General features: G+C 36.6%; 9 protein-coding genes and 1 pseudogene across 13 annotated transcripts in view; 7 read left to right on the top strand and 3 right to left on the bottom strand.

Moving 5' to 3' along the window:
* LOC117322728 overlaps positions 1-792 on the top strand; it is a 903-nt gene extending 111 nt beyond the window's left edge. The window contains exon 1 of the mRNA XM_033877667.1: positions 1-792. This exon is cut by the window's left edge and continues 111 nt beyond it. Coding sequence (XP_033733558.1) covers positions 1-792 — 792 coding nt within the window.
* Positions 793-7,365: 6,573 nt separating this feature from the next.
* Positions 7,366-31,482, bottom strand: LOC117323960 (serologically defined colon cancer antigen 8 homolog). Of its 2 annotated transcripts, XR_004531872.1 has the most exons (17): positions 31,360-31,482; positions 29,011-29,225; positions 28,438-28,575; positions 27,659-27,781; positions 23,377-23,454; positions 23,153-23,217; positions 22,823-22,984; positions 20,443-20,581; positions 20,164-20,316; positions 19,827-19,961; positions 17,924-18,040; positions 16,525-16,653; positions 15,592-15,724; positions 14,982-15,099; positions 11,034-11,208; positions 8,012-8,495; positions 7,366-7,965 (listed from the first exon to the last, which is right to left on the bottom strand). XR_004531872.1 is itself a non-coding variant. In XM_033879522.1 (16 exons), the coding sequence occupies exons 1-16, from the start codon at positions 31,415-31,417 to the stop codon at positions 8,259-8,261; spliced, it is 2,175 nt and encodes a 724-aa protein (XP_033735413.1). In that variant the 5' UTR covers positions 31,418-31,482; the 3' UTR covers positions 7,366-8,258. The 2 variants fall into 2 exon arrangements, 1 of the variants encoding a protein (XP_033735413.1); XM_033879522.1 differs by having other exon boundaries at positions 7,366-8,495.
* A 14,752-nt stretch (positions 31,483-46,234) lies between these two features.
* On the bottom strand, positions 46,235-49,503 carry LOC117323962 (radial spoke head protein 9 homolog). Its single transcript, XM_033879524.1, has 5 exons — positions 49,165-49,503; positions 48,109-48,274; positions 47,784-47,913; positions 47,378-47,524; positions 46,235-46,860 (listed from the first exon to the last, which is right to left on the bottom strand). Exons 1-5 carry the CDS (start codon positions 49,389-49,391, stop codon positions 46,700-46,702), a joined length of 831 nt encoding a protein of 276 aa, XP_033735415.1. The 5' UTR covers positions 49,392-49,503; the 3' UTR covers positions 46,235-46,699.
* Positions 49,504-49,576: 73 nt separating this feature from the next.
* Positions 49,577-52,749, top strand: LOC117323961 (uridine diphosphate glucose pyrophosphatase NUDT22-like). The gene is made up of 3 exons (XM_033879523.1): positions 49,577-50,095; positions 51,619-51,824; positions 52,389-52,749. The coding sequence occupies exons 1-3, from the start codon at positions 49,613-49,615 to the stop codon at positions 52,615-52,617; spliced, it is 918 nt and encodes a 305-aa protein (XP_033735414.1). The 5' UTR covers positions 49,577-49,612; the 3' UTR covers positions 52,618-52,749.
* Positions 52,750-62,103: 9,354 nt separating this feature from the next.
* Positions 62,104-88,592, bottom strand: LOC117323963 (malate dehydrogenase, cytoplasmic-like). Its single transcript, XM_033879525.1, has 8 exons — positions 88,522-88,592; positions 87,216-87,311; positions 84,871-84,970; positions 81,400-81,575; positions 79,203-79,325; positions 76,500-76,676; positions 69,682-69,795; positions 62,104-64,588 (listed from the first exon to the last, which is right to left on the bottom strand). Exons 1-8 carry the CDS (start codon positions 88,522-88,524, stop codon positions 64,373-64,375), a joined length of 1,005 nt encoding a protein of 334 aa, XP_033735416.1. The 5' UTR covers positions 88,525-88,592; the 3' UTR covers positions 62,104-64,372.
* Positions 88,593-101,313: 12,721 nt separating this feature from the next.
* On the top strand, positions 101,314-134,343 carry LOC117323964 (bromodomain adjacent to zinc finger domain protein 1A-like). Of its 2 annotated transcripts, XM_033879527.1 has the most exons (25): positions 101,314-101,532; positions 101,659-101,771; positions 101,932-102,207; positions 103,586-103,678; positions 103,997-104,107; positions 105,948-106,035; positions 106,221-106,422; positions 108,003-108,172; positions 108,553-108,648; positions 109,333-109,471; positions 113,777-113,926; positions 114,522-114,611; positions 115,039-115,263; positions 119,474-119,639; positions 119,865-119,966; positions 120,398-121,490; positions 121,985-122,088; positions 122,349-122,476; positions 125,571-125,642; positions 126,360-126,613; positions 126,882-127,021; positions 128,569-128,828; positions 129,839-130,033; positions 130,216-130,358; positions 131,889-134,343. In XM_033879527.1, exons 2-25 carry the CDS (start codon positions 101,659-101,661, stop codon positions 132,156-132,158), a joined length of 4,680 nt encoding a protein of 1,559 aa, XP_033735418.1. In that variant the 5' UTR covers positions 101,314-101,532; the 3' UTR covers positions 132,159-134,343. The 2 variants fall into 2 exon arrangements, with proteins under 2 accessions (XP_033735418.1, XP_033735417.1); XM_033879526.1 differs by having other exon boundaries at positions 101,317-101,771.
* Positions 134,344-140,703: 6,360 nt separating this feature from the next.
* Positions 140,704-198,772, top strand: LOC117323965 (UTP--glucose-1-phosphate uridylyltransferase-like). Of its 3 annotated transcripts, none has more exons than XM_033879530.1 (14): positions 140,704-140,869; positions 175,035-175,169; positions 185,779-185,886; positions 186,446-186,628; positions 188,672-188,805; positions 190,130-190,198; positions 191,673-191,895; positions 192,263-192,331; positions 192,505-192,536; positions 193,781-193,877; positions 194,299-194,377; positions 196,154-196,317; positions 196,428-196,532; positions 196,823-198,772. In XM_033879530.1, exons 1-14 carry the CDS (start codon positions 140,861-140,863, stop codon positions 196,928-196,930), a joined length of 1,515 nt encoding a protein of 504 aa, XP_033735421.1. In that variant the 5' UTR covers positions 140,704-140,860; the 3' UTR covers positions 196,931-198,772. The 3 variants fall into 3 exon arrangements, with proteins under 3 accessions (XP_033735421.1, XP_033735420.1, XP_033735422.1); XM_033879529.1 differs by lacking the exon at positions 140,704-140,869 and adding an exon at positions 155,709-156,235; XM_033879531.1 differs by lacking the exons at positions 140,704-140,869; positions 175,035-175,169 and adding an exon at positions 181,715-181,797.
* A 12,290-nt stretch (positions 198,773-211,062) lies between these two features.
* LOC117323967 lies at positions 211,063-221,344 on the top strand (annotated as a pseudogene).
* Positions 221,345-236,310: 14,966 nt separating this feature from the next.
* On the top strand, positions 236,311-250,276 carry LOC117323966 (leukotriene-B4 omega-hydroxylase 3-like). Its single transcript, XM_033879532.1, has 11 exons — positions 236,311-236,530; positions 237,392-237,536; positions 239,796-239,977; positions 240,126-240,250; positions 240,416-240,478; positions 240,594-240,717; positions 243,692-243,821; positions 244,180-244,309; positions 245,329-245,607; positions 245,745-245,810; positions 249,371-250,276. Exons 1-11 carry the CDS (start codon positions 236,336-236,338, stop codon positions 249,471-249,473), a joined length of 1,542 nt encoding a protein of 513 aa, XP_033735423.1. The 5' UTR covers positions 236,311-236,335; the 3' UTR covers positions 249,474-250,276.
* A 6,557-nt stretch (positions 250,277-256,833) lies between these two features.
* Positions 256,834-278,923, top strand: LOC117322730 (cytochrome P450 4F1-like). The gene is made up of 9 exons (XM_033877668.1): positions 256,834-257,073; positions 263,504-263,648; positions 265,598-265,779; positions 268,725-268,849; positions 269,723-269,785; positions 273,405-273,528; positions 275,783-275,912; positions 278,066-278,195; positions 278,833-278,923. The coding sequence occupies exons 1-9, from the start codon at positions 256,882-256,884 to the stop codon at positions 278,921-278,923; spliced, it is 1,182 nt and encodes a 393-aa protein (XP_033733559.1). The 5' UTR covers positions 256,834-256,881.
* The last annotated feature ends 9,435 nt before the right edge of the window (positions 278,924-288,358 follow it).

Below are 288,358 nucleotides of genomic sequence, written 5' to 3' on the forward strand. Positions count from 1 at the left end.
TACAACTACATGTCACCTCTACAGTACAACTACATGTCACCTCTACAGTACAACTACATGTCACCTCTACAGTACAACTACATGTCACCTCTACAGTACAACTACGTGTCACCTCTACAGTACAACTACATGTCACCTCTACAGTACAACTACATGTCACCTCTACAGTACAACTACATGTCACCTCTACAGTACAACTACATGTCACCTCTACATTACAACTACATGTTACCTCTACAGTACAACTACATGTCACCTCTACAGTACAACTATGTGTCACCTCTACAGTACAACTACATGTCACCTCTACAGTACAACTACATGTCACCTCTACAGTACAACTACATGTCACCTCTACAGTACAACTACATGTCACATCTACAGTACAACTACATGTTACCTCTACAGTACAACTACATGTCACCTCTACAGTACAACTACATGTCACATCTACAGTACAACTACATGTCACCTCTACAGTACAACTACATGTCACCTCTACATTACAACTACATGTCACCTCTACAGTACAACTACATGTCACCTCTACAGTACAACTACAGTTTACATCTACAGTACAACTACATGTCACTTCTACAGTACAACTACATGTCACCTCTACAGTACAACTACATGTCACCTCTACAGTACAACTACGGGTCACCTCTACAGTACAACTACAGTTTACATCTACAGTACAATTACAGTTTACATCTACAGTACAACTACATGTCACCTCTACAGTACAACTTCAGGTCACCTCTACAGTACAACTACATGCTACCTCTTTAGTAAGACTAATGGGTTCTTAATGTAGTTATCCCAAATCACATTGTTCACAGTTATTACCTGCAGTTGTCACTGATAAATATCATTTTCTATCGGTTATAGGGAATCATGTTACATTTATAAGTCTGGGGTGATAGCATGACAAGTAAGTACAATATTTTTGAAAGTGTTAAAATCAATGAATCATTATTAATGCAACAATTTCCTTCAATACATCTAGCGGACTCAACCAATGCACAAGTCAGTCAAAAAAATCCAATTAGTGATGATTTAGGATGAAAAATATCCAATTAGTGATGATATTGGATGAAAAATATCCAATTAGTGATGATTTAGGATGAAAAATATCCGATTAGTGATGATATAGGATGAAAAATATCAAATTAGTGATGATATAGGACGAAAAATATCCAATTAGTGATGATTTAGGATGAAAAATATCCGATTAGTGATGATATAGGACGAAAAATATCCAATTAGTGATGATTTAGGATGAAAAATATCCAATTAGTGCTGATATAGGACGAAAAAAATCCAATTAGTGATGATATAGGATGAAAAATATCCAATTAGTGATGATATTGGATGAAAAATATCCAATTAGTGATGATATAGGACGAAAAATATCCAATTAGTGATGATATAGGATGAAAAATATCCAATTAGTGATGATATAGGACGTAAAATATCCAATTAGTGATGATTTAGGATGAAAAATATCCAATCACTGATGATATAGGATGAAAAATATCCAATGATTGATGATATAGGATGAAAAATATCCAATTAGTGATGATTTAGGATGAAAAATATCAAATTAGTGATGATATAGGATGAAAAATATCCAATTAGTGATGATTTAGGATGAAAAATATCCAATTAGTGATGATATAGGATGAAAAATATCCAATTAGTGATGATATAGGATGAAAAATATCCAATTAGTGATGATATAGGATGAAAAATATCCAATTAGTGATGATTTAGGATGAAAAATATCCAATTAGTGATGATTTAGGATGAAAAATATCCAATTAGTGATGATATAGGACGAAAAATATCCAATTAGTGATGATATAGGACGAAAAATATCCAATTAGTGATGATATTGGATGAAAAATATCCAATTAGTGATGATATAGGACGAAAAATATCCAATTAGTGATGATTTAGGATGAAAAATATCCAATTAGTGATGATTTAGGATGAAAAATATCCAATTAGTGATGATATAGGACGAAAAATATCCAATTAGTGATGATATAGGACGTAAAATATCCAATTAGTGATGATATAGGATGAAAAATATCCAATCACTGATGATATAGGATGAAAAATATCCAATGATTGATGATATAGGATGAAAAATATCCAATTAGTGATGATTTAGGATGAAAAATATCCGATTAGTGATGATATAGGATGAAAAATATCCAATTAGTGATGATATAGGATGAAAAATATCCAATTAGTGATGATATAGGATGAAAAATATCCAATTAGTGATGATATAGGATGAAAAATATCCAATTAGGGATGATATAGGATGTAAAATATCCAATTAGTGATGATATAGGACGTAAAATATCCAATTAGTGATGATATAGGACGAAAAATATCCAATCACTGATGATATAGGATGAAAAATATTCCAGCTTCTCATCAGTAACATACCTGAAGATTGACAGATGACAGACCCATGTCTCGTCTGGGGACAACATAGTTAAAATGTAAATAATCAAAAGACAATGTTTTTAAATTAATGTCACTGTTCTGTATATATACTTTTCTACTGTTGTCAATTTAAACATTAGGTTAAGATTTTATTTCAACCTGGTATGTTTCTCAAAATGTTTATAAAATATTATAAATTTACATAAAGATGATAGATAGCCAAGATTGGGAACTTTAAATCTATTAAGGGATCCCTGTATTGCTTTTTTTCCTTTATCATTACATTTTATCTCGTCTTTCCACCGATACATTATGCACTTGAAATCAGAAATCTACCCTCATTGACCATTTAAACTATTTTCAAAAGATCACAAGTATGGTATTCATAAAGCCAATTAAAAGTAATTTTAAACATCTTAACAGAAAGAGAGTTGACTATACCTATTAACATCAAACAAAGATCCTGCCAGCCATGTTCTCAAAGCTTATACTGTAGTGATTAGGGGGACATAAACCTATTGACTACAGTCCTTGACCACTCAATCTTCATATCTATATCATATCAAAACAAAATTGTCGCTATTATATACAAACTTAAAATTCCTTACCTATCAAATAGATTAATAATATCATAAAATCTATCTTCGCCTTGTAAAGTTTAAATACCATTCGTCCGTGTATGACTGTCTTTAAGTATAATTTTTTGGATGTCACCTTGACTCTCAATCTGTTGACACTCAATAGTCTGTGACAGGTGGGGCAGGCATGTCCACACACCCTTTCCTTCAAATTTCTTACAGAAAAAAAAGGTCAAAGGACCGCGGAAATACCCGAAACAATATGAATCATTTAAATAGTTGCTATATAATGATCAGTCAATGGCCGTCACAGAGGTAGATCTTATCCCACATAGGCCAAGTCTGTTATCAATTTAAATATATATTTCAATATGATAACTTTTTCACAGGGTAGTGAATGACATGCCCTTTATAACAAAGTCTGCAAAAGGTAGCCTCGCCCATTACAGCCAAGTCTGTGGGGAAGTGGGCATGCAGCTCTCAGTCAATCTGGTTAAATATCCAATTAAATCTTTACCACCATTTGCTCAGTCAAGGACACAGGTGTGTCATACATTAAGCTCAATATAAATAGGTAAATGATGTCTTCCTACCTGCTATTTAGGGTGCAGTTATTCTGAAGGGAATTAATGAAGCATACTAAATGTCAGCATATTTAGGAGTAATAATACTGCATTTCAATCAACCTTTTTATATAACTGTCAAAACGTTTATATATACCTTATAAACATGACCTGTAATTACATATCACATACCCCAGTATACCTTTCATGCCTGTTATGTAATTACATCTCATATACCCCAGTATACCTTACATGCCTGTTATGTAATTACATCTCACATACCCCAGTATACCTTAACATGCCTGTCATGTAATAACATCTCACATACCCCAGTATACCTTACATGCCTGTCATGTAATTACATCTCACATACCCCAGTATACCTTATATACATGACTTGTAATTACATCTCACATACCCCAGTATACCTTACATGCCTGTCATGTAATTACATCTCACATACTCCAGTATACCTTACATACATGACCTGTTATTACATCTCACATACCCCAGTATACCTTACATGCCTGCCATGTAATTACATCTCACATACCCCAGTATACCTTACATGTCTGTCATGTAATTACATCTCAAATACCCCAGTATACCTTACATGTCTGCCATGTAATTAAATCTCACATACTCCAGTATACCTTATATACATGACCTGTAATTACATCTCACATACCACAGTATACCTTACATGCCTGTCATGTAATTACATCTCATACCTGAGTACACCTTTCATGCCTGTTATGTAATTACATCTCACATACCCCAGTATACCTTACATACATGACCTGTAATTACATCTCACATACCACAGTATACCTTACATGCCTGTCATGTAATTACATCTCATACCTGAGTACACCTTACATGCCTGTCATGTAATTACATCTCATACCTGAGTACACCTTTCATGCCTGTCATATAATTAGATCTCACATATCCCAGTATACCTTAACATGGTCATGCCTGTCATGTAATTACATCTCACATACCCCAGTATACCTTACATGTCTGTTATGTAATTACATCTCACATATCCCAGTATACCTTACATGTCTGTCATGTAATTACATCTCACATACCCCAGTATACCTTACATGTCTGTCATATAATTACATCTCACATATCCCAGTATACCTTACATGTCTGTCATGTAATTACATCTCACATACCCCAGTATACCTTACATGTCTGTCATGTAATTACATCTCACATACCCCAGTATACCTTACATGTCTGTCATGTAATTACATCTCACATACCCCAGTATACCTTACATGTCTGTCATGTAATTACATCTCACATACCCCAGTATGCCTTACATGTCTGCCATGTAATTACATCTCACATACTCCAGTATACCTTATATACATGACCTGTAATTACATCTCACATACCCCAGTATACCTTACATGCCTGTCATGTAATTACATCTCGCATACTCCAGTATACCTTACATACATGACCTGTAATTACATCTCACATACCCCAGTATACCTTACATGTAATTACATCTCACATACCCCAGTATACCTTACATGTCTGTCATGTAATTACATCTCACATACTCCAGTATACCTTATATACATGACCTGTAATTACATCTCACATACCCCAGTATACCTTACATGTCTGTCATGTAATTACATCTCACATATCCCAGTATACCTTACATGCCTGTCATGTAATTACATCTCACATACCCCAGTATACCTTACATGTCTGTCATGTAATTACATCTCACATACCCCAGTATACCTTACATACATGACCTGTAATTACATCTCACATACCCCAGTATACCTTACATGCCTGTCATGTAATTACATCTCACATACCCCAGTATACCTTACATGCCTGTCATATAATTACATCTCACATATCCCAGTATACCTTACATGTCTGTCATGTAATTACATCTCAAATACCCCAGTATACCTTACATGCCTGCCATGTAATTACATCTCGCATACCCTGGTTTACTTTACATACATACATAATTACATCTTGTAAATACCTAATATAAATAAGATGTAATTACATCTCATATACCCCCTATATCTTACATACATATGTAATTACATCTTCAAAATACCTTATTTACATATCATGTAATTACATCTCACATACCCCAGTTTACTTTACATACATATGTAATTATATCTTGTATATAACTTATATACATGTCACGTAATTACATCTCATGTATATACTTTATATATGAACATTTATAAACAGTCTCCTCTGCAAAAAATTAAATTCCACCGCTGATAAAAGTTTACCAAGGATAGCGTGCCATGTTGGTGAATTCTGTGGTCAGTGTCCGAGACACTTCATCTCCTTGTATATTTAATAGTCAGACCCAATAGGGAAATACGCTCGTCTATGTCATCTGTTACACTAGGAGTTATGGCCCTTTATAGATTTGGTTGTACAGTTCAATGTCCTCAGAAATTCATTGTTTAGAAAATGTGTTCAAGACAAAGTTAAACACAATAAACAAACAAGAGGCCAAGAGGGCCTGTATCGATCACCTCGTTGGATTAGACCTCTTGGCCTCTTATTGATCACCTGGTTGGATTTGACCTAACGTCAAAATAATGTTCACAATCAATTTGTTAATACTATGTACACCATTATTTATTGATGTTGAAACAATGCTATGTATGGTTATGGGGTGGGGATCTCAACGGTTTCAAAAATATAACCAAGAAACTAAGTCCCTAGGGGTGGGGAAAAAACCCCAGGGCCTATTTTTACAACAGAATCACATTTATCTCTTGATGCCCAGCAATGCTGTATAAAGTTATAGGGATCTCAATAGTTTCAAAAATACATGTAGCGATTAAAAGGACCTACCTATAATTCCTAACTGGTCCCAGAGGGGTCAGTGTCACCATTTATGCAAAAGTTGTTCCCCTTCCCAAAAGATTTGGTTTGGTTTATTTTGTTTAACATCCTATTAACAGCCAGGGTCATTTACGGACATGCCTGGTTCTGGAGTGGAGGAAAGCTGGAGTACCCAGAGAAAAACCACCGGCCCACAGTCAGTACCAGGCAACTGCCTCATGTGGGTTTCGAACTCGCAGCCCTGAGGTGGAGGGCTAGTGATAAAGTGTCAGGACACCTTAACCACTCGACCACTGTGGCCCCTTTCCCCAAAGAATGTTTCTGACTCACATTTACATAATAAAGATATGTGTGACATGTATGCATTTTTTCCATTGTAATGGAAATCCATACTAAGCCTACAAACTTATTCATAAGTGGATGTGTAATGATTTTTTTCATTTATCAGCTATTATAATGGCTGTGCATTTTTTTTCCCCTGAACAAAAACCCTGTCTTCATCTGAGTGATTATCTACATTTTAACACCTAACCAAAGAATGACTTAAAACACCTATCAGACAATAAAGGGAGACAACTCAAACAACACCTACATTGGAATAGAAGAATGCATACCCAAAAAGATTGAGCATGCAAAGTCAGATAAATATAACCAACGTTAAATTGAAGAGGGTAGTACTACTACAATCAGACATGTATATATATATAAATATAAACAAATGAAGAATAAATTATCTTTCCCATATTAAAATCAGAATATTTCATTACCAAGGTACCTTCTAAAGAGCACAACAACATCAGTAACCACTAAAATGCTGTCGTTGTATTGTTACCAGTGCTGCCATCTGTATCACTACAGATGCTGCATAAAGTGATGGTATAAATAACAAAAGACAACAATGAGTTCATTAAATAGTTTTATTGATATAAAATTTCTGTCTGCCTTTATGAATTAAGTGTGGACTTTTCAAAAGCTAACACAGAATTACTATAAAAGATACATCTTTAAATATATTCTGTAATACAGAGACCAGCATTAACTGGTATTGAGAGTTGGGCTTACACCACACTACCTTCATCATGTTGTGGAGTCTGACCACAATATTACTGTCAAGTTAAAATTTAATAATAAATAACCCTAACTAGACCCAACATTAGCGACATCTCTTCTGTCTGATGTAGATTAAACTAATATCACATTGGTACCCATGTAACGGAGCACATGATTAAATTAAAGTTAAATAACTGTCTCGGCTAGGGATCAAACCCTAGGACCTCTGGCTTATTAGTCTAAAGCTCAACCGATCTCTAGCTGAGAGGTGTATCGCGGCTAATATTATACCAGGGTTACATTAACAAATCATTTCTTTGATTGGCTATATTTCAGCATACGAGACCAGAACCTATTTCGTCCTGTGATATCTATATTTGTCCACACCAATCAGTTTCCAGGCCCTGTAGAAGCTGAGCTTGCATCAGCCTACTCAATCAGTTCCCTACCTCTATGGAAGCTGAGCTTACATTGTCCACTCCATCAGTTCCCTACCTCTATGGAAGCTGAGCTTACATTTGTCCACTCCAGTCTCCATCAGTTCCCTGCCCCTGTGGAAGCTGAGCTAACTTTTGCCTATCTGTATGATAACTATATTTGTCCACTCATTCTTGTTCCCCTGTGAGGGGGAACTGGGCACTACATTGTACAATATCACATGTTTCAGTTCTGTCTGAGGAGACACAACCTACTTCACAATATCTGCTCACAGTAAAAACCTAACTAGAATCATGGCCACATATCACGTCTCAATATTCTCACTGAATGTCACCTTGTCTTTTGGTGTAAAGTTATTTTCACGTTCCTCAGAAGTAACATTCGTCAGAATCTCATCAACAAGTCCTTTATTGGAAGAAAAGTATTTTTGTAGCTCCTCCTCTGTCGATTGGGCAATCTGTCTGCGGAGGAACTCTACTTCCCGTGCCAGCAGTTGACGGTCTCGATTCAGCTTGCTCTGACAAGCTATAAGGTCTAGAACCTGGAATCAGAGAAAGATATTATAGACAGACCAGACAAATAAAACCTGGAATTAGAGACAGATAGACAGACCAAACAAATAAAACCTGGAATCAGAGACAGATAGACAGACCAGACAAATAAAACCTGGAATTAGAGACAGATAGACAAACCATTCAAATAAAACCTGGAATTAGAGACAGATAGACAGACCAGACAAATAAAACCTGGAAATAGAGACAGATAGACAGACCAGACAAATAAAACCAGGAATCAGAGACAGATAGACAGATCAGACAAATAAAACCTGGAATTAGAGACAGATAGACAGATCAGACAAATAAAACCAGGAATCAGAGAGAGATAGACAGACCAGACAAATAAAACCTGGAATTAGAGACAGATAGACAGACCAAACAAATAAAACATGGAATCAGAGACAGATAGACAGACCAAACAAATAAAACATGGAATCAGAGACAGATAGACAGATCAGACAAATAAAACCTGGAATTAGAGACAGATAGACAGATCAGACAAATAAAACCAGGAATCAGAGAGAGATAGACAGACCAGACAAATAAAACCTGGAATTAGAGACAGATAGACAGACCAAACAAATAAAACATGGAATCAGAGACAGATAGACAGACCAAACAAATAAAACATGGAATCATAGACAGATAGACAGACCAGACAAATAAAACCAGGAATCATAGACAGATAGACAGACCAAACAAATAAAACATGGAATCATAGACAGATAGACAAACCAGACAAATAAAACATGGAATTAGAGACAGATAGACAGACCAGACAAATAAAACCAGGAATTAGAGACAGATAGACGGACCAAACAAATAAAACCTGGAATTAGAGACAGATAGACAGATCAGACAAATAAAACATGGAATTAGAGACAGATAGACAGACCAGACAAATAAAACCTGGAATTAGAGACAGATAGACAGACCAGACAAATAAAACATGGAATCAGACAGATAGACAGACCAAACAAATAAAACCTGGAAATAGAGACAGATAGACAGACCAGACAAATAAAACCAGGAATCAGAGACAGATAAACAACCAGACAAATAAAACCTGGAATAAGAGACAGATAGACAGACCAGACAAATAAAACCAGGAATTAGAGACAGATAGACGGACCAAACAAATAAAACCTGGAATTAGAGACAGATAGACAGACCAGACAAATAAAACATGGAATTAGAGACAGATAGACAGACCAGACAAATAAAACCTGGAATTAGAGACAGATAGACAGACCAGACAAATAAAACATGGAATCAGACAGATAGACAGACCAAACAAATAAAACCTGGAAATAGAGACAGATAGACAGACCAGACAAATAAAACCAGGAATTAGAGACAGATAGACGGACCAAACAAATAAAACCTGGAATTAGAGACAGATAGACAGACCAGACAAATAAAACATGGAATTAGAGACAGATAGACAGACCAGACAAATAAAACCTGGAATTAGAGACAGATAGACAGACCAGACAAATAAAACATGGAATCAGACAGATAGACAGACCAAACAAATAAAACCTGGAAATAGAGACAGATAGACAGACCAGACAAATAAAACCAGGAATCAGAGACAGATAAACAACCAGACAAATAAAACCTGGAATAAGAGACAGATAGACAGACCAGACAAATAAAACCTGGAATTAGAGACAGATAGACAGATCAGACAAATAAAATCTGGAATTAGAGACAGATAGACAGACCAAACAAATAAAACCTGGAATTAGAGACAGATAGACAGATCAGACAAATAAAACCTGGAATTAGAGACAGATAGACAGATCAGACAAATAAAACCTGGAATTAGAGACAGATAGACAGATCAGACAAATAAAACCTGGAATTAGAGACAGATAGACAGACCAAACAAATAAAACCTGGAATTAGAGACAGATAGACAGATCAGACAAATAAAACCTGGAATTAGAGACAGATAGACAGATCAGACAAATAAAACCTGGAAGTAGAGACAGATAGACAGATCAGACAAATAAAACCTGGAATTAGAGACAGATAGACAGACCAAACAAATAAAACCTGGAATTAGAGACAGATAGACAGATCAGACAAATAAAACCTGGAATTAGAGACAGATAGATCTAGACAGATCAGACAAATAAAACCAGGAAGTAGAGACAGATAGACAGATCAGACAAATAAAACCTGGAATTAGAGACAGATAGACAGACCAAACAAATAAAACCTGGAATTAGAGACAGATAGACAGATCAGACAAATAAAACCAGGAAATAGAGACAGCTTAACAAATTACATGTCAAATGTAAGGCCCATGGTTAGACACGATACATACTAACAATTGATCAAGTGACTTCTGGTCAATTGTACCAGATTATTGATTTAAAAGCTTATAAAACATCACTGGATTTGCTTTTGAGATGACTCTTAAAAAGTAAATATGTACAGGACCAAGGAATGGTTCTCACTGTCGTTTGAAAGGGAGATTACTCGCCAGAAGAATGCTGGAAATCAAGATTTACCTGCTGTGATTGAGTCTGATTGTGATCATCCATCATTTTCAGTCTCTCCTTCATTTTTTCGTGTACACGTGAATGTTGATCACCTGTGTCCTCCAGATCCTTGAGGCGGGTTACAGCTCGATCCAGGCGCATTCGTAGCTCTTCATTTTGCTTTTTTAAGTTACCATTTTGGGTCCTTCACAAAAAAACAAACCAGCACAAAACAATTAAATCTCAACAAAATAGCAAACATTATTTCTTAACAAAACAAAGCTGAAACATTGGGCTGAAACAAATCTCTCAACAAAACAGGTGCCAAATATCTCTCAACAAAACAGGGGCAAAAAATCTCTCAACAAAACAGGGGCGAAATGTACATGTATCTTTATGTTGAAGAACTGTATCTTGGATATGTATACTGAGTCCCAGTATACAGTCGAGTGTGTATCAATACAGGTATATACATGTACGTGTATCACACAGACTGAGAGATAGCAGTATAAACTCTGTAAAAGGTGAATCAAGCAGTACATTAACCTAAAGTGTGATAATATCAAATGACTGGGTACTGGCTGTTTATATTAATTTTTACCAATAGAATCCATTTCAAAGTCCAGTATCTGATATAAAAGCATGCTTAATGACTTAGATATAAGCAGATTACATTGCATGTATATACACAGTAATGTATAACAGTACAGTTAAAATACTTCCCACTATAGAATGACCTTACATAATTAAACTCTCACTGAAACTGATTTATGTGGAAATTCTCATTTTGAATTGTCTAGTAATTTGAGGACTGACTAAAGAGGTAACAACTGGTAGTGAGAGGATACCACCTACCTGTTTGTCTTGGTTAGTGTCTTTGAGGACTGACTAAAGAGGTAATAACAGATAGTGAAAGGACACCACCTACCTGTTTGTCTTGGTTAGTGTCTTTGAGGACTGACTAAAGAGGTAACAACTGGTAGCGAGAGGACACCGCCTACCTGTTTGTCTTGGTTAGTGTCTTTGAGGACTGACTAAAGAGGTAACAACTGGTAGCGAGAGGACACCGCCTACCTGTTTGTCTTGGTTAGTGTCTTTGAGGACTGACTAAAGAGGTAACAACTGGTAGCGAGAGGACACCGCCTACCTGTTTGTCTTGGTTAGTGTCTTTGAGGACTGACTAAAGAGGTAACAACTGGTAGCGAGAGGACACCGCCTACCTGTTTGTCTTGGTTAGTGTCTTTGAGGACTGACTAAAGAGGTAACAACTGGTAGCGAGAGGATACCACCTACCTGTTTGTCTTGGTTAGTGTCTTTGAGGACTGACTAAAGAGGTAACAACTGGTAGCGAGAGGACACCGCCTACCTGTTTGACTTGGTTAGTGTCTTTGAGGACTGACTAAAGAGGTAACAACTGGTAGTGAGAGGACACCACCTACCTGTTTGTCTTGGTTAGTGTCTTTGAGGACTGACTAAAGAGGTAACAACTGGTAGTGAGAGGACACCACCTACCTGTTTGTCTTGATTAGTGTCTTTGAGGACTGACTAAAGAGGTAACAACTGGTAGTGAGAGGACACCACCTACCTATTTGTCTTGGTTAGTGTCTTTGAGGACTGACTAAAGAGGTAACAACTGGTAGTGAGAGGATACCACCTACCTGTTTGTCTTGATTAGTGTCTTTGAGGACTGACAAGCCTCTAGAGAGGTAATAATCGGTAGTGAGAGGACACCACCTACCTGTTTGTCTTGGTTAGTGTCTTTGAGGACTGACTAACAAGGTAACAACTGGTAGTGAGAGGACACCACCTACCTGATTGTCTTGGTTAGTGTCTTTGAGGACTGACTAAAGAGGTAACAACTGGTAGTGAGAGGACACCACCTACCTGTTTGTCTTGGTTAGTGTCTTTGAGGACTGACTAAAGAGGTAACTGGTAGTGAGAGGACACCATCTACCTGTTTGTCTTGGTTAGTGTCTTTGAGGACTGACTAACAAGGTAACAACTGGTAGTGAGAGGACACCACCTACCTGATTGTCTTGGTTAGTGTCTTTGAGGACTGACTAAAGAGGTAACAACTGGTAGTGAGAGGACACCACCTACCTGTTTGTCTTGGTTAGTGTCTTTGAGGACTGACTAACAAGGTAACAACTGGTAGTGAGAGGACACCACCTACCTGATTGTCTTGGTTAGTGTCTTTGAGGACTGACTAAAGAGGTAACAACTGGTAGTGAGAGGACACCACCTACCTGTTTGTCTTGGTTAGTGTCTTTGAGGACTGACTAAAGAGGTAACTGGTAGTGAGAGGACACCATCTACCTGTTTGTCTTGGTTAGTGTCTTTGAGGACTGACAAGCCTCTAAAGAGGTAATAATTGGTAGTGAGAGGACACCACCTACCTGTTTGTCTTGTTTAGTGTCTTTGAGGACTGACAAGCCTCTAAAGAGGTAATAATTGGTAGTGAGAGGACACCACCTACCTGTTTGTCTTGGTTAGTGTCTTTGAGGACTGACTAAAGAGGTAATAACAGATAGTGAAAGGACACCACCTACCTGTTTGTCTTGGTTAGTGTCTTTGAGGACTGACTAAAGAGGTAACAACTGGTAGTGAGAGGACACCACCTACCTATTTGTCTTGGTTAGTGTCTTTGAGGACTGACTAAAGAGGTAACAACTGGTAGTGAGAGGACACCACCTACCTGTTTGTCTTGGTTAGTGTCTTTGAGGACTGACTAAAGAGGTAACAACTGGTAGTGAGAGGATACCACCTACCTGTTTGTCTTGATTAGTGTCTTTGAGGACTGACAAGCCTCTAGAGAGGTAATAATCGGTAGTGAGAGGACACCACCTACCTGTTTGTCTTGGTTAGTGTCTTTGAGGACTGACTAACGAGGTAACAACTGGTAGTGAGAGGACACCACCTACCTGATTGTCTTGGTTAGTGTCTTTGAGGACTGACTAAAGAGGTAACAACTGGTAGTGAGAGGACACCACCTACCTGTTTGTCTTGGTTAGTGTCTTTGAGGACTGACTAAAGAGGTAACTGGTAGTGAGAGGACACCATCTACCTGTTTGTCTTGGTTAGTGTCTTTGAGGACTGACAAGCCTCTAAAGAGGTAATAATTGGTAGTGAGAGGACACCACCTACCTGTTTGTCTTGTTTAGTGTCTTTGAGGACTGACAAGCCTCTAAAGAGGTAATAATTGGTAGTGAGAGGACACCACCTACCTGTTTGTCTTGGTTAGTGTCTTTGAGGACTGACTAAAGAGGTAATAATAGATAGTGAAAGGACACCACCTACCTGTTTGTCTTGGTTAGTGTCTTTGAGGACTGACAAGCCTCTAAAGAGGTAATAATTGGTAGTGAGAGGACACCACCTACCTGTTTGTCTTGGTTAGTGTCTTTGAGGACTGACTAAAGAGGTAACAACTGGTGGCGAGAGGACACCACCTACCTGTTTGTCTTGGTTAGTGTCTTTGAGGACTGACTAAAGAGGTAACAACTGGTAGTGAGGACACCACCTACCTGTTTGTCTTGGTTAGTGTCTTTGAGGACTGACAAGCCTCTAAAGAGGTAATAATTGGTAGTGAGAGGACACCACCTACCTGTTTGTCTTGGTTAGTGTCTTTGAGGACTGACTAAAGAGGTAACAACTGGTGGCGAGAGGACACCACCTACCTGTTTGTCTTGGTTAGTGTCTTTGAGGACTGACTAAAGAGGTAACAACTGGTAGTGAGGACACCACCTACCTGTTTGTCTTGGTTAGTGTCTTTGAGGACTGGCAAGCCTCTAAAGAGGTAATAATCGGTAGTGAGAGGACACCACCTACCTGTTTGTCTTGGTTAGTGTCTTTGAGGACTGACAAGCCTCTAAAGAGATAATAATCGGTAGTGAGAGGACACCACCTACCTGTTTGTCTTGGTTAGTGTCTTTGAGGACTGACTATAGAGGTAACAACTGGTAGTGAGAGGACACCACCTACCTGTTTCTCCTGGTTAGCGTCTCTATCTGGGCAGCTTGTCTTTTACACTCATCACGTAACTTCCCAATCAGTTTGTTTTGGCGTTTAATCATGACATCCATATCATGAGAAGTTCGAGCTACAAAAAGATAACAGAACTTCGTGAAAATGTTATCAATAAACGGACAGAAATTTATATACACAAACTGAATTCTATATTATACATACATAGCAGGGTAATTTTGTGCATATAAAATAATTGAATTTTTCAAAGATTGCACATTAATGAATTGGTGCATCTTCAATATATTTAATTCAAATTAAGATAATGAATCATTGATTTACAAAATCATAATTTAGTAGAATATTTACAAGGAAAGACTTAAATAGAGCTATTACACACTAGAAAATGTCTGTAAGACATAAATGCCCCCGCTGTCACTTGACGTCCCGAAACAGTTTGGTGAGGATCGCATCAGCAGTTCCTGAGATAAGCTAGTTGCATTTTATCAGGACGGAATGGGGCGCATAAAAATATGTGTATTACAAACTCTTACAGAACTTCAAATACGAATCACAAACTAGACACATTTCAGAAATGATAGAACATAGGTAGTAAGTTATAGTGTACCATGTTTATCCTCTATCTCGTCTATGTAGGTGTTGAGTTCCTCCTCACGGTGCTGGGAACGATGAGATATGGCCTTGAGATCCTCATTACGACCTCGTTCAATGCTGTCTCGTGCCAACTTGGCAAGGTGTAGCTGTAACATATAGATATACATGTAATGTACTTTATGCTGTCCAAATGTACTTGTCATGACCTCACTGAATACAAAGGCACTACTAGTTACTCATGACCTCACTGAATACAAAGGTACTACTAGTTACTCATGACCTCACTGAATACAAAAGTACTACTATTACTCATGACCTCACTGAATACAAAAGTACTACTAGTTACTCATGATCTCACTGAATACAAAAGTACTACTAGTTACTCATGACCTCACTGAATACAAAAGTACTACTAGTTACTCATGACCTCACTGAATACAAAGGTACTAAAAGTTACTCATGACCTCACTGAATACAAAGGTACTACTAGTTACTCATGACCTCACTGAATACAAAGGTACTAAAAGTTACTCATGACCTCACTGAATACAATGGTACTACTAGTTACTCATGACCTTACTGAATACAAAGGTACTAAAAGTTACTCATGACCTCACTGAATACAAAGGTACTACTAGTTACTCATGACCTTACTGAATACAAAGGTACTAAAAGTTACTCATGACCTCACTGAATACAAAGGTACTACTAGTTACTCATGACCTCACTGAATACAAAGAGTCTGTGTTGTGTTTGTACTCACCTCTCTCTCTCTAGAGCATGTGTTGTGTTGGTACTCATCTCTCTCTCTAGAGCATGTGTTGTGTTGGTACTCACCTCTCTCTCTAGAGCATGTGTTGTGTTGGTATTCACCTCTCTCTCTAGAGCATGTGTTGTGTTGGTACTTACCTTTCTCTAGAGCTTAAGCTGCTGTGGTAGTACTTACCTCTCTCTCTAAAGCCTGGGATGTTGTTGTGTGATGAATACACTCCTCTTTGCTGTTCACTAGATCTCGTTCAGCCTTTTGCAGACGTCTCCGTGACTCATCTAACTCCATTTGTAGCTGCGTCCTTTCCTAAATTTATTTATTTGAATATTCATTCTTTGTTCACATTAAAAAGTAAGAAAAGTAAAACAATAAGCTTACAAGAGGCCAATGGGCCTTAATGGTCACCTGAGTTTTGATATATTTTAGTTAATATGTCGACCCTTTTTGGCCCCACCCATCAGCCCCAGGGGGTCAGTCAGGGCCAACATATGCTTGCCACATCATAATTACAACACAAGTAATAGTATTTCCTGTCTGGCAATTTCACTTGTGTCATGTAAGTTAACATATACAGTGTATAAGAGAACTTCAATTTTTTCAGAACAACATTTTTGTAAAACTTTGCTGCTACCGTTCTGCCTTTTGGTACCGGAATTTGCATTACTGGTCCCTTATTGTCAAAGAAAATCACATACAAAACTTTTTTTACCGTGCGTTGGCATTTGGCAATACTGGGACGTTTTGCAATTTTTGTTGCCCAAATTCTGTTTGAACATTTTCGCTTTTGGTCGAAATAGTAAATCCATATCTCATCACCAGTAACGAAATTGTCGAAAGTCTTTTTGGCATATTTGGGATAAATTTTGAGGTTTTTTTTGCATTTGAAACCCGGGTCTTCTTTTGTTCTGCTGTTAGCAAATGGGTTATCCACCTTGCATTTATTTTCCTAAGATGAAGATGTTTCTTTAAAATACCATAAACTCGCGCTAAAGACAAATTTGGCCACTGTGCTAAATCCCTCACAGTGTGTCGGGCATCTTTTTTCAGTATATTCCTGATTTTTTCTATGTTGCTTTTCATCACTGTTGATGCAGGACGACCTGGTCGAGCAGCATCTTTGAGTTGTTGCTGACAGCTTTAACAACCCACCTACAAATAGATCTGTGAGACCTTTGACCCTCCCCATAACTACCCCACACCTCATGGTGAATATCTATAGGCTTTATGCCGAGCAACGATCAACCTTTTATATAGGCCCTAATTTCAAGTACATCTGAAGCTCTTCTACCAGTCATTTTGTATATAGTGTAATGAATACATTATAAATCAATGTGCACTGTATCAATGTCAGTGAACGAATGAACTTGAGTTTTATCTGTGTTATGCTTCAATGATTATTCTATCGGCTCAGGGTGGTTTTGGGTACAATGCGCACGATTTTCACGAAAGAATGCACAAATGACATTACTTTTGTAACACCCCTCGTATACAGATAGCAAACAGGTAATTGTTGGGTTTTTTTCATAGCTTGTAGGAATATACCTCTCAAATTTTATATGACTGAGGCTCTACTGACCTGATCCTTGGCACGTCGTAGAACGTCCATATCTTTCCTTAGACGGGCTGCCTCCTGCTGGGCTTGACTCTTCTGTAGACTGGCATTGGTGGACTCGGCATGGAATGTGTCAGTGGACTGAAAGTTAGAGTTTATTGTAACCTTGGTTCTGTTGTATGTCGGTAATATATATCATGTTCAGTGGTAGAAATGTCTCTACCCAGGTAATATATATCAAGTTCAATGGTAGAAATATCTCTACCCAGATGATATATATCATGTTCAGTGGTAGAAATATCTCTACCCAGGTGATATAGAATGTTTCATGGTAGAAATATCTCTACCCAGGTGATATAGAATGTTTCATGGTAGAAATATCTCTACCCAGGTGATATATATCATGTTCAGTGGTAGAAATATCTCTACCCAGGTGATATATATCATGTTCAGTGGTAGAAATGTCTCTACCCAGGTAATATAGAATGTTTCATGGTAGAAATATCTCTACCCAGGTGATATATATCATGTTCAGTGGTAGAAATGTCTCTACCCAGGTAATGTATATCAAGTTCAATGGTAGAAATATCTCTACCCAGATGATATATATCATGTTCAGTGGTAGAAATATCTCTACCCAGGTGATATAGAATGTTTCATGGTAGAAATATCTCTACCCAGGTGATATAGAATGTTTCATGGTAGAAATATCTCTACCCAGGTGATATATATCATGTTCAGTGGTAGAAATATCTCTACCCAGGTAATATAGAATGTTTCATGGTAGAAATATCTCTACCCAGGTGATATATATCATGTTCAGTGGTAGAAATATCTCTACCCAGGTAATATAGAATGTTTCATGGTAGAAATATCTCTACCCAGGTGATATATATCATGTTCAGTGGTAGAAATATCTCTACCCAGGTAATATAGAATGTTTCATGGCAGAAATATCTCTACCCAGGTAATATATATCATGTTCAGTGGTAGAAATATCTCTACCCAGGTGATATAGAATGTTTGATGGTAGATATATCTCTACCCAGGTGATATAGAGTATGTCCAGTAGTAGAATTATCTCCTCCCAACTAAAACAGATTATGTTTAATAGTAGAAATATCTCTACCAGTTAATATAGATAATGCTTGATGGTAGAAATATGTCTACACAGTTAATATAGATTACGGAAGTACTATCTCTACCCATGTAGTGCAGATTAAGGTAGATATATCTCTGACCAGGTAATACAGATTACGGTAGATATATCTCTGCCCAGGTAATACAGATTATGGTAGATATATCTCTGCCCAGGTAATACAGATTACGGTAGATATATCTCTGCCCAGGTAATACAGATTACGGTATATATATCTCTGCCCAGGTAATACAGATTACGGTAGATATATCTCTGCCCAGGTAATACAGATTACGGTAGATATATCTCTGCCCAGGTAATACAGATTAAGGTAGATATATCTCTGCCCAGGTAATACAGATTACGGTAGATATATCTCTGCCCAGGTAATACAGATTACGGTAGATATATCTCTACCCAGGTAATACAGATTACGGTAGATATACCTCTATCCAGGTAATAAAGATTACGGTAGATATACCTCTATCCAGGTAATAAAGATTATGGTAGATATATCTCTGCCCAGGTAATACAGATTAGGGTAGATATATTTCTGCCCAGGTAATGTAGATTATGTTCAATAGTAGAAATACCTCTACCCAGGTAATACGGATTATGGTAGATATATTTCTTCCCAGGTAATACAGATTAAGGTAGATATACCTCTAACCAGGTAATACAGATTATGGTAGATATATAGATTATGTTTGACGGTAGAAGTATATCTACAGCTATAGTTTACAGGTCACTTATAAATCTATGCAGTTAAATTTATAACACTATACTTACCATAGCCGCCTCCTTATCATATCGACGTAACTGCACCTTTAGTTCATCCAGTTCATTGATGAGTGCCACTTTGTCCCTTGTCACTTTATCCATTTGTGTAGACATGGCAGCTGTTTGCAGATTGAGCTCTTTTATCTGAAATGAAGTCCATGAAATAAAACTGCAGTTAACCGTTAGTGTGCAGCTGTATCTATCCGATTTGTGACATAAACTTGAATGTATTTCATTCTCGTGTATGATTTTATCACCAAATTTCCAAATTGATGACAATGAGTATATATTGTATCATAATCTTGATTTTGTTTGACAATACAATAAAACATGATCAGACACTGACCTTGCTGTTAAGCTCCTCTTCAATGGCGTTATTTTCACGCCGTACTGCTTCACGATCCTCATTCATCTTAACTTGTGTGTCGTTGATATGTGCATTAAACCTTTGTCTCATGTTGTTAAGTTCCTCACTCAATTGTTCCTTATGTACCATCGCCTGTGTGGGGCAAGAAAGTCTCAGTGTAGTTAAGTCATCAGTATTCCTTCATCAAACACTCAATAGTGAAAAAGTATTGGTTATAACATCTGTTTACAATGAGAACTCAATGTCTGGCCTAATTACCTGTGTTTGCTCAAACTGAGCCTGTTCCACAAGTTCAATGCCTTTTTTCATCTGTTGATAGGCTTCCTCCTCACGACCAACCATCTCTGAGACACGTCCCTTCAGAACGGTTACATGCTCCATGAGTTCATCCCGCTCCCTGTAACATCATCACAAGTATCATATTATATAACAGAGGAACTCATATCAATGCCGGTGTGTGGCTAACTTTATCTATTACCTGTGTATGTGACTAACTTTGTTGATGATCTGTGTGTAACTTGACTTTATTTATGATCTGTGTGTGTGACCGACTTAGTTTATGATCTGTGTGTCTGACTAACTTTGTAAAATAATATGTATAATATAATATGTCTGTCTATGGTCTGTATGTGACTTACTTTGCAAGTCTGTCTATGGTCTATATGTGACCTACTTTGTGAGTCTGTCTATGGTCTGTATGTGACTTACTTTGTGAGTCTGTCTATGGTCTGTATGTGACCTACTTTGTGAGTCTGTCTATGGTCTTTATGTGACCTACTTTGTGAGTCTATGGTCTGTTTGTGACTTACTTTGTGAGCCTGTCTATGGTCTGTATGTGACCTACTTTGTGAGCCTGTCTATGTGTGACCTACTTTGTGAGTCTGTCTATGTTCTGTATGTGACTTACTTTGTGAGTCTATGGTCTGTATGTGACTTACTTTGTGAGTCTGTCTATGGTCTGTATGTGACTTACTTTGTGAGTCTGTCTATGGTCTGTATGTGACTTACTTTGTGAGTCTGTCTATGGTCTGTATGTGACTTACTTTGTGAGTCTATCTATGGTCTGTATGTGACCAACTTTGTGAGTCTGTCGATGGTCTGTATGTGACCTACTTTGTGAGTCTGTCTATGGTCTGTATGTGACTTACTTTGTGAGTCTGTCTATGGTCTGTATGTGACTTACTTTGTGAGTCTGTCTATGGTCTGTATGTGACCTACTTTGTGAGTGTGTCTATGGTCTATATGTGACTTACTTTGAGAGTCTGTCTATGGTCTGTATGTGACTTACTTTGTGAGTGTGTCTATGGTTTGTATGTGTCTTACTTTGTGAGTCTGTCTATGGTCTGTATGTGACTTACTTTGTGAGTCTGTCTATGGTCTGTATGTGACTTACTTTGTGAGTCTGTCTATGGTCTGTATGTGACCTACTTTGTGAGTATGTCTATGGTCTGTATGTGACTTACTTTGAGAGTCTGTCTATGGTCTGTTTGTGACTTACTTTGTGAGCCTGTCTATGGTCTGTATGTGACCTACTTTGTGAGCCTGTCTATGTGTGACCTACTTTGTGAGTCTGTCTATGTTCTGTATGTGACTTACTTTGTGAGTCTATGGTCTGTATGTGACTTACTTTGTGAGTCTGTCTATGGTCTGTATGTGACTTACTTTGTGAGTCTGTCTATGGTCTGTATGTGACTTACTTTGTGAGTCTGTCTATGGTCTGTATGTGACTTACTTTGTGAGTCTATCTATGGTCTGTATGTGACCAACTTTGTGAGTCTGTCGATGGTCTGTATGTGACCTACTTTGTGAGTCTGTCTATGGTCTGTATGTGACTTACTTTGTGAGTCTGTCTATGGTCTGTATGTGACTTACTTTGTGAGTCTGTCTATGGTCTGTATGTGACCTACTTTGTGAGTGTGTCTATGGTCTATATGTGACTTACTTTGAGAGTCTGTCTATGGTCTGTATGTGACTTACTTTGTGAGTGTGTCTATGGTTTGTATGTGTCTTACTTTGTGAGTCTGTCTATGGTCTGTATGTGACTTACTTTGTGAGTCTGTCTATGGTCTGTATGTGACTTACTTTGTGAGTCTGTCTATGGTCTGTATGTGACCTACTTTGTGAGTATGTCTATGGTCTGTATGTGACTTACTTTGAGAGTCTGTCTATGGTCTGTATGTAACCTACTTTGTGAGTCTGTCTATGGTCTGTATGTGACCTACTTTGTGAGTCTGTCTATGGTCTGTATGTAACCTACTTTGTGAGTCTGTCTATGGTCTGTATGTGACTTACTTTGTGAGTCTGTCTATGGTCTGTGTGTGACCTACTTTGTGAGCCTGTCTATGGTCTGTATGTGACCTACTTTGTGAGTCTGTCTATGGTCTGTATGTGACTTACTTTGTGAGTCTGTCTATGGTCTGTATGTGACCTACTTTGTGAGTCTGTCTATGGTCTGTATGTAACCTACTTTGTGAGTCTGTCTATGGTTTGTATGTGACTTACTTTGTGAGTCTGTCTATGGTCTGTATGTAACCTACTTTGTGAGTCTGTCTATGGTCTGTATGTGACTTACTTTGTGAGCCTGTCGATGGTCTGTATGTGACCTACTTTGTGAGTCTATAGTCTGTATGTGACTTACTTTGTGAGCCTGTCGATGGTCTGTTTGTGGAAGCCCTTCTGAGCATCAGACAGGTAGGCAGTATCTATAAACATGCCATCTTCTCGAGTTGGGATCACATCCCTCATGCGTAGTTGTGACCTCAGATCTTCTGTTATCTGCTCATATCTTTGGATCTCCTCTCTGGCAAATAACAACATAATTCATAATCAAACATTTTAAGTCTAAAATAAAGACAAGTGAGACAAAGCAATACCAAGAATAGTTTAAAAACATTAGAAAAGGATCTGAAGAAAAGAAGATTTCAACAAACTATTGAATAATGGAGGCCTTTTAGGTGTTTATACAGACCTGGAGTGTGTTAACTGTGACTCAAGTCTCTCTGTCCGAGCAGCATGGATGGAACTTAAGCGCTCCTGAAATGATAGATAATTACACTATATCAGCAACAAAACCATCAGTGTTACATTGGATCAGTTACAAGGCATTTATCTGTTAAAGGGAGATACTTTCTGGTTCATAATGGACAAACTACTCCATCAGTGTTACATTAAACTACTGCAATATTTACTTACCATTTCTATCTGTATGTTACGAATATCTCGGCTTTGGAATGCCTGTCTTTCATCGTCCAGAAGGAAGGAGTCATCCACCTGTCAACATGTTTATAGCATGTAAAACATACATTGGAATCTATCATCACTTCATACAGCTTAACCAATCACATCATTATATATATACATATACAATTAAACATAAATTCACCTTTAAAACAAAATACCGCATATTTGCCATGAGAAGGTCTAGAGGACTAAAGATCACAAGGGTGTATAATGGAGAGTTAACGAGGTGTTGTCTACATCAGACAGCAGGTCACAACTTATTACTGCGGATCACAAAGACAAGGATTAGATAGGATTAACCTGATATTATACCTGATCAGAGAGTCACTCGTTACAGGTGTGGATCTGCCTACAGGTATAACACTAACAGAGGATTATCCTCGGATAAAAACCTTAGTGTCATAAAATTGTATCTATGTTTAGTACAGAATAATTACATACCAGTCTTAATACCCGGCCATTCATTCATTTGAAATATTTCAAGTCTTCAAAAGAAAACTGTGGTCAGATCCACCAGGTTCTATGTCTTCTGTATGTGATAAGGCAATTTTTTTTTTTTTTTTTTGTTAATTTGTTTGTTATAAATCTACAAACGACAATAACTTTTTACAAAAATAGTTGCATAGTTCTAAAATGCCTCGCAGGAAAATACAATGTATATATCATGATTATAAAGCCTACAAAGTTTCAATTTGAAATCAAATGAAAATTGCATTGTGGGACATCTCTAGATCTGGACAAACAAAACTTTTATGCCGGATGGATGGACACTGCCATACCAAACTACTTCCATCACATTTTGAGAGGCATATAATGGTATATACCTGTAATCAGACATGGCTAGAAAAATTTTCAAAACAAAAGTTTTGTCATTTTTCATAGGTCAGGTATGGCATGAAACTTCAGGTATGAATCTTGGAATTGCTCTTTGTTATTTTATTTCATGTATTATTATCTCTAACAAAGTATAACTGTTACCTATTTTATATACAGCTAAAACATGATCAACAGTTTACCTGTTTATAACTCTTGTTTAGCAAAACATTGAAACATAATGTACAGGTCAACATAACAACATTTGTCATATCAGGGGCTACTCATTCTAATCAATAAACCTACTTTTAATACAGCTAACGTAAATAAACAAGACTCCCAAAATTAAGAGAGAAACACCCAGAGAAGCCACTTGACTTTAAGTATTTCATGGTGAAGATAGAAAATGGAATACTCAAACTTAGAGAAGAGGTTTGACTCTACTGAACTGCAGAGAAGCAGCTGGACTCCAGTATTCCTATAGAGATGAGTTATAGACACTACCACATTTTGTGATGAATATTTCCAAGATTTATAAAGTATTGGGGGTAAAATTTCCCAGGAATTAAATGCCAACATTGAAAGAAATATGTCAAAATTGTACATAAATTACTATGAGTGAGCACCCCCAATGTTTCCTATATAATGTATTGAATTAAGAAAATAAAACCTTGACCAAGATACATATAGAGATTATAATTACACAAGGAGTGGTCATTGTATATGGTATTTCTTTCACCCAATTTTGGTAATTTTCAAAAGTTACAAAAAACACAAGCTTAAGCAAGTGTTTTTTGGCAACTTTAGAAAAATAACTAACGAGAGTGAAAAAAATATCATATACAACAACCATGAGTTTGTGTGACCTGTTAATTACCACAGTAGAAAAGCTGTTTTGAGAATAAATTGACCTTTTTTGTGTCAACATGTTTTCTTTTCAAAAGATAAGTTGGGGATGTAAAGACCTCAATGAAAATGACACTAATTAATATGCAAAACTGACAATTTCGGAAATGTGTAAAAATATTACAATTTATTACAAATCATAACAAGAGCTCTGCAAGCAGAAGCATGATATGCCTGTCAATATTCTAAACAATGCTCATATTTGGCAATAAAAGGGGGCATAACTCTGGTAAAAATAATCACAAAATTCTGTAACATGAACATATTCGAGCTCCTGTGGTATAGAATATTTGCAACAAGTTTCATATAAACCTGTTGATAAATAAGGTAAAAGAGTGCTTACAAAGAATTGTTAATGAATGAGCTTTATGCAATGCAGTTATGCCAATAGTTGAAACAGGAGCCAAAAAATAGAAAACTTCTTGCATTTTCTACAAATTTGGCAATAAAAGGGGGCATAACTCTGCTACTTCTTGTGTGTAATCATTTCAGAGACCTCGTGAAGCAGTCCAATCAAACACACTGAACAACATGATACAAAAAAAATGCCCCAGTAAAGGAAACTGTGCCAACCAATCCAAAGTGCATTCAGATTTTATTCCACGTGGGGTATAATCTGTTTATCATTCAATAATTTTAATGATTATTTCATGCCTTGGGAGTTGAATAATATGTATACCCACCTATTGTGGTAGAAACATATTTTAACCTTTTTTCTACCGTATTTTACCGCAAATAAACCCCCTCCCCTAGAGAAAAACAAGGCATCGCAAACAATACAAATTCCCTCGCGTGCTAACACATGAACATCAGTAATCATTTGCACTGAACTGCAATAGACATGGATGGGCTTATTATCAGGCATGGGCTCATTGCCAGATAAATATGGTATATATTGTTATGCATTCAACAGCATCTGGTTACGCATCACACCAGCAACTTCATTTCCTGATAGTTATTATAATTATGTGTGTATCTAAATGCATATATAAGCATTTTCCCATATATGAAGTTTGCTCAGAACCCGTTTAAAAATGAAGTCGCAAAAGCGGTGACGCGTTCGAGGTACATGTATTGCCATGCTGGACCATATAATGAAGTTTGGTCAGGATCCATTCAAAAATGAAGTCGCAACAACGCTGACAAAGATTTTCTATAATAGTAACGGTGACCTTGACCTTAACCTTGGCACCCTGATACACGAACTTGTTTGAGGTATTGCCATGCTTGACCCATATATGAAGTTTGGTCAGGATCCGTTCAAAAATGAAGTCGCAAGAGCGCTGACAAAAAGTGAACATACGTACGTACGTACTTACGTAGGAACGGAACGCTATATCCCCTCCCCGACTTTCGTCGCGAGGGGATAAAAAAGACCAAAAGTGGGAAGAGGGCTTATTTGCGGGCAACCTCCCTAAAAAATGTTCATCGTGATGTCCGCCATTTTGGATAATAGCAATGACTATAACAAATGAGTTGATGACACTTAAATTCGTTCATTTTTTGTTGTGTTGCAAACAAATAATCAGTAATGCACAAAGGATTTAACTTATCAATAATGATAACATATCGCATTATAATTTGGAAAACAATGAATACACAATTATAAATGTCCCGACACGTGTTCTACGGAAAAGTTTGATATGTATAGGCTATACCACAACACGCCTAACACTCACTTTACTGTCCGTACCGCTAATAAATAAAGCACTAACTTTAAGACACATTTGGCAATGTCCAATCAAATCAAAATAATCACATAACAGTTGGAAACCAGTTAACAGAGTCACGTTAGATACTCAGTTGATAATATTGTAAGAGTTCATTTTCACTTTCTCTGTCGGATGTTTACAGTCAAGTAGAGATCGTTTGTGTGCTAGACATCAAAGGCAGTATATACGAAGCCATATACCGGCTACAAGCATTTAATCAACTATATAATCAATCAGCTACAAAACACTAACCTAGTCACCTCAGCCTAACTGGTTTTAATCAATTGTTTATTTAGCATTATTTAGCAGAGTATTGTCACCCTTGCAGTCAGTGAAGTGTCAGAATTCCGTTACGGTCTGTGAGCAGGTCATAAATTTAAACTGACCAATGCCCCACATAAATGCCTTTCACCAGACAGCAAGCGTTACATGTCATAGGCCTATGTGAAGCAGTTAAAACACTGCTAAAACCTTGAAAGAACACTCAACACAACAAAAAGTTTTTTTTTTTTTTTAAAGATCGTTTTTAGGGAGGGGGGGGGGGTTGGCTTAATTGCGGTCATCCCCTCAGTTCCTAGATTATTTGCCAAAGTGGTGGGGGGGGGGGGGGGGGGGCTTATTTGTGGTAAAATACGGTAAGTGATAGCCTACATGTTTGTAACATATTACATGTCTACTAATTTGAAAGACTGAGAGTATTTCTTTGAAGTCATCTGATGTGTAGGAAGCAGCAATATTTCAATTATATACTACAGAGGACAGTAATATGTTATGTATATAAATAAGAGAACAACTGGTCTTACCTTGGAAAAATCACCTTCAACACCAAACACTTCTTGCATCACACTTTTCTTTAGCTCATCATGAAGTCTTCTGTTTTCATCTAAAAGTTCACCAACTTTTGCTCTTAGTGCAAACAGTTCTTCCTACAATATATCACATAAAACTGAAGGCATCATTCTTTATAATCAACATAATGCAGGTCAAATTGACATGAATTACAGCACCTTTGTAATCTTCCAAGGACAGATATCAGCAGGTGTGTTACTAGTTTCCTGTTTGTTTTAATTTACAAAGGATTTCACAGTATTGTATGTCAATACAAAGGATTTCAGAGTATTGTATGTCAATACAAAGGATTTCACAGTATTGTATGTCAATACAAAGGATTTCACAGTATTGTATGTCAATACAAAGGATTTCAGAGTATTGTATGTCAATGTTTACAGTGTGAGGATGACACATGATTTCAGAGTATGACGTCAAAGGCTCAGTGTGAGGGTTACAAAGGACATCAGTGTCATGTCAAAGGCTCAGTTTGAGGGTTACAAAAGGACATCAGTGTCATGTCACAGACTCAGTGTGAGGGTTACAAAGGACATCAGTGTCATGTCAAAGGCTCAGTGTGATGTCATGTCAATTGTATAGTGAGGCCTAGGGCTACAAAGCATTTCAGGGTACTATGTAAATTAATGTGAGGGTACAAAGGATTTCAGGGTGTCATGTCTGATTGTTAGTAGTTCAGTGTGAGAGTTACAAAAAATATTGGGATTCTGGATGCTAAAGTCCAAAGAAAACTGACCTTGATGTATCTGTTTTCATTTTCTAGCTGGTGAATGTAGCTGGTCTGGGTTTGTAAGATGGCTGCTGCTTCCTCAACAGATGGCATTGGACCATGGGTTGTTTTTTGTGATTCTGGTCCAGTCGTTTTCTGCATGTACTGCAAAGATAGGGCATATTATCTATACAGCTTGTATCTACATAAACGGTACTAGCGAAGTGTACCCCACAATTTATGGAACTGTACTACACTATATGTACAGTACGTATACATGTAATGTCATAATGATTCATATTTTCCATGAACAGTCTTAGTGAGTTGCAATCTTTATAAGAAACTGAATATTTTAATTTTTGGGATAATATTTAATGATGATTCTTTGATTTTTAATTTAAGGAGTCTGGTATATTTTTTTTTTTTTTTTATGGAAGTCCATATTGAATAATTTCAAAATTTTGATGATTCATATTGTGAAGTGTTTGTGAGACCCACAGGGAAAATACCAGGTTTATATATCTTATGCAAGTTACAGTACAAGACTCAAATACATTTTCATCTGTATAACAAACATCACTTTTATTACAATAAACATACTTGTTTCTCTTGCTGAGAGTTGAGGATATTGCCAAGTTGATTTGATGCATCCTTGTATTTCTGCGGGCGACCAGACTCCTCATACCACCTCAGTGTACGTGGGTGTACGGAAGATTTAAGTTGGTTCTTCGCGTAAGTGGTGACGGAGTTGTTAGGACTAGTTCCGGTTCCCATGAGAACATCCTCCAACTCATTCAAACTGACATTGGCCCGATCTAAAATTAGTATACATACAAGAGAGTTTAATTTGATATCTATTATCATGTTTATCTATGTAAAAAGATGGACAATTGTCACAATCTATATACATTTATATATATATATAAGTGTGTGTGTCACACCAACACTTGTATTCACTCTATATGTCCTGAAGAGGAAGGGAAAGCATGAACCCATCATGAGGAAATATTTAATGGAACAAAAACTGGGAAATGACAGACGTTGACAGAAAACTACATGCTGGTTTTTCAGACATTTTCCTAACTGACATATATATCCTCATCTGGAGAATAAAATGGTCATGGTGGAGCTGAAGGTACCCTGGGAGGATTGGTGCAAGGAGACATTCCAAAGGAAGAAAAGCAAATCATGAGACATTTGCAGAAGTAACAGCATTAGAATGGAAGGTGTATGTGGGTGATTGTGGAGATAGCATCTATCCTGAATTATCACAATTATACTGCTGCCTTTATTCATGGATATGTAAACTGTGTCCTAACTAATATTCCTATTCCTTGAAACTAATAATGAAAGGTTTCGTAATTTTTTAAAAGGTTTGTGCTGTTTTCAATATAGGGAATGGGGAACAGTCAAATTTTCTTGTTAGCCTTCTTCTTATAACAATGGCTAAGAAGTCTGATTTAGCACCTAAATAATATAAGTCTTCCACACACTAAAATTTGATCCCAGTAATATAAGCAATGCATATAAACTATTGTGGAGTTATGTATATATTTTGATTCTAATTTTTTTTTATTGTTTGCAATTTAGAAGAGCCTTTAATTTTGATTGCCACTTAAAATATGGCAGAGCATATATATCTTAGCTCATTGTTAGGTTGGTTTGACTTTGGGTTCTGCTTGTCTATATCAATGTACAGTATATTCTACATAATAGTCATTACCAGTGTACTTAATATGTTAACTTAGTTATCATTCATATCTATCATATACACTAGTACTAGTACTGTAGTTATATTTAGCCCACACACGATATGATATATAACAGGAAAGGAAAAATACAATGACCAGACCAAGACTTGAGCCTGGGACCTCCGGACTCTAGACAGATGATCTAACCATTTGAGCTATCTGACCACAACATTCAGTCCAGTCCAGTTCCGCTACATATATATGCATGTATATATGAAATAAACCATACCTTGATGAGCCCAGCAAAAGATGAAAGCTTCTAGTAAGTTGGTTTTCGAAATAATTTGATTTCAAAAAGCCAACAATCATTTATTTGTTCAGATGCAGTACCAATAATGTTCCATACAATCACTATTACTTACTAGACCCTTAACAGTATATACATGTATAATTATATATATATTGCCCGAATTTGCGGGTAAGCTAATTATAAAAAAAAGTATTGTTTTTTGTTTACATATAATTAGGCTAGCCCGAGTCAAGTATGAAATTTTGACTAGCGCAAAGCGAGGGTCTATATGGACGAAATAAAACACCTAGATGGGACTAAATGTGTGTTTTGGGGTAAATAAATGTCTCATTTATCCATATATGTAAGGTAGGTGTTATGTCACACCCGATTTTATTGTATTTGAACCAAATTCTTAGCGACACCAAACGGTGTCGGATAATTCCACGTTTTCATATAGTAGTGCGCTCTGGCCCTGCACCAGACATGGTGTCAGGGCCAGAGGAAACTCAGGCTAATATTAGGCCTTCTTATTGGATAGGGTATACATTGCCATATTTTTCCTCGCTGCATGCCTGTATGTTTGAATTGTGCAATAGTATACTGCCTCCAAATAAGAACAAGTATCGCCCAAACCTATCCTAGTATTGTGTGGTTGTGTATTGAATGGCCAGATTGACATTTGACAGTTGCAAGTTCCGACTTGAAATTAATAAGCCTTTCCTTATTCATATCTGAAGGCTGGGTACTTGATTTAAATGTGCAATCTAAAACATTTAAGATAAGAAAATGAAAGGAAAGAACTCGTAAATACTTTGAAACGAACATCTAACAGTGATGTAAACCTAATTTTCTGGAATGTAGCCGAACCGACACATGGAGGGAAAACAGGATTTTGAAGAGTTGGTCAATTTTCAGTTAATAACTGATGGATAAACGATATTTTACCACCGTATTCATCATTAATACCTCGGACAGATTTCTGGTAATTATCTGCAGGGTCATCTTCCTCTTCATAAGCATACATGATTAATTAATTTGCTGTATCTGTGCATGAAACGAATTTCCAAAAAACAGGAAGTTTACATTCTCCATCACAAGTCACGCATGCGCAGATTGAGCTTGTAGAGTTCCGGGATTGTGTTAAAGATACTTGCTCCTTAATATTTGAAGTGGGTTAAACTTGTAATTGGTGTACATATCATGTATTCAGACATATTGCTTATCAATTTTCTATGTAATATATGATCGTGTTAGACTCGACTCGTTCATAGTTATATACATTTTAGTGGCCACAAGTCTTTAAAGATCCAAGGACGTTTGGTTAGGCACTGGCCATGGGTGTTGATCCCATCCCACGGTCCATATATAATTTGTTATATCAGTCGTAGAGGTCTTTAATTAATGCCAGCGGCATCTCGATCTGACCCTATATCTAAGACGTTTACTTGATACCTGAGGTCCTCGTCAAAATTCTTACTTTATAAACATTTGGTTGATTATTTTACTTTGCAGTTTTATTTGACAAAGTAAATACATTGTACCGGTAAAATATAGATCCTGTTTTACGAAATTACGGCTGTCTGCTCATAATTTAGCTATCGAGACAGGTAGATACATGTACGTTAACCTACCAAGAGAATAAAGACGTTGTACTACTAGTAAATGTCAACAAGATGTTGAAGATGAGTATCATTTTATTCTAGTATGCAACCGTTTTCATGATTTGTTTTAAGAACAATTAAAATACATAAAACCATTTTATTGGCGCAAACCGTCAATATTTAACTTAACCAATTACTAGTGTCAATAATATTGGCAAAATTCGCAAGTAAGCAGGATATTTATATAATGCCAATCACTGCCACTTGGAATCCTATACGCTATGTAGCCTGATGATTTGGAAATAAATTAAATTGAATTGATCCATTTTGATTCTGGTTGCTAACATTTCCGGTTGTATTTTGGAATAGCAGCTAGACAGGGTTAAACTTTTCAGTGTTGTTTTTCCAATGCTCATTTAATCTGAACCTATATATTGAATGTATCTGCACGCAACGCGCTTTTTACCTCCCCTAGATATATATATTATAATTATATCTATCTATATTTTAAGAAAAGAGATATCTTCGCATATGTGTTTATAGTTGATTTAATTCATACTTGCTCGGAATGTAAATGGTCTTTTAACACAAACAACAGTAAGGCTAAGCTGTAGTACAGTAGGCTAAAGATAGATTTAGTACTATCTTTTCGTAGCTCATTTGCAAATATAATTTTATAATAATTTCAATATCATAAATCAGTGCATTGACGCAGAAAATAATTTGAGCCGCTCGTCAATTTGACGCTTCAAATTTTGACTAACACTAGTGCTGCGTGTAAGTTCTTTTGTGTTGTCCTGTATGTTGAGGGCTTGCTATAATGAATTATTTGAACTTAACATTAAAAAGCCTAATAGCAAAGCAAATTGGGTTCATCATTTGAAAAATGACTTATGTTCACTTGGTTTTGGCGATGTATGGTATGCACAGAACGTACCAAATAAACAACGTTTACATGATATTTTTATCCAAGAAATGAGAGCTAGTTTAGAAAGTTCTTCTAAGTGCATCATATATCGCGATCGCCGTCCATCTGTTTTCAAAATGACTGACTTGTTCTGTAGTACCAATGTAATATCTAATTCAGGCAACGGCTAAAAGGAAGTCACTGTTACTTAGTTGATAAGTATTTATATATTTAATTAATAGTTAATTAATTAGTCATTGCACAACAGTTTTTTCTTTATCAGAACCTTCTAGAGAAAATATGTCTAGGAATATAATTTAAAGTATGTGATTGTCTTTTTATGTCTTAAAAATTCGTGTAGTTTAAAATTGCAATTGTAATATTGTAATTATATGATATACACTTTTTTGTGATGGCAAAAAATATTATTGAAATGTATAATACTTTGTGTTACATTGGCTGTGGTCTCCGACGTCTTGCACAAATATAAAATGTTGTCATATGTATGTATATTGTGATCCTATATGCTATTTGCATACGGAATAAAATAATTGAAATTGAGAGAGATAATTACCTTTTGTGTTTACTTAAAAATTAGACCCCTGTGTAAACAAATCCTGTTTCTCCCAAAAAGTTTTTACCTAGATTTTCAGTTTTGGGAGAAACAGGATTAAACCATTCAGTCTCACCAAAGCGTAGGTTAGCTATGGTCAGTGACACTAATTGACCCCAAGGGGTTAATTACAAGAGTCAGCCAACCGTGAAACACTCCGATTGTCGCCAAATTGGGTCACAGGTGAATTCTCCAATTAACAACTTTACCTGAAGTGAAATTATGTTATTTACAACCTAGATTATTTGCTAAGAAACAGTATATTTCAATTGACTTAAGAATATTGGGACTGAACTGCAGCCATTCTCTCACAAAAATCGGCAAAATCTCTCTTCTTTTTTTTTCAAACGAAACTTATCAACATATTGTGACTGTAATAACTGTATGTTTAAAATGTTCTGAGCATAAAAGAAACACAGATATATCAGAGACCTATATAGTATATAGGTCTCTGGATATATTAAATAAATTCTTGTAAAAACTTTGCCGTCTATCTTCACCGGAATCGTTTTACTATTGATCCGAAATTGACTTTATATATTTAAATTGGAATGTAACAACTTTTTAATCATATCTGCACCGTGTAAATTTTGAATTTTTATAGCTATCTAACATTTGATGGTCTTATTTAGATTATTATATTAATTGCACAAGTAAATAATTATGTTTTAATGCAAAAGAAGTGTAACTAGATCTAGCTCAGTAGAGTTTTCTAATCCGATACAAAACGATAAATTATACTGTATCTTTAAACTTTCAGTCAAAGATGATTTACGTCAAGTTAAAGTTATTATAATGACAGTCTAAGGAAATTCTGAGTATATCTCGCAGGTGAAAAATTGAGGTCTATGGGTTAACACCCCCACCCCCATCCTCTCCCCCTCCCCTCCTCTCCTCACCCCTTCTGATACAGGTGTGACACACTTTGATTACCTGGACAGTTCGGGTAAAGCCTCAGGAAATCTTTCAATACACTGGCCGGTTAGAGATACACAGATATGTCAACTCATAAATCTTCCTAGGTGTGAGAAATTAATCTTCATATATGGTAGAAATTACTTCCATAACTGTGAATGTATAAGTGACTTAAAGAGTAGGATGGAGTAATTTGTATAGAAAGTCGTATTGCCCAGTAAATCTATATAACACACGCTATAATAGCAACAAAAATTAAATAAATATTTCATACAGAAATTGAATCTAAGTAGTCAATCATATATAGTTCATAATCTTACTTATCAAGGTAAAGTAATAATACAAACTGGTAATTGCGTTGCCTTTGTATAATTTATATAAAATACCACATAAAACTGCAAATCACCATTCTACTGTGCCATGCACTCACTATTTCTTGCATATTATATAATATGTATAACCATGGATGATATATTAAATCATTATCTTTTAATCTTATTTTGTATTATACAAGTTCATGTGGAATTTGCATAAAGAGGATGTTGGAACTTTCAAACGTGTAAAAAAGTTATGGTGTAACATATGTATATCAAAATAAGATATTCTTAAAATTTAAATGATTTCAACACAGCAACCTTTGTGTTGAGTATTGAATAATATACAGTTTATTTAAGTGTTTTTGATATTTCAATTTATGTCATAATTATGCTATTTCAACAACATATAGAACTATTGAATTAATATTCAACTCAGACGGAAATCGGGCTGTGAATCACGATTGATTAAAAAATAAACCCCTAAAATTTTACATATGATACAGTTGTGCAATGAAGAACATATATTTGAGTCCATTCTCTGAAATTAATACCAATTAAGACCCAATTTTTAGCCCACCATCTGATTTTTAGCCCAACATCTCATATGTAGGTTGCCCTTGGTCCCTAGTTACAATTAATGTATGCATATTTCATTTTGGGACCAGCCAGAAAACAACATGGCCGACAGGCAGCCATCTTGGATTTTGACAATTGAAGTTTGTTATCGCTATTTCTCAGAAAGTACTGAAGGGATCTTTCTGAAGCTTCATATGTAGGTTGTTCTTGGTCCCTAGTTATGCATATTTCATGTTGGGGCCAATCGGAAAGCAACATGACCGACAAACAGCCATCTTAGATTTTGACAACTGAAGTTTGTTATCGCTATTTCTCAGAGAGTACAGAAGGGATCCTCCTGAAATTTCATATGTAGGTTCATCTTAGTCCCTCGAATTGCATTTTGGGACCAATCTGAAAACAGCATGGCCGACAGACAGCCATTATCGCTAAATCTCAAATTTCATATATAGGTTCTCTTTGTACTGACCGTAGGCCGGTGTTTTTTTCTCCAGGTACTCCGGCGTTCCTCCACCTCCAAAACCTGGCACGTCCTTAAATCACCCTTGCTGTTAATAGGACGTTAAACAAACTAAACCAAACCAATTTGTTTGAAAAGTACTGGAAGGATGCTTCTCAATTTACACAGATTAGTAAGAGGAAGAGAAAATAAAGAGAAGATCAATCTGACATGGAATATATAAAGATCATTCAATGATGGACGCCAAGATCCCTCGGGGATCTCTTGTTTCTCTCCGTTTTGGTAATTCTATGTCCGTTTCGGCAAATACCTCAAATCCACCAAACACCGTTGCCAGCTCCCGGTACTCTTCCTCATAACTCCGTCCCCCATTTTTTTTTCGCAATTTCATGGCATTGACATAGAAAACAGATATATAAATATTATGGAGGCATCGACCAAGCCATATACATGTATATGTGATCTTGGGTTGCCATTAATACATGTGTGCAAGTAGAATTGTAGGTTGTTTGGGAGTATGTGTAGTCCGAGAGATTTCCATCAAACTTAGTAACAGGTTGACATGCCTTAACAGTTCGGCCATGTTCGATTGCCACTTGTGCTATCGGTGGATTTGTGGCCCGTTTATTGATAAGATATACCATCTACCCTTTCCATGCAATGGCTGAATCAGAATATGTTGGGTTTCCTTAAACTTAGTAGAGTCCGACCAAATTCTTCATTCTTTAAGATTTAATTAATCTGATAGCGTTGAGAGTCGGAATAGTCTTTTCACTAATTCTTCTCAATACAATGACCAGGGTAAAACGCTTCAAAATGTTGCAGTGTCCGTCTGACATTCATTTTTACCTTGACACTGCTTCACAAAATCGAAAGGCCCTGAATTAGTTACATTTGACTTGTGCATTCATGTAATAGAAGTCAACAACATGTGTTGGAATAAGTTAACATCAACCATATTCAATAAAACAACTGTGTTAACACTTTCAAACGGTTTTTGGCTAACTAAAATGAATACAATGGACATGTGAGTTTGGTCAGGTCCAAACGTGTTATCTGTCAAATTACGGTAATGAACCAATTGAAGAACTGAATATCGACTTGCTTGAAAATAAGGGCAATCCTGTTTGTGATACAATTCCAACAGAAAAAAACGTAAAATATTGTCAACTGATAAAATTGCACAAGAGTTTTAGCGTACAGTACTTTGATTACTCTTTGTGATAAGTTGTTCTTCTGTGTCAATCTAGATTGTTTTAGCCAGTTTCTTTCTGCAACCTCTGGTTTGGGGTTCGCTTAATGTGAATAGAGTTGTTTTTGTTTTTTGTTGTTTTTGTCGCACATGTCATTTTATGTATGTGTATATAGTTCCAAGGGTAGCAACTCACTGGCAGAGAAAACCAGACAAGGATTTTCAAAATTGCTTTTTTTTTTAAATTTATGTTACAAGGCGTGAATCCCGACGTTGTTGTACGAGGACTGATTGATAAGTTGTGTGCTTCATCTTGAAGGATTTTAATTTTGCCGGATATATTGTGTTATTTTTCAACATAATCCCCTTCAGTATCTATACACTTTTGTCAGCGGTGTTTCAATGCCACTTTTATAGAACTCCTTTTCTTGGATGTTCAGAAAGTCATCCACAGCATGTTAGGGTTAGGGTAGGGTTAGGGTGCAGGTAGGGTTAGGGTGCGGGTAGGGTTAGGGTGCCTGAAATAGCTGTTTTCAGTTTTGGAAATAGAGGAAAGACTGATGGAGCGAGATCAGGTGAATAAGGTGGATGCTCAAAGAGTTTAAAGCCACAATCGTGAATGGCAGCCATGGCAATGGCACACTCTTTCACTCTGTCCCTAACCCTAACCGATTTTGTCCATTTTGCAAAAGCCGTTTGTCTTGTTTACTTTAGAGTGCTACCTCGTCGATATAAACTAGCCAAATGAGGCAAGACCTTGGGTATTCGGCCCTATATAGTCAGAGAATAGCATGACTTAAAAAAAAACATCCTTGAGTACCTCCTTCAATACGAGACTCACAACAAGTCAATGAACCCTCGTATATCAACGTTAAGAGAAGTATTTAATCTTTCCAACGATTATTCACACTGAAATTAGCCAAGTATTGAGCGAGTTTTAGACGTGTATATATACATAGTTACGCATATTTTTAACTTACACCGCCATGTTGTCTTTCTCTTCCAATTATGTGGTGATAGGTTCAATAAGACAGATACTTGTACTCTGTTAGATAATCTGGAATGGTCTTGTGTTCTAGCTTTACAATATTATTCTTATAAGATAAAGTGCATCTAATTCAACATTTTGATTATATTAACAGACATTCTACTTTTTTTTGAAATGGTCTGACAACATAATTGCCAGAAAAAGCCAAATGGTGGTGTAGGTCAAAAATATGCGTGATTTGTTGATTTCAACCCGACATCCGCACCACAGACGGGTCATAACAATATCTCACTAAGGTAGGTTAAGAACTCCGCAGTTCTGGTTCGTATATTCAACGGCATCACAAGCGTGAAATCGGTGTATTTACCATTGATATTTAGCTACCCAGTGTACCTACTGTTTCCAGTTTTTTTTTATGTCATATCTCGCCCATTATTTGCCCAATTTGTGTGTGCGTAACATTATTGGAAACTTTACGTTGGTATGTACAAACAATAAAATGAGAATCACGATCCGCAATATAGTAGTATGATTAAATCAAATGAGACAATATGAAGCTTTGTGGCACTTTTTTTAAGACCACACCTTCACTCAAACCTTTAATGATTAATAATGAATTTCTTCGGCCACCTTCATATAGGTAAGCCAGTTTTTTCGTCAATACCTTGTGTTATTTTACAAGAAAAGCATTGTATTTGAGTGAACGGAGCTTGCTGTGGAGGGGAAAACACATGTGACTATCTTTAGGAAGAAGTGGAAAAATTATATTATATTGATATATATAAATTAAGCAAAATAAACCAGGCCTCCTGCGGCAATGACGGCACTTAATTTACCTAGCCATACTTGGAAGGACATGTAGGAGGTTCATGTTTTCATTGCCCTACCTGGAATGAAACGAAGCGTCGCTCGAGAGGAAGATACTTGATTACCAACCTACAAACCCGCTACCCTCGAGGTATGAACGAACGTTAAAGGCTTGGTTCTCCACATGACCCCACGTAGGTATCTGTCAAGTAAATTCATTTATTATTCAATTTGTTGAAATTTTCTTTGTTCCCGAACTGTTGTTTTTTTTGACATCCGGGCCATCAGCATTCCTCATAGTTCTTACATTACATTGCTGCTCTTCGAGACTGTTTGGTCGCCTCTCGTCGTCGACAATATCTCGATAGTCCCCAACCGTCTGTATCCCGTGGTGACATTTCGGCATTCGTAGTTTTCGGGGCTAAAAGACGAGAATTAAGATATTTAATTTTCGTTTTTCGAGGTGAAAAGTCGAAATAATAAAAATGTCACAAAAACCAGCCACAGTAAGTAATAACGACAGCACAGACAAGCTACAGTTTGTAAGTGTCGACAGATACAATTGTAGAAGCCATTCTCCTGTTTTCTCTATTGGCGAGTTGCTACCATTGATACTATACCACACGTACATGTATATATTTGGACCGTGGGTTGGGAATTCGTGCCAGGTTCCCATGATTCTGTGCCATTGTGGAGGGAATATTGAATAAGTCCATGTAATAATTAGGGTCCTGTTTACAAGCGTCGACGTGGGTTTCGAAATAATGACATCTCTCTTCAGGCGGATACACTAACATTACCCTTAATGGTAGTTTCCATTAGTTTATATACCGGTATATACATTGTATCTGTTTAGATGATATGCATGTTGGAAACATCATGCTCTCAATTCATGACGATCTATCAGATTACGAATCATAATGTTGTTGTTGTCTTCTTATGTTACTGTGTTGGTGTGTCCTCTATATGTTCCCGTTTTGGTGTGTCCTCTTTATGTTCCCGTTTTGGTGTGTCCTCTTTATGTCCTTATTTTGGTGTGTCCTCTTTATGTTCTTATTTTGGTGTGTCCTCTTTATGTTCCTGTTTTGGTGTGTCCTCTTTATGTTCCTGTTTTGGTGTGTCTTCTATATGTTCCCGTTTTGGTGTGCCCTCTATATGTTCCCGTTTTGGTGTGCCCTCTATATGTTCCCGTTTTGGTGTGTCCTCTTTATGTCCTTATTTTGGTGTGTCCTCTTTATGTTCTTATTTTGGTGTGTCCTCTTTATGTTCCTGTTTTGGTGTGTCCTCTATATGTCCCCGTTTTGGTGTGTCCTCTTTATATTCCTGTTTTGGTGTGTCCTCTATATGTCCCCGTTTTGGTGTGTCCTCTATATGTTCTTATTTTGGTATGTCCTCTTTATGTTCTTATTTTGGTGTGTCCTCTTTATGTTCCCGTTTTGGTGTGTCCCCTTTATGTTCCCGTTTTGGTGTGTCCTCTTTATGTTCTTATTTTGGTGTGTCCTCTTTATGTTCCTGTTTTGGTGTGTCCTCTATATGTCCCCGTTTTGGTGTGTCCTCTTTATGTTCTTATTTTGGTGTGTCCTCTTTATGTTCCCGTTTTGGTGTGTCCCCTTTATGTTCCCGTTTTGGTGTGTCCTCTTTATGTTCTTATTTTGGTGTGTCCTCTTAATGTTCTTATTTTGGTGTGTCCTCTTTATGTTCTTATTTTGGTGTGTCCTCTTTATGTTCTTATTTTGGTGTGTCCTCTTTATGTTCCTGTTTTGGTGTGTCCTCTTTATGTTCCTGTTTTGATGTGTCCTCTTTATGTTCCCGTTTTGGTGTGTCCTCTTTATGTTCCCGTTTTGGTGTGTCCTCTTTATGTTCCTGTTTTGGTGTGTCCTCTTTATGTTCCCGTTTTGGTGTGTCCTCTTTATGTTCCTGTTTTGGTGTGTCTTCTATATGTTCCCGTTTTGGTGTGCCCTCTATATGTTCCCGTTATGGTGTGTCCTCTTTATGTCCTTATTTTGGTGTGTCCTCTTTATGTTCCCGTTTTGGTGTGTCCTCTTTATGTTCCTGTTTTGGTGTGTCCTCTTTATGTTCTTATTTTGGTGTGTCCTCTTTATGTTCCTGTTTTGGTGTGTCCTCTTTATGTTCCTGTTTTGGTGTGTCCTCTTTATGTTCCCGTTTTGGTGTGTCCTCTTTATGTTCCCGTTTTGGTGTGTCCTCTTTATGTTCCCGTTTTGGTGTGTCCTCTTTATGTTCCCGTTTTGGTGTGTCCTCTTTATGTCCTTATTTTGGTGTGTCCTCTATATGTTCTTATTTTGGTGTGTCCTCTTTATGTTCCTGTTTTGGTGTGTCCTCTATATGTTCCCGTTTTGGTGTGTCCTCTATATGTTCCCGTTTTGGTGTGTCCTCTTTATGTTCTTATTTTGGTGTGTCCTCTTTATGTTCCTGTTTTGGTGTGTCCTCTATATGTTCTTATTTTGGTGTGTCCTCTTTATGTTCCCGTTTTGGTGTGTCCTCTTTATGTTCCCGTTTTGGTGTGTCCTCTATATGTTCCCGTTTTGGTGTGTCCTCTATATGTTCCCGTTTTGGTGTGTCCTCTTTATGTTCCTGTTTTGGTGTGTCCTCTTTATGTTCTGATTTTGGTGTGTCCTCTATATGTTCCTGTTTTGGTGTGTCCTCTATATGTTCCCGTTTCGGTGTCTAATCTTTATGTTCCCCATTTGTTGTCTCGTCTATGTTTGGTGTCTTCTTTTTATGATGTGTGTATTACAGATTGACTGTCTGTATGATAGTGTATTAATTTGAACACCTGTATGGCAGTGTATTACACACAGTATTGGATGATATTGTATTACAATTTGACTGTCTGTATGAGTGTATTACAGTTTGGCTACCTATCTGTATGACAGTGCATTGCAGTTTGACTGTCTGTATGACAGTGTATTACAGTTTGACTGTCTGTATGACAGTGTATTACAGTTTGACTATCTGTATGACAGTGTATTACAGTTTGACTATCTGTATGACAGTGTATTACAGTTTGACAACCTGTATGACAGTGTATTATAGATTGACTGTCTGTATGACAGTGTATTACAGTTTGACTGTCTGTATGACAGTGTATTACATTTTGACTATCGGTATGGCAGTGTATTAGTTTGACTATCTGTATGACAGTGTATCAAAGTTTGACTATCTGTATGACAGTGTATTACAGTTTGACTACCTGTATGACAGTTTATTAGTTTGACTAGCTGTATGACAGTGTTTTACAGATTGAATAATTGTATGACTGTGTATTACAGTTTGACTACCTGTATGACAGTGTATTACAGTTGGACTACCTGTATATGACAGTGTATTACAGTTTGACTACCTGTATGACAGTGCATTACAGTTTGACTATCTGTATGACAGTGTATTACAGTTTGACTTCCTGTATGACAGTGTATTACAGTTGGACTACCTGCATATGACAGTGTATTACAGTTTGACTACCTGTATGACAGTGCATTACAGTTTGACTATCTGTATGACAGTGTATTAGTTTGACTACCTGTATGACAGTGTATTACAGTTTGACTATTTGTATGACAGTGTATTACAGTTTGACTATCTGTATGACAGTGTATTACAGTTGGACTACCTGTATATGACAGTGTATTACAGTTTGACTACCTGTATGACAGTGTATTACAGTTTGACTGTCTGTATGACAGTGTATTACAGTTGGACTATCTGTATGACAGTGTATTACAGTTTGACTATCTGTATGACAGTGTATTACAGTTTGACTATCTGTATGACAGTGTATTACAGTTTGACTACCTGTATGTGACAGTGTATTACAGTTTGACTACCTGTATGACAGTGTATTACAGTTTGACTATCTGTATGACAGTTTATTAGTTTGACAATCTGTGTATGACAGTGTATTACAGTTTGACTACCTGTATGACAGTGTATTACAGTTTGACTATATGTATGACAGTGTATTACAGTTGGACTGTCTGTATGACAGTGTATTACAGTATGACTATCTGTATGACAGTGTATCACAGTTTGACTACCTGTATGACAGTTTATTACAATTTGACTATCTGTATGACAGTGTATTATAGATTGACTGTCTGTATGACAGTGTATTACAGTTTGACTGTCTGTATGACAGTGTATTACATTTTGACTATCTGTATGACAGTGTATTAGTTTGACTATCTGTATGACAGTGTATCACAGTTTGACTATCTGTATGACAGTGTATTACAGGTTGACTACCTGTATGACAGTTTATTAGTTTGACTACATGCATGACAGTGTTTTACAGATTGAATAATTGTATGACTGTGTATTACAGTTTGACTATCTGTATGACAGTGTATTACAGTTGGACTACCTGTATATGACAGTGTATTACAGTTTGACTACCTGTATGACAGTGTATTACAGTTTGACTATATGTATGACAGTGTATTACAGTTTGACTACCGGTATGACAGTGTATTACAGTTTGAATATATGTATGACATTGTATTACAGTTTGACAACCTGTATGACAGTGTATTACAGTTTGACTGTCTGTATGACAGTGTATTACAGTTTGACTACCTGTATGACAGTGTATTACAGTTTGACTATATGTATGACAGTGTATTACAGTTTGACTGTCTGTATGACAGTGTATTACAGTTGGACTGTCTGTATAACAGTGTATTACAGGTTGACTACCTGTGTATGACAGTGTATTACAGTTTGACTGTCTGTATGACAGTGTATTAAAGTATGACTATCTGTATGACAGTGTATCACAGTTTGACTACCTGTATGACAGTTTATTACAGTTTGACTATCTGTATGACAGTGTATTACAGTTTGACTACCTGTATGACAGTGTATTACAGTTTGACTACCAGTATGACAGTTTATTAGTTTGACTACCTGTATGACAGTGTATTACAGATTGACTATTTGTATGATAGTGTATTACAGTTTGACTATCTGTATGACAGTGTATCACAGTTTCACTATATGTATGACAGTGTATCACAGTTTCACTATCTGTATGACAGTGTATTATAGTTTGACTACCTGTATGACAGTTTATTAGTTTGACTACCTGTATGACAGTGTATTACAGATTGAATATCTGTATGACAGTGTATTACATTTTGACTGTATGACATTGTCTTACAGGTTGACTATCGGTATGACAGTGTATCACAGTTTCACTATATGTATGACAGTGTATTACAGTTTGACTGTCTGTATGACAGTGTATCACAGTTTGACTATCGGTATGACAGTGTATTACATTTTGACTGTCTGTATGACAGTGTATTACAGTTTTAATGTCTGTATGACAGTGTATTACAGTTGGACCGTCTGTATGACAGTGTATTACAGTTTGACTACCTGTATGACAGTGTATTACAGTTTGACTATATGTATGACAGTGTATTACAGTTTGACTGTCTGTATGACAGTGTATCACAGTTTGACTATCTGTATGACAGTGTATTACGGTTTGACTACCTGTATGACAGTGTATAACAGTTGGACTTTCTGTATGACAGTGTATTACAGTTGGACTGTCTGTATGACAGTGTATTACAGTTTGACTATTTGTATGACAGTGTATTACAGTTTGACTATCTGTATGACAGTGTATTACAGTTTGACTATCTGTATGACAGTGTATTACAGTTTGACTGTCTGTATGACAGTGTATTACAGTTTGACTGTCTGTATGACAGTGTATTACAGTTTGACTACCTGTATATGACAGTGTATTACAGTTTGACTACCTGTATAAGTGTATTACAGTTTGACTATATGTATGACATTGTATTACAGTTTGACTGTCTGTATGACAGTGTATTACAGTTTAACTGTCTGTATGACAGTGTATTACAGTTTGACTGTCTGTATGACAGTGTATTACAGTTTTACTGTCTGTATGACAGTGTATTACAGTTTGATTATCCGTATGAGAGTGTACTACAGTTTGACTACCTGAATGACAGTGTATTAGGGTTTGACTACCTGTATGACAGTGTATTACAGTTTGACTACCTGTATGACAGTGTATTACAGGTTGACTATTTGTATAACAAACCTGACTGTATCACTAAAGAAACATTCACAGATATGTAACAATCCTGACTGTATCACTATAGTAACATTCACAGGTATGTAATAATCCTGACTGTATTGATATAGTAACATTCACAGATATGTAACAATCCTGACTGTATCACTATAGTAACATTTACAGGTATGTAATAATCCTGACTGTATTACTATAGTAACATTCACAGATATGTAACAATCCTGACTGTATTGATATAGTAACATTCACAGGTATGTAACAATCCTGACTGTATCACTATAGTAACATTCACAGGTATGTAACAATCCTGACTGTATCACTATAGTAACATTCACAGGTATGTAACAATCCTGACTGTATTGATATAGTAACATTCACAGGTATGTAACAATCCTGACTGAATCCTGACTGTATCACTATAGTAACATTCACAGGTATGTAACAATCCTGACTGTATCACTATAGTAACATTCACAGGTATGTAATAATCCTGACTGTATCACTATAGTAACATTCACAGGTATGTAATAATCCTGACTGTATTGATATAGTAACATTCACAGGTATGTAACAATCCTGACTGTATTGATATAGTAACATTCACAGGTATGTAACAATCCTGACTGTATCACTATAGTAACATTCACAGGTATGTAACAATCCTGACTGTATTGATATAGTAACATTCACAGGTATGTAACAATCCTGACTGAATGCTGACTGTATCACTATAGTAACATTCACAGGTATGTAACAATCCTGACTGTATCACTAAAGTAACATTCACAGGTATGTAACAATCCTGACTGTATTGATATAGTAACATTCACAGATATGTAACAATCATGATTGTATCACTATAGTAACATTCACAGGTATGTAACAATCCTGACTGTATTGATATAGTAACATTCACAGGTATGTAACAATCCTGACTGTATTGATATAGTAACATTCACAGGTATGTAACAATCCTGACTGTATTGATATAGTAACATTCACAGGTATGTAACAATCCTGACTGTATTGATATAGTAACATTCACAGATATGTAACAATCCTGACTGTATCACTAAAGTAACATTCACAGGTATGTAATAATCCTGACTGTATTGATATAGTAACATTCACAGGTATGTAGCAATCCTGACTGTATCACTATAGTAACATTCACAGGTATGTAATAATCCTGACTGTATTACTATAGTAACATTCACAGATATGTAACAATCCTGACTGTATTGATATAGTAACATGCACAGGTATGTAAAAAACCTGAAAGAGCAAATATCACCAATAGCTCCTTGATGCTGACAATGTGTATGGAAGAAATTTGTATGTACATAAACAAAAAGATATGTTAAAAAGAAATTTTGTTAAATATATGGTTTATTTACAAATTGACATACTTTTTATTCATATTTATGTAATACATGTATATAATGACAGACAAAAGTAAATTATGAACAAAAAACATTTCAATATTCACATTTTTTTCAGTAATTTTATGATAATGACACTGAATGCACGTCATTACGATGTTAAAATTGTTTCTATGACTGAGAATTTTCTTTCAAATAATTTTTACCATCATAAAATCCTTTAGTTGAGATACAATGTTGTAGCACTGATTTCCTTACACATGTAATTCACGGTATACCTGTTCATTTGGATTGTTCAAACTGTCACAGGTCTCTGTATGAAGTTCCATTTCAAACTTCTACCATAAGCAATCATTGACATTTTCAATGTAAACAGATTTTGTGGTATTTGTAGGATTTCAGGTCTGATTTCAGATATTTTTTTTCTTGAGTCTTCTTATTTGTTAGATTTGAGTTACAACATAAATGGCAGGTCAAGGTTTTTCTCTCCTGTTCCCACATAGATAGAGCCATACTTTCTGCAGCCGGGGATATGGTAGAATACGTAGCCTTGCCATAACAGACTTCGTAGTGTCACCAACCCACTGCCTCGCTCAAACTGTAAACTCCAGGCTCCTGTCAGAGACAAGACAATACAAAGTATAAACACATTTTATATCACAAGACTAACAGATTTAGAATGTCCTGATCATAGATAACAATCAGAGTGTCAAACACTCTCAGGGCTTTCAGTGACTCCTTAAAATGACCTTTGACTCATGAGTGTAAAAGGATATGTCTATTTGACATATTTAGAAAAAATTCTTTCATATTATCAAATAGCACAAAACCAAATATTTCAGACAAAATTTAACTTGACAAAAATAACCATGAAAACATGATATCAAACAGTACACACAGAAATAACCATGACAACACAATGTCAAACAGTACACACAGAAATAACCATGACAACACAATGTCAAACAGGACACACAGAAATAATCATGACAACACAATGTCAAACAGTACACACAGAAATAACCATGACAACACAATGTCAAACAGTACACAAAAATAAAAATAGCAACATATGTCAAACAGTATTTGAAAATAGAACCATGACAATACAGCAAGACTCAAATAATGTTACCTTTAGGAATGTCTTCTTCCAAGTTGTCCATGAAGTCAATAGATTTGTCCATATTAGCTTTCTGTAAGAGGGACTTTTCTGGGAGAAGTTTAGGTTCCCGGAAGTGCATGTATGAACAAAGCTTGGCAGCTTCAGACACAATCAGTCCTGTGTAGCAAAAATCAAATAAATTTATCAAAATACATGACCAAATAACAGGCAACTAACTTGATTTTTAACCTCATTTAAGAAAATTGAAGCTATCAATTAACATAGAATGGATCTGGTTTTGGGTTTGGGTGACAGGAATTTACGTAAATGTAAATTTTCCAAATGTACTGATGCATTTCTTTGTGGTGGAACTATCAAGAAATACTATCAAAGCAATATCTAAATAGATTAAACAAATGTCCACATTCATCAATACCTTCAAAACTACGATTTGATATCACTTCGCCTGTTGGTGTTTGTACAAAAGCTCCTCTTGGAACAATTTTGACATCTTCATCAATATCTGCAATGACTGAAGAAAGTCTGTCTTCTTCTTTGATAGAGATCTGTAATAAAGTAAATGGATCCCTGATGAATATTCAGTTAACGCTTTATTCAAATTGTAAACTAAGTTTATCAATTAAGATATTCCAAGAACCAATTATAATTACAATTTTGTTCCCATAAAGTTATATCAAACACATTATTATTCATCTTCACTCCACAATTATTGGATTCATCCATATTGTGTATTTACTTACAGTTTCTTCTTCCTCCTGAGCATCTTCACCTTCGCCAACTTTCTTTGTTTCTGTGTGTTCAAACTCATAGGAAGGGTCTCCAGTGAAACGTCCCTTAGCTAGCTTGCTCTGGTCACGCATTGCTTTTGTAGCAGGCGGCAACAAACCCCAGTTGACACAGTCTTTGCTTGAATAATTAAAATGTTTATGAGTAATGTTAGCAATTTTGGAAAATTATGTCTATGCTAACGTTACCCTAAAGTAAAATGAAATGTTCCATTTTGTTCAGAAACCTCAAAGACACTTGCAACAGTTCTAGTCCAAGCAACCTGTTTTTGTCTTGCTTCCACTTTACATTGATTATTATCTAACTTTGATATTTTTATTCTTCCACAAACTGGTCCCACTTACAAGAGTATTCCTTATTTTTCATTGGAGAGTGTTCATTGTTTAAGATTATACATTGATTCAACCAAAAATACTACGCTGTGTAAAAAAAAAGATTTTTTAAGATTTTTTTTTATTCATTCTTAATTCATTTTCAAGTATATTTATCAAAAATATTTGAAACTTTTTTAAGTTATCGATAAGGAATAATAGTGAATCCGGTACTTAGTTAATAGTTTACCAGTCACTCCGTCAGTGAAAGAATTAATTTTGTTTGTCCATTTATCAACCATTTATTCAAAACAAACATAAAATTTGAAGAAAAAAAGGATATAACCATTGGTGGGAATGGTTCAATCTTTTCTTCATTGGTAAAATTTGTACTCAAAACGTTTATGTAATATCATCTTTGTCCTAATGAATGTCAAATAATACCAAAATAAAATACAAATGTATTGTGTATCTAGTAAAACGCTGTCAAAACATTAACTTAATTAGGAAAAGGGGAAAAGCTGACATATTTTTGGCACGTGAGTGTGTACATACAGAAGGCCAAGACATGGTATAGAATGTACACATGGCGTTGATTGGGCTTAATATTGCTTTGAATCCCAAACTACATAAGGCCATGTATGTAAACCCTGCATATGAAACACAATAAAATTATATGTAAATTCGAGAAACATGTACCTGTAGAAGGTCTTCTTATCAATCATTTCATCCCTGGATACACCCTGAGCGATGAAATAGTCATCCTTCACACCCAAAATTTTACCCCACAAATAAACCTTGTGGAATTTGTTTTGACTTTGCAGAATGACTAAAGAGGTTTGTAAAGCTGCTTTCTGCTCCGGGCTGAGAATAACTCCACTGCTTCCAACATAATCAATGTCCAGATGAAGTCCTGCTGATTCCATTTTGCCAAAAATAAGTGCAAACTGTGTACACTCGTCTCGAAATCAACTAGGCATCAACAGCAGTTTGAGTGTTGCTATGCACTACGCGCATGTCACAACCCGTTTCCGGTCAACGTTGAAATGTCATTGTCATACGAGCGCTTTATCGGTTGTGTTTTTTTCGCTGCTTGGGGAAGCTTAATATCGACACAGGATTGTTTACTTCCGTGTTGGTGAGCAGCATGGATCCAGACGTTTGTGTTATGTTTGCTGTTCCGGGCCCGTCCCTGATACGACTTTCCGATACAATTGCATGCGTGTCTCAAGAATTTAACAGAAAACAGCTTGATGCATTTGATGCACAGATAGAATCTATTTGGGAGAACAGAAGACGTGAAAATCCCAAATTATTTAACGGGACGAAATTCCGTTTACACTCTGTTTCAGAAGATTCTGATGATGGTCCAGACTGTAGAATAACCTTTAACTTAGGTATTACATGTTATAGAGATTTTATCAGTACTAACTGGGCACCAAATGCAAAGGAAATAGCACAACTTGGTGAACAATATTATAGCAACTCTCAAGCATTCATGTCGGATGCTATGGGAGTTGGTGCCTTAGTACAAACCACAGACAAGCATGTAATATTCTTGAAGAGAAGTATCCACTGTGGGGAAGCGAAAGGGCTATGGGACATTCCAGGAGGACATGCAGAACCACAGGTAAAATGTTTTTAATTGAAATATATTTGCTTCAATATCCTATCCTTCTGCAGACAAACCTTTAAACCACTTTAAACCTGTGAATTGACTGTCCTATATCAGAAACATATATAACAGAGATAAGTAGCTCTCTATTTGCCCCTATAGTCCACATGTTTGCCCCTGACCTTCACACAATCCTTAGCGGTCGCTCGGTTCAGTCTTCATATTTTATTGTGTTGCACCAAAATCTGAGCGACACCAAACGATGTCGGAACATTCCACATTTTCATATAGTAGTGCGCTCTGGCCCCACATGGTGTCAGGGCCAGAGAAAACTCGGGCTACACCCTAAGGTGAGTGTTGTCAAAGAAACATCACAAAAATGGTAATGATATACAAAAGTCTATTCACCTACTTGCCAACCTAAAGAAACAAAAACCCACTTCGAACCAGGGCTACATGTACCTATGCAAGAAACAACTTTCAACAAAAGTGCACAATTTTCTGTAGAACTAGGGAATACACATTAACATTGGAATTTCAGATATACAAAAAACTGCTTCAGTGCTTTATAAGTTGCATTAATATGGAATGAGTTTTTCGAACAACTGGTTGAGTGACTTTATTTCTAAAAGGAGAATATACAATGTAGGTGGAAGTTGAAGGTGAAGAATCAAAATCAGTGCATGTAACATTCAGATTGATCTTGCTTTCTGTGTCATATCAATGACCTAGTAACTGTTAAAATCAATTGTTTGTCTATTATCTGACAACTGTTTCATGTTCAGGTGTACATGTATAAGGAGCAGGATCCACCATGTAAGGTGCAGAACGATCTGAAGAACTTATAGAAAGGGGTCACAACCATGGGTATGAGGTTTGATATGAATAAGTGTCATGATCATCAATAGCAGTTCTACCACCTCGACCATCGAATCCTTTAATAGGGAACTGTATACCATGGGGTCACCCTTACAGAGATCCTCAGAAAGGCTTGTAACTAACTTTGAGGATAATAAGAAATCTTGAGCATTATCATGCATGCATACATACAGTTCTGTATCTCAATGGCAACATTTACCATCTTGAAATAGTCCCAACAGCAAGTCACAGGATGTATGGGACCAAGGCTGCATCGAAAAAAATGAAACTGAGCCAATTACTTAAATGTAGACTGTGTACATGTGAAAACATATCCTTAATGTAAGACCAACACTGGACAATAGAACCAGCCTTTCATTCAAATGTTATATTCACCCATAGTAAGGATATCTATAGAATACTGTAAGATATCCATCCAAGGACATTAATTCTATCGTCTGAAATGACATAAGCTTTGCTTCTATCTTATAGTAGTTAGATCTTATGTCGCATATTTAGCATGCACTAAGTATTCATTGAAGATAGTTATTAGAGTTCACATGCTGCATGTCTTCGGTTAGAATTTTCATTAAGGGAAGCTGTAACGTTTCTTTTTGCCTCAAGCTTGACAAAAATCAGAGCATAATACAGAAAAAATTGTCACATGTTGCTATTTGCAGGAGTTGGTTGGGAAACTTCCAGTTGAGAACATTGACGTGACAAAAATGGACCCTGTAAAAGTGATAGAAGAGATGTTTGATTCTATAAAAAGGGAGGTAATAGACGAAGTAAACATTCCAAGTGCTTGCTTGTCTGAACCAGAACTCTGTGGTATTGCCAGAAATACAACTGCAGCTGGTAGACCTAGTGTGGAATTTGTCATCAGGTAAGATATAAAACATTTGATGGTAGACCTAGTGTGGAATTTGTCATCAGGTAAAGTATACAACCTCAGATGGTAGACCTAGTGTGGAATTTGTCATCAGGTAAGATATAAAACATTTGATGGTAGACCTAGTGTGGAATTTGTCATCAGGTAAGATATAAAACATTTGATGGTAGACCTAGTGTGGAATCTGTCATCAGGTTTAGTATACAACCTCAGATGGCAGACCTTGTGTGGAATCTGTCATCAGGTAAGGTAAACAACATATCAGGTCACTGACCTAGTTTGGAATGTGTCATTGGGTATGGATTTCTCCAGGTACAATGTAGTACATTATCATATTATTTTATTTTGGGACATATAATTGTAACCAAGACTGGGATACCAAAATCTAAAAAGATTTCATTTTAAACACATCTATAAGAAACATGATTTATTGAAAAGACAAGAAAACTATAGCGATGTTTTCTCATGTTTCTGTTGTAATTACAAAATCTAGAACAGATGTTATAAACAAAAGACTCAGAATTTATTTATGCTGACCGATGATTTTATACATCACAGATGTTCTCTGGACTCTGATGAGGTCAAGGCCAAATATCACCAAGGTAGCCAATCAGAAGCAGATGAATCCACCAGTATATGCCTACTGCCCTTGGAAACAGTGATAGAGATGAAATCAGAGGATGAATTTTGGCAGAATATGGCTCCTTCTGCCAAAGGTTGTATTGTGCTATACCGTCTGTACTATCAAAAACTCATGGATGTAGAACATTCTCATCAAAATATCTGATTGTCACAGATCTGATGTGCATTTTGATATTTTGAGGTGTGGAATACTTTGGATCTTGGTCAAAATAATGTGTAGACTATTTGTAATATTGATGGTACAGAGAGATGTGTGTTAATAAAGGAAGTCTGTGTATCAATGTATTGTCCATCTGTTAACAACCTCTTTTATCACTATCTTAACATCAGCGTGGTCTTTCAATAGCAGCAAGAGACAATAGACTAATAATCTAATAAGTGGAAACTCACCTGTACAGCTGATGTCACCGTCAGATACCCAAACTCACCTGTACAGCAGATGTCATTGTCAGATACCCAAACTCACCTGTACAGCAGATGTCACAGTCAGATACCCAAACTCACCTGTACAGCAGATGTGATTGTCAGATACCCAAACTCACCTGTACAGCTGATGTCACCGTCACATACCCAAACTCACCTGTACAGCAGATGTCATTGTCAGATACCCAAACTCACCTGTACAGCAGATGTCATTGTCAGATACCCAAACTCACCTGTACAGCAGATGTCATTGTCGGATACCCAAACTCACCTGTGCAGCAGATGTCACCGTCACATACCCAAACTCACCTGTACAGCAGATGTGATTGTCACATACCCAAACTCACCTGTACAGCTGATGTCACCGTCAGATACCCAAACTCACCTGTACAGCAGATGTCATTGTCGGATACCCAAACTCACCTGTACAGCAGATGTCACAGTCAGATACCCAAACGCACCTGTACAGCAGATGTCACCGTCAGATACCCAAACTCACCTGTACAGCAGATGTCACAGTCAGATACCCAAACTCACCTGTACAGCAGATGTGATTGTCGGATACCCAAACTCACCTGTACAGCTGATGTCACCGTCAGATACCCAAACTCACCTGTACAGCAGATGTCACAGTCAGATACCCAAACTCACCTGTACAGCAGATGTCACAGTCAGATACCCAAACTCACCTGTACAGCAGATGTCACAGTCAGATACCCAAACGCACCTGTACAGCAGATGTCACCGTCAGATACCCAAACTCACCTGTACAGCAGATGTCACAGTCAGATACCCAAACTCACCTGTACTGCAGATGTCAGCCGGATTGCTACTGTTGATTGCACTATGCTACACTAAACTTATTATATCAGTAGCATGGGTCAATCAACTGTTGGTATCCGATGATGAGCAGATGTTGGTGTGTTTTATCACTTACCCTTTTGTCTTGAGGAAAACTCAATGAAATCAAGGTGGACGCCAATCTGATTAAAATGGTCTGTCAATAAAGGCTTACTATACTCATGTAGCACACACTAATGACCTTGACACACATTGTTGACTGGAACATGTCAGTAGCACACACTAATGACCTTGACACACATTGTTGACTGGAACATACCAAATATATTTTTGATGTGTTCCAGACAACCACTGAACTTGCTTATAACTATACCTATGTAACTCTGGTAAATACCAGCTACAATATACCGCTCGGCTAGAGAGTATTTCTCTTCAGCTCGACAGTTGAGTGCAAGACTTGTAAGCCAGAGATCCCAGTTGTATCCCTACTGGAGACATTAAAACAAATATATAAAATATATGTCTTTTCTGTTGCACACGCACCCATTTAGGAACCAAGGAATATTAATACTTAGTGTTGCTTGTGAAAACATCACTATAGCCCTGGAACTCAAGAATGGGTTCCTCCCTGGAGTACTAGTGAGAGTATGTACATGTAACCCGGGTCAATACTAGCCACAATAAACCACTTGGCTAGAGAACTTCTCTTTAGCTCGATCACTTGAGCCTCAGACTAGGAAGCCTAGTGTAGGCATTAAAAATTAATTTGTCATCTCATTTTTGCACTATAATTATATATATATGTTGGCATAGGTTACCGATACAAATACTTTATTCGTACATTCCACTCATTATGAATATATTTTGTATATTCCCAAAAGTCAAAACAGTGTATATATGTAAGCATTTTCATCAATTTATCATTAAGGTGTGAAAGGAGTATAAAGAAAGCCATGGACAGATTTTTTTTTTATCAGACTTGATAGACACAACCTAGTGTATTGAGAATAAAACAATTTACTAGCATAAAAGTCTGAACCTCTTGAAAGTTAATGGGCAATTCATTCAACAAGTGTTGTGGTGTAACATACTTATAGTGAACATGCAAAATCTCCCTCCTCCAGGATTGTGTGAGATCCATGCGAGATCTCCCTTCACTGGGAATGTTGGAGGTCTCCCTCCAGGAATGTGCGAGATCCATGCGAGATCTCACTTCACTAGGAATGTTGAAGATCTTCCTAATGGAGGAATGTATGAGCCTCCTTCAACAAGAATACATGAGCCTCCTTCAACAGGAATCTGTGTCTTCAACAAGAATACATGAGTCTCCTTCAACAAGAAATTGAGTCTCCAACTGGAATGTGCAAGATCTCCCTCCAGGAATGTGTAGGATCCCACTCCATAAGATGTGAAAGATTTCCTACCAACAGGAATCTGTGAGATCTTACTATATTGGTATTCACAATATCCCAGATAAATGGGGGAGGATCAAAAGGGTAATACTAGCTAATTTGTCTTTAATGATCTTTTTCCATACTGCAATGTAAACTCAATACAAATTGTAGCAGTAGATAGTTCCTTTTCCAGGAAAAAATATACAAATAAGTGGGCATTCTGGGAATTTAAGGAATTGAAATGCATGGTATCAGGTTAATTTTACCAAATTAAAGTACAAAGTCTTTATTTTCTATGCTTCAAAAATGCAATTTGTCTACCAGAAAGAGCAACTTGAAAGGTGTCTCGACACTTTATCACTAGTCCTCCACCTCTGGGTTGATAGTTCGAAACCTACGTCAGGCAGTTGACAGGTACTGACTGTAGGACGGTGGTTTTTCTCCGGGTTCTCCGGCTTTCCTCCATCTCCAAAACCTGGCACGTCCTTAAATGACCCTGGCTGTTAATAGGACTTTAAACAAAACAAACCAAAAGCAACTTGAAATATGTGCTACCACAACTACTTAATTGAAAAATTGCTAAAGGAATAAACAAGTGAGCTTATATTGAAGACCGGTGTCTGTAGATTTGTCATCAGTCCATTTTCCGCGATTCTCTGTAAACAACTTCTCAACAACCAGGTGGCCCAACGACCTGATATTGGGCCTGTCCCATGCTTGGGTGAAGGGCTACCAAGTTTGATCAAATGACTTTGACCTATTTTCAATGTCACCGAGTTAAATTATGCTAAAATCATAATACCTGCAGTTAAATTCTTCTCAACAACCAAGAGGTTAAGGGACCCAACATTAGGATGTAGCATGCTATGGTGAAGGGCTACCAAATTAAGATGAATGACCTTGACCTACATTAAGGTCACAGGGGGAGGAATCTTACATAATGAAATCTGTAAATGACTTCTTTAATAAACAATGAAGAAACACAGAGACCTGGTATTGGGACCTACTTTCAATGTCACAGCTTAGCAGCAACATAAATTACATAGTAGCAGGTGAGTGATACAGGCTCATTGTACCTCTTCTTGTTGAAATAAAATAAGCTAATTTGACCAATATTGAAAAAGAATTTCTAGTCTTAGTAAGTTTTTGATATAGGGGTCTCAACCCAAAGGGGATATTCTTAAAGCTGAGCGTGCAAGTTAAAAGCTTTCGGTTTGAGATTAAAAAAAATATTTACAGGAGTCTTTTATACCCATGGAGGCTCATTCTCATTACCAAGCAAAGCAGGACTTAAATGTCTGAAATTCCTCAGATACAATTACAATGTACCAGAAAGTATTGTTATGATGAGGATAGCACCTCAGGGCATTTTGAAAACTGGATTTGTGTGTTTTTTGTTTGTTTTTTGTTTTGTTTTTTTTAATCAAAGACAATTTTTAGCCCACCATCATCAGATGGTGGGCTATTCAAATCGCCCTGCGTCCGTGGTCCGTCCGTCCGTCCGTAAACAATTCTTGTTATCGCTAATCCTCAGAAAGTGCTGAAGTGATCTTTCTCAAATTTCATATGTAGGTTCCCCTTGGTGCCTAATTATGCATATTGCATTTTGAGACCAATCGGAAAACAACATGGCCGACAGGCAGCCATCTTGGATTTTGACAAGTGAAGTTTGTTATCGCTATTACTGAGAAAGTACTGAAGGGATCTTTCTCAAATTTCATATGTAGGTTCCTGTTGGTGCCTAGTTATGTATATTGCATTTTGAGGCCAATCGGAAAACAACATGGCCGACAGGCAGCCATCTTGGATTTTGACAATTAAAGTTTGTTATCGCTATTTCTGAGAAAGTACTGAAGGGATCTTTTTCAAATTTCATATGTAGGTTCCCCTTGGTGCCTAGTTATGCATATTGCATTTTGAGACCAATCGGAAAACAACATGGCCGACAGGCAGCCATCTTGGATTTTGACAATTGAAGTTTGTTATTGCTATTTCTGAGAAAGTACTGAAGGGATCTTTCTCAAATTTCATATGTAGGTTTCTGTTGGTGTCTAGTTATGCATATTGCATTTTGAGACCAATCGGAAAACAGCATGGCTGACAGGCAGCCATCTTGGATTTTGACAATTTAAGATTGTTATCGCTATTTCTGAGAAAGTACTGAAGGGATCTTTCTCAAATTTCATATGTAGGTTCTCCTTGGTGCCTAGTTATGTATATTGCATTTTGAGACCAATTGGAAAACAACATCGCCGACAGGCAGCCATCTTGGATTTTGATTTCTCAATTTACACAGATTAGTAAAAGGAAGGGAAAAATAGAGAAAAGATCAATCTGACATGGAACCTATAAAGATTGTTCAATGGTGGGCGCCAAGATCCCTCTGGGATCTCTTGTTTAATTTCCACAATCAGCTTTAAGTTATCAAACTCACAATGGGTAGGGAAAGACAGCTAAAGATCACTATGATATCATAATTATGAGTAGTCAACATGATGCTGTGTAGTATCCATTTGTTTAGGAAATCCTATATCTCAACTGCGGCTTTTGGTGAAAGAATCAGATCTATTTTTTATTCGGACTCGACAAGTCTCGTGCTGACCAGCCAGTCTCAGGTGTAAGGTTTTTCCTGTCCATGGTACAGACCCATGTAAACTTCTATTAATCTCTCACTTGACAAGCTTGCTGACCTGCAAAACTCTTAGACTTTGGCTGATATATCTCTGTCCATGACATGTAAAATAATATCAATCTCACACTCGACAAGTCTTGTTCCCTGCTAAACTTTGATACACAGGTTGAGATATCCCTGTCCACAGTAAAGACTAATGTAAAAAGACGTTTGGAGTAATGTATTTTCCTTATAGGTTACTTGATTATACATTCTTAACAGTTTTATTTTTGTGGAGGAATGTATTTTCCCTCTAGGCTTTATCTTTGTAGAGGAATGTATTTTCCCTGTTTTATCTTTGTAGAGGAATGTATTTTCCCCGTGTTATATCTTTGTAGAGGAATGTATTTTCCCTGTTTTATATTTGTAGAGGAATGTATTTTCCCTCTAGGTTTTATTTTTGTGGAGGAATGTCTTTTCCCTAAAGGTTTTATCTTTGTAGAGGAATGTATTTTCCCTGTGTTTTATCTTTGTAGAGAAGTGTATTTTCCCCGTTTTATATCTTTGTAGAGGAATGTATTTTCCCTGTTTTATCTTTGTAGAGGAATGTATTTTCCCTCTAGGTTTTATTTTTGTGGAGGAATGTCTTTTCCCTAAAGGTTTTATCTTTGTAGAGGAATGTATTTTCCCTGTTTTATCTTTGTAGAGGAATGTATTTTCCCTCTAGGTTTTATTTTTGTGGATGAATGTCTTTTCCCTAAAGGTTTTATCTTTGTAGAGGAATGTATTTTCCCTGTTTTATCTTTGTAGAGGAATGTATTTTCCCCGTGTTATATCTTTGTAGAGGAATGTATTTTTTACTGTTTTATCTTTGTAGAGGAATGTATTTTCCCCGTGTTATATCTTTGTAGAGGAATGTATTTTCCCTCTAGGTTTTATCTTTTTAGAGGAATGTATTTTCCCTCTAGGTTTTATCTTTTTAGAGGCATTATTTTCCCTAGATTAGTTCCCTTTGGCACTATTAGTGTTGCTGTCACTGTGAAAATATCACTGCTCATCACCTGTAACTAGTACTGGCATATCAGCTGTTCGATAAGTTTCCTTATTCCATAGGCTGAGTCATTGTTTCAGATGTCACCACTTGGCTACAAATGTATAGATATGGCCATTACACGAGTGGTCCTCCTTTTTATACAATATGGAAGTCATCCCTCTGTTACACAACCAGTAATCCATCCATCCCAATTATTTAAGTTTACCATCAGCTATATTCATATTGCCAGTTCCAAATTTCCCAAAAGGCACTGCATGGATGTTTGTTAAATTTCACCCGTTGGTTTCGAGTTGTGCATGTTCAATTTGGAGAATGATAGGAGGCAAAATAGCCAGCAGGTGGACAGTTGAAGTCTGTTATCCCCTGTTTCTCAGAAAGCACTACATTGATCTATCTTTATTATCATACATATATGATTTTCATATTTCCTCAGGTGTGTATGCTCAATCTTCTCAATTTTCTGATAGAATAAATAAAATGGGCAACAAACAGCCAAAATCTTAGGTTTTTACAGTTATTGAATGCCTTTCTCAAGTTCCCTTCGGCCTTACATGCATAGACTAATTAGAGAAAGCAAATGGCCAATTCTCTTCCATCTTGTATTCCGAAGGTTGCAGTTTGTTATGGCTATTTCTCAGAAAGCACTGCATTGGTCTTAGTAACATTTTATAAATATTTGTAGGTGCTTGATTTAAACATATTTTATTGCCTTAAAATGACAAAAAGTATTAGGATTGTAGGTTCTTGTTGGTCCTTGAGTGTGCATATGTTTCAACTATAAGACTATAATTGTCTCGGTAAAATGGCTGACAGGAGGGGCCGCAGTGGCCGAGTGGTTAAGATGTCCTGACACTTTATCACGAGCCCTCCACTTCTAGATTGCGAGTTCAAAACCTACCTGGGGCAGTTGCCACGTTCTGACTGTGGGCCGGTGGTTTTTCTCCAGGTACTCTGGCTTTCCTCCACCACACAAACCTGGCACGTCCTTAAATGACCCTGGCTGTTAATAGGACATTAAACAAACAAACAGACAGGAGGGTATTTTGGATTTGTTATTACTATTTCTTTGGCAGTACTTCAGGGATCCCTCCCAAATTGCATCAGTAGGATTCACTTCATCCTTTGTTAGGTTTGTTAGTTTTTGTGATTGATCCCCATCAGATCTTGTTTTAATGATTTGGACTACACTACGGTAAACTTCCCCTTTTATTATACAGTCACCAGCATACTTGCCAACTTTCCCGATTTAGTCGGGAATTTCCCGATTCCAGACTCCCTGCCCCGTCTCCCGATCGTATAGATAAAACATAGTGTATTCTCCCGATTTTGGAGAATATGTCTTGATAACCCCGTATGGAGCCCCTATTCATCTTGTTAGATTCACTTAGGCCTATGACAGGTAACGCTTGCTGGCTAGTGAAAGACATATGTGTAGGGCATTGGTCAGTTAACTGACCTGCTCACAGACCGTAACGAAATTCTGACACTTCACTGACTGCAAGGGTGACAATACCCCGATAAATAAACAATTAATTTAAACCAATTAAGCTGAGGACGCGTGGTGATGGTTTTGTAGCAGGTCAGTCATGGTTGATTAAACGCTTGTAAATGGCTTCGTATACTGCCTTTGATGTCAAGCGCATAAACGACCTCTACTTGACAGTATATCTCGGACAGAAAAAGTGAAAACAACACTGGCAATGTTATCAACGGAGTATCAAATTTGACAGATTACTTATTGAAATGTTAACTACATTTAAACATTGGTTGATCTTTAGATAATTAGCACAAGGAAATAAATTCACAATAACGACCATATAGACCGAAGGCCTGGTTGCCGGTAGGTAACGTCGTTTCAATCACCGTATCATCAGCATACTTAGTGTCAATTAGCAGAGACTTATTTTGGCAGAAACTTTCCCAATTCACATTTTGAAAGACAAAAACATGTCCACAAATACTCACTTTCTTAAACTAAATACTGTCATGTTAAAAACTTAGAATTTAAGTATCAGTTGTAAGCCTATAGTGAGTACAACTGCTAGTACAATGTACAGCCCTTTTTTTTTTTTTTTTTTTGTATTATTGTCTTTGTTGTAATCCAAAGGAAACTTTTGAAATTTCATTCAGATATTATATTGTACTCTAGATATTTATCGTGACATTTTAGGTATTTTCTTTTGAAGTTTACTGCCGGAGAGAAAGCTTGATAGAAAGTGATATTGTGATAATTTGAATTTAATTGACTGACATCTATCTTACAACATAATTTTCATAACATATCTAAGTAAATACTTTTATTTAGAGTGAACAGTGAGTTAAATAATTTCCAGAAATAATTAAAAATGATGTAATTTTGCAGCTATTTTTTTGTAACTTGTTGCTTATATAATTATCTTTCCAAACTTGAATAAAAAAAAATCATTGGCCAAGCTTGAAATAAGTTTTTTTCCCCTTTTTTTCAGTGAGGGAAGGAAGCTTAAGTGATCATGCAAGGAATTTATTTTCCAATAGCAAATTATCTCCCCTTAGTTTTTGTTTGCTAAATGTGTCGCGCGTGAAATGTGTTTTCCGGTCAAAAATGTCGCTCACGCACTTTCTCCCCCATGAGAATTTTAAAAAGTTGGCAAGTATGCACCAGTGTTTTACCTGTCACCAAACCAAGGTTAAAGAAATACTTATTAATGTAGAGGAGTTCATTAGTACACAATATTAGGAAGTTGGGCTTGGAAAGACATAATGTACACATACAAAAATGGCATACCCTAAAATCTCGAAAATAGGCCAGATTGAAAATATGTCAGCCTTGAAAACTTAACCTTGTATAGAACAGGTAACAACCATTCAACAATTTGATAATCTCATTTCCAGCCTTTATTAAATCAGAAAGGTACAAATAGCTTGCTGTCATGCAAAGCATATTAAATTCAAGATGTTAGGGTATAGGGTGAGTAATTGATATACCATAAGAGCTGTTCCAGAACATACCGGTAGTCATTATAGCAAACAACTGTAGCCCATACCAACAGCAAATGAACATTTTTGGCATAATAGACTTACATAAAATACAATATACATGTACTTAATCTACAGACAACATAAAACATGTTTTAGTGTTGAAGATACAGAAATATTTGTATTTAATATTGTGGATCACATTCTGCATTTGCCAAAAACCAACAAATCCCTATTTACTTTTTCTCTCCATATATTTCTGGAATAGCCCTTACACCCCTTTTGCCATAAATTTAATAGATTTGAGCATTTGAAAGGAGATTAGGCTGCTTTAATCCTACTACTCCTTACAAATCTAAAAAGTTAGCTACTACAAAGAAAGCAAGCCATGCACACATTAGATATATTTTTAATTTGAGGTTTTCTGTTATCATACATGATTGGCAGGTAACAAGAGATAATCTCTAGAGGATTGAATTGTTAAGGGAAATGAAATCACAGGTTAATGTTCATGGAATCAAATTACATTTGATCATGATCCTTCTTATTCATGTTCTAGATTTGAAATTCCTCTTATCAATTCTCTGGATCAACTTGTCATTAAGTATGCTGTACATATATAGGAACAACAAGAAATAATTTGCACTTTATCCTCTCTTGTTCTTCCATTGTATAAATATTCTTCATTATAATTATCATAACTAGATACAGTAATGCTACTTTTACTCATCAGGCATATCAAATACTGCACTTAAAAATAGACAAAATTAATAAATAACAACAATTCAGCCTTAGCTTTACAATGTATAATTTTGCAATATCACATCTGGCAAAAATCTTGGTCATAAATCTCCAAACTGTAAAACAGTCTGGTCAAAAGGGAACTTTCTGGTGTCAACAGGTTAGACAAAGCCCTCAACTAGAGGTCAAACCAGAGGGTGGAGAAGGGAAATTTGTGTTTTGGGCTAGGTAAGGAAAATCGCTGTGTTTCAGGATCAGAGCAGGGAAATCAATTGTGTTTCAGGGTCAGGGAAGGGAAATGCATTGTGTTTCAGGGTGAGGGAAGGGAAATCCATTGTTTTTCAGGGTTATGGAAGGGAAATCCATTGTTTTTCAGGGTCAGAGTAAGGAAATCTATTGTGCTTCAGGAACGGGAAATATCTTGTACATTATGGTTAGACTAATACAGTCCTCAATTATTCCTTACCCCCAGCACCAACCTTATTCAAATATCATACCACAAAACCTCACGGAAGATCAAAGCTCTATACTACATACTTTCATATAGAGTCGTCATGTACCCAAGGGTTTTGCTTGGTTAAGGTTACAAAGGTATACATACTAGCTACATGCTTACCACATCAAAACCATAAAGCAAACACAACATTCTACATACAAAAGATATATATAATCTATATAACAAGGAAACATCTGGAACAGATTGAGATGTGCAACCATATGACACTTTGTGAACAATTGTTCTAAGAATTATGATACAGCAGATGCTGACTGTGATATGAACAACATCAGTTTGAATCAAACTGTTTCATAGTAGTGGTAAGGGTTAGATATTGTCAGTTTTAATGTTATGACTCTTAATTATCAGTGAAAGGAGCCTGTAGTACTCGTAACAGGAGATGATAATATGATTACATACATACACGTACTTGTTTATTTTGTGTGATAACACAAACATTAAAATAGGGTAGTTGATAGACAGGTTTTAATAAGGTACTATGTGGACTTAGTTTAAAATGCATGTATGTTACACTATACATTAGATATGCTGTGAAATAATATAATTTCCATCTTTTCAAATTTATGTTGAGAGCCCTAGTGCTAACTAAAACTACCCTTAATCTTAAACTGTTTTACAACCTTATCAAGAAGTAAGAAGCAAATTCTGTTAAATGACAGACATAAATAATAAAACATGAGGATTACAGAAAAACAGGGACACTACACAAGAATTTTTTCAGAACACAACCGTTTCACCATCTAGAAGAAGTTAACTGGGTCAACTCCAAACTGCCAACTTTTGGTTAATTATTGCTCTATAGCCAGATAAATCGTAAATTACTTCCCTATAGACAAAAAACTACATCCTATAGCAAGAATAATTGTTCATGTACTCTCGATAGCCAAATTAATGGTAGATTTATGTTCCTATATCTCATAGTCATGATGAATACTTAAACTCTCAACTGTCAGACTAACAGCATATTTACGAAGCCAGTTATAACCAGACTTAAGTTAGATTGTTCTCCTTTACAGGCAGATTTGTCCCTTATTGACAGAAAATTTGATCCTACATCGGTAAATCCAGGTCTTGGTAAAGCTTCAAAATTGTGATATAATAATTAAAATAAAGAATTAATATTATAATCCAACAGATTTATTTGTTGCTTCAAGAACTTCTACAAGTGTCTCCTTCACCCAATATGTTTCAAACACAAAAAATCAGCTTTGCTGTATTGATATAAATATCTTTTTATGTGATATATTTAAAAGCATTATCACTGTCATCAATGACTGTTTTTAATTTCCGTTTATGCGTGAGAATATGTTTCAAATAGAGAATGTGTGGTTGCTTCACATGCCCAACACAACTAAATCTGTATGCGTAATCTCTAAGAAGAGTCTACAACTTTGAAACTGTTGGTCATTCAGACAACAAGAATTGAAAGGCATCCTTTTTCTCATTGGACAACTCTTCAGCAGTCACATCCATCATCTTTCGCTGCCAGTCATTGATGTTGAGACCTTCGACGATTTTATATACTCCTTTTCCTTCAATTTTCACAGGGAAACTATACATGAGGCCTTCTTCAATTCCATAGCTTTTACCATCACTCATGACTCCCATAGAAACAATTCTCTGAAACACAGAATAAATACATTTTTTAAAGAGACATGAACAGCGGTAAGACTTTACTTTTTATTTTACAAAGGTAGCTTATTCTATGAAAAGAATTACTATTCAAAACAAAGAGACCCATGTGCCTCAATGTTCACCTGAGTTTTGAAATATTTCAGTCAATTTGTCACTTTTCTGACCCTGCCCATTGACCCCTTGGAGTCATTCAGGAGTGCCAGCGAACTTAGGGTATACGGTGCACAAGTTGGCGTGCTTTGTCTATCCATCCGTCAATTTTTTAACTTGTTCTAGATAACTATAAGCAACTGAGAACTGATATTAGTCAGGAGGTATACGGGGAAGAGATCATTAAAGTTTCCTCATACAAATGACCTTAACTTATTTTCAAGGTTTTTGTTTGTTTGTTTTTGTTTAACGTCCTATTAACAGCCAGGGTCATTTAAGGATGTGCCAGGGTTTGGAGGTGGAGGAAAGACGGAGTACCTGGAGAAAAACCACCTGCCTACGGTCAGTACCTGGCAACTGCCCCACGTAGGTTTCGAACACGCAACCCAGAGGTTGAGAGCTAGTGATAAAGTGGCGGAACACCTTAACCACTGGGCCACTGCGGCCCCAATTTCCAAGGTAACAAGGGGTCAAATCTGTTGAAAACTTAACAAATCTTATAAAATTCCAGAAGGTCCAGAACGGTTAATATTTTGCATGCAGGTGCCTAGGGCAGAGTTGTATACATTTTCCCCATATAAACGACCTTGACCAATTTTCAAAGTCACAGGTGTCAAGTATGTTGAAAACTTCAGACGAGTCCCCAAAGAATTGTTTAACCTTAGAAACCACTAACTGATACATTGCTTTGTGCCATCAAAGTTGGTTCTGCCTTGACTATACAATGACCCAAATTAATTCATGATACACTTGCTAAATTAACATACTAAATTTATTCATTACATAACTAAATTACTACACTTAGAACATAGATTGTCAAAAAAGATGAAAAATTATTTATTTTAAAGAAAAAGGACAGTTGGAATCATTAACTGAATACCACAAGAGGCCCATGGACCTTAACTGTCACCTTAGTTTTGAAATATTTCCGTTAATTTTATCCTTTTTGCTTCTGCTCCTGGGGGTCAGTCAGGGCTAATATGTGCATATCATCGGAATGCAGAGATTTTCCCACAAATTTTCAACTGGGTCCAGGGTCCATTGAATTGAGAATTTCTACGCGACAAAATGTTACATTGGGAAAAACAGAAAAATGAATATTGCCTTTATATTATTTTTGATTACATTTTGTTACAGTATCTGTAGCTGTTTTTTATTTTTCAAAATTGTCTTTATATAGGTCTTTGTATATAAAATATGCTTAATCATTCAAAATTGACTTCAAAATTGGGAATTTTTCAGTGGCAATTTGGGAATTATCACAAAATTTTTTTTAGAGGAATGGGTCCTGGTTATAAGGCTTCTGAGAAGATGTCAAAAATATTAATTGTTTACCGACGGATGATACACAAAAGGTGACAAGAAAAGGTAACTTGAGACTTTGTGTCAGGTGACCAAAAATACTAAAATGGTAAGTATACCGCCGGTACCAGTGCTGCATGAGTAATACATGGGACTATATATCACAGATTTATGTTTGTATCTCTCTAATTTTCAAAGGAGGGGTACACTTTATCCCTGACAGGATAAATGGGACACGCTGTAAATGTATCGTACATGATACAAATCATTTCGTGAGGGAAGTGTATCGTTGCAGCAGTAACTGGTAATATCTATTTTGACTGTAGTGTCCTTGGTCCTTATGCATTTGTTCACATCCTCTCAAAGGGAAAGATCTTAACCCTAACACTGAAATTTGCACTGATGAAAGAGAAATGTTGACTTCCTAACTAACTTCCAGATCCAGGGCTCAGATAGAATTTTTAGAACCACGAGGCACTATGCCTAGTTACAATAGTCAAGCACCCGGCACTATTTGAAATCCACTTGGCACCATATAGCAAACTTATGATTTCATCTTTTTCTAAGTTAAGACTTTATATTGTATGTCATTGTGTGAGTGCATACATCTAATCATATCTTAATAATAGATTTAGTTATAGAATAAAGAAAACATGACAGAATTATCTTTTATTAGTTATTAATTAAGTATCTGCAAGATTGGGGTACTCTGTACAATATTTACAGTTCATGATACTCCAACAATGTTAGAGGTTTTACATGGCGCAGTCGGCAAAATCATTTCAGATAGAAAAAGGGCCGACCAGCAGCTTCTTATGTTATAGAAGTACAGTTCATGATATCTTGGTTGTATTTCGTCATCCATTCCTTATGGAATTTCCTTTTTTTGCGGGGACTTTTTCACCCTCACTTGAGTCACAAGGAAATTAAACACGAATATACCGCAGCTTCAAACGAGATCCCAGAGGGATCTTGGCGCCCACCATTGAATGATCTTTATAGGTTCCATGTCAGATTGATCTTCTGTCTATTTTTCCCTTCCTCTTACTAATCTGTGTCAACTGAGAGACATCCCTCCAGTACTTTTCAAACAAGGGGAACCTATATATGAAATTTGAGATTTAGCGATAATGACTGTCTGTACATTGGCCATGTTGTTTTCAGATTGATCCCAAAATGCAATACGAGGGACCAAGGGGGACCTACATATGAAATTTGAGAAAGATCCCTTCAGTACCTTCTGTAAAATAGCGATAACAAACATCAAATGTCAAAATCTAAGATGGCTGCCTGTCGGCCATGTTATTTTCAAAATGGTTCCAAAATCCAATATGCAGAACTAGGGACCAAGGGGAACCTACATATGAAATTTGGGTAAGATCCCATTAGTACTTTCTGGGAAATAGCAATAACATACTTCAATGGTCAAAATCCAAGATGGCTGCCTGTCAGCCATGTTGTTTTCCGATTGGTCTCAAAGTACAATATGCATAACAAGGCACCAAGGGGAACCTACATATGAAATTTGAGAAAGATCTCTTCAGTACTTTCTGAGAAATAGCGATAACAAACTTCAATTGTCAAAATCCAAGATGGCTGCCTGTCGGCCATGTTATTTTTCGATTGGTCCCAAAATACATTATGCATAACAAGGCACCAAGGGGAACCTACATATGAAATTTGAGAAAGATCCCTTCAGGACTTTCTGAGAAATAGCGATAACAAACTTCAATTGTCAAAATCCAAGATGGCTGCCTGTCAGCCATGTCGTTTTCCGATTGGTCTCAAAATGCAATATGCATAACAAGGCACCAAGGGGAACCTACATATGAAATTTGAGAAAGATCTCTTCAGTACTTTCTGAGAAATAGCGATAACAAACTTCAACTGTCAAAATCCAAGATGGCTGCCTGTCGGCCATGTTGTTTTCCGATTGGTCCCAAAATACAATATGCATAACAAGGCACCAAGGGGAACCTACATATGAAATTTGAGAAAGATCCCTTCAGTACTTTCTGAGAAATAGCGATAACAAACTTCAATTGTCAAAATCAAAGATGGCTGCCTGTCGGCCATGTTTTTTTTTCTCGACTGGTCTAAAAACGCAATATACATAACTAGGCATCAACGGGTACCTGCATATGAAATTTCAGAAAGATCCCTTCAGTATGGACAGAAAGACGGACCACGGATGCAAGGCGATTTGAATAGCTCACTATCTGATGATAGTGGGCTAATAAACAGTTAAGGAAAATTTGATTGACCGTACACGTGCTGATTTGTAAAAGGTCGTGGTCAGTGTTTATCGGCTGCATGATTATGCATTGCCACGATGTTTTGTACAGAATAAAAACATCCCTCATATTATTGTTACTATTGCATCAGTGTATTCAGAATTTAGGCATAGATGAATAAATCAATGACATGCAAGTGTAATTTATTGTTTATTTTCCTTATATTTTTCGGCGGTCATGTGTATCAAAACAGTAAACAGAACACAGCAGGTCATGATGTTATGGTTTGACTAAAACGTGTACATTTTATTCTAAGTTATGTATACCCATGTGTTGGCAAAACAAAATTGCAAGTGATTGTGTGTTGCAATGTATATTACTACGACGCACATTAAATGCTGTAAATATTAGAATATACCATTTAAAAAGAGCCATTTGCATGATCATTTTCTATGTTCCATGTGTACATGTAAACCATGACAGGAAATAATGACGTCGCAAAAAACAGCATCATTTTTCTGTTTTTATGAAAATGGGTGTGTGTATTTGAAAGCCCATTCAAATACAACTGTTCAACGAAATTATGTATATTACTTGAAGCATCATGGATTTATATAATACAATCTTATGAAAATTTGCAATAGGGCCATTTTTGTGATTTGACAACAAAGATGCCATCTTATCTATAATCTGGGCAGACTCAACATGACAACCTACAATGTACAAGCTAACTTTGATAGATCCAAACAACATTAGACCTAATTGCATCAAAATCCATTTGGTTGTTCATGAACAAATGCTTACCTGGTTGCAACTTTGTCTTTTCTGCAGATACTATGCTGATAACCCCTTTATTCAAATATCGGAGTATGTTAGGTTTATTCATGTCAATAAATTTTCTAGTCCTTCAGTCCAGTATACAATTGACCTAATATATCAGGCCTCTTTGTTATTGGGAAATCATTGTTTGAAGATTTTAGCCTATTTGACCTATGTGATCTTGAATGAATGTCAAGGTCATTCATTTGATCAAACATGGTAGCTCTGCACCCCGGCATGCTACATGACTAATGTCAAGTCCCCGGGCCTCTTGGTTATTGAGAGGAAGTTTTTTTAATGATTTTAGCCTATTTGACCTAAGTGACCTTAAATGAAGGTTAAGGTAATTCATTTGAACAGAATTGGTAGCCCTTCATCCCAGCATGACACATGACCGATATCAGGTCTCTCGACCTCTTCGATTTTGAGAAGAAGTTGTTTAAAGGAAAAACTTGACATCGGACGGTTGGACGCTGGATGCCGCACCACAGCATTATTTCACTTGCCCTTTGGGCAGATGAGCTAAAAACGGATCAACCAAGGGAAATCAGTTGAGTTGACAACACTGCTTACCGGACCTGTTCCATTCCACCAGTCCTTAACATGATCACCAATGGCTTTGGCAGCGGACATGGCACTTGACAGTTTCCTGGCAGCGATGACAGCAGCCCCTCGCGTCTGAACAGTCTGTTGAAAAATGGAGAGTTTGTTGTAGATAGAAGCATACAAGATTTTAACACTGTAGAGTTCTGACTAAAATCATCACATTAGTTTCTGAACACAGAATATTCAAAGAAATATCTTACCAATACAGGGTTGTCACCCTCTTGAGATGCCAAAGTGGGAGATCTCCCACTAAGGGATTGTTCAAAGTGGAAGATTTAGTGCAGCGACATTTTAACAACATAATATTGTTTTTGTGCAGTGATTTTTATCATACAGTACCCTATATTGTTTTATTAGTCTAACAGGATAAAGAATTAAATATACATCTCGATGCCATATGGTAAGTGATATTAAGAAACAAGAGGCCCATGGGCCTTGACGGTCAACAGAGTTTCGCAATATTTCAGTTAACTTAATTGACCCCACTCTTCCGTTCAAGGGGTCAGTCAGGGCCAACATGTATGTGCATACCATTAAACTGTCATCCCATGCTGATAATGTTAACAGAGTTAGAATGAATTCCAATAGAAATCCAACAAATAATAGTCAACAAGAGATCCCAGAGGGATCTTTGCGCCCACCATTGAATGATCTTTATAGGTTCCATGTTAGATTGATCTTTTCTCTACTTTTCTTTCTCTAAGTCTTAATAATCTGTGTAAATTCAGAAACAGCCCTCTAGTACTTTTCAAACAAGTGTAACCTATATATAAAATTTAAGATTTAGCGATAATGGCTGTCTGTCGGCCATGTTGTTTTCGGATTGGTCCCAAAATGCAACACCAGGGACCAAGGGGAACCTACATATGAAATTTGAGAAAGATCCCTTCAGTACCTTCTGTAAAATAGCGATAACAAACTTCAATTGTCAAAATACAAGATGGCTGCCTGTCGGCCAGGTTGTTTTCTGACTGGTCTCAAAATCCAATATGCATAACTAAGCACAGAGGGCAACCTACAAATGAAATTTCAGAAAGATCCTTCCAGCAATTTCTGATAAATAGCGATAACAAACTTCAATTGTCAAAATCCTAGATGGCTGCCTGTCGGCCATGTTGTTTTCCTATTGGTCCCAAGATGCAATATGCAGAACTACAGACCAAGGGGAACTTACAAAAAAGTTTGAGAAAGATCCCTTCAGTACTTTCTGAAAAATAGCGATAACAAACTTCAATTGTCAAAATCCAAGATGGCTACCTGTCGGCCATGTTGTTTTCCGATTGGTCTCAAAATGCAATATGCATAACTATTCACCGAGTGGAACCTACATATGAAATTGAAGAAAGATCCCTTCAATACTTTCTGAGAAATAGCGATAACAAACTTCAATTGTCAAAATCCAAGATGGCTGCCTGTCGGCCATGTTGTTTTCCGATTAGTCTCAAAATGCAATATGCATAACTAGGCACCGAGGGAAAGATCCCTTCATTACTTTCTAAGAAATAGCGATAATAAACTTCAATTGTCAAAATACAAGATGGCTGCCTGTCGGCCAGGTTGTTTTCTGACTGGTCTCAAAATCCAATATGCATAACTAAGCACAGAGGGCAACCTACAAATGAAATTTCAGAAAGATCCTTTCAGCAATTTCTGAGAAATAGCGATAACAAGAATTGTTTACGGACGGAGGGACGGACGGACAACGGACCAAGGACGCAGGGTGATTTGAAAAAATGTGATTTCCCTATATAAACTATATCACAAATAGATAAGGGATGGAGCATCAACACAAAGGATTCCGTAAACTTGAAGGTTTTAATGTGTTTACATGTTTCGGATGGCTAGGCCAACCGTCATCAGGACTCCTCCGCCTCCTGTGTTGGCTTTACCACACTACCTTTTCACTATATAAACTATAGTAAAGTTAACCCCCCTCCCCAGGGGCAAACATGAGACCCCAGGGTCATGAAATTCACAATTTTGGTAAAGCACCTAAAGACCCTTCCATCTATGAAGAGTATTTGATTCTACCACATCTGAGAGTAGAAAAGAAGATTTTTGAAATTTCAGTCAATTTCACCCTTTTTGGCCCACCCATCAGCCCCTGGGGTCAACCAGCACCAACATGTACATACCATCAAAGTGTCATCCTATGCTGATAATTTGAACCAAGTCAGAATGAATTCCAATAGAAATCCAACAAATAATAGTCAAAAATGTGATTTCTCTATATAAACTATAGTAAAGTTTACCCCCTCCCATGGGGCAAATGCGAGACCCCAGGGTCATGAAATTCACAATTTTGGTAAATCACCTTAAGACCCTTCCATCTATGAAGAGTATTTGATTCTACTTTTTCTGAGAGTAGAAAAGAGGATTTTTGAAATTTCAGTCAATTTGACCCTTTTTGGCCCCGCCCATCAGCTCCTGGGGGTCAACCAGGGCCAAAATGTACATTCCATCAAACTGTCATCCCATGCTGATAATTTGAACCAAGTTAGAATGAATTCCAATAGAAATCCAACAAATAATAGTCAAAAATGTGATTTCTCTATATAAACTATAGTAAAGTTTACCCCCTCCCATGGGGCAAACGTGAGACCCCAGGGTGACCCCAGGGTCATGAAATTCACAATTTTGGTAAATCACCTTCAGACTCTTCCATCTATGAAGAGTATTTGATTCTACCTTATATGAGAGTAGAAAAGAGATTTTTGAAATTTCAGTCAATTTGACCCTTTTTGGCCCCACCCATCTGCCCCTGGGGGTCAACCAGGGCCAAATGTACATTCCATCAAACTGTCATCTCATGCTGATAATTTGAACCAAGTTAGAACGAATTCCAATAGAAATCCAACAAAAAATAGTCAAAAATGTGATTTCCCTATATAAACTATAGTAAAGTTTACCCCCTCCCCAGGGGCAAACGTGAGACCCCAGGGTCATGAAATTCACAATTTTGATAAAGCATCTTAAGACCCTTTCATCTATGAAGATTGTTTGATCCACCTTATCTAAGAGCAGAGAAGAAGATTTTTGAAGTTTTAGTCAATTTGACCCTTTTTTGGCCCCGCCCCTCAGGCCCCTGGAGTAGCACACTACAGTAGGACAGCCTGGCCATGAGCAATTTTTTTGTTAAGCAAATAACTCCTGTATTATGATATGCATAAAAAATGAAAAAATAAATGTACACTATAATTGGTATATTCAGTATGAAGAAGTACATACAGGCTTCACATTTGTTAAAGCAAAAATTAATAAATTGGTTCCGGATTTTAAATTTCCGGATTTTCCGCAAGTGTGTTTACACAGGAAATTTAGTTTTGCCTACAGCGAAAAAATGGATGCCCACAGTAAAGGTGAGATAGCGGAAAAACTTAATTTACAACATATGTCAAAACAAGATTAATTCTGTCTCTGGGATAGAGATATTTAATTTTAAATAGGTTTCAGAAAAAAAATTGTGTAGAGAATTGTGTTATTTTGGGTCAAATATCATAATATTTTACAATTTTTGAGCATTTTTTAAGCTGTTACCATGGTATTCACAGCTCTAAAAATCACAGAAAATATCAGTTAACTTATCCTTATTCAAATATCATAGTAAGCTAGGTTTATTCATATTAATAAATTTTCTAGTCCTTCATTCCAGCATTCTATTGGCCTAAAATCAGGTCTCGGAGGTTCTTGGCTATCGCAAAATTATTGTTTACAGATTTAAGCCGATTTCTCCCCTGTGACCTTAAATGTAGGTCAAGGTCATTTATTTGAACAAACTTGGTAGCCCTTCACCCCAGCATGCTAAAAGCCTAATATCAAGTCCCTTGGCCTCTTGCTTATTAGAAGAAGTCATTTGAAGATTATAGCCTATTTGACCAATGTGACCTTTAGTGAAGGTCAAGGTCATTTATTTGAACAAACTTGGTAGCCCTTCACCCAAGCATGCTACAGACCCAATACCAAGTCCCTGGGCCTCTTGGGTATTGAGAAGAAGTTGTTTGAAGATTATAGCCTATTTGACCCATGTGACCTTGAATGAAGGTCAAAGTCATTTATTTGAACAAACTTTGTAGCCCTTCACCCTAGAATGCTACAGACCCAATACCAAGTCCCTGGGCCTCTTGGTTATTGAGAAGAAGTCGTTTGAAGATTATAGCCTATTTGATCCATGTGACCTTCAGTGAATGTCAAGGTCATTAATTTGAAAAAAACTTGGTAGCCCTTCACCCCAGCATGCTACAGGCCCAATATCAAGTCCCTGGGCCTCTTGGTTATTGAGAAGAAGTTGTTTAAATGAAAAAGTTGACGCCGGACGGCCGGACGGCCGACGGACGCTGCACCATGGCATTCGGGCAGGTGAGCTAAAATTATGGGGAAATTTCAGCTCAGTTTTTTTTAGTATTTCTTTTGACTTCCATTTATCAAAACAATTATATCTTTTAAATATTAAGTCACAAAAGTGTTCTTAGCACACCTGGCCTGAAGGGCTGGTGAGCTTATGTCATGGGACTGCGTCCTCTGTCTTGCTAATATTTTCTAACAAGAAGTCCATGGGTCTGAACAGTCACGAAAGTTCTGAAGTATTTCAGCCAATTTAACCAAGTTAGAATTTATTTCAAGAGAAATTCAACAAATGACGACCAAAAATGTGGCCCTTTTTGTCTCCATCCATCAGACCCCTGGGGGTCAGGGGCCCTATGATACACAATTTTGGTTTGACTTTGGCCATGGAATGATTCTGCAAAATTCATTGAAATTGGTTTAGGGGTTTCGGAGAAGTCATTTGTTTACAGATGGACAACAGACAGCAGCAACGCCCAACGGAGATGCATGAGGACAGTTAGAAGAATTTCTAATTATTTGGCCCCTGAAACATTGAAAATAGGCCAAGGTCATTTTTATAAGGCTTTAACAGTCACCAGATTTGTGAAATATCTAAATTAATTTAAATGGCCCTTTTTGGCCCCAACCATCAGCCCAGAAGGTCAGTCAGGGCCAACAAGTGCACACCATCAAGCTGTCGTTTCATGTTCATAATGTTAACAAAGTTAGAATGAATTCCAATAGAAATCAATTGATAGTCAAAAACACGATTTCCCTATATAAACTATAGTAAAAATTACCCCCTCCCAATGGGCAAATGTGTGGCCCCAGGGTCATGAAATTTACAATTTCGGTAGAGCACCTTAACTTAAGACCCTTCCATCTATGAAGAGCATTTGATTCTAACTTGTTTAAGTCTTGAGAAGAAGTTTTTTGAAATTTCAGTGAACTTGGCCCCTTTTTGGCCCCACCCATAAGCCCCTGGGGGTCAGTCAGTGCCAATATACATGTGGTTTACAACAGGCATCCCATACTGATAATTCTTACCAAGTTATTATTCTGATGGCAATTGGAACAAATAATGGTCAAAAATGTGACTTCCTTATATAAGCTATAAAACTTGACCCCCTAGCTCCCCAGGGTAAAATGTGAGATCCCAGGGTTATGAAAGTCATATTTGTGGTAAAGGACATTAACACCTTTATATCAGAGAAGAAGATTTTTGAAATTTTAGTCAATTTGACCCGTTTTGGCCCCGCCCCCTCAGGCCCCTGGGGGGTTTGGACCATATAATTCACAATTTTGGTAGACCTTTGCCCATGGAAGCTTCCTCTCAAATTTCATTGAATTTGTTAGCGGTTCAGTTGTTCAAATGCTTCAAAGATAAAACCTAGAAACAAAGTCCTGACTCCCTATGGGTGTGAAAAGACCCCAGGGATGGTTTTAACAACATTGTGTTGAAAAAGAAATATAAATATCATACATTGCTTAGTTCCAGAGAAGTTGGTTCATATCATTATTGCCAAACAGACCTCTTTTGGCCCCATCTCTCAGGTCCAACCATTTGTAGTACAATTTAAAACCCTACCCATAGGGGTTCTACCAGTTAGATATGAGTGATATCCATTGCTTAATTTCAGAGGAGTCCTTCATATTAATTTAGCCAAATTAACCAATTTTTGCCGCGCCCCTCAGCTCCCTGGGGAGGGGGTGGGGATCAGTGTCTTCATTTGTACAATTTTGAAACCCTACTTTAAAAGGATGCTACCAGTCAAATATGAGCAATATCCAATGCTTAGTTCCAGAGAAGACTGTTTACATCATTATTGCCAAACGGACCTCTTTTGGCCCCATCCCTCAAGGCCCACCTTAGGTACAATCTTTATTCCCTACCCTATCGGGGTGCTACCAGTCAAATAAGACTGATATCCATTGTTTAGTTTCAGAGAAGATGTTTATATCAATTCATCCAAATTGACAAATTTTGGCCCCGCCCCTCAGGCCCCCAGGTGGTCAGCTGCACCATTTGTACAATTTTGAATCCCAACCCAATAGTGATGCTACCAGGCAAATAGGAGCAATATCCATTACTTTGTTTCAAAGAAGTCGTTAATATCAATAGAGCCAAATTGACCCCTTTTGCCCCCCTCCACCTCTGAGGCCCCAGGTGGTCAGCCCCACCATTTGTAAAATTTTGAGTCCCCACCCCATATAGATGCTTTGACCAAATTTGGTCAAATTCTGATTTGCGGTTATGAAGAAGAAATCAATTGTTGACGGATGTACGACGGACGACAGACAGACGACGGATGCCACAGTATGGCATAAGCTAACCTTGGTCCTTTGAACCAGGAGAGCTAATAATTTTACCAGGATCCCCAATCAGGAATGCTTGTCAAAGTGACAGCTTTATCCCCTTTTAACAAAAAATCATGTAGAGCATCGAAGCATCAATTACTCACTTTGACAAACTCATTGTGGATCCAGTCATCATCCTGAATTTTTGAAGAAGCTTCAACCCAGTCCTCACCATCCAAGACCTTGGCATAACTCAGATCAGGGAACTGGGTTGATGAGTGGTTTCCCCAGATGACGATGTCTTTTACAGCATCACATGCAATTCCCAACTTAGCAGCAACCTGAAATTCACAAATATGATACATATATACTTTGAAATATTTAATCATATTTCCAATTATATGCAAATTTATTTTTCATTTCATTATCAGTGACATTGTCTTTCTGACAGAAAACAACCCCATTTCTGTACTGTACAAGAAATCCATTGGGATCTTTGTGCTCGCCAATGTGTGATCTTTCTTAGTTCTATGTGGATTCCTAATTGCCTCTTCTTTTGTTATATTTTATTGGCAAAAAATCCTTTTAACTTTAATTTCTTGGAAATAACAAGAGTATCACAAGGCAGATGATAAACATCCATTGAGTACTATATAGTTTATATATATATATAGTAAAACTCACTTGTGTCAAACACACTTGAGTTGAATGTTTCGTTCGGTCCCCATTTTTTCCCCTCTTTATCTTAGTAAATTAAACACTGGTGATTCGATCACTGTTGAATCGAATACTGTCTTGTGTGGTCCCTCCCTTCTAAAATACACCAAAATTTCCATTTTTGTTTCGAACATCAAAAGCGTCATGCTTTCCCAGGTAAAATTTGCCAAAGTCTGCCTGATTAACCGACTGTAACCGATCAGCCGTAACAGTCTTACATCATCCCATTGTTTTACAGGTGCAGAGGTGAAGTAAAATGTTAAGGTGTACATAACTTGGAATGCAATGTACACATTTTAGTCTACAAACCATAACATCATGACCTACTGTGTTGTGTTTACTGTATTGATACACATGGCCGCCGAAAAATATAAGAAAAAAATAAACGATAAATTACATATCTTCCATCCGAAAAATGCATCGTAAAAACACTTGTCTGTCATTGATTTATTTATCTATGCCTAAATTCTGAAGACACTGATGCAATAGTAACAATAATATGCGGGATGTTTTTATTTTGTACTAAACATTGAGGCAATACATGATCATGCAGCCAATAAGCACTGACAGCAGCCTTAACCTTTTACATTGTATACAATATCAGCACGAGTATGGTCGATCAAATTTTTCTAAACTGTGTATTGTTTCATGTTGTTTAATTGCAGAACAATGTAATCAGTTTTTTAAGAGAATTAATATAGTACAATATATATGTTTATATTCTTATAATGTATGTATCGCTTTCATAGAATATTATGCTGTAATGTGTACGACTCTGTGTGTAAAATGCGTGTCTGTATGGCAAAGATTATTTTATCCATGTATTTTGTTTTAATCTGTAACCGCGCACAATATTATTTATTAGATAACGAATAATTGTTTTCATGAACAATTCATTTCTTTGTGATCATTTATTGCTTATGTTTGGCATAAAGCTGATGATACTCAGGTATTTTGTCTCTGTATATGAACGGACACAGATAAGTCGAACCATCGGATAAGTCAAATATTTTGCTCGGTCCCGGTGACTTCAACTTATTCTAGTTTTACTGTATATATATATATATAATTTTATAATTTACCTGTGTCTTGATAAAGGGGCAGATTGCCTCGAAAATTTGACAATTTACTTGTCTGTACTGTCGTTATTATTACTTGACATATATATATATATACAGTCAAACCTGTGTATAAAGGACACCTGGGGAACAATCGAAAAGTCACAAGTGTCCTTTAAAGAGAGGTGTCCTTTATATAGAGGTTCAATAAGTAAAGCCCCTTATACACGAAGAAACAAATCAAAGCCTGATTACAGTACACTATATATCTCCTGATTTATTATATATAAACACTAAAACAAATTAATAATAGACAACTAATTAAAGATAAATGCTTAATTAATTTTCAGTCATTCATCTGACACAAAAATTGAAGTCAATATTTCTAATAATTTATATCAAGCCTATACATGTAGTTTCAAAAAAATTCTTCACAATATCATACTATTCTTAATATCTATTCAGACAAATACTCAACATAGTCAAACAAGAGTTTAATACGCCCGCCAAGAAAATCGACCCACAGTTTATTTGAAGGAAAGCATCAACTATAAGCATGTATAAGTGGGTGTGAAAAAGGAATATTAGTGGCACAAGCAAAAACAACACACTAACATAATTAGAAATCTATAGTATATCTACCACTGGTGACTGTAAAAGTCTGAATTTTGGCAAAACTTCTGAGTTTTAAAATACATATCTGAATTTCAGCTGAAAAGTCATAGTTTTTCAGATATACATTTTATATTCTGATAAGTTCTGATAAGTTGATACGTGTTTGAATCATTCATGTTTAATTTACAAAGACAAATAAGGGAAAAAATCAGGACCCAATGAAACATTTGACTCATCCGATGTATTCGATCCAAGCATGTTCGACACAAGGGAGTTTTACTGTATCTAATTTCACATTCTTCATCCAAACTCAGTCAGAGTATCGAATACTCCATATCTTCACCATAACTCCACTAGATTATCGATTACTCAATGTCTTCATTACAAATTCAGTATATCATCTACATTATAATCTATCAATCAGCCAATAATCAATACTTTGAGAGAAAATCAAAACAACCAGAAATTGTCACCTACCTGTGCTTGTGCTCTGTTTTGGTCAAGACGGGTCAAAGCTGAGAAATTTTCCCTGGGAATCGAAGGAGCAGATTGAGCGCAAATCAGGGCATTAGTGTTAGCTGGGTTACCCACTACTACCACCTGCAAAGAAATGAGTAACAATAGTTGTCAGAAGACCATGTAGCTCACTGTGTAAGTTGAAATTCAGAAATGTAGATTTCTGGAGGCGTACGAATATAAAAGAAAAGGAAAGTCTGTGTGCATTGAAGTATCATTACGATACCAAACTGGCCTAGCTATGTGCCTTCGTTTGCAGTGGAGACTCTTTGATGTAACTTGTGTACATGTAACATTTTCACCGAAATGTCCGACTTCATTTAATAGTAAATTTTTGAAATTAATGAAGATGAAATTGATTATAAGTGCAGATTGAATACTATACCTTAAAATGCTTGTATTTGGAAAAGGTTGGATCAACATAAAGAGAAACACTCCACACATAATTTGTTTCTATGAATTTCCTTGTATACTAATTTTATTCAAAATGGAACCATTCTCTAATGTCTTGCATTGTAAATTCTATTTACTGGTACATCATTGTTTAATGAAACATTTGTTTTTTCTTTATTTCGCGATCTTGCACGGTTTCTCTGGTGAGGTAACGATATGTACAGACAAAGATGTAATTAACATGTATACTGTATTTGCACTATCATAAAATTGGGGTAAAAAATGGTTTCAAGATCAGGAGCACATGTGTTGGAAAAATGAAATTGCAAGTGATTGAGTGCCATGTATATTACTACGACGCACATTAAATTATGTAAATATTAGAATATACCATTTAAAAAGAGTCAATTGCATGATCATTTTATATGTTCCATGTGTACATGTATACCATGACGTTAAATAATGATGTCGCAAAAAACAGCATCATTTTTCTCTTTTTATGAAAATGGGCGGCTGTATTTGAAAGCCCATTGAACTGTTCAATGAAATGATGTAAAACTTAAAATTATATTACTTGAAGCATCATGGATTTATATAATACAATCTTATGAAAATTTGCAGTAGGGCCATTTTTGGCTCTTCATGGCTCTACTCCTTTGGTAAAAATTCATTCAATTGGGCATAACTAGTAGTGATTCAAAGGACTTAATATCACTACTTTCCCCTATTGGTCCTACCCCTCGGCCTCAGGAGTAAGATTCACCATTTATGCAAAAAATCTCTCCTTTCCCCAAAGAATGCTTTAAAGTTTAAACAAACTTCAGTTCACTCAATCATGACAAGTATCAATTTGAAGGACTGATTATCTCTATTTTACCTATTGGACCCGCCTCTCCAGCCCTAGTGGATTTAGTCACCATTAATGTAAAAATTGTCCCATTCCCCCAATGATGCTTCTGATCAAATTTGTTTAAAATCTATTCATTCATTCATGACTAGTAGTGAGTTAAATAACAAATTACTTCTATTTTCCCTATTTGGCCAAAGCCCTCTGTCCCCAGAGTCACCAGTTATGGAATATTTGTCCTTTATGACTTGTAGCAATTTCAAGAAAAAACTGATGGATGATGGTGGTGGGCTAAAAATCAAACAAGAGGCCCAGAGGGCCTGTATCGTTCACCTGGATTTTATGATATATGAAACAAGAATGATGATTAAGTATATTTGTCACTGGTATTGCTATGTCAATATATCATAGGCATTTTATATGGGTACGTGAGGTTTTTATGCCAAAAAATGACTTTTGGCACAACCCCTTAGGGATGCTACCACACAAATGTGAGTGATATCCATTGCTTAGTTTAAGAAAAGTTGTTTAAACCCATTGACCCCGCCCCCTGCACCCCGGGGGGTGGGGGTCAGTTCCTTCCTTTATAAAATTTTGAATCCTTACCCAAAAGAATGCTACCTGTCAAATATGAGCTGTTTCAGAGAAGAAGTTGTTCATATCAATTTAGCCAAATTGACCCCTTTTGGCCCCACCCCTCATCCCCCTGATGGGGTCAACCCTAAAATTTGTACAATTTTGAATCCCAACCCCATGACCATGCTACCATACAAATGTGAGTGATATCCATTGATTAATTTCAGAGAAGTTGTTTATATCAATTTAACCAAATTGACCCCTTTTGGCGCCGCCCCTTCTGCAAAAAATAGTACATTTTAAAAGAGGTTATTTGTTGGATATCAAGTATCAATTACATACCTTGATACTTTTTTTAGCCACTTTGTCTATACATTCTCCCTGGCTTTTGAAGATCTTAGCGTTGGCTTTTAGCAAATCTTTACGTTCCATTCCCTCTCTCCTTGGCATGGCCCCGACCAGCATGGCTACATCAGCACCCGAAAAGGCTGTACCGGGATCATCTGTGGCCACCACATCTGTCATAGAGACATTACACATTTCCTGTAAAGGTTACAAATTGATCACGTGGCCACCACATCTGTCATACAGACATCACACATTTCCTGTAAAGACTGTGGCAACCACATCTGTTATACAGACATCACACATTTCCTGTAAAGACTACAAATGGATCTCCTGTGGCCACCATTAGTGTGTCCCAAAGTCCTGCATTGCCTTGTGTTGTCAAGTTCGGTAGGTCACAATGTGCTAAATTTGTTGACTAAAAAAGAGATAACAGACTCCCTGAATATACAGTTAACAATATTTACTAATGAAGAAAATGAAATACAAGAGATCCCAGAGAGATCTTGGTGCCCACCGTTGAATGATCCATATCAAGTCAAATGAAACACTGATCTTTTCTGTTCATTTCCATTCTTTCAAAACAACTGATATATATTACAATATGGCAGGAGCAAACTGCAGTTGTCAAAATCCAAGGTGGCCATCTGTCAGCCATGATGTTTTCCAATCGGTCCTAAAATGCAATATGCACAACTAGGGACCAAGTGGAACTTGCATATGAAATTAAAAAAAAAACTTAAGGAAATTTCTGAGAAATAGCAATAACAAAACAGAATGAGTTCCAATAGACATCATTCACATCAACAGATCAAACAAATGAAAGTCAAAAATGTGATTTCCCTATGTAAACTGTAGTAAAATTATCCCCTCCCAAGGAGGAAACATGTGATCCCAGGGATCATGAAATTCACAATTTTGGTAAAGGATCTTAAGACCCTTCCATCTATAAAGAGTATTTGACTCTACCTTATTTAGGTCTTGAAAAGAAATTTCTTGAAATTTCAGTTAATTTGACCCTTTCTGGCCCCGCCCATGGGGGTCAGTCAGTGCCAATATACATGTAGTTTACAACAGGCACCCCATACTGATAGTTCTTACCAAGTTTGTATTATTTCCAATGGCAAACTGAACAAATAATGCTCAAAATGATATTTCCATATATAAACTACAGGAAACTTTACACCCTCCCCAGGGAGAAATGCGAGACCCCAGGGTCATGAAATTTACATTTTTGGTAAAGGACCTTAAGACCTCTCTATTTGTAAAGAGTATAGCTGGGAATTGGGAAGAAGACTTTTGAAATTTTAGTTCATCTGACCCTTTTAAGCCCTGCCTCTCAGGCCCCTGGGGGTTGAAACCATATAATTTACAGTTTTGGTTGACCTTTGGTCATGGAAGCTTCCTCTCAAATTTCATTGAATTTGGTTCAGCAATTTTGGAGAAGACACTGAAAATGTAAATTGATTATGAACGGATGACACAACGCTGGACAAAAGGCGATTAGAATAGGTCACTATGTCCAAGGTGAGCTAAAAATCCAAGATGGCTGCCTGTCAGCCATGTTGTTTCCCGATTATACCTAAAATACAATAGGCAAAACAAGGGCCCAATGGGCCTAAATCGCTCACCTGCGTTCCAGTGATCCTTTTCATACATAATTGAGAACAAGTGTATTAGAGACCATATATAAGATTTCAGGGCCTGGTAGTTATTTGAAATTAAAACTTATTAATTATTAAATTAAATTAATTAAATTATTATCAAGGTCATTCATTTCAACAAACTTTGTAGCCTTCATCCAAGAAAGCTACAAGCCAAATGTAAATTCTCTGAACCTTTTATTTACTGAAAATAATTCATAGAAATATTTTAGCCTATTTGACTGCTCAAACATTGAAAGGTCAAGGCCATTCATTTGAACAAACTTGGTAGCCCTTCAGCCCAGCTTGCTACAGATCCAATATCAACTCCCTGCGACTCTTGGTTTTTGAGATGAAGTGGTTTAAAGATTTTAGCCTATTTGACCCCTGTAACCTTGAATGTAGGTTAAGGTCATTCATTTGAACAAACTTGGTAGCCCGCCAACCCAGCATGCTACAGATCCAATATCAACTCCCTCAGACTCTTGGTTATTGAGAAGTTGTTCAAGATTTTAGCCTATTTCACCTGGGTGTCCTTGAATGAATGTTAAGGTCATTTATTTGAAAAAAAATTTGTAGCTCTTCACCCCAGCATACTACAGACCCAATATCAACTTCCTGGGACTCTTGGTTATTGAGAAGAAGTCGTTTAAATATTTCAGCCTATTTGACGCTAGTGACCTTGAATGTAGGTCAACTTCATTCATTTGAACAAACTTGGTAACCTTTCATCCCAGCTGGACAGACAGCAAGGAGATGGACGGAAAATGCCGCGCCACAGCATAAGCTCACTTGCACTTCGGGCAGATGAGCTAACTATGGACCTAGGGGAACTTACATATGAAATTTGAGAAAGATCTCTTTAGTACTTTCTAGAAATATAGTGATAACAAAGTGCAATTATCAAAATCCAAGATGGCAGCATGTCAGCTATGTTGTTTTCTGATTGGTCCCAAAATGCAACATGCACAACTAAGTATCAACTGGAAATTACATATGACATATGAGAAAGATTCCTTCATAATTTCCTGAAAAATATCGATAACAAACTTCATTTATCAAAATTGAAGATGGTAACCTGTTAACCATGTTGTTTTTTAATTGGTCTCAAATTGCAATATGCATAACTAAGGACCTAGGGGAACTTACAAATGAAATTTGAGAAAGATCCCTCAAGTTCTTTCTGAGGAAATAGCAATAACAAACTTCAATTGTCAAAATCCAAGATGGCGGAAGGATGATGGATGCAGGACAATTTGAATAGCCCACCACCTGATGATGGTGGGCTAATAAGTACAGATGAGAATTACTTCTGCTTACACTTGCATATCTAATTTACACATGAACCCCTCTCTTGGTCTTAGTCCTACGCAAGCTTGCAGTAACCCCAGCTATCCATCAGACATAAATACATCCACTCGCCCAGTGCTAAGTGTTACTTAGTGAAGAAATGTGTAACATGTCATCTCCGGAAACTTATCCGTTAAAACTGGCGCTGAATACATGAGAAACCTTTATTTATAAAAGGACTATATCCAAGGCACACATGCCTGTGCAATGTTATTTGTGTACATGACTAATCAGTCAATACATAGCACATCTCACATTGACCTAAAACATCGTAAATTTTTTCCAAATTGGATCTAAGTAAACAGACAGTAATTGCCTTTGGTATTGAGACAGGCCTCTTTCAATGAATACATTGAAATATGTTCATTTTTTAGCAAAAAATGCACTAGAAACGAAGCTCTTGGTAAATTGTAAGTACCAGTAAATTTCAAAAATACCTATATTTCAACAATGCTGAATCCTTTTGTGAACTTACCCGAGACAAGTGGGAACGCACAGTCGTTAATCTCCATCTCTACCCCTTTTAGTACTCCCATCATAGGTCCGATGTCCAGCAGCCTCAGCACAACTTTTTGCTGGAAAACAAGTTTCGTATTCTTAGGATGTTTATTCTATCCTGACAGGCCATTCAGAGTCTTCAGCATCAAGTCCGTCAGATCAGGACCATGAGTCTCCAAGCAGAGTACAAACTAAACAAGAGATCCCAAAGGGATCTTGGCGCCCACCATTAAAGGATCTTTATAGGTTCCATGTCAGATTGATCTTTTCTCTATTTTTCCCTTCCTCTTACTAATCTGTGTAAATTGAGAAACATCCCTCCAGTATTTTTCAAACAAGGGGAACTTACATATGAAATTTGAGATTTAGCGATAATGGCTGTCTGTCGACAATGTTTTCAGATTGGTCCAAAAATGCAATACGACAGACCAAGGAGAACGATCCCTTCAGTACCTTCTGTAAAATAGCGATAACAAACTTCAGTTGTTAAAATCCAAGATGGCTGTCGGTTGGCCATGTTGTTATCTGACTGGTCCCAAAATGAAATATCCCAAAATAAAAAATATGTATAACTAAGGACCAAATTTCAGAAAGATCTCTTCAGTTCTTTCTGAGAAATAGCGATAACAAACTTCAATTGTAAAAATCCAAGATGGCTGCCTGTCGGCCATGTTGTTATCCGACTAGTCCCAAAATGAAATATGCACAACTAGGGACAAGGGCAACCTATATATAAAATTTCAGAAAGATCCCTTCAGTTCTTTCTGAGAATTAGCAATAACAAACTTCAATTGTCAAAATCCGAGATGGCTGCCTGTCGGCCATGTTGTTTTCTGACAGGTCCGTAAGTAAAATATGCATAACTAAGGACAAAGGGCAACCTACATATGAAATTTGAGAAAGATCCCTTCAGTACTTTCTAAGAAATAGCGATAACAAACTTCAAATGTCAAAATCCAAGATGGCTGCCTGTCGGCCATGTTGACTTTCGATCAGTCCCAAAATGCAATATGCATAACTAAGCACCAAGGGGAACCTACATATGAAATTTGAGAAAGATCCCTTCAGTACTTTCTGAGAAATAGTGATAACAAACTTCAATTGTCAAAATCCAAGATGACTGCCTGTTGGCCATGTTGTTTTCCGATTGGTCCCAAAATGAAATATACATAACTAGGGACCAAGGGCAACCTAGATATGAAATTTGAGAAAGATCCCTTCAATACTTTGAGAAATTACGATAACAAACTTCAATTGTCAAAATCCAAGATGGCTGCCTGTCGGCCATGTTGTTTTCTGATTAGTCTCAAAATGCAATATGCAAAACTAAGCACCAAAGGGAACCTACATATGAAATTTGAGAAAGATCCCTTCAGTGCTTTCTGAGAAATTGTGATAACAAACTTCAAATGTCAAAATTCAAGATGGCTGCCTGTCGGCCACGTTGTCTTTCGATCGGTCTCAAAATGCAATATGCATAACTAGGCACCAAGGGGAACCTACATATGAAATTTGAGAAAGATCCCTTCAGTGCTTTCTGAGAAATAGCGATAACAAGAATTGTTTACGGACGGAGGGACGGACGGACCACGGACGCAGGGCGATTTGAATAGCCCACCATCTGATGATGGTGGGCTAAAAATGTAAATTGTTTACAGATGCATGACGTGCACAAAAGGTGATTAGAATAGGTCAATTAAGCTTCATCTCAGGTGACCTTAAAAGTTGACGCCAGATGGCTAAACAACGGACGCCGGTCAAGTGAGCTGAAAATTGACCTTTATTTGGTAAAGCTGTGTATTGCAAGGTAGGTGGCATGATGTGATATGAATTGTGATATATGAAAAAAATCTTGACCTATCAGATATCTTGTATTCTATTGTATAGTAGTCATGTCTGTGTTTGTGGTATTTTCGGAATATTGGAGTCTTTGTCCACATTCGTTACACACAAAAAAACATACATTTTGTTTGTTTCCCACAAAATTGAATTTAGCTGATTTGGATTTGAAATAACTCCAACAGGCAGCTTTTTAAGTTGCTAGAATGGCCTTCTCAGCCATGTTGTGTACTTCTAAACATAGGCCAACGCTGGTCAAGAGAGATAACTATACATTTTCAGGTGTCGTAATACAAATCAAGGATAGACAATGCATCGAAGCACCACTCTGTGATCCAATACATCACTGAATCGTTATACCACTATTATTTGGGAATTTTCAGTGGCAAATTGGGAATTTTTACAAGATTTCCTTTAGGGGAATGGGTCCTTTTAACAGACCCAGATTCTATTGTAGGAAAATCCCTGTTATAATAATCTTACATTTTTACCAAATACATCTCCTTTAGCCACATTGTAGAGAAGTGAGTAGGCAATCTGGCCTGCTGCCCCTGTGATGACAACTATAACTGGATCTGCCTGAAAATAGAAATGCATTGATTTTTTAGAACATATAGAATTCCACAGAAGTGGACATACGAGGGATGATTGATATGTTGTGAGCCTTGTATTGAAGGAGGTACTCATGGGTGTTCTTTTTAAGTCCTACTATTCTCTGACTTTATACGGCTGGTCTCATTTGCTTAGTTTATATCGACGAAGTAGCACTCTAAAGTAAACAAGACAAGCAGCTTTTGCAAAATGGACAAAATCGGTGAAATAGCTGTGATCCAATATTTGCATTAAAAAGGTTTAACACCTAAAGATATCCATAATGATTATGGTACGGAAAGATGCCCCTTCATGTTACATTGAAAAGGTGGGTGCATTGAGGCCCTTAACACCACTGGCAAAAGTATATGTTGAAAAATAATAAATAAGTACCGCAAAATTCAAATTCTTCAATGTGAGGTGCACAACATATCAATCAGTTTATTTTTATACACTGATGTCTCAAGGATTCCCTCGGTCAATGTCCAGGCCAGTTGTCATTTCAATGTTAGGAGAGCGTGGATGAGCATCTTTGATTGCCATTGATAAATAATATGTGTATGCAACTAGAATTTTAGGTTATTTGGGAGTATGCAGATTTAAATGAACAACAGAATAAAGCATAAAGCTGGTATACACAGTAATCCTTGAAGCGTGACAGAAGCATTACTGATAAGGTAAGTTCTAGGAATTGCTTCCTTTTTGTTTAAAATGTGAGATTTTTTGAAATATTAATCAGGATTTATAGGAAAAAATGAGATTTATTCATCGAGTCGTTGTTGAGAAAAAATATATTCCTGGTACGGGGAGCGGGTCGGGGTCCGGCGTACACGAAATCACGGGGATCCTTTTTTTAATTAGAGGAAAAAGTTGGGGTTGGATTTTCGTTTATTCAATATTGCATTGAAAATGTGTTTAATGGCAAAGGTATTCTATTCGACATTTGGTCACAATAGCAACTTGAAATTGTATAGCATTGCAACGTTCACTTAGTTACCGTTACGTGGACCTGCGAAGGTGGAGAGAAGGTCACAGTCACGTTGTGGTTTTCACATAAACTTTCGATTTCCTACATAGAATTAGAAGTAACTGGATTCAAGTTAAGGCAGCTATCCCTGAACAATAAATAATGGAATACACTGATTACATTTTAATGACATGGCGTCATTACACCTGTATATTTTACAGAAAATCTTACCATAATTTTCCTCTGGATGCCGGCTGGTATTTAGCGGGTTGAAGTTGAAGGTCGTTTCGACTCGGTTGTTACAAATTATTGTGTAAAAAGAAACGAAACGCAAAGGAAATTTACTCCAGACTTCATTTTTTATGAAAACTTGGAAACATGGTGCTAGTTTTCCCAATATATATTACTTACCCTTGATAATTTCAGCTTGTATATGTTATCATGGATATCATAATTATTTATCTACATGTACATACTCTGAGTACTGTAATATAGTGATGAGATACCAAGCCTAGAGGAGTCTAAATGGAAATAAAACGGCGCAGCATAGGTGTGTGACATTTATAATATCGTGCCAATCTTATCACTCTGAAAACACCGATTTACTCGTACTACCTCACAGCTGGACCAACTGATGACTTTTACACAAGTCCACTGTTGCCCAATCATAATATGTCGCATGCCAAATTGTCAGACCGAAAGACATCAATATCATAAAGCACTTCTTGCAGCATTTTATGATAATGTATAACATATAGAACATATCTACCTGGCAGATACTATAGCTACACACTCCAGCTACTTTCTGTGTTCAAAGTGTCCATGTAAATGCTCATACTTAATAACCCTGCTCTAATCAAACGCATGGTCCTTCTATGTATAGTTTAAATTCATTTTGCCAGACTTTGTTTTCTCTTAAATACATTTAGTATTAGAGAAACAATATAAGAATATCCATTTATCTTGTTTATATAGCTTGTGACACGATGTTTCAGAGTGCTAGGATTGGATAGGCTGTGTAGACGGAATAAGGGGTAGTTTATAGGATAGTCTCACCTGCTCTTTAAGACTATGTTTAAAATATGTCACCTTCTCTATGTCACTTTAACATTTATTTCCAGAAGTTTCTTTCCTCTTCGTAATCTAACAAATCAATTCAGAGGATCATTCATTGTTTCAGCGATGTAAAAATAAAAAATCACAAATAATAATAGAGAGAAAAAAAGAACGCACACAGAGCTCCCATTTTTATTGCTGAAAGATTAGATTGGCTTGTTTTCTTTTGATCTTCTAAACATTTTAAAATGTTTAATAGCAGAAAATTTTATAGATTTTTTTTTTTTTTTTTGTAAAAATGAGTATTTTCCCATTAAAAATTACTGAATGAATGATCCCCGAATGTTGACAATGTTAGATTACAAAAGGAAAGGATCTTCTCGTTCTGGAAATAAGGATGTATACCTGTGTGCTTGTTTTTGTGCTATCACCGGTCAAAGATACCAATTTGACATAATTTGTGACTTGCTGTTTTTACCTTTTACTATTAAGATTGACCATTTTCTTTTTTTTTCTCTTTTTTTTTTCTTTTTTTTTTTTAATTAAAAAAAAACCTTACTCAAGATAAAAAACGAGACTTGAACGTGAATGAAACCACAAAGGAGTAGATCCTTAAGAAAGACTTTACTATTTATTCACTTACATGTATGTAGGAAGTACAATTATAATTAAACAACTCGAGAAAAATAAAACAACAACAATCCTCAGAAACACATTTACTTTAGGGTCTTGGTTGAGGAGAAACAGCTGTTTGGATTATCTAGTTGTGTGAGACTATACCATCAGGCATCCCGAGGAGACAAATAATTATATAATATACCACAGCATCACCGGAGGAATATGATTGGCATGTACAGTATATCTTATGGCGTGTGATATTTTATACACAGTCTATAGATGATGTGTTATATTTTATACACAGTATATAGATGACGTGTTTTATTTTATACATAGTACATAGATGACGTGTTTTATGTTATACATAGTACATAGATGACGTGTTATATTTTATACATAGTACATAGATGACGTGTTATATTTTATACACAGTACATAGATGACGTGTTATATTTTATACACAGTACATAGATGACATGTTATATTTTATACACAGTACATAGATGACGTGTTATATTTTATACACAGTATATAGATGACGTGTTATATTTTATACACAGTCTATAGATGGTGTGTTGTATTTTATACACAGTCTATAGAAGGTGTTATATTTTATACACAGTATATAGATGACGTGTGATATTTAATACACAGTTTAAAGATGACGTATTATATTTTATACACAGTATGTAGATGACGTGTTATATTTTATACACAGTATATAGATGACGTGTTATATTTTATACACAGTATATAGATGACGTGTTATATTTTATACACAGTATATAGATGACGTGTGATATTTTATACACAGTATATAGATGACGTGTTATATTTTATACACAGTATATAGATGACGTGTTATATTTTATACACAGTATGTAGATGACGTGTTATATTTTATACACAGTATATAGATGTCGTGTTATATTTTATACACAGTATGTAGATGACGTGTTATATTTTATACACAGTATATAGATGACGTGTGATATTTTATACACAGTATATAGATGACGTGTTATATTTTATACACAGTATATAGATGGCGTGTGATATTTTATACACAGTATATAGATGGCGTGTTATATTTTATACACAGTACATAGATGACGTGTTATATTTTATACACAGTACATAGATGACGTGTTATATTTTATACACAGTACATAGATGACATGTTATATCTTATACATAGTATATAGATGACGTGTTATATTTTATACACAGTATGTAGATGTCGTGTTATATTTTATACACAGTATATAGATGACGTGTGATATTTTATACACAGTATATAGATGACGTGTTATATTTTATACACAGTATATAGATGACGTGTTATATTTTATACACAGTATGTAGATGACGTGTTATAATTATATACACAGTATATAGATGACGTGTTATATTTTATACACAGTATATAGATGGCGTGTTATATTTTATACACAGTACATAGATGACGTGTTATATTTTATACACAGTACATAGATGACGTGTTATATTTTATACACAGTACATAGATGACATGTTATATCTTATACATAGTATATAGATGACGTGTTATATTTTATGCACAGTATATAGATGACGTGTAATATTTTATACACAATATATAGATGACGTGTTATATTTTATACACAGTCTATAGATGGCGTGTTATATTTTATACACAGTATATAGATGACGTGTTATATTTTATACACAGTAAATAGATGGCGTGTTATATTTTATACACAGTATATAGATGGCGTGTTATATTTTATACACAGTATATAGATGACGTGTTATATTTTATACACAGTATGTAGATGACGTGTTATATTTTATACACAGTAAATAGATGGCGTGTTATATTTTATACACAGTATATAGATGGCGTGTTATATTTTATACACAGTATATAGATGACGTGTTATATTTTATACACAGTATGTAGATGACGTGTTATATTTTATACACAGTATGTAGATGACGTGTTATATTTTATATACAGTATATAGATGACGTGTTATAATTATATACACAGTATATAGATGACGTGTTATATTTTATACACAGTATGTAGATGTCGTGTTATATTTTATACACAGTATATAGATGACGTGTGATATTTTATACACAGTATATAGATGACGTGTTATATTTTATACACAGTATATAGATGACGTGTTATATTTTATACACAGTATGTAGATGACGTGTTATATTTTATACACAGTATGTAGATGTCGTGTTATATTTTATACACAGTATATAGATGACGTGTGATATTTTATACACAGTATATAGATGACGTGTTATATTTTTTACACAGTCAGTATATAGATGACGTGTTATATTTTATACACAGTATATAGATGACGTGTGATATTTAATACACAGTATGTAGATGACGTGTTATATTTTATACACAGTATGTAGATGACGTGTTATATTTTATACACAGTATGTAGATGACGTGTGATATTTTATACACAGTATGTAGATGACGTGTTATATTTTATACACAGTATGTAGATGACGTGTTATATTTTATACACAGTAAATAGATGACGTGTTATATTTTATACACGGTATGTAGATGACGTGTTATATTTTATACACAGTATGTAGATGACGTGTTATATTTTATACACAGTAAATAGATGGCGTGTTATATTTTATACACAGTATGTAGATGGCGTGTTATATTTTATACACAGTATGTAGATGACGTGTTATATTTTATACACAGTATGTAGATGACGTGTTATATTTTATACACAGTATGTAGATGACGTGTTATATTTTATATACAGTATATAGATGACGTGTTATAATTATATACACAGTATATAGATGACGTGTTATATTTTATACACAGTATGTAGATGTCGTGTTATATTTTATACACAGTATATAGATGACGTGTGATATTTTATACACAGTATATAGATGACGTGTTATATTTTATACACAGTATATAGATGACGTGTTATATTTTATACTCAGTATGTAGATGACGTGTTATATTTTATACACAGTATGTAGATGTCGTGTTATATTTTATACACAGTATATAGATGACGTGTGATATTTTATACACGGTATATAGATGACGTGTTATATTTTTTACACAGTCAGTATATAGATGACGTGTTATATTTTATACACAGTATATAGATGACGTGTGATATTTAATACACAGTATGTAGATGACGTGTTATATTTTATACACAGTATGTAGATGACGTGTTATATTTTATACACAGTATGTAGATGACGTGTGATATTTTATACACAGTATGTAGATGACGTGTTATATTTTATACACAGTATATAGATGACGTGTTATATTTTATACACAGTAAATAGATGACGTGTTATATTTTATACACAGTAAATAGATGACGTGTGATATTTAATACACAGTATGTAGATGACGTGTTATATTTTATACACAGTATGTAGATGACGTGTTATATTTTATACACAGTATATAGAAGGTGTTATATTTTATACACAGTATATAGATGACGTGTTATATTTTATACACAGTATGTAGATGACGTGTTATATTTTATACACAGTATGTAGATGACGTGTTATATTTTATACACAGTATATAGATGACGTGTTATATTTTATACACAGTATATAGATGACGTGTTATATTTTATACACAGTATATAGATGACGTGTTATATTTTATACACAGTATATAGATGACGTGTTATATTTTATACACAGTATGTAGATGTCGTGTTATATTTTATACACAGTATATAGATGACGTGTTATATTTTATACACAGTAAATAGATGACGTGTTATATTTTATACACAGTATGTAGATGCCGTGTTATATTTTATACACAGTAAATAGATGACGTGTTATATTTTATACACGGTATGTAGATGTCGTGTTATATTTTATACACAGTATATAGATGACGTGTTATATTTTATACACAGTATGTAGATGACGTGTTACATTTTGTATATCAAAGTATCGACCCGGAAAGGTAAAGAAATTAAAAAGAAATGGCCTTGATCAGTTATCATAGATATAACTGTCTTAAGTGATGCAGCAGAACAATAAACGGAACAACACAAAAAGTGTGCATATGGCCCTTAGTTAGATAAAATTAATTAATTTTGTAATGAATTTGATATACCCTTAATGTAGTTCACAGAAGTTGAATTAAATTGTCGCTTATTAATTAAAATTAATCATTTATATCTATCAACTCGTAGCATTTACAACTGAAAACGTCAATAATTTTCTAAATGCCTTTTAGGCTTATTAACCAGAAGTTATCTAGACCGATTTCACTACCGAAATTAGGTAGTTTCCCCACTGATGGTGTTTTCCCTTTTAAATAAAAACAAATTCCCCATCAAGAAAAAAATCCCATAAAAATGGGGAAAATTCTCCTAAACAGGGGAAATTCCCAAGTTTTGATGAAATATGTAAGAATTATAGCAAAAAAAATAGATGTAAAATTTTAAAGTTTAAAGAATAAATTACCCCTATTTCATAATGGGTATAGTATTATCTAAATCTCAGAGTAACCCCTGTTAATTAACAAGGAACGTACTTGAAAATTCAATTATTCCTGAACAAAACGCATACAAATGATGAACCAACTTGGTATCTAAACATGGAGCAGTGTAGATCAACCATTCCAGTATATTTATGAGAGAAATACCAAATATATTCATTTTGAATATTATAAGCCTTTGCTGATTTTTTATGAGTTATTTTGTACCTGTTATAGTATTAGATTTATATCTTTTATGTTACACAAGCTACATTGTAGCTCATGTTTTATAGAATATTTTATAGGCTTACAACAGTGTACAGTCTGCAAACTATGCGATTATTGTGACCGTCCTTGACATACTTTGTGTAAGGCTATTACTATTATTCATATGCCTGTTAATATCTTATGTCAGTCTTTGCATCTCTTCATTCTATAAATGTTGCAACTATAAATCATCTTATCACATTTTCTATTGTTCAGTAGATGTATTATTTCTATATATTTTGTTCTGATTCACTGGCTCTTATCATTATCTGGTGACATTGAATCAAATCCTGGTCCTTCTTCCATTAGTTTATTAGTGACCTGTCTGTTTCTGACAGTAACTATTCATTTGTCAAGGTGTTGTATCTCTACTACCTAAGGGTAATAAACCTAGAGAACTCCTAAAAAATTGGAGACCAATATCTCTTCTTAATGTCTCCTATAAAATACTCTCTAATGCAGTTGCTTATCGATTAAAAGATGTTTTAAACAGTATAATACATGAAAATCAAAGGGGTTTTTTAAAAGGTAGATTTATTGGTGAAAATGTTAGACAAATTTATGACTTAATGCAATATGCAGAAGAGAAGGAGATACCTGGTTTATTATTATTAATAGATTTCGAAAAGGCCTTCGACTCTATTTCATGGAACTTCATAACAAAGGTTTTAACATATTTTAACTTTGGTAATTATCTCAAAAATGTTATCCATACTTTATTCCAAAAGGCATCTTTATGTGTTACACAACATGGTTTTTTCTCTCAATTTTTTAATATTGGTAGAGGATGTAGACAAGGCGATCCGCTGTCACCCTATCTTTTTATTATGTGTGTGGAGATACTTGGCATATTAATAAGAAATGATAAAGACATAAAAGGCATCAAAGTCGGTAATAAAGAATTCAAGTTATCGCAGTATGCTGATGATACTGGTCTCACATTAGATGGCTCAGACAAAGCACTCAAGAAAACTTTAGATCTTCTTACTCAATACGCCAAATACTCTGGGTTAAAACCCAACATCGAAAAAACAAAGTGTATATGGTTTGGAACTAAAAAATTAAGTACGGATAGGATATGTGCTAATAATAACCTTTCTTGGTCAAATGAACCATTCACTTTCCTAGGAGTGAAATTTAGTCCGAATCTGTCAGAGCTTGCTGACTTGAATTACTGTGACAAACTTAAAGAAATTAAAACTCTCATTCACATATGGTCAAAGAGGTGTCTTAGTCCAATAGGTAGAATTACAGTTGTTAAAAGCATCATTCTTTCTAAATTAACACATTTATTTATAAGTATTCCAAGACCTGATAAGGACTTTGTAAAAATCCTAGAAAGACTTTTATACAATTTTATATGGGGCAGGAAAAACGACAGAATCTCGAGAAACCTGATAGTTCAAAATTACAAAGATGGCGGTCTTAAAATGGTTCAAATTGATGCTTTCATTAAATCCATGAAACTATCCTGGATAAAACGCCTGTTAACAAATGAGAATTCATGGACCTACCTTTTTGAAGAAGTGATTGGCGAATCAAAATTTACTATTATTTCATATGGGGCGGACTATTGGAGAAAAAAGTCGAAATCTATTAAAAATCTGTTCTGGAAAGAAGTCCTTGAAAATATACATTGTTTTTTGTACCTTCCATGCAACGAAGAAAGTGTTTTGTATCGTCCCTTGTGGCACAATCCAGAAATAAAGATTGATAACAAGACCTTACATTTTAAACAATGGTCACGAAAAGGAATATGTTATGTGTATGACTTATGTAATGACCAAGGTAAATTAATTGAAAACTATGAAGAATTTTGCGAAAAAGTTTCTTTTTCACCAATACTAACTCAGTTTTATGGCATCAGGAATACCATTCTGTCTAAATGGCCTTTTCTGAGAAATTATAATTCCACTATTATACTTCCACATTGTCAAAAGTACATTTATCACATCTTAACAAATAAACAACGAGGACTCTCGATATATAATCTTTTTATTAAAGATTTATCTACAAACGATAAATACAAAGTCAAATGGTCACTTGAACTTGATATACATCAAAATCAATACTGGTGGGAAAAGATTAACTTTATAATATTTAAGTTAACCTCGGACTCAACACTTCAATGGTTCCAATACCGAATTACTCACAGAATCATTAGCACAAACAAATACCTGCGTATGATAGGTGTAATTAACTCGCCTGTATGCTCATTTTGTAAAGCAAATATAGAATCAATAATCCACTTGTTTTGGGAATGTACTCTTGTTACAAAATTTTGGCAAGAATTCACCACATGGGTAGAAAACAAAACCGGGAAAACTCTGAGTTTGATTAATTCAGATGTTATCCTTGGGAAAACGGACAACGAAATAAACAACATAAACTTAATTATTGTTTTAGCAAAATTGCACATATACAAGCAAAAGTATAAAAATCATCTGCCTGCTCTATTTATATTCAAAATGGAACTGGAAAAACATTACAAAATTGAACAGTACATTCATAGGAAAAATATGACTGTCCAAAAATTTGAAAAACGATGGGTTGATTTGAAAGCACTTGTAACGTAACAAATCAAAAAAAGAAAAACTTGTTATTGTTACTTTTAGAACTCTATTACTGTTAAAGTATGAGTCTGTGCATGTAAGAAGTCTTTATGTATGTTTTTGTTTTCTGTTTTTTTGTATATCTATATGTATAAAAAGTTTTCTTCTGAACTAATATGGCAATATCCTTACCTGAGGTATACCACAAATAGCTATAGCAACACAATAAATATATATATATATATATATATATATATATATATAAAAGAGCATGTTCTATCAGCCACATTACACAATGAGATAATATGATATCGTGATGAACACTTTCATTTTATACGATTGCACGATTTAATGTATTGGGACGAAACTGCATCTGAGGTATACTTCATGTATTGATGAGCGAATTTTTTATTAAGCGTATGAAAAAGTGTAATTGTTGCGATTAAATATACACCAATATTATGTATTGCTACGTGTATGCATATGTATGGAAGAAAATAAAAAATTTTGAAAGATAAAAAAAAACAACTATTCATTTGTCCATCTTAATGTTCAAAGTCTCAAACAAAAGCTTGATGTACTGTATACTGAACTAAACAAATTTACTATAGTATCCTTCACCGAGACTTGGCTAAATGAAAATGATATTTCCCCGGAACTTAGCATGTCTGGTTATTCTGACCCATTCTGTTATTGCAGGCCCGATCGTATTGGTGGTGGTATATCTGTATATATGTTAAAGATTACATATCTGCGAAAAGAGGGCATGACCTAGAGCTGCCAACCATAGAATGTATATGGATAGAAATAGTTCTTGGTTCAGAGATTTTTTTATATTGCACTTTCTACAGGCCTCCCAATTCTCCTGTTATCACTTGGTCCTATAATTCTCAGTCTATTGAATATGCTTTTAACACAGGTTTATCTAATATTGTAATTACAGGCGATTTTAATGCTAACTTACTAGTTGAAAACCAGTCTTCTCACTTACGTGATATGCTTATTTTATTTAATTTGTCGTAACTAGTAGAACCCGCAACATTTTATACTGAAGCTTCGTCTTCACTGTTAGATATAGTTTGTGCTAGTGATATCAATGTTATTAATAAGTGCATAGTTGGAGAAAGTTTTCTTGACCAACCTGTCAGATATCATTGTCCTACTTACTGTACTTTCAACGTCATAAAGCCGGTGAAGCACACTTTTAAGCGTAACGTTTGGTTCTTTGCTCATGGTAACTATAATGTGTTTAAAGATAAACTGAAATCTATTAACTGGAACGCATTGATTAATGTTGACGATGTAAATGTTTCGGTTAAGAATTTTACAGACATATTGCTTGACATCGCAAAAACTTGTATCCCCAATAAAATATTACTGTTAAATCTAATGAGCCTCCGTGAATGTCTAATGAAATTCAAAGACTAATTAGAAAACGGAAACGTGCACACAAAAGAGCCAAACGTACACTTACCAATGATCATTGGGTTAAATTCCGTCAACTTCGTAATAAATGCATTAACACTTTTAAACATGCAAAAATCGCATATATTAACAATCTCTGTGGTACACTCAAGAAACCATCTAATCTCAATGTGAAGAAGTGGTGGAAAACTGTATACTCATTATTGCTAAATTATAGAAAATCCCCGATACCACCACTTCTTCACAATGACACTAGTTTCAGATGATTACGAAAAAGCTTCCTTGTTCAATGATTTTTTCTGTGCTCAGTCAACTATTGATGACTCAAACTCTGAACTTCCAAACATCAATTACGAATGTAACCACACTCTTTCTAATATACATATCACTGCTACTGGTGCAAACGACACTGTATTAAATCTAAACTGTTCTAAAGCCATTGGTCCCGACTTGTGAATCCTCGATTGTAAGCCCTAAACTCACTGTTTAACCTATCTCTAACATCTGGTATTTTCCCCAACAGAATGGAAATCTGCTAATGTAACCCCCTGTACATGAAAAAGAACATAATTCCTTATTGACAAACTTTAGACCGATATCCTTATTATCTATTTTTTTTTTTAAATATGTTCACAATTTTTTGCATGCCCACTCGCTACTATCTCCCCACCAATCTGGATTTAGACACGGCGACTCACCCGTTAATCAACTTCTTGCTATCACTCATGATGTTTACTCTGCTTTAGACCATGGTAAAGAAATACGAATGGTCTTATTTCTACAATCGTAAACAAAGAGTTGTTATCAACGGAAATTTTTTTAATTTGTCTGAAATTAAGGCCGGGGTTCCCCAAGGTTCGATACTGGGCCCCCTTTTGTTTCTCTTATTTATAAATGACACTGTAAAAGACATACGAGCTAATATAAAATTATTTGCAGATGACACCTCTTTGTATGTCTTTATCGACTCACCTAGGATTAGTGCAGTCGATCTGAATTTTGATCTTCGTAAAATTCATGAATGGTCAGCGAATTGGTTGGTTAAATTCAATCCTACAAAATTGGAAACCCTATTAATATCTAAAAAGACTAATTCCCCAAATCATCCTCCTCTATACATGAACAATATTTTGCTTTCTGAGGTAAGTTCACATAGGCATCTCGGTTTGATTTTGTCAAACAATGGCGGTTGGACCGATCATATCAACTTGATCAAATCTAAGGTTTCACCAAAATTAAATATTTTACGCAGATTCAAATTCACTTTAGATCGTACTTCCCTTCAAACTCTGTATTTTACTCTTATCCAACCTATTTTTGAATATGGAAACATTGTCTGGGATAACCTTACAAAAACTCATTCTGACATGCTAGAAGATCTCCAATTAGAAGCAGCGCGTATAGTTACTGGCGGAACTAAACTCACAAATAGAGTAAAACTGTATCTTGAAACAAGCTGGCTTCCCTTAGAGCAAAGATGTAAACACAACACAATTATTCATTTCGATAAAATGGTTCACGGTCTCCTTCCTCAGTATCTACAAGAAATTCTTCCTCAGCGTAATAATAGCATCCATGATCACAATACTTGTGTTGGAAATAACTCTCGCCCTCCTCCTTGTCGCACAAGTCTTTACATGAAATCCTTTCTGCCATCTGTAATCCCTTTGTGGAATTCCTTGCCAGATGCAATAAAAAGTGATCCGTCCATAACTTTTAGGCAAAAATATTTAATTATGACATCCTTACTATACCATACTATACAAGTATTAAATTGCTCACTTATGTATTCTCCCACTTGCTGCCGTTTACTTAATGTGTCATAAAAGGAGACGGATTAATATAAGTTTTATACTTGTTTCCGAATCCCATTCAAATTATGATTGTATTATTGTGTATTGTATATGTATGAATTGAATAAATAAAATAAAGTTTATAGGCTTACACATATAAAAATGCTGTCCTGAAAATAAATGATAATGTGGTTGTATATATTGTACAAACTCATAATTCACAAATTTCGCTATATAGAATATCGAGTATCAGCCCTCGCAACAGAAAAAAATAGCCAACTGTCAAATTTCAGTTTCAATGTCTAGTTTCATGATATAACATTCTATTAGACATGATTTTGATTTGGAGTCGTAGATGTTTAATTCGGACACTTTACTACTTTTTATCTTATTATGTATCGCCAGAGGAGGGGATACTCGAGGTGTGCGTGCTATTTTTTTCTGATACTCTACAAAAATGGGTATTTGTCAATATAAACATGACATATGCTGTACGCCAGATTTATAATTAAAAAAAAAATATTTCCCGCTTAATTTTTGCCAACAGGAGTGGTCTCCCTTGTTAGAGGTTTTCTGTATTTGGAGGCAAACTATTGTCATATGACCGGGTGACATGAATATTTATAAGACATTAAAATCATCTGACCAATCAGAAGTCGTGTTTCTTTTTGTTCGCCCCGCCTGCTTTGTGTTTTCCGATCGCATATCGCCAAAACCTTCAAATGTTTTTATTTCGTAAAAATCCAATAAAATCATTAAAAAATATCTTTTTATGCAGATACTATAATTGATAACCACTCCATCAGTCCATATGGTCGTTATTATTGTGCAGTCAGAAATTTATTTTAAACAACGATTTATTTTACCCCTACCACAAATCCATTTCGACTGCGTTTTGTCGTGTTTCACGCCAGCAATCCTTTGACCTCATTGTCAGGAAGGAGCGAAGGCAGGCCTGGGCAAACAGGAATAAATTCATCAGAACCGGTGAAGTTCCGTCGAAGTACTGGACAAACTTGATCGATTATGATATTTTGAACATCCTACTTTCATTTTAGCTTAGTTTTGGTCGTTTTGGGTGAAATTTGGTCACTCAAAACTTTCTTTGTTTTTCCCTCCAAAATTCAAGATGCCGCTATTGCGACGACAGCCATTTCACAGACAGAAACCACCACCCGATTTAGATGGAGACGAAGAGGTTTTCCACTGCAAACTGACTAACGAGATATTTAGAGATTACGAGTAAGTATTATCACTTAAATGTTTACATGTCGATTTCACAGCTACGGTTACCACGTGCTTGATTTTGACGACAATCGTATTCGCCAGACGTGTTTATGTAAAAACCAAGCCACCGCCATTTTATTGCTAATGCATGCATCTTTTGTCTATCATTATACAGGGAATTCTTTGAGCGCATTATCCTCTGCAATAGCCTGGTATGGTCATGTTCTATCACTGGTCGTGCAGGCCTGACGTATCAAGAAGCTATAGAATGCGAAGAGAAGGCCCTGAAAAATTTGGCTACCTTTCCTGGATATTTGCAGAAGCCGGTTTTATTTCTCGCTAACCTTACCCATCGAACTCGTTTGGTAGACATGAATGACGACATATTTGTCTTTGCTAAGGACCGGTTCTTCATAGGAGAAGTTGCAGAAGTGATGCTTGGCGGAGAGAGGTATACATTATACAAATGTTTTGTTGATGTGTGTTGCTGTATACTGTTATTGAGGTGAAATTGATCAAAGATGTGAATAAAATATGTATGTTCAGATGAAAGATTGAAAAACAATGTGTCATAAAGTAGGCCTATTTCACAGAGCTCGGAAATCTTGACAAGTCAATGTTCAACTAGACCTCTATTTTCTATTTCAACTTGCAATGAAGCAGATAATTTATCCTTCAAAGGAGTATGATGTCCACCACTGGGTCCAGGAGGATTCTGAATAAACTTAATGACATTTTTATTCACAAATATTGCATTTCATATTCTTATTATTTGGTAATCAATTTAATTGATGAGTAGTTGTTCCACCTCTGACTATATATGACTACCGTATTGATCATAACTTTTTGTGATCGATCATAGTTTGACTATTCCATGGAAATTTTCGGGAGTAATTGAGATAACAGCAGACTTTAAAGAAAAAAATGTACTAAATCACTTGTAAATTTGCATCCAAATGCATTAAAACATTTTAGACATTGTTGGATGGCTTAATATCCACAACATTATCCCTGTTTTTGGTGATTTTTGTTGTTGTTAGATATATCCTTTATCATCAATCGTTTTAGAAATTGATTTTGAAATGATTCCCAAAAAAAAGGTTATACCAACACAAGGAGCCTGGGCTGTGACAGTGTATCCAGTACATCACTACAAGTTATATGAAACTAATAAAAATTATTCTTTAGAAATAAATTGTGAGTTTTATTTCATGGAAATAAGTTCTGTTTTCTATTTAAAAAATTTACTCAACTTGTCTTCCATCATGATGAAAATTAAAAGTAATTAAATAATACCCATTCTTAGGGTTCAACTTTGTGATCAGTTTTAGGTATATTTTTGTTTGAAGTCCTACGCAAATATTTGAAAACCAATATATGTTTATCTTTTAATCATTATACAGGAATTTGATCTTGAATGACAGGAAACGAAGCAATTTGTTTATGCAAATCATGTGCAGAAACTTCTATTCTTGGGTGAATGGAGTTTTAAAACACCTAGTACAGTTACAGTCTGATATATATATGTATTGAAAAAAGGAAATTATTTATTTAAAATGTGTCTCTACTCTAGCTCTAGTAAGACATTCACATTCAGCTACTGAATCAAAGGTTGATATTACAACATAGAAATGTCATTTGATAGAGAAAGAAAAAAATACTTTTGGTTGAAGTATAAAGATGGGATGACATACTCGTTTAGTGATTATAGAAAGTTTTCTCTGTAACTTTACCACTTTCTAGTAGTGTTATTCTGAGGTATAAAGTTATAAATTGATGAAAATGGCTATCATGAAGAATTATTACCTAATTTATATATATTTTTGCAGGAAAGCTTGCAAGATTCTACGTGTGATTCCACCTAGTTCTGGCATATCAGATGTAAATGGCTGTATTGTTATTGACTCGGACGAAGAAGAAAGGTACCTGTTGTATTGTAATACAAGATGCAAGGGGATTTTTAGGTTATCTGACCCTAAGGGTTTTTCCATTGTTTTATTTTGATTTGAATGTAGGCCACCCTATTCCCAATTTTGTATGTTGTACATTTTTCTGAACAAAGTGATCGGAAATCTCCAAATCTTGAAATCTTTAAGATTTTAATGTTCCTCATATTTCATGCACTAATTGTTATTTCCTAGTCTGTAAATCTATTCAGTAATTATGAGACCGTCATTATGTATCTGTGAAGTTCTTGCTGTTAACTGATACAGATAATACAGGTCTCTATACATTAACAGTGCAACCAAAAGGAAGGGAGGATCCATACTACCAGCAGAACAATACCGCTATGTTGTCCAAGAGAGAGGCAAAAACAACATCACCATAACAGTACCATCCAAACAAATCAGGTGGGTTTTGATCCTTGAAAATGACAGGACTCCATAAGAACTAACTTATATGTTACAAATTACAATGATGTCCTATTTTATTTTTAGTTTACTAGGAATGTTAGCAATACCACTTGTACCTGTTTTCACCAATGATATATCTTGGTACAGACATTAGTCTTTTCTCCAATGACCCACCCCCCAGACAACAACAATAACACCAATAGTCTCTTCACAATGCACTGGCTTGCCTAAACCAGCGATGTTGAATTTACACAAACTTTCTGTCATTTCAAAAATTGTACTACATACATGCCATATTTTCAGGAGACCAATAAGGGAGATTGATGATTATTTTAAGGGAGTTTTGCCTAAAATAAGGGAGATTTGTGCGCGACATGAATATCAACATTTTTACGCAATTTTAAAACAATAAACTAATTTTGAAAGTGATACAGAATATTTATATTTATTTTGGATATTAATCATATTGTATATGCAATCAACAAAAAGTTGCATAATGTAAAAAATGCAATAGTATACATTCAGATTCTGATGATTTGAAATTATTTGTTGACTTTTTTATGTAACACAAAAAGTTTCACGGCTTTATGCATATTACATAACAGCATTTGAAAAGGGTATATTATAATTACATGTAGCTAAAGATTAAGACAAGAAAGTTAATCATTTACCAGTTTGGATTTTTCTTAAAATTAGAAAGCTTGATCCACTCTGAGGGAACACATCAGTTGGAAAAATATCACCATGAAATGTCATGTGGGATACCTTATGTTGGACCATTTAGATATAAAAATATTCCAAGTGTGCAAGTGTATACATGAAGTCATGAGAACTGAAGATGTTCATGTTAGGAGACTGCAGTAAATCTTATCACGATCATTCTAGATTTTGTATATTGTCTCTGTCATGGACTATACAGTCATTGTAAACATCATGATTGACCACTACGACCACCAGATGTGCTTATTTTGATAGCTTTCTATAAGAAAATATCGGATTTCAGCTTGCTATCACTGATCAACGATACAAATGTTATATGAAAAACACGTGTGATTTTGCGTCTGACCAGACTCTGTATCAATTACCATCATCAAAGTATGGTCCTAAAAGAAAACAAAAAATAATTCAAGTCTGTTAGCAAAGATGGTTAAAGTTGTTTGTAAGCGACTTGCCTTTATTTCATGGTGATAGATATTCTAGCGCAAACATTACACTAGACAAAGCTTCGTGTGAAAGCCGTGTCCAACAGGCGCCATTTTGATTGAATGATCACGTGAACAGATGGATCACGTGATCGCTAAATTTAGCCAAATCTCGCGAGAAAAACTACTGAATTGTAAACAAATATGGCGTCGGCAAAAATACCGGAGGGAATTACAAAATACGGGAAGTTGGGCTCTCCTGCCGGGAGGAAATAAATGATTTCAAAATAAGGGAGATTTTGTCTCACGCCGGGAAGTATGGCATGTATATATGGTACTATAATAATCGCCATGTACAATATTTGTATCATAATGAAAACTTTAATCTGTCCATTCTGACCAGTGTGTTACCCTGAACTGACTTGATAGCTCACATGTAGCACTTGCATGGCATTTGATAAACAATTAGAGAAAACAATTTTGTGCCAATTCCTTATAGTCAACAATTTGAAATATGAAATAAATGAAACCTGATATGATTTATTGTTTTGAGAAAAAAAATGATATCCATCCTTTTACTGATTCATGGAGATTTATAAAAATTGTTGGAAATGATTTATTAATTAAGTTTTGTGGTGTTGCAATTCAAATAGGGCAATTTTGATATTTTTTAAATATTATTTACTCCCTTACAGTCGGAAAAAGGGCTTGTACACAAGAGATAAGAGCAAGCTCTTCCTTAAACAGTATTGTGAGCCTCACATGGGAATCTGGAGAGTCAAGGTGAGGAACTATGATACTACAATTGAAAACAAAATAATCATTATTACTGTGAAATTACCACTCTCAAGTTAGTTTGTTTAATGACAAATGTTAAAGAGTGTATAACATTGTAGTCAAATTATTTATAGGAAGTTGTGATGAAGCATTTGTGCAGAAAGTTGTAGTAAGTTCTTTATTGTTTGTAGAATGACATAGTTATCAAAAGAGGACTAGACAAGGCCAGCTTCCTGGACTTTTTCTCTGGTCCAGTGCCAGGATTTGAGATCACAGAGTCAAAAAGGAAAGCACTGCCAGCATCAAAGAGGGATGAAGAAATGGAAGAACAAGATACCTCAGGGAAAAAGAAAAAGAAGAAGGAAAAGGAGGAAAAATCAAAAAAAGAAAAGGGTTAGACTTGTTTGCATGATCTAGCCATGAGACGATTAACATCTTCAGATCAATAGGGACAATAACTGTTCCACAGCATTTGCCCTCATTTAAATTGTCTTTTGCAAAGTATCTTCAGTTTGCCGTGATGTGTACCATAATAGTAATATGTAGATAAATGTCATATAGCAGGCTTAGACTAGATCCAGTGTAAATATTCTCAGGTTATTAGATAGTTTATTATGAAATTTACTCTAGTTTCAGTTTCGGGATGGCAGCCAAGCTTAAAGCAGCTAAATCTGCATGTAGATTTTATACTCAATAGATACTGATTTCGTCTTATGAATAGTGAAGTGGATTGAAGATATAGTGATACACAAGTTAATTCTTGTAAAGCCTACTGAATTGTAATGTCATTGTTTTGCATTGATTGAAGAGTTTTAACAAACATGGTTACGGACACTTAAATTTTCATAATTAAGGGATATTTTTTCCCCATTTTTCCTGCATCCGCTGTCTGTCGTGCATCCATAGATAACTTGCACTTTTGACTTCTTCTCAGAGACCCTTGAACCAATTTTAATGAAATTTTGCAGAAACCTTCCATGGCCAAAGACCAACCAAAATTATTGTGTATTACATGCTCCCCCCACCTCCAAGGGGACTGAAGGTGCTTTACCAAAATTGTGAATTTCATGACCCTTGTCTCTCAAGTTGCCCCTTGGAAGGGGGTAAACTTCACCATACTTTACATAGGGAAATCATATTTTTAACTATCATTTGTTTTCTTTCTATAGAAATTCATTCTTACTTGGTAAATATTATCAGCATGAAAATACAATTTGGTATGCACATGTTAGCCCTGACTGACTCAGTGGGCTGATGGGCGGGCCAAAAAGGGTCAAATTAACTGAAATTTCAAAAGTCTTCCCAATACCCAAATAAGGTAGAATCAAATATTTCATAGACTGAAGAGTCATAAGATGCTTTACTAAAAATGTGAATTTCATGACTCTGGGGTATCACATTTACACCTCGGGAGGGGGTAAACTTTACTAGTTTATATCGGGGAAATTACATTTATGACTATCATTTGTTGAATGTTTCAAATTAGCAGGATGGGATGACAATTTGATAGTAAGTGAATGTTGGCACAACTGACCTCCCAGGGGCTGATAGGCGGGGTCAAAAAGGGTTGAGTTGACAGAAATATTTCAAAACTTGGGTCACCGTTAAGGCCATTGGCCTCTTGTTACAGTTATAGTTACTTTAAATGCATCAATTAAGCGTTGGATAAATTGCTCATTAGCTCCTCAGCTCTATCTTTAATTTTCTTCCACTGGTTTGTTAGATTCAACTTAGATAACCCCATACCTCTCCAAGTTCTAACTTACACATACTGGTAACTCAAATTTGCACTTATGCACACTCATTGATACCTCAAATCTGCATATTATTAATGTTTAATTAATACCTTGGCCCTATTGATTTGATATAACTAGGCAACTCATGTTTATATTCAATAATATCTGAGAATACTTGTAAACAACATTAACCAACATAATGTGGGTATTCTGATAATTTCTTTTCTCTTCTGTTAGTTGAAAAATCTCCAAAAGCAAAGGCCGAGCTTGAACTAACTATGGAGCAAAAAGCAGCTATCAAGGAACAGCTTAAACAGCAAAGGATGGCTGAAAAAATGGCAGAAAAAGAAGAAAAAAGAAAGAAAATGATGGAAGAAAAACAAAAGCTTAGAGAAGAGAAACAAAAGGTAAATATTTGATGCTGAATCTGTAATTTGACCTTTCTTCTTCACATATAGAATTACCCTTGTTAATAAAGTTCATGTTTTACTTTTTATATCATTATAAAGAAAGTAGAACTTTAAACATTAGCAAACAAAAATTCCTTTTAGTTCTTGCTTTTCAGGTGTAAAGTTTTAAAGAATAGATCATTGTTCCTATAGGACCAGGACTAGTTAATTTCTTGTTTTTTGGAAAATGGAATTATAGAGAAACGAGGGCATAGAATCCATGCATAGTTCTTTTAAAAAACATTTTATTTTATTTGAAAATAAACCATATGCCACAAAGTTTTCAGGACATATAAAAGGTTTTGTTCGCAAAAAACAATCTCTTCTGGTTTTTACAGGAACGAGAAAAATTGATGGAAGAACGACGTGTCCAGTTGGAGTATTTGAGGGAGTGGAATCGTATAAGAGACGACATGGAGTGTGATGACCTAAAGGTAAATAGACCCTCTAAATCACAAAGGTCAATAGACCCTCTAAATCACAAAGGTCAAAATGTGCTGAAATAATAACTGACATCTTCTGAATTACCAAGGGGACAGTGAACATGATCAGGTCAAATTCAAAATATCAAGATATATCTAGTGAAGAAACAATCATTGATGATTGTTGAAGGTTTAATTTATTTGCATTTACTTCCTTTTCAATGCCCTTTTACATGTCATTTTCAAGTCCAGGAAGAAGAAGCCATTAGTACCTGTATGTGTTCAAGGTTTATATACTACAGTCTTGGGCTGATATTCTGCAACATATCATCCTTGTCTGCCTCAAACATGATTTTGTTGAACAAAATCAACCCCAGCCATGATAATTACAAAATAACTTTGGTTCAAAATACTTCAACTTGTCTTGGCTGATCCTAAATTCACATGTGATTTTATGGTACCTTAGGTGTATGTCAAATTTCTTAGCTTATAGGGTTTACAAGCTTTTCTCCAGGGCTATATGTAGAAAAGGCTATATGTCATCTGTCTTTGGCTTATAGTTTTCCTTTTATGTTCTACTGAAATATATGTCATTCTTTAATTTAAATGTATAGCGTAAATGGAGAGACCAAACTCTTCTGTAACGGTGAATTTTAGAAGTTGTTACAGAAAATACTAACTTACTTAAATTTTCAGGTACTGCCAGAGCCTCAACCTGTAATGACCAAGATCCCAGTGGAATCCTTTGGTGATGCTGTCATGGTCATTGAATTTATCAATAGCTTTAAAGCTCTGTTTGATTTGAAAGAGTATTTCCCTAAAGGATTCACATTTGGTAAGATAAAAATCAAACTATTAAACCATATTACTTAATAAGGGTTAGTTGCATGTGGATGTTTACATTGTATCAGCATTTTTAGCCCACCATCATCAGATGGTGGGCTATTCAAATCGCCCTGCGTCCGTGGTCCGTCGTCCGTCCGTCCGTCCGTCCCTCCGTCCGTCCCTCCGTCCGTCCGTAAACAATTCTTGTTATCGCTAATCCTCAGAAAGTACAGAAGGGATCTTTCTCAAATTTCATATGTAGGTTACCCTTGGTGCCTAGTTATGCATATTGCATTTTGAGACCAATTGGAAAACAACATGGCCGACAGGCAGCCATCTTGGATTTTGACAATTGAAGTTTGTTATCGCTATTTCTCAGAAAGTACTGAAGGGATCTTTCTCAAATTTCATATGTAGGTTCCCCTTGGTGCCTAGTTATGCATATTGCATTTTGAGACCAATCGGAAAACAACATGGCCGACAGGCAGCCATCTTGGATTTTGACAATTGAAGTTTGTTATTGCTATTTCTCAGAAAGCACTGAAGGGATCTTTCTCAAATTTCATATGTAGGTTTCCCTTGGTGCCTAGTTATGCATATTGCATTTTGAGACCAATCGGAAAACAACATGGCTGACAGGCAGCCATCTTGGATTTTGACAATTGAAGTTTGTTATCGCTATTTCTCAGAAAGTACTGAAGGGATCTTTCTCAAATTTCATATGTAGGTTCCCCTTGGTGCCTAGTTATGCATATTGCATAATGAGACCAATCGGAAAACAACATGGCCGACAGGCAGCCATCTTTGATTTTGACAATTGAAGTTTTTTATCACTATTTCTCAGAAAGGACTGAAGGATCTTTCCCAAATTTCATATGTAGGTTCCCCTTAGTGCCTTGTTATGCATATTGCATTTTGAGACCAATCGGAAAACAACATGGCTGACAGGCAGCCATCTTGGATTTTGACAATTGAAGTTTGTTATCGCTATTTCTCAGAAAGTACTGAAGAGATCTTTCTCAAATTTCATATGTAGGTTCCCCTTGGTGCTTAGTTATGCATATTGCGATTTGAGACCAATCGGAAAACAACATGGCCGACAGGCAGCCATCTTGGATTTTGACAATTGAAGTTTGTTATCACTATTACTGAGAAAGTACTGAATGGATCTCTCTGAAATTTCATATGTAGGTTTCCCTTGGTGCCTAGTTATGCATATTGCGATTTGAGACCAATCTGAAAACAACATGGCCGACAGGCAGCCATCTTGGATTTTGACAATTGAAGTTTGTTATCACTATTTCTGAGAAAGTATTTAAGGGATCGTTCTCAAATTTCATATGTAAGTTTCCCTTGGTGCCTAGTTATGCATATTGCATTTTGAGACCAATCTGAAAATAACATGGCCGACAGGCAGCCGTCTTGGATTTTGACAATTGAAGTTTGTTATCGCTATTTCTCAGGAAGTACTGAAGGGATCTTTCTCAAATTTCATATGTAGGTTCCCCTTGGTGCCTAGTTATGCATATTGCATATTGAGACCAATCGGAAAACAACATGGCCGACAGGCAGCCATCTTGGATTTTGACAATTGAAGTTTTTTATCACTATTTCTCAGAAAGGACTGAAGGGATCTTTCCCAAATTTCATATGTAGGTTCCCCTTAGTGCCTTGTTATGCATATTGCATTTTGAGACCAATCGGAAAACAACATGGCCGACAGGCAGCCATCTTGGATTTTGACAATTGAAGTTTGTTATCGCTATTTCTCAGAAAGTACTGAAGGGATCTTTCTCAAATTTCATATGTAGGTTCCCCTTAGTGCCTTGTTATGCATATTGCATTTTGAGATCAATCGAAAAACAAAATGGCCGACAGGCAGCCATCTTGGATTTTGACAATTGAAGTTTGTTATCACTATTTCTCAGAAAGTCCTGAAGGGATCTTTCTCAAATTTCATATGTAGGTTCCCCTTGGTGCCTAGTTTTGCATATTGCATTTTGAGACCAATCGGAAAACAACATGGCCGACAGACAACCATTATCGCTAAATCATAAATTTTATATATAGGTACCCATTGTTTGAAAAGTACTAGCTATAGAGGGCTGTTTCTGAATTTACACAGATTAGTAAGACTTAGAGGAAGGGAAAAGTAGAGAAAAGATCAATCTGACATGGAACCTATGAAGAACATTCAATGGTGGGCGCCAAGATCCCTCTGGGATCTCTTGTCTCATATATTGAAGTATGGCAATGTTAAGAATCATATTTGTTGGTTGAAGCACCTTGAAAAATTATTTCTTTGTTAAGTTAAAACATTGCTACTGTGACATTTTAGCCCACCATCTGATGATGGTGGGCTATTCAAATCACCTTGCGTCGTGGTCCATGGTCTGTCCGTCTGTCGGGATGTCCGGCTGTTCATAAACAATACTTGTTATCACTATTTCTCAGAAAGTACTGAAGGGATCATTACAAAATTTCACATGCACCTTCCTCTTGATCCGTTGTTGTGCACATTCTATTTTGAGAGTGATCGGAAAAGAACATGGCAGACAGGCGGCCATCTTGGATTTTAACATTTAAAGTTTGTTATCGCTAAATCTCAGAAAGTACTGAAGGTATCTTTCTCAAATTTCGCATGCAGGTTCCCCTTGGTCCCTAGTTGTGCATATTCCATTTTGGGAGCGATGGAAAAAGAACATGGCTGACAGGTGGCCATCTTGGATTTTGACAATTGAAGATTGTCATCACTAGATCTCAGAAAGAACTGAAGGGATATTTGTCAAATTGCATATGCAGGTTCCCCTTGATCCCAAGTTGTGCATATTGCATTTTGGGATTAATCAGAAAACAACATGGCCGACAGGCAGCCATCTTGGATTTTGACCATTGAAGTTTGATATCGCTATTTCTCAGAAAGTGCTTAAGGGATCTTTCTAGAATTTAAAATGTAGGTTGTCCTTGCATTTTGAATTGGTCCTTAGTTATGCATATTGCATTTTGGAACCAATCTGAAAACAACATGGCCAACTGGCAGCAATCTTGGATTTAGACAGTTGAAGTTTTTTATCGCTATTTGACAGATAGATACTGAAGGGATCTTTGTCAAATTTCATATATAGGTTCTCCTTGGTCCCTCGTATTGCATTTTAGGACCAATCTGAAAACAACATGGCGACAGACAGCCATTATCTCTAAATCTCAAATTTCATATATTAGTTCCCCTAGTTTGAAAAGTACAGGAGGGATGTTTCTCAATTTACACAGATTAGTAAGAGGAATGGAAAAATAGAGAGAAGATCAATCTGACATGAAATAAAGATCATTCAATGGTGGGCGCCAAGATCCCTCTGGAATCTCTGGTGTTGTATTTGTTATCCATTCTATAAATGGACCCCCAGGTCTGTAGAATTGGAAATAAATAAATAAATAAATACTCTAATTCAAGAATTGACGAATAATTTATGAGATTGCCATAAGGCAAAATAAAAATATAGTTGTGTTTCCCCTTTCCCGACCGACCCTATTTTTTCCGCCGACCCTAAAACATTTTATTAGGTTTGGCTACGCAGGTCTCAATTTTTTTACGATTTTCCGGATTTCGCTACAGCGTTTATAATGACCGTAAATCGTAGTCATCCAAGTGCTTCTTCCGCCATCATGGCGACCGGCACAGCAATGTTAAGTGTATTAGGGGGGGGGGGGGGGGGGGGGGGGGGGGGGGGGGGGGGCGAATATTTTATTTTGGTGGTGGCCAATGGTCAAAAATAAATTCCATTTTTTGGGTGGTTTGTCCAATGAAAAACGTTAACCAGCAAAATTAAATTGTTTGGGTAAGTTTGGCCCAGATGTTTATTTGTCAGCATGTATGGAATTAATGCAAGATGTCCTGTGCCATGTGCATAAACAATAGAAAAGCGCATTGTTTTATCGGCGACAAGCAAAGTTCGTTTTTTACTTGCCAATTTTGTCACTGCTGAATTGAGGTGGAAATAGATTCAAGATAGTCTAAATAAAGTAGAAATGTCAATTCTTTTCACATGGTCAGATCACAAACAAGCAGATAGTACAGCTGTAGCCAGTAATTCATAAACTTGTCACCGTCGGACAATTTTAAGCAAGACAACTCTCCCAGTGAAAATATGTGTGGATGAAATAGCAGAATAACATTATTTATTTGGACGCATAATTCTGTTATTGAACTAAACTAAAATAGGAAATTAAATTCTGTGGGTGATGGCTAAGTGACCAATTTAATTGTTTGGGTTTTTGTATCATTGTGTTCATTATATGTATGTTTGTAATGTTATAGAGGTATTAGAGAAAGCCTTGCTAGAGACTGATCACAATGGCACACTGACTGACATCCTACTCATGATGATAACAGCTGTGTTCAACCTTCAGGAGGAGGAGGAAGAGGAGGAGGAGGCTCTTTCTAAAAAGGACAAGGGAGATAATCTATGTAGGTAGCATATCCTGTTAAACAAAAAAAACAAAGAAATAATTACTTTGTTCCTCCTCATCTGCTTTGAACTGAAAAGAAACATTTATCTCATATATACTTTCTGATTGAATAAAAAATAATCTCAGGAGAAAAATGTGTGGAGAAAAAAAAGCATCACCACAAACCTTTCTCCTGTAATATCCATTATATGTAGCCATTAGTTTAGAGCATATATTCATTTATGTGAAACAAAGACAAACAACTATGATAAATCATTGTTGCCCATACTTTGAAGCAGTTTATATGAAGATGCATGTCCATGGTAATTGGTTTGAAAAATAAAAAAACAAACCAACATATCATCTATTTTTTCATCAATAAAATGATCAATCTCTCCCTCATATCATTTTAGAAAAATTAGCCCAAGAATGAAACAATTCATTTTCATTTTCATTTAAAGATTATGCCAACTCTAGCTGCATCTGCTGATTTAGTATGAAATAGCTCTTCATGGTAGAGTGTATTACAATAAGAACAGTTTCTTGGCATTCGTCAGAAAACTAATATTCTTTCATCTTAGCCAATCTTTGAAGTGAACAATATATTTTTGCAGTGGTTGACATAATTGATGATACAGATGCCTCCAGTTACCAACTGATAGAAACAGCAAGCAGTTGCTCCCAGATTCCTCAGCTTAACCATGGTAAGGGAACTCTTGCTCAGAACTTTTATTGTATGAATATTTTAACCTATAACCAATCTTTCCACTCCAACATGGCAAAAATGTGTCAGAATCATACATCATACATATGTAACCCATTAATTCCACAATACAGGTGTTCATTGATTGTTGAGTCTTCAAAAGGTATATTTAAAGGTAACATGATGTTTAAAGTTAATATGATGAGGTTCTAGTGTGGGGTCTATGGGCTATGATACAAATGCTACAAATTATCATATGATGGTTTAAATGGAAATTTCTGGTTAAAACTTTGAGAAATGACTTCAAATATTAGTTGTTCAATTTAATTAAGTCTATATTTCATGATTAAAAGCAATTAATCACTTTCAGGGTGGATTTTGTGTAAAATTCTGCATTCTTTAAACATATACTTTATTTGTTTCTTAAGGTTCTTTGCTGAAGAAGCTACCATTAGATTCCTTCACTCTATCGGAGATTCTCCGACTTCACCTATTGTCATCTGGAGCTAGAGGCAAGGAGAAGAATATCAAGTACCGTTACCAACAGAGGGGTGGATACACTTCCCAAGATGACCCTGGGCTTGACTTCAGGCGTCAGGAGCAGGCTGTACTCAAAAACCTCTCCTGTGTATGTGTGTTTGACCTTGAACCAGGTAATACACATCACATTAACATTAGTGGAAGTTTGCATTATTAATACTTGATGATTCAGTGTCTTGGAAATAAAATTCTTAAATTTGTAAAGCAATTTTTAAACGAACATTAATGTTCGGTTATTGCCATCAAGAACTGGACTGAGAAATATGACCATATTTGGTAGCCACATTCACCAATACGCCATCTACTGTCTGTTTCAATGAAATATGGCTGCCCCCATTGCCTTACGCTTCAAATAATTTACTTGCAAAAACATCTTCGTTTTATGTAGTAGTTTTACCGAAAATGTTGAAATGTATTCAGTAGATGTTTTCAAGATGCATACGATTTGAGAAATGCATAACGCTAGCGAAATGTGAAGACTAAATGAACCTGAACTTTACGAATAACTCCAGGTCAATATATTTATGTAAACAAATATTGCGCAGGCGCATTCGTCTCCGGATGTTTAGAAAGTTTTGCTCTTCCGTGTTCATTCCAAAACGGCTGACATTATAGCATCGGTCTGCAAATATGTCCACGATTTACTTAAATGTGTATTATATATATTCTAGAATGTTACATCATTATCAACTAGATGAATATTTCTATAATTTAGAGAAAGAAATATATCAATAACGGCATACGAGACGATACATTGTATCATACTATAGGTTACTGTACTGCGTACAGTACATGTTTGCGAGAAAGGTAGATACTAGGTGGCATTTGTGGTCAGGGTGACTGGTCATAGCGTTAACATTGTCATCGATTTCCATATTCCATTTTCCTTTGGCGAAAACGACCAATAAATCAAATGCAAATGATAATATCTTGTTTGCCATGTGCACGGGATTGGTTATTGTAGGCGATACTTGGAACGTATTTACTGTTGTAAGGGAGGTAACTGCAAGATTACGGAAATCAAACGTTAAACCAATTTGATTGGTCGATTCTTCCATGACTTTGGCAGGGGGTTTACAATCGAAGTGACAGATAACTACGGCAATATATTCAGATGATATCAACAATAACACTTTTAGATACGTGTGGTCGGCAGTTGTCATGTTTAAAATGAACAATTATATAGCTTGTTTTTATTTCGGCAAAGTCGAGAATATTTACTGAAACGGACCACAGGTGAAGCAGACTTGGAAATACCGAAACGAAGAAAAATGGGGCTCAATTATAATATAAATTGGCATTATTTTCAGAGAATTGACCCACATATATGTTTTTCAATGCCTAATTGTATCATATGTAAAATATTAGAGGTTTACGAATTTTAAATTAATTTTTCATTTGCGAATCGCGGCCCGATTGTCGTTAGAGTTGAATTACCGAAATGGCCGCTAGTGGACCCTAATCGATATTTTTACGAGAGAAGGGACCCAATATAGGATCTATTAATCTTTGGTGTGTGTATAGAGACCATATGCATTTTTTTCCTTTACCTGGAAGTATTTTGAAAGAATTTGCAAAATACCGAATTCACGATCAAATTTTCGATTGTGACGAACTACTGAGACGGTGTTAAGTTCATGTTAAGTCAATCTGATTGAAATCAGCTGTTACATATGTACACATGGCTACATTTACTATGCAATACGCCTACGTATTTTTTTTTTCAAAGACAGAAAACGGAAATCCGGATTATCTAAAAACAAATGCAAAAAGACTTGTGATATTCACTTAATTTAACATTCAGCCATTGTTATTTGTAGTTTTATAACTTCTGAAATAGTGTGATCGATTCTCTATATAATATTGCTGTGGAACTTGTGTTATTTTTCAAACAAATTCATTTTGATAATTTTTTAATTAAGAACGTTCATCAAGTCATGTTCAAGACTTGAAATTCTCGCTACACCATACTTCAAACACAGTAATCAATGAATTGATAAATTGAAAATTGAAGTCAAGCAAATGAGTTAGTATTTACCTAAATAATTTTTCAATATACAACACATGTTCAGATGACTATTTGTGCCATGCTGTTACAAGATTTCAGTTATAATTCTAAAAGTGAATTAGTATGTAAATATATGTTATACTGTCAATATCCACAAAGCGAGTGTAGTCTACTGTACTCGGTCATGCCGTAGATAGCGGTACATATACGTACTGCTTACATCTCGTGCTTACTTGTGTGAACTATAAATCAATAACAAAAATGGTTCATTTATTTCTATATATGACTTCACAAATTATGTGGTGTCTGAAGATCTGAATGAAGTGAATAAAGGATGTATTAAATTATTTTTATGAAATATTCAAGTCATAGATCATTCTTTTTTCAAAAGTACTGATTTCAGGTCCATTTTGGTAATTCAACTATAACGGCAATTAAAATACTTCTCATTTTTTTGTTAAAGCTGAAAAAAGGAAATCCCGGGTTTTCTAAAACAAAAACAAAAGATTTTTTATATAACTTTAAATTTTATATTCACTTTTTAATTATTTTTTGTAGTTTTTTAACTTTTGATTTGTGATTGATTTATTAATATTGCTGTGGAAATTGTGTATTTTTCAAACAAAATTATTTTAAAATTTGTTAATTTTAAAATTTTTTTCAAAAGGGGCAATTTAAGGTTCTGCTGAAGAAGCTACCATTAGATTCCTTCACTCTATCGGAGAGTTCTCGACTTCACCTATTGTCATCTGGAGCTAGAGGCAAGGAGAAGATATCAAGTACCGTTACCAACAGAGGGGTGGATACACTTCCCAAGATGACCCTGGGCTTGACTTCAGGCGTCAGGAGCAGGCTGTACTCAAAAACCTCTCCTGTGTATGTGTGTTTGACCTTGAACCAGGTAATACACATCACATTAACATTAGTGGAAGTTTGCATTATTAATACTTGATGATTCAGTGTCTTGGAAATAAAATTCTTAAATTTGTAAAGCAATTTTTATGAAACTGCAATGGAATGCGAGGGACCCTGTGCATATGTGTATGAGGGTTTTTATGCCCCTGCCATGAAATGGGGTGGGGAGGGCATATGATGGTGCCCAGGACCCTCCTGTCCTTTCCCATCCCGATTCAATTTTAACGGCTAGCAACTTCATTCTTTGACAGATTTTTACCAATCTTTATACAAATATCAAGTATACGTCTGACATTGATGTGTAAAAACATCAATGGTCAAGGCTTGCCTCAATGGTCAAGGCAAAGGTCACTGTTGCTTAATATAGAAAATCATCAACTGTTTCAGCTCCTTGCAACTACATTCTTTTATAGATTTTCATCAAATTTTTATACAAGGTCGATTATGAGTATACTTATCATTCAGGATTTCAAGGGCAAGGTCACTGTTGCTAAATATAAGAAATTAACCAATTCAGTATCCTCATGGTAGCTACATCATTTCTTAATAGATTTTGATGGAAGTTGAAACAAATAAAGTTACAGCTTCTAGACACAATACCATGTCAAAGTCACTTCATAAACAATTAAATTTTAACTCCAAGTAACTTCATTCTTTGACAGATTTTGGTCAAAGTTTACACAAAGGTCAAATACACAGTATACTTCAGATAACATGTTTCAGAATGTCAAGTCAAGACCACACTTGCTAGCCTATATATAAAGAAAATCATCAATTGATTCAATTTCATAGCTTAGCAACTTAATTTCACAGATTTTGGTCAAACTTAATGCAAAAGTCATATGGCAGCAGGGTCATTCATGTCTAACACACAATTTCTTGTATTCCAGAAATTGTGGTTGCCATGTTTATCCAGGTCCTAATACACAGGTTTTGTGTAATAGTCAATAGCTTAGTCATTTGATCAGTTTTATTCAAACTTGTTTAAGTGATGTAATTTATTGATGCCTATAATTAGAGACATGAAGTGTTATCATAACTAGTACTGTTACTATAGTAACATAATGTGAAGTTTCTGATTTGTCCAAATTGAGATGTCATTTTAGGTGTTAACTGGTACATAAGGATTTTCCAAAACCTGCTACCTGTCTTTTGGGTGCCGTAGTTTTCAAATGATGGGCAGTGAGGGTATTATTGAGTCGTTGGGTTTGTCTTGTTTAGATTTTGGCAAGAGCAGTTATTTCAGAATTTCAAAAATTGGACACTTTCTTTTTCACTCATGCATTAATTTTACAATGATGTATCCATACAGTTTATCGTGATGTTAATGGTAAAACATTGAATATCTCCTAATAGTTTATTTCCTTTCATATGTGAAAAAACTTTGCTTTGTGTTGCAGTTGACAAGTTGAAGATCCTACGTGTACTAATCCAACAGATTCTGACATACGCTGCAACACGTGATACTATCGAGGATAACTATGAGAGATTACGTCAGTTGAAGTCAGACCTAAAACAGCTGCAGTGGAGTGAGCATCGTCGTGAGCGGGAAGAAGCAGCTATGAGGTAAAATGTTTTGGTACCAGATGTTTTTCGTGTTTTATCATTGAAAAGTTCAGAAATACAAATTCATTTATGCTAACTAGAATTTGTGTAATGTTCCAAATTTATTGAGATGAACATAATATTATTGAAATTCTGTAAAGAATGATATTAATTAAGAATTACATATTCACCTTTTGTTTATGAATTATTAGAAATATTTTCATTATTTTGCACAATTTTCACCAGATACAAGCGTCGTCAAGAAGAGCGTATGATGGAAAGAGAAAAACTGGAACAAAAACGTTTGAAAAAATTGCAACTTTATGAAGAAAGATTAAGGCTACAGGAGTAAGTTTGACTTTTTCTGCCTATCTGAAGTTGTCTAAAGTAGCTATGCCTTCCAGGGATACATGTAACTCTCCTGTTGCACACCTTGTCCCCATTCACTGCTTTAATGATAATTTTCCAGATATATCTTTGCACATGACAACAGTACAGTCACTGTTAGCTGCGGGAGATAAAAATAGCTTCAGCAGATGGTAAAGACTGATGAATACAATTCTCATTGAAAAGTGTCATGTCAGGAACTGAATTTCAGATTTATTGTGTTGCATCAGATTTATTATGAATAGCTTGACTAATAAAATTTCTGTCCTCTCTGTTTTGTGACTTAAGAATGGTGTTGATGATGCTAACCAAATTGATAAAAGAACATGCAAGTAAAAAGTTTAATCTTGTTGATGATGTTGTTTATAATCCAGTAACACTCTGTATTGTAGAAGTGGCTTACCAGTGCCACCTTTACCTGAGGAGGAAGAGGACGACGAGAATGATGTGATCCGGTCAGAACAGGAGAAGGAGGAGGAACGTCTTCAGGAGGAGGAAGAAGAGGCAAACAAGAAAGCCGAGTTTGCATTACAGGAGAAGGAGATGGTTGACTCCATTTCTCACCTCCAGCATGCAAGTCAGACCTATCCCCTTGGGCGTGATAGAATGTATCGTCGATACTGGGTTTTCCAGTCATTACCAGGACTCTTCATAGAAGATTGTGAAATGCATATTAAAGATGAATACTTGAAACCCGTTCCACAAAATCCAAGCTCCAATCCTTTTACTAACGGCACATTTACAGGACAACAGCTTCTACCAGCAGTATTCCAGGCACCTCCCAAAAAGAAAGTACCAGAGGAGAATGGCAGTGACAAAGAGAATGATAGCATGAACTCATCCTCTGTAAATAACAGTATGAATTTATCAACAGCAGACAATAGTATGAATGTGTCAACTGTAAGTAACAATACTCCAGGGAATACGTCTGTCAACACTAGTCAAATAGAGACACCACTAACTAATGGTGCAAGTAGTGAGGGGGCAGTTGATGAGGTGGTGACGATTAGTGATGATGACTCGCAGCAGGGCAAAACAGAGAATATGGACATAGATCAGGGGCCGCCAATGCTTGACAGTTTGGCAAGTAAGCAAATAATGGAGGGCCCAAAGCACATGTGGACCTATATATCCAGTACAGAGCAGTTTGAACAGCTGATTAATTCTCTGAACACTCGTGGATATAGGGAATCGGCTTTAAAGCAAAGTTTGATGGATCAAAAGAGCAGAGTAGTGGAACTTATTGAAAAATGTCCAACAAAATCATTGTGTTCTGCACCAGCTGTTCCTGAGCGACTGATGGAAGACCGAGAGCGGAGTGTGTCACCAGCCATCGATGGCACATCCAAGAAAGCTCCAGTTAAAAAAATGGCCAAGGGCTTGATCAAGGGAGATCTAGCACAGGAAGTTTTAGAAATTAATCTTCGAGAGTTACTGCTGGATCTGGAGGAGAGAGTATTTGTAGGAAGTCTGGGGTCCCTCAAGGTATAATACTTCATTCTCAAGTTGATATTGTTTTCATGAAGTATCATGATAAAACTTATATACAATAAAACATTTTGTGGATATCTAATTATAGGGGATGATTGTTATAAAACATGATATCAATTGATGAGATAATGTTATAACAGTTTATAGCAAAATCCAATATAAATGATTCATAGATCTAGATCAGCAAGAGAATCATTACCCTGGATGGTGATCTCGGGTGAAAGAATCCAGTGTGGAAGTATTCAATAGTTTCACCACTAAATCAGCTTAAATCAGAGAAATGGAACTTGACGCTAGTGATTCAGTTCATTGTACATGTATTGATGTTTCCACTCATTTTAACAATAATGTAAACCATGATATACTACAATTTTTGGTGTGAGCAGCAACGTTTATCAGTCAAACATAGGATAGAAAACATGTTTGCATATAATTATATTTATACTTCAGACAAAAAAAATGTAAAACGTATTTATTGATTTTGATAGGTCAAAGACCGTTTTGTATGGAGAGATGCAATAGAACACGGAAGCTTCGAGCCTCAGACAAATGATCCTCTTTTCACTAAATTTGATGAAAAGACTGGAGAAAAGTATGGCATAATGCATTGTGACTTGGTTTGGACACAATCTAAAATAAGCTTAAGAAAAACCTGTTAAATGTTGAGTTAAGGAATGAGCTTTCAACATGAAAATTGGTGATATTTGTTCACAGAGAATTGGAAATGGTTTTTTTTACATGGCACCTCTTGTGTCATCAGGCAAATTCTGCAGTCCTTTTTCAATGCACTCAAATTTTCATAAAAATGTACATTCTAATTATATACATTTGTACTTTTATTTTGATTTTAAGGAACAATGATGAAGACAGTTCCTCTGTAAGTTCCGATGGATCAACAGAGTCCACAGTCAAAGATCTGGCAAAGGCATTGCTTCAGATAGAGATGGCTGTTGAACCCAAGTACATGACTCCACCTCTTGGTAAGTATGGTATTGTACCCCAACCATCATCAGATGGTGAGCTAAACATTATTTAGGAGGAACTAAAGATGAAAACTATTCACCATCATCAGATGGTCAAATGGTGGTCTTAAAGTTATCTAGAATGGACTTAAGATGAAATCCATATAGCCCAACACCTGATGATTAGGGGTGAAACAGTACACTTTCAGCACAGTACACCATACAGTGTTGATGGTTCATTTTTTTCAGTTCTCTTTATTTAAAAATATATAAACCAAAATACAAATAGATGAATAGCTTATATGGAATATCTGTAAAACATATTTGGCATGTAGCTGCTGTCACATCCTTTGATTGGAAACTGAAATGTTTCCATACGGCAGATCGATAGGAAGCCAGAGCATCTCTTAGCACTAGTGCCATTTTCCCCATCAAAACAATGGTGAAACATTCCTTTAATGTAATGTAAAGCCTCTTCCAATTGGGACTCGTCAAAATCACTTGATCAATCAGAAACCAGCTTTTATATACTGTCATCTACCTTCTGCTGGCACTTAGTGAAATAGACACCCACATAAAAAATTACCGCTTATGATGCATGTACCGTAATTTGCTGTTGCTATACTGTTGTACCGACTGAAAGAAAATACAGTCAAACCTGCTCTAACGACCCCCTGTATATAACGACTGCCTGTCTATAACGACCGGTTTTAAGATTCCCCGTGAGATTTTACTATATAACGACCCTCTGTATAGCGACTACCTGTCTAATGTGACTAACGACCGGTGATTTCGGAACGGCGGTCGCTAATTTGTTTTCTATAGCGACCGATTTCTGTCAGCCATCTTCTGCTCTCCGCAGTCATCCCTCATAAAATCCCCGGAAAATTCAGACACATCGACCCTGGCCTGATTATACAAACAAAGGACCACCACAACCCTGGCCTGAGTATATAAACAAAAGACCCCTACCACCTGTTAGCCTATAATTACTGTAGCTGCCCTGGCCTGGGGCTCAGTAAGAGAGGAGTCGGGCCACCATGCGTGTCGGTATTACATTACAACTGTGCACAGGTGGCTTCATTTGACACGGTCAGTTAATTTTGTGATTACAACTAGGAAACATCACTTCAATAACAAACACTGGTCATATCTGTCAACAGATTTACTCACATGAAAGCCAATAATGCCTTTCTTAATCGTAGCTGTCGGTACTAGCGTTTGTACTGCCGCCATCTTTAATTAGTCAATACTAATAAAAAGTCGTAAACTGACACAAATATCCGGATTTCAATTTTGGTCAGAAAAAAAAAAAAATTTGGTTTTAAGAAGTAAGACTATCTAACACAAAATAACTAGTAGTAACACAAATATAATTAATTAATTAATTATTGTATATTCTTTTCTTTATTTATGAAAGAAAGGGAGATAATTTGATAGATACATATAGCATTATTTCAGAACAAAATATTAAAAAAAAATTATCCATAAGACCATTTTGAGTTATGTTTTGTGTTTGGGTCCACAAAATCATTAAATATTAAACCCTTCAGATTTATAAAGTTTATGCATTTATTTAACTTCTGACCGGTCTTCTGAATGCCCTGTTCAATGACAATTTATTTATGGCAGTTTGAAGTTAATTGGTTGGTGCAATAATTTTGACCTGTCTATAAAGGCAACCTGTCTATAGTGACCGTTTTTGTGTTGTCTTTGAAAAAGGAGACATATAGGTATTACTTTTCGGCGGCGTCGGTGTCGTCCGGAAAATGGTTTTCGTGCGATAACTTTAGTAGTTTAGAACTGATTAATTCGAAACTTCATGGGAAGGTTCATTACCATGATAGCTCGGACAAGTTCGATAACCAAAATTATTCGCACCTTTTTAAAAGAGTTATAGCCCTTTAATTTTTTGCGAAAATGGTTTCCACTCAATAACTTGAATAATTATTACTGGATTAATTTGAAACTTCATGGGAAGGTTCGTTACCATAATACTGTGGACAAGTTCGTTAACCAAATTTATTCGCACCATTTTAAAAGAGTTATGGCCCTTTAATTTTTTGCGAAAATGGTTTCCACTCAATAACTTGAATAATTATTACTGGATTAATTTGAAACTGCATGGGAAGGTTCGTTACCATAATACTGTGGACAAGTTCGTTAACCAAATTTATTCGGACCTTTTTAAAAGAGTTATAGCCCTTTAATTTTTTTTTGCGAAAATAGAATGTTCGTTACCATAATACTGTGGACAAGTTTGTTATTGTTTTTTTTTTTATTCAAGTCCTAGTTTTAAAGAGTTATGGCCCTTTAATTATTCGCATACACAGGCGACACCTCTACTTCCGTGGAATTCTTGTTCTGCCTCCCCTTGGGCGGTCGCTATAGACAGGTTTGACTGTATTGCCGTTCAGTTACACCGCGGTAAACCGTTTCACCCCTACTGATGACGGTGGGCTATTTATGTCATCCTTTCAGTCATGTATAATCCTTGTTACCGCTGTTTCTAAGGAAGAAGAATCTTTTTTTCAGATTTCTTATTTAGGTTCCCCTTGGTCCCTAGTTGTGCATAATCAATATTGAGACTGATTGGAAAACAAAATGGTTGACAGGTGGTCATTTTTACATCTATTTCTCTATTTTTATAATTATGTAGATTCCTTTCGGTCCTAATGATTGACCATATTGGATTTTGACATTTGAAATTTGATGTTGCTATTCCTCTAAATGTTCTAAATAGAAATATTTCAAATTACATGTGTAATCTTCCCTTTCACCCTGGTTGTACATTATCATTTTTTTTGATTGATCAAATAGACAAAATGGCCAATGGATTTATTGCAGGATATATTTCAGCTATACAGGCTCTACTTGGCATTCGGGGGATTTGTATTGCTTGGATGCCTTGTTTAGAAATGCAAATAATATAGCAATATTTGATAAATGCATTCTACAGAACAGATCAAACCTGCCTAGGACAAAAGAATTAAATATTATGTGATGATGGTTTTGATATAATGATACATCATTCAACTTTGTACTTTCAAAGGTTGTAAGGTAAAAATGTTACATAAGAATTTGTATTCTCAAAAAGTTTCATTTTGTATAGGTGAGAGTGCCGAAAAACAAAAATTGAAGCAATTAAAAAAGAAAAAGAAGGAAGAAGAGGAGGAAAGTGATGGTTTGTATCTTGAAACTTGAGCACCACATCCATAATTTTGATCTTAATGAATTTCACTGTTAAAAAAATGTATTAATACATCATATACCAAGGTAACAAAAATAGCAAGAGACATTTCGCTAGCTTAAGTAATGTTATTGAAACATGGTCGCTCACGAAGCTTGTGTGCATATCACATATTTGGGGTATGATTAAGCAGTCGCCCATCGGGTAAGCCAGACGGTTGTTGAGAGAGGGGTAATTTATCATTGAAAAACATAGATGAAAAAAACAAAAAATGGACACATTCAAGGAATGGTTGATCATGAGAGCAGTTGTAAATACTGGGGACCTCTGTACTAATGAGAGCAATTGTAAATACTGGAGACCTCTGTACTAAAGAAGCATTGTAACATCACGTGTTTGATCATTAACCATCCATATGTAAAAAGAGGATCCAACACAAGTGATCAAGTAATATTTAAGAAGCATAACTGGACTAGGGCTGGGATCTGGTTGTCGGTAGTTTAAATGGTTAGAGCGTACGTGAAGATTTAAGAGGTCCTGGGTTCAAGTCCCATTCTGGTTGTTGCATTTTCCCCTCTTGTAACATTAATTAATTAAAATAATACAGCTGCAGTAAAATTTCCCTTCCCAGAACAAAGACAAATGACACAATTTACGGACATACACTGATTAACATTGTTATATACTCACCAGCAAGTTTCATACATTCAGGAGAGGAAGAGGATAATTTTAAGACCCAGGGAAGGTCCCTGTTGGAGAGGTGGGAGGATTCCTTGCTGTACTCCACCAGTCTTTCCCAGATATTCCTTTACATGGCCACGTTAGAGAAGAGCATAGCCTGGTCCAAGTCTGCCCTACATGCTCGCTGTCGAATATGTCGTAGGAAGGGCGACGCTGAACAGATGTTACTGTGTGACATGTGTGATAGAGGTCACCATATGTATTGTCTGAAGCCAAGACTCAAGGTCAGTCACATTTTCTGTGACAAAGGTCACTGCATTGCAGAAAGCCTCGACATTACCATGAGTGCTGATAACACAAAAATGACTTGGTGTTAATCAATACAAAAAGGCTTGGAGTTGAATATTTATACATAATTAAAGAGAATAGAATTATTTTTTTTCAATTTATAGTGTTTCCCATAATGGTACATTTTTAGGCAGAATTAACATAACTGTTTCCTATATACAACAAGTTTTAGACCTTGTTGACACTGATGTTTGATATCAACAGAATGTTCCATCTGGGGACTGGTACTGTCCAGACTGTAAACCAAAGGAGACCAAAAGGAGCCCTCTAAAGAATCGACGACGTACATTCAGTGAGCAGTCAGAAGATGAAGGAGAGGAGGAGGAAGAGGAAGAAGCAGATAGGTAAAATTGATGTAGAACTGTCAGTCTGTCATTAAATCAGTATGTCTGTTGTCCATCTGTAAACAATTTTTTAATCACTATTTCTTGAGAAGTTCTGGAAGGATATTTTTCAAACTTCACATGTAGGTTCCCATTGGTACCTCATTGTTTCCATCCGTTTTTGAGTCTGATTGGGAAAACAAAATGGTTGACAAGTGGACATCTTAGATTTTGTCGGTTGAGGTAATAACTATTTCTCAGAAAGCATTTAGATCCATTGTTCAAAAAGTGTAAGTCTCAAATTTAACCAAATTTGGTATACAACGAGATCACATCTTGGACATCTCAACACACACTTATTTATTGAATATTATCCGGAATTTATGGTCAAGTGACACTGGAAATGATGTATGCTGGGAATCTGGACTTTAAAAGTTTTGTGTTTAGCCCAATTTATCAATAAGTATCAATATTATTCCAACTAAACCTGGACTATAGTTGTTTTGTAGTATGGACATCTCAACACCTAACAGATTACATGAATTTTATTTATTTATTTATTTTTGTTAAAAACATTACATGTATTAGGTCAGACAAAGTCTCAGTTGACCTATTGTGATTGCCTTTTGTCCGTCAGCATCCGTCATAAACAATTTATATTTTCAACTTCTTCTTGATAACCAAAAGGCCCAGAGACCCAATATTTGGTCTGTAGCATGTTGGGATGAAGGGCAACCAAATTGGTTCAAAATGGATGACCTTGACCTTCATTCAAGCTCATAGGGTCCAAATATGCTAAAATATATCAGGTCTCTGTTAAGGCCCATGGGCCTCTTATAGATGAATGATGTAGTGTTGAAAATGAAAGGTCTGGACACACGTATAGATGAATGAAGTTTTATTCAGAGACAGAGCATAGATGTTGTTACTCTGACTTCCAGGTAGTCTTGACGCAGTTAACAGGTATAAGGTGTTCCTTATATACATGAGAACAGGCCAGTTGTTCACAATTCTTGACATTTAAACTATTACATAAAACTATTACATGGTCTCATAGGAAATAGCTGGCCAACGGATTAAAGGTACATAGGAAGGTCAATAGATAACTACATAAGTAAATCAATCAATACACTTTGGCCAGGTAAACACATGGGTCACACCCAAGGGTCAGGCAGGTAATATATTAATCAATTTCACTTATTACACTTCTATATCACACTCTTGTATAAAATTTTCATTGATTTCCAATTAATTTTCAAATTACTTCATAGCCAAATTGGAATAAAGTCTGTTGTTGAGTTATTTTGGGGGTACAAAATGATATATTCAGGTGAATTTTGAGATTCGGTAGCTTTGCAAAATTTGTTACTTATTTTGAAATATAACAGTATTTACACATATCTGTAATGAATACACAGTGCCTCCATTGGTTGTTTTTGAGGGGGGAAATAGAAAATTTAGGGATTTTTTTAGTTTGCTTTAAACTTATACTGACCAAGTGGGATATGCATATAAACATATAATTATGTGTAATTCTTGTTTGAGAAGTGTAACAACTCGTTTTGTAGTGATGAAGAAGAGGGAGAAGAAGAGGAAGATGAAGCAGAGGAGGAGGAAGATGAGGAAGAGGAAGAAAACAATGACAACTTGTGTGCAGTGTGTAGTAAGGCTGGTATGCTCATCTGCTGTGACACATGTCCACTATCTTACCATTTGGCCTGTGCCAAACCTGCTCTCAAGAAGGTTCCCAAGGGAAAGTGGCTATGTCAGATCTGCTCTGGTGTGGAGAAACAGGGAAAGATAAAGCTTGTTAAACTTCCAGTCAAAGGTAATTGAAAGTCTACCAATACACCCAGTTTCAGTTCATTTTAGATACTTCAAAAGGTTTTATTTAGTTCAGATTAATTTTCAGCAGTCACTATTATCCACAACCAACATTTTTTGTTCACCAGGCCCAAACTGCCAAGTGAGCGTATGTTGTGGTGCGGTGAACATTTGCCCATCTGTTGTCCATCCTGAGTCCTCTGTTTGTCTGCTGTCAACTTAATCATTTAAAAGATTTTTCATTAACCAAGAAGCCAAGAGTCATGATATTTGGCTGATAGGTTCTTTGGATGAGGCGTGACAAAATTTGCGAAAAAGAAATCAGCTTGACCCATATTCAAGGTCACAGTAGTCAAATTTGTTTAAAGTTTTAAATAACAACTTGAGATTAACTAAAAGGCTTAGAAGCATACATGACTGATAGGTTTCTGGGATGGAATCTCAAAAAAAATTGCGAAATGAAATAACCATGACCCATACTAAAGGTCACCTGGCCGGGGTGAAATATGTTATAACATTCAAGCGAGAGCTTCTCAGAAACCAAAAGGCATATAATCATGATATTTGTGGCTGGTATATTCCTTTGATGACATTCAATGATGTTTGGGAAAATAAAAACCGTTGATCCATATTCAAGGTCATAAGGTCAACTTTGTGTAAACCCTCAAATAACATCTGATTATCTAAAAGGCCTAGAATCAAGATTTTGTTCCTTGGATGATGCAAAATTAACAGGGATGATGTAAAATGAATTTTGCATAAAGAAATGATCTTGAATTGTATTCAAGGTCACACGGGTCAAATTTGATCAGGCATTCAAAGGACATCTTCTCATTAACTGAAAAGGCCTTTAATAAAGTTCTTTTGATGAACTGAAAGGCAGAACAAAGAAGTGAATACCAGATTAGTGATGCAGGTCCATTTTCCCTCTTTGAAATCACAATCAGAACAATATCAGTTTTACCAAATTAAAAGGATCACTTATCCCACAGGCAAATCTGTATTATATTTCAGGCGGAAAGAAAGCATCAAAGTCAACTCCTACATCAAGTAAGGCATCCTCAAGGAAGGGTAGTCCTCGTGACAGCCCAGTTACAGTGAAAAATTCCCGCAAGAGGAGTCGTCCTGCTTCCCCTATGGATGAAGTTAAACCCAAGCTAAAGAAGGCTGCCAAATCCATGTCAAAGCTAGCTCAGGATGTAAATGGAGGTAGTTAATTAAATTAAATCTTAATTCAACTTAAATGTTATGTTTCTCTAAAGGCTTCTGCATAGAAAAGCAACATGACTAGTTAGGGTGATAATTTGATATTCAAAATGATCACCAATAATGTCAGTAGTGTATTAAGGTTATTAACATGTGATGGTAATAAGAAATAATTTGTTTTAAAGATGCAGACATTAAACAAGTTGCTACTACTAGTTCAAGAGGCAATTCCAAAGTACAGCATATGAAGATATGTGAAGACCTTGTCCTTGAGCTGGTTAAGCATGAAGAAAGCACTCCATTCCTTAAACCTGTCAGCAAAAAACTGGTATGTTTGATTCTTTACTATAATAAATGCATATAGCAGCTCTCTCTTTATCTAGCCTCTCAAGAAGTTTGATCTGATTGATACCAAGTTTCTGTACTTCTATATGTTGTAATAGATTAGGGGTCACCTCTTTTCATTCATGTTCTGGTGACAATGGAGGGAATTTGATTTCCTCTAGGTATCTCAGTTCCCCAGATCAATGGATAAAGCAACCAAATTTGGTTTATAAAATTAGGAACTTAAATTCAAAAAGGACAAAAATAAAATGTACTTTTACATGTAAGATGAGTTTTATCGTTAACATCTCTAGGTGGCGGGAATTCAAATTTACACAAATGATGTTACTAACCCTCAGGGGCCTGATGGGTGGGGCCAAATGATGGGGTCCATTTGGCAATATTTATAGTAACAACTTCTTCTCTGGACCTAAGCAATGTGTGACTTTGATATTTCAGTGGTAACATCCCTAGGTGGCTGGGATTCAAATTTATACAAATGATGGGGCTGACCCCTAGGGATGGGGCAGTTGAGATCCCCACCCCATAATCATACATATAGCATTGATAGACATTAACAAATATAACATGAACATTATTTTGATGTTTGCTCAAATAAACCAGGTGAGTGATACAGGCCCTCTGGGCCTCTTGTTAACTTGATCTTGTACACATGTGCATCATCAGTCAACATATAAAATAAGGTTTTGGCTCATTGTCAAAGTGTGATCAGATCAGGGGTCTTAACCATCCAGGTTCTTATATCTGGTTGATCAGATTATTTCAATGTCCTGAAAATGTCTCTGGGTTACCAGTTCGAAACCTATGTGGGGCAGTTGCCAGGTACTGACGGTAGGTCAGTGGTTTTTCTCCGGGTACTCCGGCTGTGATTTTTCTTCGGGTTCTCCGACTTTCCTCCACCTCCAAACCTGGCACGTCCTTAAATGACCCTGGCTGTTAATAGGACATTTTAACAAAATTAACCAAATCAACCCTGAAAATGTAAGTGCATGTCTGGTCTTGCATCTGTTTGATCAGATCAAGGACATCCATCCTCTCTCTCTCACACACACGTCTCTTTTACTTTGGTCTTAACAATGAAGTGAAGTATAGATACTTTTAATACTTCAAAAGATTTATCTGCACATAATTCATGAACAATTTCTCCAGGAATATTAATATGATAATTAATTTCTAATCACTTGGTATCGTAGAATCAAAAACAAAACTGAATTTATTTATGATATTTGAAATTATGTAACTATTTATTTTGTTCTATCGTTAAGTAAAAGCCTGCTGCTATATCCTTCATTAGACAAGTTTATTACAATCAGTATATTCTGAGGAATGTATTACATTATGTAGGTAGATTTATCTGTAAAAAAAAAAATGTTCTGCCTCCGCCATGAGGGAGGAGGTTGGCGTATGGTATTCCCTATGTTCATCCCTCCCCGTCCAGTTCTGTCGCATTCCGTCCTGTCCCTATGCAATAGAACTAGCTAATCTCTTTGTTTCTTTATTTTTGTATTTGTAGGTTCCCGATTATCATGACATCATTGCCTGTCCAATGGACTTCTCAACCATCCGAAACAAGATCAATAGTTTTATATATACTGATGCATTAAGTATTGTGAAGGATGTGCGACTCATCTTCTCCAACTGTGCTCAGTACAACAAAAAACAGACTCCGGAATACAAAGCTGGAGGGCTTCTTTCCAAGCTATTTGAGAAACGACTCCGAGAAAACCACATAGGCATCGATGATTCAGCTCCACCCAGCAAGAAACAACGCCGCACTTTATAGTGTTGAATTTAGGATGGAGATTTTGTGTGTAACTGAAAAAAGTGGTAATTGCTTTGGATGATTGTTGTTTTTATCCATTGCACAATTTATTAGTGCATATCAATGGCAACATTTTGCAAATAAAGTATAATTGTAGTAAGTTTGGATTTAATATCTTGTGCATGTGAGAAATTAGTTTACATTATATAATGTTGAGTTGTTCTCGGTAAGCTAGCAGATATTTAAGACTAATGATTTGTTTAGATTTTAACTTAATTGGTCTGTTGCTTATCTTTGTATGGAAAAAGTGACATAAGAGGTAGCGCAGAATGATGTTAAGTAAGTAATCATGAACTATCTATTGGTACTGGGAGTACCACTGCTATGAATATGTGGATAGCTATGGTAGTTTTACGTGTTGTCTTGTTGGATACTGGGAGTTACTGCTAGGACAATGATACTGAGAGTGTTACTGCTAGGAAGTTTAACCTGTTTTCTTTTTACAATAAATTTGAATATTCAAAGTTAGAATTCCATTTAAAGATTCACTAGGTACCTACAAAGTGATTAACTGTCAGTTTTAATTAAAGAAATTATTGTTTGTACAGGAGATGCTGACTGGTAGTTTAAGGTTATATGTTCATTATACATCTTTAAAACCAAAAACCAAAAATTAAATGCAAATAATAAAAAGGTTTTATATTAAGGTTTTCTAGAAAATTAATCTAAATCACAAATGTTGTAATCAAGTGTTGAAAGGTTTATTGGGTATGTACACATTATGAACTGCCAATATTAGATAAGTAATGAATATGCCAAATGGTAGATAGTTTCATTTACGAGGCTGTATGTACATTATCCTAGATTACTATTACAATTACTGCCTAAATTTCATAGTGATTATGTATTTGTTTACACTAGGTTTGTTTCTATAATTATGTGCCTTGTTTATAAAAGGAAAATATTGTTACAAACACGGAAAAAGGCTGAAGTTCCTGTACTGTAATTTTCCTGGCACAGAAGTGCCTGTGATGTATCATGGTGCAGAATTTATCAACTTTTTAACATTTTCCTGAATAACCTTAACAACTATTGTGGTATTTGATATGTAGCTAGGTATCTCCAGGTAGACTACAGTGTATAGTAAGACAAGGTCATCTGTACCCTAAAATATACTAGTGTCTCCAACACAGACACGTGATGTGTTAATAATGTTGTTGCTCAATATCAGAAAATTTACTAAGGAACATGAATATTGTCTCAAACTAGCATTTAAGATGTTATTAGGCTATTAGTATTTTCATGCCAGTGCATTTCTGATATTGAAAACATGTAGATATATACAGGAAAGAATCTGGTTTCAAAGCTGCCTTGGTATTTTGATCAATAAGGTTTAATTTAACGAAAGTTATTGTGAAGAAGTTTATTTGCACTAAATTATTATCCTTTAATATCAATGAACTTGTTTGTATACATGTTAAATAATCTACTCTCACTAGGCCTTGGATCACTAAAAGTGACATCTCGCCTTCTTAAGTGTATGCCCTGTCACTACGATAAAAGTAAAACCCACCAGTCAGCTAGCAACCTATTGATCTAGTACAAAAAGCTTTCTAGTGATTGATAAACTCACTCTTATTATTATCATCTGTAATTCACATAAATGTCTGGTTGAGATAGCACATCAAGTGAAGTGTTCACAATGCAGAACAGCCTAAATACATCTTGTTTACATGTGATTGATATTAGAATTGCTGAAGGATCATCATTATGAATGGAGAACAGTCAGTATTTTGGTAAATATAAAGTGACATAGTTTTAAATTGTACTTGGATTGTATAGTATTTTATTGTTAGGAATCACCAACAATAATTTAATTATAAATGCATGCGTTTCGTTCTCTGAAAGAAATGTTGTAAAAAGATACAAAAGGTGATAGTACTGGTTCTGTCCTTCTGACGATGTTGTGGTATAAATGTGTTCCTGTGGTAGTTATATATATTTATCTCTCATATCATTGTTTATGGATGGAAATAACTTACTGATTCCTGCCAAGCGGTGTTATGAATGGAGGGTGTTGTTGGACCAAAGTCTGTGTGTTGGTGTGGTTACACAAGTCGACTGTTATTTATAAACATCTCCTATTTCTATAACTAGAATTGTGTCTGTGTTATCACTTGCTATACTATTAAATTATTGACAACAATTAAGTGTATTTGTTATGTATATATTATAAACGGCAGGATATAAACAAAGGGATGGAGCCATGGTGGCCGAGTAGTTAAGGTGTCCCGAACGCTTTATCACTAGCCCTCCACCTCAGGGTAACGGGTTCAGGTCCCCTTTGGGCAGTTGCCTGGTACTGACCGCAGGCTGGCAGCTTTCCTCCACCTCCAAAACCTGGTACGTCCTTTAATGACTCTGGCTGTAAATAGAGTGTTAAACCAAACCGAACAGACTAGTTATTTAGTCAAAAGTCTTTTTAAGTGTATTAATAGTCATCTAAAAAGCATATCCAGTGATATTTTTCATAACTTCTGGTACAATTGACCAGAAGTAATATAATCGTAAGTATGTATCATTGCTAACCATGGGTCTTGCTTTGATTTTGATATGTCGTGTGTTAAGCTGTTTGTAAATTTTTGAAAAACATGTGAAAACTGTGTTTCAGAACATTATCGTTTGGATCACATCCTGCACAAAATAAAAAAAATGTAACATTTTCAGGCCCGATGAATCAAACCCAGCCACCCTAAGTGATAACAAGTGCTACTGCTGTGCCACGAGACCACACTGCTGCACAAAGTAACCATACAGTTCACTGCTGCACAAAGTAACCATACAGTTACGCTAACAAGTGTTTATAGCACACAATAGGGGCACTTGTTTGACTAAATTTCACTTTGTAATAACATAAAAACATCACTTCTGTTTTGACCTTGTTATGCAAATGGAGGTTATGATTTATGGCATATAGGCAGGAAAGACATCTGAACAAATTAAGTTCTTATTAGACAATTGGTTCAACTGGACGTTTTTTCTTCTTTTTTTTTTTACCCAGAAACATTCTTGTTTTACCTAAGGCTCTTTGGCTGAACTATTTTTCATAAAGGGGGGGGGTCTTATTGCCATGTTCAGATAGCTTTTATTGTCCAATAAGAGGATTTTTGATGGTTGAATGCCTTGTATATCATACTTGTGTGATATTATTCTGGCCAAACAAATGTCCCTATTGCGTGCTATAGACTACGGACTTGGCACAAATTTTCAACCCACAGTCCATTGTATGCCTTGGCTCCCCTGGGGAGGGGATTATTGATAAATTCTAATGTCCTGATTGGATTTTCTTGGGAGTTTATTGTAATAGTGTCAAGTAAAGGAAAGGGTCTTGAATGAGAGTAATTTCCAACGATCGCTGAAATATCCTGGGGAGCGATACAAGCCCTCTAAACCTCATGTTGGTTGCTATATATCCGGAGAACCAGAAGTAGTATCGAGCCTCTGCTGGCATGACACAATTTGCAATCCAGTTAAAAATGACATCACTTATTTTGATTCATCAGAGACCTGGAGTATAGGGGTCCCTTTTTAAATGAGACGTCAATATGATCCGTCGGCATTCAAAAAGAGCTTTACGGTCATTGTGAGGAATAACGAAATGGCACCTTTGCTAGTTTGTATAGCACACATTTTTAGTCCGGGGGGGGGGGGGGGGGTTGTATTTTTTAACGAATTTTGATGTAGCCCCCCAAAAACGTCCGAAAACGTGCTTTACACTCGAATACACTCTAGACAAGATCCCATTACACATTGACTGTAACAAATTCTCAGATCTCTCTCCCTTTGTAGTCGTGGTCAAGGAGGGCTTTGCAATTCAAAGACAGAAGGAAGCAGGTCACATAAACTATTCGTGTCATTTTGGACTCGCTGAAGAGAAACACAGAAAACTGATTTCTCATCCTCAACATAAAATTGCTTCTCTCATCCTCGACATAAAATTGCTTCCTGGTCATTTGTGGTAGGAACTTCGGATACCATAGTTAAAACAGAATGTGACGGAAACGTCCAATAGAACATGCATGTACATCCACTCAAAATGTATTCCGTGTGAGCTTCAACAAAGATGAAATAGTGTTGTAGTGCATGATGTGTGAACTAGAAGTATTTAGCAGTCCCGAGGGAATGCACTCGTCTGTGTTTGTAAACGTGGTATAACTGTTGATGATATGTGTACGTGTAGTGGTTTACACTGGACGACATTTACTGGTTTTACTTCAAACAGAAATATTTACATCAACGCTATAAAAACACCAAACCAGTTTGAAATATCGTTGTGGGGTGGAATAGTCTTTTTTAATAGTTGGCCGTCCTGGCAGGTAAATTGAGTAAAACAACTGTCAATACTGTGAATCGAGAATACCATTAGTTTAGTTTAAACAATATTTTTTATTCAGTAGAAACATCAATAAACATATACATATAATTCCATTACATTGAAGTCTGGCTATTCTAAAAGCATGTGGGGCAGAACTAATTGAGAAAGTGAACCGTATTAACAGCAACCAGCCCATGTCAGATCTATTGAAAATTGCACGATATTTTTTTTACGTTTTTATATAAAAAAGAAAGTAGTAATATTAGATACATTCTGGTTCCTTGATAGTGGAACCGCGTATGTGAAATTAAATAGTGCTTCAAAAATTTCCCAGGCGGTTGTCAAGAAAAGCAGGAAATGGACATAAAAGTAATATATGTACATGTATCTGTATGGCACGATGCTAAAGTGTTAACGTATACTAATTAGGGATCTTTTGCCAAAAAAACATAATTGCCCTTGAAGTCAAATATTTTACCTTAAGTTAAAATGCAATCAGTCATATAATGAAAGACAAAAATGTCGATTTATTAAAATTTTTCAACATCAGATATGAGAAAACTGGTGCATAATGACACTAAGGCATAATGCACCAATGTTAAAGTATTTGACCTGAACGTAAAATGAAATATTTTAAACTTAAGTTAAAATCATCTGACGTTAAAGTAAAAATAAAAAAACATATCAAAAAGATATTAATCCTTAATGTAATTTTTCTCTCAAGTATCTCTTTTGACGAATTGGCATGCCACAATCTGTCTTTACCTCGTTTTTTTCACACAATATATCTGTCCAAACCTCGTTATTGGCATATAAAAATCCCGCACAATATATCTGTCCAAACCTCGTTATTGGCATATTAAAATCCCGCACAATATATCTGTCCAAACTTCGCTATGGGCATAAATATTATTAAAAAAACATCATAATATATCTGTCCAAACTTCGTTATGGGCATATTAAAACCTCTCAATATATAACTGTCCAAACCTTCTTATGGGCATATAAAAATCCTTCATGATTTATCTGATCCATACGTAGGATTCAAGGTGTGAAAAGGCGGGAATTCCCTAGGTTGGGGTTCCACCAGTGTACTGTAAGTGTCAGGATTACTGTCTTTCGAGTACTAAACCTATATACACGGTATATGTAACTATCCATTCTATTATACATCTTGGTTGTGAGTTCGAAACCCACGTGGGGCAGTTGCCTGGTACTGAGCGTAGGTCGGTGCATGGTTTTTCGTAGCCAATCAGAGCTGGTGTTTCATCTGAACCAAGTCTCTGAGGATAATGTGTTTCTTAGGTTTGAAGCTGTTGAACACTTTCTATATACTAGAATAAAGAGTAGGGTCTTGCGATTTGGAAAAAAATATTCACTCCTACTGAAAATACAATGACGTAGGATTCAATGTGTGAAAAAGCGGGAATTCCCTAGGTTGGGGTTCCCCAGTGCACTGTAAATGTCAGGTGTTACTGTCTTTCGAGTACCTGTGTGCTCTTATATGGCACTAAACCTATGCAATAATAACATTTACCCGATAGAAAAAACTTCAAACTTTAATTTGATATACATTTCACATCAAGGGATGGGGTCAGTAATACATATAGTAAATTATTCAGTTGTGCGAGTCCTTAGCAGGTCTCTGTTTGAGCACGTAGTCCAAACTTCGTTTTGGGCATATACACCTCTTAAAACATACCTTTCCAAACCTCGTTAAATTATTGGTATAAATAAATCCCCTCATGATAAGGTCTGTCAAACCAGAGTATAGATCTAGATCTCTGGTCAAATGTTTAGTTTACGCACAGGTCATAGCCTCGTCTGTCAATACATCCAATATATAATTATATAGTGGATGTATTAACAGACGAGGCTAGGACCTGTGGTTTACATACCAATATATATTTAATATTATACAACAGAGACATATATAGATTTATATGTCTCTGTATACAATTATCAACCTTTTTCAGGTGAGTACTATGATTTCTTATCCTGAGAAAGTGATATTTCCCGAGGCCGAAGGCTAGGTCCCTATGTCAAAACATACGATATTTTTTGTGAGGAAATTTATCATAGAACTAAAAAACCCAAGAGATCCCAGAGGGATCTTGGCGCCCACCATTGAATGATCTTTATAGGTTCCATGTCAGATTGATCTTTTCTCTATTTTTCCCTTCCTCTTACTAATCTGTGTAAATTGAGAAAGATCCCTCCAGTACTTTTCAAACAAGGGGAACCTATATATGAAATTTGGGATTTAGCGATAATGGCTGTCTGTCGAAAATTGATTTCAGATTGGTCCAAAAATGCAATATGAAATTTGAGAAAGGTCCCTTCAGTACCTTCTGTAAAATAGCGATAACAAACTTCAAATGTCAAAATCCAATATGGCTGTCTGTTAGCCATGTTGTTATCCGACTGGTCCCAAAATGAAATGTGCATAACTAAGGACCAAGGGCAATCTATATATCAAATTTCAGAAAGATCCCTTGAGTTCTTTCTGAGAAATAGCGATAACAAACTTCAATAGTCAAAATCCAAGATGGCTGCCTGTCGGCCATGTTGTTATTCGATTGATCCCAAAATACACTATACATAACAAGGGACCAAGGGGAACCTACATATGTAATTTCAGAAAGATCCCTTCATTACTTTCTGAGAATTAGCGATAACAAACTTCAATTGTCAAAATCCAAGATGTCTGCCTGTCGGCCATGTTGTTTTCTGACTGGTCCATAAATATAATATGCATTACAACAGATTAAGGGCAATCTAAATATGAAAGTTGAGAAAGATCGCTTCAGTGCCTTTTTGGAAATAGCAATAACAAACTTCAATTGTCAAAATCCAAGATGGCTGCCTCTCGGCCATGTTGTTTTTCGGTCAGTCCCAAATTGCACTATGCATAAGTACAAACAAAGGGGAACCTACATATAAAATTTGAGAAAGATCCCTTCAGTACTTTCTGAGAAATAGCGATAACAAACGTTAATGATCAAATTCCAAGATGGCTGCCTTTCGGCCATGTTGTTTTCCGATCGATCCCAAAATGCAATGTGCATAACTACAGACCAAGGGAAACCTACAAAAGAAATTTGAGAAAGATCCCTTCGAAACTTTTACAGAAATAGCGATAACAAAAATCAATTGTCAAAATACAAGATGGCTGCCTCTCGGCCATGTTGTTTTCCGGTCAGTCCCATATTGCACTATGGATAACTAGGCACCAAGGGGAACCTACATATGAAATTTGAGAAAGATCCCTTCAGTACTTTCTGAGAAATGGCGATAACAAACTTTAATTATCAAAATCCAAGATGGCTGCCTGTCGGCCATATTGTTTTTCGATCGATCCCAAAATGCACTATGCATAACTTGGGACCAAGGACAACCTACATAGGAAATTTGAGAAAGACCCCCTCAGTTCTTTCTGAGAAATAGCGATAACAAACTTCAATTGTCAAAATCCAAGATGGCTGCCTATCGGCCATGTTGTTTTCCGATCGATACCAAAATGCAATATGCATAACTACAGACCAAGGAGAACGAACCTACATATGAAATTTGAGAAATATCCCTTCACTACCTTCTGAGAAATAGCGATAACAAACTTCAATTGTCAAAATCTAAGATGGCTGCCTGTCGGCAATGTTGTTTTCCGATCGGTCCCAAAATACAATATGCATAACTACAGACCAAGGGGGGCCTACATATGAAATTTGAGAAAGATCCCTTCAGTACTTTCCCAGAAATAGCGATAGCAAGAATTGTTTACGGACGGACGGACGGACCACGGATGCAGGGCGATTTGAATAGCCCAATTATAGCCTAATTATCAGCTGTAGGCCGTTTTCGTTGATGCGGTCCAAACGGTAAGACGACTTGGACCGGTCAGAGACCTATATACTATAATAGGTCTCTGGACCGGTGTTGTTCGTTTTTAACAATAACGTTCGTCAATATTTGTATGCAATATTTCAGCATATATCTTTACGGACCTGCAGATGTTAATGCAGGCCTTGAAATTCTTTGTCAAAGCTCGTCTGAAAACAACCAAATATCACAAGGTTCGTTCTTATTTCATAAACGAACAACTCTAGTCCGTTTGTACCGCGATGAACGAAAACGGCCCTGGTGGAAAACTAAACGTTTCCGAGATCGAGATCTAAGCTTTTCGGAGACCCCTCGCCCGGACTAGACGAAGGTGAAGTGTGCCGATTGGTCGTGCTGTCCGGTCAAGGTGAAGTTATATATCAACAACGAGTGCTGTACGTGTAGGACATATAACGTTGAATTTCATCACTCGAAGACTCGATATAGATAATTCTTATCCAGAACAGACATGGCGACTGTAAGTATAATGGATATTTATAAATACATGTATATCAATTTAGTATCTAAGTTGTTGGTACTTTGACAGGTCGTGTGCACGTGCATTTGATGATGTAGAGATCGTCTGACAGTGTGACATTCGGAATTCGGATCACAGGGGCACGTCATAATGAACATGATTATTCAATTGTGTCAGTTTTATTGAATTCGGATCTGCAATTTAACTAGATACATACACACCAGGCCCCTGTTTCACCAACGTCCATAAAGAACATTCCTTCATTTGAAATTGTCAAGAGGTAAGCCTAAGCTTACAGACAAGAAACACATTTTAGTTATGATATATCATTGAAATTCTGTACTTTTTTCCGGTGGACAATTTTAAGTGAAGGAATATCAATGAATCCAAGGGCATATAAGTTATATATGTCCCTGATTAAACTGGGCTCTGGAATGATTGTCAGATTATATGACACGGTACAATTTCACAAGATGTCTGTACTGTAGTTTTAAGATTGAGTGGCCATGGAGTGTCATATATAAAATGTTACCCTGCTAAAATACTATCCGCAATATACCGCTCGTCTGGAGAGACATCACCTCTTTCGCTCAATCTGTTGAGCGTAAAACAAGTAAGCCAGAGGTCCTGGGTTCGCTTCCTAACAGAGGTAGAGATTTAAATTAAATTAATCATGCACTCTATTACATTAGGACCCATTTATGGACTCTGGAATTATACTTAGCCTTACGCGTGAAAGCATGACTGTAACCCCCGAAAACTTGAGGACTGCAGGTTCTTTCCTGGAAGGGGAGCATATGTAACCCTGGAAAAATTCTAGCTGCAATATACCGCTCTGCTTAGAGAGAGATCTTCTCTTCTGCTCGATCAGGTGAGCTAAGACTAGTAAGCAGTGATTTGAATTAGAAAACCATGCACTCTGTTACGAAACAATTAAAATTTTAAATTAAGTTATTCCTTTTATTGATTTTTGCACCTCTTCTGGCCAGTTATCATTCCTTGTGAAACAACTCCATGCAACTTACAAATTTATCTGCTTGTGGATACAAATTTTTCTCACTTTCGCATCTGCTTGTAGAAAATGGTAGTTACAACTGTGCATTGTACATCTAAAATAGATGATTCCTGTGAATACAAAGAACAGAGCATATAGTCATGTTATACAGTTGAGTGTTAGCTAACCTTTACACCTAGTGCACTAGTAGTGCACTACATTTAAACTACAGGTAAACTAATAGTGCTTTGGTTTTATTTTTCGAATTTTGTTTTTGTGTGGTCATTGAAGCAATCCAGTTACCAGACACTTAGGGATCTCTTAATTTGTCCGTTGTTACTTGTTGTCCTCGGTGTCTTTGTCAATCACACTTAAGTTTTCCAGACCTTTTTTTCTTACTGTTCCACATTAAGTTATAATTTAGTATGTGGCATTGTCATAATGAATTACAGTTTGAATTGGAACCAGTGTCATTATTCCAGTTTTTGCCAGAGTTATGGCCCTTTGCACACAGGAATTTTTTTTATTTTTTTTTGCTTCCACTTGCTTGAACGAGTTTAGCCTTCACGACAACAATTCTTTTTTTAGCCCACCATCATCAGACAGGCAGCTATCTTGAATTTTGAGAATTGAAGATTGTTATTGCTATTTCTTGAAAAGTACGTGATGGATATTCCTCAAAGTATATATTACCTCTATTTCTTGAAAAGTACTGGAGGTATTTCCTCAAATTTTTAAACTTCATGTGTAAGTTTCCTTCGGTCCCTTTTTGTGCCAATTCAATTTAGATTTTTGATGAGAGAAACAAATGGCTAGCAAGAGGCCATATTGGATTTTGATAATGGAAAATTATTGCTATTTCTTGAAAAGTACTGGAAGAATATTCCTCAAACTTTATGTGTTGGTTCCTTTGATTCTTAGTTGAGCTAATTCAGTATGATTTTGGTAAGAAAAGCTTAATGGCAGACAGGCAGCCATCTTGGATTTTGAGAATTAAAAGATTGTTATCGCTCTACAGTATCTTGAAATCAACAGTAGGTATTTTTTTATGTGATGAGTAAGTTCCCCTTGGTTCTTAATCATGCCAATTTATTTTAGATTTTTGATCAGGAAAACAAAATGGCTGAGAGGTGGCCATCTTGGATTTTGAGTATTGAAGTTTATTATCGTTGTTTCTAAAAAGTACAGGGGGGGTATTCCTCAAACTTCATATGTAGTTTCCCCTTGGTCCCTAGTTGTACCAATTCAATTTTGATTTTTGGTAATAAAAACAAAATGGCCTATAGGTAGACATCTTGGATTTCGAGAAATATAGTTTGTTATCACTATTTCTTGAAAGTACTGGAGGGAAATTCTTTAAACGTCATGTATAGGTTCCCCATGGTGCCTAGTTGTGCCAATTTCAGTTCGATTTTTGATCAGGATAGCAAAATGGCCGACAGATGGCCATATTTGTTTTTTTGGAAGTGAAGTTGGTTATCACTATTTCTTGAAAAGCACTGGAGGGATATTCCTGAAACTTCATGTGAAGGTTCCCCTTGGTCCCTACTTATACCAATTCAATTTTTAATTTTTGGTTAGTAAAACAAAATGGCTGACATGTGGCCATCTTGGATTTTGATAATTGAAGTTTGTTATCAATATTTCTTGAAATGAAGAAGGGGAAATAAAGAGGGATATTTCTCAAACATGATGAGTAGGTTCTCTTGGTATCTAGTATTACCAGTTTGATTTAAATTTTTGATTAGGGAAAGTAAAATATCCAACAGGTGGTCAACTTTGATTTTGATAATTGAAGTTTGTTACCGTTTTATTCTTGAAAAAAAACTGAAGTGATGTTTCTCAAACTTAACATGTAGGTTTCACTTGTTCTTGTAAACAGATTATAAAGAGAAAAATAAGAAAGAAAGGAAAAGTAGAGAGAAGATCAGTATAAAATAGGGTTTTCCCGGACGCAGGTTTTCTGCGTCTAGGACGCAAAAAAATCACGGAGGACTCACAAAACAAATGTATTTGCGTCCGTGGGACGCAATAATAAATAGACAAACGTCTAATTAAACTACATAACCACATCGCTAATAAAATAACTTTTTGTCGGTATTGTGCCATGTTCATTTCTCGCTGGTATCAATCGATGTTTTTACAAATCTAGGCCTGGTAATAGCTATAAATAGGTCATTTATGATCAGGGTAAATCTGAGTCTTCCGCGAGTTTGAAATGGTAAAAGTCTTAAGTTCAGCTAATTGAAGCGTCTAAACAACTATGATGTAGACAAAGTTTGTAACCATGCAGCGAACGATCGGAAGTTTCTTTGTTGGCTGTAACGTTAACTGTTTTTACAATATTCATTATTCAGTACACATGAAAATTTCACAAAGTTAAAAAAATGGGACTCCTGAATTTCTGCTGGGACTCCCAGTTTTAAAATTAAGGAGTCCCTGGGACTCTCTAAAACAAAATGACAGGGAAAACCCTGTAGAACCAAAGGAGCATTTAATTGTGGACACCAAGATCCCTCTGGGATATCTTGTTTCCTTGAGTTATGGCCCTTTGCACTATGTAAATTTGCATCCTTGAATTTTTTTCCTGACTTTTTTCACTTCTGCTTTCCACATCAGTTTGTAACTTAGTATGTGGTTTTGTGATAATGAATTACAGTTTGAGTAAAAAGCCCTGTGTCAATTATCCAATTTTTGCTGGAGTTATTGCCCTTCTCATATAGGAAATTCTTGTAATTAAGGTACCTGTTTTCTGAGCTTTTTTCGCTACCACTCTACGTCAATTTGTTGTGTGGCATGTGGCTTTAATATCATATTAGATTACAGATTGAGTTTGAATTGCCTGTCAAAATTCCACTATTTCACAGGCGTGTTCCTTGTAAGAAGACCCTTTATAGGTACTATATTTGTAGATCTGCTGACCTTGACTGTGACCTGTGACCTACTTTTGAAAACTTTTAAACTTGGCCCCAGGATATTAACCACACAAGATAAGGCTTTCATTTTTGGCATATGTGTTCCTTAGCATGTCACAAGACCTTTCAATTGGTACTACATTTGTAGACTTGCTGATCTAAATGGTGACCCTTGACCTACTTTTAAAAAACTATTTATGAATTTCAACTCACTCTGCAAACTACATGTATGTTGTCTCCTGACAACTCTTGTTTCCTTATCACTTTTTTAGTGCTTAAGATTGAACTTACCATTTCCCTAATAGACTTAGACCAGCACAGTATATGGGGCATGATATATGTGATGTATCCATACATTTCCATAACTTTATTTTTTGAATTGCCTTTATTGATGGGGGAGACTTGACTACTCTGCAGCAATCTTTTATTTATTAACAAGAATTCCAGATGAATAATTACATATATAATCAGTTTAGCTCACCTGGATCAAGGGCAAGTGCCTTGGTTTTGTATCCAGTGTCTGTCTGTCCATCCAGCATCAACTATTTACCTTTAAACAACTTCTCAGAATCCAAGACACCCTGGGTAATGGTATTTGGCCATGTTGTAGCATGATGTGATGGCTTTGACATACATTGTGTATTTTCAAGGACACAGTATTGTGTATTATAACACAATTTTTATGATGTACTTGTATGGTAATATACCAGTTGTTATCATGGTGTTACAAGGTCGAGTTCACATTGAATCAAATGTCAAGTTCAAGTTCGTCTTCCCCTCAACATTTCATATTAATCCCTTCTGGTTATAAACTGCTTCGCAGATTTCAACTAAATTTGGTCTGAATTAAGCATCCTTGGTTGAAGGGGAATCATTTTGTATAAATGCTTCTAGTCCTAAACAAGTAAATTGATCTTGATGAAATTTGGTCCGGAGCATTATTTGGCAAAGTAGACCCATTGTTGTATAAATGGAGGGTGTGGCTCCCTTGGAATTGGAGCTGGGGGCCCAATATGGGAAATTAAGCCCAATCCTTTAAATTGCTACTAGTCTTGAATGACTGAATGGATTTTAATGAAATTTGGTATGCAGCATTACTAGGGAAAAGGAGATTCATTGTTGAATGAACAGAGGGTGTGGCTTTCCTGGGGTGGGCCGAATAGGGGAAATGTAGCCAAAAATCCTTTTTCTTCTTTTGGTTTGAACTATTGTTCGGAGATGTATGCAGCTCAAAAAGTAGGAAAATATTTGAAATATAACTTAAATGAGAATATTTTGCCATGATTACTGAAATATCAAGGTGATGTAGGGATTTAAGATAGAAATGGCAAAGTTGTGTATTGCATACCATGTTTTGGTTCTATCTATACTCTTGAAGTCAAGGTCATAATGTGGTCAGACCTATATGTTTTCTCTGTTTTGTCTATACACATGTATGTTAAATATGTCAAACCTGTACATAACATGTTTTTTGTAACAAATGTAGACAAAGACTCTGATATTCCGGAAATACCACAAACAAAATGATTATATTATGACTACTGTACGGTGGAATACCAAATATCTGATAGGTCATCAGCTTCTCATATATCATGATACATATCGTATCATGATCCCTGTATTGCGATACGAATCGTATCGCTACCCACCTTGCGATACACAGCTCTAGATACATACAATGGCAATGCAACATGTCGCTGACTATTTGGATCCTGTGAATTGGCTGACTGGTAGTAACTGCAATATAAAAAAGAAGAGCTATCAATTGATTTCCAGCTGTATGGCTACCTGACTTGCTACCTGAGTAAAATGTTTGAAGACATTGTCATAAGGCATTAATTAAGCTGCAGATATTTTAAAACAAATTATTTGAGTGCGTAAAATATCTTTATTTACTATTTTGTTGGAAAATATGAGACTGGAAAAAATAGTCTTCAAGGTCTTCTGTTGTGATGATTTTTCAGGACTTTTAAAAAGGAAATTAAAAAGAACCACAACTAAGATATTCAATAAGGAAAGAGCAGCTTCTCTTATTAATGTATAATAATTATAACTGACTACATATGTAGTGGCAGCTTTGGTATCAGTTTTCACTTCTGTAAACAGAACACGGTTATATAGAGAAACAGCAAGAGAATACAGGCCTGTTACAGCAACTTTATTAAATAGTATGTCAGACATGAACAAAATAAGTTTTACATAAAATCCATAATCCGAAATGGTATTCTTCTGCTTCATTGATAATACCAAACACGAAAATCTATATCAAATCCACATACTGTTGCAACATATCAATGAGCAACAGACATGTCTAACTTGATATCACAAGGAACAAGAATATTTTAGTTCTGATTTATTGGAAACTTGTCAAGAAAAATTGCCAACATCTACTAAATTAGGGATCGTACCACACACAAATACTTTACAAAAGGTGTTAAAGGGGAAGCATCCAGTCTTAGGAGAAAAAATATGTATAACAAGGGGAGTAACTCTTCTGATCCAATGTAAATTTGTGCAGTTGTGAAGTCACTTCTGCCAGTGATGATGGATGGTCTGTTGAGAAGAAATAATCAGGGCTTGTTCTCACTGGTTTGGGAAGGGGCCTTTTTGTCTCATTTTGGAAAGAAAATTGATGAATTGGGAAAAACTTTCAGGAGTAAAGGGCAAATTTTGGGAATTTGGCTTAAATATGAAATAATTTCTAATGGGAAAGGGGCCCATTAACGGCCCCAAAAAGCCTCCAGAAAAAGTCCTGATAATGTTCTTTTATCATAATATATTTTTAAACAGGGTAAAATATTCTGTTTCCCTTAAGTTTTGTGATTTATAATTTTTATTCTTTATTTATTAATACATCCCCTTGGATCAAGGCAGTATAATTTTACTATGATAGGTAAAAACTGTATGTTGATATAATTTTCAGGTACCTGTATCAGATAACTATAGAGATTTTAAATATAAAAGTTTAGCAGCTTGATATTTAAGATAAAGATAAACTTATAGACAAAACAGAGAAAACATACATGGTTGACATATTTAACATACAGACAAAAACATCAGAAAAAAACCTGTCATGTTTGACATTTAACATTTCTCTATTTCTGCTAGAAACATACTTTTTTTGTAATTCTTCATGCCAAGTTGTTCCAGTATTATTTTTGTCCTTTTTTGGATTACCCGTAAAAGTACTAAAAAATATAAAAGTACTTTATGTTTTTTTTGGTACTATGTATGTGCTTTTTCTGTACTTTATGATGACGATAAAATGTACAAAAAGTATACTTTTGTTAGCCTTTTTTGTACTTGTGTACTTTTTTTGACTCAATTTGTAATAGATACATAATGGGTACGAGTGATGTATCGGATATATCACACGAGTGCGTAGCACGAGTGTGATATATGCGATACGTCACGAGTACCCATTTTGTATCTGTTTTATCCAATGACAGCCGAGGTTTTGTCACCCACGTGCCTAGGGGTGGAGCTATAAAATTGATCAGAACCTGTCACTGTGATATGTTTCCCGCCAATTTCTGACACGTTTTGTTTTCTGTCACAGCCCATTCATTTTTAGTGAGACTGTCAACCATGACGGATCAGGTACTGATCACTGATGTCGATGTGTTCACTGACCTCGACGATATAACATTATCACAGGCCGTAGATGAGTATGAACTTGATAGTGACACGGTAGCTACTGACATTGGAATAGTTGATACCAAGGAATTAACTCAGCCAATTGTTGTAAATGAACTGAATGGTAATGTGAAAAACATGTGAAAGGCTGCAGGATTCGAGGGAAATTACATAAACCATTCCGGAAAGAGGACCTGCGCTACTTCCCTTTACCATGCAGGTAAGTCTAAAATCATATCGTTTGAACAAATTGTGAAATGAAATATTTATCGTAAATTTCGACGTTCACAATGTCACAAAATCCTTTCAAAATCCGTGAAATTGTTTAAAGAAATCAATGAATCGGTTAATCGGTATTTTTATCCACTCGTCTTGTTATCATTTTCATCACGATTTTGTTTATGATAGGATTTTTGTGCAACGAAAGTATATTGTTACATTTAGCGTAATCTGTATAACCATTTTTTTTTTAAATGACTGAAATTTTATATGTAATCATGTAATGTATGCTTTTTTTACTGACCTGTTAAAATAAATTTTACTTAATAAAATATGAACAGGGTTTTATATTCTGTTTGGTCAGGTTTTGATGAACAACTCATTATGGACAGAACGGTACATCGCAGCAGGGCTGTACGTGCATACAAGGTGAAGAAAGAAGACGGAAAATTTCTAAACGGCACTCGTATTTCATTAAATTTTGTTTGAAATGCATTTCCTGTCTTTGTTCATTTGTCACGCCTACATTTGAAATTGGCCCCGCCTCAAGACTGAGGCATGGACCAATAAGAAATGCCATGTGATATTTCAGATATCACATATGTGATATTTGAAATATCACATAGTATGCAATATATCGCCAACAAAAGATCAAAGAAAAACCGAGGCGTCATTGGATAAAGAACCTTGTTGAACCCTCGGTATCAAATTCATTAAAAAAAACCATACTTTTTTATGCTTTTTAGTACTTTTTTTCTGCACTTTTTTCTGTGCTTTATTAGATTATAGAACCTTATAATAAAATAATATCATCAGGACATGCCAGGTACATTGTTTATAATAGGTTTTGGACATATAGGCTTATAAATTATTTGTTAGTTTATGATAAATAAATTATAGGTCTTTGCATAATTATAACTGACATAAACCACATGGAGTTTCTCCAGATACTGGCCTGTTACAGAGACATAAACCACATTGAGTTTCTCCAGATACTGGCCTGTTACAGAGACATAAACCACATTGAGTTTCTCCAGATACTCGCCTGTTACAGGGACATAAACCACATTGAGTTTCTCCAGATACTCGCCTGTTACAGGGACATAAACCACATTGAGTTTCTCCAGATACTGGCCTGTTACAGAGACATAAACCACATTGAGTTTCTCCAGATACTGGCCTGTTACAGAGATATAAACCACATTGAGTTTCTCCAGGTACTGGCCTGTTACAGACATAAACCACATTGAGTTTCTCTAGATACTCACCTTTTACAGAGATATAAACCACATTGAGTTTCTCCAGGTACTGGCCTGTTACAGAGACATAAACCACATTGAGTTTCTCCAGATACTGGCCTGTTACAGACATGAACCACATTGAGTTTCTCCAGGTACTGGCCTGTTACAGAGATATAAACCACATTGAGTTTCTCCAGATACTGGCCTATTACAGAGACATAAACCACATTGAGGTTCTCCAGATACTGGCCTGTTACAGAGACATAAACCACATTGAGTTTCTCCAGATACTCGCCTGTTACAGGGATATAAACCACATTGAGTTTCTCCAGATACTGGCCTGTTACAGAGACATAAACCACATTGAGTTTCTCCAGATACTCGCCTGTTACAGAGACATAAACCACATTGAGTTTCTCCAGATACTGGCCTTTTACAGAGACATAAACCACATTGAGTTTCTCCAGATACTGGCCTGTTACAGAGACATAAACCACATTGAGTTTCTCCAGATACTTGCCTTTTACAGAGACATGAACCATGTGGGGTTTCTCTAGATACTGGCCTGTTACAGAGACATAAACCACATTGAGTTTCTCCAGATACTGGCCTGTTACAGAGATATAAACCACATTGAGTTTCTCCAGGTACTGGCCTGTTACAGACATAAACCACATTGAGTTTCTCTAGATACTCACCTTTTACAGAGATATAAACCACATTGAGTTTCTCCAGGTACTGGCCTGTTACAGAGACATAAACCACATTGAGTTTCTCCAGATACTGGCCTGTTACAGACATGAACCACATTGAGTTTCTCCAGGTACTGGCCTGTTACAGAGATATAAACCACATTGAGTTTCTCCAGATACTGGCCTGTTACAGAGACATAAACCACATTGAGGTTCTCCAGATACTGGCCTGTTACAGAGACATAAACCACATTGAGTTTCTCCAGATACTCGCCTGTTACAGGGATATAAACCACATTGAGTTTCTCCAGATACTGGCCTGTTACAGAGACATAAACCACATTGAGTTTCTCCAGATACTTGCCTGTTACAGAGACATGAACCATGTGGGGTTTCTCCAGATACTGGCCTTTTACAGAGACATAAACCACATTGAGTTTCTCCAGATACTGGCCTGTTACAGAGACATAAACCACATTGAGTTTCTCCAGATACTTGCCTTTTACAGAGACATGAACCATGTGGGGTTTCTCTAGATACTCGCCTTTTACAGAGACATGAACCACGTGGGGTTTCTCTAGATACTCACCTTTTACAGAGACATGAACCATGTGGGGTTTCTCTAGATACTGGCCTGTTACAGAGACATGAACCACATTGAGTTTCTCAAGATACTCACCTTTTACAGAGACATGAACCATGTGGGGTTTCTCTATATACTCACTGTTTACAGAGGGATGAACCACGTGGGGTTTCTCCAGATACTCACCTTTTACAGAGACATGAACCATGTGGGGTTTCTCTAGATATTCACCTTTTACAGAGACATGAACCATGTGGGGTTTCTCTAGATACTCACCTTTTACAGAGACATGAACCATGTGGGGTTTCTCTAGATACTCACCTTTTACAGAGACATGAACCACGTAGAGTTTCTCTAGATACTCGCCTTTTACAGAGGGATGAACCATGTGGGGTTTCTCTAGATACTCACCTTTTACAGAGACATGAACCACGTGGGGTTTCTCTAGATACTCACCTTTTACAGAGACATGAACCATGTGGGGTTTCTCTAGATACTCGCCTTTTACAGAGGCACGAACCACGTAGAGTTTCTCCAGATACTCACCTTTTACAGAGACATGAGCCATGTGGGGTTTCTCTAGATACTCGCCTTTTACAGAGACATGAACCACGTAGAGTTTCTCCAGATACTCACCTTTTACAGAGACATGAACCATGTGGGGTTTCTCTAGATACTCACCTTTTACAGAGACATGAACCATGTGGGGTTTCTCTAGATACTCACCTTTTACAGAGACATGAACCATGTGGGGTTTCTCTAGATACTCACCTTTTACAGAGACATGAACCACGTGGGGTTTCTCTAGATACTCACCTTTTACAGAGGGATGAACCATGTGGGGTTTCTCTAGATACTCACCTTTTACAGAGACATGAACCATGTGGGGTTTCTCTAGATACTGGCCTGTTACAGAGACATAAACCACATTGAGTTTCTCCAGATACTTGCCTGTTACAGAGACATAAACCACATTGACTTGGATCAATTTCAAAGTTGCATTAGAAGCAGGTGAGCGATGCAGGCCCATTGGACTTCTTTATATGTAGGGGTTACACAACGAGTGGTTGTTGGATATAGAATTTATTTCACAGGAGTAAGTTATTTTTTAAAAGTTACAAAAGACACAAGCTTTAGCGAGTGTCTTTTGCAACTTTTAAAAAATAACTTACTAGTGTGAAATAAATTCCATATCCAACAATCACGAGTCGTGTGACCTGTTTCTACCAAAATAATATCGGCTTGAATCAAAGGGAAACGTGACAAAGTATAATTTTGAGTATGCAAATAAAGTGTACCGGTGACGTCTGGGACCAGGTGATGTGACGTCATTCGATTATTGATGACGTCAATAACAATTGCAGCTTGGGTCAAAGTTCAAATTTTTGACAATCAAAAGACCGGAAGGTCATATACCACTAGTGCTATATAACATATATCTATCCAACAGTCGGCACATTTATACAATGGCTTGAGAGTGGAATAACACGGCGTATTGTGGCAGAAATATATTTATACAGTGGTCGAATTATGATTCAGTTATTTTGTGGTACACAGAATGGTTTGACAGTTAATAGGAGATGTACATGGTTTGGTGACACGGCAGGTAGATTAGTGACAACAGCAGCTGAATGTGTGATATGATCACAATGCCACATGTTACGATATTTTATCTAATTTGAAATCATTTAACTCATTGATGACTGTCCATAATTATAAGGAAAGCATTCTGCCACTGGATATATATCATAGTGAACCTTACACCTAAATAAGACTAATGATGTTAACCTACTAGTATTATTATGAATTTCTTTGTTTGGTGATCTTCCTGGTGTCTATCTACGGTAGCTATAGGCTATCGATCAATATGGTACTGCTAAGAAATAGAATCTTTCAACAGGTAATTGCATACCTGAGATATAAATTAGAATTGTCAACATAACCTTATAATAACTTGACTGATGTTGAACCTTTAGATAAGAAATAGAACATCCATTGGACTACATCTCAAATAGCTAGCAATTTAAAAGGCATCAGCTTAACAATATAACCAACAATTAGATTCCACCTGTACAATGTAATTGAGCTGGCCTTTTTACACTTTCCCTATTTGTGAGCTATGTTCAGGAAAAAAAGATGAAATCGAGTCCATTCTGTAAGATGTATATGTCATCAATTTGCTACAGCCTGTGATCATTGAAATTTTACAATAAAAAATGCCAGGTAATGTTGAGGGAGTGATCTCTTGTTTAATCTAGCTGGTGTGTGATAGAGTCCGGGATGGAGCTTCTCGAGTATATAGACGTTACATGCATAGATGGATTATATTATCTTGAAAAGTTTAAGGTAAAGTACTTCTGACTTTGGTTAGATGGATAAATTGTTTATATACATTATAATTAAAACAATGTATTACACATGTTTTACATATATTGCCATATATGATATAGTGATGGACATAACTGTTAAATGTTGTAAGCTCACCAGGAGTAACGGCTTGAAAGGCTATGAGCAGCAAACAAGGTCTATCATTGTCTGTCTATTAAATTTCACTTTAAATGTCTGAATGTAAATGTCCAGAGGATTGAAATGGAATGGATGATCTCTGACCCATGGGAAATGTGTGGATGTCTGTAGGCACCAAACAGGGCCCAGTCTGGGAAATGTGTGGATGTCTGTAGTTACCAAACAGGGCCATGTCTGGGAAATGTGTGGGTGTCTGTAGGTACCAAACAGGGCCCTGTCTGGGAAATGTGTGGGTGTCTGTAGCTACCAAACAGGGCCCAGTCTGGGAAATGTGTGGATGTCTGTAGGTACCAAACAGGGTCCAGTCTGGGAAATGTGTGGATGTTTAGGTACCAAACAGGGCCCAGTCTGGGAAATGTGTGGGTGTCTGTAGGTACCAAACAGGGCCCTGTCTGGGAAATGTGTGGATGTCTGTAGGTACCAAACAGGGCCCAGTCTGGGAAATGTGTGGGTGTCTGTAGTTACCAAACAGGGCCCTGTCTGGGAAATGTGTGGATGTCTGTAGGTACCAAACAGGGCCCTGTCTGGGAAATGTGTGGGTGTCTGTAGCTACCAAACAGGGCCCAGTCTGGGAAATGTGTGGATGTCTGTAGGTACCAAACAGGGTCCAGTCTGGGAAATGTGTGGATGTCTAGGTACCAAACAGGGCCCAGTCTGGGAAATGTGTGGATGTCTGTAGGTACCAAACAGGGCCCAGTCTGGGAAATGTGTGGATGTCTGTAGGTACCAAACAGGGTCCAGTCTGGGAAATGTGTGGGTGTCTGTAGGTACCAAACAGGGCCCAGTATGGGAAATGTGTGGATGTCTGTAGCTACCAAACAGGGCCCAGTCTGGGAAATGTGTGGATGTCTGTAGGTACCAAACAGGGCCCAGTCTGGGAAATGTGTGGATGTCTGTAGGTACCAAACAGGGTCCAGTCTGGGAAATGTGTGGGTGTCTGTAGGTACCAAACAGGGCCCAGTCTGGGAAATGTGTGGATGTCTGTAGGTACCAAACAGGGCCCAGTCTGGGAAATGTGTGGGTGTCTGTAGGTACCAAACAGGGCCCAGTCTGGGAAATGTGTGGATGTCTGTAGTTACCAAACAGGGCCCAGTCCCAGAAATGGATTTTAATTTTTATTACTTGTTTTGTTTTGAGAAAAGTATAAACTGCAGGATTGACAGGTGGTTTACTTTGACTGAATTAATATTCAAGATGTCTGGATTTTTCCTACAGGTGCCTGCATCAATATGTAACAGTCAAAACTGTTAGCTGGAACTCTGATAACTTTAACACTATTCATAACACGAAGTAAAATTTCAGTTCTGATTCTGTATAACAAATGCCTCATTACATTGTATACTTGGGATAGTCTTTTATGACCAGCACTGACATTAGATATCAAGATAAAAAAAATTGACAGCTGTACTTGTAAAAGTAATATTGCAGTCAAATATGTAGTCAGCTATTCTTAAAAAATAACAGACATTTTCAAATTCTTTTCCACTTTTCCCAATGATTTATATGTAAAGCAAAGTCAATAAATTATAGTAAAAAAATGTACCTCATAACTATTAACTACTGAAATGTCAATACGACAGAAACTAGTTTGCACCAATTATAAATGATACTAATCAAATCTGGGATGGACAGGTCCTGGACACTCCTACATGGTCTGGAGACTAGCTGCTCCAAATACCCCACACATCTGCCAGGCTAGGCTAGACAAAGACAGGCTAGAAGTGGACAAACACTGACCAGTAAGGTTGACCTAACTTGAATGACACCACATCCCATCTATTTAATATGGTGTTACTATATATATACTGTAGTATATAATAACCTACACATGTCATGTCTTCACATCATCAGTGTAAGGAACTAGCTGTCTACTTCATATAACCAAGGCAACAAGTGATACAGGTCTGTTGGGCCTGTTGTTATTTTACTATTATATTGTACTACAAGTGAAACAGATCTAGACCATATAAGTAGATCACTACCATAAATTTGTATTTGACAAGAAAATCAACTTACCTTCAACGCTGCCTTACCTGTCTAGCTGTTACCTGTAGGCCAGGTTGTGTATAGTTTGTTATCAGTACATGCCGACAACTTGCCCTCTGCCTATCCTTAACTCGTTTCAACATCACATAGCAGAGAAGAAAAGTATAGGGTCATGTTAAAAGCACCAGTATGTACTAAATGTGTATATTTGTGTAAAAAAGGAAGACAGTGTTGAGCTGATTAGTGTGTGCACACAAACTGAGATTCCTACATGAGCTACCACTGTGATTTACCTGTGATCTACCTGTGATTTACCTGTGTTCTAACTGATTTACCTGCAATCTAAATGTGTTCAGCTGTCATTGCCCTAAATAAGGCATTTAGGTAGTATTACTACCATTTAAGAAACATTCTTCATTGTATGCAATGTTTATTCACTGTTTAAATGCTTAAGCAGGAAGACGGGCAATTGAAACTCAACCCAAAAAAATTATATAGTACATGTGGTAGTTGAAGAAGCATGTCAGCTATGACAGCACTAAACCTGTCTACCAGTGATCCAGTATCAGTCTATGTAAGTACAATCTTGTGTTAACAGTACTACTACAGTATTACAGGGGGCCGGATATCATGAGATAATAACAGTATTACAGGAGATATCCTGAGGTACAATAACAGTATTACAGGATATATCCTGACGTACAATAACAGTATTACAGGAGATATCCTGAGGTACAATAACAGTATTACAGGAGATATCCTGACGTACAATAACAGTATTACAGGAGATATCCTGAGGTACAATAACAGTATTACAGGAGATATCTGAGGTACACTAACAGTATTACAGGAGATATCCTGAGGTAATAACAGTATTACAGGAGATATCCTGTTACAATAACAGTATTACAGGAGATATCCTGACATACAATAACAGTATTACAGGAGATATCCTGAGTTACAATAACAGTATTACAGGACATATCCTGAGGTAAATAACAGTATTACAGGATATATCCTGACGTACAATAACAGTATTACAGGAGATATCCTGAGTTACAATAACAGTATTACAGGAGATATCCTGAGTTACAATAACAGTATTACAGGACATATCCTGAGGTAAATAACAGTATTACAGGATATATCCTGACGTACAATAACAGTATTACAGGAGATATCCTGAGTTACAATAACAGTATTACAGGAGATATCCTGAGTTACAATAACAGTATTACAGGAGATATCTGAGGTACAATAACAGTATTACAGGAGATATCTGAGGTACAATAACAGTATTACAGGAGATATCCTGAGGTAATAACAGTATTACAGGAGATATCCTGTTACAATAACAGTATTACAGGAGATATCCTGAGTTACAATAACAGTATTACAGGACATATCCTGAGGTAAATAACAGTATTACAGGATATATCCTGACGTACAATAACAGTATTACAGGAGATATCCTGAGTTACAATAACAGTATTACAGGATATATCCCGACGTACAATAACAGTATTACAGGATATATCCCGAGGTACAATAACAGTATTACAGGAGATATCCTGAGTTACAATAACAGTATTACAGGAGATATCCTGAGTTACAATAACATTATTACAGGAGATATCCTGAGTTACAATAACAGTATTACAGGAGATATCCTGAGTTACAATAACAGTATTACAGGATATATCCTGACATACAATAACAGTATTACAGGAGATATCCTGACATACAATAACAGTATTACAGGAGATATCCTGACATACAATAACAGTATTACAGGAGATATCCTGAGTTACAATAACAGTATTACAGGACATATCCTGAGGTAAATAACAGTATTACAGGATATATCCTGACGTACAATAACAGTATTACAGGAGATATCCTGAGTTACAATAACAGTATTACAGGAGATATCCTGAGTTACAATAACAGTATTACAGGACATATCCTGAGGTAAATAACAGTATTACAGGATATATCCTGACGTACAATAACAGTATTACAGGAGATATCCTGAGTTACAATAACAGTATTACAGGAGATATCCTGAGTTACAATAACAGTATTACAGGAGATATCTGAGGTACAATAACAGTATTACAGGAGATATCTGAGGTACAATAACAGTATTACAGGAGATATCCTGAGGTAATAACAGTATTACAGGAGATATCCTGTTACAATAACAGTATTACAGGAGATATCCTGAGTTACAATAACAGTATTACAGGACATATCCTGAGGTAAATAACAGTATTACAGGATATATCCTGACGTACAATAACAGTATTACAGGAGATATCCTGAGTTACAATAACAGTATTACAGGATATATCCCGACGTACAATAACAGTATTACAGGAGATATCCTGACATACAATAACAGTATTACAGGAGATATCCTGAGTTACAATAACAGTATTACAGGATATATCCCGACGTACACTAACAGTATTACAGGATATATCCCGAGGTACAATAACAGTATTACAGGAGATATCCTGAGTTACAATAACAGTATTACAGGAGATATCCTGAGTTACAATAACATTATTACAGGAGATATCCTGAGTTACAATAACAGTATTACAGGAGATATCCTGAGGTACAATAACAGTATTACAGGAGGTATCCTGACGTATAGTAACAGTATTACAGGAGATATCCTGAGTTACAGTAACAGTATTACAGGGGATATCCTGAGGTACAATAACAGTATTACAGGAGATATCCTGAGTTACAATAACAGTATTACAGGAGATATCCTGACGTACAATAACAGTATTACAGGGGATATCCTGACATACAATAACAGTATTACAGGAGATATCCTGAGTTACAATAACAGTATTACAGGAGATATCCTGAGTTACAATAACAGTATTACAGGAGATATCCTGACATACAATAACAGTATTACAGGAGATATCCTGACATACAATAACAGTATTACAGGAGATATCCTGAGTTACAATAACAGTATTACAGGAGATATCCTGAGTTACAATAACAGTATTACAGGAGATATCCTGACATACAATAACAGTATTACAGGGGATATCCTGAGGTACAATAACAGTATTACAGGAGATATCCTGAGGTACAATAACAGTATTACAGGAGATATCCTGAGTTACAATAACAGTATTACAGGAGATATCCTGACGTACAATAACAGTATTACAGGAGATATCCTGAGGTACAATAACAGTATTACAGGAGATATCCTGAGTTACAATAACAGTATTACAGGAGATATCCTGAGTTACAATAACAGTATTACAGGAGATATCCTGAGTTACATAACAGTATTACAGGAGATATCCTGAGTACAATAACAGTATTACAGGAGATATCCTGACGTACAATAACAGTATTACAGGAGATATCCTGACGTACAATAACAGTATTACAGGAGATATCCTGAGTTACAATAACAGTATTACAGGAGATATCCTGAGTTACAATAACAGTATTACAGGAGATATCCTGAGGTACAATAACAGTATTACAGGAGATATCCTGACGTACAATAACAGTATTACAGGAGATATCCTGACGTACAATAACAGTATTACAGGAGATATCCTGACGTACAATAACAGTATTACAGGAGATATCCTGAGTTACAGTAACAGTATTACAGGGGATATCCTGAGGTACAATAACAGTATTACAGGAGATATCCTGAGGTACAATAACAGTATTACAGGAGATATCCTGAGTTACAATAACAGTATTACAGGACATATCCTGAGGTAAATAACAGTATTACAGGATATATCCTGACATACAACAACAGTATTACAGGAGATATCCTGAGTTACAATAACAGTATTACAGGAGATATCCTGAGTTACAATAACAGTATTACAGGAGATATCCTGACATACAATAACAGTATTACAGGAGATATCCTGACATATAATAACAGTATTACAGGAGATATCCTGAGTTACAATAACAGTATTACAGGAGATATCCTGACATACAACAACAGTATTACAGGGGATATCCTGAGGTACAATAACAGTATTACAGGAGATATCCTGAGGTACAATAACAGTATTACAGGAGATATCCTGAGTTACAATAACAGTATTACAGGACATATCCTGAGGTAAATAACAGTATTACAGGATATATCCTGACATACAACAACAGTATTACAGGAGATATCCTGAGTTACAATAACAGTATTACAGGAGATATCCTGACGTACAATAACAGTATTACAGGATATATCCTGACATACAACAACAGTATTACAGGGGATATCCTGAAGTTCACTCTAGGAAGTTGTTATTCAATTAGTTTAATCTTGCAAGTATAGTGTGACAAGTACAATGAAAACATGAGAAATGTGGTTTGATATCTTGACTTGTGTCACATTAATGTCTACTCAAATGTCCAAATCTCCATTGTATCTTTTCCTGTAGATTCTAGGACAGATAGCACTGTACGTCATGGTAACTACATATGAAGAAATAAGTACTGCACAATCAGTCATTTTCTGGTGTCTTCTTCAAGGGGACATAGAGGAAACCAAAATAGATTTGCCTTCCCCAGTTCAACACCAATGGAATCTAAAACTTTATCTTTAGGCAGTCCCCACTGTCTGCTCACCAATGTCATATCATAGTGACCTTAGCTGTGAGTAGTGAGATGAGACACTTTACAATAAATAAAATTCTTTGTATCCGCATTCACAAAACTGTAGTTGATAAATTGCAGAATACAATCACATAACTATGTTGATACCAGATCACAGGATATCATTTGAGAACAATAGATGATTTCATCAGACTTGAGGTGGGTGGGGGTCGAAAAAAGTCCAGGGGACATTTTTACACTTTTTCAACTTCCCTTACAAAAAGCATTGCTAATGTTAGAGGAAATTTAAACTTAAGGCACTTATCTTGGGCCTGGTCATTAAACTGTGGAGTCATTTGTTGTACTGGAGAACTCCTGGTGTACGCCTGTTGATTTGATATTTTGTTACCTATTTTGGTGTTGTGACAGATGTATAGGGCATTAATGTCAATAATTGAAATTGACTCAGTGCAGCAGATGTTGTGTTTATATAGTTGTTGATCATTTATGACAGTTCTTCGATGATACATTATATATATATGTTTTATACTTGTACTTTGTACATTGTCCCCCCAGCCATCTATGTTCATTGGTCCCAGGTGATGTTCTTCACATACAAACACAGACAGTCCTAGAGTCATGTCTCTCTCTTCCTTACACAGACAGTCCTAGAGTCATGTCCCTCTCCTCCTTATACAGACAGTCCTAGAGACATGTCCCTCTCTTCCTTACACAGACAGTCCTAGAGTCATGTCCTTCTCCTCCTTGTATAGACAGTTCTAGAGTCATGTCCCTCTCCTCCTTATACAGACAGTCCTAGAGTCATGTCCCTCTCCTCCTTACACAGACAGTCCTAGAGTCATGTCCCTCTCCTCCTTATATAGACAGTCCTAGAGTCATGTCCCTCTCCTCCTTACACAGACAGTCCTAGAGTCATGTCCCTCTCTTCCTTACACGGACAGTTCTAGAGTCATATCCCTATCTTCCTTACACAGACAGTCCTAGAGTCATGTCCCTCTCCTCCTTACACAGACAGTCCTAGAGTCATGTCCCTCACCTACTAACACAGACAGTTCTAGAGTCATGTCCCTCACCTACTAACACAGACAGTCCTAGAGTCATGTCCCTCTCCTCCTTGCACAGACAGCCCTAGAATCATGTCCCTTTCCTCCTTACACAGACAGTCCTAGAGACATGTCCCTCTCTTCCTTATACAGACAGTCCTAGAGTCATGTCCCTCTCCTCCTTACACAGACAGTCCTAGAGTCATGTCCCTCACCTACTGACACAGACAGTCCTGGAGTGGTGTCCCTCTCCTCCTTACACAGACAGTCCTAGAGTCATGTCCCTCTCCTCCTTACACAGACAGTCCTAGAGACATGTCCCTCTCCTCCTTACACAGACAGTCCTAGAGTCATGTCCCTGTCCTCCTTACACAGACAGTCCTAGAGTCATATCCCTCTCCTCCTTACACAGACAGTCCTAGAGACATGTCCCTCTCCTCCTTACACAGACAGTCCTAGAGTCATATCCCTCTCCTCCTTACACAGACAGTCCTAGAGTCATGTCCCTCTCCTCCTTACACAGACAGTCCTAGAGTCATATCCCTCTCCTCCTTACACAGACAGTCCTAGAGACATGTCCCTCTCCTCCTTACACAGACAGTCCTAGAGACATGTCCCTCTCTTCCTTATACAGACAGTCCTAGAGTCATGTCCCTCTCCTCCTTACACAGACAGTCCTAGAGTCATGTCCCTCTCCTCCTTACACAGACAGTCCTAGAGACATGTCCCTCACCTCCTTACACAGACAGTCCTAGAGTCATGTCCCTCTCCTCCTTATACAGACAGTCCTAGAGTCATGTCCCTCTCTTCCTTACACAGACAGTCCTAGAGTCATGTCCCTCTTCTCCTTACACAGACAGTCCTAGAGTCATGTCCCTCACCTACTGACACAGACAGTCCTAGAGTGATGTCCCTCTCCTCCTTATACAGACAGTCCTTGAGTCATGCTTACACAGACAGTCCTAGAGTCATGTCCCTCTCCTCCTTACACGGACAGTCCTAGAGTCATATCCCTATCTTCCTTACACAGACAGTCCTTGAGTCATGTCCCTCTCCTCCTTACACAGACAGTCCTAGAGACATGTCCCTCACCTCCTTACACAGACAGTCCTAGAGTCATGTCCCTCTCCTACTGACACAGACAGTTCTAGAGTCATTTCCCTCACCTACTAACACAGACAGTTCTAGAGTCATGCTTACACAGACAGTCCTAGAGACATGTCCCTCACCTCCTTACACAGACAGTCCTTGAGTCATGCTTACACAGACAGTCCTAGAGTCATGCTTACACAGACAGTCCTAGAGTCATGCTTACACAGACAGTCCTAGAGTCATGCTTACACAGACAGTCCTAGAGTCATGTCCCTCTCCTCCTTGTACAGACAGTCCTAGAGTCATGTCCCTCTCCTTACACAGACAGTCCTAGAGTCATGTCCCTCTCCTCCTTACACAGACAGTCCTTGAGTCATGCTTACACAGACAGTCCTAGAGTCATGCTTACACAGACAGTCCTAGAGTCATGTCCCTCTCCTCCTTGTACAGACAGTCCTAGAGTCATGTCCCTCTCCTCCTTACACAGACAGTCCTAGAGTCATGTCCCTCTCCTCCTTACACAGACAGTCCTTGAGTCATGCTTACACAGACAGTCCTAGAGTCATGTCCCTCTCCTCCTTGTACAGACAGTCCTAGAGTCATGTCCCTCTCCTCCTTACACAGACAGTCCTAGAGTCATGTCCCTCTCCTCCTTACACAGACAGTCCTAGAGTCATATCCCTCTCCTCCTTATACAGACAGTCCTAGTGTCATGTCCCTCTCCTCCTTACACAGACAGTCCTAGAGACATGTCCCTCTCTTCCTTACACAGACAGTCCTAGTGTCATATCCCTCACCTACTGACACAGACAGTCCTAGAGTGATGTCCCTCTCCTCCTTACACAGACAGTTCTAGAGTCATATCCCTCTCCTCCTTATACAGACAGTTCTAGAGTCATGTCCCTCTCCTCCTTATACAGACAGTCCTAGAGTTATGTCCCTCACCTACTGACACAGACAGTCCTAGAGTCATGTCCCTCTCCTCCTTACACAGACAGTTCTAGAGTCATATCCCTCTCCTCCTTATACAGACAGTCCTAGAGTCATGTCTCTCTCTTCCTTACACAGACAGTCCTAGAGTCATGTCCCTCTCCTCCTTACACAGACAGTCCTAGAGTCATGTCCCTCTCTTCCTTACACAGACAGTCCTTGAGTCATGTCCCTCTCCTCCTTGTACAGACAGTCCTAGAGTCATGTCCCTCTCCTCCTTACACAGACAGTCCTTGAGTCATGTCCCTCTCCTCCTTACACAGACAGTCCTAGAGTCATGTCCCTCTCCTCCTTACACAGACAGTCCTAGAGTCATGTCCCTCTCCTCCTTACACAGACAGTCCTAGAGACATGTCCCTCACCTCCTTACACAGACAGTCCTTGAGTCATGCTTACACAGACAGTCCTAGAGTCATGCTTACACAGACAGTCCTAGAGTCATGCTTACACAGACAGTCCTAGAGTCATGCTTACACAGACAGTCCTAGAGTCATGCTTACACAGACAGTCCTAGAGTCATGTCCCTCTCCTCCTTGTACAGACAGTCCTAGAGTCATGTCCCTCTCCTCCTTACACAGACAGTCCTAGAGTCATGTCCCTCTCCTCCTTATACAGACAGTCCTAGAGTCATGTCCCTCTCCTCCTTACACAGACAGTCCTTGAGTCATGCTTGATCCTTTTACATTGTCCTTGTAATATTGTCAAGTCACTATGGCTTGTGTTACTTTTCTGTACTAGAGGAATTCTTATCAGTTAACAACATCAATCATGGCCAAATGTAAATTCTAGTAGATAAGTTTGACAGTTTTTAGTCTTCAAGCTGGAGCTAGTATTTAATACTGTTGAGGTATTTTGGTATCATGGTATCAGAGTGAAACTGTATCTCTCAACAATATCGAGAGATGATCTAGTGCTATTCACAAAGGACATCATAAAGTATATGATAATGTTAAAGCTGATGTTATCACACAGTTGGGTGGTTATCCTCTAAAACTGCTACACTCATTTAAGGAATAGTTCTTGTTTTTCATCATTAACTGGCGTGTAAATTGCATTTTTAGGTCATCTGACCCAAATGGATAAATGAGGCTGGTCCGACCCATAGAGACAGAAGGGCCCAAAAAGGGGAACTTTGCTGTAATATTGTAATTTACACCAAATTTGGTGTGAAACATCATAGGGAGAGTCAAACTTTATATAATAGAGGCAAGTCTGACTCTGGACAGAGGGACAGGGTCATATCACAGGGACACTTGTGTTAGATCCTCTATATACAATGATTCCATTGTCAGACGACCGTTAATGGCCATATATAGCCCTGTTGTTAATGATGCAAGTTCGTGTGTCATGTTGAAATATCTGTTTAAAAAATGCAGTTTACACACACGTAAATGATGAAAAACAAGAATAATTCCTTATATTTATATTTTAACTTGTGTTTTTATTTAATGTCATATCATATCACGGTCACATTGCGTATCATGATGGTATTTTAATTAATTTAATTGACACCATAAAGCTTGTACAGTACATAAAAACAGGTTCCATTCCTCACCCAATAAAGGTGGCAGGGGATATAAAGGTGGTAGAGGATATACAAACAGGTTCCATCCCCTCACCAATAAAGGTGGTAGAGGATATACAAACAGGTTCCATCCCCTCACCAATAAAGATGGTAGGGGATATACAAACAGGTTCCACCCCTCACCAATAAAGGTGGTAGAGGATATATAAACAGGTTCCACCCCTCACCAATAAAGGTAGTAGAGGATATATAAACAGGTTCCATCCCCTCACCAATAAAGGTGGTAGGGGATATATAAACAGGTTCCACCCCCTCACAAATAAAGGTAGTAGAGGATATATAAACAGGTTCCATCCCCTCACCAATAAAGATGGTAGAGGATATATAAACAGGTTCTACCCCCTCACCAATAAAGGTGGCAGGGAATATATAAACAGGTTCCACCCCCTCACCAATAAAGGTGGTAGAGGATATATAAACAGGTTTTATCCCCTCACCAATAAAGGTGGTAGGGGATATATAAACAGGTTCCACCCCCTCACCAATAAAGGTGGTAGAGGATATATAAACAGGTTCTATCCCCTCACCAATAAAGGTAGTAGGGAATATATAAACAGGTTCCATCCCCTCACCAATAAAGGTGGTAGGGGATATATAAACAGGTTCCATCCCCTCACCAATAAAGGTTGTAGGGGATATATAAACAGGTTCCATCCCCTCACCAATAAAGGTGGTAGGGGATATATAAACAGGTTCCATCCCCTCACCAATAAAGGTGGTAGAGGATATATAAACAGGTTCCATCCCCTCACCAATAAAGGTGGTAGGGGATATATAAACAGGTTCTATCCCCTCACCCATAAAGGTAGTAGAGGATATATAAACAGGTTCTATCCCCTCACCAATAAAGGTGGTAGAGGATATATAAACAGGTTCTATCCCATCACCCATAAAGGTAGTAGAGGATATATAAACAGGTTCCATCCCCTCACCAATAAAGGTGGTAGGGGATATATAAACAGGTTCCATCCCCTCACCAATAAAGGTGGTAGGGGATATATAAACAGGTTCCATCCCCTCACCAATAAAGGTGGTAGGGGATATATAAACAGGTTCCATCCCCTCACCAATAAAGGTGGTAGGGGATATATAAACAGGTTCCATCCCCTCACCAATAAAGGTGGTAGAGGATATATAAACAGGTTCTATCCCCTCACCCATAAAGGTGGTAGAGGATATATAAACAGGTTCTATCCCCTCACCAATAAAGGTGGTAGAGGATATACAAACAGGTTCCATCCCCTCACCAATAAAGGTGGTAGAGGATATATAAACAGGTTCTATCCCCTCACCAATAAAGGTGGTAGGGGATATATAAACAGGTTCCATCCCTTCACCAATAAATTAAAGGTGGTAGAGGATATATAAACAGGTTCCATCCCCTCACCAATAAAGGTGATAGAGGATATAAAACAGGTTTCATATTTAGTGGACTATAGAATTTGCTGCCATGTGCTGTTCAGACAAATCAATTACCACTTTTTTTCCATACTTCATATTGTCTATTACCTCTTAACATCATATTTAATAATCTTGAGAGATATACGTGACAGGCTCCCTTGGAGAGATATCACGCCCGTGACGGGCTCCCTTGGAGAGATATCACGCCCGTGACAGGCTCCCTTGGAGAGATATCACGCCCGTGATGGGCTCCCTTGGAGAGAGGCATTAACGACTATGTCCTTGTTTTATGTTCAGTACCTGACATATCATACTGTATCTATCACAAAATTTTCACTTAAAGGTACTATTTACTATTTAGTCAAAACAATAGGCAGGAAACAGATTAGTAAGCCTTTCTCACCATAAGAAACTCTGTTGCATTTTGTGTATGTAAATTTTCACTTGGAATGTGTGGACACCTCTTTTTAGAAATGCATATTTATGGAAAAAGAGTGAGGAATGAGTGTATTAATGTCACCGTCTGATGGTCTAAAGGATGGGTGGAGTTGATGTTGTAAATCATCTGTTGAATGCTGAAGCTTGTAAGCGTTGTTAGAGTTATTTTTCTTGAACGAAGAAGATGTAAGTTTTTGCTGTCTCCAAACAGTAAGACTGATATATTGACAACTTTCAACCTTTGTGGTAATGAGGACAACTTCTGCATCATTACGAGGGCCCCGGGCAAAAGTGTGGGTGCCCTATAGTAATCACAGTGTCTGTCTATCTGTCTGTCTGCTAGTCTGTCTGCCGGCATTTTTATTTCCATTCATTAACTTTAGTTTCTTAGGGCCGATCAAATTAAAACTTTTGTTAATCAAACTGATACTTCAAAACAATTTACCTCAAACTTCATACAATGCTTCCTTATTGGAAGTGCTTGTTTGGGATTGCTTTTCAACATTAAAGGTCAAGGTCACTGTTACTCTAAATAGAAAATCAGTTTCCAAGCAATAACATGAGTTTCCTTGGGCCGATGTAACTCAAACTTCATACAGTGCTTCCTTATTGAAAAAGCTTGCTGAGAATTGATTTTCAGCATCAACATTCAAAGGTAAAATGACCTTGACCATGCAAAATCTAGTTTGCTTTGGCCAATCTGACTCGCTTCTCTCAGTACTTCATGCTTAAAGTGTTTGCTTAGAATTGATTTACAGTTTGAAAGGTCAAAGGTCAAGTGCACTGTTACTATAAATGGAAATCAGTTTCCTTGTAATAACATGAGTTTCCTTTGGGTCAATCAAACTCAAACTTCATACAGTGCTTTCTTATTGAAAGTGCTTACTTGGGATTGCTTTTCTGTGTCAAATTTCAAGGTCACTCTTGCTAAATATAGAAAATCACTTGAGTTTGCTTTTGCCAATCAAACTGATACTTCATGCAGTGCTTCCTTCTTAAAGTGCTTGCTTGCAACTGCTTTTCATCTTTGAAGGTTGATTGTCAAGGTCACACTTACTTTCGATAAAAAATCAAGTGTTTGCTCCATATTCTACTGACAAGAATGTATTAGTTACTTATTATGTGTTGCCAGCAACCTCTCAGTCTGACCGGCTATTCAGACTTTTGACTTTTGGTTTTTCATGCTGTTAAATTGAAAATTGAAATTGAAATCCTCAGATCAAGATTTCTAAAAATACAGCCCAAAATATACTGTCAAAAAGTATAATCAAAAGCCCTGTACGGATATTTAAACTTTCTAAAATTTCAGATGAAAATACAATGTGAAATGCTGCATGATGCACATTCTGGGTTTAAAAACTTAATAAAGGTCAAGAACAATGATGCTGTTACTTAAAATATACTTTAAAGTGCATCATATAATTAAGGCCCTTACAGATGGCAAAATGTTCTTAAATATCACATGCATGTAAAATACAGATGTGCAATAGAATTTGAAATGTTACTAATGTTAATGTCAAAGTCATACAAAATGTAGTGTAATTTATATATTTGCAGCATATATAAGTAGTAATTGTATGTCATTGTGGGGTCCTCACTGACATGTCAGTAATTAGAGTAATTCAGATTATAAACAGCCTCAATAACATGTAATCGTTCTTCTATGTTTAGTTTAATATCTGGTCTGGTATGGGCATAAGTTTACTACGAAACAGGAATCCTGTTTGATAAGCATCCCCAAGACCAATACCAATTAAAGAAAATTATGCAACGACTTGAGAAGGATTTTTGGCAGAGAGAGATTCCAAACTAATGCATATGGAAGATATATGACATCTCACATGAGCTCGGCTAGCTCCAGGTAGAACCTCATTCTTTCAAATGATCTGAATAATAAGGAGCAGTCAGAGAACTGTCTCTATCTACCACAGGTATATTCAAGACTGCCTCTGTCTACCACACATAAATTGACAACTTTTTCTGTTTAAGACCAGTATTTATTATCATTTCCTTTGTTTACCACAGGTATATTAAGGACTTCCTTTGTTTACCGTTGATATATTTAGGACTTTTGTTGTTTACCATAGGTATGTTTAGGACCTCCTTTGTTACCATAGGTATATTTAGGACTTACTATGTTTACCATAGGTATATTTAGAACTTCCTTTGTTTACCATATGTATATTTAGGACCTCCATTGTTTACCATAGGTATATTTAGGACTTCCTATGTTACCATAGGTATATTTAGGACCTTATTTGTTTACCATAGGTATATTTAGGATCTCCTTTGTTACCATAGGTATATTAAGGACTTCCTTTGTTTACCATAGGTATATTTAGAACTTCCTCTGTTTACCATAGGTATATTTAGGATCTCCTTTGTTTACCACCGGTATATTTAGGATCTCCTTTGTTTACCATAAGTATATTTAGGACTTCCATTGTTTACCATAGGTATATTTAGGACTTCCTATGTTTTCAATAGGTATATTTAGGACCTCCTTTGTTTCCCATAGGTATATTTAGGACTTCCTATGTTTACCATAGGTATATTTAGGACTTCCTATGTTTACCATAGGTATATTTAGGATCTCCTTTGTTACCATAGGTATATTTAGGACCTCCTTTGTTTACCATAGGTATATTTAGGACTTTCATTGTTTACCATAGGTATATTTAGGACTTCCTATGTTTTCAATAGGTATATTTAGGACCTCCTTTGTTTCCCATAGGTATATTTAGGACTTCCTATGTTTACCATAGGTATATTTAGGACTTCCTATGTTTACCATAGGTATATTTAGGATCTCCTTTGTTACCATAGGTATATTTAGGACCTTCTTTGTTACCATAGGTATATTTAGGATCTCCTTTGTTACCATAGGTATATTTAGGACTTCCTTTGTTACCATAGGTATATTTAGGACCTTATTTGTTTACCATAGGTATATTTAGGATCTCCTTTGTTACCATAGGTATATTAAGGACTTCCTTTGTTTACCATAGGTATATTTAGAACTTCATCTGTTACCATAGGTATATTTAGGACCTCCTTTGTTACCATAGGTATATTTAGGACTTCCTATATTTACCATAGGTATATTTAGGACTTCCTTTGTTTACCATAGGTATATTTAGGACTTCTTTTGTTTACCATAGGTATATTTAGGACCTCCTTTGTTTACCATAGGTATATTGAGGACCTCCATTGTTTACCACCGGTATATTTAGGACTTCCTATGTTTACCACAGGTATATTTAGGACTTCCTATGTTTACCACATGTATATTTGGGACCTCCTTTGTTTACCATAGGTATATTTAGGACTTCCTCTGTTTACCACATGTATATTTAGGACTTCCTTTGTTTACCATTGATATATTTAGGACCTTTGTTGTTTACCAGAGGTATATTTAGGCCTTCCTATGTTTACCATAGGTATATTTAGGACCTCCTTTGTTTACCATAGGTATATTGAGGACCTCCATTGTTTACCACCGGTATATTTAGGACTTCCTATGTTTACCACAGGTATATTTAGGACTTCCTATGTTTACCACAGGTATATTTAGGACTTCCTATGTTTACCATAGGTATATTTAGGACCTCCTTTGTTTACCATAGGTATATTAAGGACTTCCTTTGTTTACCATAGGTATATTTAGGACCTCCTTTGTTTACCATAGGTATATTGAGGACTTCCTTTGTTTACCGTTGATATATTTAGGACCTTCGTTGTTTACCATAGGTATATTTAGGACCTCCTTTGTTTACCATAGGTATATTGAGGACTTCCTTTTTTTACCGTTGATATATTTAGGACCTTCGTTGTTTACCATAGGTATATTTAGGACCTTCGTTGTTTACCATAGGTATATTTAGGACCTCCTTTGTTTACCATAGGTATATTTAGGACCTCCTTTGTTTACCATAGGTATATTGAGGACTTCCTTTGTTACCATAGGTATATTAAGGACTTCCTATGTTTACCATAGGTATATTTAGGACTTCCTATGTTTACCACATGTATATTTGGGACCTCCTTTGTTGCCATAGGTATATTTAGGACTTCCTCTATTTACCATAGGTATATTTAGGACTTCCTCTATTTACCATAGGTATATTTAGGACTTCCTTTGTTACCATAGGTATATTAAGGACCTCCATTGTTTACCACAGGTATATTTAGGACCTCCATTGTTTACCATAGGTATATTAAGGACTTCCTATGTTTACCACAGCAGGTATATTTAGGACCTCCTTTGTTTACCATAGGTATATGTAGGACTTTCATTGTTTACCATAGGTATATTTAGGACCTCCTTTGTTTACCATAGGTATATTTAGGACCTCCTTTGTTTACCATAGGTATATTGAGGACTTCCTTTGTTACCATAGGTATATTAAGGACTTCCTATGTTTACCATAGGTATATTTAGGACTTCCTATGTTTACCACATGTATATTTGGGACCTCCTTTGTTGCCATAGGTATATTTAGGACTTCCTCTATTTACCATAGGTATATTTAGGACTTCCTCTATTTACCATAGGTATATTTAGGACTTCCTTTGTTACCATAGGTATATTAAGGACCTCCATTGTTTACCATAGGTATATTTAGGACCTCCTTTGTTTACCATAGGTATATTGAGGACTTCCTTTGTTACCATAGGTATATTAAGGACTTCCTATGTTTACCATAGGTATATTTAGGACTTCCTATGTTTACCACATGTATATTTGGGACCTCCTTTGTTGCCATAGGTATATTTAGGACTTCCTCTATTTACCATAGGTATATTTAGGACTTCCTCTATTTACCATAGGTATATTTAGGACTTCCTTTGTTACCATAGGTATATTAAGGACCTCCATTGTTTACCACAGGTATATTTAGGACCTCCATTGTTTACCATAGGTATATTAAGGACTTCCTATGTTTACCACAGCAGGTATATTTAGGACCTCCTTTGTTTACCATAGGTATATGTAGGACTTTCATTGTTTACCATAGGTATATTTAGGACTTCCTATGTTTACCATAGGTATATTTAGAACTTCCTATGTTTACCATAGGTATATTTAGGACTTCCTATGTTTACCATAGGTATATTTAGGACCTACTTTGTTTACCATAGGTATATGTAGGACTTTCATTGTTTACCATAGGTATATTTAGGACCTCCTTTGTTTACCATATGTATATTTAGGACTTCCTATGTTTACCATAGGTATATTTAGAACTTCCTATGTTTACCATAGGTATATTTAGGACCTCCTTTGTTTCCCATAGGTATATTTAGGACTTCCTATGTTTACCATAGGTATATTTAGGACTTCCTATGTTTACCATAGGTATATTTAGGATCTCCTTTGTTACCATAGGTATATTTAGGACCTTCTTTGTTACCATAGGTATATTTAGGATCTCCTTTGTTACCATAGGTAAATTTAGGACTTCCTTTGTTACCATAGGTATATTTAGGACCTTATTTGTTTACCATAGGTATATTTAGGATCTCCTTTGTTACCATAGGTATATTAAGGACTTCCTTTGTTTACCATAGGTATATTTAGAACTTCATCTGTTACCATAGGTATATTTAGGACCTCCTTTGTTACCATAGGTATATTTAGGACTTCCTCTATTTACCATAGGTATATTTAGGACTTCCTTTGTTTACCATAGGTATATTTAGGACTTCTTTTGTTTACCATAGGTATATTTAGGACCTCCTTTGTTTACCATAGGTATATTGAGGACCTCCATTGTTTACCACCGGTATATTTAGGACTTCCTATGTTTACCACAGGTATATTTAGGACTTCCTATGTTTACCACATGTATATTTGGGACCTCCTTTGTTTACCATAGGTATATTTAGGACTTCCTCTGTTTACCACATGTATATTTAGGACTTCCTTTGTTTACCATTGATATATTTAGGACCTTTGTTGTTTACCAGAGGTATATTTAGGCCTTCCTATGTTTACCATAGGTATATTTAGGACCTCCTTTGTTTACCATAGGTATATTGAGGACCTCCATTGTTTACCACCGGTATATTTAGGACTTCCTATGTTTACCACAGGTATATTTAGGACTTCCTATGTTTACCACAGGTATATTTAGGACTTCCTATGTTTACCATAGGTATATTTAGGACCTCCTTTGTTTACCATAGGTATATTAAGGACTTCCTTTGTTTACCATAGGTATATTTAGGACCTCCTTTGTTTACCATAGGTATATTGAGGACTTCCTTTGTTTACCGTTGATATATTTAGGACCTTCGTTGTTTACCATAGGTATATTTAGGACCTCCTTTGTTTACCATAGGTATATTGAGGACTTCCTTTTTTTACCGTTGATATATTTAGGACCTTCGTTGTTTACCATAGGTATATTTAGGACCTTCGTTGTTTACCATAGGTATATTTAGGACCTCCTTTGTTTACCATAGGTATATTTAGGACCTCCTTTGTTTACCATAGATATATTGAGGACTTCCTTTGTTACCATAGGTATATTAAGGACTTCCTATGTTTACCATAGGTATATTTAGGACTTCCTATGTTTACCACATGTATATTTGGGACCTCCTTTGTTGCCATAGGTATATTTAGGACTTCCTCTATTTACCATAGGTATATTTAGGACTTCCTCTATTTACCATAGGTATATTTAGGACTTCCTTTGTTACCATAGGTATATTAAGGACCTCCATTGTTTACCACAGGTATATTTAGGACCTCCATTGTTTACCATAGGTATATTAAGGACTTCCTATGTTTACCACAGCAGGTATATTTAGGACCTCCTTTGTTTACCATAGGTATATGTAGGACTTTCATTGTTTACCATAGGTATATTTAGGACTTCCTATGTTTACCATAGGTATATTTAGGACTTCCTATGTTTACCATAGGTATATTTAGAACTTCCTATGTTTACCATAGGTATATTTAGGACTTCCTATGTTTACCATAGGTATATTTAGGACCTACTTTGTTTACCATAGGTATATGTAGGACTTTCATTGTTTACCATAGGTATATTTAGGACCTCCTTTGTTTACCATAGGTATATTTAGGACTTCCTATGTTTACCATAGGTATATTTAGAACTTCCTATGTTTACCATAGGTATATTTAGGACCTCCTTTGTTTACCATAGGTATATTTAGGACTTCCTTTGTTTACCACAGGTATATAGTGCATTTAGAACTTTTCCAGTGATGTTGGTGTGCAATTTGACTTTTATTTACATGTAGTAGTTTATTCAAAGAAATAAATGGGTTTCTTTCATATGTAAAAACTGGTTTTTATAATGTATTGATAAATTAATTTTTATGTGCAAATTTTAATATGCATTATATACCTGTATGACAAAGTCACATTATGGCCTGCAGGTGTAAAAACCTTTACAGATTGTGATGTGTAGCTACATTAATCAGTGAGGGGCAGTGTGACAGTCAAACATTGGGAGGGGCAGATTTGTACAGTATCAAGGATGTCTATCAAATATCCTACATCACTCAAACCTACAGGCCATGGCCACAGCAAAACCATGTGTGCTAGGCAGGCCATGTCTACACAGGCATGTAGGCCTGACAGTCATGATGAATATATACCTGTTGTTGCACTTGTTACTGAATGGTGTGTTAGATTTGAACACATTGATGTGGAGATGTTCAAATCCTCCATAATGGAGCTCATGATTCAGTTATGTTTTTCTTTAAGGTTTAACGTTTTAAGGTATCATTTTCTCACCAAGCTTTACAACGAGCCAGTTGGATGTTTTATGTATATACATATATCATTTAATTATTTCAAATTTTTTATGATACAATGTACTTTAAACATGTCAGTTTTTCATTTGTACAGTTTGAACATCTTTTATCATGTCCTGTCATGTTTGTTTTCATTAATTTGATTTGTAAAAGTGTCATTAATTATCATTCTGAAAAATAGCTTATCCTGAAACATTATAGGACATTTTAAAATCCTTTATTTACAAATGTATTATATAACTATAGAAAACACTTGTTAGACACAAGTAACAAGTTAACATGGATGTTGTATAACATTCAATAAAACTCGTCAGGAACTGTTAGCTTAGTAGACATTGCCATTAAACAAGAGACAGTCAGGGTAATATAAGTATGTACATTATTATTCCTTGCAGACGGCGTATGTGAGGGGCCACAGACGCACCCCTAGTGATGTCCAGTTCAAGGAGCTGACAAGGCGCGACATCATGAAAGCCATGAGCAAGGAGGTCGCAAAACTAGTCAACACAGCATTACCAGGACAACAGGAGGTAAATCCTATAATTTACTGTTCTTCAAAAATATCAAAAATATCCCACTTTAAATTTCTTAGTCGATCATTAGTATAAATTTTGGGAATTACACCTGTAGTCTATTTTCTCAGAAATTAACTAAACCTCTTCAGTCCTAGGTGTGCAGTATCACAATTATTTGTAGGATATGAACAGCATGGCCACCTGAAGGAACTGTCATTTTAAGGCCACAGTTTGCCATTTCTCAGAAAGTATATAAAGCTCTTTTGTTTCTGTATGTACATATTTGATAAACCCATGGTTTACAGGCAGCCATTTTGAGTTTAAGAATCAACAGTTGCAGGGCTCGACAATTACGCTTGTCCGACTTGTCCGTACCAGTACAAATCTCTGTCGGACAAGTACATCAGGATACTCACTTGCCCGCTCGGACAAGTGATTTTTAGCAGAAACTATGTTTTTAGAAATGGCAAAAAAGATTCAAATGTCTTTCTTACAAAATTCAAGAGTTGTTCATTTCGTTTTTCAATAAAATGTGACTTCAAAGAGATCGATTAAACTACGATGGCCACATTCTGGATTCACGGAGGTAAGCTATTGGTATGTTATGTAAAAACCCAGATGTGTTCCGAATATGATAATCTGAATCGCTGTTGCGTTTGTATCAAAGAGATCGTGGTAAACCCAGATGTGTTCCTAACATGAAAATCTGAATCGCTGTTGCGTGTGTATTTAAGAGATTGCCCTATATATATACATATAAGCATTTACATGACAAAGATTGATCTGACTGTTTATATTGGAAACACGCTGACAGGTGTAATATGGATTTGACGAAATTTGGGTTCAGCGTTGCAGGAAACTCAAAGAGACAAAAACTTGATCATGAATCTGACGAAAAAAAGAAAGAGGTCCGGAAGGGATATGAGTTGAAAAGGGAACGTGTTTTTCAGGAACACTGGCTAAAAGAATTTCCTGGACTTGAACTGCTGCTGCATCTGACTCAGAAGACGAATCAGATTAGTCTTGACTTACTAAGCAGTTGGCTTCGCAATGACATTTGCAGTGAAGTGAATTATAATGAAAAATCATAACTTATTAAGCAGTTGGCTTTGCAATGACATTTACAGTGAAGTGAATTATAATGAAAAAAATCAGGACTTATTAAGCAGTTGGCTTTGCAATGACATTTACAGTGAAGTGCAATATTATAATGAAAAAATCATTGTAATAATAAATAAAGACAACTGACACAGTTTTAAAGAGTTAACTTAATTTATTTCATTATTATAATATGATTATCATAAAGGCAAACATTTTTCTGGAAGTTAGTGGGAAAAGTTTGGACAAGTGCATTTGGCTGTCGGACAAGTAGATTTTAGAATCACTTGCCCAAACGGACAAGTGTGAAAAAATAATATTGTAGAGCCCTGAGTTGTTGACCATGTTGGTCAGATGTGTGTCATGCTGCTTCAAAGGTTTGAATGGTCAATGTCTAAGGTCAAGGTTAGCATATTCCCTATCTCAACAGTTAGTATTCATAATAAATTGTGTAGTCATGTTGTTGGGGTTGATGCTAAGTGCTTAATATGGGGTGAAGATCAAAATTAACATACTACTGAAGTGAAAAGGCACAACTAAACCTATAGAATACTTAAGGATGGTTACCATGGTAATAATGCTGATGGTTGTTAATTAGTGGTGTCAAGGTTGTACCCTGGTAGTATTGGGGATCATTAATTAGTGGTGTCAGGGTTGTACCCTGGTAATATTGGGGATCATTAATTAGTGGTGTCAGGGTTGTACCCTGGTAATATTGGGGATCATTAATTAGTGGTGTCAGGGTTGTACCCTGGTAATATTGGGGACCATTAATTAGTGGTGTCAGGGTTGTACCCTGGTAATGTTGGGGACCATTAATTAGTGGTGTCAGGGTTGTACCCTGGTAATATTGGGGATCATTAATTAGTGGTGTCAGGGTTGTACCCTGGTAATATTGGGGATCATTAATTAGTGTTGTCAGGGTTGTACCCTGGTAATATTGGGGACCATTAATTAGTGGTGTCAGGGTTGTAACCTGGTAATATTGGGGATCATTAATTAATGGTGTCAGGATTGTAACCTGGTAATATTGGGGATCATTAATTAGTGGTGTCAGGGTTGTACCTTGGTAATATTGGGGATCATTAATTAGTGGTGTCAGGGTTGTACCTTGGTAATATTGGGGACCATAAATTAGTGGTGTCAGGGTTGTACCCTGGTAATGTTGGGGACCATTAATTAGTGGTGTCAGGGTTGTACCCTGGTAATATTGGGGATCATTAATTAGTGGTGTCAGGGTTGTACCCTGGTAATATTGGGGATCATTAATTAGTGTTGTCAGGGTTGTACCCTGGTAATATTGGGGACCATTAATTAGTGGTGTCAGGGTTGTAACCTGGTAATATTGGGGATCATTAATTAATGGTGTCAGGATTGTAACCTGGTAATATTGGGGATCATTAATTAGTGGTGTCAGGGTTGTACCCTGGTAATATTGGGGATCATTAATTAATGGTGTCAGGGTTGTAACCTGGTAACATTGGGGATCATTAATTAATGGTGTCAGGGTTGTACCCTGGTAATATTGGGGATCATTAATTAGTGGTGTCAGGGTTGTACCTTGGTAATATTGGGGATCATTAATTAATGGTGTCAGGGTTGTAACCTGGTAATATTGGGGATCATTAATTAGTGGTGTTAGGGTTGTAACCTGGTAATATTGGGGATCATTAATTAGTGGTGTTAGGGTTGTAACCTGGTAATATTGGGGATCATTAATTAATGGTGTCAGGGTTGTACCCTGGTAATATTGGGGATCATTAATTAGTGGTGTCAGGGTTGTACCCTGGTAATATTGGGGATCATTAATTAGTGGTGTCAGGGTTGTAACCTGGTAATATTGGGGATCATTAATTAGTGGTGTCAGGGTTGTACCCTGGTAATATTGGGGATCATTAATTAGTGGTGTCAGGGTTGTACCCTGGTAATATTGGGGATCATTAATTAGTGGTGTCAGGGTTGTACCCTGGTAATATTGGGGATCATTAATGAGTGGTGTCAGGGTTGTACCCTGGTAATATTGGGGATCATTAATTAATGGTGTTAGGGTTGTACCCTGGTAATATTGGGGATCATTAATTAGTGGTGTTAGGGTTGTACCCTGGTAATATTGGGGATCATTAATTTGTGGTGTCAGGGTTGTAACCTGGTAATATTGGGGATCATTAATTAGTGGTGTCAGGGTTGTACCCTGGTAATATTGGGGATCATTAATTAATGGTGTTAGGGTTGTACCCTGGTAATATTGGGGATCATTAATTATTGGTGTTAGGGTTGTACCCTGGTAATATTGGGGATCATTAATTAGTGGTGTCAAGGTTGTACCCTGGTAATATTGGGGATCATTAATTAGTGGTGTCAGGGTTGTAACCTGGTAATATTGGGGATCATTAATTAGTGGTGTCAGGGTTGTACCCTGGTAATATTGGGGATCATTAATTAGTGGTGTCAGGGTTGTAACCTGGTAATATTGGGGATCATTAATTAGTGGTGTCAGGGTTGTACCCTGGTAATATTGGGGATCATTAATTAGTGGTGTCAGGGTTGTAACCTGGTAATATTGGGGATCATTAATTAGTGTTGTCAGGGTTGTACCCTGGTAATATTGGGGATCATTAATTAGTGGTGTTAGGGTTGTACCCTGGTAATATTGGGGATCATTAATTAGTGGTGTCAGGGTTGTAACCTGGTAATATTGGGGATCATTAATTAGTGGTGTCAGGGTTGTACCCTGGTAATATTGGGGATCATTAATTAGTGGTGTTAGGGTTGTACCCTGGTAATATTGGGGATCATTAATTAATGGTGTCAGGGTTGTAACCTGGTAATATTGGGGACCATTAATTAGTGGTGTCAGGGTTGTACCCTGGTAGTATTGGGGATCATTAATTAGTGGTGTTAGGGTTGTAACCTGGTAATATTGGGGATCATTAATTAGTGGTGTCAGGGTTGTAACCTGGTAATATTGGGGATCATTAATTAGTGGTATCAGGGTTGTACCCTGGTAATATTGGGGATCATTAATTAGTGGTGTCAGGGTTGTAACCTGGTAATATTGGGGACCATTAATTAGTGGTGTCATGGTTGTACCCTGGTAATATTGGGGACCATTAATTAGTGGTGTTAGGGTTGTACCCTGGTAATATTGGGGATCATTAATTAGTGGTGTCAGGGTTGTACCCTGGTAATATTGGGGATCATTAATTAATGGTGTCAGGGTTGTAACCTGGTAATATTGGGGATCATTAATTAGTGGTGTCAGGGTTGTACCCTGGTAATATTGGGGATCATTAATTAGTGGTGTCAGGGTTGTACCCTGGTAATATTGGGGATCATTAATTAGTGGTGTCAGGGTTGTAACCTGGTAATATTGAGGATCATTAATTAGTGGTGTCAGGGTTGTACCCTGGTAGTATTGGGGATCATTAATTAATGGTGTCAGGGTTGTAACCTGGTAATATTGGGGATCATTAATAAGTGGTGTCAGGGTTGTACCCTGGTAATATTGGGGATCATTAATTAATGGTGTCAGGGTTGTAACCTGGTAATATTGGGGATCATTAATTAATGGTGTCAGGGTTGTACCCTGGTAATATTGGGGATCATAAATTAGTGGTGTCAGGGTTGTACCCTGGTAATGTTGGGGACCATTAATTAGTGGTGTCAGGGTTGTACCCTGGTAATATTGGGGATCATTAATTAATGGTGTCAGGGTTGTACCCTGGTAATATTGGGGACCATTAATTAGTGGTGTCAGGGTTGTACCCTGGTAATATTGGGGATCATTAATTAATGGTGTCAGGGTTGTAACCTGGTAATATTGGGGATCATTAATTAGTGGTGTCAGGGTTGTACCCTGGTAATATTGGGGATCATTAATTAGTGGTGTCAGGGTTGTACCCTGGTAATATTGGGGATCATTAATTAGTTGTGTCAGGGTTGTACCTTGGTAATATTGGGGATTATTAATTAATGGTGTTAGGGTTGTACCCTGGTAATATTGGGGATCATTAATTAGTGGTGTTAGGGTTGTACCCTGGTAATATTGGGGATCATTAATTAGTGGTGTCAGGGTTGTAACCTGGTAATATTGGGGATCATTAATTAATGGTGTCAGGGTTGTACCCTGGTAATATTGGGGATCATTAATTAGTGGTGTCAGGGTTGTACCCTGGTAATATTGGGGATCATTAATTAGTGGTGTTAGGGTTGTACCCTGGTAATATTGGGGATCATTAATTAGTGGTGTCAGGGTTGTAACCTGGTAATATTGGGGATCATTAATTAGTGGTGTCAGGGTTGTACCCTGGTAATATTGGGGATCATTAATTAGTGGTGTTAGGGTTGTACCCTGGTAATATTGGGGATCATTAATTAATGGTGTCAGGGTTGTACCCTGGTAATATTGGGGATCATTAATTAATGGTGTCAGTGTTGTACCTTGGTAATATTGGGGATCATTAATTAATGGTGTCAGGGTTGTAACCTGGTAATATTGGGGATCATTAATTAATGGTGTCAGGGTTGTACCCTGGTAATATTGGGGATCATTAATTAGTGGTGTTAGGGTTGTACCCTGGTAATATTGGGGACCATTAATTAGTGGTGTCAGGGTTGTACCCTGGTAATATTGGGGATCATTAATTAGTGGTGTCAGGGTTGTACCTTGGTAATATTGGGGATCATTAATTAGTGGTGTCAGGGTTGTACCCTGGTAATATTGGGGATCATTAATTAGTGGTGTCAGGGTTGTAACCTGGTAATATTGGGGATCATTAATTAGTGGTGTCAGGGTTGTACCCTGGTAATATAGGGGATCATTAATTAGTGGTGTCAGGGTTGTACCTTGGTAATATTGGGGATCATTAATTAATGGTGTCAGGGTTGTAACCTGGTAATATTGGGGATCATTAATTAATGGTGTCAGGGTTGTACCCTGGTAATATTGGGGATCATTAATTAATGGTGTTAGGGTTGTACCCTGGTAATATTGGGGATCATTAATTAGTGGTGTTAGGGTTGTACCCTGGTAATATTGGGGATCATTAATTAGTGGTGTTAGGGTTGTACCCTGGTAATATTGGGGATCATTAATTAGTGGTGTTAGGGTTGTAACCTGGTAATATTGGGGATCATTAATTAATGGTGTCAGGGTTGTACCTTGGTAATATTGGGGATCATTAATTAGTGGTGTCAGGGTTGTAACCTGGTAATATTGGGGATCATTACCCTTCTGTTGATGGTTTGTTACACCTACATATACATAATATAGATCTCATAAGTAAGATAGCTTGTGCCTTAGGTGATTTGTCCATTGTAATACAGATCTCCATACCAATTAACCTGTCCCAGTATATAGCTACCTTGGGAGTTATCATATATATATATATCTACCTCTATCGATAGTTAGAAACTAACAATATTTGATAGAACTGTTGGACGTTACAGTGTAATGATGCTACAGAGGAGATCTCTGAACGGCAGATTTGGATGTTAAATTTGTGAATTTTGTACCTGTAACAGCTGCAGTCCAACAGAATCCAAAGTAAGCAAGAATGGAGACGTATTTGATGGTTTTCTAACAGAGTTGTTTTGGTATATTAGATTTGATGGTATCCTAATATAGTTGATTTGGTATATTAGATTTGATGGTTTTCTAACAGAGTTGTTTTGGTATATTAGATTTGATGGTATCCTAATATAGTTGATTTGGTATATTAGATTTGATGGTATCCTAATATAGTTGCTTTGGTATATTAGATTTGATGGTTTTCTAACAGAGTTGATTTGGTATATTAGATTTGATGGTATCCTAATATAGTTGATTTGGTATATTAGATTTGATGGTATCCTAATATAGTTGATTTGGTATATTAGATTTGATGGTTTTCTAATAGAGTTGATTTGGTATATTAGATTTGATGGTATCCTAATATAGTTGATTTGGTATATTAGATTTGATGGTATCCTAATATAGTTGATTTGGTATATTAGATTTGATGGTATCCTAATATAGTTGATTTGGTATATTAGATTTGATGGTAGCTAATTGGTATATATGATTTGTGATAGTTAACATTAGTCAGTATATTGGGGTAATTGATATGATAATATAATACAACTCTGGAGGTTGGATACTGACAGTTACTATGGAAATAGAAAAAATTTATTCAAATGATGGAAAGAACATAATGTACATGTAAAATGGATTATTCTTGAAAGCCTGGATAAAATGTTCAAAGATTTTTTTTGAGATTCTTTATGTATTAGGTCTAGGATATAAGTATTCCGGGCTGGGAAGTACCTGTACTGTCTGAACTAAGGTTTGGTGCATGATCATGTGGCTATATGTCATCGTTAGTCAAATGTGGTTAGAGTCCACCAGTCAGGTTCGAGGTGTAACAGAGTGAAAATCACTCCATGTACAGTATACTTAATTCACCTCCCACAAAATACAAACCATCTCAGCATGTTTTAATGCTCTTATGTATTGGTCTTTTTCCTGGCTTGGTAGACATTTATAGTCAACATGAGTGTGCCAGTTTGTGGACCAGAGTACACTTTCTAATCAGCAGTATCACACATTGTTACTTCTGGTAGGTAAAATTCTATTGTTTATAGCACAAAAGAATTTTGATTTACTGAACAAATTACTGCAGTGCCTCCATCAGTTTTTATTAAGAAGATATAGATATTATTACTAAATATTATTACTTACCAAAATTCCAATAAATATTAAGGCGGTTAAATTGTTGCATCCTTAGTCAGTCATATTATTAAGGGGGTTAATTATATATATAAGTTTGTCTAGGAAGGCTGTACTATGGTTGGTGATAGAGGTTTGAGGTGATATACTGATGTATACTCATATAAACATTCTTAATGGCGAGCTATTATTAATGTAGAAGGATATAATTCAGTAGTATGTTAAAGGAATGTTTAATGGGGTTACAAGGACTAAATTTCATGTTTATTCAATGTTCTATTTAACTCTTAAACACTAACGTTAGATCTAGACTGTATCTGTTGTCAATATATAATGCAGTCTAGGTGACAGATAAATATTCATGGCACCTGTTAGAGTGCCTGAGCACCTTGAATATCTATGTGTCACCAAGATTGCATTTTTATTGACAATAAATGCAACCTTACAAAGATTAAATTATTATATCTAAAAAAGCACGTAGCTCGTTGGGGACAAATGGTGCAAGAGCGAAGCTCTTTTTTCAAGACAACATGTGTATAAGCTATATTTACAATATCAATATCGTGTCTTGTGGGAATATTCTGCTCCTCCAGTAGAGACAGCCCTGTTTTATGGGAATATTGCTCCCGATGCCGAATTACAAAGTGTTTAACACTTGATTGCTGATATAGTATATCACAACCGAAAGAAACAATTTATGACTTGTCAAAATAGCCTTTGGTGATTGAAGGTAGCCAGGTCAGATAATGATGGTACAGATACAGCATGACAATAGTCTTTTGTGACCATGAAATTGTAAAAATAACCAGCTATACGGGTATATATTGATGTATACTGGTATATCATTGTGTGTTTTTTATTAGCCCACCATCATCAGATGGTGGGCTATTCAAATAGCCTTGCGTCGATCCATCCGTCCGTCCATAAACAATTCTTGTTATCGCCATTTCGGAGAAAGTACCGAAGGGATCTTTCTCAAATTTCATATGCAGGTTCCCCTTGGTCGGTAGTTATGCATATTGCATTGTGGGACCAATCAGAAAACAACATGGCCGACAGGCAGCCATCTTGGATTTTGACAATTGAGGATTGTTATCGCTATTTCTCAGAAAGTACTGAAGGGATCTTTCTGAAATTGCATATGTAGGTTTCCTTGGTCTGTAGTTATGCATATTGCATTGTGGGACCAATCAGAAAACAACATGGCCGACAGGCAGCCATCTTGGATTTTGACAATTGAAGTTTGTTATCGCTATATTACTCAGAAAGTACTAAAGGGATCTTTCTGAAATTTGATATGTAGGTTGCCCTTGGTCATTTGTTTTGCATATTTCATTTTGGGACCAATCAGAAAACAAAATGGCCGACAGGTATCCATCTTGGATTTTGACAATTGCAGTTTGTTATCGCTATTTCTCTGAAAGCACAGAAGGGATCTTTCTGAAATTTCATAATGTAGGTTCCCCTTGGTTCCATATTATGCATATTGCATTTTCGGACCAGTCGGAAAACAACATGGCCAACAGGTAGCCATCTTGGATTTTGACAATTGAAGTTTGCTATCGCTATTTCTCAGAAAGTACTTAAGGAATCTTTCTCAAATTTCATATGTAGATTCCCCTTGATCCCAAGTTGTCCATATTTCATTTTGGGACCAATCAGAAAACAACATGGCCGACAGGTAGCCATCTTGTATTTTGACCATTGAAGTTTGTTATCGCTATTTCTCAGAAAGTACTGAAGGGATCTTTCTTAAATTTAATATATAGGTACCCTTTTGGTCCCTTGTTATAGATATTTTATTTTGGAACCAAACTGATAACAACATTGGTGATGGGCAGCCATCTTGGATTTGGCAATTGAAGTTTGTTATCGCTATTTTACAGAAGGTACTGAAGGGATCTTTCTAAAATTTCATATGTAGGTTCCCCTTGGTCCCTCGTATTGCATTTATGGACAATCTGAAAACAACATGGTCGACAGACAGTCATTATCGCTAAATCTCAAATTTCATTTTCTTTGAAAAGTACTGGAGGGATGTTTCTCAATTTACACAGATTAGTAAGAGGAAGGAATAATAGAGAGAAGATCAATCTGACATGGAACATATAAAGATCATTTAATGGTGGGCGCCAAGATCCCTCTGGGATCTCTTGTCAGAGCTCAGTATGAAATTATTATATGCCTCGGGTGTTGTGTTTGTATCTAAAGTAGGCTGACTTAATGTAGTGAAATATTTGTTGGATGTTAAGAATTGATTTTGAAGTTTGCCTGTCGCCATGGTTTATCATTAACATCAGGGTTGTTATATGTATATGTGGTAATCTCACTGCCCCAATCATTATCATGTTACCCTGTTAAGGCATTTGACTGTTTACTGTTGTATGTAAACATTTATAATTAGATGTCATTTTAGCTGGGTGATATTTTTTTATCTAAACCTTTGTGAATGTTAGATGTTTCTTATATCTTTATGGTGTTTGAAATTTAAAGAAAATGATAATTTAATCTTGTTAACATATTTTTTAAGGCCTCTTATTCCCATTTTTGAGCAAAGTCATATAAACAAATACCCTTGTATTGGAGATGTGATGATTATGTGTACCCTTGATGAATCCAAAAATGGTTATATCTAGCAGCGACTCTTTATACGATAATAAAAAAAATCTCTCTCTGATATAACAGCTTGTACCAGATAGAGCTGATTTGTTTGTATCAGTGGAGCACTAAACACATAGATAAGTGTTGTGTAACACATGAGTTGGAACAAATTAGAGTACTGGGATAATATGGTATTGAATGGCCATGTCCTTCTTACAGGAGATGCGCCGAGAACTAGACGACTATGAGGAATTATTTAACCGCTATCTTCAGGAGACTGGACCGTCCTTTATGTGGGACAGAATCAAACTTTTACCAGATGATGCTGTAAGTATACTTCTACCTGGCAATGACATAAGTACACTTTTACCTGGCAATGATCTAAGTACACTTTTACCTGGCAATGATCTAAGTACACTTTTACCTGACAATGCTGTAAGTACATTTTTACCTGACAATGCTGTAAATACACTTTTACCTGGCAATGACATAAGTACACTTTTACCTGGCAATGATCTAAGTACACTTTTACCTGGCAATGATCTAAGTACACTTTTACCTGACAATTCTGTAAGTACATTTTTACCTGACAATGCTGTAAGTACACTTTTACCTGGCAATGCTTAAGTACATTTTTACCTGGCAATGACATAAGCACACTTTTACCTGGCAATGACATAAGCACACTTTTACCTGGCAATGACATAAGCACACTTTTACCAGGCAATGCTGTAAGTACATTTTTACCTGACAATGAGTTAAGTACATTTTTACCTGACAATGAGTTAAGTACATTTTTACCTGACAATGAGTTAAGTACATTTTTAACCTGGCAATGCTGTAAGTACACTTTAATTTGAATAACTTTTATCATTTGTGGTTGTAGGTGAAGACTTATGGCGAGCTACAGATACCAGATCCAGACAAGATCAAGGATTTACTTAACAAACTGGTTGTGGTGAAGCTCAATGGAGGCCTTGGTACCAGTATGGGTTGTACTGGCCCAAAAAGTGCCATCAGTGTCCGAAATGAGCTCACCTTCTTAGACTTGACTGTCCAGCAGATTGAGGTAACAATAATGAGTACAGGATCCATCCACTTACCATATTTCATCACTGGTGTAATGACCAGATGTCTCTGTTTAAGTCGTCTCATTAATACAGTTCTGTTAATGAGTTGTTGAGGGGGTCAGTTTGAGAGTGGGGGTTCACTGGCTAGGGAAACAGTGTGAAGTGCTACCCGTAAACAGTGTGAAGTGCTACCCATGAAGTAGCTCTGTAAATATTGGAGTTGATGGGAGGAGTTGAGAGGAGTCATTGTTTGGGGTGAAGGGTAGGACATCTTAATGATTTAATTCTTTATAGTTTACATAGTATTTGATATTTTTAGGTAACCTGAGACAAAGTCTCAAGTGACCTATTCTAACCACCTTTTGTCCGTCGTCGTGCATCATGCATCTGTAAACAATTTGCATTTCCAACTTCTCCAAAACCGCTGAAACAAATTCAATGAAATTTGGCAGGAAGCTTCGATGACCAAAGGTCAACCAAAATTGTGAATTATATGTCCCAAACCACCAAGGGGCCTGAGGGGCAGGGGCCAAAAAGGGTGAAAATGACTAAAATCTCAAAAATCTTTTCTCAACTCTCAGATATGGTAGAATCAAATAATCTTCACAGATAGAAAGGTCTTAGGGTCCTTTAAGATTATTGTGAATTTCATGACCCTGTGGTCTCATGTTTCACCCTAGGGAGGGGGTAAAGTTTACTATAGTATATGTAGGGAAAGCACATTTTTCATGCATTATTTTCCAATTGCCAATAGAAATAATAAAATATTAATTAGCATTATCAGTATGGGATACCTGCTGTAAACTACAACTATATTGGCACAGACTAACCCCAGGGGCTTATGGGTGGGGCCAAACAGGGAGAAATTTCAAGAAACTTTTTCTCAAAATCCAAATAAGGTAGAATCATATACTCTTCATATATGGAACGGTCTTAAGGTGCTTTACCAAAATTGCGAATTTCATAAAACTGGGGTCACACGTTTGCCCCTGGGGAGGGGGTAATTTTTACTATAGTTTATATAGGGAAATCACATTTTTGACTATCATTTGTTTGATTTCTATTGAAAATCATTCTAACTTTGTTAACATTATCAGCATGGGATGCCAACTTGATGGTATGCACTGGCTAGCCCCCTGGGCTTAAGGGCAGAGCCAAAAAGGATCACTTAAATTAACGTAAATATTTCAAATCTCAGGTGACCGTTAAGGCCCATGGGCCTCTTGTCATAATTGCAAGTGTTATGAAATCTCAGATTTATTGAATAGCAGATAAATTGAAATCAATTTTAAATGTTATGAAATACATGATTTACCGTGGAAAGTATGTACTATTATACAATATCATGGGTGTCTGTGCAATAGTCCAGACGCTTGAAAGGGTAGGAATAAATGCCAAAACATCATAGGTGTTCAATAATTTGCATGTGACCAAATTCCAAAATGTCACAGGTGTTCAATAGTTCGCACGTGACCGTGCAATAGTCATTTTAGCCGTGCAATAGTTCATAGTATACCTTGTGTGTATGGTTAAGAAAAATCAAACACATTATGTAATAAATGAATATAGACTTTCATATATCACAGCCAGTATTGCATTTGATGTGTGACATTTGGGTGACATGTGGGTGACTTAACTGCACAGACCATTGATCAGTAATTCATATCTATATATGTGTAACATGAACAGAATTGACATCAAATAGACAGGTCTATTCAGCTACACTATAATTTTATGTATACAGCGATGGAAAGTAGTGTACCAGTTGTTTAAGCTTATTTTAGGCCTGATCAGAGATGTGGAAGACCCTTTTGTCTTGATTAGAACCAGCTCAATACAAAATATCCAGGTTCTTGTCAAATACTGTAATGTTTATGCCATCTGATACCAATCTGTTTCATTGTAAACACTAGTGGTATTCAATCGAGGAAAGCTCCGGTTGAAACTAATGTTCAGTTATGATTGATAATGTACTGGTCTGGATATTATCTGACATCTAATAGGACTTTAGTGTATTGATGTTCAATTATTTTCATTAACAGTATTTGAACAAGACATATGGCACAGATGTTCCTCTGGTACTTATGAACTCGTTCAATACAGATGAAGACACACAAAAAATCCTCAAGAAATATGGCCAAGTCCGGGTCAAGATATACACATTTCATCAAAGCAGGTAATACTGTGGGTAGACAAGGTACAGGATAAAGGAGGTATTCTACTTCTAGTTGTATAGGGGAGTAGGTGTATTTGTCTGTTACTTACAGTTCTAGTTGTATAGGGGAGTAGGTGTATTTGTCTGTGACTTACAGTTCTAGTTGTATAGGGGAGTAGGTGTATTTGTCTGTGACTTACAGTTCTAGTTGTATAGAGGAGTGGGGTATTAGTCTGTGACTTACAGTTCTAGTTGTATAGGGGAGTAGGTGTATTTGTCTGTGACTTACAGTTCTAGTTGTATGGGGGAGTGGGGGTATTAGTCTGTGACTTACAGTTCTAGTTGTATGGGGGAGTGGGGGTATTAGTCTGTGACTTACAGTTCTAGTTGTATAGGGGAGTGGGGGTATTAGTCTGTGACTTACAGTTCTAGTTGTATGGGGGAGTGGGGGTATTAGTCTGTGACTTACAGTTCTAGTTGTATAGGGGAGTGGGGGTATTAGTCTGTGACTTACAGTTCTAGTTGTATAGGGGAGTGGGGTATTAGTCTGTGACTTACAGTTCTAGTTGTATGGGGGAGTGGTGGTATAAGTCTGTGACTTACAGTTCTAGTTGTATGGGGGAGTGGGGGTATTAGTCTGTGACTTACAGTTCTAGTTGTATAGGGGAGTGGGGGTATTAGTCTGTGACTTACAGTTCTAGTTGTATGGGGGAGTGGGGGTATTAGTCTGTGACTTACAGTTCTAGTTGTATAGGGGAGTGGGGGTATTAGTCTGTGACTTACAGTTCTAGTTGTATGGGGGAGTGGGGGTATTAGTCTGTGACTTACAGTTCTAGTTGTATAGGGGAGTGGGGGTATTAGTCTGTGACTTACAGTTCTAGTTGTATAGGGGAGTGGGGGTATTAGTCTGTGACTTACAGTTCTAGTTGTATGGGGGAGTGGGGGTATTAGTCTGTGACTTACAGTTCTAGTTGTATAGGGGAGTGGGGGTATTAGTCTGTGACTTACAGTTCTAGTTGTATAGGGGAGTGGGGTATTAGTCTGTGACTTACAGTTCTAGTTGTATGGGGGAGTGGTGGTATAAGTCTGTGACTTACAGTTCTAGTTGTATGGGGGAGTGGGGGTATTAGTCTGTGACTTACAGTTCTAGTTGTATGGGGGAGTGGGGGTATTAGTCTGTGACTTACAGTTCTAGTTGTATAGGGGAGTGGGGGTATTAGTCTGTGACTTACAGTTCTAGTTGTATAGGGGAGTGAAGCCTTGATCTTTCAATTCTGGTTAATTTCAGATGTGACCTTGAAAAATGTTATATTGTCAGTATTAGTAATAAATTGTACTTTTGCAGGTATCCGAGAATAAATCGAGAGTCTCTATCACCAATACCTACCAACTGTAGCTACGATAATAATGAAGGGTAAGTACCATTACAATCACATGCTATCATATCAACTCTCCCTTGTGAGTGATTGTTTGGAGAAAGTAAACAAGTTTTGAATGTCAAAGTGTGATACCAGCAAAATATTCTTGGTCAGGTGACTAATTGTACATATATCAGTAAACTGCACCAACAGTCAGTCCATTTTAAGTCTGAAATTCATTACCTCTACATATGTGGAGTGAGGAAAATCTGTGAAAATTTGGTTGTGTAAGTAGAATTTATCGACAGGACCTGCACACACTTTTCACTCCAACAGTGTCTTCTTTTTTTTACCTCCACGCTAGAGAGTGGTAAATTTTTACTGGGAGAATGTACAATTTGGTTGTAAGATACGAAAAAAACCACCCGTTTGAAACAGACTGAAGAAGTTTGTAAATTAGGAAATTGAATATTCGTAAGCTACGAAGCTTTGTAAAACTGTACCGTTGTCACAATTCTTCTTCTTCTAGTTTCTAGTCAAGGTCATAAATTCTGAACCATTTAAGATATGTTTGAAATCAAAGTCAAAGGTCAAATAACTTTTAAGCTTTAGGCACATCTTAATGAAAATTGCAGTATACCTTAATGACCGACTGACAAAGTGCAGTGCACTGTATTTGGATCATTGTGACCTTGACCTCAAGGTCAAAGGTCCAGTAAGTGCAAGTGTTTTTCAGGCCATAACTTCTTACCCGTTGAAGATATCTTGGCAAAACATGCATACTTGCATTACCTGAAGCTGATGTGCATTGCACTATTGTATGGTCACTTTGACCTTAAAATCAGGGTCAAGGGTCAAAGTTCATATTTTTCTAACAATTTCTTATTTGGCTATAACATTTAAACCATTAAAAATATTCTAATGAAAATTGATGTATACATTTATCACATCACTGACAAGGTGAAGTGCAACTTTGACCTACAGGTCAAAGGTCCATGGAGTGCAAAAAAATCAATGCATAATGAGGGAGAAGGGAAACAACCTCTAGTTAAAAAACAGAATTTTCCTGTCCTGCTCTTTGTCATCCCTCAATTTTTGAATACCTAGGAGACCTTTAGGCTTCTGTTTGTCTGGTGTTTGTGGGGCTACATATCTGTGTGACAACAATAGACCACTTCTAATTGGTGATTTCAAGTTTATCAGGCACACAGTGTGACGCCCTACTCACCTTTCAGTGTTTAGTTAACTCTGTTTTCACGTGATTTGTTCACCAAATCTTGATTCAAGGACAAATTTACTCTTGAGTCTCGACTTTCTGGTAGATGAAATATAGATTCTGTTGAAAATAGTTAAAATTTTTAAAAATATATAATTTTTTAAGACATGTTCATGTACACATAAACAGATATTTGTTATTTTTAACAGAAAAAGCAACATATAAATGTAGAAGTGTTAAATTTGCTCTTTATACTTACGTTTACTGCTTAGTTGAGATGGTGCAAGGGACATAACTCCTTGTTGTCTTTACAGATGGTACCCCCCTGGCCACGGTGATGTATACAAAAGTTTCTACAGTTCTGGAATTTTGGAGGAATTTATCAAAGACGAGAAAAAGTATATGTTCATTTCTAACATTGATAATCTGGGTGCTACAGTAGATCTGAGTATCCTTAACTTCCTGTTGAACCCATCTAATGGACCGGCCCCAGAGTTTGTGATGGAAGTCACCGACAAGACCAGGGCTGATGTCAAGGTCAGTACAAGCTAAATACTTAAAGGTGAAACACATTCAAGTAAATCAATTACAATTAATTACCAAAAATATTCATTAAGGAAAAAGGCTGATAATTAGTGCCAAACTTTGTAATCATGATTGCTATATCCATTTGATATGAAACCAGAAGTACTTATAAACATGTACTCAAGCTTTGTGAAATATGCGGCAATCTGTTCAGCTTTTAATTGAAGACCTCCTATATGACAACATAATTCTTTACTCATAGACAGGATTGTTTTATTTACTGTCGTATTTGATGGTTAATATCTGTATATTTGTGTATTTATTTGTGTACTGATAAGTTTGACCTGTCTTCTCATCAATAGTGGATTTTCTTTGACAGGGTGGTACACTTGTGGAGTATGAAGGAAAACTGAGACTTCTAGAAATTGCACAAGTACCAAAAGAACATGTAAGTTAAGTGTGTATTTGAAAGCGATTAACTGTGTTTAATACTGTAGTAAAAAGAGAGAGAGGAGAGGATATGAAATGTTTTATGTTAGAACATTTTATCTTTACAGTCCATTTGATTTTTGTTACCTGATCGACCATGACATTAATCCCATGTTCCTCATATATTTGCAGGTAGATGAATTCAAGAGTGTCAGCAAATTTAAGTAAGTACATGGGGTGGAGGTATAGTAGAGAAGTGGGGTAAAACAAAAATGTGGTTAAGTGGGAGGTGGAGTAAAGTGGGAGGTGTGGTAAAGTGGGCAGGTGGAGTAAAGTGGGAGGTGGAGTAAAGTGGGAGGTATGGTAAAGTGGCAGGTGGGGTAAAGTGGGAGGTATGGGTAAAGTGGGAGGTATGGTAAAGTGGGAGGTGGAGTAAAGTGGAGGTGGGGTAAAGTGGGAGGTGGGTAAAGTGGGAGGTATGGTAAAGTGGAAGGTGTGGTAAAGTGGGAGGTGGGGTAAAGTGGAGGTGGGGTAAAGTGGGAGGTGGGGTAAAGTGGAAGGTTGGGGAAAATGGGTGTGGGTCCGTGGAGGTTGGGGCAAGGGCGGTGGGTAAATGAACGGTGGGGTCCGTGGCAGGTTGGGTCCTGGGGAGTGGGGGTAAAGTGGGAGGTGGGGTAAAGTGGAGATGATGGGGTAAATTGGGAGGTGATCTCGTAAAGTGGGAGGTGATCTAGTTAAGTGATAGGTGATCTAGTAAAGTGGGAGGTTATCTAGTAAAGTGATAGGTGATCTAGTAAAGTGGGAGGTTATCTAGTAAAGTGATAGGTGATCTAGTAAAGTGATAGGTGATCTAGTAAAGTGATAGGTGATCTAGTAAAGTGGGAGGTTATCTAGTAAAGTGGGAGGTGATCTAGTAAAGTGGGAGGTGATCTAGTAAAGTGATAGGTGATCTAGTAAAGTGGGAGGTGATCTAGTAAAGTGATAGGTGATCTAGTAAAGTGGGAGGTGATCTAGTAAAGTGATAGGTGATCTAGTAAAGTGGGAGGTTATCTAGTAAAGTGGGAGGTGATCTAGTAAAGTGATAGGTGATCTAGTAAAGTGGGAGGTTATCTAGTAAAGTGATAGGTGATCTAGTAAAGTGGGAGGTGGAGCTGGGGTATATAGTTGGGAGATTAGGATAGTCTGGTGTTCATACTTGAATCATTAGATCTGTACATAAATCTCATTTTTATGTTAGAAAGTTGAAGCACTGACTTCACTCAGTGGTAAATTCACCATAGTTTACAAGTGTCATACACATACCTGGGACCTTATCATGCTGTACACTAGGGTCAAATCCAATAACAAATCTGTATGGGTTAGGTTGGGAATCAAATGTCAGGTAAATCTACTATAAGTTAACTGTTAATATTTAATTAGCTAATGACATTAATCATATAGCAAAATAATAATTTTTTTAATGTTTCAGAATATTTAATACAAACAACTTGTGGATAAGCCTGGAAGCCATGAAGAGAGTAGTGGATGAGAAAACACTAGATATGGAAATCATTGTCAACCCTAAGGTAACAACATTTATACATATACTTGGGGTCAGAGGTTAGTCTTCAGTTTTACTCCAATTGTATGTCCGTACAGATAGATATCACTATATCATAAGTGATAAAATATATATTATGTCCTTAAAATACATAATATCAAAATTAACAACCCATTGAAAGAAATTGATTCTCATTTCGGCCACATGATTCTAAAATCAATGTGATAGTTTCCTTGAAGAACTGTGATGTCCATTTTCAGTCTAGTTTTCATCATTGACAATATAATTATAATTCTCTTCTCTCATGTTTTGACTCAGGACTATAAAATACAACCTAGTATTACATAGACCTAATCTTACTGCTAAACCTTTTTACTGAAATAATTTAATTATACATGGAAAATAGGATGAAATGAGTGAGAAAGAATGTTGATTGGTTATTACAGACTCTGGACAATGGCCTCAATGTGATACAGTTGGAGACAGCCGTGGGGGCAGCCATTAAAAGTTTTGATGGTGCTCTAGGTCAGTATTTATACAGTAAATTACTACAGGTTTATCTGGGAAAACCTGAATTCAGGGTTGAGGGATTGAGATTCTTGTGACAGAATTTGACAGTTTTTAATTTTGATCTCAACAGAAACTTTCCTCATTTCTGACTGAGACCAGATATTACTATTCCTGGTCTGCATCAACAGAAACTTTTTGTACTGTTTGTAAGACTATCGTCAGTAGTGTTTGTACGACTATCGTCAGTACTGTTTGTACGACTATCGTCAGGACTGTTTGTAAGACTGTCGTCGGTACTGTTTGTAAGACTGTCGTCAGTACTGTTTGTACGACTATCCTCAGTACTGTTTGTAAGACTGTCGTCGGTACTGTTTGTAAGACTATCGTCAGGACTGTTTGTACGACTGTCGTCAGTACTGTTTGTATGACTATCGTCAGTACTGTTTGTAAGACTATCGTCAGTACTGTTTGTAAGACTATCGTCAGTACTGTTTGTAAGACTATCGTCAAGACTGTTTGTAAGACTATCGTCAGTACTGTTTGTAAGACTATCGTCAGGACTGTTTGTACGACTATCATCAGTACTGTTTGTACAACTATCGTCAGTACTGTTTGTAAGACTATCATCAGTACTGTTTGTAAGACTATCGTCAGTACTGTTTGTACGACTGTCGTCAGTACTGTTTGTTTGACTATCGTCAGTACTGTTCGTCAGTACTGTTTGTAAGACTATCGTCAGTACTGTTTGTAAGACTATCGTCAGTACTGTTTGTAAGACTATCGTCAGTACTGTTTGTAAGACTATCGTCAGTACTGTTTGTATGACTATCGTCAGTACTGTTTGTACAACTATCGTCAGGACTGCTTGTACGACTGTCGTCAGTACTGTTTGTATGACTATCGTCAGTACTGTTTGTAAGACTATCGTCAGTACTGTTTGTAAGACTATCGTCAGTAGTGTTTGTACGACTATCGTCAGTACTGTTTGTACGACTATCGTCAGGACTGTTTGTAAGACTGTCGTCGGTACTGTTTGTAAGACTATCGTCAGGACTGTTTGTACGACTATCGTCAGTACTGTTTGTAAGACTATCGTCAGTACTGTTTGTAAGACTATCGTCAGTACTGTTTGTAAGACTATCGTCAAGACTGTTTGTAAGACTATCGTCAGTACTGTTTGTAAGACTATCGTCAGGACTGTTTGTACGACTATCGTCAGTACTGTTTGTAAGACTATCGTCAGTACTGTTTGTACGACTATCATCAGTACTGTTTGTACAACTATCATCAGTACTGTTTGTACGACTATCGTCAGTACTGTTTGTACAACTATCGTCATTACTGTTTGTACGACTATCGTCATTACTGTTTGTACGACTGTCGTCAGTACTGTCTGTACGACTATCGTCAGTACTGTTTGTAAGACTGTCGTCAGTACTGTTTGTAAGACTATCGTCAGTACTGTCTGTACGACACTATCGTCAGTACTGTTTGTACGACTATCATCAATACTGTTTGTACGACTGTCGTCAGTACTGTTTGTACGACTGCCGTCAGTACTGTTTGTACGACTATCATCAATACTGTTTGTAAGACTGTCATCAATACTGTTTGTACGACTGTCGTCAGTACTGTTTGTGCGACTGTCGTCAGTACTGTTTGTGCGACTGTCGTCAGTACTGTTTGTACGACTGTAGTCAGTACTGTTTGTACGACTATCATCTGTACTGTTTTGACAAATATGGTCAGTATTTTGTTTAAGTATATTTCATACCTTGTTTATATTTACAGGTATAAATGTACCAAGGCGCCGGTTCTTACCTGTCAAGACAACCTCTGATCTCCTATTGGTGATGAGTAATCTATATAATATGAGAACAGGTTCTCTGGAGATGAACCCTAAACGGAGCTTCCCCTCTGTCCCTCTCGTCAAACTAGGATCTCACTTTAGTAAGGTAAAGTTTCTATTAATAGTATATCTTGGGTCACATACTGTCTCTCAGAAATCACAGTGATCCAGTCTTCAGCAGCATTATAATAATTATCATATTTCTCTCTCTTCCAGGTGAAAGAATTTCTGGCCAGATTCTCTAACATCCCTGATATGTTGGAACTCGATCATCTCACGGTGTCTGGAGATGTTACTTTTGGGAAAAACGTCATACTAAAGGTCAGTGGCAAAGGTCATTGTTCTAAGTTTATATGTTTTGAAAATCATTGAATAAATCTAGTAAGAATAATATACTTATGAATATTTGTCCAAAAAGTTATTTGTATATGACTGTTTCATCTTTTATCATACACTGACATTCCTTTGTTACTCAATATGACACAAATAAACTGCTCACTGAATTGTCAGTTAATTAAATGTGAACATGTCATGTAGAAGTTTATTTACATTTACCATAAACAAATATTTTGTGTGTAAAATATGTTGAGTACCATTTTTTTTTATTTCAGGGAACAGTGATTATAATTGCTAATCATGGAGAGAGAATTGACATCCCCTCTGGATCGGTGTTAGAAAACAAAATCGTTTCAGGAAATCTCAGAATCCTCGATCACTAGGCTTTTGATGCTGCTATGTCAAGTCCCATTCACAGGCAAGAGTCCCACAGCCTGGGACGTCCAAATGACAAGAGTCCGATACACATCTGAGACATCAAATCCTGTTATACAACTAGAGATCCAGAAATTCCTGAGCGATCCAAAACTACCAGGAACACTCCCAAACAGCACCAGTGGATCCAGGCAATATTTTAATACTTGATAAAGCATTTGTATAAATTTATGGTGGATATCAAAAATCTTTAATGTGTGATTGTTAATAGGGGTTTTATTTTTCAATTTATTTTTATTTCACTTGTAAACTTTGATTATCCAAACAAATTGTACAATGGAAAATGTTGGCTAAGGTTTGACAGTCAAGGAAATGTCTACATTATATTTCTGCAGTGTAAATCATAGTTTGTTTCGTGTTCACAGCTTACTTGCCACTTTGCTAGTTTGTAGTGTGGTTGTTCCCTAAGCAGTTAATGCTGAGGAATAACAAAAAATTGTTGTGATTTCAATAAACAAATCTCCCTGTAGAGATACACACCTCATTATTGCCATATTGGGCTGATTTTATTGCATGGCTGATGTGGGTTTATAATGTTTAGGTATGATTGTATGGCTGGTGTGGCTATGTCTATGTATGATGTGGTACGATGTTCTGGTACGTACATTGTGAATGCTGGGTAACAGATTAGAGATTGACTGAATATTAATATGAAATAGTGAATTTTTCACAGAGGACATTGATAGTTATGGAGTATTTATTGAAAGTCCCATACCTATCTAACGGTATAGACAGTGATAGTATTGATGTTTACCAGACATATGTTAAAGACAGTGACCATGATGTTTGTTGTAGATGAAATATATGTTGTTACAGAGTATAATTGTTGTGGGGACTTTCTTTTGATGTCGTCGTGTTTATAAATGCTGACATTTGATATTAAAGCCATGTGTGTACAATACATGTCAGTCCAATAAAACATTGATGATATGAGTCACTGTCTGAGGAATTTAAGAATTTTGTTAGATATATTTTATTGGTCACTCTTAGGAATTTAAGAATTTTGTAAAATAAAAGTCACTCTCCGACAAATTAAAGAATTTTGTAAGATATTAATCACTGTCCAAGAATTTTAAGAATTTTGTAAATATGAGTCACTGCCTGAGGAAATTATATGATTTTATAATGGACAGATCACATACTGTCTGAAGAAACAGTATTTCACAATATAGGTGTTGTATGATAGAATTTCACTATACAAGAGAAGTAGAAAATGTCTGAGACAGTTATCGTACAAAATAACAGATCCGATGAGAGTCTACAATAATTATATATATTGCCACAGTGAGGAAAACTAGTGGATATACAAGATACATTGTGTGCTCAATTGTAAACTGCCAAAATAGAACCATATTCGAAAGAGTTTTATATTGATTGATTATACAGGAAATATTAGTGGCATTTCAACTATTTATATTATTGATTGCTTATAAAGGAAATATTAGTGGCATTTCAATTGTTTATAATATTGATTGTTTATACAGGAAATATTAGTGGCATTTCAACTGCTCTATGTAGACAATGAACATGAAAGGTTTGGGACTTTTTCTATTACAATTGTTTAATAATTGTAACACTTAATTTTGTTTATCATGATCTAAATGTTTATGTATTATGTTGGTATTCAAGTGCTAGCTAGTTATGGCCATAACAAATGTGCTTCCAATTGGTTTTGATAATTTTGTATTACAGCCTTACTGAATGGTGAACTAAAACAGTTAAACTAAAACATGTACATGTATGACAATATCGGAATTACCCATTGTGTAATAAATTACTGGTTTACCGCCTACATGACTAGATTTTGTCCTATCGACTATAGTCAGCGTTCTGTCGGGGTTAATTAGTTACTGGTTAACCGCCTACATGACTAGATTTTGTCTTACCGATTATAGTCAGTGTTCTGTCAGCGTTAATTAGTTACTGGTTTACCGCCTAAATGACTAGGTATCATTTCACCGACTATAGTCAGTGTTCTGTCGGGGTTAATTAGTTACTGGTTTACCACCTAAATGACTAGGTATCATTTCACCGACTATAGTCAGTGTTCTGTCAGCGTTAATTAGTTACTGGTTTACCGCCTAAATGACTAGGTATCATTTCACCGACTATAGTCAGTGTTCTGTCGGGGTTAATTAGTTACTGGTTTACCGCCTACATGACTAGGTTTTGTCTAGTCAGTGTTCTGTCGGGGTTAATTAGTTACTGGTTTACCGCCTACATGACTAGGTTTTGTCTAGTCAGTGTTCTGTCGGGGTTAATTAGTTACTGGTTTACCGCCTACATGACTAGGTTTTGTCTCACTGACTATATATAGTCAGTGTTCTGTCAGCGTTAATTAGTTACTGGTTTACCACCTACATGACTAGGTATCATTTCACCGACTATAGTCAGTGTTCTGTCGTTGTCACTGACATGGTGAGGTACATGTACCTAGGTATACAGACTTAGTCTATTCTACTGGGGGTAGGAGGAAATTAACACTTAAGTCAGAAAGCTGATTCATGAATTTAAATTTTTTTAAATTAATTTACTTTACGGTGCGGAACAGTCTAGTCACATTTTATGTGTTATCACAGCTTATGATAGTCATGTGTGGTCCTGGGTTCTAGTGCTAACAGAGGCATTACTGTCACAAGTTGGGTGTGGTCCTTGGTCCTACTACTAATGAAGGCATCAGATTTGTTCTTTATTTAATAATAATATTTTTATTATGCATGTTAGATTGTCTTATTGTCATAACATGAAGATTGAATAAAGTGGATTTGAGCACAGCAGTATACATGTCTATGTGAACTTTAAGTAAACTTGAGTACAGCTGTGTACAAGTTGAATTGTGTACATGTGAGTATGACAAGACTTGTGTACAGCTATGTAAGTATGAGAGGACTTGTACACCGCTACATGTATGTACATGTGTACATGTCTGTGTGAGTTTGAGAGGACTTGTACACCGCTACATGTATGTACATGTGTACATGTCTATGTGAGTATGAAAGGACTTGTACACAGCTACATGTATGTACATGTCTGTGCGAGTGTTTTGTTATAAACAGCAGTACTAGTGTGGACAAGTTATAAAAAGACTATCTATAGTTTGAGATGCAAGAATTTTACTTAAAGGAACCATTCCATTGTTCTATGAAACAGAGAAGTTTTACTGATTTTTTGGGTATCATCTGTGCTAGTCATGAAACATGTTTTTATTGGTATTGGACCCTATTGGTAACATTTTACCCAGATTTTATTCATACAGTGTTTTCCTGAGTTGACATGCCATATATCCATTGCTATATACGCCCAGTCTGTAAGATATCCGTTGTCGTGACGATACAGAGTATAGTCTGTAAGATAGCCGTTGTCGTGATGATACAGAGTATAGTCAATGATTTGACAAAATGAAACATAGCAATCACAATTTTAAGTATTACAGGTATTTATTTATTTGTTTACAAAAGTAATATATGATGCACATTTCCATGATGAATATAGGTAAGCCTTAGTGATCCAGTAACCAGTAATCCAGTTGTTGTCCTGTCACAACTTCCAGTCGCCTTTGGTCTGGTTGCCTCCTCAATCCAGCCACCAAAGATCTGGTTGCCCAACCAAGATCTGGTTCAATATATAGGTGTTATTATGATACTTGTCTCTATTCCTAATTGTCCTTCCTTCACAATGTGGCCGTTAGGAGAGAGAGCTGGTTCCTGGATTACCAAGGGTTTTACACTATTTGTGCATATTTGATGGTTTTGACAGCTGCTACTGTACGCTTGTGTGACAGCAGGGATTGTTATGGAGGTGAGACAGGACAGAAGTGGATTTGTACATTAAATGGGAAGTCTATTGTCCTCATTTTTTGTTGTATTCTTTTTTAAATGGATATTACTGTAACAGGAAAGAGAGTAGTGTGTCTCCACTGGGGATCGAACCAGCCACCCTCGGCTTACTGGTCTGTCGCTCTACCGACTGAGCTTAAGGGAAATTCCCCCTAGCACGAAGCTAGAAGGCAACCATATCACTATGTACAATTAAAACCTGCCACACTACTCTCCCTTTTAAAATGTGTTCGCCCCTGAACCCACAACCCAGGTTCTATCTCGAACAAAGCCTCTCATTCTCCTATAGCTTACACTTGAAGTGCTCAACGGCACCAAATGTAACAGGAAAGAGTAGTGTGCCTCAACCGGGGATCGAACCAACGACCCTACTGGTCTGCTGCACTACCGACTGAGCTAAAGGGAAATTTCCCCTAGCATGAAGCTAGAAGGCGATCATATCACTATGTACAATTATAGCATTAACAAGGTTGTCATATGAATTGGCTCAGCATTCAGTTTATGGATGTATAAATTGGTTACCATAGTAACACATTAACATCTCATTCTGACACTTAATAGGACAAAATAGTTTGGATTTCACAGCCATGTTACAAAGGTCTTCATAAAAGTGAAAATTCTACACAGCCTATGAACAATTGATGCATAGATTTTGATCATATGTGCAGATCTTTTTTGTTGATAACACTTGTTCTTGTATACTTTTTTTATCAGTTATTGTATTCTCACATAACTCACAGGGTTATTCGGCGGTTGCTAGGGAAAATCCAAATCAATCTATCACAGGGGGGTAAAGAAAGCTGGCACGTGCTATGACACTGTAAACAAGACAAGCGGCTTTTGCAAAATGGACAAAATCGGCGAAAGAGCAGTGATCCAATATTTGTATAACACCTGAGGATATCCATAACGATATGGTAGCAACACTAGGGAAAGATGACCCTTCATATGCTTCAGTGAAAAGGTGAGTGTCGGAATTTAACCACGACCGACAGAGCCTTGATGATGACCCCCCCCCCCCCCCCCCCCCCCCCAAGGCCTGTCAATGTTGTTGCACCCAATTATGCACAGCCAACAGAACCTTGAGGATGACCCCCGTCCTGGAAGGCTTGTCAATATTGAAACCCGAGAAATGGTCAATAAAGTTCATTATATTGTTTTGACTGACAGACGAGTCACAGAAAGATATATAGCCAGTAGAGTTGGTTGGCATTTCACAGGAAAGAGTACATTTCATTCTGAACGAGGATCTTGCAATGAGAAAGCTTTCGGCCCGATGGGTAACAAGACTTCTGACAGTTGATCAGAAGCACAACAGAAACGCATGCTAATCTTAACCTTTTTGAGGAAGATCCTGCCAACTTTCTTCAGAGATTTGTCACTATGGATGAAACATGGGTCCATCATTTTATCCCAGAGGCCAAACAACAATCGAAATAAAGGAAGCATCCTGGCTCTCCCCCGCCAAAGAAGGTAAAGACTATTCCATCAGCTGGGAAGGTTATGGCCTTAGTTTTCTGAGATGCAGATGGTATTCTGCTGATAGATTATCTCCAAAAGGGATAAACAATCAATGGCACATACTATGCTTCACTTCGGAGGCAATTACGGGAAAACATTAAACTTAAGTGGCACAGAAAGCTCATTAAAGGTGTGTTATTCCATCAGGACAATGTTCACAAGTCTATCATTGGCATGGCTGCCATTCACAATTGTGGCATTGAATTGATTGAGCATCAGCCTTATGCACCCGATCTCGCTCCATCAGACTTTCATCTATTATCAAAAATGATAACAGCTATTCCAGTCACACACTTTCAGTTCGATGATGACGTGTTGCATGCAGTGGATGACATTCTGAACAGTCAAGAAAAGGCGTTCTATAAAAGTGGCATTAAGGCCCTTAAACACCGCTGGCAAAAGAGTATAGATACTGATGGGGATTATGTTGAAAAATAATACAATATGTCCGGCAAAATGTAAAGCCTTCGATTTGAGGCTCACAACACATCTATCAGCCCTTGTAGATACTATTAATCTCTCGCCAGGAACTAGATAGAACAGGACCATTTTGGTACGTATTGCTTCATGAAATTGTCCTGTACTATCAACTTGTTCAGTATAACATTGACAAAATAAATTGAAGGTTAATTTAAAACAAGGTCAACATCCTCATTCTAAAGACTTCTGGCTACTATGTCAAGGTCAACATTCACATTCTCAAGACTTCTGGCTACTAAAACAAGGTCAACATTCCAATTCTAAAGACTTCTGGCTACTAAAACAAGGTCAACAATCTCATTCTAAAGACTTCTGACTACTAAACCAAGGTCAACATCCTCATTCTCAAGACTTCTGGCTACTAAAACAAGGTCAACATTCCAATTCTAAAGACTTCTGGCTACTAAAACAAGGTCAACAACCTCATTCTTAAAGACTTCTGACTACTAAAACAAGGTTAACACGCTCATTCTCAAGACTTCTGGCTACTAAACAATGTCAACATCCTCATTCTCAAGACTTCTGGCTACTAAACAATGTCAACATTCTCATTCTAGAGACTTCTAGCTACTAAAACAAGGTCAACATTCCAATTCTAAAGACTTCTGGCTACTAAACCAAGGTCAACATTCCAATTCTAAAGACTTCTGGCTACTAAACCAAGGTCAACATCCTCATTCTAAAGACGTCTGGCTACTAAACCAAGGTCAACATCCTCATTCTAAAGCCTTCTGGTCTGGCTACTAAACCAAGGTCAACATTCCAATTCTAAAGACTTCTGGCTACTAAACCAATGTCAACATCCTCATTCTAAAGCCTTCTGGCTACTAAGTCAAGGTCAACATTCCAATTCTAAAGACTTCTGGCTACTAAAACAAGGTCAACAACCTCATTCTAAAGACTTCTGGCTACTAACCAAGGTCAACATTCCAATTCTAAAGACTTCTGGTCTGGCTACTAAACCAAGGTTAACATTCCAATTCTAAAGACATCTGGCTACTAAACCAAGGTCAACATTCCAATTCTAAAGACTTCTGGCTACTAAACCAAGGTCAACATTCCAATTCTAAAGACTTCTGGTCTGGCTACTAAACCAAGGTTAACATTCCAATTCTAAAGACTTCTGGCTACTAAACCAAGGTCAACATTCCAATTCTAAAGACTTCTGGTCTGGCTACTAAACCAAGGTTAACATCCAATTCTAAAGACTTCTGGCTACTAAACCAAGGTCAACATCCTCATTCTAAAGCCTTCTGGTCTGGCTACTAAACCAAGGTCAACATCTCCTATTCTAAAGACTTCCTCCTACTAAAACAAGGTCAACATCTCCATATTAAAGACATCCTTATTCCAAAACAATGTCAACATGTCCATTCTAAAGACTTCCTCCTTTTAAAACAAGGTCAGCATCCTCATTCTGATGACTTTTTGGTACTAAATCATGTTAAAATCTCCATTCTAAAGACTCCTCCTTCTAAAACAAGGTCAATATCTCCTTTAGATTTCCTGCCATTTAAACCAGACCAACATCCTCATTCAAACGAATGCTACCAAAAATTGGTCAACAACCCCATTTTAAAGACTTTTTCCTACTGAAACAAGAAAACAAAACCCACTCTAATGACTTCTTGCTGCGGAAACAATGTCAAATCCGGTCCCATTCTAATGACTTCTTGCTGCGGAAACAATGTCAAATCCGGTCCCATTCTAATGACTTCTTGCTGCGGAAACAATGTCAAATCCGGTCCCATTCTAATGACTTCTGTTACGGAAACAAGATCAATGTCCCCAGTGTATTAAGACTTCCGGTTGCGAAAACAAGGTCAACATCCCCATTCTTAAGATTTCCGGTTGCGAAAACAAGGTCAACAGCATACCACGCGATGTTTGTTAGACCATTTTTTGGTACACTTTTTAAATTAAAACTAAGAATGTGTGCTTTTGCGATTGGGATATTGAATTACCCTAAGAGTCATATTCTAAAGCTAGAATACAAGGTCATTCAATATTTTTTGAAATGGGAGCTGTTCTTGTCTAAAGCGGTATTACTTCAATATTGGAAGAGAAAGTCAATATGGCGGTTAACATAAAAAATATATCCTTTGCTTGTTGATATCAACCCAAATTCCACACCATAGACGGGTCGTAACAATATCTCAGTAAGGAAGGTCTGTTTCATAAATTTGACGGCACCACAAGCTTGGACTCCCTGTATTTGCCCTTAATAATAAGCTACCCATTGCATTAGCAACCGGGCTCTCGTTCCACAGGATAGGCATTTTGTCTGGCCTACTCTACATACTTATTTATCGAATTCGTTGTGTCATTACTTGCTCGATACTTTTCCAATTTCACTGTGTGAACACTCGCTGGAAAGATTTAACATTTCTCCTTACGATGATATCTATTAAAAAAGTGTGGGATTCACGACCCGTAATGTATGGAAAACACTATTTTAAAATCCTTGTCCGGTTTCTTCTACCGGGGAGTTTCTACCCTTGATACTATAATACATATACTAAGTAATATGAGCCGTGGGTCGAGGATTTATGTCAAGTTTCTGTGTCTTCGGGGTCGACAATCTAATTAAAATCTAGATGCTCATTCTCACTACGAACATCTAACGACATCGCATAAGGGGACGCGTGGAACACATTTAAAATGTACCGCATTACTCATTGGGGTACATACTTGAGCTATTTTAAATTCAAAAGTGTACCGGACGGTTTTGGCTATGGTAATGAAGCAAAACTACTAAAAGAGTATTTTTAAATGTAGAATGCGTGATAATTTTTAACAACATATCGTATACAGTTGATCAACTTGTCATCGAAGTGTTCTTTGTACAAATATATTTGTGGAAATTTTGTCTGAAACAGTATTTAACAAAACTTATTGAATTACAAATTATAAAAGAAATCACAAAATTTAGATTATCATCGGATAAGCTGAATATAGAAACTGGGAGATATGTGTCCCGTTGCTGTTCTTGATCGTTCGATACGGTACACTTTTAACAGCAAAGAAGTTAAATGTTTAACAAACTTAAGGCAAGAACTACATAATGTATCATCGTTATGTTGTCATTTTTTTTTTTCATTTGTTGGTGATTATTAAATTAATTAAGAAATAATTGACGATGATTCGTGTATTGTTGCAGGATATACAACGAGGACGAGGATATTTTGCAATTAAATTAAAAACGTTGGCCGCAGGCCTGAGTTATTAATTAAAATTGCAAAATATCCGAGTCCGAGTTGTATATCCTGCAACAATACACGAGTCAAAGTTGATTATTTCTATTCTACCATGTACTGTTTAGTTATGAGATCTACCTCTTCCCAATAGAAAAACGACAAAGAAACCCCGGGAAATGTGCCGCTACATGGCTATTACAATTCACAAGAAACGATAAGGCGCGCGTGCTAATCAATATCCAAAAGCTGACGTCAATCCCAAGTTACGAGAACTTTCGGGTATGTCGGCCAGCAATTCATGTAGAAATGCTCTCCAAAGGTTGCATGTGGAAATTGACCTTACAACATATTGTTTAGCAAAGTCTGCTCTGGGTTGATAGAAAAAATTCTCCGTTGTAAAATACACGGTCTCCGACGTTCAAACGTTTTGGCGCCGCCATGTTTTTTTTTTTTTTTTACAAATGCACGATTTTGGAGGGGAAAGATTGTAACAGCCGTGACTCACGAGCGTGTATTATTGACACGAGAGTGGATTACTGGCAAATCAAACACGGTTTTAAACCGATCAAAACTGGCATTGCATAGCAAATGTGGTAGAATAGATAGTTTTGACCGTGGTTACAAATTAATGCATTTTCGTGACATGCTGTATATTAACTGTTGGCGCTGTAATAGCACATTTAAATCATGTTGAAAGTGCAAAGTGCATTTCACTCAGGCACATATTTTATATTGTGTGCGACAAGCTGTCAATATGAAGCAAACACTGATATATGATAGAGGTACATGATGGAATTGCTAAAACGTAATAACCCCAAAGAATTTTACAGAACGTTTGCTAAGCGACGGGTTGGTGTCAATAGTGATCTAGTATTAGATGATTTTTATCAATATTTCAAGGGTCTCGCTGGACAGCCTACTCGTATGGAGTCCGACACTGATAGCGGCTTCGATGATAACGATAATGTTTTTCCTGAACTAGATCTGGATTTTAAATTAGTGGAAGTAGTCGACGCAATTAAAGGTCTATCCAGAAATAAGTCGGCTGGTATGGATATGATTCTTAATGAATATTAATTGAATATAAGGACTATTTTGCTCCAGCTTTATTAAAATTATTCAATACCATTATGGAAGTTGGATATTTCCCCCAAGCCTGGGCACAGGGTGTAATTACTCCTTTGCATAAAAAAGGAGATAAAAACAATGTTAACAACTACATGGGTATTACCCTAATTAGTCATGTAGCTAAGTTATTTACCAGTCTCTTGAATAGAAGACTGTTAGAATGGAGCGAATCTGAACATGTCGTTACAGATGCGCAATTTGGGTTTAAGCCTGGTTTTGGTACACGTGATGCAATATTTGCATTACATAGTTTAATCACAAATACTTTACAACAGAATAAAAAATTGTACTGCGTATTTGTCGATTATAGTAAAGCATTTGACAGTGTTTGTCACGATAAACTCTGGCTTAAATTGTGGAGAAGTGGAATTAGAGGTAGGTTGTTTAAATGTAATTAAGTCAATTTATGATAATGTAAAATCCTGTACTAAATTAAGCGGGAAATTATCTGCTTTGTTCGACTTGCATGTCGGACTTTTACAAGGGGAATCTTTATCGCCGATGCTATATTCGCTCTTCGTTAATGATATGGAAAGTGCACTAATTAACTCTAATTGTCATAGCTACCAATTGCAACTTTTAAATTTATTTATTCTTATGTATGCTGATGATACAGTTTTATTCACTGAAGATGCTAATGATCTCCAAAATATGTTAGATTGTCTGCAAACCTATTCCGATAAATGGAATCTAACAGTTAACATAAATAAAACCAAAATTGTTGTTTTTAGAAAGAGCAAGCGTTTGACGCCTACCGAACATTGGACTTTTCAAGGGAAGGATATAGATGTAGTTGATACTTTTTTGTTATTTGGGATTAGTTTTTAATTATAATGGAAGATTTACTGTGGCACACAATACATTAGCATCGCAGGGAAGGAAAGCTTATTATCTTCTCAAAAGTAGAATTAAAAATTATATGCTTAATGCCGAAACTAAATTATCACTATTCGATACATATGTGTCATGTATACTTAATTATTGTTGTGAAGTATGGGGACATCACCCAGCACCTAAGATTGAAGCTGTACATCTTTTATTCCTTAAAGGATTACTAAACGTGAAGAAAACAGTCAATAGCTCCATGGTGTATTTTGAGACTGGTAGATATAGTTTACATGTACAACGAAAAATAATGATCATGAAGTATTGGTTAAAGTTGTTAAAGACAAATAATTGTATATTGAATTCATGCTATGTGGCACTGCTAGAGCTCAATATTAAAAAGCCTAATTGTAAATTAAACTGGGTCTATGAGATAAAAGATGATTTATGTAGACATGGCTTTAATTACGTTTGGATTGCTCAAAATGTTAACAATGAAAAACACTTTTTAGAATTGTATACGCAACGCTTGCATGACATATTTATACAAGATTTACATAGTTCCTTTAATAATTCTTCTAAGTGTCAAATTTATAAATATCTTGCGAATGACTTTGAACTTCAATATTACCTGACGAAATCTCTTAATTCTAAAACTAAACAGATTTTAAGTAAATATCGTATGCAGGCACACTCTCTTCATATTGAGTCCGGACGCTATAATGCAGTTCCGAGAGGTGAGCGAATTTGCACTGTGTGTAACAACAATGATATTGAAGACGAAATGCATTTTATTTTATTATGTCCTGCGTATGTAGAATTAAGAATTAAATTTTTAAAGAAGTACTATTACAAACATCCTAGTGTATTCAAGCTAATAGAATTATTTTCATATAAAAATATTAAAACATTACGTAATTTGGGTAAATATTTGGTGCATGCAACAGATCAAAGAAACAATCTAATGAATTTATGAACCTATGCGGTGTCGTCTATAGTGCTATATTGTACTTCATTATTTTAATGATATTAATGGTAATGAGTATTAATATTAATTTTGTACATGTATAAGGAATTATCCTCCGCCATCTTGGGACATTCTATTATTATGATTCTTGTATTCTGTATTGATATATACCTATATGTTATATGACATTTGGTAAATAAACAACTTGAAACTTGAGGTACGGGTACGGGTCAATAGGCCTGCTTGGTTCGTTTTGGCGACAGATCGAGCAAGAACCAAGCCAAGCGATCACACGGGATAGGCGGTTAGCAAGGCGAGCAGCAGGGCGAACCTTACTCGAAGTTAGATAAAAAAAATATGCCGATCTATTATGTATATGTAACATCAGATGATCGGCAGACAAGTTAAAGTTGTTTTTTTACCAGTTCAGACGCCACCGGTGTATACTAATCCAATCAAGTAATAGTATTGACTGTCCGAGAACGAGCAGCTAATTAGATGGAGTTACGGAATCGGCCGAGATGTGACGAGTGCTCCAGGACCCTGTGTGATGAGTCCTGATTTGACCTCTACCCCTGACCCGGATGTATATAATCCACGTTGGTGACACATTTTGACAGCTATCTCCAGAAAATGCCCAACATGCTTGGTTGAAACTTTTATATTATGCTTCTTAGATGTTGGTCTTGGGCAGGTGAGATGCATATGAGATTTTGGGAATTTATTATGAATTTTAATGTTACAATGAAACATATAGCGAAGCTAATTGTGGTCTCGGTCCAAATATAGTGCAACCTGTTGCGCCCTCTGGCGGGAACAGAGTTGGTTGTAAGTGACGACACGGTAGATTCGACGTATACTTATATCTTTGGATTTCGATTTAACAACATGCGTGGCAAACATTTGTTACATGTATCATAATTAATAATGATTTATTGTTTTGGCAATTCAAATCGACCAAACACAGGTTTTTTTCCAGGGTCACCGAATGGGAATTCGTGTTCATATAATTGTGTGTACACACACATGCATACATGTATACGGCCGATACGTATGCTGGAAAAGATTGTAATGTAATCAGAACAATACTTATAACAAATACGAATGCAATTATGATAATGGAAGTTGTACAGAACAAAAATATCGCACCTCAACATTACTCCGTAGGCCGATCTAGGTCAAGTCTCGGCAAACTCGCTCGTAACTGTAAGAACTTCTTCATTGTTGTCGCAACCGTTCGAAAAACTCACATCTGTTATATTCATGACCTAACAGTAATTCTACATATATTTTGTTTATCCATTCACTGTCTACGTTTGGTACGATACCCGCAACCTATATTTAAAATATCCGCTAACAGCTTCAAATGCAAACCGATGTTGTTTACAGTCACGAGACGGGGCTGTGCTTGCACACATGTATACAAAGTGTGTAGAGACGACTTGCTCATTTGCATATTAATCGTATGGTTATATGATTAGGATCTCCCTTAAAATTAATTAAAAAAACACATGGAAAACATAAACTTGTATCAATATATGACCAAGGATAGTTCATAAGGAGAACTGAAGTACACTTTCATGAAATAATTTGTGAAAAAGTAAACAAACTTGACTAAATTGTCCCTTTAAAAGTATTGCAACGTCAGTCAGAAAATAATCATTGTGAAAAAAAATCGCTAAAAACGCATGACGCGTTGATCTGTAACATAGTGAACACTCTTATTAAAATCTTACCCTATCTAATGTATCATTCAAACTAAACTTTGAAATGTAGTAAAGCTTTCACTTCATTTTATAAAACTATCATTTTGTTAAGATATCAATTCGTATTCTGAAGATATCAATATGGAGTAGGGAACTTAGGGGTATGATAATGTATTGCCGATTTGGTATTCCTTATCTATTATTTATGTTGCCGATATTTATACATTTTATGACGTTCACTGTCTTGTCGTGTCGTCCCTTTTCTCGCTGATTCCGTTTTCAATAACTGATGAGCTTATTGCTTGCACGGAGAGCGCATTCATCATTTTTTTTTTTTTTTTTTTGTGAAATATAGCAACTCGTATGCGCATGCTCGAATTGATAGTCGTTGGCAGCGATTAATTTTTTTGTATTAAAGTAGTTCATTAATAACTTTTACTGTTTTAATAACAATACAAGATTCCCCCTTACTTTTATATTTACAGCATGAAATCATTTAAACGACATAATGTCCCGTAAATATTTCACACAAGAAGAATTAATAAGTGAAGAAGAATATGTCTACATCGCGGAGATTATCAAACCATGGCGTATGGTGTGTGGTTGCAGAAAATCATAAATATCGAGATTCCTTATGTATTTTACTTGTGGAAAAACAGTGTTTACAGGGCCCCAACTGTATATGTTCTGTGTATTGCCTTACAGAGTCCACCAAATGGGGAGAAAAGATTGGAGTATTTTAAGAATTTGGGTCAACGGTTCCCACGCTTCTACCGTCTGTGGATTGGTCCCAAACCTATCATAATGCTAACTCATCCAGACACTATCAAGATCCTCCTCAAAACTGCAGGTATGACCGACACATTAGTGTCAGTAAAGGTGTATATCGATCTAATCAAAATTATACTTACAGTTCAATGTACGATATATTTCAAGACAAAAGGACCGGACAGACATTCAGGGGTAGAAATGCACACGTCTGGCGGGGAAAATATCGTCGGTTCGGAGGTAATACTCCAAAACACGGGGCTTACACCCGCACTTGACATATTGCGTAGTGGATAACATTCTTGTCATCTTTCTAAAATGGTCAAGTACGACAGGGAAAATGCACAACTGACTTTACTTGTACAGAAGAATCAGAAAAGGAAATTCCTAACGCCCATGCCTAAGTCACCATTTAAACATGCACTCGTGGCATATCAAATTATTGAACTCGTTTGATAAATTCCATATGACATAGCCACTCTCGTAAGATAATTTTTCTATAAAGGTTCGTGACAGAGGAAATAGCGAATCTGTACAAATCACTAGTTACAGTATCAACAACCCTGCGAAAATAACGTGTACAGTCCCATTAGTAACTACCGTCAACGACAGGCATTGGAGAATGTATCTTTTAGGTGTTTCACATCGTGGTTTAAACTCTGGACAGTCGAATTTACTTCAAACGATTCCTGGCACCAAGTTAACCTGTTTTAGAAAGACTGTCATCTGTGGATACGACAAGACATATACTATCTCCATAATGTGTGTTGTAACACCCTTCTTTGTGATACACTGGTTCCGGTGTCAACACTGGAAGGACGTTGTAAACCAAGGTACCGACGACATTTATTTCATTTGTCATTCCATTCTGAGGATATGATTGTACATTGGAAAATTTCTCTTGTTCAGGGACTTGACAAATAACTCTGTTGCTTTTTCAATCTAAGCCCAATAAAGAGTAATATCCGTACCTTCTGCTTCCTTCTATATATACTATTTGGATGTTGGCTATTCGATAAACCTTGAGTGAATTTCCTCATAGTTGTGCAGTAACGCAATATAGTTAGGACATGTCTTTTCCAACATCATACATGTTTTGTGATTCACGAAGAAGTGCAATGTAACCACAGATGTTCTATATTACACAGGCGTATTGCTCCAGGAGGGTTCAGTCTCGTACAGCAGGGCGATTAACGCGCTAATCACGTAGACATATTGCCCTCATGGTTGATCCTGATCTTTCTTTGAACTTTTCCCATGCAAAGCTGTTGGCTTCCTTGACTCTCCACCATTCTTGTGCATATTTCCAAGAGCATAGAGGCAATCTACAGGTGAAGTGATAGCGAATTGTTTTATGTCTTGTGGCAGATCCGAAATACTTTATTAAGTGACGATATGGGGCGATATTGTATCAATCAGTGATGATCTGTATATCTTTCTCATTTTAATCAATTTTGTCTTGAAGTGTCGGACTTTTCTCAAATCCCATCAAGTCGTTATCTCTCGTGGTCTGCTATTCCTTGCTTAAGTGGAGGTTGTCGGTAGAGTCTCTGCTATTTTTAGCTCACCTGCTTATGCCATGGCGCAGCGTCCGTTGTCCATCAATATTTGCTTCAAATCCCTATTAATAAAAACTAAGACCCTGGGGTCTTCCCCACCCTAAGGGATTTGGTTTCTCTAAACAGTTAACACAGCCATGTTTTAAACACAATCCATGTTGTCTTCAACTCCTAGTCACACTGGACTTCATTTCTGAGTTATGTCTTTAATCAGTTGAGATCCCCACACTATAACCATGACCAACATTGTTCGAGATCGACAAATATAGCTACTAAGGATATAAATATGAACATTGTTTTGACTTTTGGTGAAATGAAGTCAGGTGAGCGATACAGGCCCTCTGGACACCTGGTTTCATGACGTTGTTGGAAATGACTGCCCTACGGATATGTCGGTTACGGCGAAATTGATTTCAGAGCGTTCGAAATACGTAAACACCTCGGTCATGATCACGCCCTAGGAAGTATTTGCGACATGTTCTTAAATTCACCCATAAATCGAGTAAACTACTCACAGAGTAGACTCCAGTCTAACTTCAAGACCATCTTTGTTCAGAAATCGAAAAAGACGTTTTCCATCTTTCAAGCACTTCCAAGTATAAGTTTTGTAACGTCCGCTCTCCATGAACACGGGACGTGAAAGTTCTTTTTGGGATGGTTGTGGTGTGATAAACATAATTCAACACTGGATATAAAGTTTACTTATATTTATTAATCCACAGGAAAATCCCGAAGGTACAATACAATCCAATGAAGTTTCATCCATCTTCCACACTATCGCCGGCGCATTCACACTTAACAGTTCACACACATTTAAACAAAACTAAGTCCTCACATCCTAAATATGTACATCCAAACGGCACTAAGTCCGTTTAGACTGAAAGCTGCTGGAGAACTCCTTATGCTTGATTGATTGATTGATGGATGGGGCTTAACGTCCTTGTTCCGGTTATAAACTCCTTATGCAAAACGCGCAAGTCTTTTTATATCCCCTAAGGGTGATTAATATGTATGAATTGACGATGTGGTCAATTGACCAATCGTGACCTTTACCCCGAAATATGGGCGTATCTAAACCCCTATCTCGTCATTTCCAAATATAGCCCTAGGCACTGACCACTGGTCTAAGGGTAATTAATATGTATGAATTGACGATGTGGTCAATTGACCAATCGTGACCTTTACCCCGAAATATGGGCGTATCTAAACCCCTATCTCGTCATTTCCAAATATAGCCCTAGGCACTGACCACTGGTCCCACGGACCGTGTGCTACTTACCAACGACTGACTTTCAGGTGATATAGAATGAAGGGTGTAAACCTAAAACGGGTTAATTAGCTACTGATCTAAGGGAAGCAACTCGAATAGATTTGGCTGACTATAGCGTATAGCTTTAACTACTCTAGGTAACTTTGAACACATAACATATAAAACTTGTCTATTTCCTAGTTCACTACAGTTGATACATTTCTTCGATTTCCGGAATACTGCGGGTTGCTTCGTAAACCTGTATGTCACTGAATAGGACGTATTCTTCATCCAACACTGAAGGATTGCTGTCAAGTCTAACTATTTTTGGTGACTTTGTTTGGGTATGGGAGATAAAATGACATGACTTGAAGTTGATCTGTTTAGAAAGCGTTATTACGACATTAATGTACGCCTCTTAAAGGCGACTAAAGTTTGTTACCAATGGGACGGTGACTTAGGCACGGACATTATAAATTTTCTTTTCTGATTCTTCTGCACATGCAAAGTCAGCTGTTTTTGTTTTGTTTTTGTTTTGTTTTGTTTTTTTCATACTCCATGGAACATCCTAGAAAGAAGATAAGATTTTTATCCAATTTACAATATCAATGTGTGGGTGTAAACCACTGTATTTTGGAGTGTGGGCGTGAAGAAGTTATGTAAATACCACAAAACAAATTTAAAATGCGAGAATTTTGGCCAATATATAATTATACAAATATATTTCATGACAGTCATTTCATATAACAATTACAACCGACAATCCCGCCAAAAGTGTGTGTGTGAACTACCTGATGACGTACATTTCTAACCCTCTTATTGCTTCGATTATGAAATGATACCTCAAACTTGTATCTCTACAATGTAAGGGTGACAACCAACATGTATCTCTACAATGTAAGGGTAACAACCAACATGTATCTCTACAATGTAAGGGTAACAACCAACATGTATCTCTACAATGTAAGGGTGACAACCAACATGTATCTCTGCAATGTAAGGGTGACAACCAACTTGTATCTCTACAATGTAAGGGTGACAACCAACATGTATCTCTACAATGTAAGGGTGACAACCAACATGTATCTTTACAAGGTAAGGGTAACAACCAACATGTATCTCTGCAATGTAAGGGTGACAACCAACTTGTATCTCTACAATGTAAGGGTGACAACCAACTTGTATCTCTACAATGTAAGGGTGACAACCAACTTGTATCTCTACAATGTAAGGGTGACAACCAACTTGTATCTCTACAATGTAAGGGTGACAACCAACATGTATCTCTACAATGTAAGGGTGACAACCAACTTGTATCTCTACAATGTAAGGGTGACAACCAACTTGTATCTCTATAATGTAAGGGTGACAACCAACATGTATCTCTACAATGTAAGGGTGACAACCAACTTGTATCTCTACAATGTAAGGGTGACAACCAACTTGTATCTCTACAATGTAAGGGTGACAACCAACTTGTATCTCTACAATGTAAAATGACTAAGCTGATTTTAATCTGCTGTGAAATGTTTCTATGTTAGCTGTCTGATACAGTTTAGAAGACTAAAACTGTTTTGTTTGGTTAGAACCAAAAACTGTAGGTTTCGGAGGGGCATACCGCCACGGACGGCCCTGGCTCGGGGACGGTCTGTTGATAGCGGGAGGACAGCGTTGGGCGCGGTCACGTCGTTTACTCACACCGGCATTCCACTTCGATGTCCTACGTCCGTATATGGAGGTTTACAACGAGGCTGCAGAGGAACTCCTGGTAACTCTCGTAAACTCTCGTAAACGTTAAAAGATTTATTTGTTGGTGCGTTTACCTTAGTTTAATGATTAAAATCTTATGAGAGGTTTACAAAATCAAGAACTGGTCACCAGATAAAACGTCGAATTATGTATTGCAGAAAAACATCGGCACGTGTGCGGAGAAGGGTGAGAGTTTTGAGACTTTCCATGTGGTGAGTGCCTGTACTCTAGACATCATCCTGAGGTGTGCCTTCTCCTACTGTACCAACTGTCAGAACCTCGGGTACGCTCTACTCTTATCTCATTGTCTCACAACTCTTAGTGGGAATATTTCTAACATTAACTTGTGATAAGTTTTTTTTGTTTATTGCTGTTAGCTATCAGTTTACTACTGTAGTAAAATGGACTCACAGAACTGATTTCTTTATTTTACATTGTGTTTCCTGTAAATCCCATCCATACGTCACTGCTGTCAACGAGATTGCAGAAGAATGGATGGAACGGAACAAGTAGGTGTCCGTCTGTCATCCAGTCAATCATGTGATATTATTATTACTATTCTAACACGTACTCTCAAATCATTGCTATCTAACCAAAGGCGGACGTAGGTTTAAACGGCAGTGTAAATATGTACATGATGTCGCAGAGGATGTGATAGACAAAAGACGGCACACACTGGCATGTATAATCGTGATTGTTTGTCTGCTTACCCTTACTAATTAGTCAGCAGAATATCGTATGTATAACATCGCTAATTAGTCAGCAAAACCTCGTATGTATAACATCGTTAATAAGACAACACACACTCATATGTATAACATCGCTAATTAGACAGCACACACTCGTATGTATAACATCGCTAATTAGACAGCACACACTCGTATGTATTACATCGCTAATTAGACAGCAGACACTCGTATGTATAACATCGCTAATGAGACAACACACTCGTATGTATACCATCGCTAATTAGACAACACACATTCGTGTGTATAACATCGCTAATTAGACAACACACACTCGTATGTATAACATCGCTAATTAGACAACACACATTCGTATGTATAACATCGCTAATTAGACAACACACATTCGTATGTATAACATCGCTAATTAGACAACACACACTCGTATGTATAATATAGCTAATAAGACAACACACACTCGTATGTATAACATCGCTAATTAGACAGCAGACATTCGTGTGTATAATATTGCTAATTAGACAACACACTCGTATGTATAACATCGCTAATTAGACAACACACACTCGTATGTATAACATCGCTGATTGGACAACACACATTCGTATGTATAACATCGCTAATTAGACAACACACATTCGTATGTATAACATCGCTAATTAGACAACACACACTCGTATGTATAATATAGCTAATAAGACAACACACACTCGTATGTATAACATCGCTAATTAGACAGCAGACATTCGTGTGTATAATATAGCTAATAAGACAACACACACTCATATGTATAACATCGCTAATTAGACAACACACACTCATATGTATAACATCGCTAATTAGACAGCAGACATTCGTGTGTATAACATCGCTAATTAGACAACACACACTCGTATGTAAAACATCGCTAATTAGACAACACACACTCGTTCACTGTGTTATATTATAGCGAGCTTTGATAAAAAGATATATCACAGTTATCTCCCCTTATATTACACGGGAAGCTGTTTTTTTGTAGTTATCTCCCCTTATATTACACAGGAAGCTGATATTTTTGTAGTTATCTCCCCTTATATTACACAGGAAACTGGAGGTGTTTTTAGTTATCTCCCCTTATATTACACAGGAAGCTGGGGTTGTTTGTAGTTATCTCCCCTTATATCACACAGGAAGCTGGGGGTGTTTGTAGTTATCTCCCCTTATATTACACAGGAAGCTGACATTTTTGTATTTATCTCCCCTTATATTACACAGGAATCGGAGGTGTTTGTAGTTATCTCCCCTTATATTACACAGGAAGCTGACATTTTTGTAGTTATCTCCCCTTATATTACACAGGAAGCTGGAGGTGTTTTTAGTTATCTCCCCTTATATTACACAGGAAGCTGGAGTTATTTGTAGTTATCTTCCCTTTTATAACACAGGAAGCTGGAGGTGTTTGTAGTTATCTCCCCTTATATTACACAGGAAGCTGACATTTTTGTAGCTATCTCCCCTTATATTACACAGGAAGCTGGAGATGTTTTTAGTTATCTCCCCTTATATTACACAGGAAGCTGGAGTTGTTTGTAGTTATCTTCCCTTTTATAACACAGGAAGCTGGAGGTGTTTGTAGTTATCTCCTCTCATATTACACAGGAAGCTGACATTTTTGTAGTTATCTCCCCTTATATTACACAGGAAGCTGGAGGTGTTTTTAGTTATCTCCCCTTATATTACACAGGAAGCTGGAGTTGTTTGTAGTTATCTTCCCTTTTATAACACAGGAAGCTGGAGGTGTTTGTAGTTATCTCCCCTTATATTACACAGGAAGCTGACATTTTTGTAGTTATCTCCCCTTATATTACACAGGAAGCTGGAGGTGTTTTAGTTATCTCCCCTTATATTACACAGGAAGCTGGAGGTGTTTTTAGTTATCTCCCCTTATATTACACAGGAAGCTGGAGTTGTTTGTAGTTATCTTCCCTTTTATAACACAGGAAGCTGGAGGTGTTTGTAGTTATCTCCCCTTATATTACACAGGAAGCTGACATTTTTGTAGTTATCTCCCCTTATATTACACAGGAAGCTGGAGGTGTTTTTAGTTATCTCCCCTTATATTACACAGGAAGCTGGAGGTGTTTGTAGTTATCTTCCCTTTTATAACTCAGGAAGCTGGAGGTGTTTGTAGTTATCTCCCCTTATATTACACAGGAAGCTGACATTTTTGTAGTTATCTCCCCTTATATTACACAGGAAGCTGGAGGTGTTTTAGTTATCTCCCCTTATATTACACAGGAAGCTGGAGGTGTTTGTAGTTATCTCCTCTTATATTACACAGGAAGCTGACATTTTTGTAGTTATCTCCCCTTATATTACACAGGAAGCTGGAGGTGTTTGTAGTTATCTCCCCTTATATTACACAGGAAGCTGGAGGTGTTTTAATTATCTCCCCTTATATTACACAGGAAGCTGGAGGTGTTTGTAGTTATCTCCTCTCATATTACACAGGAAGCTGAGGGTGTTTGTTGTTATCTACCCTTATATAACACAGAAAGCTGGAGGTGTTTGTAGTTTTCTCCCCTTATATTACATAGGGAGCTTTTTTTGTAGTTATCTCCCCTTATATTACACAGGAAGCTGGGGGTGTTCCAGAAAAGAAGTACAAAGATTTCCTGGACATTCTACTGATGGCGCGGGATGAGAATGGGAAGGGACTCACCAGGGAGGAGATCCGAAATGAAGTCGACACATTCTTATTTGAAGGTGATTTTTTTACATTAGAAAAGCCAAAATAAATAATTCATCTTCTGGCTAGATACAGAAATACCCTCCAAGGATTTTTCGAATATTTCCGGGCGAGTACGAAACTCTTGTTTAATTCTCAAGTATATGTTTTATATCATACAATCAACATGTCAGCCATTTCATATTGAATTTTGTATCAATGTAAATTATTACTAGGAAAATCACAAGGAAATAGGGAATATCATGTTTAGACGGCATTACAGTTTTCATTACACTACATGTAGTTTTGCTTTGGCCTCTTTAATATTTTGTTCTGTTTGATGGTGTCTGTGAAGTATGGACAGGAACAATAAATGATTGTTGTGTATGGCTCAGGTCATGACACGACAGCCAGTGCCATCTCGTGGATACTGTACTCCCTAGCGACACACCCAGAACACCAGGCTAAGGTCCAGGAGGAGATTGACCACGTCCTGGAGGGCAGAGAGTCTGACCGGCTCCAGTGGTCAGTATATCAGAAATATATTTTCTATTAACACAAACACCATTTTATTTTATCAAATTGACAAAATGCAGTAATTCGCTGTTTCATCAACTACATGTATATGTCTAACTTAGATAAAGTGTGTCAGTCTCTTGCCTAATTTTATACAACTTGCCAGTGATGATAATCTTTCCGTTTCCATTTTCGTTTTCCGCGTTGATTATTGGTAGTGGCAGGCAATAACTGTGCGAATTACGAGGAATTTAGAAACATTGCCGGGATAGGTTTTAGAGACATACACTATAACTTTATGTTCGGGATTTGTTTAATAAAATCATCAACTTGTTCACTGATTGGAAAATTAAAGTGAGCATTATCATATTTTGTCGTCAACAGAAGAGAATGAGAACACTGGTTTTTCTGAAATAACGTCCCTATAAGAATGTTTTACTCGGAAGGGTCAGATTTGCTTTAAGATGTGTCCATAGACGTCTTGTCTTCTTGTTTTCACTTCATAAATTGTGATCCTGAGGCAGATCAAAATATCCGGTTAAAAGTTCGGTAATGTTACGCTCTGCCATCATACATGTACTACACACGGAAAAGAAAATGATGGTTTGGTGTTATAAAATACACGCAATACAATTTTCAAAGTTATCTATTTCAATTTCTACTCAAGTTAGACTCGATGAAACTAACAAATTTAATCTGTTTCATTTGTCCGTCCATGAATTTGAACAGATTAACATCATTCTATGTGTATGGAAAATATAAAATCATTAAATTTGTTCCTGGAGGAACACTCTTCATAACCCCATGAAATCGACCAAAGCAGCATTCAATCCTTTAATAAAAACAAAGGTCAGAACATTCTTAACCATATACTCATACGTGATTGGCACGTGACTGATAGATTGTGGATTTCTCTGTCCCAATATTTTCCAGTGTTATTACTCCCCTTGACATGGTATTCTAGGGAGGACATGCCTAAGTTGGAGTACCTGACTTTGTGTATCAAGGAAGGGATGAGGCTCCACAGTCCGGTCCCCTTCATACAACGAGAGAGTACCCGAGAATTCATCATTGACGGTAAAACCCTGCCCCCGGGGACTAATCTCTCCGGCAGTATCTTCTCCGTCCACCACAATCCCACGGTGTGGAGCCAGTCCGAAAAATTCATCCCTCAGAGGTTCTCAAAGGAAAACATCGCACAGATGGATTCATTTGCCTTCATCCCCTTTGCTGCCGGTCCAAGGTGAGGTATTTGTACAACCCCTTAAAATAGTATATTACAGCTCTCTTGGTTATAGTACATCAATTAGACTGACAGCTGTATATATGTTCTGTGACTGCTTTCTTGGTTAGTAAGACTCTGTGTGGGTTTGTTTTCAGAAACTGTATTGGGCAGACTTTTGCAATGAATGAGGAGAAAGTCGTCATCGCAAGGATACTTCAGAGGTGAGACACTAACAAAAAAAAAACCCACAAAAAACAATGAGATAACATAATTTATATACAGTATATATAAATGTCTAAACGGAACTTAATGCGAAATTATAATTACAGAATGTAGATAAATTGTTTACGGAGACCCTTCAAACGTGCCAGGATAATACAAGTGAGGCGTTCGGGAGAAGTGAGCGTCTTCTAAGTGTATTACATGATGTCACAAGCTTCTGGTCAGTATAAAAAGAAAAAAAAATATGTTAGCCCCTACTCCTACTGCTGATATAGGAGTCTAATATTTTTTCTATAAACACTAACCAGAAGTAGACGCATGTGCATCGAACACGTGACTTTTATCACACAGTAAAATAAAATATTTCCTAGTGAAAACACGAGGTCAAACCTGCATCTATCGAAACCTGTGATGTATATTTCTCTCAGTAGTCAGCATCTTTAACGGAACTTTTGACGTTTTAACAAACCATATAGTGTTATATTTACTTATGATATGTTACCGTGTATGGGCTGTTACAGTCTAGAAATGGAATAGTAACAATTCATTGCAATATCTCCAATAAATTAATTGAAAGACGTCACATAATCAAAATATTTGCTCCTCTTATAATCTCTTCTTTGAAATCAGTCTCGTCTGAACCGAAGTTCGAAACATATATACAATTATATAAAAACTCTCACTCCCTCATCGGTATCAGTCCTACACATACCCCAGGTACATGTAGTAAGTGTATATACAATGTAACATACAATGTAACACACAATGTACCATACAATGTACCAAACAATGTACCATACAATGCACCATACAATGTACCACACAATGTACCATACAATATACCACACAATGTACCATACAATGTACCATACAATGTACCACACAATGTAACATACAATGTACCATACAATGTACCATACAATGTACCATACAATATACCACACAATGTACCATACAATGTACCATACAATGACCATACAATGCACCATACAATGTACCACACAATGTACCATACAATGTACCATACAATGACCATACAATGCACCATACAATGTACCATACAATGTACCATACAATGTACCATACAATGTACCATACAATGTAACATACAGTGTACCTTACAACGTACCATACAACGTACCACACAATGTACCATACAATGTACCACACAATGTAACATACAATGTACCATCCAATTTACCATACAATGTACTATCCAATGTACCACACAATGTACCATACAATGTAACATACAATGTACCATACAATGTACCATACAATGTACCATACAATGTAAAACAATGTATCATACAAAGAACCGTACACCGTATCATACAATGTACCTTACGATGTACCATACGATCGCGACGTACCGTACATTTTCTTATTCAATGTACCATACAAGAACCATACACTGTACCTTACAACGTACCATACACTGTACCTTACAACGTACCATACAATGCACCATACAATGCACCATACAATGCACCATACAATGCACCATACAATGTACCATACAATGTAACATACAATGCACCATACAATGTACCATACAGTGTACCTTACAACGTACCATACAATGTACCATACAATGTACCATACAATGTACCATACAGTGTACATTACAACGTACCATACAATGTACCATACAATGCACCATACAATGTACCATACAATGTACCATACAATGTACCATACAATGCACCATACAATGTACCATACAATGCACCATACAATGTACCATACAATGCACCATACAATGTACCATACAATGCACCATACAATGTACCATACATTTTCTATACAATGTACCATACAATGTACCATACAATGCACCATACAATGTACCATACAATGCACCATACAATGTACCATACATTTTCTATACAACGTACAATACAACGTACCATACAATGCACCATACAATGTACCATACAATACATTGTACCATCGTACATACAATGTACCATACAATGTACCATACAATGTAACATACAATGTAACAAACAACGTACAATACAATGTACCATACAATGTACCATACAATGCACCATACAATGTACCATACAATGCACCATACAATGTACCATACATTTTCTATACAACGTACAATACAATGTACCATACAATGTACCATACAATGTACCATACATTTTCTATACAATGTACCATACAACGTACCATACAATGCACCATACAATGTACCATACATTTTCTATACAATGTACCATACAATGTACCATACAATGTAACATACAATGTAACAAACAATGTACCATACAATGCACCATACAATGCACCATACAATGTACCATTCAATGTACCATACAATGCACCATACAATGTACCATACAATGTACCATACACTGTACCATACAATGTACCATACACTGTACCATACAATGTACCATACACTGTACCATACAATGTACCATACAATGTACCATTCAATGTACCATACAATGCACCATACAATGTACCATACAATGTACCATACAATGTACCACACAATGTAACATACAATGTACCATACAATGTACCTTACAACGTACCATACAATGCACCATACAATGCACCATACAATGTACCGTACACTATACTATACAATGCACCATACAATGTACCATACAATGCACCATACAATGTACCATACAATGTACCATATACTATACTATACAATGTACCATACAATGTACCACACAATGTACCATACAATGTACCACACAATGTAACATACAATGTACCACACAATGTAACATACAATGTACCATACAATGTACCATACGATGCACCAAACAATGCACCATACAATGTACCATACAACGTACCATACAACGAACCATACAATGCACCATACAATGTACCATACAATGAACCATACAATACACCATACAATGTACCTTACAACGTACCATACAATGCACCATACAATGTACCATACAATGAACCATACAATACACCATACAGTGTACCTTACAACGTACCATACAATGCACCATACAATGTACCATACAATGAACCATACAATGCACCATACAATGTACCTTACAACGTACCATACAATGCACCATACAATGTACCATACAATGAACCATACAATACACCATACAATGTACCTTACAACGTACCATACAATGTACCATACACTGTACCATACAATGTACCATACACTGTACCATACAATGTTCTTTATATGCAACAAAATGCTCCTTGTTCTTTCTACACGTAGATTTACACACGTGTTATAGCATCTATATTGACAACATGTATACAGTGTATCGATATTGAGACCGCATTAAATTTAATTGTTTAAGGTCCTTTATTGGGGTGATGGATTAATTAGTTAAGTCAGAAGATGAAAACCTTATTTCCACTTTGTCAGCTGTACAGATTATACAAAGAACTTGTCTTATCATTAAACAGTCATACAGACTGAGGATCAGAGTGTGTTCGGAAGCTGCCAGCATCAACAATATATATTCTGGTGATAGTGATGGTTATATATAGTTTTATTTTGATAACCAGGTACACTATCGAACTTGACCTGACTGTTGAAGTGGAAAAACATCCCGCCGCTGTGATGAGGAGTAAGAACGTGTGGTTAACTAAAAACTCACCTGGGCATGTTCATGATTTCAAAATGTGTTTGTTTACATAAATAAAATATACTTTAAACCATTAAAAGTGCTTGTGGCTGTACCAGGTACATACGTAGTATGTAGCATCATAAAATAGTCTTTTATTTTCATTTATTTTTTCTATGTACTTTAAATTACTGTACATTTATACATGTAAGTTAAAACTTATCGGCGACATGTAAGCTATCATATATCCAGAAGTTAAAGTGTTCATATATCAATACTATTGTTCTTAATGGATATATTAAAAAAAAAAAACATGTATGCTCAGTCCAGTTGACAATGTTTGTTATGTCCACTGTAGAAATATTTAGTTTCACTTACGTATAATATCTATTGATTTGCATATCAATTAAAATATAAGTAATGATTTGACGCTAGGAACACACTAAAATATCCGATTGTAATGATATGTAATCCATGTAAGTTATCACGTTGGTATACAACTTCTTATATAGTTGGGTGTGTTATTGAACGTTTTAACATACATATGTAGTAATATATGTATGTCCTGTATTTAAACACAGTCAGGTACATGTACATGTATACTAACTAGGTATTATGATACTTTGATAAACATGTAATAACGTAACTTATGTATAATGGTATGTTTTAAACTAGTAACCTATACACGTGTGACCGCAAACATTCATGTATGTGTGAGTTTAAACATAGCCATATGATTATATAATTGATATATATCACATATATATGATATATATTTATGGCACGTGCCGTGACAGGTGCCATGCATAATATGTAACCCCCTTGCATAATAAGTAAAGTGGTTATTTGGTGGAGTGGGGGTCAGGGGGGTGGGGGTCAGGGGGGGGGGGGGGGGGGGGGGGGGGTCAGAAACATCGTAAATGACACTCCCTGTGTCCTCTATTCCTATCTTCACAAGTTCAGATTGATGAAGTCAAAATTAAAGATTTCTGGTAGCGGGTCATTTTGATGCAGGAGATAAAAAAAAGGAATCCGAAATGCATTTAATGTAGGAGAATAAAAAGTATCGGGGGGGTGGGTGGGGGGGTGGGGGATGTCTTTTATTCTTTTATATATGAATACATACAGGTTTCCTATGTTGACCCTTAGTCATATTTGAAGGTTGGATAATAATTTTTTTTTGGCCCTTGGGTGGGTATTATTTGGTAAGACGGGGCCAGAATCATTGTAAATGACACCCCCTGTGTCCTCGTATAATATCCCCGCAATTATTGAATACACAATATTAAATATTTAATATTGAATAATGAAGATGAGGATTTTAAAGTTGCTATCTAACTCCATTCGGTTACAACTATTTATCTTAAAGTTTATGTGACTGTCTTTTTTAGATGGTCATTCATCTATCTTCTTGGTTACGCTACCTCTTTATGATTATATTTTCTGTTTTCCCCACGTGGACCGAAATTCGTTTATAAAGACGTTAAATTCATTTATTTATACATAGCATCGATTATTATTTTTTCTTTTTATTTCAAACAGAATAGTAAAGAGGAAGACGAATCGTCAGCAGCCGCAGCAGCAGCCGGATTACCGGAGGAAAAGCCACGCCTGAAAAGGAAGAGCTGTGATTCGACTTACAGACCGAAAAAGAAATTTGTAATTATATCGGACAGCGAGGACGACGAAGAGACACCTGCCTAAGTAAAAGTGATTCGAATTATAAACCGAAAAAGAAAGTTGTAATTATTTCGGACAGCGAGGACGACGAAGAGAGACCTGCTTAAGTAAAAGAATATTCGAACTATTCGGTTTATTACAATAATCATGCAATTACTTCAATTGCAATGTGTTTCCAAAATTCATGACAAATGTATGAAATCTTCAAATAATATTGAAGTAAGGAATTTATTAGTGAAGTTACCGACTCCTTTTTTGAATAAGTTTCATGATTTTTCTTTGAATTTGATGTGGGACTCTGAACTTGCCTGTGGTAAACATGTTGATATTGCCTTTCATGCTTTCGAATTACTATGTCAACGAAATTTTAATTTAAAAACACATGAGTGGTCTACACTCTGCCTTTGCACTGTAGTTCAACAGTGTTCTTTTATGACATTTCCAGAAATTTCGGACTAACAAGCAAAAAAAAAAAAAAAAAAAACCAGTAATCATATGCATATACATGTAGTCTTTGATTCTATAGTTATGGAAAGTCATGTTTCATTTACATACTTCTATTTTTTCATTACACATGTTGGTGTTATAGAATAGTTTGTGTTGAATAAACAAAATATATCTTTGATCATACAGGTCTTGACTTGTTTTATATCTGAGCTGATACATTTGTAAACATTTCAAACAGAATGGTTAAACTGTTTTGAGATATAAATTCACGAGCTACTACGAGTCTCCCCACAGTTATACATGAGCTTTAGACATGAGTGGTTTGGAAGGTATCGACGTCGTTACAAGCACCATGCGGACCTTATATGAGACAGATATAGGTGACACCTCAGAGGCTAATGCAAAGAGTTTTAAAATCCATTTTACGATCATAAAGGTCACAGCAATAATAGTCTTATAAATAGTCATATGAACGATATTGTAAGAGTCGGGATGATACCTCCGAAGCAGTTTAATACGACTCTATGCAGCAGTTTGTCTCAATATCCACTAACGAATCATGTTCATCTGAGTATTTGCCGATATCAAGGGTCGACGAAAATAGATATAAGACGATATTTCAATGGAAGCGCTACAATTAGAGGAATTACTTTAGATGTGACACAATGGAGATATTTGTCACATCTGAGTGCACACGTCAATCATGCTCTTACAAACACAGAGGTGAAAAAGTTTGTCTAACCGTCATTGGTCAACGGAAAAGCAAAATAGGTTGACATCATTGAGTGTTGAATAATCCTTTTCTGTTGAAGGGAAATGGATAACATTGATAGAGATGTCATGAAAGAGATACGGTTAAGAGTATACAATCAGTTCATGAAATACATGTTGGTGTATTGTCTTGCGAAGAGATGTATAAAGAAATGTAATGAACTCTCGAAAGAAAATTGCTATGGATGTGTGATGAATCATCTAAGTCAGACAAATCATACATGTCTGATGAACTCTGTACAAGAAAATCTGGATACATATTTTGAAGATGTAGTGTGTCAAGTCGACGAAGTGTCAGATGAATGGTACAGCCTCCTATCAACAACAGACTTGCCTCGTGGATACATAACCGATTTTAAAGCTAAAATCGACGAAAGAAGATCTACCGTTATCAAAGAAAACATTTATAAGTGTTTTGTGAGATTGATTGAACAGTTCAACATATAGCTGCAATCTACGTCGGACGTAATGGACGAGGTGGAGTTTTATGAAGGTGTTAAGCAGTTAAATACTTGTTTGAATTTTGTATATGCTATGGATCTGTATGCACTCGTAAAAACAACTAATGCTAGTTTAAAGGATACGAAGTATATAAAACAATTACTCAACATGGTGAATGATAATGACATTATATTGAAGTGGAGAAATGAAGTACTTAAATGGAACATTTCAAAACACATAATCGATGCACAGTTTCTAAAGATTCAATGCAAACGATGGAGAAATTTAACATTAAAGACAGCTGATTGGGAAAACAATATTCTGAATATAATGATAGCAATTTCGCGTATTGAATATCGCCTACATTAAACATCTATGTATTTATATATATACTATATATACTGTTCTTATTTGTCTGTTTAATAAATACATGTATTGGCATTTGATTTATTCCTTTGATTTGTACTTATTCAATCGATTTTTTTTAGAAATATCACATTCAAGATGTTGTCAAGTACAGATGAGAAACTATTATCGGACATTTATTATAATCCGAATAGCCCCGGAGCGTTCTCGGGGCCAGAGAAAGTGTATAGAGTTTTAAAATCAAAGGGTGGTACATCGCTGGGTTTACATAAAATCAGAAAGTGGATACAAAATCAGGACAGTTACAGTCTACAAACACCCATTAAGCGTTCATTCCGACGTGCAAAGGTGGTTGTATCGGAACCTCATGAACAATACGATACTGATTTAGCCGATATGACGGCAATATCAAAAGCAAATGACGGCATAAAATACCTCCTCATCGTGATAGATGTGTTCTCACGCTACTTATGGGTTCAACCGCTTAAAGATCGAAAAGGAAAAGACGTGGTTGCTGCAATGAAACGTGTGTTTCATCTGACCGCACCAATGAAGGTACGCAGTGATGGTGGACCAGAGTACGCCAACCGATATGTTAAAGATTTTCTGAAAAGTATTAACGTATATCATTACATAACGCTCAATGAAAAACAGGCAAATTATAGTGAACGTGTAATAAAAACTTTGAAAGCAAAGCTGTATCGTTTCTTTACAAAGAATAAGACTTACAGGTATATTGATAACCTTCAGGATATAGTAGAAAGCTATAACGCGACTCCGCACCGGTCACTGAATAATATTGCCCCCAAAGATGTGAATAAAGCTAATGAGGCTGACCTGTGGGCATACATGTATCTTAAACCCACCAAAGACTTAAGTACATTATCGAAAAAGAAGCACAGACATCGTTACTCTTTTAAAATTAATGACATGGTAAGAATATCTCACTTGAAAATCCTGTTTACGCGTTCCTACCAGCAGCAGTGGACCTCAGAGATATTTCGAATTTTAAAGAGGCTGAGACGACAGGGTATACCTATGTATAAACTGAAAGACTTCCATGGTGATGTTATTCGTGGGATTTTCTATGAAGCGGAAATACAGCGCGTTGAAAAAGATGAAGATACACTGTGGACAATAGAAAAAATATTGCGTGAGAGAAAACGAAATAATCAAGTTGAGGTTTTTGTGAAGTTTGACGGTTGGCCAAGCAAATATAACCAGTGGGTTCTAGAGAGAGAGACGTAGTCGATACATCAACTCAGTAAGAATGAGCACGTATGTGGTTATAAACAGTGACAAAAACTTGACCTATTTTCCCGAAAACAAACCGCACCACTTTCACACCTATTTGACAGTGTCATTACTGTTTCCAGGTAAGTGGAAAGTAGCCTTAACAGAGATAAGTATTTCAGATTCAACAGAATTAATACACAAAGACTTATATGTATATTCAAATATTTGTGGAGAGACAATCGTAGACGGTAAACGTCGACCATTATTGAGGAAGGTTGAATTAAATGACAAAGGATTTTGTTCACAAATGTTCAACCCGCTGTATTATATGGACGTAAACAAGACCGAATCGCGCACCATTGAAATATACATAAAAGACGACAGAGACCAACTAGTGTCATTTTTAACGGGAAGAGTGACAGTAACACTTCATTTAAAATCTTATCCGTTTTACAGTTAAATAATGAATATGTCTAAGATGTATATTCCAGATCCACAAAAATGGATGAGGTATTACGATAAAGTGGCCAAAGGGATCCATCTCCTACATAGACAACATGGGGAAAGGAACCAATCAGAGAGGAGGATCTATTGCTGGAAGTGCTAATTCCTTCATGGTTCCAATAGATCGATATGATAAGACTCCTGACGTCAGTCATCAAAGAACATTGTCAGTACAGATGGTTTCACCAGCACAGCAAACGGTGGATCAAGCTGTGAGTGAATTAAAGCGTGAAGTTGGAATAAAAAGAAAACAATATGTGAAGCATCGCATTTCAGGGAATAGACATCGACATGTAAAGGCAAAGAAAAAACAGTTTAAAAAGTTAAACGGAAGGGGGAAAAGGTACGAAGGAATCGTACGAAAAAATCAAAATCATTTGCTGGGAAGAAAAACACGACACGGAAGCAAAAAACAACTAGAAAGAAAGATATTTTTATGTTGTGAGGAAACAAAATGGCATTCTTAAACGCAGATCAGTTTAAGGAATCGCAACCAAGCTTATTATCTCTTTTTGATCTACAACCAGTGCAAACTGCTGTTCAAAAAATGTACTTTGAGGAGACCAATTTCTCAACTATCCAGCACTTCCCCAATCGAGTTTGTTGTTTCCGGACAAAATGGTATGGAATACATGGACCTTAAGAGAAGTCTAATGTGTGTTAAAGCTAGGATTGTTAAGTCAGACGGGAGTCAGCTGTCGAAAACAGAATACGTTGGACCAGTCAACTTGTTTTTACAGGCGCTTTTTACACAAGTTGAAGTATTAATGCAAGGTAGAACCATAACCTCTACAACTGGTCATTATCCTTATAAAGCCATGATACAAACTTTAATGGGTTATGGATCTGATGCAAATACGTCACAGCTCTCTACACAGATGTGGGTGCAGGATACCATTGGAGGCATGGACGATAGCAATTCAGGTTCAGGTACAAACACAGGCTTGTACATTCGTATAGTAGCTATTTCAACGAAAGCAAGGTGGTCGACACGATAGGACCGATTGCTCACGACCTGTTTAAAATGAATAGATATATTTTGAATCAGGTTGGTGTGACTATAAAGTTTCATAGATCAAACCCACAGTTCAGTCTTATGACTGATGAACTAGATCCTGAATATGACATACGTATCGAAGACATGATATTGAAGATATGTAAAGTACAAATAAATCCGGCAGTCATATACGCTCATTCGCAAATATTACAGAAAACAAATGCCAAGTATCCTTTCAATAAGACAGAGATAAAGATGACAATGTCTCAAGGTCAGATCAACTTTACGTGAGATAACGTGTTTCAGGGTATGCGTCCTAATAAAGTGGTTATTGGTTTCGTCAACAGTCAGGCGGTAGCTGGAAGCTATACACTAAATCCATGGAATTTTCAAGGATACGATCTTAATCAAATCTGCGTAACAGTGGACGGTATACCTGCCGGGGGTAATCCTATGAAATTGAGTTTCAACGATACAAACGGAGTTAACACAGCAAACATACTTGTATCCATGCTCCAGTCATCTGGCAAGTGGATGAATGATACTGGTAATCAACTGGATAGGGACGCTGCTAACGGAGGATTTGCACTATACGCGTTTGACCTTGAACCATACTTTGAGGAGGGTAATTATCTCACACTTATTAAGCAGGGAAACGTACGTATTGACGCCCAGTTTGGTACAAGTCTCCCACACCCTGTGACGTGTATTGTATATGCAGAAGGAATCGGATACTTTGAAGTCAATTCCGCTAGAGATGTAATTGTAGAATGAATACAAAACAAATTCAGTGTATAGTTAGTTGTAGTGGTATACATTGCCAGGTATTGGGCGTCTATGCTTCAAACGAATTGCCTAGTAGACCTGCTCATTATCCTTGCGGGTTGATTGCTAATACACAGCCTAACTACCAGTCAGGACAACATTGGGTGGCGTTATACATTACCAGGAATGGACATGGTGAATTCTTTGATAGTTTTGGAAATTCGCCTGAATATTATAATAAAGTATTTTCCAGTTTCTTTGATGGTGTTCCTATGCAGTGGAATAACAAAAGACTACAAAGCAGTTACACAAAAGTTTGTGGACAATATTATTTTTTTTACCTCGCTCAACGTATAATGGAACATCAATACAGGCATTTGTCAATCAGTTTGACAGCGATCTCTTTGCAAATGATACATATGTATATGATTATATTGCAAATACTTTTCCAAATTGTTTTTGACATTACTTTGTCGTTATCTTCACAAGTAAGATACAGACTACTTTAATACAGTTAATAGATTATTATTCTTACCTCAATCAAATCTTAACATAAAAAATAATTATATAATGTATATTTATGAAATAATAACAATAATAAAATGATGTTAGAATGTGACTTAATTGTTGATCTTATAATGACCATGTGCTAAAGTGAAGATTCCATTGTCCAGCACGAATCTTTTATCGTCAAATGAGCTCAATCCAGACTTGTTCACTCGTTGTACGTATAATTGATGGTTAACAGATCGTATTGCGCTCATATCACACATTTGAGTTGTTCCTTGGAATAGACAGGTTTTATAATGTTCATGCTTAAGGTCACGTTTTATTGTTGTCCGTGAAACACCTTTGGCAACTTGTTTTTCGTCAGAACCTGTCACTTCATCATCCCTGTCATACAATAGACTGTACATCTTGCTTCGCAGACCGCCAAATTCTTTAATCACTCTTTCTACAATAAAAAAAAATATAAATTAATAGCGTAATGAAATTCTATGGATCTAATAAAGGGGTTTTTCAGCTAAAAAGTGTCGGACAAATATTTTTTTAAACATTTTTTTTTTATTTTCAGTTTAAAGCCATGTTTATTCTAAAAACCTGTGACATTTCTCCATACGTCAAATTTTGATTTGAGTATTCCAATAACAAGACGTATATAAATTTTATATCGAAACAATATGCTTCTGTATTTAGTTTTTAGTTTTTATTGATGCGAAAGTTGTGACGGATAATGAAATAATAATTACACGTATACACTGCTGAAATGACGCTGGTATGAAAAATAGCGTGTGCTTAGCTACTTAACGTTATACAGGTGTTAGAGGCATGCTAGGAATTTTGATAGCCATGGGAAGAGAAATGGAATACAATTTAAATGAAAATAAGAATGTGTCTAAACAAAATATTTGACATGACACTTTTTAGCTGAAAAGTGTCATGACAAATATGTTTTCATAAAATAAATATTTGTCCGACACTTTTCGGCTGAAAAGTGTCATGACGTTTACATTTTATAAAAATAAATATGCCGGCTGCTATCGGCCATCGTAGAACAGTGATATCTATTTGTTCTACTTCAAAATGAAACACAAGGAAAATCATTAATTTCAACTTATATAATTTTAATACTCTAAAAAAGTGTACATATTTTCAAAAATAGTCGCAAAAATATTCTATAACATCATAAGGATAATGTTTTAATATTCATGTGATGTGAATAAATATGAAGTATGCATTTACTGGTTTTGTAGTATTGATTTAAAATGAAGTTCTGATTGATTGAAATTCTTTATATAACTGAACAATCATAATACCAAGACTAGATTTTTTTTAATATATTGATATGACACATTCTGCATCAAGACAATCCTGTAAAGGAGGAATCTCATGTAAGTTATGAATATGGTATTCATTAACACACACTCATATAGACATATAAAACAACATAAACAAAGTAACATTTATACATTTCATCTAACATTCTAACAATTATATCACATTTATGATATTTCTGCAGAAGCAGCATCAACAATGTTTTATGTATATATCAGTAAAGCAAAAGTATTTCAATAATTTATAATTTGAGTTTTATATTGGATATATTTTTAATGCATCACAATTGATGGCAGTAAAGCAACATTAAAGTCAACATATATAGCAACAAAAATAAAAAGGTGTAAACTACATTTTTGTTAAAATGTCTGATAAGAATACAAAAAGTTCCTAACACTGAATATTTAGTTTACTGTAGAATCAGACAATCGATTGAAATAGATAAATATATGTTTTGAATATGCTGTTATTCAGACTAAATATTAAAGAGTTGTGAGATCATTATAAAATGTCTAAAACTATCAGTAAAAATAGTTTAACAACCAAAAACAAAAACAAAACAAAAAAGTAAACTAATATATACATAATGGACTATGAATAACACTTCAACAATACATGCATATACATATATTCGGTATACATAATAACTCGAGTTTAAGCATGGCTTATAAATAATTAATAATTTGGTAAGAATACTGGGAATGGTTCAATATCACAAGTCCTTTCTACATTTTTTTTTATTTTCATTTTTTTCATGAAATGTACAAAAATGTAACAGAAATTTTGCGAACAAAGCAATGACTGAAGATATATGTAGGAAATCTAGAGATATTACACCGTTAAAAAAATACCTGCATTCTCTTAAACATTTATAGAAATCGAGTGACAATCGTTACAGTTCATTTGCCATTTCATAAACGAATAAAAAAAATCACTGTATACTATTATTAACAATAGCAACGTATTTACCTTAACAACAGATCTATTCAAAGTTATGAGTGGTCGGACTCCTTTTAACAGTTAAACCGATCAATACATTCTCTGTTTAGCTAGTATACTTAGGTAAATGAAAAAATGATAAAAGCGGTTTGACTGTATCGCCGTATTAGCATGTAGGTCTAGAAACGTAGGCCTATATTTCTAGTAGGTCTACCTATATATGGGAAGATATAATTAAGTGGACAACAATCATAAAATGTACATAACGTCTTTAACGAAATCGATGGTATTCACGCCTCATAGAATGTCTGTAAGAAAATCGATAGATCAGAATACCTATCTGATGACATAGACTTGTAAAGAAATTATATAATATTATGATATAGCCAACTGCCTCACGACCTCCTATGGCGGACAATAGATTATTACATCATCTTTTGTCTTGATGTCTACTGTATAACACTACTATAAGGCGCGTGTGCTAAAAATATCCAAAAGCTGACGTCAATCCCAAGCCTGTTGACGGCAACGTTACGAGAACTTTCGGGTATGTCGGCCAGCAATTCATGTATAAATGCTCTCCAAAGGTTGCCTGTGGAAATTGACCTTACAACATATTGTTTAGCAAAGTGTGCTCTGGGTTGATAGAAAAAATTCTCCGTTGTAAAATACACGGTCTCCAACGTTCAAACGTTTTGGCACCGCCATGTTTGTTTACAAATGCACGATTTTGGAGGGGAAATATTGTAGCAGCCGTGACTCACGAGCGTGTATTATTGACACGAGAGTGGATTACTGGCAAATAAAACACGGTTTTAAACCGATCAAAACTGGCATTGCATAGCCAATGTGGTAGAATAGATAGTTTTGACGGTGGTTACAAATCAATGCATTTTCGTGACATGCTGTGTATTAACTGTTGGCGCTGTAATAGCACATTTAAATCATGTTGAAAGTGCAAAGTGCATTTTACTCAGGTATATATTTTATATCGTAACACTAAAGATATGATAGAGGTACAGGTACGGATACGGGTCAATAGGCCTGCTTGGTTCGTTTTGGCGACAGATCGAGCAAGAACCAAGCCAGGCGATCACATGATAGGCGGTTAGCAAGGCGAGCAGCAGGGCGAACCTTACTCGAAGTTAGATAAAAAAATTATGCCGATCTATTATGTATATGTAACATCAGATGATCGGCAGACAAGTTAAAGTTGTTTTTTTACCAGTTCAGACGCCACCGGTGTATACTAATCTAATCAAGTAATAGTATCGACTGTCCGAGAACGAGCAGCTATGAACGAACTAAGCATGCCCATACCGAGTTCAATAACTAGGTTGTTAGGTAAAATTGGAATCAGGTGTATATCTTCATCTCTCACTAGTAAGCGTCCTAACTCACGCTGGTAGGCCTAGACCCAGTGACATGTCTGGGACTGGGATTGTGACGATTTCTGCCTTCACTCCTGGAAACGTTGTCGGCACTCTGGTTCTCGGTTTGGTGATTTATGTGTTATACGAGGGGATAAGATTTCTGTTACACGTGCGCTACCTTAGTAACGTATTCAGGGACGTACCTGGGCCTGACAATGTCCACTGGCTATATGGTAACATTTTACAGGTAATCAAGCTAACATTTTATATCCCATGGAACACCTTCGTGTGACGTTAATAACAAGATGACAACTGCTTTTAAAAGTATTGCAACGTCAGTCAGAAAATAATCATTGTGAAAAAAAATCGCTAGATAACTCATGAAGCGTTGATCTGTAACATAGTGAACACTCTTATTAAAATCTTACCCTATCTAATGTATCATTCAAACTAAACTTTGAAATGTAGTAAGTTATCACTTCATTTTATAAAACTATCATTTTGTTAAGATATCAATTGGTATTCTGAAGATATCGATATGGAGTAGGGAACTTCAGGGATAGTATAATTTATTGCCGCTTTGGTATTCCTTATCTTTTATTTATGTTGCCGATCTTTACATACGACTTTTAATGACGTTCACTGCCTTGTCATGTCCTCCCTTTTCTCGCTAATTCCGTTTTCAATGACTGATGAGCTTATTGCTTACCAAGGAGAGCGCGTTCATCATTTTTTTTTTTTTTTTTTGTGAACTTTAGCAACTCGTATGCGCATGCTCGTATTGATTGTCGTTGGTAGCGATTATTTTTGTGTATTAAAGTAGTTCATTAATAACTTTTACTGTTTTAATAACTATACAAGATTCCCCTTTACTTTTATATTTACAGCATGAAATCATTTAAACGACATAATGTCCCGTAAATATTTCACACAAGAAGAATTAATAAGTGAAGAAGAATATGTCTACATCGCGGAGATTATCAAACAATGGCGTATGGTTTGTGGTTGCAGGAAATCATAAATATCGTGATTTCTTATGTATTTTACTTGTGGCAAAACAGTGTTTACCGGGCCCAAACTGTAGAGTGATCTGTGTATTGCCTTGCAGAGTCCATCAAATGGGGAGAAAAGATTGGAGTATTTAAAGAATTTGGTTAAACGGTTCCCACGCTTCTACCGTCTGTGGATTGGTCCCAAACCTGTCATAATGCTTACTCATCCGGACACCATCAAGATCCTCCTTAAAACTGCAGGTATGACGGACACATTAGTGTCAGTAGAGGCATGAACGTGTATCAAACTAATCAAAATTATACTACGATATATTTCAATACAAGAGGACCGGGAAGAAATTCAGGGGTAGGAATGTACGTGATCAGGTAATTCACACACGCACGTCTGGCGGGGAAAATATCGTCAGTTCGGAGGTAACACTCCAAAACACGGGGCTTCACACCCACACTGGACATATTGCGTAGTGGATACAATTCTTGTCATCTTTCTAGAATGGTCCAGTACGACAAGAAAAAATGCACAACTGACTTTACTTGTACAGAAGAATCAGAAAAGAAAATTCCTAACGCCCATGCCTAAGTCACCATTTAAAACATGCACTCGTGGCATATCAAATTATTGAACTCGTTTAATAAATTCCATATGACATTGCCACTCTCGTAAGATAATTTATCAAGGTTCGTGACAGAGGAAATAGCGAATCAACAACCCTGCAAAAATCACGCGTAACAGTCCAATTAGTAGAATGCATCTTTTAGGTATTTCACATCGTGGTTTAAACTCTGGGCATTTGAATTGACTCCAAACGATTCCTGGCACCAAGTTAACCTGTTTCAGAAAGACTGCCATCTGTGGATACGACAAGACATATACTATCTCCATAATGTATGTTGTAACAACCTTCTTCGTGATATAAGGGGCCGCGGTGGCCGAGTGGTTAAAGTGTCCCGAAACTTTATCACTAGCCCTCCACCTTGCGAAGTCGAAACCTACGTGGGGCAGTTGCCAGGTACTGACTGTAGGCCGGTGGTTTTCTCCGGGTACTCCGGCTTTCCTCCACCTCCAAAACATGGCGCGTCCTTAAATGACCCTGGCTGTTAATAGGACGTTAAACAAAAGCCAACCAAATCGTGATACACTTGTTCCGGTGTTAACACTGGAAGGACATTGTAAACCAAGGTACCAGGTACAGCAGGCGATTAACGCGCTAATCACGTAGACATATTGCCCTCGTCCCCAGTTTAGACCTGATCTTTCTTTGAACTTTTTCCTTGCAAAGCTCTTGGCTTCCTTAATTAACTCTCCGACATTCTTGTGCATATTTCCAAGAACAGAGAGGCAATCTACAAGTGAATTTGAACTTTTTCCTTGCAAAGCTCTTGGCTTCCTTAATTACCTCTCCGACATTCTTGTGCATATTTCCAAGAACAGAGAGGCAATCTACAAGTGAATTGATAGCAAATTATTTTATGTCTTGTGGCAGATCAGAAATACTTTATTAAGTGACGATATGTGGCGATATTGTATTAATCAACAACTTTAAAATGCCAGAATTTTGGGCAATATATATTTATGTAACAGAGCACATGATTAATTAAATTTAAATCACTGCCTCCGCTAGGGATCGAACCCGGGACCTCTGGCTTACTAGTCTTACGCTCAACCGATCGAGCCAAAGAGAAGATCTCTCTAGCCGAGCGGTATTATTGCGGCTAGTATTTACCAGGGTTACATACTCCCCCTCCAGGAAAGAACTCGTCCTCGAGTTTCCAGGGGTAACAGCGATGCTTTCGCAAGCAGCGATGGGTATCATTCCCGAGTCCCTACATGGGCGCCAATGTAACAGAGCACATGATGAATTAAATTTAAATCACTGCCTCCACTAGGGATCGAACCCGGGACCTCTGGCTTACTAGTCTTACGCTCAACCGATCGAGCCAAAGAGAAGATCTCTCTATATTGCGGCTAGTATTTACCAGGGTTACATTTATACAAATATATTTCATGACGGTCATTTCATATAACAATTACATGAATAAATACTTCATCTGCATCGTAATGTACCAAATGTATTCGAAACAGAGTAAAAATAGGAACAACTGGATGTACGCGTGCGTGTGAACTACCGTGTAAATCGAACTTGTCCGGAGTGTTTGAAAAAAACTAAAGCATATGGACTGTTTGGTCAAAGAGCAACGCAAATACAATGGGTAATTGGGCCTATGGCGTTTTAAATCATGGCGGTGTTAATACCTTAACTACGTCTGATTTACCTCCGAACCGACAAACCCGCCAAAAGTGTGTGTGCGAACTACCTAATGACGTACCTTCCTACCCCTCTTATTGCTTCGATTCTTTACAATGTAAGGGTGACAACCAACATGTATAACATTTATAAGGTAAGGTAAGACGACTAAGCTTATTTTAATCTGCTGCACAAGCAATGTTTCTATGTTGGCTGTCTGAATACAACTCAGAAACTGTTTTTGTTTGGTTAGAACCAAAAACTGTAGGTTTCGGAGGGGCATACCGCCACGGACGGCCCTGGCTCGGGGACGGTCTGTTGATAGCGGGAGGACAGCGCTGGGCGCGGTCACGTCGTTTACTCACACCGGCATTCCACTTCGATGTCCTACGTCCGTATACGGAGGTTTACAACGAGGCTTCAGAGGAACTCCTGGTAACTCTCGTTAACTCTCGTAAACGTGATATCAGTTCAAAGATTTATTTGGTCGTGTGTTTAGTTTAGAATAATGATTAAAATCTTATGAGAGATTTACAAAATCAAGAACTGGTCACCAGATAAAACGTCGAATTATGTATTGCAGAAAAACATCGGCATGTGTGCGGAGAAGGGTGAGAGTTTTGAGACTTTCCATGTGGTGAGTGCCTGTACTCTAGACATCATCCTGAGGTGTGCCTTCTCCTACTGTACCAACTGTCAGAACCTCGGGTACGCTCTACTCTTATCTCATTGTCTCACAACTCTTAGTGGAATATTTTCTAACATAAACCTATTGATAAGTTTTTTTTTGTTTATTGCTGTTAGCTATCAGTTTACTACTGTAGTAACCTGGACTCGCAGTACTGATTTCTTTATTTTACATTGTGTTTCCAGTAAATCCCATCCATACGTTACTGCTGTCAACGAGATTGCAGAAGAATGGGCAACACGGAACAAGTAAGTGTCCGTCTGTCATCCAGTCAATCATGTGATATTATTATTATTACTATTCTAACACGTACTCTCAAATCATTGTATAACAAAAGATCACAACATGTGGTTTATCTTGCAGAAAACCCTGGTTATTTCCCGACATCATTTTCTATCTAACCAAGGGCGGACGTAGGTTTAAACGACAGTGTAAATATGTACATGATGTCGCAGAGGATGTGATAGACAAAAGACGGCGCACACTGGCATGTATAATCGTGATTATTTGTCTGCTTACCCTTACTATTTAGACAGCACACTCGTATGTATAACATCGCTAATCAGACAGTACACACTCGTACATTTGTATGTATAACATCGCTAATCAGACAGCACACACTTTTATGTATAACATCGCTAATTATACAATACACACTCGTATGTATAACATCGCTAATCAGACAGTACACACTCGTATGTATAACATCGCTATTTAGACAGCACACTCGTATGTATAACATCGCTAATTAGACAGTACACACGTATGTATAACATCGCTAATTATACAATACACACTCGTATGTATAACATCGCTAATCAGACAGTACACACTCGTATGTATAACATCGCTATTTAGACAGCACACTCGTATGTATAACATCGCTAATCAGACAGCACACACTTTTATGTATAACATCGCTAATTAGACAGCACACACTCGTTTGTATACCATCGCTAATTAGACAACACACACTCGTATGTATAACATCTAATCAGACTGCACACACTCGTATATATAACATCGCTAATTAGACAGCACACACTCGTATGTATAACATCGCTATTTAGACAGCACACACTCGTATGTATAACATCGCTAATTAGACAGTACACACCCTATGTATAACATCGCTAATTAGACAGCACACACTCGTATGTATAACATCGCTAATTAGACAACACACACTCGTATGTATAACATCGCTAATTAGACAGCACACACTCGTATGTATAACATCGTTATTTAGACAACACACACTCGTATGTATAACATCGCTAATGAGACAGTACACACTCGTATGTATAACATCCAATCAGACAGCACACACTCGTATGTATAACATCGCTAATTAGACAACACACACTCGTATGTATAACATCGCTATTTAGACAGTACACACTCGTATGTATAACATCCAATCAGACAGCACACACTCGTATGTATAACATCGCTAATTAGACAACACACACTCGTATGTATAACATCGCTAATTAGACAACACACACTCGTATGTATAACATCGCTAATGAGACAGTACACACTCGTATGTATAACATCCAATCAGACAGCACACACTCGTATGTATAACATCGCTAATCAGACAGCACACACTTTTATGTATAACATCACTAATTAGACAGCACACACTCGTATGTATAACATCGCTAATTAGACCGTACACACACTTATGTATAACATCACTAATCAGACAGTACACACTCGTATGTATAAGATCTAATCAGACAGTACACACTCGTATGTATAACATCTAATCAGACAGTACACACTCGTATGTATAACATCGCTATTTAGACAGAACACACTCGTATGTATAACATCGCTAATTAGACAGCACACTTGTATGTATAACATTGTTATTAGTCAACACACGTTCGTATGTATAACATCGCTAATTAGACAGTACACACGTTCGTATGTATAACATCGCTAATTAGACAGCACACACTCGTATGTATAACATCGCTAATTAGACAGTACACACTCGTATGTATAACATCTAATCAGACAGTACACACTCGTATGTATAACATCGTTATTAGTCAACACACGTTCGTATGTATAACATCGCTAATTAGACAGCACACACTTTTATGTATAACATCGCTAATTAGACAGTACACACTCGTATGTATAACATCGCTAATTAGACAATACACACTCGTATGTATAACATCGCTAATCAGACAGCACACACTCGTATGCATAACATCCAATCAGACAGCACACACTCGTATGTATAACATCCAATCAGACAGCACACACCCATATGTATAACATCGCTAATTAGACAGTACACACTCGTATGTATAATATCACTAATCAGACAGTACACACTCGTATGTATAACATCCAATCAGACAGCACACACCCGTATGTATAACATCGCTAATTAGACAGCACACACCCGTATGTATAACATCGCTAATTAGACAGTACACACTCGTATGTATAACATCGCTAATCAGACAGCACACACTCGTATGCATAACATCGCTAATCAGACAGCACACACTCGTATGTATAACATCGCTAATCAGACAGCACACACTCGTATGCATAACATCGCTAATCAGACAGCACACACTCGTATGTATAACATCGCTAATTAGACAGTACACACGTATGTATAACATCGCTAATTAGACAGCACACACTCGTATGTATAACATCGCTAATCAGACAGCACACACCCTATGTATAACATCGCTAATTAGTCAGTACACACCCTATGTATAACATCGCTAATTAGTCAGTACACACCCTATGTATAACATCGCTAATTAGACAACCCACTTTATGTATAACATCGCTAATTAGACAGCACACACTCGTATGTATAATATCGCTAATTAGACAGAACACATTCGTTTGTATAATATCGCTAATTAGACAACACAAATAAGACGGCACACACTCGTATGTAAAGTCGTGCTTATTGGCAAAATGATGAGTTACGTCCATTTAAACTATGATAACATTACCGAACTGTACCCATTTCCCCCATTCACTGTGTTATATTATAGCGAGCTTTGATAAACATATATTACACAGGAAGCTGGGGGTGTTTGTAGTTATCTCCCCTTATATTACACAGGAAGCTGGGGGTGTTTGTAGTTATCTCCCCTTATATTACACAGGAAGCTGGAGATGTTTGTAGTTATCTCCCCTTATATTACACAGGAAGCTGGGGGTGTTTGTAGTTATCTCCCCTTATATTACACAGGAAGCTGGGGGTGTTTGTAGTTATCTACCCTTATATTACACAGGAAGCTGGAGGTGTTTGTAGTTATTTCCCCTTATATTACACAGGAAGCTGGGGGTGTTTGTAGTTATCTCCCCTTATATTACACAGGAAGCTGGAGGTGTTTGTAGTTATCTCCCCTTATATTACACAGGAAGCTGGGGGTGTTTGTAGTTATTTCCCTTATATTACACAGGAAGCTGGAGGTGTTCCAGAAAAGAAGTACAAAGATTTCCTGGACATTCTACTGATGGCGCGGGATGAGAATGGGAAGGGACTCACCAGGGAGGAGATCCGAAATGAAGTCGACACATTCTTATTTGAAGGTGATTTTTTTACATTAGAAAAGCCAAAATAAATAATTCATCTGCTGGCTAGATACAGAAATACCCTCCACGGATTTTTCGAATATTTCCGGGCGAGTACGAAACTCTTGTTTAATTCTCAAGTATATGCTTTATATCATACAATCAACATGTCAGCCATTTTATATTGAATTTTGTATCAATGTAAATTATTACCAGGAAAATCACAAGGAAATAGGGAATATCATGTTTAGATGGCATTACAGTTTTCATTACACTACATGTAGTTTTGCTTTGGCCCTCTTTAATATTTTGTTCTGTTTGATGGTGTCTGTGAAGTATGGACAGGAACAATAAATGATTGTTGTGTATGGTTCAGGTCATGACACGACAGCCAGTGCCATCTCGTGGATACTGTACTCCCTAGCGACACACCCAGAACACCAGGCTAAGGTCCAGGAGGAGATTGACCACGTCCTGGAGGGCAGAGAGTCTGACCGGCTCCAGTGGTCAGTATATCAGAAATATATTTTCTATTAACACAAACACCATTTTATTTTATCAAATTGACAAAATGCAGTAATTCGCTGTTTCATAAACTAGATGTATATGTCTAACTTAGATAAAGTGTGTCAGTCTCTTGCCTAATTTTATACAACTTGCCAGTGATGATAGTCTTTCCGTTTCCATTTTCGTTTTTTTCCGCGTTGATTATTGGTAGCGGCAGGCAATAACTATGCGAATGGCAAAGAGTTTAGAAACATTGTCGGGACTTACACATACAATTGTAACTTTATATTAGGTATTTGTAAAATCATCAACTTGTTCACTGATTGGAAAATTAAAGTGAGCAGTATCATACTTTGTCGTCAACATGAAGGTTTTTTGCTCGGAAGGGTCAGATTTGATTTAAGATGTGTCCATAGACGTCTTGTCTTCTTGTTTTCACTTCATAAATTGTGATCCTGAGGCAGATCAAAATATCCGGTTAAAAGTTCGGTAATTTAACGCTCTGCCATCTTGGTTGTGTAGCGGGAATAAACGTTCATAACCCGAATATTGACTGGTTACAACAGTAACCAGGACTTAGTATTATATGGGAATGGCTAAATAGTCCGTATCAAAATTAATATACATGTACACGTACATATATACATGTACTACACACGGAAAAGAAAATGAAAGTTTGGTGTTATATAATACATGATTTTCAAAGTTATCTATTTCAATTTCTACTCAAGATAGACTCGATGAAACTACCAAATTTAATCTGTTTCATGTGTCCATGAATTTGACCAGATTAACATCATAACGTAACGCGTATGAAAAAAATATAAATTCAATAAATTTGTCTCGACAGCAACTCAATTCATCACCCCATGAAATCGACCAAAGCAACATTCAATCCTTAAGTAAAAACAAAGGTCAGAAAATTCTTAACCATATAATCATACGTGATTGCCACGTGACTGATAGATTGTCCCCTATATTTTCCAGTGTTATTACACCCCTTGACATGGTATTCTAGGGAGGACATGCCTAAGTTGGAGTACCTGACTTTGTGTATCAAGGAAGGGATGAGGCTCCATAGTCCTGTCCCCTTCATACAACGAGAGAGTACCCGAGAATTCATCATTGACGGTAAAACCCTGCCCCCGGGGACTAATCTCTCCTGCAGTATCTTCTCCGTCCACCACAATCCCACGGTGTGGAGCCAGTCCGACAAATTCATCCCTCAGAGGTTCTCAAAGGAAAACATCGCACAGATGGATTCATTTGCCTTCCTCCCCTTTGCTGCCGGTCCAAGGTGAGGTATTTGTACAACCCCTTAAAGTTGTATATTACAGCTCTCTTGGTTATAGTACATCAGCTAGACTGACAGCTGTATATATGTTCTGTGACTGCTTTGTTGGTTAGTAAGACTCTGTGTGGGTTTGTTTTCAGAAACTGTATTGGGCAGACTTTTGCAATGAATGAGGAGAAAGTCGTCATCGCAAGGATACTTCAGAGGTGAGACACTAACAAAAACACCCCAATGAGGTAACATTATATGTCTAAACGGAATGTAGATAAATTATAATCGGAGACCCTTCTAACGTACCAGGACAATACAAGTGAGGCGTTCCGGAGTGGTGAGCGTCTTCTAGTGTATTACATGATGTCACAAGCAATGTAAATCTATGTAAAATCGTCCAAATGAGCACTGGAGAGATGGCGACTGGGCCACCAGGCACACTAAGAAACATCAAACACTGGCGTCTACTTCTGGTCAGTATAAATAGAAAATACATATATATTAGCCCCTACTCCTACTGCTGATATAGGGGGCTATTTTTTTCTTCTATAAACACTAACCAGAAGCAGACGCCCGTGCATAGAACACGTAAGTTTTATCACACAGTAAAATAAAATATTTCCTAGTGAAATCATGAGGTCAACCAATGTTTTTCCTGTGGATTTTACAAACCTACATCAATCGAAACCCGTAATGTATATTTCTCTCAGTAGTCAGCATCGTTAACGGAACGTGTGACGTTTTAACAAACCCTACTCAGTATAGTATTATATTTACTTATATGTTATCCGTGTATGCTGGGGGAGCAGGGCTGTTACAATATAGAAATGGAATAGTAACAATTCATTGCAATAGTCACGCTTATCATATAGCTACAATTTGTAAGTAATCTTCTGGTTACATTTCAAGTAAATATTGATGTAAGCTGCGAAATGTGAAATTTGTTGTGGCATTGAATACAAGTTTTAAGGGCTTATCCAATCGACATGTTCAATTAAGTTCAATTGTTAGAAAGACATCACATAATCAAGATAGCAGTTCCTTTGATAATCTCTTCTATGAATTCAGTTTCGTCTGAAAGCCAAACCAAAGTTCGAAACATATATAAAATTATACCAAAACTATCACTCTCTCATCGGTATCAGTCCTGCTCATTTATTAGGAAATCAAATATACAATTAACCATACAATGTACCATGCGTTGTACCATGCAAGGATACCATATAATACAATATACCATACAATGATACTATATACTGTACCATACAATGTACCACACAATGTATCATACAGTGTACCATACAATGTACCACACAATGTATCATACAGCGTACCATACACTGTACCATACACCGTACTATACAATGTACCATACAAAAAACATACAATGAACAAAACAATGGTATCATGCAATGGTACCATACAATGCACCATACGACGTACCGTACATTTTCCTATACAATGTACCATACAATGTATCATACAATGTACTTTGTATGCAACAAAATGCTGCTTGTTCTTTTTACACGTAGATTTACACACGTGTTATAGCATCTATATTGACAACATGTATACCGTGTATCGATATTTAGACCGCTTTAAATTTAATTTTCATCATGGACTTTTACTTAGTCTCTTTCTTGGGGTGATGGATTCATATTCTGCAGCATCTCATCTGCATGTATTAGTTATATTACCAGCATGGACTTTTAAACATATCTTGATTTTTATCAGAACTTCTATCAGGATGGAACGGTTTAACCTAAATCATGTTAAATAATCCCAATGAAGATGTTGCGATATTTAATACCATTTTTACTTATAAGAGGAAAAAATATAAAACCACTTAAATCAGTTTCAGAACATAACGGGAAAAAAATAAAATAAAATACTTTACTCCAACTAGTCCTACTAATATTAGTATCCGAGACGACAAGAGAGATTAACATTAGTATCCGAGACGACAAGAGAGATTAACATCGGAATCCGAGACGACAAGAGAGAGGGACAACAGAGATTAACATTAGTATCCGAGACGACAAGAGAGATTAACATTAGTATCCGAGACGACAAGGGAGAAGGACAATAGAGATTAACATTAGTATCCGAGACGACAAGAGAGATTAACATTAGTACCCGAGACGACAACAGAGATTAACATCGGAATCCGAGACGACAAGAGAGATTAACATTAGTATCCGAGACGACAAGAGAGATTAACATTAGTATCCGAGACGACAAGAGAGATTAACATTGGAATCCGAGACGACAAGAGAGATGGACAACAGATATTAACATTAGTATCCGAGACGACAAGAGAGATGGACAACAGAGATTAACATTAGTATCCGAGACGACAAGAGAGATTAACATTAGTATCCGAGACGACAAGAGAGAAGGATAACTGAGGCTTACATTCTGAAAAAGAAGCATGGAGAATATACATGTATAAAGACGGACTTCAGATATATACATGTAGTTATTCAAAGTGCTTACTTCCATACCAGCTGGGACACACTATAAAAACACTTGTCTTTCTGTCATTACTGTAGTATCATGCAATCTGAAATGTTCCTCAAAACAATCATATACAGCGAGCTTTCCACATTAACTAAACAGGTTTACTGTATAAAACGTTTAATACCTGTTGATGGATTTAGGGAAATTAACACGACTTTGGTAAAAACTCAATGCTACTTTATGAGTTTTATTCTGCAGACACTAGTACTACTACAACCCTTGTAATGTGTCTCGTGTAACAAGGCTGACTACTCGTGTGAAATAACATGAACGATCTAGATTATAACCTGTGAACTTTGGGGTTGAAGGTCGAGAGCATCTGGTGATGAGTTATCATTGATATACGTATATGATATGTACCTGGGACTTGTAACTCTTGTTGTTGATGAGATCTGTCTCGACAGACGGCCGAAACATATATAAAATTATACCAAAACTATCACTCTCTCATCGGTATCAGTCCTGCTCATTTATTAGGAAATCAAATATACAATGAACCATACAATGTACCATGCGTTGTACCATGCAAGGATACCATATAATACAATATACCATACAATGATACTATATACTGTACCATACAATGTACCACACAATGTATCATACAGCGTACCATACACTGTACTATACACCGTACTATACAATGTACCATACAAAAAACATACAATGAACAAAACAATGGTATCATGCAATGGTACCATACAATGCACCATACGACGTACCGTACATTTTCCTATACAATGTACCATACATTGTACCATACAATGTACCATACAATGTACTTTGTATGCAACAAAATGCTGCTTGTTCTTACACACGTGTTATAGCATCTATATTGACAACATGTGTATCGATATTTAGACCGCTTTAAATTTAATTTTCATCATGGACTTTTACTTTAGTCCCTTTCTTGGGGTGATGGATTCATTAGTTAAGTCAGAAGATGAAAACCTTATTTCCACTTTGTCAGCTGTACAGATTATACAAAGAACTTATCATTAAACAGTCATACAGACTGAGGAGTGGGCGTGTATACTGTTAAACCGTTATGTATATGTGTTTATATATTGCCATTAAATCATTTGTGTAATTAGGTTTGTGAATTTTGGTAAAGGTAGTATTGAGGCATGTAGGTTTTGAGACAAAATCAGTATGTACTGTAATCCTGATCAGAGTGTGTTCGGAAGCTGCCAGCATCCACAATATATATTCTGGTGATAGTGATGGTTATATATGGTTTTATTTTGATAACCAGGTACACTATCGAACTTGACCCGACTGTTGAAGTGAAAAAACATCCCGCCGCTGTGATGAGGAGTAAGAACGGGGTATACCTATACGCCAGAGCTCGCCGCTGATTGGCCACTCGTAAACACACACGGTACGCACGTGTGGTTACCTAAAAACTCATCTGGGCATGTTCATGATTTCAAAATTAGTTTGTTTACATAAATAAAATATACTTTAAACAATTAAAAGTGCTTGTGACTGTACCAGGTACATACGTAGTATGCAGGATCATAAAAAAGTATTTTATTGTTTTTTTTCTATGTACTTTAAATTACTGTACATATATACATGTAAGTTAAAACTTATCCGCGACATGTAAGTTATCATATATCCAGAAGTTAAAGTGTTCATATATCAATACTAGATTCTATTGTTCTTAATGGATATATTTAAAAAAAAAGCATGTATGCTGAGTCCAGTTGACAATGTTTGTTATGTCCACTGTAGAAATATTTAGTTTCACTTACGTATAATATCTATTGATTTGCATATCAATTAAAAGAATAAGTCAATGATTTGACGCTAGGAACACACTAAAATATCCGATTGTAATGATATGTAATCCATGTAAATTATCACGTTTGTATACAACTTCTTATATAGTTGGGTGTGTTATTTAAGAAATAATTAACGATGATTCGTGTATTGTTGCAGGATAAACAACGAGGACGAGGATATTTTGCAATTAAATTAAAAACGAAGGCCGCAGGCCTGAGTTATTAATTAAAATTGCACAATATCCGAGTCCGAGTTTATTTCTGGAGTATTTATTTCTGGAGTATTGCATTATTTGTTGGTGAAATATACAGGCAATACAGTACTACGATCAAGAGCATCTATCATATGGCATTGATTTTGAAAAAAAAGGATATTGATAAAAATCTATTGAAAGACTAACCCATTAGCCCACTCGGCTTTAGTAACCTTTTATAAAATGTGTGAATATTAGATATATAAAATTGTAACAGCCGTGACTCACTACCGTGTATTATTGGCACGAGCGTGGGTTATTGGAAAATAATACATGGTTTTAAACCAATCAAAACTGGCGTTACATAGCAAACATGGTAGAATGGACTTTTTAACATACATATGTAGTAATATATGTATGTCCTGTATTTAGACACTGTCAGGTTCATGTACATGTACATGTATACTAACTAGGTATTATGATACTTTGATAAACATGTAATAACGTACCTTGTGTATAATGGTATGCTAACTAGTCACCTATACACGTGTGAACGCAAACATTCATGCATGTATGTGTGAGTTTAAACATAGCCATATGAATATATAATTGATATATTGACACAGAATCATTGTAAATGACACCCCCTGTGTCCTCGTATAATATCCCCGCAATTATTGAATACACAGAATTTAAAGAGTTGAATTTGTTGGGCAAATGTATCATTGAAGCACACAAACTTAGAGGTATCTAATAATTAATTACAGGAAAGTTTGTTTTATTTGTTTCTATTACTAGTTATATCAGAACATTTAATTGTAATTTTGATTATGATGACGACGACGATGATAATTTATCATGATGTTATTATTTGCTCTCACTTGTCATACACTAATGTAATAAAGGAAAGTAACGCTGACCGTTTTATGTCCGAAAGGATAAATATGAAATTGTGTATATGCTAAATGTAAGTGTGCTATTTTCTATACCGGTAATTGTTTAACTTGTGGTAATAAAATAAACCTGAAAACTTCAAAAGAATGTTTCTATGACACAGTGATTGTCGGTCCGATACCCTGACATGTTTAGTGTGTTTTGGTGTACTTCGTTGATAACATCTTGTCATGTCTACGTAATTTACAAAAAAAAGTGTTTGTTCAAATGAAAATCTCCAAAACATTTATGCTACAAATTGTATCACTGAAAACAACGGGCTACACAACAGAGAATAGTGAATGTCATCCAGCATACTTAAACCCGTTATATCGGCCGACAACTAGTCCACTACCTGTACGAAGACTACTTTCGCTTTCTTTTACCCAATCAAATACGCATTAACGAAAGCCCTTGTGGTGTCATTTCATGCTGTCCCGCAATGCAACATTTTTGACCATATATATTTTTTTTGCGTATCGAATAGATATTTTAGATATTGAATATACATTGTATATTTAAAATATTGAACAAATGTTTATTTTTTTACATTACAAATTCAAAATTTTTGAATGTATATCTTAGTTTTGAACGTTATGAACAAATAATTCATATTTTATGACCATATATTGATTTTTTTTAACATACAATTTTAATTTTTGAATGTATACTTTTTTTTAAACAATTATTTATGTTATTGAACAAATATCTATTTTTTAAGAGCAAATATTTATTTTTTAGAACAAATATATAAATTCCATGAATATTGCAACGTTCCACACGCCATAGTCGGCGGTCGGTCTCCATACACATACTACTTGGTAGAAATTTATTCCTGTATTTTATACGGATATAAAGTATATTACCTATAAATGGCACGTGACTGCGATATGTACAGAAGTTTTTAGAGTCTACAGACCTCGCCCTCAGGTACGGTAAACCTAATGATGGAAAGGCCGAAATAGCAGGGTATCAGTCGAGATAACCTCAGAAATAATCTAGTTTACCCTGTGTGGGCACCAATCGGTGACAAGCTTTGGATTTGGGACCAATCAGTGCCAAGCTTTGGTTGATAAACGTCCACACTGCGTGTGTTTGGGGACCAATCAGTGACAAGCTTTGGTTGATAAACGTCCACACTGCGTGTGTTTGGGGACCAATCAGTGCCAAGGTTTGGTTGATAAACGTCCACACTGCGTGTGTTTGGGGACCAATCAGTGCCAAGCTTTGGTTGATAAACGTCAACACTGCGTGTGTTTGGGGACCAATCAGTGCCAAACATTGGTTGATAAACGTCCACACTGCGTGTGTTTGGGGACCAATCAGGGACAAGCTTTGGTTGATAAACGTCCACACTGCGTGTATTTGGGGACCAATCAGGGACAACCTTTGGTTGATTAACGTCCACACTGCGTGTGTTTGGGGACCAATCAGTGACAAACTTTGGTTGATAAACGTCCACACTGCGTGTGTTTGGGGACCAATCAGTGACAAACTTTGGTTGATAAACGTCCACACTGCTTGTGTTTGGGGACCAATCAGTGACAAACTTTGGTTGATAAACGTCCACACTGCGTGTGTTTGGGGACCAATCAGTGACAAACTTTGGTTAATTAACGCCCACACTGCTGGTGTAGCGATATTTCTTAATTGATTCATCATCAATCTTATTAAAAACTAGTATACTCGGTCATTATTTCATCATTTTGTGATGTATCTAATCAAAAACAGGCCTTGAGAAAGTCTTGAATTTCACCTTGTGCCTTGAAAAGCCTTAAATTTCACTTTGGGCCTTGAAAAGTCTCGAAAATTGGTTTACAGCCTTGAAAAATCCTCGAATATTAAGGTTTCATTAGGATAAGTGAAACCCTGGCCACTGATAATTTGGATTCAACTTTGTCTATGCTGCCTCCCCTACAGACATTAATAATTATCAAGTCAAGTTGTATTTTGATCAAGTGGATAGTTATAAGTTGTCGTTTTGTTCTCTTGCTCCCTCTCAAGATGACTTAGATGACAGGTAAAATGGGCCTTGGATATGTAAGCAAGACATTGAAAAAGCGTTGAAAAGGCCTTGAATTTGGTTGGACAAAATCCGCATGAATCCTGAAAAAGTTTTTACAAAGTTTGTTATTTCGAAGATTATGAATACACTAAAATATAATTGCCAATATTATGAGAGAAACAACCAGCAAGTATTCTTTCAAGATGCACAATTTCATTTCATTGACAGAAGTGACTTTACACGGTGTGATCTATGGCTGCAGAGACCGGTGTGTTTATAGTTAGTGTCAATATACAAAATGTATGAAATCTGAGTATCCATCAGTAGGCCTGGCATGCATCCATGACCGCAAAAAAAAAATATATATCCTGAATCTTTAGAGAGTTCAGCAGTTTTTTTAGTTTCATTCCATTTCTAATATTAACAAAATACAGTTATCGTTACTTATACTAAAATATTTAAAAATAATCAAATAAAAAACCTACGTCGTTACAGTGGTATTATAATAAACATTTTAAGAGATTTTAATTATACACGTCCCACATATTCTGCAGCATCTCATCTGCATGTATTAGTTATATTACCAGCATGGATTTTTAAACATATCTTCATTTTTATCAGAACTTCTATCAGGGTGGAACGGTTTAACCTAAATGATGTTAAATAATCCCAATGAAGATGTCGTTGCGAACAGTAACAGAACATGACGAAAAAAATCAACGAAATACTGAATAAAGGAACAACAGAGATTAACATTAGTATCCGAGACGACAACAGAGATTAACATAAGTATCCGAGACGACAAGAGAGAAGGATAACTGAGATTAATATTAGTATCGGAGACGACAAGAGAGATTAACATTAGTATCCGAGACGACAAGAGAGACGGACAACAGAGATTAACATTAGTATCCGAGACGACAATAGAGATGGACAACAGAGATTAACATTAGTATCCGAGACGACAGGAGAGAGGGACAACAGAGATTAACATTAGTATCCGAGACGACATGAGAGGAGGACAACAGAGATTAACATTAGTATCCGAGACGACAGGAGAGAGGGACAACAGAGATTAACATTAGTATCCGAGACGACAAGAGAGAGGGACAACAGAGATTAACATTAGTATCCGAGATGACAGGAGAGAGGGACAACAGAGATTAACATTAGTATCCGAGACGACAACAGAGATTAACATCAGTATTCGAGACGACAGGAGAGAGGGACAACAGAGATTAACATTAGTATCCGAGACGAAAAGAGAGATGGACAACAGAGATTAACATTAGTATCCGAGACGACAAGAGAGATGGACAACAGAGATTAATATTAGTATCCGAGACGACAAGAGAGATTAACATTAGTATCCGAGACGACAAGAGAGATTAATATTAGTATCCGAGACGACAAGGGGGATTAACATTGGTATCCGAGACGACAACAGAGATTAACATAAGTATCCGAGACGACAAGAGAGATTAACATTAGTATCCGAGACGACAAGAGAGATTAATATTAGTATCCGAGACGACAAGAGAGATTAACATTGGTATCCGAGACGACAACAGAGATTAACATAAGTATCCGAGACGACAAGAGAGATTAACATAAGTATCCGAGACGACAAGAGAGATTAACATTGGTATCCGAGACGACAAGAGAGATTAACATTAGTATCCGAGACGACATGAGAGGAGGACAACAGAGATTAACATTAGTATCCGAGACGACAAGAGAGATTGACAACAGAGATTAACATAAGTATCCGAGACGACAAGAGAGAAGGATAACTGAGATTAATATTAGTATCCGAGACGACAAGAGAGATTAACATTAGTATCCGAGACGACAAGAGAGATGGACAAGAGAGATTAACATTAGTATCCGAGACGACAAGAGAGACGGACAACAGAGATTAACATTAGTATCCGAGACGACAAGAGAGATGGACAACAGAGATTAACATTAGTATCCGAGACGACAGGAGAGAGGGACAACAGAGATTAACATTAGTATCCGAGACGACATGAGAGGAGGACAACAGAGATTAACATTAGTATCCGAGACGACAGGAGAGAGGGACAACAGAGATTAACATTAGTATCCGAGACGACAAGAGAGAGGGACAACAGAGATTAACATTAGTATCCGAGACGACAGGAGAGAGGGACAACAGAGATTAACATTAGTATCCGAGACGACAACAGAGATTAACATCAGTATTCGAGACGACAGGAGAGAGGGACAACAGAGATTAACATTAGTATCCGAGACGAAAAGAGAGATGGACAACAGAGATTAACATTAGTATCCGAGACGACAAGAGAGATGGACAACAGAGATTAATATTAGTATCCGAGACGACAAGAGAGATTAACATTAGTATCCGAGACGACAAGAGAGATTAATATTAGTATCCGAGACGACAAGAGGGATTAACATTGGTATCCGAGACGACAACAGAGATTAACATAAGTATCCGAGACGACAAGAGAGATTAACATTAGTATCCGAGACGACAAGAGAGATTAATATTAGTATCCGAGACGACAAGAGATTAACATTGGTATCCGAGACGACAACAGAGATTAACATAAGTATCCGAGACGACAAGAGAGATTAACATTAGTATCCGAGACGACAAGAGAGATTAACATTGGTATCCGAGACGACAAGAGAGATTAACATTAGTATCCGAGACGACATGAGAGGAGGACAACAGAGATTAACATTAGTATCCGAGACGACAAGAGAGATTAACATTAGTATCCGAGACGGCAAGAGAGATTAACATTAGTATCCGAGACGACAAGAGAGATTGGCATTAGTATCCGAGACGACAAGAGAGATTGGCATTAGTATCCGAGACGACAAGAGAGAGGGACAACAGAGATTAACATTAGTATCCGAGACGACAAGAGAGATTGACATTAGTATCCGAGACGACAACAGAGATTAACATTAGTATCCGAGACGACAAGACAGATATACATTAGTATCCGAGACGACAAGAGAGAGGGACAACAGAGATTAACATTAGTATCGGAGACGACAAGAGAGATTGGCATTAGTATCCTAGACGACAGGAGAGAGGGACAACAGAAATTAACATTAGTATCCGAGACGACAAGACAGATAAACATTAGTATCGGAGACGACAAGAGAGATTAACATTAGTATCCGAGACGACAAGAGAGATGGATACCTGAGGCTTACATTCTGAAAAAGAAGCATGGAGAATATAAATGTATCAAGACGGACTTTAAATATATACATGTAGTTATTCAAAGTGCCGACCTCCATAGCAGCTGGGACACACTATAAAAACACTTGTCTTTCTGTCATTACTGTAGTATCATTCAATCTGAAATGTTTCTCAAAACAATCATATACAGCGAGCTTTCCACATTAACTAAACAGGTTTACTGTATAAAACGTTTAATACCTGTTGATGGATTTAGGGAAATTAACACGACTTTGGTAAATACTTAATGCTACTTTATGAGTTTTATTCTGCAGACACTAGTGCTACTACAACCCTTGTAATGTGTCTCGTGTAACAAGGCTGACTACTCGTGTGGAATAACATGAACAATCTAGATTATAACCCGTGAACTTTGGGGTAAGGGATTGAAGATCGAGAGCATCTGGTGATGAGAACGTGATGTTTATTATCATTGATATATATATAATATGTACCGGGGACTTGTTACTCTTGTTGTTGATGAGATCTGTCTCGACAGACGTCTGAAACAAGAAGAGGAAGTTTGAACACATCATTCTGAGACCGTTCAACACATCATTCTTAGACCGTTCAAATACCGTAAAATAAGAAGTTGTCAGTATGAAGACCAGTCTATTGTCCAGCACGGCGTTGACGCCAGGAAACATCGTGGGAACCTTAGTTCTTGGTGTAGTGATCTATATTCTGTATGAAGTCATACGGTTCATGCTTTACGTGCAATACATGTGTAAAACATACCGAGATTTGCCTGGCCCTGAAGGTGCACACTGGCTGTATGGTCATCTTAATAAGGTAAATATGTAGGTAAATATATATGGTCGGCACCCAATAAAGGTAGATATGTATAGGTCTCCACCAGGTAAATATATGTAGGTAAAACAGGTAAATATGTAGGTATAAGAGGTAAATTTGAGATATTCAGGTGGTTAATGTGAAGGTGAAACAGCCAAGAGAAATTAACATTAGTATCCGAGACGACAGGAGAGAGGGACAACAAAGATTAACATTAGTATCCGAGACGACAGGAGAGAGGGACAAAAGAGATTAACATTAGTATCCGAGACGACAGGTGAGGGACAAAAGAGATTAACATTAGTATCCGAGACGACAAGAGAGATAACATTAGTATCCGAGACGACAAGAGAGATTAACATTAGTATCCGAGACGACAGGAGAGAGGGACAACAGAGATTAACATTAGTATCCGAGACGACAGGAGAGAGGGACAACAGAGATTAGCATTAGTATCCAAGACGACAGGAGAGAGGGACAACAGAGATTAGCATTAGTATCCGAGACGACAACAGAGATTAACATTAGTATCCGAGACGACAACAGAGAGGGACAACAGATATTAACATTAGTATCCGAGACGACAGGAGAGAGGGACAACAGAGATTAACATTAGTATCCGAGACGACATGAGAGGAGGACAACAGAGATTAACATTAGTATCCGAGACGACAAGAGAGATTAACATTAGTATCCGAGACGACAAGAGAGAGGGACAACAGATATTAACATTAGTATCCGAGACGACAGGAGAGAGGGACAACAGAGATTAACATTAGTATCCGAGACGACATGAGAGGAGGACAACAGAGATTAACATTAGTATCCGAGACGACAGGAGAGAGGGACAACAGAGATTAACATTAGTATCTGAGACGACAAGAGAGAGGGACAACAGAGATTAACATTAGTATCCGAGACGACAGGAGAGAGGGACAACAGAGATTAACATTAGTATCCGAGACGACAACAGAGATTAACATCAGTATTCGAGACGACAGGAGAGAGGGACAACAGAGATTAACATTAGTATCCGAGACGAATAGAGAGATGGACAACAGAGATTAACATTAGTATCCGAGACGACAAGAGAGATGGACAACAGAGATTAATATTAGTATCCGAGACGACAAGAGAGATTAACATTAGTATCCGAGACGACAAGAGAGATTAATATTAGTATCCGAGACGACAAGAGGGATTAACATTGGTATCCGAGACGACAACAGAGATTAACATAAGTATCCGAGACGACAACAGAGATTAACATTAGTATCCGAGACGACAAGAGAGATTAATATTAGTATCCGAGACGACAAGAGAGATTAACATTGGTATCCGAGACGACAACAGAGATTAACATAAGTATCCGAGACGACAACAGAGATTAACATTAGTATCCGAGACGACAAGAGAGATTAATATTAGTATCCGAGACGGCAAGAGAGATTAACATTGGTATCCGAGACGACAATAGAGATTAACATAAGTATCCGAGACGACAAGAGAGATTAACATTAGTATCCGAGACGACATGAGAGGAGAACAACAGAGATTAACATTAGTATCCGAGACGATAAGAGAGAGGGACAACAAAGATTAACATTAGTATCCGAGACGACAACAGAGATTAACATCAGTATCCGAGACGACAGGAGAGAGGGACAATAGAGATAAACATTAGTATCCGAGACGACAAGACAGATAAACATTAGTATCCGAGACGACAAGAGAGAGGGACAACAGAGATTAGCATTAGTATCCGAGACGACAGGAGAGAGGGACAACAGAGATTAGCATTAGTATCCGAGACGACAACAGAGATTAACATTAGTATCTGAGACGACAAGAGAGAGGGACAACACATATTAACATAAGTATCCGAGACGACAAGAGAGATGGACAACAGAGATTAACATTAGTATCCGAGACGACAAGAGAGAGGGACAAGAGAGATTAATATTAGTATCCGAGACGACAAGAGAGATTAACATTAGTATCCGAGACGACAAGAGAGATTAACATTAGTATCCGAGACGACAAGAGAGATTAACATTAGTATCCGAGACGACAAGAGAGAGGGACAACAGAGATTAACATTAGTATCCGAGACGACAACAGAGATTAACATTAGTATCCGAGACGACATGAGATGAGGACAACAGGGATTAACATTAGTATCCGAGACGACAAGAGAGAAGGACAACAGAGATTAACATTAGTATCCGAGACCACAAGAGAGAAGGACAACAGAGATTAACATTAGTATCGGAGACGACCACAGAGATTAACATTAGTATCCGAGACGACAAGAGAGAAGGACAACAGAGATTAACATTAGTATCCGAGACGACAACAGAGATTAACATAAGTATCCGAGACAACAAGAGAGAAGGATAACTGAGATTAATATTAGTATCCGAGACGACAAGAGAGATTAACATTAGTATCCGAGACGACAAGAGAGATGGACAAGAGAGATTAACATTAGTATCCGAGACGACAAGAGAGACGGACAACAGAGATTAACATTAGTATCCGAGACGACAAGAGAGAGGGACAACAGAGATTAACATTAGTATCCGAGACGACAATAGAGATGGACAACAGAGATTAACATTAGTATCCGAGACGACAGGAGAGAAGGACAACAGAGATGAACATTAGTATCGGAGACGACCACAGAGATTAACATTAGTATCCGAGACGACATGAGAGGAGGACAACAGAGATTAACATTAGTATCCGAGACGACATGAGAGGAGGACAACAGAGATTAACATTAGTATCCGAGACGACATGAGAGAGGGACAACAGAGATTAACATTAGTATCCGAGACGACATGAGAGGAGGACAACAGAGATTAACATTAGTATCCGAGACGACAGGAGAGAGGGACAACAGAGATTAACATTAGTATCCGAGACGACAAGAGAGAGGGACAACAGAGATTAACATTAGTATCCGAGACAACAGGAGAGAGGGACAACAGAGATTAACATTAGTATCCGAGACGACAACAGAGATTAACATCAGTATTCGAGACGACAGGAGAGAGGGACAACAGAGATTAACATTAGTATCCGAGACGAAAAGAGAGATGGACAACAGAGATTAACATTAGTATCCGAGACGACAAGAGAGATGGACAACAGAGATTAATATTAGTATCCGAGACGACAAGAGAGATTAATATTAGTATCCGAGACGACAAGAGGGATTAACATTGGTATCCGAGACGACAACAGAGATTAACATAAGTATCCGAGACGACAACAGAGATTAACATTAGTATCCGAGACGACAAGAGAGATTAATATTAGTATCCGAGACGACAAGAGAGATTAACATTGGTATCCGAGACGACAACAGAGATTAACATAAGTATCCGAGACGACAAGAGAGATTAACATAAGTATCCAAGACGACAAGAGAGATTAACATTGGTATCCGAGACGACAAGAGAGATTAACATTAGTATCCGAGACGACATGAGAGGAGGACAACAGAGATTAACATTAGTATCCGAGACGACAAGAGAGATTAACATTAGTATCCGAGACGACAAGAGAGATTAACATTAGTATCCGAGACGACAAGAGAGATTGGCATTAGTATCCGAGACGACAAGAGAGATTGGCATTAGTATCCGAGACGACAAGAGAGAGGGACAACAGAGATTAACATTAGTATCCGAGACGACAAGAGAGATTGACATTAGTATCCGAGACGACAACAGAGATTAACATTAGTATCCGAGACGACAAGACAGATATACATTAGTATCCGAGACGACAAGAGAGAGGGACAACAGAGATTAACATTAGTATCGGAGACGACAAGAGAGATTGGCATTAGTATCCTAGACGACAGGAGAGAGGGACAACAGAGATTAACATTAGTATCCGAGACGACAAGAGAGAGGGACAACAGAGATTAGCATTAGTATCCGAGACGACAGGAGAGAGGGACAACAGAGATTAGCATTAGTATCCGAGACGACAACAGAGATTAACATTAGTATCTGAGACGACAAGAGAGAGGGACAACAGATATTAACATAAGTATCCGAGACGACAAGAGAGATGGACAACAGGGATTAACATTAGTATCCGAGACGACAAGAGAGAAGGACAACAGAGATTAACATTAGTATCCGAGACGACAAGAGAGAAGGACAACAGAGATTAACATTAGTATCCGAGACCACAAGAGAGAAGGACAACAGAGATGAACATTAGTATCGGAGACGACCACAGAGATTAACATTAGTATCCGAGACGACAAGAGAGAAGGACAACAGAGATTAACATTAGTATCCGAGACGACAACAGAGATGGACAACAGAGATTAACATTAGTATCCGAGACAACATAGATTAACATTAGTATCCGAGACGACAAGAGAGAGGGACAACAGAGATAACATCAGTATCCGAGACGACAAGAGAGAGGGACAACAGAGATTAGCATTAGTATCCGAGACGACAAGAGAGAGGGACAACAGAGATTAGCATTAGTATCCGAGACGACAACAGAGATTAACATTAGTATCCGAGACGACAAGAGAGAAGGATAACAGAGATTAACATTAGTATCCGAGACGACAACAGAGATTAACATTAGTATCCGAGACGACAAGAGAGAAGGATAACTGAGGCTTACGTTCTAAAAAAAAGAAACATGGAGAATATGCATGTATCAAGACGGACTTTAAATATATACATGTGTAGTTATTCAAAGTGCTTTTTTTTACCTCCATACCAGCTGGGACACGCTATAAAACATTTGTCTTTCTGTCATTACTGTAGTATCATGAAATCAGAAATGTATTCATGTTGCTCAAAATAATCATATAAAGCGAGTTTTCCACATCAACTAAACAGGTTTACTACATAAAATGTTAATACCTGTTGATGGATTTTGGAAAATTAACACGACTTTGGAACTATTCTGCAGACACTACCCTGGTAATGTATCTCGTGTACCAAGGGAGACTACTCGTGTGAAATAACATGAACGATCTAGATTATAACCTGTGAACTTTGGGGTTACGGAGTTAAGATCGAGGGCAGCTGGTGATGAGAACGTGATGTTTATTATCATTGATATATATATATAATATGTACTTGGGACTTGTGACTCTTGTTGTTGATGAGATCTGTCTCGACAGACGGCCGAAAAAAGAAGAGGAAGTTTGTATATAGCACCACCACTTGTTTACAAACACATCATTCTGAGACCGTTCAAATACCGTAAAATAGGAAGTTGTCAACTAGTATGATGACCAGTCTATTGTCCAGCACGGCTTTGACGCCAGGAAACATCGTTGGAACCTTAGTTCTTGGTGTAGTGATCTATATTCTGTATGAAGTCATACGGTTCATGCTATACGTACAATACATGTGTAAAACATACCGAGATTTACCTGGCCCTGAAGGTGCACACTGGCTGTATGGTCATCTCAATCAGGTAAATATGTAGGTAAATATATATGGTCGGCACCCAATAAAGGTAGATATGTATAGGTCTCCACCAGGTAAATATGTGGGTAAAACAGGTGGTAAATGAGAAGGTAAATGTGTAGGTCTCCACCAGAAAAATATGGTCTCCACGCACCCTATATAGGTAGATACACGCTATAGGTCTCCACCAGGTTAATATGGTATCCACCCTATATAGGTACAGTAGATACACGCTATAGGTCTCCACCAGGTTAATATGGTATCCACCCTATATAGGTAGATACATATGTATGTCTGCCTCCACAAGGTAAAACTCTAAAGTTTATATCTTTTAATTTTGAAGTGAATCAATAATGAGTGGCATTAAGGAGAATTCTTACTCCACCTGTATATTTGATACGTGACATTCTACAATGCTCCACCTGTATATTTGATACATGACATTCTACAATGCTCCACCTGTATATTTGATATGTGACATTCTACAATATTCCACCTGTATATTTGTTATGTGACATTTTACAATGCCCCACCTCTATATTTGGTATGTGACATTTTACAATGCTCCACCTGTATATTTGATACGTGACATTCTACAATGCTCCACCTGTATATTTGATACATGACATTCTAAAATGCGGCCACCTGTATATTTGATACATGACATTCTACAATACTCCACCTGTATATTTGTTATGCGACATTTTACAATGCCCCACCTCTATATTTGATACGTGACATTCTAAAATGCTCCACCTGTATATTTGATACATGACATTCTACAATGCGGCCACCTGTATATTTGATACATGACATTCTACAATGCTCCACCTGTATATTTGATACATGACATTCTACAATACTCCACCTGTATATTTGGTACCTGACATTCTACAATACTCCACATCTGTATTTATCTCTAGAGGGTGACAACCCTGAATCTATCTGTTTTTATCTTTATTTAGCTTCCTAAGACAAGCCATGAAAGACTTGAGTATGGGATGAAGAACACGACACGGTTTCCTCGGTACTATAGGTTTTGGTCAGGTCCCAGGGCAAATATCGTTCTCAACCATCCAGAAACTATCAAAGTGGTCATCAAGACAGCAGGTATGATAGTTACCTGTCCTGAATGTGTTAGAACCTGTTTATCATGTAAACTTTATATGTTTAAAGTGATCAATACAATATATAAATTGATGGTGATGTTCCAGAGCCTATATAAATAAATGCTTATGCTATATGTTACAGAGTCTTTATAAATAAATGTTTTGTTCCAGAGCCTTTATAAATAAATGTTTTGTTACAGAGCCTATATAAACCACTGTTTTGCTATGTTACAGAGCCTATATAAACCACTGTTTTGCTATGTTACAGAGCCTATATAAACCACTGTTTTGTTACAGAGCCTATATAAACCACTGTTTTGTTACAGAGCCTATATAAACCACTGTTTTGTTACAGAGCCTATATAAACCACTGTTTTGTTACAGAGCCTATATAAACCACTGTTTTGTTACAGAGCCTATATAAACCACTGTTTTGTTACAGAGCCTATATAAACCACTGTTTTGTTACAGAGCCTATATAAACCAATGTTTTGCTATGTTACAGAGCCTATATAAACCAATGTTTTGTTACAGAGCCTATATAAACCAATGTTTTGTTACAGAGCCTATATAAACCAATGTTTTGTTACAGAGTCTATATAAACCAATGTTTTGTTACAGAGCCTATATAAACCACTGTTTTGTTACAGAGCCTATATAAACCAATGTTTTGTTACAGAGCCTATATAAACCAATGTTTTGCTATGTTACAGAGCCTATATAAACCACTGTTATGTTACAGAGCCTATATAAACCACTGTTTTGTTACAGAGCCTATATAAACCAATGTTTTGTTACAGAGCCTATATAAACCACTGTTTTGTTACAGAGCCTATATAAACCACTGTTTTGTTACAGAGCCTATATAAACCAATGTTTTGTTACAGAGTCTATATAAACCACTGTTTTGTTACAGAGCCTATATAAACCACTGTTTTGTTACAGAGCCTATATATAAACCAATGTTTTGTTACAGAGCCTATATATAAACCAATGTTTTGTTACAGAGCCTATATAAACCAATGTTTTGTTACAGAGCCTATATAAACCACTGTTTTGTTACAGAGCCTATATAAACCACTGTTTTGTTACAGAGCCTATATAAACCACTGTTATGTTACAGAGCCTATATAAACCACTGTTTTGTTACAGAGCCTATATAAACCACTGTTTTGTTACAGAGCCTATATAAACCACTGTTTTGTTACAGAGCCTATATAAACCACTGTTTTGCTATGTTACAGAGCCTATATAAACCACTGTTTTGTTACAGAGCCTATATAAACCACTGTTTTGTTACAGAGCCTATATAAACCACTGTTTTGTTACAGAGTCTATATAAACCACTGTTTTGTTACAGAGCCTATATAAACCACTGTTTTGTTACAGAGCCTATATAAACCACTGTTTTGTAAAAGAGCCTATATAAACCACTGTTTTGTTACAGAGCCTATATAAACCACTGTTTTGTTACAGAGTCTATATAAACCACTGTTTTGTTACAGAGCCTATATGTAAACCACTGCTATGTTACAGAGCCTATATAAACCACTGTTTTGTTACAGAGTCTATATAAACCACTGTTTTGTTACAGAGCCTATATAAACCAATGTTTTGTTACAGAGCCTATATAAACCAATGTTTTGTTACAGAGTCTATATAAACCACTGTTTTGTTACAGAGCCTATATAAACCACTGTTTTGTTACAGAGTCTATATAAACCACTGTTTTGTTACAGAGCCTATATATAAACAACTGTTTTGTTACAGAGCCTATATAAACCACTGTTTTGTTACAGAGCCTATATATAAACCACTGTTTTGTTACAGAGCCTATATGTAAACCACTGTTTTGTTACAGAGCCTATATATAAACAACTGTTTTGTTACAGAGCCTATATAAACCAATGTTTTGTTACAGAGCCTATATAAACCACTGTTATGTTACAGAGCCTAAGCCGACAGGATTTGGAGGCTCCTATAGACATGCCTTACCCTGGCTGGGCCCAGGATTACTCATCGCCGGGGGTAAGAAATGGGCCCGATCTCGACGTTTACTTACACCAGCCTTTCATTTTGATGTCTTACGACCATATATGGATATCTACAATGAGGCAGCAGAGGAACTCTTGGTAAGCTGTTATCATTAACCAGGGGACTGTTATAATTAATCAGGGTACTGCTATCATTAACCAGGGGAGATGTTATCATTAACCAGGGGAGATGTTATCATTACACAGAGGAACTGTTATCATTAACCAGGGGACTGTTATCATTAACCAGGGAACTGTTATCATTAACCAGGGGAACTGTTATCATTAACCAGGGGAACTGTTATCATTAACCAGGGGAACTGTTATCATTAACCAGGGGAACTGTTATCATTAACCAGGGGAACTGTTATCATTAACCAGGGGAGATGTTATCATTAACCAGGGGAACTGTTATCATTAACCAGGGGAACTGTTATCATTAACCAGGGGAACTGTTATCATTAACCAGGGGAACTGTTATCATTAACCAGGGGAACTGTTATCATTAACCAGGGGACTGTTATCATTAACCAGGGGACTGTTATCATTTACCTGGGAACTGTTATCATTAACCAGGGGAACTGTTATCATTAACCAGGGGAGATGTTATCATTAACCAGGGGAACTGTTATCATTAACCAGGGGAACTGTTATCATTAACCAGGGGAACTGTTATCATTAACCAGGGAACTGTTATCATTAACCAGGGGAACTGTTATCATTAACCAGGGAACTGTTATCATTAACCAGGGATCTGTTATCATTAACCAGGGGAACTGTTATCATTAACCAGGGAACTGTTATCATTAACCAGGGGAACTGTTATCATTAACCAGGGGAGATGTTATCATTAACCAGGGAAACTGTTATCATTAACCAGGGGAACTGTTATCATTAACCAGGGGACTGTTATCATTAACCAGGGGAACTGTTATCATTAACCAGGGGACTGTTATCATTACACAGGGGAACTGTTATCATTAACCAGGGGAACTGTTATCATTAACCAGGGGAACTGTTATCATTACACAGGGGAACTGTTATCATTAACCAGGGGAACTGTTATCATTAACCAGGGGAACTGTTATCATTAACCAGGGGAACTGTTATTATTGCACAGGGGAACTGTTATTATTACACAGGGGGACTGTTATCATTAACCAGGGGTACTGTTATCATTAACCAGGGGAACTGTTATTATTACACAGGGGAACTGTTATTATTACACAGGGGAACTGTTATCATTAACCAGGGGAACTGTTATCATTAACCAGGGGAATTGTTATCATTAACCAGGGGAACTGTTATCATTAACCAGGGGAGATGTTATTATTAACCAGGGGAATTGTTATCATTAACCAGGGGAGATGTTATCATTAACCAGGGGAGTTGTTATCATTAACCAGGGGAACTGTTATCATTAACCAGGGGAGATATTATCATTAACCAGGGGAACTGTTATCATTAACCAGGGGAACTGTTATCATTAACCAGGGGAATTGTTATCATTAACCAGGGGAACTGTTATCATTAACCAGGGGAGATGTTATCATTAACCAGGGGAATTGTTATCATTAACCAGGGGAGATGTTATCATTAACCAGGGGAGTTGTTATCATTAACCAGGGGAACTGTTATCATTAACCAGGGGAGATATTATCATTAACCAGGGGAACTGTTATCATTAACCAGGGGAACTGTTATCATTAACCAGGGGAACTGTTATCATTAACCAGGGGAGTTGTTATCATTAACCAGGGGAACTGTTATCATTAACCAGGGGAACTGTTATCATTAACCAGGGGAACTGTTATCATTAACCAGGGGACTGTTATCATTAACCAGGGGAACTGTTATCATTAACCAGGGGACTGTTATCATTAACCAGGGGAACTGTTATCATTAACCAGGGGAACTGTTATCATTAACCAGGGGAGCTGTTATCATTAACCAGGGGAACTGTTATCATTAACCAGGGGAACTGTTATCATTAACCAGGGGAACTGTTATCATTAACCAGGGAACTGTTATCATTAACCAGGGGAACTGTTATCATTAACCAGGGAACTGTTATCATTAACCAGGGGAACTGTTATCATTAACCAGGGAAGATGTTATCATTAACCAGGGAAACTGTTATCATTAACCAGGGGAACTGTTATCATTAACCAGGGGAGATGTTATCATTAACCAGGGGAACTGTTATCATTAACCAGGGGAACTGTTATCATTAACCAGGGGAACTGTTATTATTGCACAGGGGAACTGTTATTATTACACAGGGGGACTGTTATCATTAACCAGGGGTACTGTTATCATTAACCAGGGGAACTGTTATTATTGCACAGGGAACTGTTATTATTACACAGGGGAACTGTTATCATTAACCAGGGGAACTGTTATCATTAACCAGGGGAATTGTTATCATTAACCAGGGGAACTGTTATCATTAACCAGGGGAATTGTTATCATTAACCAGGGGAACTGTTATCATTAACCAGGGGAACTGTTATCATTAACCAGGGGAGTTGTTATCATTAACCAGGGGAACTGTTATCATTAACCAGGGGAGATGTTATCATTAACCAGGGGAACTGTTATCATTAACCAGGGGAACTGTTATTATTGCACAGGGGAACTGTTATTATTACACAGGGGGACTGTTATCATTAACCAGGGGAACTGTTATCATTAACCAGGGGGACTGTTATCATTAACCAGGGGAACTGTTATCATTAACCAGGGGAACTGTTATCATTAACCAGGGGGACTGTTATCATTAACCAGGGGAATTGTCCAGACAATCAATGAAATTGCTTAACAGATGATTCAAATTTTGCGGCAAAGGTTGTCAACTACAGGAATAACCAAAATTTAATTCAACAGTAACATTGTTTATTTGTTTCTTTCCTGTATGATATTTCAAGAATTTAATTTTTGCCTTGCTATATTTTAGTTAATTCTACGATATTCCATTCATATTTTACTGTAAAAAAAAAAAGAAACTGGAAATGTGAATATATTGCATTATTGATATATTCTAGAAAAACATCGGCACGTGTGCGGAGAAGGGTGAGAGTTTTGAGACTTTCCATGTGGTGAGTGCCTGTACTCTAGACATCATCCTGAGGTGTGCCTTCTCCTACTGTACCAACTGTCAGAACCTCGGGTACGCTCTACTCTTATATCATTGTCTCACTACTCCCATCTAACACATAATATCATCTCACAATTCTCATATCATAAAACACGACCCACATATCTCCAAACTCTCATCTAACACATAATATCATCTCACAATTCTCATATCATAAAACCCGACCCACATATCTCCAAACTCTCATCTAACACATAATATCATCTCACAATTCTCATATCATAAAACCCGACCCACATATCTCCAAACTCTCATCTAACACATAATATCATCTCACAATTCTCATATCATAAAACCTGACCCACATATCTCCAAACTCTCATCTAACACATAATATCATCTCACAATTCTCATATCATAAAACCCGACCCACATATCTCCAAACTCTCATCTAACACATAATATCATCTCACAATTCTCATATCATAAAACCCGACCCACATATCTCCAAACTCCCATCTAACACATATATCAACTCATACAACTCTCATCACCACACAACTCACATCTTGCACAACTCACATCTCACACAACTCTTGTTTACATAAATCTTGTGTATCTTATTAACTACAGTTTGCATCACATGTATTCATTTCTGGTATTCAAACAACCATCATGAAGAACATCAAACATGTATCTGAGTTAATGAAGTCCTGTATATAAATATGTAGATGTTATATTAATGTGCATCTAGAGTAGTCTTAAAGTGAAAAGGGTTTGAATATAAGTCATGCAATGATAAGTCATGTTGTCAATCTGTTTGATGTTAATGGTTTAGATTAAACATATTTTATTTGAAAAAATCAAAATAAAATTTGACACAAATTAAACATCTTAGGAACCTCCTCTTCCATGTTATAGTGAGTTTCTGATGATACTTTGTAGAGAGAGTCACCCCTATGTAACAGCCGTGAAGGAGTTAGCGGAGACCTGGGGAGAGAGGAGTCGGTGAGTGTGAATCATGTAGTCTCAACTCTACTAGGTCTGTGTCAGTAAAGTTCTGTCTTCTGTCCGCAACATTAACACAGATGATAGCTTGTGACACAACAAATCTCGCTTTTAAAATGCTAGAAGAGAAAATGTAGTAGAGTACTCAAAATAAGAGATATGGTTTAGTACCCAGTAGAGAACTTATGTTGAGTACCCAGTAGAGACATTATATTTGAGTACCCAGTAGAGATATTATGTTTATTACCCAGTAGAGATATTATGTTTTATTACCCAGTAGAGATATTATGTTGAGTACTCAGAAGAGATATTATATTTGAGTACCCAGTAGAGATATTATATTTGAGTACCCAGTAGAGATATTATGTTTGAGTACCCAGTAGAGATATTATGTTTGAGTACCCAGTAGAGATATTATGTTGAGTACCCAGTAGATATTATATTTGAGTACCCTGTAGAGATATTATGTTGAGTACCCAGTAGAGATATTATGTTTTATTACCCAGTAGAGACATTATGTTTGAGTACCCAGTAGAAATATTATGTTGAGTACCCAGTAGAGATATTATGTTGAGTACCCAGTAGAGATATTATATTTGAGTACCAAGTAGAGATATTATGTTTTATTACCCAGTAGAGATATTATGTTTTCTTACCCAGTAGATATATTATGTTTGAGTACCTAGTAGAGATATTATGTTGAGTACCCAGTAGAGATATTATGCTTGAGCACCCAGTAGAGATATTATGCTTGAGCACCCAGTAGAGACATTATATTTGAGTACCCACTAGAGATATTATGTTTTCTTACCCAGTAGAGATATTATGTTGAGTACCCAGTAGAGATATTATGTTTTATTACCCAGTAGAGATATTATATTTGAGTATCCAGTAGAGATATTATGTTGAGTACCCAGTAGAGACATTATATTTGAGTACCCAGTAGAGATATTATGTTTGAGTACCCAGTAGAGATATTATGTTTGAGTACCCAGTAGAGATATTCTGTTTGAGTACCCAGTAGAGATATTATGTTTTATTACCCAGTAGAGATATTATGTTTGAGTGCCCAGTAGAGATATTATGTTTGAGTATCCAGTAGAGAAATTATGTTTTATTTCCCAGTAGAGATATTATGTTTGATTACCCAGTAGAGATATTATGTTGAATACCCAGTAGAGATATTATGTTTGAGTACCCAGTAGAGATATTATGTTTGAGTATCTAGTAGAGAAATTATGTTTTATTTCCCAGTAGAGATATTATGTTTGAGTATCCAGTAGAGATATTATGTTGAATACCCAGTAGAGATATTATGTTTGAGTATCCAGTAGAGATATTATGTTTTATTACTCAGTAGAGATATTATGTTGAGTACCCAGTAGAGATATTATGTTTTATTACCCAGTAGAGATATTATGTTTGAGTACCCAGTAGAGATATTATGTTGAGTACCCAGTAGAGATATTATGTTGAGTACCCAGTAGAGATATCATGTTGAGTACCCAGTAGATATCATGTTGAGTACCCAGTAGAGATATTATATTTGAGTAACCAGTAGAGATATTAAGTTGAGTACGCAGTAGAGATATTATGTTTGAGTACCCAGTAGAAATATTATGTTGAGTACCCAGTAGAGATATTATGTTGAGTACCCAGTAGAGATATTATATTTGAGTACCAAGTAGAGATATTATGTTTTATTACCCAGTAGAGATATTATGTTTTCTTACCCAGTAGATATATTATGTTTGAGTACCTAGTAGAGATATTATGTTGAGTACCCAGTAGAGATATTATGCTTGAGCACCCAGTAGAGATATTATGCTTGAGCACCCAGTAGAGACATTATATTTGAGTACCCACTAGAGATATTATGTTTTCTTACCCAGTAGAGATATTATGTTGAGTACCCAGTAGAGATATTATGTTTTATTACCCAGTAGAGATATTATATTTGAGTATCCAGTAGAGATATTATGTTGAGTACCCAGTAGAGACATTATATTTGAGTACCCAGTAGAGATATTATGTTTGAGTACCCAGTAGAGATATTATGTTTGAGTACCCAGTAGAGATATTCTGTTTGAGTACCCAGTAGAGATATTATGTTTTATTACCCAGTAGAGATATAATGTTTGAGTACCCAGTAGAGATATTATGTTTGAGTATCCAGTAGAGAAATTATGTTTTATTTCCCAGTAGAGATATTATGTTTGATTACCCAGTAGAGATATTATGTTGAATACCCAGTAGAGATATTATGTTTGAGTATCTAGTAGAGAAATTATGTTTTATTTCCCAGTAGAGATATTATGTTTGAGTACCCAGTAGAGATATTCTGTTTGAGTACCCAGTAGAGATATTATGTTTTATTACCCAGTAGAGATATAATGTTTGAGTACCCAGTAGAGATATTCTGTTTGAGTACCCAGTAGAGATATTATGTTTTATTACCCAGTAGAGATATAATGTTTGAGTACCCAGTAGAGATATTATGTTTGAGTATCCAGTAGAGAAATTATGTTTTATTTCCCAGTAGAGATATTATGTTTGATTACCCAGTAGAGATATTATGTTGAATACCCAGTAGAGATATTATGTTTGAGTACCCAGTAGAGATATTATGTTTGAGTATCTAGTAGAGAAATTATGTTTTATTTCCCAGTAGAGATATTATGTTTGAGTATCCAGTAGAGATATTATGTTGAATACCCAGTAGAGATATTATGTTTGAGTATCCAGTAGAGATATTATGTTTTATTACTCAGTAGAGATATTATGTTGAGTACCCAGTAGAGATATTATGTTTTATTACCCAGTAGAGATATTATGTTTGAGTACCCAGTAGAGATATTATGTTGAGTACCCAGTAGAGATATTATGTTGAGTACCCAGTAGAGATATCATGTTGAGTACCCAGTAGATATCATGTTGAGTACCCAGTAGAGATATTATATTTGAGTAACCAGTAGAGATATTAAGTTGAGTACGCAGTAGAGATATTATGTTTGCGTACCCAGTAGAGATATTATGTTTGAGTACCCAGTAGAGATATTATGTTTTATTACCCAGTAGAGATATTATGTTTGAGTACCCAGTAGAGATATTATGTTTGAGTACCCAGTAGAGATATTATGTTTGAGTACCCAGTAGAGATATTATGTTTTATTACCCAGTAGAGACATTATGTTGAGTACCCAGTAGAGATATTATGTTGAGTACCCAGTAGAGATATTATGTTTGAGTACCCAGTAAAGATATTATGTTTTATTACCCAGTAGAGATATTATGTTGAGTACCCAGTAGAGATATTATGTTGAGTACCCAGTAGAGATATTATGTTGAGTACCCAGTAGAGATATTATTCATACATATGTACCAGTTGTACTGATATAAATCTGCTATACTGGTAGTGGAATGAAGTGTGACAGAAATTTTTCTGAGGCATCCCACTTGGATCCAAGAACTTTGATGCTTTGTTCATCTGCAAATGTGCTTTTCATTAAAAACAAGATGAGGAATCTTCATTTATTTAAATATGATGGACCTATATAAGTATTGATTTTATATTGAGAGATCCCAAAACAATGATTTATTGCATTATGATATTTTTCAGGAATCCTCTGCTGTTTCCTGACTTGATCTTCTATTTGACTAAGACTGGTCGCCGATTCAATAAAAACTGTAAATTTGTACATAAAGTGGCTGAGGATGTGATAGACCAACGCAAGCAGACTCTGGTATTGTCTGATATTATCTCAACAAAAGTCTTAAATGTTTTAAATCAGAATAGTAAATTGAAGTAATTCTTGTAAAACTGTGAGGTTTGACAGGGTTACCTCCCCTGTTGTACTTTACATCACCCGCTGATCACGCTTTATTCTTAATCAGATAAATATGGTGGATGGTTTTGATGTTATCACCTGTATTAGGATTATTTATCAGATAAATAAGGTGGAAGGTGTTGATGTAATCACCTGTATCAGGATTCTTTATCAGATAAATAAGGTGGATGGTTTTGATGTTATCACCTGTATTAGGATTATTTATCAGATAAATAAGGTGGATGGTGTTGATGTTATCACCTGTATCAGGATTATTTATCAGATAAATAAGGTGGATGGTTTTGATGTTATCACCTGTATCAGGATTATTTATCAGATAAATAAGGTGGAAGGTGTTGATGTTATCACCTGTATCAGGATTATTTATCAGATAAATAAGGTGGAAGGTGTTGATGTTATCACCTGTATCAGGATTATTTATCAGATAAACAAGGTAGATGGTTTTGATGTTATCACCTGTATCAGGATGCTGAAGTCCAGTTTGGTGTAGGTTATGCCTGTCTTCGTCTGTTGTGAACAGTTCACCCAGTATAGCTACTTACCTCCCCCAATTTACCTCACCAGTTAAAGTAACTGTCGAGTAAGTAGCGGAGATAATTAGATATAGCTTTTGCCCCTGCAATGTCCCACCCCAAAACTTTAAAGTTTTTTTTTAAATTGTTTAAATCCAGGAAGTTTTTGAAAGGCTTTCTGAGATCATACAGATATTTAGTATATATAATCGTTAGAATGCTAAGCATGATAAAATAACAACTGTTGAAAATATAAATAGAATTTTCTGTCGAACCGTTGTACATCAAAACAAAATTTGTTTGTTTTTTTTGGATTTTCAAATTTACATACATATATCTACAGTTTATGTATAAAATGTATAACTCTGGTATTGAAATTTTATATCCAAAAATGTTTCTTAAACTTGAGTGTAAGCATTTTGCAATGGCTGCCACAAGTGAGCTTTGTAATCATCGATTCACTGCTCGTGTTTGATTTGTTTACAACCATTCACCCAAAATGACTCTAGCTATCTCCCCTTATATTACACAGGAAGTTGGGGGTGTTTGTAGTTATCTCCCCTTATATTACACGGCCTCAGACCACAGTTACACTTCCGGGTCGTTGTACACGAATGTAGTACATAAGTAAATTTCAGGTATGTTACTAAATATTTTTTCCTGACTTAGCTATTGCAGATATGTTCATAATTTTAACATATATTTGTAGTGCAATATCTATTCTAGTGGGAGAATTTTGTTTTGACACCATTTGCATGTTTGTTTGTGAGGAAGGACACAGGGAGTTATAAGGTTTGAGTAGTGATATTTTGTAATTTTCCGGATTTTCCCATAATATAGAGGGGTGGTGGCATTTAAATAAAAATATCTTTCTTAAATGCCGGTCATGAGGTACTTTCCAGCTCACTGCAGATTCAGATTGAACAGTTCTACAACATATATGAAAACTAGATTTTTTGCAATGTTTTGAAATATTTTTATTTTTATTTTTCTTTGGTATAACATAGAGGGAAATTAATTGTGGTCTGAGGCCTGCATAGGAAGCTGGGGGTGTTTGTAGTTATCTCCCCTTATATTACACAGGAAGCTAGAGGTGTTTGTAGTTATTTCCCTTATATTACACAGGAAGCTGGAGGTGTTTGTAGTTATTTCCCTTATATTACACAGGAAGCTGGGGGTGTTTGTAGTTATCTCCCCTTATATTACACAGGAAGCTGGGGGTGTTTGTAGTTATTTCCCTTATATTACACAGGAAGCTGGGGGTGTTTGTAGTATCACCCCTTATATTACACAGGAAGCTGGAGGTGTTTGTAGTTATCTCCCCTTATATTACACAGGAAGCTGAGGGTGTTGTAGTATCTCCCCTTATATTACACAGGAAGCTGGAGGTGTTTGTAGTTATCTCCCCTTATATTACACAGGAAGCTGAGAGTGTTTGTAGTTATCTCCCCTTATATTACACAGGAAGCTGGGGGTGTTTGTAGTTATCTCCCCTTATATTACACAGGAAGCTGGGGGGTGTTTGTAGTTATCTCCCCTTATATTACACAGGAAGCTGAGGGTGTTTGTAGTTATCTCCCCTTATATTACACAGGAAGCTGGAGGTGTTTGTAGTTATCTCCCCTTATATTACACAGGAAGCTGGAGGTGTTCCAGAGAAGAAGTACAAAGATTTCCTGGACATTCTACTGATGGCGCGGGATGAGAATGGGAAGGGACTCACCAGGGAGGAGATCCGAAATGAAGTCGACACATTCTTATTTGAAGGTGAATTTAACTCTGTGTATCTATATCAGGATTAACAACCACTTTCATGCTTAAATACTGATCACTACCAAAAACACTGGACATTGTTACAACCCAACTTATCAGAAACTCAGTTATTTTATGTGTACTATATTAGTAACACATTTTAAGTACTGAATGTTTAAACAGAGGCTACATGAGTGGTTGTTGTGTATGGCATATCTTCCATTCTCGTTAACTATTTTTTTGTAAATTTGGAAAAATAAATAATGAAATGAAGGAAATACCATATACAACAACCCCCAGTTTGTGTAAACTGTTTCTACCATAATAGAAAAGCAATTCAGGAGATGAATTTAAAATTGTTTTGGTCAACATGTTGTGTTCTTTTCACGATACCACGATATCTAACAGATAATATCTTGACTCACTGTTTGCTGATGATAGCAAATTTTGTAAAAGAGTTCCAATCACAGTTTATAATCGTGAACAATTAAAAGATGATGTTGATACATATTTGACTAGTTTTAGTTAATACTGAAAAATGTGCCATAAGCTCCTTGATGATACATAATCCAATCTTAGTATTCTTACATGATGGGAGTTGAGTTTTAACATGTGTTAAAGACATAGGGTCTGGATAACAGAAAATCTTAACTTTTTCTAAATTTTGATTTCCATGGCCATTCTTATTCTGATATATATGTAACATTTTAATCTGCATATCATGGTGTATTTCCACCAAAAAATAAAAATAACAAAATAAAATTAAAGCCATCAAAAATCTATTCAGCCACTCGCTGTGATGGCATTTCATATTGAGTATAACTGTTATGTGGCTTCTATTGGAAGTAAACAACCCTTTTTATTAGATACATGTATTCATGGGCTGTTGTTCATTTTTTTAAGAAAAAAATTGATATTTTTAAAAAAATTGAAAATACCTACATTCTTCAAGGATTTTACAATAACGTTGTCAACCAGGTAGGATTATTGTCCAAAAATTACTATCATAGCATACCATCGTACAGTAGGAACATTGTACATTAGGAACATTGTACAGTAGGAACATTGTACATTGGGAACATTGTACAGTAGGAACATTGTACAGTAGGAACATCGTACAGTAGGAACATTCTACAGTAGGAACATCGTACAGTAGGAACATTGTACAGTAGGAACATTGTACAGTAGGAACATCGTACAGTAGGAACATCGTACAGTGGGAACATTGTACAGTAGGAACATCGTACAGTAGGAACATCGTACAGTAGGAACATTGTACAGTGGGAACATCGTACAGTAGGAACATCGTACAGTAGGAACATCGTACAGTAGGAACATTGTACAGTAGGAACATCACACAGTAGGAACATTGTACAGTAGGAACATCGTACAGTAGGAACATTGTACAGTAGGAACATCACACAGTAGGAACATTGTACACCATCGTACAGTAGGAACATTGTACAGCATCGTACAGTAGGAACATCGTACAGTAGGAACGTCGTACAGTAGGAACATCGTACAGTAGGAACATTGTACAGTAGGAACATCGTACAGTAGGAACATTGTACAGTAGGAACATCGTACAGTAGGAACATCACACAGTAAGAACATTGTACAGTAGGAACATTGTGCAGTAGGAACATTATACAGTAGGAACATTGTACAGTAGGAACATTATACAGTAGGAACATCATACAGTAGGAACATTGTACAGTAGGAACATTGTACAGTAGGAACATTGTACAGTAGGAACATCACACAGTGGGAACATTGTACAGTAGGAACATGGTACAGTGGGAACATCGTAAAGTAGGAACAATGTACAGAAATGCACATGAACTTAGCTGTATATCTTTGATTGTATTACTTTGCCTTGTATGTCTCGCCTAAAGACAGTATGTTTTAGAGGATTTTTATTCTACTGTGATACCATGTGTAGATACCCATTTCTTATAGTGTTTGTATGTATTCATCTGTGATGTTCTACTATACTTTTGTCATTGTTATGAGTTCTGTGATTGGGCAAATAGGTCTGTTGAATTGAAATAAATAAACCTATGTTAAAGTAACTGGAAGACGACAAATTCATCAAAGATTTCTGACAAATTGTACAGACTGTAAGTAGAGGATGTTACATCTAAATAATTTTCCGTTATTTTTTTTAGGTCACGATACGACAGCCAGTGCCATCTCATGGATCCTTTATGCTCTAGCGACACACCCAGAACACCAGACCAAGGTCCAGGAGGAGATTGACCGTATCCTGGAGGGCAGAGATTCTGACCGGCTCCAGTGGTCAGTATACCTTTCCAAATTTATATTGTTTGATTGATTTAAGAGAAAATGTAACTATCAGAAATATATCTTCATACACTAAATTGTCACAAGTGTTCAGGCTTGTAAACATACTGATCACCTGACCCCTACTGATGTTGATCACTTGACCCCTACTGATGTTGATCATATGACATCTCCTGATGCTGACCACTTGACCCCTACTGATTCTGATCATATGACCCCATCAAATGCTGATCACATGACCCCTACTGATGCTGATCACATGACCCCTATTGATGCTAATCACATGACCATACAGATGCTGATCACATGACCATACAGGTGCTGATCACATGACCATACAGGTGCTGATCACATGACCCATACTGACGCTTATCACCTGATCCCTACTGACACTGATCACATGACCCCTACTGATGCTGATCACATGACCCATACTGACACTGATCACATGGCCAATACTCACACTGATCACATGACCCATACCGATGCTGATCACATGACCCATATTGTATTGTTCCTGTGAATTGTTCCCATATGTACCTAGGACTGACATTACTGGTCAGACATTTTTATAACAGTTAATACTGTCATGACCTGAACACTGACAACTATTGTATAAAACTGTTGTCAGGGAGGACATGCCAAAGTTGGAGTACCTGACGATGTGTATCAAGGAGGGGATGGTTTACAGCGACAGCCATTTACCTGTCAATATGTTTTAATGTTATTATAGTCTAATCATTGTTATGTGATTGTGTTCAGTAACCAGAGATTGGGGTTATGGTTGTTTTTGTCACCAAGGTTTTACCTGGTGTTTGCTTATTTACATAATGTATAAGCCTGAATATTATCTATCCAAGAGTATATCAATATACATCTATATATATATCTATTCTAGAGTGCTTCTAGGAGCTGTATTTTTTTTTTTTTTTTTGCACACCTGTCCAATGATAAAGTTTTAGTTTTATATTTAAAGAGATTGTTTTGCCATATTATAAAGTTCTTGTGTGCAATAATACTGAAAAGGTAAATATAGGCAGGCCCAGATCCTGGTCAGTGACTGATTTGATAGACTGTTCCTGTAGTCATGGACATTTAACAGACTCTCCTGTAGGATCTACATTATATATTATATATATTAGTTCCCTAACCGGAATGAACTTATGAAACATACAACATCAGCCAATGGACCAGGATGGTTACTAAATATAAAGACCAAACTAAGATAGGCCTACTAGTAAATTTGGACTGTTGGATCTATATTGATTAATTCAAAATTACATGTATATTGTATATATTGTGTTGTGTCATAGTGGCGATTTATTGTCAGGGCACATCTTTGTGATCTCAAATACTATATGCTTAGTGACATTTCCATCTCATATACAGGAGATATAATTGGTTACTTGTGTATAAAATCAAAGAATCATTGTAATGTTTGCTTGCTTCCATATACACCAATATCATATTAAAATACAATATTTTTACATGATCGTAATTATATTTGCATAATAAAGAGTACAACATTACTTGTTTATCTGTTGTATTTCACGTGATTATGTTCCAATGTAGCATGCCCTTCCCAGGGAGGTCGTTACTTTTACCTGATTTACTTTGTACAGTTAATAAAAATACATGTTCTCTCTAATATGGACTAAGACCACAATTAAGTACCGAATAAAGTCCCCTCAGAAATGTATGTATTTCATGGAAATAAATCAAATGCCTGTTTGAACTTGATTTTTGTCTATGAATTTAATGTAAATTTATAGTAGAGATGTCAATCTATGTTTTGTGATGTAAAATATTAATATTGATCAGGTATTTTGTGCGCCAGGGTCCTGTGTGAAAAGTCCTGATTTGACCTCTACCCCTGACCCGGATGTATATAATCCACGTTGGTGACACATTTTGACAGCTATCTCCAGAAAATGCCCAACATGCTATGTTGAAACTTTTATATTTTGCTTCTCACATGTTGGTCTTGGCCAGGTGAGATGGAAAGTTGCATATGAGATATTGGGAATTTACTATGAATTTTAATGTTACAATGAAACATATAGCGAAGCTAATTGTGGTCTCGGTCCATATTATGTTATACGTTGTAATAAGTCGTGAGAGTTATCTCCCTTGTGGCAATACATCATCGTCATATACAAGATTCATCGGGTACAACTACAACAGGAAATTCAAATCTTCATCTTCGGATCACCAATACATAGTGCATATGATACATTGTGCTAATTATTTGATATATAACATAGTAACAAAATTGAGGAAGGAAGTCAACTTTATGACTCGTGCGCTGACCGGGCCTCGAACTCACGATCTACGTCACCCAATCGCCTAGCCAGAAAAATACCCGCAGCCTATTTATTAACCGAGTGTACGTGACAGCCCATACCGCTGTGTCACATCGTGAACTGAAGTGATTTTGGGGAGAATGAAGTCGCTAAAGGTTAATTAAATGTACAGGTATGTATAGGATGGCTAGACGAAGTTCCATGTACAATTTTATGGTCGTTTGTCCAAGGCCATGGTCACATTGGGGTATTGGTCAAAAAGTCCAGTAGATAACTTTTGACAAATTGACGGTCTTTTTAAGGAACAATGGAAGTTTATGGATACAATCATGTATCTGTTAAATGTAAACTATATTTATTTTACAACAATAGCCAACAACTTACATTTTGTATATCAGCTTATATTAATCATATTTGTTGGGCCAGGCTGAAGCACACAAGGGATCTTACTGTGGGAGGAACAGGAGACCCCGGGAAAAAACCCACTGTGTCACCCGACCAAGTTTTCAGATACATGTTTGTACATCTAAGGTCATGGTCATATTGAGGTCAAAGGTCATTTATCCTACAAATATAGTTTTGTTTGTCATAAAAGTTATGACTTGCTGGGTATAGTCGAATGTCAGATAAAAAATGGCAACCAAACTCACACATTCAATAACACATTTTCTTGAATGCGTGTAGGATGGCGGCAAGGTGTTGTGTTGTGTAGCTGCGCCCGAGGTCAAGGTCACATTTAGGAGATCCGGGTGTATGGCCAGGGACATATATAGATACGTCCCTGGTATGGCGTACCGCTTGTCGATTTGTTCGTCAAATGTACAATAATGTCACAGATTAATTAGGTCAACTTTGATTTTTTGTCCGGGACATAGATTTTTACTAGGTGAAGGTTTCTAACATTTAATTGTAAAATGACCACCTGTTTTGGAACTCCCATTTGCAATTCTCTGAACGATCATTTCACTCAAGTTAGACTATGTTTGCATGTTACTTGAGTTTTGAAGGACGTTTCATCGATGTTACTGATTTAATCATTTTTAACTTCATAAATGACGTCTATTTCCATATTTTTTTTTACGAAGACTAATTGTTATTGAAAAATCAATATGAAGCGTACATGTATATAATTAACGGGCAGACGAGATACACAGCTGTTGTCTGTCGGTAGGTGTTATCTCCCCTGGGCCGAGAGATTGTCGCTATAACGACGGAATCAGACCGCGAAAATCACTGAAGAGAATCATTTTCCTGGAGAACGGCAGCTTCACCGCCACACTCAACTGGCTTCCTCGATGTTTGGGAATCCCGTCTCATTGCCAATACGCATAAGTTAGTAGGGATTTATATCAGGTATTCCTATAGTATCTAACGCCCTATCAACACGGACAGTATCTTTGTATTCAATATATAATAAATACTCTCAATAACTACCGCATGGTTGCTAGGAATGGACATGATCAAAATAAAATTATTATATGTGAACGAAATATTATTGCGTGGGAATGCATGACCGCCCAGTTAAAAAACACACCGCCATCAATAAGGCAGCTTAGGTTCACAAGGCAATTAGTCCACCAACAGAATGTACATATTGTATACAAATGATAAACGGACCTTGTAGATGTCAGATTTCGTTAAAATTAAATGCTGTTTTTGTAGTAACATTATTAAATTCCGACAGAACAGACAATCAAAGAAAAACAGCAGAAATTTTATAAAAAATTCAGTGCACATGTGATGTGTTTAAGTTCTATTTCTGAAGAACTTCAAAATTTAACGTTCTTTGAATGCTATATTATTTAAGATGTGTTTGTAACACTATATAACATTCCCTCGTAACAACATGGCATCCAATACAATATTTTCTTCGCACACAATAATATTGCGTTTCCGTGTAATATTAACTCAGCATTTCTTTCGCACGCAATAAGATCTCGTTCGAACGCAATATTATCGCGTTCCCACGCAAAATTTCGTTCGCACGCAATATTAAAGCAACATTTCGTTCACATACAATAAAGTTGCGTTCCCGTGAAATATTTCGTTCGCATGCATTCATTTTATTTTATCAAGTTTGTTACTGTTTACCTCCCATGTATAATTGTTCAATTTTATTCGTTTTACACACCGTGGCTAGTCTTTGATCATGTATATAATCATCATGCTAGTACCACAAATAATTAAAATACGTTCAGTGCGCGTTTATCTTATAATTGTGGCAAGAAAATATATTTGGGGAAAATTTTAAATTATGTTGAATGAATTAGGGCGTTTTAAATACTGTAATGTAGCCGACCTTGTACACTATTGTATAGGGATCATCAGACACAGGGGTATGTATACCACATATATTGTGTGTTCTGGAATCCTAACAGGGTACTGGGTTAATAGTGTAATGGCAGATCGCCACGTGTACAGATACACGCGTACAGCACTACGCGTACACGTTGTTGGTGTCACATATATAGATCATCACACGTACCGAAGTGTCAGTGTATGATTGATAGTCTGCCTCGTAATGTACGAGAATACAAAACGCATTTATACACTTTAAACCACTGACATTTTAATTTTCCCACGTATTCATAAAAAGTTCCGTCCATTTATGAATTCTATGTGTGGTAACAAGTAAAAAAATGTTTTTAAAAGATATGTAAATCTTCCTCTAAAGACATGGTCTGTTAAAAAGGAAATCAACTGGGATACGAAGCAGAACTCTGTACACGTATAATAGATGAATTATTTCATTTCTATTGCTCAATATGTTTGATAAATGTTTAATATAATATCGTGACAAGTCTATATAAACACAGCCAGACACGTACACCTTGTGCCACGTTCATTGGGAGTTGTGATTCTCATTATGGCCCCGTGATTAGGTAGAACCCTAACAGTTATCCAGACAACCAAACGACCACGTTCAATGTTACAGCATAAAACGACACGTTCAAAAACATGTAACAATTTAACAGATTTCTCGAGGAATAGGTTTATTAAAATCTCGACCAAACATAAAAGTTACTATATATATATATATATATTTATTCTATAACACTGAACATCGGAAGGGACGCAGGGTGAAGGTATTTGTGCACGTTCTTCAGCTGTTGACGTCATGGGTGTCGTTGGGCGCGATCGTTATAAGTTGACCCGTGTTCAGTGCAAGAACACATTCCAAGTAGATTTCGTCCAAAGGACGAGATTACGACCGAAAACAACAACATGGCGTTCACCTTACGGGACTGTTAGATTATGCGGACGACCGGTTCGTCTATTCTTGACAGACCTGCAAATATTAATACAGGCCTTAGAAGCCATTGTCAACGCTTGTTTGAACAAAAAAACACCGTGTCCTTATTTCATAAACGAGTAAGTCTGGTCTAACCTGTTCATCGATAAACGAAAACGGCCATGACCACGCGTGAACAGCCATCTTGTTCAATGTATACGTTCTTCTATATTGTCAAATTAACACGTCATGTTGTTGTGTTCATTCATGTGGCGTTAATTTTTTGTTCGAGGAACAGTGTTCCGTGATGTTCTTGTTTGGGCGAAGAACGGTGTTCCCGTATCCAAACTATCTCGCCTGAGGACGCCCCACAGGTGTGACGACTCGAGACTCGATCAGACAGCACCTCATTCAATCCTCTCTATGCATATTATTTATTTTTCTCACAAATGTCTCTATGTGGAGTGATGAGGTGTTTATTTCCAGACGATCGCTGATTTAAACACATTAAAATACACACGGTAACGAATTAACATGCATTTACACCGCTCCATAGTGTGTCTCTCCGATTACCCATATATCAAATTACTATTATCATTATATCACCCGAATTTCCATTAACTTTTTCAATGATAATAACCTGAGCAAGGTATGGGGATGAAATGCAGACCCGGCAGAATTTATTTATAAACTAAATGTAAAGAGCATTGCTCAGAAAATTGATCAACGCAGATGAGAATTAGTTCCCGTCTACCTTTTACATGTGTGTATCCATGGAGTAGAGGTTTAGTTCCCTTCTACACGTGTGTATCCATGGAGTAGATATTTAGTTCCCGTCTACACGTGTGTATGCATGAAGTATAAAATCTCCTCTACACGCGTGTATCCGTGGAGAATAAATTTACCTCCCCTCAACACGTGTGTTTCAAGAGAGTAGATATTTAGTTTCCTTCTACACGTGTGTAATACCATGGAGTAGAGATTTAGTTCCCTTCTACACGTGTGTAACCATGGAGTAGAGGTTAAATCCCCTCTACATGTGTGTATCAGAGAATTAGTTCCTGTCTACACGTGTGTATCAAGAGAGTAGAGATTTAGTTCCCCTCTACACGTGTGTATCAAGAGAGTAGAGATTTAGTTCCCCTCTACATATGTGTATCCATAAAGTATAGGTTTAGTTCCCCTCTACACGTGTGTATCAATGGAGTAGATGTTTAGTTCCCATCTACACGTGTGTATCCATGAAGTATAGATTTAGTTCCCCTCTACACGTGTGTATCAATGGAGTAGATGTTTAGTTCCCATCTACACGTGTGTATCCATGAAGTATAGGTTTAGTTCCCCTCTACACGTGTGTATCAATGGAGTAGATGTTTAGTTCCCATCTACACGTGTGTATCCATGAAGTATAGGTTTAGTTCCCATCTACACGTGTGTATCCACGGAGTAGAGGTTTAGTTCCCTCCTACACGTGTGTATCCATGGAGTAGAGGGTTAGTTTTTTCCCTATACACGTGTGTATCCATGAAGTATAGGTTTAGTTCCCATCTACACGTGTGGTCTGTGGAGTAGATATTTAGTTCCCATCTACACGTGTGTATCCATGGAGTAGATGTTTAGTTCCCCTTTACACGTGTGTATCCATGGAGTATAGGTGAAGTTCCTATCTACACGTGTGTATCCATTAGTTCCCCTTTACACGTGTGTATCCGTGGAGTATAGGTTTAGTTCCCCCTCTACACGTGTGTATCCATGGAGTGTAGGTTTAGCTCCCCTCTACACGTGTGTATCTATGGAGTATAGGTTTAGTTCCCATCTACACGTGTGTATCCATGAAGTATAGGTTTAGTTCCCATCTACAGGTGTGTATCCATGGAGTAGAGGTTTAGTTCCCCTCTACACATGCGTATTCATGGAGTAGAGATTTAGTTCCCCTTACACGTGTGTATCCTAGGAGTAGAGATTTATTTCCCCTCTACACATGTGTATCTGTTGAGTAGAGGTTTAGTTCCCCTTACACGTGTGTACCATAGAGTAGAGATTTAGTCCCTCTTTACACGTGTGTATACATGGAGTAGAGGTTTAGTTCCCCTTACACGTGTGTATCCATAGAGTAGAGATTTAGTTCCCCCTACACGTGTGTATCTATAGAGTAGAGATTTAGTTCCTTTTTACACGTGTGTATACATGGAGTAGAGGTTTAGTTCCCCTTACACGTGTGTATCAGAGAATTAGTTCCACTCTATACAGTACGTGTGTATCCAGAGAGGGTGTTATCCCGTCACCGAAACGCCTTACAGCTGGTCAGATCGTGAGTGTTGTCGGACACTCGGACCGTGGAATGTCAGATAAAACCAATGATACTGATTACAAGTAGACACAGACAGGCGGCCAATGGAGCGGTATGTGATATTTAGAGGGTTGGGCAAAGAAACGTCAAACAGAAGATGGAATAAGTTGGTGTGAACACGTTGTCCTTCAGTCCCTGACCCATGACGTATGGAACCCAGGAGGAGCACGTCTTATCCGGAATCTTTCTGTAGTGTTGGTCCAGCAATTATAGTGGCAGATGTGTTTTTATTTTCGCATTTGATTTGAATATTGAAGTTAAGATTAATGTCAAGCTTATTTATGTTCTCACTGTAAATATATATGAAACCTTACCGTAAACATTTCAAGCTATCCTACATATATGTCTGAATCCGTCTCTTATTTCGTATGACATAATTTTTGCAGTGAGTTCCGCTTTCTGTTTTGATATATAGCGATTATAAAAAGTAAGTGTTTAAAAGTTAATGATGGGTTTTCTATTTCTCGTCTGATTATTGTCTGAGCCGATGGTACGGCGATTCTAGATACAAACATCTCAGGTGACGTCAGTCGTGAACATAAACCAGACTCGTGCTACATAAAACCAGGGACACATCTATGTCCACTTATTATGTAGTCAAGAATGAATAAAAGGTATGCTGCCATGAAACGTGGAGAAAATTAAGTTCTGTATGATATACTCACGGCCATATGCCAAGTCCCTGTGTTCGTAAGAATCGAGTCATCCACTATTAAATGAGATGATATTTTAAAAGTATTGTTACTTTAGGTTTCATGGAAGACGCTGTTGGACTGCTATTCGATTGATGGACAGGTATTTTTGGACAGACACTTGGACTACTACACATATGTTGGATAAATATTGTTAGACACTATTGGACTACTGGACAGATATTGTCAGACAGACACTATTAGACTGCTGGACAGATATTGTCAGACAGACACTGTTCGACTACTGGACAGATATTGTCAGACAGACACTGTTAGATTACTGGACAGATATTGTCAGACAGACACTGTTCGACTACTGGACAGATATTGTCAGACAGACACTGTTAGATTACTGGACAGATATTGTCAGACAGAAACTATTGGACTACTGGACAGATATTATCAGACAGACACTATTAGACTGCTGGACAGATATTGTCAGACAGACACTATTGGACTGCTGGACAGATATTGTCGGACAGACACTATTGGACTACTGGACAGATATTGTCAGACAGACACTATTGGACTGCTGGACAGATATTGTCAGACAGAAACTATTGGACTACTGGACAGATATTGTCAGACAGACACTATTGGACTGATGGACAGATATTGTCTGACAGACACTATTGGACTGATGGACAGATGTTGTCAGACACTATTGGACTACTGGACAGATATTGTCAGACACTATTGGACTACTGGACAGATACTGTCAGACACTATTGGACTACTGGACAGATATTGTCAGACACTATTGGACTACTGGACAGATATTGTCAGACACTATTGGACTACTGGAACTGTTGGACTATATGGTCTGTTGATTGACATTTCAGCAGTGTATACCACAGATACTTGAACTGTGGACTGAGAACAGATGACACTAATAGTTATAGGGCGATAACAGCTAATTGTTTTGTGAACCAACAACAATTGGTTGGAAAACCAATTTGCCTCTCTAACATGAATAAGTAAATGTCTAGCGTGACATTTCTATCAGGGGACTGCGGTTCCGTCAAATTAGCTAATACCATCTATTGACAAAATATTTCCAAATGTTTCCCGTGATTCGACATTTCATTTACGTCCTCGTTTGAAAGGTGCTTATAGTACCAGCCTTGATATATTTTATGTCTATCTGTACAATTCTCACTTTTTGTGTGGTTGTGACCTCGATGATGTTGTGTGTGGTTGTGACATTGATGATTTTGTGCGAGGTTGTGACCTTGATGATGTTGAGTGTGGTCGTGACCTTGATGATGTTGTATGGGGTTGTGACCTTGATGATGTTGAGTGTGGTCGTGACCTTGATGATGTTGTATGGGGTTGTGACCTTGATGATGTTGAGTGTGGTCGTGACCTTGATGATGTTGTATGGGGTTGTGACCTTGATGATGCTGAGTGTGGTCGTGACCTTGATGATGGTGTATGGGGTTGTGACCTTGATGATGTTGAGTGTGGTCGTGACCTTGATGATGTTGTATGGGGTTGTGACCTTGAAGATGTTGAGTGTGGTCGTCACCTTGATGATGTTGTATGGGGTTGTGACCTTGATGATGTTGAGTGTGGTCGTG

Source organism: Pecten maximus, chromosome 3 (assembly GCF_902652985.1).
Source record: "Pecten maximus chromosome 3, xPecMax1.1, whole genome shotgun sequence".
In the NCBI taxonomy this organism is placed as follows: Eukaryota; Metazoa; Mollusca; class Bivalvia; order Pectinida; family Pectinidae; genus Pecten; species Pecten maximus.

Coding starts and splice junctions, on each gene's coding strand:
- LOC117323965 (XM_033879529.1), top strand. CDS start 156,182: ATGTCAGCTATGACAGCACTAAACCTGTCTACCAGTGATCCAGTATCA. Junction 193,878..194,298: donor AAATCATTGTCAACCCTAAG/GTAACAACATTT, acceptor TGGTTATTACAG/ACTCTGGACAATGGCCTCAA. Junction 196,318..196,427: donor TAGGATCTCACTTTAGTAAG/GTAAAGTTTCTA, acceptor TCTCTCTTCCAG/GTGAAAGAATTTCTGGCCAG.
- LOC117322730 (XM_033877668.1), top strand. CDS start 256,882: ATGAAGACCAGTCTATTGTCCAGCACGGCGTTGACGCCAGGAAACATC. Junction 263,649..265,597: donor AGTGGTCATCAAGACAGCAG/GTATGATAGTTA, acceptor GTTATGTTACAG/AGCCTAAGCCGACAGGATTT. Junction 269,786..273,404: donor ACCTGGGGAGAGAGGAGTCG/GTGAGTGTGAAT, acceptor GATATTTTTCAG/GAATCCTCTGCTGTTTCCTG.
- LOC117323962 (XM_033879524.1), bottom strand. CDS start 49,391: ATGGAATCAGCAGGACTTCATCTGGACATTGATTATGTTGGAAGCAGT. Junction 47,914..48,108: donor CTCAGGAGGAAGAAGAAACT/GTAAGTAAATAC, acceptor ACTTTATTACAG/ATCTCTATCAAAGAAGAAGA. Junction 47,525..47,783: donor ATCAAATCGTAGTTTTGAAG/GTATTGATGAAT, acceptor TTTGCTACACAG/GACTGATTGTGTCTGAAGCT.
- LOC117323963 (XM_033879525.1), bottom strand. Junction 84,971..87,215: donor GAGATGTATTTGGTAAAAAT/GTAAGATTATTA, acceptor CTTGTTTTCCAG/CAAAAAGTTGTGCTGAGGCT. Junction 76,677..79,202: donor AAAACAGAGCACAAGCACAG/GTAGGTGACAAT, acceptor TGTGAATTTCAG/GTTGCTGCTAAGTTGGGAAT.
- LOC117323961 (XM_033879523.1), top strand. CDS start 49,613: ATGGATCCAGACGTTTGTGTTATGTTTGCTGTTCCGGGCCCGTCCCTG. Junction 50,096..51,618: donor GAGGACATGCAGAACCACAG/GTAAAATGTTTT, acceptor TGCTATTTGCAG/GAGTTGGTTGGGAAACTTCC. Junction 51,825..52,388: donor AGTGTGGAATTTGTCATCAG/GTAAGATATAAA, acceptor TATACATCACAG/ATGTTCTCTGGACTCTGATG.
- LOC117323966 (XM_033879532.1), top strand. CDS start 236,336: ATGTCTGGGACTGGGATTGTGACGATTTCTGCCTTCACTCCTGGAAAC. Junction 240,479..240,593: donor GAATGGGCAACACGGAACAA/GTAAGTGTCCGT, acceptor TTTATCTTGCAG/AAAACCCTGGTTATTTCCCG. Junction 240,718..243,691: donor ACAAAAGACGGCGCACACTG/GCATGTATAATC, acceptor TATATTACACAG/GAAGCTGGAGGTGTTCCAGA.
- LOC117323964 (XM_033879527.1), top strand. CDS start 101,659: ATGCCGCTATTGCGACGACAGCCATTTCACAGACAGAAACCACCACCC. Junction 102,208..103,585: donor GTGATGCTTGGCGGAGAGAG/GTATACATTATA, acceptor ATATTTTTGCAG/GAAAGCTTGCAAGATTCTAC. Junction 122,477..125,570: donor GTACATGACTCCACCTCTTG/GTAAGTATGGTA, acceptor CATTTTGTATAG/GTGAGAGTGCCGAAAAACAA.
- LOC117323960 (XM_033879522.1), bottom strand. CDS start 31,417: ATGTATGCTTATGAAGAGGAAGATGACCCTGCAGATAATTACCAGAAA. Junction 28,576..29,010: donor ACTCTCAGCAAGAGAAACAA/GTATGTTTATTG, acceptor CTATCTTTGCAG/TACATGCAGAAAACGACTGG. Junction 20,317..20,442: donor CTCAGTTTGAGCAAACACAG/GTAATTAGGCCA, acceptor TGCCCCACACAG/GCGATGGTACATAAGGAACA.